The sequence below is a fragment of the Microcaecilia unicolor genome, chromosome 3, assembly GCF_901765095.1.
Source record: "Microcaecilia unicolor chromosome 3, aMicUni1.1, whole genome shotgun sequence".
Classification (NCBI taxonomy): Eukaryota; Metazoa; Chordata; class Amphibia; order Gymnophiona; family Siphonopidae; genus Microcaecilia; species Microcaecilia unicolor.
The window spans coordinates 434852184-435136008 of NC_044033.1; the positions used below are offsets into that span (position 1 = coordinate 434852184).

Consider the following 283825-nt stretch of genomic DNA (forward strand, 5'->3'; position numbering starts at 1 on the left):
ACACTCCGCTAAGCCAACCGCCCCACCTTCTCCGGCAACGAATTCCAGAGGCTAACCACGTGTTGAGTGAAGAAAAACTTCCTCTGATTCGTTTTAAATTTACTACACTGCAGCGTCATCGCATGCCCCCTTGTCCTAGTATTTTTGGAAAGCGTAAACAGATGCTCCACATCAACCCGTTCCATTCCATTCCACTCCACTCATTATCTTATAGACTTCTATCATATCTCCCCTCAGCCACTTTTTCTCCAAGCTGAGGGGTGCCCCCAGCCTCTTCAGCCATTCCTCATAGAGAAGTCGTCTTTGTCGCCCTTCTCTGCAGTAAATGGATACATAAATCCCACAGCATGCTGGATGCAGGTTAAATGAGGGCACAAACTGCAAATGTAGCCCTAGCCTGCTGCTGCTGCCCATGACACCCTGTGCTGCCAAGCAACTGACCATTACAACTCAAGAATATGTCCTGCTCAGTCAGCCCTGAGGATTATCCCACGAATGCTTCTTGATCACTCAGTAGAGGAATAGCAGAATGTATCTTAAGCCATGGGGAGAGACATAATCGATCCCCGCTCGCTCAGTACTAGGATGCTGGCAGTATTTTTTTACCACAACCCGGGCACAGTCCAGCACGTGCGCTGCGGTTCCCCCCTCCCCACGAGGTGAGACAGCCGCCCAACGCCCATCTTGAGGGCGGGGCTTCCGAGAACACCAAACACAGCCGGGTGACGTCATATGCTAAAATACCCGTGCAAGGAGTGTAGCCCCCAAGCGAGTCGGCGCTCGCCGCTGGGAGAGAGAGGGGGCAGCAATCAGGACAGGAGACGTGCACAAGGTGATTCGTGACAGCGGCGCCTTCTTGCCTTACACACTGACAGATTAAAAAAAAAAAAGCAACGTCTTAGCGGCACTACTCAGCTCACACAGAAACTCACCCATTCTACCAAACTATCAATCAAATAAATACACCCGCAAAACACTAACACACTTGCTTCATGCAACCTCTCTTCAACTTTCCATAAGCTTGCAACAAACACTGCCATACACAAACCTGGCAAGTTATCTCCCTGAAACTGATCTTTCATTAACAATGAGCGTGCTATGACTAATTATAACGGGGAAGGGCGCACGGTTAGATGCCAATACAACTTTCATCCTCCCCAGGATCCATCTCCTTTAGAGCTCCTCTAGTACCTGGCACCTCCCGGCCACTCACAAGAAACCTGCACCTCATCACCTGAGAAACAGCGGCGCGGCTCGGTACTTACTGCGGGGGATTCGGCCATCACCGAGTCGGTACAGTCAGTGAGTGTCCGAGGAGGGAAGAAACACAATCCACAACTAACAATGAGTATCCGTGCCAATCGCCTCCAACCTGAGCAAAAGCAACAACAGCCTCAGCAGCAGCAGCAGCATCAGGGCTGGGAGCTGGGCGGCCACACAGCTCTGGGAGGAGGGCCAAAAACACAGACAAGCTTTGAGGGAGGGAGGCGCGGGGAAAAACAAAACACTCCCTTCGTTTGCCACAGCCAATGCCTGCACGCCTCCCCTGCATCCAGCCAATAAGAATACGCTTGAGCGCGTGATCACGGCGTGCCGACGGCGTGTCCGGAGGAAAAGGGGCGCGTGCGTGTGCCTATTCCTGACTTGACGGCTGAGTCGGCAGAGCCTGCCCTTGAGTGAACTAGATGAACCGCGAGCTGGAAAGTAGGGGAAAGGTCGTACGACTGCTGAAGAGGAGGGAAGCGAAGTGCGCGTACTTGGCCCACTTGTCAGTCACAGTACTGCTTGCCTTGTAGAAATACCTCGGTGTTCCTTTAGGAGTGGTTCTAGCTCTAGCTAAACATTGACTCGAAAGGAGCAGTGGTTTTATTATTATTATTATTATATCGTAGTGTTTAGTCTTTCTGAACGTTATGCAGGTAGAACACTTACTAAAACGGCTAATGGAACTCGAGTTTGTATGACAGCTTGAAAGCCGATATGCTTAAACTGTGACTAGTATTCTAGTCTTCTGCTGGAGGCGGTGGAGCGATTTGGACTCTGTGCAAGTTTCATTATGGGCTGCCGAGCAGAGGAGTAGCGTAGTGTTTAGAGAACCAGGTCGGGAACTGGAGTTTTCTACCAGTGACATCCTTTGTGTAAGTCACTCTCCATTGCCTTAGGTACAGCTTAGATACGTAATCTTCACTATTTCTCAAGCAGCAGGCAACATAGCAAGAAGACTTCAGTGTGAGCCAGAACCATTGCCTTAGGAGCCAATCCTTCAAAATGATTGGAGGTGCTAAACTGAAAAGAAATTGCTCCTCGTTGGATATAGTGAAGGAGCTTGCGCTCAGGCATCCACAGAGCTGGCCCTTATGCCTGATACCTAATGCCCTGGGCAATTAAACAAAGGGAGTCTCCCTGAGGGGCGTAGCCAGACCTCACGGTGGGATGGGGCCAGAGCCTAAGGTGGGGGCACATTTTGGTCTGCCACCGCCGCCCTGCCGCTTCCCACCCACTGCTGCAGCAAATACCTTGGCTGGCAGGGGTCGCCAGCCCCCGCCACTTGAAGTGTCCAGCGCCGAGAGACTGATGCTGGACAACGCTTCAGCTGGTGGGGGTTGGGGACCCCCACCAGCAAAACCAGGGGCCTGCAGGAAATTTTTTTGGGGGGGGGCCCAGGCCCCAGGCCCCTGTGGCCCCACATATCTATGCCACTGCCTGCAATGATGCATCCAGTCTGGATGTTGAAGGACACTTAGATCAACATGTGCAATTGACAAGCCTTCGCTTTACTGGACTTTCTCTGTTTTCTTTGAGGTGTGATTGTTTGATCTTTCCTATATTTTGATTGGAGTTCTTTTATTTTCTTTGTACGCCGCTTTGACCTGCTCGTGGTGTAGGGAATGAGACTTGATATACCACCTTTCTATGATTTTTGCAACTACATTCAAAGCTGTTTACATAGTATATACAGGTACTTATTTGTACCTGGGGCAATGGAAGGTTAAGTGACTTGCCCAGAATCACAAGGAGCTGCAGTGGGAATTGAAGCCCAGTTCCCAAGGATCAAAGTTTGCTGCACTAACCACTAGGCTACTCCCGCACTCCAATTTTCTAATAAATATATACATGTAATTAGAAAGAAGTCTGATTCCCCCACTCGCTATATCTCTGAGCCCATCTTGTCTGCCCCAATATACACCCTTTTCCAATCTTAACCAGTCTCAGCTCCCACCAAACCAGGTCGGCACCCAGTTTATTAATTCTCCCTTACCTTCCACAGAGTCTTGCTTCTGTTGCTACCTTCGGGATAGCTACTCTGTTTTCTTTCAGCATCATGTGGTTCTAGGTGAGTTTAAGTCATGCAGTATTCAAATTCTTTCATGGTTTGCATAATCTTGTGAGAATAACATGGGCGTTTGGACACTATGTGCCACATCCCAAAGTAAAACTGAACAGTTGTTCTGGAGGCAGTGCCAGCAGCTAGCTTTAAAAAAATAAAAAGGTGGGGTAAGAATATATTCAGCTGCTAACCAGATAGTAATTGCATGAGCATGTATTCAGCAGCAGTACTTGAACTGTGCTATTGAATATCCTTATAAAATTAAGTGCTGGGGCTGTGTACCTGGGCTGCTCTTTCTTTTTAATAGTCTACCCATCCAAATAATGCTCAAAGTGGATTACAGCATTTTTAGAATTCAGATACAGAGAGTTTAAAATTTAAATGAGTACCTGATGGAAGGTAAAGTATCCTGCCCACTATGGGGATATTTTTATAAGTCACCTAGACTAAGAAGGCATTTTTTAGCCTAGTTTGTAAAGACGTGTAGGCACCTACTTGTCTTTATAAAATAACAGTACAAATCCTGCAGTAATTACTCCTGGGGGAATTGTGCACACACACACACACACACACACACAAAAAAATCAAAATTCTGTGCACAATATTTGAAAATTCTGCAATTTTCCTGTGCAGAATTCTCCCATTTTAAGAGCTGGAGTCTCCCCCCAGGCATGAAATACCCTCAGCACCACCATCAAAGCTGTTTCCTTCCTCAGGGTCCACCTTCTCCATTTCTCTCTAGATTGTATCCCTTGCCCTGGTAAGTTCAGTCCTCAGCTTTCTCTACCCCTTCTTCAGGGTGAATACACCCGATTTTTCACCCCATCCTCTACCCTTTTTCTGTTTACCTGCTGTCTGTTCTCTAGTACAGGGGTTCTCAATCCAGTCCTTGGAACACACCAAGTCAGTCAGGTTTTCAGGATATCCACAATGAATATATGTGAGAGATTTGCATGCAGTGGCTTTATTGTATGCAAATCTCTCATGCATATTCATTGTAGATATCCTGAAAACCTTACTGGCTCGGTGTGTCCCAAGGACTGGGTTGAGAACCCCTGCTCTCCCCATCCCTCAACCTTCACTGCAGTCCCTATGCTTTCCCCATCTCCCAGGCAAGCCCCCGCCTTATTTTTCTCTGCCCCGATCCCCATGGTATACACTCCATCAACCTTTTGCCAACCCTCCTCCTCCCATGATGCACACATCCTCCAACCACCGTTTTCTAGCCCACCACCTCATGACACACACTATCCACCTTTCTACAGCCTCACAACCCACCCACCCATGACACACACACACACCATCCACTTTTCTTCAGCCTCCTCCCATAGCACACACCACACTATCCACCTTGCTCCAGCCCTCCCCCTCCATGGCTCACACCACCCCATCCACTTTGCATCAGCCCCCCCCCCACCCATGAAACACACACACACCATCCACATTTGTTCAACCTACCCCCCCCCCCCCCATGTCACACACCATCCCATCCACCTTTCTACAGCCGCCCTCCCATGGCACATACCACCCCAAGAGCTGGGTTAGGGCATTCCTAACACTTGGACATTTTATAGCCATAATGGAACAAAATGGAAACATCTAGGGTTAAAACTTCAATGTTTTGATATAGACCTGTTTTTAGAATGAATAAGGGAAAGGGAACGGGGGCTTGATATACCGCCTTTCTGTGGTTTTTGTAACTACATTCAAAGTGGTTTACATAGTGTATATACAGGTACTTATTTGTACCTGGGACAATGGAGGGTTAAGTGACTTGCCCAGAGTCACAAGGAGTTGCAGTGGGAATGGAACCCAGTTCCCCAGGATCAGAGTCCGCTGCACTAACCACTAGGCTACTCCTCCACAAAAAGGTGCCCTAAATGACCAGATGACCATTGGAGGGAATCAGAGATGACCTCCACTTACTCCCCCTGTGGTCACTGATCCCCCCTCCCACCCCCCCCACCCCCCAACGATGTGATTAAAAATAGTACTTACCTGCCTCTATGACAGCTTCAGATGTTATAACCAGTTCTAATAGAGCAGCAAGCAGGTCCCTGTACTAGTGTAGTGGTTGGTGCAGAACACTATGGAGAAGGGGACCCAGGCCCATATCTCACTCCACCTGTCACACTTTTAGATAGATCAAGTATACATATGTAGTATCACATCATATCTTATACTATGAGTTTAACCTGGGCAGACTGGATGGGCTGAACAGGTAAAGACCTTTATCTGCTGTCATCTACTATGTTACTATCCAGCTCATTTTCGAAAGAGAAGGGCGTCCATCTTTCGACTCAAATTGGGAGATGGGCGCCCTTCTCGCAAGGCCGCCCAAATTGGCATAATCGAAAGCTGATTTTTTGACACCCTCGACGGCTTTCCATCGTGGGGACAACCAAAGTTCATGGGGGCATGTCGGCAGGGTAGCGAAGATGGGACTGGGGCGTGATTAGGAGATGGGCGTCCTCGGCCGATAATGGAAGAAAGGGCGGCCCTGACGAGCACTTGGCCAACTTGGTCCATTTATTTTCATGACCAAGCCATGAAAAGATGCCTGAACTGAGCAGATGACCACCGGAAGGAATCGGGGATGACCTCCCCTTACTCCCCTAGTGGTCACTAACCCCCTCCCACCATGAAAAAAGAGGTTACAAATACTTTTTTGCCAGCCTCAAATGCCATACTCAGGTCCATCGCAGCACTCTACAGGTCCCTGGAGCAGTTGTAGTGGGTGCAGTGTACTTCAGGCAGGCAGACCTGGGGGGAGGGGGTTAGGAGGCTCAGCACCCAAGGTAAGGGAGCTATGCACCTGGGAGCAATTTCTGAAGTCCACTGCAGTGCCCCCTAGGGTTCCTGATTGGTGTCCTGGCATGTCAGGGGGACCAGTGCACTACGAATGCTGGCTCCTCCCATGACCAAATGGCTTGGATTTGACCGTTTTTGAGATGGGCGTCCTTAGTTTCCATGATCAGTGAAAACCAATGTCGGCCATCTCTAAGGTCGACCCAAATGTTGAGATTTGGGCGTCCCCGACCATATTATCGAAACGAAAGATGGACGCCCATTTTGTTTCGATAATACAGTCGGGGACGCCCCTTTACAGGGCCGTCCTTAGAGATGGGCGCCCTTATAGATTGGCGCCCCCGTTTGATTATGCCCCTCCATGGGGCTCAATTTCAAAGCACTTAGATTACAAAGTTCCATAGGTTACTATGAGGGGCATTTTTTATATGATGTCTAAATCCGACTTTTGACGTGTTTCTGAAAACATCCAAAAATCAAGCAGTGAAAATGACCATTTTCAAAGCAGAAAAACTGTCTTTTTTCTTTGAAAATTACCATTTCTTAGACGTTGTGCTTAGCACGTCTAGCTTTTTGGACCATAAAAAAAAAAAAAGTCCAAGTGAAAAACGCACAAAATCAAGCCACTGGGACGCAGGAAGAGTCAGCTTTCCTAGTAGACTGGCCACACGGGCATCCCAGCAGAGCAGTGGGGCACCCTAGGGGTCACTGCAGTGGACTCCACATGAAAGGTCCTAGGTGCACATCTCACCATAACCCCCTTATAGTGAGCCCTTCAAAATCCAGAAACCTACTGTACTCAACTATACACCACTATAATAGCCCTTATGGCTGCAGGTGTCACCTATACATGGGTATAGTAGGTTTTTGTGTGTGTGTGTGTGGGGGTTGACAATTTATGCTGCAAGTGTAATAGTTAGAGTAGATTTATGGGCCTGTGTCACCTTCTCTACAGTGCACTGCACTGACCACTAGGCTATTCCAGGAACCTGCTCTAATAGGACTGACCATAACATCTGAAGCTGTACTGTTTCATTTACATCTTTGCGGGGTGAGATGGTGTGTCGTTCCTTTATTCCTGCAGTGGTCATCTGGTCATTAGAGCACTTTTTTGTGGCTAATTTATTAATAAAACAGGGCTAGACCAAAATGTCCAACTTATAGCCTGGACATTTTTTTTTTGTTTCATTATGGCAGAAAACATCTAAGTGTTAGGAACACTCAGATCCCGCCTTTAACACACCTCTGAAATGCCCCCTTGTGATTTGAACGCACTTCTGATGGACTTCAAAGAAAATGTCTAAAAATTGGTTTTGAAAATACCAGTTTGGATGTTTTTGTGAGAAAAACATCCAAATGCAAATTTATACCACTTTTTGGACGTTTTTCTCTTTTGTAAATGAGCCCCTATGTAACTTTGTAAGTCTAAGTGCTTTGAAAATATGCCTCTTTATTACTATACTAGTAAAAAAGGCCCGTTTCTGACACAAATGAAACGGGCGCTAGCAAGGTTTTCCTTGGAGTGTGTATGTTTGAGAGAGTGTATGTGAGAGTGACTGTGTGTGAGAGAGTGAATGTGCGAGTGTTTGTGAGAAAGAGAGAGTGAGTCTGGGTGCGAGTGTGTCTGTGAGAGAGAGTGTGTGTGAGAATGAGAGTGTGTGCAAGTGCGTATGTGAGATAGTGTGAGAGAGAGAGAGAGAGAGAGAGAGTGTGTTTCACACAGATACAGTGTGTGCAAGAGAGAGAGTGTGTGTGAGACACAGACTCTCTGTGAGACTGAGTGTATGAGACCAAGAGAGTGTGTGAGAGACAGTGTGACGCATAGAGAGTGAATGTGATACAGTGTGAGACATAGATTGTGTGAGAGACAGTGTGTGAGAGTGAGAGAGAGGAAGACATTGACTGTGAGAGAGAGAGTGTATGTGTGAGAGAGAGAGAGTGTGTGTGACAGAGATACCTCCCCCTCCCTCACTCTCTCTGGTGTCAGGCCCTCCCTCCCTCTCTCTGGTGTCTGAGCGTTACTGTGCAGGACGCTGAGCTCTGGCTGTGCTTCAAGGAACTGACCAATCCTATTTAATAGAATGCACCTCCAACATTCTGAAGCAGAGAAACCTCGTGTGGTTGGTCACTTCTGCTTGTGACGAACCCGGAAGTACGTGATGTCAATTCAGGAGATGAATACAGAGAGCAGGAATGCCTCAGCCATGCAGTCAGCTTCAGAATGTTGGAGGTGCGTTTTATTATATACTAGTAAAAAAGGCCCGTTTCTGACACAAATGAAACGGGCGCTAGCAAGGTTTTCCTCGGAGTGTGTATGTTTGGGAGAGTGTATGTGAGAGTGACTGTGTGTGTGAGAGAGAGAGTGAAAGTGTGAGTGTGTGTGAGAGAGAGAGAGTGAGTCTGGGTGTGAGTGTGTCTGTGAGAGTGTGTGTGTGTGTGTGAGAATGAGAGTTGATTGGCCCACTCAGTTTAACCAATAGTTTGGGGATGATACCCAGAAGAAAAATTCAATTTGACTCCTAAAGCTTGATTAAGGCCTTCCAGAACTTGGAGACGAACTGGACCCTTCGGTCTAAAGTAATAGTCTTGGGTAATCCATGCAGGTGAAAAATGTTGGAGATGAAATGCTGGCAGAGGCGTGAAGTGGGATATTTTATTATTTATTAGGATTTATTTACCGCCTTTTTGAAGGAATTCATTCAAGGCAGTGTACAGTAAGAATAGATCAAACATGAGCAATAGGCAATTACAGCAACAAAAATATTCAACTACCAATAAAGGATGGCATGGTATACTACTTGCAATGTCAACACAATATGTAATGGAACATTATAACTGATAGTGAAGGGTAAGACAAAGTTGTAACATATAGATGGGTAGGAAGAGTTAGAAAGTAAGGTGACTGATTTGAAGAAAGTTGCACATGAGGTCAGAGAGATGGTTAAATATTATCTCAGCTAGGGTAGGAGTGGATAAACATGTCCCGCTGCAGTATGTGCAGCCTGAGTCACTCCTTGTGTGTGTGAGTGAGACTAACAAGTTGTTATTTGGGACGTGAGCCCTTGAGCCCAGGCCTAGTATAGGATTTTGGCCAAGGCCTAGGGTAGACCAAACAGGCCCTACGCACCACCCCAGCCACCAAGCCCCGCACACACACAACAGCCAACAGGCACCACCAGAAAATGGGAGATAGAGCATTCAGTCGGGACTCACAGCTGATCGGGAACCCACTCATGCAGAGTCCAAGCAAGCGGGCCTCACAGCTGATCGGGAACCCACTCACGCAGAGTCCAAGCAAGCGGGCCTCACAGCTGATCGGGAACCCACTCACGCAGAGTCCAAGCAAGCGGGCCTCACGGCCGACCAGGAACCCAGTCACACTCTGGGAAGGGGGAAAGAACAACAAAGGGTTCCCCAAGGAAGTGGAGCACAAGTAGCGCACACAGTGCAGGGAAGAGACACAAGGGAAGGGGTGAGAGACAGAAGCCTCTAAATGTATACACAAGGCTGTGCCACAGGGCGATCAAGAATACAGGAAGCCCCAGAAGGGAACACTCTAGGCTGTACCATACAGCACTCAAGGGAAAGAGGGCATCAACTACAGGAATACACTCTGGGCTGAACCATTCAACACACAGGGAAAGGGGAAGCCACTCAAGGAACACTCTAAGGTGTGCCACTAGGCACTCAAGAGAAAAAGAAAACCACTCACAGGAATACACTAGGCTGTGCCACACAGCACTCAAGGGAACTAGGCTGCATCTACAGCATACAAAGATACAGGAAGCCCCACAAGGGAACACACTAGGCTGTACCATACAGCACACAAAGGTAAAGGGAGAACTACCTATAAGAATTTACAAATCTGGTCCCACAACACACAAGGGAATATACAGGGCAGTGCCACACAGCACACAAGGAAAGGGAAGTGTAAGCAAACAGAGGAAGCTGCCTTGACACACACAGCCCAGAAAAGGAACACTGCTCACTGGAAACAGGAGACAGATTCAGCAAACAAAGAGAACTAAAACCAACATACAGGAGCAAAATACAGGAACAAGGGGAACTGCCAAACGGAAGCAGAACCACAGGGAGCAGAGCCAATGCTCAGCACGACAAAGGGAACACAGAGAGAGAAAAACTAAACAAACAAAGGAACGATACAAGGCACAAGCTTACTACAGACAGCACAACATTAGAGAATCAGAAAGCAGACCAGGTGTAGTGAAGTGAGGCAATCAAGCTCCTGCTGGGAAAGCCCAGCACACACACTGGCTGATAGATAGGATTTGAACCAGGCAAGTACTGTTCCATTGATACCTGTTTCTGTCAGTCGTGCTAGCAAGATATCATGATCCACAGTGTCAAAAGCTGCTGAGAAATCTAGCGGTACTAACATCAAGGCGAATCCCTTTGTCTCGGTTTCTGTGAAGATCATCTAGCAGGGATACGAGGACCATTTTTGTTCCATAACCGGGTCTGAGTCCAGATTGACATGGATCTAGCCAGTTATTATTTTCTAGTCAATCATTAAGTTGAACACAGACTGTTTATTCTATGAGTTTCCCTAGAAACGGGATGTTGGAAACTGGTCTGTAACTTTCAAGTTTGTCCTGATCAAGGTTGTTCACTGCCGTCTGAAGGATAAAGAAGGAAATAGGCTCTCAATGTAGGATCCCAATGCAGACTTGAATGGGAACTATACTGACTCAAAGAAAGCCCTGAACATGACCGAAAACTGAAGACACTGAAATTGGTTGTGGTAATTCTTGTGTATAAATTTGGTGGCGTCGTACCAGAGCAGCATCAATAAAATTGCCACCTGCATCAGAATCAAGGCAGCCACACAAATCTCAGCCTGCATTAACAAGAGAGCTGGTACTAACAGTTGTCTCTGGGGAGAATTCTCTATATATCGGTATTCTGCCTCCCCAGCCTGGACTAGGGCCGTCGGTTTCCCATTTTCTTGGGGCAGGCTTGGGCATAGTGACCTTTTTCTCCACAGTAGAAGCAAAGCTCTGGATTCGGCAGCATTGTTTTTCCTGGACAGATAAGGGAAAATGATCTACTTGCATGGTTTCACTGGATCCTTGGAGAGTATCTGGCTGTGGAAGGGAAGGAATCTTCGGGCAATAGTTGTGCCCAGACCGGGATGACCGATGACTAGGCTGGCGCTCATTGGCTCGTTCCCGAAACCTTATATCCACCCAGGTACATAGAAGGATAAGTTCATCCAGGGTAGAAGGAAGTTCCCTGCCAGCTAGCTCATCCTTAATGATTGAAGAGACCCCCTGCCAGAATACTGCTGTAAGGCTTTCGTTGTTCCATCCAAGCTCTGTAGCCAGTGTCCAGAAATAGATGGCCTATTCTTCCATGGTGTGATGACCCTGCTGCAGGTCTAACAGCTGTGCAGTGGCAGACAAGGCCTTCCCAGGTTCTTCAAAGATACCATGGAACTGAGTCAGAAACTCTTGAAGATTATTCAATGCAGGATCGTTCTACTCCCACATAGGTGATGCCCAGGCCAGTGGCATAGGAAGGGGGGGGTGGGGTGGTCCGCCCTGGGTACATGCCACTGGGGGGTGTCGGCGCCTCGCTGGTTCCTTGCTCTCTCTGCCCCAGAACAGGTTACTTCCTGTTCCGGGGCAGAGAGAGCAGGGAACCAGCGAGGCGCCGACACCCCCCAGCGGTGTGCATTCGGAGGATTGGCTCTCCCGCCCACCCCTCACCGCCTTCCAGGTATGTTTTCGGGGGGGGGGGTTGTGCTCCGGAGGGGGGAGGGTGCGCCACAGCGGCGACCCGCCCCGGGTGTCAGCTGCCCTCGCGACGCCACAGGCCCAGGCTAAGTCTGGTCCGGACAGTAGGGAGATGATGTAGCCCACCTTGGTGCGATAAGAAACAAAGTCCCAGGTCTGCAATTCAAAGACAATCTGGCATTGATTCAAGAACCCTCATGGGGGAGAGGCGAGAGCTAAGCCCCCTGAATACCTGAACCCTTGATTGCTTGCTGGCTGCGGAAACGTTGGCTGAAGCAGATGAAGCATCTGTACTTGTGAGTACTTCCATTCAGTGGCTCAAGGTTCCCACAGCCTCGAAGAGTTGCTGCAACTGAAGGGTCAGTTGTTGCAGTAGTTGTATAGCCAGGAATTCAGTCAAGCTCGTGGCTGGCATGCTGTTATGTTTCTAGATAGTGAGCCCTTGGGTCGTAGTGAAGGCCTACAATACTACAATAGACTGAATCCTACTGGGACTGGACAAGGGTAAAATTGGATCAGCTCTAATAGGCCATCAGGTTCTGGAAGGCAGTCCCACAATAAGGCACAAGGGTACTGAATCCACACAAATAGAGAAGAGAAGCAGCTGTAGGCAGCCATAAATAAAGCACAGATAGCAGTAAGGGCTCCAGTCACATAAGAAGCTAAATGCTGGGCATAGCCCACTCATACATGAAGTAAGGCTAGTACTGGAATGTGTTCATACAAGGAGCAAGACAACTGGAACCCACTCACACAAGCAGCAAGATGCTGCGCTGGAACCCACTCATACAGATAGCAAAGCGATTTACAAGAACCCACTCTCTCAAGAAGCAAGGCTTTACTGGAACTCGTTCACTCAAGAAGCAAGGCTTTACTGGAACCCACTCTGGCAAGCAGACACACAGGCAATGGCGTCTCAAGACCCACAGGATCAAGACAGCAGATAGGGCGGCTAACAACACAAGAGTGTCTAGGCAGAGGACTGGCAGGGTTAAGTGCTGCTCCTCTGGCGTCTGACATCATCCCACATGCGTGGGAGGTGGGCAACAGGTTCTGCGGCACAAGAGTGTGGACTCCTTCCTGCTGCACGCTGCTAGTGTGGTCCTGGCAGCCGCTCCCTCTGAGCCTGTCAGCTGTGCAGACCCGAATCACAGTAAGACCATGACAGTGCCCAAATTAGGGCACCCTGCTGAGATGTGTAAGCAACTTAATAGCTTAACAAGCCATCAACTATAAATAATTTGGTGCTAAGAACCATATTTATTGGCAATGATTAGGTTTTGTGCAAGCATCCGGCTGTGTGCTATTCTATAATGCTGGGCACCCAAACCTCATAGCGCATGGCCATGGGAGGAGCATGAGCATGTCAAGGGAATTCTGAAAAACTGAGCGTGTTACAGAATACAGGCTCAGCACACTCAATTTGGATGTCAGCATTTACACCTGGTTTCAGCAGGCATAAGTCTGGCTTCCAAATTTAGAGCACAGGAATCTGCACTAAAAGGGTCTTTTACAAAGGCATGCTAGCGTTTTTAGAGCGCGCTAATGATTAGCATGCACTAAACACTATAGATGCCCACAGGAATATATGGGCATCTCTAACGTTTAGCGCACGCTTATTTTTAGCATTTGCTAAAAACGCTAGCACGCCTTTCTAAAAGGGGCCCTAGGTGAGATTCCATAAAAGGTGCACACCCTTAATAGAATCACACCTAGGACCAATATTTCTGGTGCCCATTTTTGAGTGCAATTTATAGAATTTTCCCTTATTTGAATAGTAAGCGAAAGCACAATCTTCCCTTACCTTGCTAAAGAAAGCTTAGCTTCATAAACAAAAGTGCTTTTGATTTCAAAACAAAACTCAGTGCAGCTGAGGACACATGTAAGATTTAAGTGAAACCGACTCCACCAAGCTAGAAAAATGCAGTGTTTGCAACAGTTTCCTTTTTAGAAGAAGAATTGCAGCAGTTTTAGTTTCCTCTGGAAAACAACTATCATTAAAGGCAAGCACTCATTATTCTTTGTGCCGGTTAGTTTCTATCTATTCCTATGTAAAATGTTGCAAATAATCGTTTAGCCAGCAATTTAATCAAATTTTGCAAATGAAAGTAAAGCTGTTTGCCACATTGTAGCAACAAATACTTCTGTTCTGTACTCATGGAAGAAAATCCTGGAAAATGACCACAGCTGGCTAACAAAAAGTACATATTTGAATGGAGTGGATACCACATTATTCATGGAAGAAAGTATTTATAAACAATTTGAAAAATTGGAAGTAGACAAAGCCAAAGAGCCTGATGAAATACTTCAGAGAAGTTCTTGCAGGTCCTCTACAGGATGCATGTAATAGATCATTGGAGATGGGAAATAATCTGATTGATTTCTTTGACTGAGTGACAGAAATCTAGATTGAGGACATGCGCTGGATGTGATCTACTTAGATTTCAGCAAAGCCTTTGATGCTGTTCCTCATAGGCAGGGCCGGTTTTAGATATGGTGAGGCCCAGGGCAGAAGTTAAGGAGGGAGCCCCTGATCCCTGATTCCCCCTCCCACCGATCTCACCACCTGCATTGGTACTATGTGGTCTGGGCATCTCTTCCCCTTCTCCCCACCACAGTCCATCTCCTCGATCTTTTTTAAAATTCCATCCAGCTGTCTCAAAGTTTTCCCTCTCTGCCGCGATCCACCCAGGTGGAATCAGGAAATTGCAATGGGGGGGGGGGGGGGTGGATCGCGGTAGAGAGGGAAACCTGCAGGGCAACCGCAGGCAGCTTGTGAGAATGGCTGCTGCGCCGGAGTCCCTCTGAGAAGAGAAATAAATATTTAAAGAAGATCGAGGAGACAGATTGTGGTGGGGAGAAGGGGAAGAGATGTCTGGACCGCAGGGCCCCCTGGAGCTGTGGGGCCTAAGGCAGCTTCTCTGTTTGCTCCCCCCCCCCCCCTTAATACCGGCCCTGCTGATAGGAGGCTTATGAATAAAATGAGCAGCCTGCAGTTAAGACCCAAAGTGGTGAACTGGATTAGAAACTGGTTGATTTGACAGGTGACAGAGATTGGTAATAAAGGGAATTGACTTTTTAAAAAAAAAGTGTGTAGTAGAGTGTCTTTAGGGTCGGTCCTGGAGCTGATTCTGTTCATTATCTTTGTGACTGATGTGGCCGAAGGGTTAGAAGGAAAGGTTTTCCCTTTTGCAGATGACACAATGAATTCAACAGCATAGACAGCCCAGAGGAATTAGGGAGTAGTCAACCTGATGTACACAACCTTGAGTGAATTTCTTCAAAAAGGCAGTAAACAAATTCTAATAATAATAAATAAACCTGAGAAGTAAACTACTCAAATTAGAATGGTCTAATGTGTGGTAGTTTATGATCTCATGCGAAAAGGTTCATTGATGCGCACAGGGAGGAGTAGCTTAGTGGTTAGAATACTGGGCTGACAACTGGCAATACTCAGTTCAATTTCACTGCTGCTCCTTGTAATCTTGGGCAGGTTATTTCACCTTCCATTGCTTTAGCTACAGACTTAGGAGCCCTTTTACAAAGCAGCGGTAAGTACTATCACGTGCTTACCACATGCTAAAAAGGCATTACTGCGGGACGCACTCAGGCATCCACGGTAGTTCTGGGATCAGCGCACCAATTCTGTGCTAAAAAATATAAAACATTTTTAGTGCAGGAAAATGTTTGGAGAAGGAGATAAGGTATGCTGTGCACTAATTGGATAGCACAGGTAAATCGCCATGTGCTGCTTGATTAGCGCAGGATTAGAGCAGGAGCCTAAGGCTTACCACCTAGTAAATAGGTAGTGGTAAGGGCTCACTAATGGCCATGTGCTGCCGTGCTAAACATGGCCTCGGTGTGTGGGAAACCCACACACTACAAATAGCACAGGCCACTTTTTAGCAGTAAAAGGACCCCTTAGATTGTAAGCCCTCCAGGGACAGGGAAATACATACTATACCTGAGTGTAACTCATCTTAAGCTACTAGTGAAAAAGTGTTAGCTAAATACAAATAAATGTATTTATTTTATTTATTTAAAATATATTTAGCTCTGTCCTACCAAGCTACAATAAACACATACATAAAATAATCAACAAACTAACACAAAGTCATAAAACAAATCAAAATGCTGATAAAGCTTGAAATATAATAATAACAAATTGAAATTCAAAACAATCAGACTTTTGAAAACAGATGAGCCTCGAGCTGTTTCCTGAACTGCATTAAATCCAATTGAACTGTATGTAATATGGAACAAGAGGCTGATGTGCACAGACTACAGGTGTGCATGAGGACATAATCTGGCCCCATCCCACCTGTCCCTGTCAATTCTATTCTTTACATTACATTATGGTCTTATATTTTGCAATAACCTTCATAGTTCTGTAGGAGCAAAACAAGCACTGTTTGCTCATATAGCAAAGATATATGGAATCGTAATATATGGCACTATCCAGCTTTAGCAACCTGGCCTTAAGATGCAGACTCAGAGTTATTCCAACTTTTATTGCTAAATCCTGTTATTTGCTGAAACTGTGGCCTTGCATATAGACAGAGTGCTGACAAGGATGATGTGCTAGAATAATAAGGTTGTTATCAGCATCAATGTCATGGCCAGAGCAGTCAAGGACTCTTGGAGTCTCCCATGCAGCTGGAGAGACACTGTGGCTGGCAAATTGCACATTGTTTATGAAATCCTGGCTTCTTGTCAAACTGACCCCATCAGTGTGGAGCCAGTGAGACAATGTTGGGGCCCCTGAAGTCATAATAATGGGGATTGTGCATCACCCCCAAGGCCAGAATGTAAGTCGCTGCAGCCTGTGATTTCTGTATAAAAAGGGGCTCTTATCTAAGGCAAAAGGCTGCTTTGTTGACATTCCATGCGAGGAGCAGACCGGTGCTGGACATAATTGAACATCTGAGGAACACAATGCCACAGGCTAGACGTTTACATCAGGTTGTATATGGGCCATGTACTTTTATATAAGTGCTGTGGGTTAAGTGTGGCTCTTTTACTTAGGAGGCTAGTTAGGGATTTATGTGCATTTACTCTGAGCTTTTTCTATGATAAAACTAGCTGTGTCTTTATTCTTCTTGCCTTCTTTGCACATTATCTTTGCTGCTATTGTAAATAAACACTCTATTTTATAGTACTTGGTTGTGGAGTTAGTTATTTTTATTATTTAGGGCGTAGTGAGCTTGGATCTAAGGATAAGAGGGAATACATTTGCTCCTGACACTTCACTCACTAAGGCTGTTATTACCAGAGATCTATTCTTTTTAGAATTTATGCTGTCAGGTACCCCAATAACACCCCCAAAAGGGTTGTATCTATATGTGCCCACAGTTCTACATGGATCACATAAAAAAAGGAAGAAGCATCAAAACAGACATCTGGGAATTTACATATTAAAAATTAAAATCTAAAAATAAAATCTGTTCACATATTTCTTAAACGAGATAGTTTTAAGTTGTTTATGAAATGAATGAAAATGAGAACACATACAGATAAAGGCAGAGTATTCCACATTGTCACAGCTTGATATGGGACTGAAGCCAAATGCTGTTTTAAATATTTGACTAACTTAACTGAGGGAAATAACAGAGATATTTGTCCACGCAGTTGTCATTTCAACACAGAGAAAAATCCCACCCAATAAGAAGGAATATTTCCTTGCAAAGACTGATAAACCATTGTACATAGCTTAAAACAACATCTTGCTGCAACCGGCAGCCAATGTAATTTATAATAATAATAAGTGATAGTTTCATCCTATCGTAAATAAAATATCACTCTTATGGCTAAATTCTGAATCATCTGCAGCCTTTTCATTAGTGCATCCCACATATACCACATTATAGTAATCTATTTTTTACAGCAATAAGGATTGTACTATAAATCTAAAAGGAAGCAGTTTGAGTTTCTTCAAATTGATCTTACCTTTCTTAATAACAAAAAGGAATGTTTTATGACCTTATTAACTTGATCTATCATTGTCAGTTGGCTATCAACTTAAGATCTGAGTGGAGAATTCAAATTTAAATTGGGTCTTATTGATAGTAACATTTTCTTTACCTTCAATATCTTTTGGGGAGCCAAGCCAAAGAAATTTAGTCTTTTCTTGATTAAGTTTTTAAAAAATTATTTTGACCAACTCTCTATGATGGCAACACATTTCTGTATTTCTTTCAGAATATCCATATATGCTTTTGGAGCTACTGTCCCCTCACCATCACCAAAGTTTTCTTTCCCACCCCGTACCCAACTCACATTTAAAAGATCTTGTATATTCAAACAAAACATAAAATGTGTCCTATAATTTGTTAAAATTTAACACAATAGGTATAACGTTGTTAATGCAAGAAAAACATATTTAGGGGGCCTTTTACTAAAGATTAGCTTAAGTTATCTGCAGCAGGGTCCATAGGAAAACAAATGGGCCCTGCTGCAGATAACTCAAGCTAATCGTTAGTAGAAGACCCCCTTATTAACATGGACTATGAGAAAATAATCATTTTAAACTATATAAAAATAAATAATCTTCAGAGCCAGAGCTCATTTCTGTTCTATGTTCCTCTATTGTTTGTTCAGCATCTAAAAAAGAACATTCTGAAGATGTGCTGGTGGCAGGAGTTCCAAGCAGAGAATAGGCAACTTATGTCAGTTTTGGCCACACTTGGGACCTCTGTTGCCAGTAGGTAATAAGTGACAAGGAGAATTCTTTGACTGAGCTCAACATGTATGTATCCAGTTTGTCGATCACTGAAGCTGTTTCCTGACTAAGTCTCCAAAAAATCTGCTTTTGATTTTTCTTGTTTTGGACATTTTGTTGGTAGTTTGGCAATTTGCTGCAACTTGACTACGGCTTGATCTGCTGTCAGTGATCACAGTCTGTTCATGGCACTGTTTCGCCCTCCGACTGTCATCAAATCTAAATGATCCTTCCGCCTTAGATCCAGCAATGTTGCTGCTATATTTCTGTAACTAAAATAGCAATCCAGGTGATCTGCAAGACAGCTCTTTAATGATGCTATCACATGGCTGTCTGAGCATGCAATGGTCAAGTGCTATTTCAACTGATATTTTGTTGGGACCACCAGATGTAGTGATGGCTGTCAGCTAGGAGTCACCAACTGCACACAATTAGGTCAGGATTGCACACAGTTTGGTCAGGAACTGCATGTTTCCTCCTGGTTCAGTGGCAATACATGCAGCTCCTTCATACTTTCTGTCGGTAGATTTAAATGTCCGTAGAATGCTGTTCCACCAAGTTGACACACACTGCTTGAGTGTTTTCTTCAGTGAATGGCTGCTTTCTTTCACTTAATGAGTGCAACCATCTCCTTGCACAATGTTGTAAGCTCATTTACCTCATTCAAATCAATTTCAGTTTTTGATGGCTGGAGTCCATGAGAGAGTGCTGGATTGAGAATATGACCTACGCAACCTATCAGACCTCAGCTCGAAATGCATTATCAGTCACATAGATGATACTAGCTTGGTAGAGATTATATTCTGCCAAAATGCTCAAAACAAATCAGTAGTCTCCCTCATTGCCAAAATTAACTCATCATGGTGAGTTCCTCTTTTGTTTTTTAGTTGAGGTGTTGGTGTGAAGTTTCTGAGTCAAGGTGTGCATGGGGACATTATCCTGCTTATTTTTGAAAATACCTTTATTATTTATTTGCTTACAAAACCTAATACCTTAACATATCATTCCTTCATACACACTCATGCACACTCACTTACAAATGTACTCTCATACACATTTCACAATAATATAATATTGTGAAATGTGTATGAGAGTACATTTGTAAGTGAGTGTGCATGAGTGTGTATGAAGGAATGATATGTTAAGGTATTAGGTTTTGTAAGCAAATAAATAATAAAGGTATTTTCTAAAAATGAATTAACTGGCAGAGAGATTTATACTGTTAGTATTGTTGGTTCAGTTAGCAAGTAGGGTATAGCCCAGTATTATAAGCTTATTTTTAAAAGAGAAAAACGCCTATAGTGCAACCTAAATTGGGAGATAGACGTTTATCTCAAAAAGGCGCCCAAATCGGTATAATCGAAAGCCGATTTTGGGCGTTTCCAACTGCACTCCGTCGCGGAAACAAATAAAGTTGATGGGGGCGTGTTGGAGGTGTGGTAGAGGCGGAACTGGGGCGTGGTTATCAGCCGAGGAGAGATGGGCGTCTTTAGCTCATAATCGAAAAAAAAAGACGTTTTTACCGCGATTTTGGGTCACTTTTTTTGGACCCTTTTTTTTCACGAACAAGTCCCAAAAAAGTGCCCCAACTGCCCAGATGACCACTGGAGGGAATCGGGGATGACCTCCCCGGACTCCCCCCAGTGGTCACTAACCCCCTCCCACCAAAAAAACCCCACTTTACAAACTTTTTTCCAGCCTGTATGCCAGCCTCAAATGCCGTACCCACCTCCATGACAGCAGAATGTGTTCGATCCTGTCACAGCCTTTCCATGGGTCAAATGTGGCTCTCGGGTGCAGTACAGGGTCACATCAGCATTGCATTGTGGTGGGTGTAGGGTATTGGGCTCCGTGATTTCATTAGCTTGTGTTACAGTCTCACGATGTTGGTAGTTGGTAGGCTCTTCTCCCATGGTGCTTTTCCCCCTGCCTACTGGGTCAGAGTGTGCCCTGTTGTGTTTCCTGTTGTAGTCCATGCGGTAGTGGCCATTTTTGTAAGCCAGTTTTAGTTCCCTTTCCTGTGTTAGCCACGTTACAGAACTTAGTTCTTCCCTTGAATGTGGCTGAAAGAGGGCATTGTACAGCATTCTGCCAGCTCTGACCTACTGCTCATCTCGGTACCAGGGAGACTCGTTGCCAGTGGGGCACAACCTCTGATCTGCAGTTAACTGTGAGTAAACGCGGTTATTCCAATAAAGGACGTTTTTGGAGAGATTAGTCTTCAGGTGTCAACTGGTGTGCCAATGTTGTACAGCAGCAACAAGTCCTAGAGGCCTGCGTGTTTGCAGGTCCCTGGAGCACTTTTAGTGGGTACCGCAGTGCACTTCAGCCAGGTGGCCCCAGGCCCATCCCCCCCACCTGTAACACTTGTGCTGGTAAATGGGAGGCCTCCAAAACCCACTGTACCCACATGTAGGTGCCCCCTTCACCCCTAAGAGCTATGGTAGTGTTGTACATTTGTGGGTAGTGGGTTTTGGGGGAGGGGGGTTGGGAGCTCAGCACCCATGGTAAGGGAGCTATGCATGTGGGAGCTTTTTCTGAAGTCCACCGCACTGACCTAGGGTGCCCAGTTGGTGTCCTGGCATATCAGGGGGGCCAGTGTACTACCAATCCTGGTTCCTTTCACGACCAAATGGCTCGGATTAGGACGTTTTTGAGCTGGGCGTTTTTAGTTTCCATTATCGCTAAAAAAAAAAAAAAATGCCCAGCTCAAAAACGTCCATTTTTTCGAAAATACGGTTCTGCCAGCCCCTTCACAGACCCGTTTTCGGAGATAAACGCCCATGGAGATAGGCGTTTGCGTTCGATTATGCCCCTCAATGTGGTCTCCATCCCCTCCTGTCCCCATTCATTTCCAATCCATCCCATCCCATCCCCATTGTAGCAAGGACTTTTTGTCCCAATACCTGCAGATTCCCACAGATTTCTCATTGTCCTCATCCTCATGCATACCTGTAGCACAGACCAAGAGAGAGAACTCAAGGTGATAGTGTCTGAGGATCTCAAGATGACAAAGCCAGAAGGTTGCAAGGCTGCATGGAGAGGGGTACAACCAGCAGAATGGAGGTGGTGATAATTCCCTTTTACATTTCATTGATAAGGCCTCATTTGAAGCTCTGTGTTCAGTTTTAGAGGCTGTATCCCAGTGAGGATATAAAAAGACTTGAAGTGGTTCAAAGGAAACTTACCAAAATGAAATAGGGTCTGTGCCAGAAGATATATGAGAAGAGATTTCAAAACTTGTATACCCTAGAAGGGACAGGAGAAACATGATACAGATGTTTAAATATCTGTAAGGTATTAATAAACAAAGCTCTTCCAAAGACAGGGAAGTTCTAGAACTGTATCTGTAAAAAGTTAAACTTAACAGCAATTTCAGGCAGTTCCTTTTCACAGAAATGGTGGTGGATACCTAGAATGCCCTCCTGATAAAGGTAATGGGAACAAGAGCATCGATGGAATTCAAAAAGACATGAGACAAACACCGAGAACCCCTACCAAGAGGATGAAATCAAAGTGTAGAGCATTTGTGCTCAAAGCAAATCTTAAATGGCTTTCACACTTAGCAACAAGGCATTCAGGATAGTCACCTGCACAGAGTGACAGTTACAACTCTGAACAAAAGCATAAGAGGTACTTACAACACTAAATAAAGGCATAGAAGAGAAATCATCTTCACAGAGCAGCAGCTGCAACAATCATATTGGACTGAGTATTTTGGCCATGCTGGTCTTTATGCCCTCATTTACTATGTTACTTTCTAGTTTAAATATAAGGTGATTTATGGGGGAATGCTATTGGAGGTGCATAGCAGTAATCCCTCATTTATTTTGCTCCTTCAGTGGGCTCTTCTCAAACCTACTGATGATAGGTTCATATTGTCCAGTCAGAAAGCAGCTCAAGGAGAGTAGAGAAGAGGGTTTGGCCATTCCTTGGTGGCATGTACGGTTATTTTGAGCAATGACAAATGGCTCATTCACTAAGATTATATATTCCATTGCTGAGTTTTGGGTTAGAAGTTGTAACATATGCATATAACAATATGTGTTGGTTTACAGTGAAAAAAAATGTTTTTTGATCTCCTTGAATGATTTCTTTAAATAGTTATGTAATTACAACAAAGCAGTAATATGATCACAGTTACAGATGCCTAAGAGGGCTATGACACATTTCTAAGAATCTAACAAGAAAGAAAGTATTGATGCTCAACCATTTCTTTAGAATTCTTATAATGTTGGCCACAGGGAATGGTCCTTTTCCCAACTTGATTGTTTTGTTGTTGTTGTTGCAGTGTGTGAATCTAATTTGTGGTGGTTTCTGTGACATAGTTGGAAGTAGATACTGGTTGGAAGTTGCAATTGCAGTTATTAGGAACAGAAGGTGTATTACCAGTGTGTCTTTTCTAGCAAAAAAGGTGCCGGTACCCAAATGCTAGGCCACCCTTCAGGAGTGATCACTGAGGGACCCACCCCATAATAGCCAGACCCCCTGCAACCAATCACATAATCTATTACAAGACAGAATTGGTCTGTAGAGCCTGAGTTCTATCATTAAAACTTGGGGTCCATGGGTCAATTTTAGCAGACAATGGAAAAGGTGCCGGTAATCAGTATCCCCAAGTACCCCCCTCAAAAAAAGCCCTGTGTATTACTAATATTTGAGATTTGGGTGCTCAGATTCTGCACTATGAAATCTCAATTCATCTGTATTTGTTTTGGCCTTTACAAGTTATTTGGAAAATGTAGGAAAAGAAGCGGCCATACATGTACCAAGAATATACTGTTCTGCTGATAGGCAGCCTGTAGCCATCAGTTCACTTAAATGTATACACAGGACTATCCTTTCTGTGGGAAGAGAATTGAAAGAATTGCTGTGCACTCCCATCTTATCTCATTTCCAGTTCTCTCCCCTGCCTCCCCCTCCCCTACCTCCCATTGGGAGGAATGCAGCAGAGCACTGACAGGCTAGGAGCTATAGTGGATCTTGTGGCAGACATTACTACCCCTTCACTTGAGTCTCAGAGAGCTCCACTGTGCCCAATTTTGCCTAGACTCTGTATCTCCCTAAGGCATGGGTAGATAACTCTGTCCTTATAAGCCATCCACTAATCAAGTTTTAAGGATAACTCAAATGAATATGCATAAAATAGATTTGCATACTGTAGTAGCAGTGTCCATGAAAATCCATCTTGTGCATGTGTAGGGACATTTTCAATATGACAGCTAAATCTGATTTTGGACATTTTCTTGAAAACATCCAAAAATCCAGTAGCGGACATGGCCATTTTCAAACCAAAAAAAAGTCCAACTTTTGGTTTTGGAAATGGCCATTTGCTAGATGTTTTTGTGCTCAATGTGCCTATCTTTTTGGACCACTTTAAAAACAGCACAAAAACAAGCCATTACAATGTATGGTTGGGGGGGGGGGGGGCAGAATTTTGGCCAGACAGATATCCCAGCAGAGCAGTGAGGCACTCTACAGGGCTCTGCAGTGGACTTCAATAAAAGGTCCCAGGTAAACATCTCACCGTTTCCCCTTTATATTGTGATTCCTCTAAAACTCATCAAAAACCTACCGTACACCACTACAATAACCCATGTCTGCAGGTGTCACCTATATGTGGGCACAGTAGGTTTTTGGTGGGTTTTGGAGGGCTTACACTTTCCACCACTAAAGAAATTCATGCCTACACTCTTTGCTGTCCGTGTCTCACTGTGTTTTCTCCAGTTAACAATTCAATCACTACTACCAGCAACTTCGCTTCCATACCCCTCTCTGATTCTGCTGCTGCTACCTATATCTTTACCTGCCCAGCTTGCTCCAGGTCCTGCGTCTGCCTGGCCTGCTATCTTGCATAGAGTTTTAAATTTGGCTCTGTATTGTACTGGTAGCTGGTGAAGTTTATGTAAACATGGTGTGATGTGATCACGTCGCTTACAACCTTCTATTAGTTTTGCTGCAGCATTCTGAATCAATTGGAGCTGGTGCAAACCGTTTGTAGTCAGACCAGTGTAGAGTGCATTACAATAATCCAGAATTGATGTTGTTATTCATTTGTCATTAGTGAGGACATGGTTCGTCTTACTGCCAATTGATAGCTTAGTTTAGTTTATTTCATATTTGATATACAACCCTTCACAATAAATCAGAGCGGTGTACAAGATAAAACCATTAAAAGGAAAGGAACGCCGTAGTCATAAAGAAAAAGAAATAGAACAGTGGGGAGAGAAAAAAAGGTATAAACGTACATATAGGAAATGTCTGATCGACTCTGCCAACATTGGTGTGCTCGGACTCCTCCAATCAGAGAGGCTTTTTCCACTGCTCAAAGATTTGAGCACAGCCCTGATAACAAATAATGAAACTAATAACTCTAAGCAGAGACAATGGACTTCACTTTTGCCATCTTTGCTTCCACAGATGCCTAAGATCGTGTAGGCATGCTGTCATCATGCTGCCTTCCAAGGCAACACCTAAAAGACTTATAGACAATGTTGGATATTGGACTATGATATCTGCATCTCCTGTTTGCCTCTGCAGCCTCAGCTTTTGGATCACACATGACTCACTGACTGAGGATCGGGTCAACTGGAGCCTCTATAAAGAGAATCATTTCAGTCTTGTGGTGGGACATGAGACATTCCTGGATCCAGAGTCTGTGTCTTATCTGCTACAAAAAGGTTGTATGGCTGTTTATAATTCTCCTAGAATTCAGGGGTTAGATAAGTGTGAGTCAAACAAACTGATAATTTATTGGAGCAGAAGAGTAATCTAGTGCTTAGAGCATCAGGCTATGAACCAGAGAGACTAGGATTCAAATTCCACTGGCACTCCATTTGGCCTTGGGCCCAAGGAGCAAGCCACTTAGGGCCAGATTCAATTAATGACACCCAATGTTAGGTGCAAACAAAAGAAAGTGACAACCCTACGCACAAGTGCAAGTCCAAAAACACTGAAGTAGGGACGTCAAATAGCCTTCCAAAACAAATCCAAGAGGAGACGCCAAAGATGAACACAGAGGTCAACCTTTATTCAAGTGTTAATTAAAACCAAGACTTTGAAATGTAGTTATAGTTTATTTAATTTGCTATATCGCTTAGCTTAAATACATAAGATCACAGCGGTTTACATTCTAATAACAACATAAGATCAAACCAAAGAGAACTTCATTCAAAATAGGACAGAACCACACCCCCATTCCACAAGGACACACTTTATTAACACAATCTAAACCTAAACAGACCCCCTCCCTCAATTTCCCCCTGAGAGAGCTACATCAAATGGAAAACACGTGCCTTTAAAAGGCGTTTAAAACAAGAGAAAGACTGAACCCCCTCTATGCTTGTGGAAAGGAATTCCACATCAAGGGCGCCAAATGAAAAAAAAGCTCTTTGCCTTGTAGACATCAGGAGCCAAAGGACATGGAGCCATGTTTCAGCATGAAATGCCTTTATCAGGAGTCAAAGCTTCTTAGTCACTGAATATTCAGTAGCACTAAGGAAGAGATTCTATAGATGGTGCCTAAAAAATAGGCGCTGAAATGTGCCAACTAAGCATATATAGAATATGCTTAGTTGATATTTCAGCGCTGATATCTGCGTGTATCCATTTACACCAACAAAAACCTGGTGTAAATCTCAGTGCTTAGATTTAGGCACACTGGGCCATATTTTATAACTAGGTGGTTCAATTTTGGAATGCACATGAAACACCCATTTCCCCACCTATAACCATGCTCCTTTTTGTCTCCATGCATTAGAAGTTTGACACACATTGTTACAAAATACGCTTAGCGAGTTGTGCATCTAAATTCTAATCAGTGCCAATTAGTTCTCATTACAACTTCAGTAGTTGGAGAACAAGGCCAGTGCCAGGCAGTTCTTCGGTCTATGTCCTGAAAATAGAAAAGATAAATCAAGATCAAGAATACATATGTAGTGTCACATCATACCTTATGCTATGAGTTTATCTTGTTGGGCAGACTGGATGGACTTTACCGGTCTTTATCTGCTGTCATCTACTATGTTACTATCAGGCTCATTTTCAAAAGAGAAGGACACCCATCTTTCGACACAAATCAGAAGATGAGCATCCTTCTCACAGGGTCGGCCAAATCGGGATAATCAAAAGCTGATTTTGGGCATCCCCAACTGCTTTCCGTCACGGGGAAGACCAAAGTTCACAGGGGCGTGTTGGAGGCATAGCAAAGGCAAGACTTGGGCATGCCTAACACATGGACGTCCTCGACCCATAATGGAAATAAAAGGGTGTCCCTGACGAGCACTTGGATGACTTTACCTGGTCCTGTTTTTCTTATGACCAAGGCACAAAAAGGTGGCCGAACTGACCAGATGACCACCGGAGAGAATCGGGAATGACCTCCCCTTACTCCCCCAGTGGTCACTAACCCCTGCCCACCCTCAAAAAATATCTTTACAAATATTTTGTGCCAACCTCTATGCCAGCCTCAAATGTCATACTCAGGTCCATCATAGCAGTATGCAGGTCCCTGGAACAGTTTTAGTGGCTGCAGTTCACTTCAAGCAGGCAGACCCAGGCCCATCCCCACCCTACCCGTTACACTTGTGGTGGTAAATGTGAGCCCTACAAAACCCACCACAAACCCACTGTACCCACATCTAGGTGCCCCCCTTCATCTGTAAGGGCTATGGTAGTGGTGTACAGTTGTGGGTAGTGAGTTTTGGGGGGCTCAGCACACAAGGTAAGGGAGCTATGTACCTGGAAGCAATTTATGAAGTCCACTGCAGTGCCCCTAGGGTGCCCGATTGGTGTCCTGGCATGTGAGGGGGACCAGTGCACTACGAATGCTGGCTCCTCCCACGACCAAAGGGCTTGCATTTGGTCGTTTCTGAGATGGGCGACCTTGGTTTCCATTACCGCCGAAAATCAGAAACGACCAAGTCTAGGGATGACCATCTCTAAGGATGACCTAAATTTCAAGATTTGGGTGTCCCTGACCGTATTATCAAAACGAAAGATGGACGTCCATCTTGTTTCGATAATACGGGTTTCCCCACCCCTCCATCGGGACATTTCGCCAGGACGTCCTCAGCAAAACTTGGGCGTCCCTTTTGATTATGCCCCTCCACGTTACCTTGTTATTGATTGTTAAGTGCTGTTATCTGCGCTCATTAGCTTGTTAAGCCAATTAAGTTATGTGCGGACAGTGGTGTGCTGGAGCCGGCTCTCAAGAGCCAGTTGTTAAATTTTTTAGCATCTTGCGAGCCAGTTGTTCTGGCAGGGCGAGCTGGCTTGCCTCTCCTCCCTCCCGAACTACAGGGCCACAGACTCCCAGCACATACCTGAAGGCAGGCTCCCTGGTGGTCTAGTGGACTCTTGGGGGCAGGAAAGATCCCCAGTCTTTCCTGCCCACTGCCGTCGCCTACCCTCCGGCAGCTGCATCGCTCTTTAAAAATGGCTGCCAAGACTTCCAGAGGCGGCCACCATTGAATATTCAGGCATGGCCAGCTCAGGGGATTTTACTGAGCAGGAGCCTTTTGAATATCAACCCTGCTGTATGTATCACACAGGGATAAGCAACTCCAGAGTGGTAGATTAAGTGTTGGAGTTTTTTTTTCACATTATTCCCAATTAATATTCGTCAGATATATTTGCACACACTAGGTATAAGGTTCCCAACCATCCTCAGTTAATTTGTATAATTTAGTTATCCTGAACGATGGATATATTAGAAAGTTTAAAGGATAGGAATTACATGGACCCATAGCAGTAAATGCTATTTGATTGTAAGTACATCCAGTAGACTGAAAAGGAAATGTGCACAGGATGCAGAAAGCCTCATAATTCCCACTGCTGCTTAGTATCTTACATATCTTCCAACTCTCCCACTTCCTACCAACTCTACTTAAAACTTCCCTGATATAGAAAGACATGATCATTTTAAGTAGATCAGTTCACAACTAACAGGCATCACATGATTTTAGTAAATGTTACTGAAATGAATTGCCAGGAGCCTATAAAGGAAATCTAGGGGAAAGGTCGAAGAAAGAGAAAAAAAAAAACTGGCTGAGCTGCTAGAGCTATGTCAACCACTGCAAAAATAGAAGCCAGTCTGGAAAGAACAGGGCACCGCCTCTCTGACGGTATATCTGAAATGCAGCCAGCAGGCTTGTGTGATAAAGTAAACAGGGTTGTAATAATAAGCTCTATCTGCAGTGTGTGCTTTGCACAGTATGATGGTGCATATTACTACTAAAACTTAAGTTAACGCTTTATTTATTTTTAGATTTGATTTCCCACTTTTAAAATTACAAGTACAAAGCAAGTTACAGTAAAACCAACAACATATAACAAATAGAATACTAAGTGCAGTTTTTTGCATAAATTAGTGCCAATTAGCACCAGTTAACACTAATTTCCACTAATAAGTAGTTGTTACTGCCAATTAACCCCCAATTTTACAATTAAGCTACTCATGATATAACTGGCAGTATTCTATAACCTGCACATACAATTTTGCTTGCTACGCACAAAATTGGGCATGAAAGATTATAGACTTAGGGGGTAAGTTCCCCGCGTGCTCTCCCAAGATGGTCTGGTATGTCAAGGCCTGGTTCCTCACAACTAAGACCCTCCTTAGGGCATGGGTGGTTAGGAAATGACTCAAATAAAGAGATTAGCCCATTTTCCAGGACATTCCTGGCATATACATTACCAATCAGTCTTCTCGTTATATTGAGATAAACATTGGCTACTACTATCACCCATTCCAAGCCAAGTCAAGTCGATGGGCATAAGGAATGCCATGTGGACCAGTGCATAACTTTTGGACCCTAAGCAGCTCCAATGCATCTGGGTCGAAAAGTTGAAGTTGGTTGACTCTAGGCTTCAGGTGGGTATAGTGCTGAGCAACGTCTGGTGTGGAATTTCATCCCTGTTGTCGGGTATCTGGTTGCATTCAATGAGAGCGGTAGATGCAACTTGTTGCTGCCATCATCCATTGGTTCTATTAGATATTCACTCACTCTTCTCCCTGTCATTCTTTCAACCTCTGCAGAGGTTTGGACACTGTAATTTTCAAGGATGTCAAATAAGTCACTTTGCCAGAGATTTGTTGCTTTGTTCATCAGTGATGATGTACATCTTGACTGACTTCTGGGGTTGCCCTTTGGTATACACTTTGGCTAAGTATATCTTGGTGCACAACTTCCCGCTACAGCTTTCTTCACACACCTGTGTACATTTTGGAGTAACATCAGGGCCTTGCTCTGCCTCCTTCTTCCTACCATGACTTGACTCAGGGCTGAGGCTTCTGGATGGTTAGATTTTATCAGAGTGCACAGCACTGAACAGGGGCATAGCCAGACAACAGACTGTGGGTGGGCCTAGGCAAGACGTGGGTGAGCACAAAGAGTTCTTCACCACCACCACCACCACCAAAAAAATATCTCAGCTGAGAAAACGCTTCTTTCCACCTTGGCTTACCATCAAAGGGAAGTCTTCAGCTGATAGAGGTTGGGATCTCCACCAGCTACCACTAAACGTATGCTACTGTTGGGTAGGCCTGAACCCTAAGTGGGTGGGCCCTGGCCCACCCAGGCCCACCTGTGGCTCCACCACTGGCACTGAAATGTAGGTTCGGTGTTGCAGTCTGTACACTTCCCCCAGATTCTATATAGTGCAACTGAAATTGCTTGCACAAATCTGATCATATTCTGGATTTGCACAAGCAATTTAATTATTTAACAAGCAATCAGTGCCAATAATTGCAACTTAACAATCTATTAGTGACACTAATTGGCATTAATTAGAATTTATGTGCACAACTTACTAAGCATATTCTGTAAAGAGGTGCGTGTAAATATGTGCTGCCAAAAAGGTGGCATGCCATGGGCATGGAATGGGCGAGTCATGGGCATTCTGAAAATTTACACACAAGGTTATAGAATATAACTGCTCTGTGCCTAACTTAAGCACCAGTACTTACACCATTTTACTTAGCGTAAATAAACATGCCTAGAGGTAGGGGCAGGCATGACCACTAGGTGTATTCTATAAATCCACTAGGCATATTCTAAATCTAGGTGTGGTTTACAGAATACATCTAGGTGGAAATTTTTTTGGGCACCGATTTTTCAGTCTAGTCCTTGATAGCTTCTTTACAGACTTTAGATTAGATGAAGAAGAGCATTTATAGCAAACTTCGTACTTTTCAGCAGTTCTTTGTGTTTTTTTTTAGGGGTTTCCCCCTATACCTTTAACATTTTCTGAGAGGATGAAGTTTCATGTGTATAGGGCACTACGATTTGGATTCTCTGCTTTATCTGTAGTGGAAGGAAGATCAGGAGGTGTGGATTCTGTGGATGACACCTGTGTCTTATGCACAGATATAGGTTTCCTGGTGTTGCCATACTTCTTGACTGGCCCCTTGTTCTGGAAGTGGCTAGTCTTCTTTGCTTCAGGTGCACCAAAAGAAAAGCTAGGACCATTTCTCTTCACATTTCACATTTATATTTCACATTTCACTTTATTGTGATACACCACAAACTCACGTCTAAGCAGTTTACAATAAATAACATTAAGACCGTCCAAAAGCAGGCAGAAGAGATGAAGAGGAAGCCTAAATTACAGCTTAATGGTTATAATGAACCCAAATTAAATACTATTAATTTAATAACTGTTAAGAAACATTCAGGGGGAAGGGAAAGGAGAAACAAATAACAATATAATGGACAGGAAGGAAAGAGCAAGCTGCAATGAACAGGTAAACCAGTGGTTTGTTCCCAACAGAAAAAGGCAACATTATACTAACTCCAATAATAAATAATGAGAAAAAGGGTAAAAATGAAACTAACAGACCTGTGGCCTCCATACCTCTCACGATGAAAGCTTATGGAAGATCTAGTCGTCACTTAGTTAACATACTGCCTGAGTCCCAATCTGGGTTCTGCCCCCATTTTATCACTGAAACAATGCTAATTTCCCTTCTAGCAAATCTCAAGAATGAGATTAGCTAGGACAAGAAAATTCTTCTCTTACAGTTTGACATGTCAAGTGCTCTTGACATGGTTGACCAATCGATTCTGCTAAGGCTGCTGGATAAAATCAGAATCGATGGAGAAGTACTCCAGTGGTTTAAAGGCTTTTTGACATCCAGAACTTATCAAGTAAAAAATAGGTACAACCATATCTCCCATATGGAAAGCAGAATGTGGAATTCCCCAAGATTCACCCATATCCTCTACCCTTCCTCCACATAAAATCATGCAATTTACTATAGAAAAAGTAATTCCCTTCCCTCAACCCATATCTGTCCTGAAGCACAGGAAAGGGAATCAGGGACCCCTGAACTACCAGCTGACCTAACATCCTAAAGCCTTGCTTCTCCCACCTATGAAAGGCCCCAGTATGGTCCGGTGCACCAAACCCTGAAAACACCAAAAAAAAGAGTCCAAAAGTCTCCCGCAAAAAAACAAAAGTGTAACAAAGATGGACGGAAGCTATCCAGAAGGACCAGACTAAAGCCTCAAATATAAAAGCCAAGAAGAGTTTATTACGACCCAACACGGTCCGTGTTTCGGCCAAAAAGGCCTTCCTCAGGGGTCTAAAACAAAAATACAACATGTATAATAATGACATAATAAAAATACAATAAAAACAAGTAGAGGCAACTTTAAAACAACATTTTTTCTCTAAAGATGTACATTTAAAGTGCATATATATATATAATCACTAGTAAATTTTACCAATAAATTATATTGAAAGTCTATTTAATTTATTTATATTTTAATTAATGTTTGAGCAAAATATGTGTGATGATAATGTTTAGGCAAAATAAATAATATATATATAATATAATACATGCAGAAAAGGTACAAAAGTTTAATATATAAAATATAAAATATATTATGTTAGACAATAGAATATTTTTAAAACTATGTATGAAATATATCATGACTAACTAGAAACGACCACGTAATATATGTATAATACATGCAGAAAATGTACAAAAGTGTAATGGTATATGATATATCAACCTGTATAATGAGTGACTAAAAAAGGCCATATAGAGATACAGACAACAAGATACCAGAATAAATGTGAACGTATGTAAAAGTAATTATCTATACAGACACTGACTTTTACATAAATACTAGTTGATGATCATACCTTCAAACTGGCTTATACTAGTGTTTCTCCAAAAAGGATCTCACGAAAAGAGTGAGATAATCTGGACGAAAGTGTAAAAATATAAATAAAACAAAGTGTTAATCATATGTTACAAACTTCATACAAAGTGTTTTTTTGATAAAATATAGAAGCATTGTAAATATTATTGGGAATGATGATAATAATAATACTGATAATGCTAACGCTGGTGCTATTTGGGTGACGGTTAACAAGACATATTGAAAAGTACCGTTATTTTGACAATTTGCACGGTAATATTAGCTTTGGTGTTCGGCAGTGATGTTAAATAATTTCTTAAAATTTAAGTACCGATTTTAATTAAAATAAACTCTGTATTTAAAGGGTAGTACTTATGGGGAAAATACAGTAAAAATGAAATAAAAATTAAAAAATTAACCACTAATGCTGTGAAAATGGGTTTATAGATGCTATCTACATAAACCCGCTAATGGACTGAAAACCGGCAGTGGGGAGTACAAATGAAGTAGACTATCCAGCTTTTAATCGAACGAGAAAAACGCCCAAGTTCCGACCTAAATCGGGAGATGGACGTTTATCTCACAAAAACGAATAAAGCGGTATAATCGAAAGCCGATTTTTGGGCGTTTTCAACTGCACTCCGTCGCGGATGCGGACAAAGTTTATGGGGGCGTGTCAGAGGTGTGGCGAAGGCGGAACTGGGGCGTGGTTATCTGCCGAACAGAGATGGGCGCATTTCACAGATAATGGGACAAAAGTATGCGTTTTTAGCTAGAATTTAGGGCACTTTTCCTGGACCCTGTTTTTTCACGAATAAGGCCCCAAAAAGTGCCCTAAATGACCAGATGACCACTGGGGGAGTCAGGGGAGGTCATCCCCGATTCCCTCCAGTGGTCATAAACCCCCTCCCACCTCAAAAAATGATGTTTCACAACTTTTTATTTTGACCCTCAAATGTCATACCCACCTCCCTGGCAGCAGTATGTAGGTCCCTGGAGCAGTTGTTAGGGGGTGCAGTGGACTTCAGGCAGGTGGACCCAGGCCCATCCCCCCCCCTACCTGTTACAATTGTGCTGCTTAATGCTTAGTCGTCCAACCCCCCCCCGAACCCACTGTACCCACATGTAGGTGCCCCCCTTCACTCCTTAGGGCTATAGTAATGGTGTAGACTTGTGGGCAGTGGGTTTTGAGGGGGATTTGGGGGGCTCTACACACAAGGGAAGGGTGCTATGCACCTGGGAGCTCTTTTACCTTTTGTTCTGTTTTTGTAAAAGTGCCCCCTAGGGTGCCTGGTTGGTGTCCTGGCATGTTAGGGGGACCAGTGCACTACGACTCCTGGCCCCTCCCACGAACAAATGCCTTGGATTTATTCGTTTTTGAGCTGGGCAATTTCATTGTCCATTATCGCTGAAAAGCAAAAACGCCCAGCTCATAACTTGGCGAATAAAACATGGACGTCTAATTTTTTCGAAAATACGCTTGGGTCCGCCCCTTCACGGACCCGTTCTCGGAGATAAACGCCCATGGAGATAGGCGTTTCTGTTCGATTATGCCCCTCCATGTGTTTAAAAAACAAAATCTATGGACAAAAGTTTGTCAATGAAGAGGACAACAAAATTGAAAGCTTACCGCTGATGCTGTCAAAAGCGAGTTCGTAAGTGCGATCTGCATAGACGTTGAAAGCCGATAATGGCGAATCAGCTGTTATTTATAGTGATTATATTGACATCACTAGTGATGTGGATCGCACATAGTAGCCTATAATGGCTTAGATTCTCAATATTTGAAAGAAAATACGGTGACGCTTCCAACTGCCATGGTTAATTAATGACGTGTGCAGAAATAATATGAGTTAATATATTGAAACGACCGAATATTTAATTGAAGGGATCTAATAGGCAAGTCTATGTAATGTGGTATTTAATATGATCCATGTAGTATACAAATATGTATCTAAACTGAAAAACAAAAACGCTGACAATTAGAACTAACTATAAACGATAAGGTTAAACTGTCATCAATATATATGTCTAAACTAAAAAACTAAAAATCGGAAGCGCTAGCAGTTAGAGCAGACTGTGACCAATAAAATTGAACTGTCATCAATACTATCCATTTGCGCGTACAGCATTGTGATATTGCAGAGATGGAAAAGTGGTTAACTGATACTATCTTAATAAATAAGCAAGTGCTGTTCCGCTGAAAACCAGCGCTGGTGGCTAGATAATTGTTGATAAAAAATACATTGACGTCTCTGATTAGTATGAATTCTATATGGTAACATATTGTGACTGTCAACCTCGATGTTCCAAAAGATATAATAACATCTCAAAACTATCTGGATCAATTAGTGATGTATATGAAAAAACAAACGAACGTACATCGGATAATTTTTACAATATTTCGACATAAACCACCCATAGGTATTTTTAGGAATTTTATGAATAAAAAGAGATTTTCTATTGTATGAACAATAAATAAATAATAATATTGTGTATATAGGTATATGTTTACATTTAAAGGTTAACCAATTTTGGAGCCGGAACCAAGAATTTCGGGAAAAAACAAACCAATGCTATTATAAAAATAAGCGGGTACTATTATGTAGGATAATCGTACATAAAGTGGTTTTTGCAATATTAGCCAGCCATGAGTAATAGAGATGAGCCTTTATATTATATATATACATGATAATATTATGTATGTTTGTATGTGTTTGCATTTTTTAAAAAAATTATCCTAAATCCAGGGAAAAAACAGAAGTGATTAATTAAAAAGGAATTGTGGAGAAACAATGAAAATTGAGACAATGTAATACATATTATAAAAATATTATTATATAAATGTATGTAAATTGAAAATTTGTAAAATAATTAACCAGATGGAAAGAAGAAGGGGGGAAAAAAAGGAAATTTATTAAAAATAAGAAATCAATTATATTGAAAAATAAATTGAAAATAAATTAATTTAAAAATTAATTTAAAAAGCAAATTTAAGGGATACTCATATATACAATGAAAAATTTTTGAACCAGTACTATTATTACGTATTATAGAAAATGTATGAATTCTAATTCCTTGTTTAGACCTTTCGGAATGATTGAATCTAATTCATAAATAGCACGTTGTTCTGCCTTGAGCAGTGTGCTATCTAAATTTCCACCTCTCCAGCCACTTTTAAAGGTCTTGAAAATGAAAAATTTTATATCTTCGCATTTATGTTCAGCCTGTATCCAATGGTCGACCAAAGGTGCTGTCTTAATTTGTCTCTTGATACAACTACGGTGCTCTATAATCCTAGCCTTAATCATCCTACTGGTTTTACCAACATATATCAAGTTACATGGACATAAGATGATATATACTACATTTGGTGTTTGACAGTTGCTATTGAAATTAAGTTTATAGCATTTTCTAGTGGTAGGATGGACAAATTCTTGAAGAGTTAGTGAATGTACGCAGACTGAACATTTATTACAAGGTCGATGGCCTCCCTTATCTTCAACTGTCCTATCAAGTGTTGGGAGAGCAGATGGGACTAAAAGATCCCTCAAATTTGGGTTCCTGGAGAGAGCAAATGTCGGTGTAATGTTCCTGAAGCAAGGAAGTGTCTGTATGATATGCCAATGTTTTTTGATAATATCTTTAAATCGATGACTGAATGATGAAAAACGGAAGTTACATACAATATCAGGAATACCCTTGATCTTATTGCCAGTCTGTAAGAGATCTTGTCTTGTTCTATTACATGCTCTGTTGAAACCCTTCTTAATACATGCTTGAGGGTATCCTCTTTGGATAAACCTCTCTGTGAGAATTTCCGATTGTTCCAAAAAATCTTCTGTGTTGGCACAAATGCGTTTAAGTCTCAAAAACTGGCAAAAGGGCAAATTATCTTTAAGAGCACGATTATGGTAGCTGGTATAATGTAAATAGCAATTACGATCTGTAGGTTTCTTATATAATGATGTGGTCAGCCAATATTTTTCTTTCCTGACTAGCACATCCAAGAATGATATGCACTCCGTACTAGATTGTATTTTAAACTTCAAATTGGTGTCTAAACTATTGAGCCAACCATGGAACTCATTGAGTGATTCTGTATTACCCTTCCACAGAATGAAAATATCATCAATGTATCTTTTGTATAGCTTAATCTCTTCTTTATATGGGTGGTCATCAAGAAATAAACTTTCAAATCTAGCAACATAAAGATTGGCTATATCGGGGGCCATACTAGCCCCCATAGCTGTGCCTTTGATCTGTAAATAAAAATTTCCATTGAAAGCAAAATAATTTTTAGTGAGAGCTATGGTGGCTAAGGTCATAATGAGACGATTAGGGATCCTGATATTAGTTTTCCTGTCTCTAATAGTTTCTTCAATGATACTCAACGCTTCTAATTGTGGAATATTTGTGTATAGTGATTCGATATCTAAGGTGACTAACATTAATCCTTCTAAGTCACCGTCATATTCCTCAAGTATATTAATAAAGTGTGCTGTATCTCGTATATAGGACTTAATAAGTGGAATGTAAGGTCTTAGAAAAAAATCAGTAAAGATAGATAACGGTTCTAAAATTGAGCCATTTCCTGAAATGATGGGGCGTCCAGGAGGGTTAACTGAGCACTTATGGATCTTAGGTAAAATGTAAATCGTAGGAATAGTGGGGTGTTCATTTATTAAGAATTGTTTCTCTTTAATAGTTAAATAGCCCATCTTACCAGCATATTCGACTACTTCAATAATGTCGTTTTTCAGAGATTCAGTTGGGTTTTCTTGAAGAGGGACATAGAATTCTGTGTCATTTAACTGCCGCATGATTTCGGAGATGTATGAGGTCCTATCCATAATTACCAAGCCTCCACCCTTATCAGCAGGTTTGATGACTATATTACGATTGGATGCCAAAGAACGTAGAGCTATATTCTCTGCTCTAGTTAAATTATGAAATGGAATTCTAGTGCTACTGTTCTCTAGGGAGGTAATATCTCTTAAGACCACTTCATGAAAAGCTTTAATAATCGGGTCTGTTGGGCCTGGAGGGACCCATTTGGATTGCCTTTTTACAACAGATACGTCTGTATTAGAGGCAGGATTAGTAGAGAAAAAATGTTTAATTTGTAGTCTCCTTTGTAATTTGAATAAATCTATGCGTGTCTGTAGAGCATCATAATGTGATGTGGGGGAAAAAGAAAGACCCTTCTGCAATATTTGATTTTCTAAATCTGTGAGATGGTATTGAGATAAATTAAAAATGGGGATATTATCTACCAACGGGATTGAAGGTCTCTGGGTCTTCCGCCCCTGCCTCTGCCTCTGCTTTTTCCACGACCTCTGTGGTAAGGAAAGTAGTTGTGAGCTGGGGGAATTGGCCCTACGGTAGAAGTGTATCTGTTCCTCCGGGAGTAATCCTTCTGCCAAAGGTGTTCTAAAAAAGGTTGTGTCGAAATAGTTTGTGCTGTGGGACTAGAGGGGGGAGATGTAAAGGGTTCATCGTCAGACATACTTCTAATTCTTTTACAACTCCTTCCTCTATCAACCAAGCTTGAAGCCCCTTCCATATTTTGATGTACCTCGGCCTGAACCGTTATGCTATTTTTGTTATGGTGAGTATCTATTCTATTGGATTGTCTATGAAGACTCCCATGTTTCTTTACATAAGATGGTGATCTCCTTGATCTTTGATACTTTACCTTTGCCTTGGCCCATGGGTATACCGGGCCACTGCGGTAATCATCAATATCTCGCCTAAACTTTTCCATCTTACCTCTCTTCAGTTCTTGTCTAAAATTTTTACTACGATTGTTAACATCTAAAATAATATCATTAAAATGAGTAGTGCAGGTCCAGTTTAATTTTTAAATTAATTTATTTTCAATTTATTTTTCAATATAATTGATTTCTTATTTTTAATAAATTTCCTTTTTTTCCCACCCTTCTTCTTTCCATCTGGTTAATTATTTTACAAATTTTCAATTTACATACATTTATATAATAATATTTTTATAATATGTATTACATTGTCTCAATTTTCATTGTTTCTCCACAATTCCTTTTTAATTAATCACTTCTGTTTTTTCCCTGGATTTAGGATAATTTTTTTAAAAAATGCAAACACATACAAACATACATAATATTATCATGTATATATATAATATAAAGGTTCATCTCTATTACTCATGGCTGGCTAATATTGCAAAAACCACTTTATGTACGATTATCCTACATAATAGTACCCGCTTATTTTTATAATAGCATTGGTTTGTTTTTTCCCGAAATTCTTGGTTCCGGCTCCAAAATTGGTTAACCTTTAAATGTAAACATATACCTATATACACAATATTATTATTTATTTATTGTTCATACAATAGAAAATCTCTTTTTATTCATAAAATTCCTAAAAATACCTATGGGTGGTTTATGTCGAAATATTGTAAAAATTATCCGATGTACGTTCGTTTGTTTTTTCATATACATCACTAATTGATCCAGATAGTTTTGAGATGTTATTATATCTTTTGGAACATCGAGGTTGACAGTCACAATATGTTACCATATAGAATTCATACTAATCAGAGACGTCAATGTATTTTTTATCAACAATTATCTAGCCACCAGCGCTGGTTTTCAGCGGAACAGCACTTGCTTATTTATTAAGATAGTATCAGTTAACCACTTTTCCATCTCTGCAATATCACAATGCTGTACGCGCAAATGGATAGTATTGATGACAGTTCAATTTTATTGGTCACAGTCTGCTCTAACTGCTAGCGCTTCCGATTTTTAGTTTTTTAGTTTAGACATATATATTGATGACAGTTTAACCTTATCGTTTATAGTTAGTTCTAATTGTCAGCGTTTTTGTTTTTCAGTTTAGATACATATTTGTATACTACATGGATCATATTAAATACCACATTACATAGACTTGCCTATTAGATCCCTTCAATTAAATATTCGGTCGTTTCAATATATTAACTCATATTATTTCTGCACACGTCATTAATTAACCATGGCAGTTGGAAGCGTCACCGTATTTTCTTTCAAATATTGAGAATCTAAGCCATTATAGGCTACTATGTGCGATCCACATCACTAGTGATGTCAATATAATCACTATAAATAACAGCTGATTCGCCATTATCGGCTTTCAACGTCTATGCAGATCGCACTTACGAACTCGCTTTTGACAGCATCAGCGGTAAGCTTTCAATTTTGTTGTCCTCTTCATTGACAAACTTTTGTCCATAGATTTTGTTTTTTAAACACATGGAGGGGCATAATCGAACAGAAACGCCTATCTCCATGGGCGTTTATCTCCGAGAACGGGTCCGTGAAGGGGCGGACCCAAGCGTATTTTCGAAAAAATTAGACGTCCATGTTTTATTCGCCAAGTTATGAGCTGGGCGTTTTTGCTTTTCAGCGATAATGGACAATGAAATTGCCCAGCTCAAAAACGAATAAATCCAAGGCATTTGTTCGTGGGAGGGGCCAGGAGTCGTAGTGCACTGGTCCCCCTAACATGCCAGGACACCAACCAGGCACCCTAGGGGGCACTTTTACAAAAACAGAACAAAAGGTAAAAGAGCTCCCAGGTGCATAGCACCCTTCCCTTGTGTGTAGAGCCCCCCAAATCCCCCTCAAAACCCACTGCCCACAAGTCTACACCATTACTATAGCCCTAAGGAGTGAAGGGGGGCACCTACATGTGGGTACAGTGGGTTCGGGGGGGGTTGGACGACTAAGCATTAAGCAGCACAATTGTAACAGGTAGGGGGGGGATGGGCCTGGGTCCACCTGCCTGAAGTCCACTGCACCCCCTAACAACTGCTCCAGGGACCTACATACTGCTGCCAGGGAGGTGGGTATGACATTTGAGGGTCAAAATAAAAAGTTGTGAAACATCATTTTTTGAGGTGGGAGGGGGTTTATGACCACTGGGGGAGTCAGGGGAGGTCATCCCCGATTCCCTCCAGTGGTCATCTGGTCATTTAGGGCACTTTTTGGGGCCTTATTCGTGAAAAAACAGGGTCCAGGAAAAGTGCCCTAAATTCTAGCTAAAAACGCATACTTTTGTCCCATTATCTGTGAAATGCGCCCATCTCTGTTCGGCAGATAACCACGCCCCAGTTCCGCCTTCGCCACACCTCTGACACGCCCCCATAAACTTTGTCCGCATCCGCGACGGAGTGCAGTTGAAAACGCCCAAAAATCGGCTTTCGATTATACCGCTTTATTCGTTTTTGTGAGATAAACGTCCATCTCCCGATTTAGGTCGGAACTTGGGCGTTTTTCTCGTTCGATTAAAAGCTGGATAGTCTACTTCATTTGTACTCCCCACTGCCGGTTTTCAGTCCATTAGCGGGTTTATGTAGATAGCATCTATAAACCCATTTTCACAGCATTAGTGGTTAATTTTTTAATTTTTATTTCATTTTTACTGTATTTTCCCCATAAGTACTACCCTTTAAATACAGAGTTTATTTTAATTAAAATCGGTACTTAAATTTTAAGAAATTATTTAACATCACTGCCGAACACCAAAGCTAATATTACCGTGCAAATTGTCAAAATAACGGTACTTTCAATATGTCTTGTTAACCGTCACCCAAATAGCACCAGCGTTAGCATTATCAGTATTATTATTATCATCATTCCCAATAATATTTACAACGCTTCTATATTTTATCAAAAAAACACTTTGTATGAAGTTTGTAACATATGATTAACACTTTGTTTTATTTATATTTTTACACTTTCGTCCAGATTATCTCACTCTTTTCGTGAGATCCTTTTTGGAGAAACACTAGTATAAGCCAGTTTGAAGGTATGATCATCAACTAGTATTTATGTAAAAGTCGGTGTCTGTATAGATAATTACTTTTACATACGTTCACATTTATTCTGGTATCTTGTTGTCTGTATCTCTATATGGCCTTTTTTAGTCACTCATTATACAGGTTGATATATCATATACCATTACACTTTTGTACATTTTCTGCATGTATTATACATATATTACGTGGTCGTTTCTAGTTAGTCATGATATATTTCATACATAGTTTTAAAAATATTCTATTGTCTAACATAATATATTTTATATTTTATATATTAAACTTTTGTACCTTTTCTGCATGTATTATATTATATATATATTATTTATTTTGCCTAAACATTATCATCACACATATTTTGCTCAAACATTAATTAAAATATAAATAAATTAAATAGACTTTCAATATAATTTATTGGTAAAATTTACTAGTGATTATATATATATATGCACTTTAAATGTACATCTTTAGAGAAAAAATGTTGTTTTAAAGTTGCCTCTACTTGTTTTTATTGTATTTTTATTATGTCATTATTATACATGTTGTATTTTTGTTTTAGACCCCTGAGGAAGGCCTTTTTGGCCGAAACACGGACCGTGTTGGGTCGTAATAAACTCTTCTTGGCTTTTATATTTGAGGCTTTAGTCTGGTCCTTCTGGATAACTTCCGTCCATCTTTGTTGCACCAAACCCTGAGGCATACACTATAGGAGTAGCTGAAAAATATTGTTGTTTAGGGAAAAGAGACATCCTAGTGGAATACCAGAGGGCTAATGTGCAGGATACCCTGTAAGGCACTTGGTTGAATCTAGAGCACAGCTGAGACAAGGAAAGCCAAAGCACATAATGAAACGGCATCTCTTCTAACACTGCTTGCTCCAGTTGCACCCATCGCTTATCTGGGAAAGCATGCCACTCAAAAATAGCCGTAAGTTGAGTTGCTCTATATTAAGTGAGAAAATCCAGAACTCCCATTCTGTTCTGTTCTCTAGTCACATACATACAACTCCTACATACCTGATGCAGCTTTCATTGCCAAATATAATGAAACACTTTCCTTTCAAGTTTAATCAAAAACCCTTTAGGAATTAGTAATGGGAGGCATGTAAAAAAAAATATTTTAAAAGGGGTAACACGTTAATCTTCACCGCACTAATCCTCCCCACTCAAGATAAACTAAACCCATCCCAGCGATCCAAATCCATCAGCACTTGAGTTAGCAAAGGAGGATAATTCAAAGAAAACAAATGATCCAAATTCGCTGGAATGGACACTCCTAAATATCAAATATTGTGAGATGCCCACCTAAAGGGACAGTGTTGACGTAGAACCTGAAGAGTAATACCCAACGTTGTGAGATTTAAAATCTCAGATTTCATAGAGTTAATGGTGAATCTCGACAAGCAAGTCTATAACCACTGGCAATGATGCTAAGAGATTTGACAAAGTAAAGAGTATATCATCAACGTAAAGTAAAATCCTATGATCCTGCTCTCCTACACATATCCCACTAATCCCACGGCTTGGGCCAACGGCTCTATAACCAGTGCAAATATAAGTGGGGACAGTGGGCATCCCTGCCTAGTGCCTCGAAAGATTTGAAAAAAAATTGGTATAAATACCATTAATATGAAGGCTTTCCATTCTCGCTATACATAGGACTGTATGGGTGTCTCTAGTATTAGCACGTGCTAAACAGCGCTAGTGTGCCTTAGTAAACGGGGCTTTAGGTATCATCGTGGATGATACATTGAAACCCTCTGCTCAGTATGCAGCAACATCTAAGAAAGCAAATAGAATACTAGGAATTATAAGGAACAGAGTGGAAAATAAAAAGAGGAATGTTATAATACCTTTGAATCACTCCATGGTGCAACCTCACCTCAAATACGGTGCAATTCTGTTTTAAAAATGAAAGAAAATAAAACAGTCAATGAAATGTTCTGTTTTATTTTATTTCATTTTTAAAACAAAATGAAAGAAAAATAGATAACATTTCATTCATGGTTTTTCATTTTGCTTTAAAATATGGCCCAGCCTCTGAAAAAAATCCTCCAAAGTTCTTCTTAGGCCGTCAACCCTGTACCCAACCTTTTGCCTAATCTGCCATTTATTGATGGGCAGGAGCAATCACCAGTTCTTCCTACCTCACAAGTTCAGTGATACTTAATGGAACTGTGGTCATTTTGGATATGCCTTCCAACTGTATAGACCCCTAAGGTTCTTCTGCTTTAGGTTGTAGGTAGAGACCTCTAGTGGTGCTATTAAAGTTGTACTATAACCTGTGTATTCTCCCAGTTTCCAGAACAAGCGAAAGATTCTCTTGACCAGTGAGATAATGGTAGGAGGAGACCCTTTTGGATTTATTTACCACCTCTTTGAATAAATTGACCCAAGGCTGTGTACAGCAAGAATAAGTTGAATCTGGGCAATAGACAATTTCAGCAGTAAATGTATTCAAATAACTGTACATAGTATGGCATAGTATGCTACTTAATTTGTCAACACAATATGCCAGTGGTACCCAAACCTGGTCCTGGAGACATCACAGCAGGCCAGGTTTTCAGGATATCCACAATGAATATTCATGAGAGAGATTTGCATGCAGTAAAATATGTTAATAGACAGTATAGGGTGTAAGCAAAAGTGGAACACATAGACAGATAAGAAAGAGTAAGAGGAGTTAGAACATAAGGGGACTAATTTAAAGAAACAAGTTTTCAAGTTTATTAAAGGGTTATACCCTGCCCATCAAGTAATATCTAAGTGGCTTATAATAGAAAGTAAGAGTGAATAGAAAGTGCGATAACAACTAACTGTGCGGGAGAAGGGGAAGAACTACAATGGTAATAGGAAAGCTGGGGGGGGGGGGGGGCAAAACACAATGGGAGGGGAAAATTGTGATGTCCAGGATGCTGCTGATCCAACCGAGCGCGGAGGAGGAGGGGGATGATTCTAACTATATGCATCTATAAATACAAAAGTTTTTAAATCAGTTTTGAATTTAGATAGAGAAGATGATAGACGTAAATGGACCAGTAGTTTATTCGAAAGTTCAAGACCTTGAATGGAGAAGATGGAATGTTGTGTAGTATCAGATCTAATTTCTTGAAAGGATGGAACTATAAGTTAGTTCTGGTGGGCGGATCTAAGTGTACGGGAGGGACAATAAGGGGTAAGAAACCGGGATAAATAGGGTGGTTCACCAGAGGTACAGATTTTGTAAACGAGTAGCAGTAACTTGAAGGTTATACAATGGGTCAGTGGGAGCTAATTTAAGAAAAGCACGCCATATGTGCACATAATGCACGCTCTTAACATTTTTGTTCAAAAAATGAAAAAAATAAAACAAACATGAAAGTGTAAGTTTTCTGGGTGCCCACCCCAAAAAACGAAGTCATCCTTAAGAGTCATTGTTTGGTGTGAATTTTGAAAAGACTCATTGAATGACCTCTTACTGGTAGCAACCAAAAAGCTTTTCAGGTCACTAACCCAGATGGGAGAGCCATGTACTCAGATGTTAAGGCCTCCATCTTGGTATGGGTGAGGTCTACCCCAAAAGCATATTGGTAGCAGCTCAGAAAAGGGGCTCTCTGTCCAAAAAAGAGTCCTCAAAGCTTCTACTACAGAACTAAGGATGCTGTCTGGAAATGGTTGCAAATGGAAAGGAAGACAGGAATGAAGATAGCCAAAGTCATTCTCCTGGAAAATACCTAGATGGCTTGAGCTTGTCCATGAGGCAATGGGTATGCCAACATTCCAAACTGACATTGGAAAGTGTTCTAGAGGTAGCTAAATTTTTCTGTCAAGTTCAATCTATGTCTAAGAGCCCCAGAGTAAAGGAAAAGCTCAAAAGCTAGACCTTCCCACCTGCTTTAATTGCAATAATTTTGCCAGAGATTTCCCAGTGGTAGAAGAGGATGCTATGGACATTAGTCTAGTGAGTTCTATACCTATAATTTCATAGATACTCTCCATGCAGGTATATGGAACCTTGTGATCCAAGTTGAGGTGGATGGGACTCCCCTTTAGGCATAAGTGTATTCTGAAAGGAAGAATGATTTCTGGAGATGGTTAGAGAAGCCCCACTCTACTCAGAACCCAGGAACTGCAGTAGATGGGGTATTTTCTGGTGATACTGGATTACTCTACTTGCTGTCCAGAAGTCATGTCTGCCAACATCCAACAAGACTTAAACCAGATTACAATAAAATAAAATGTAATCAAATAGAAAAGTTACAATAGATACTTTTTAAACAAATGTGTTTTCAATTCCCAGCAATAAGAAAAATAGCAGCTCCTTAGGTAAAGGACACCAGGTATACACAGCCTGATAACAAACTGAGTAATTCAAAATTTTCCTATAATGGACACCTGTTGTGGAAAGAAAGTACTCACTGACCAGAGGACACCCTGTTTGTCATGTGTTATGAAACAAGTATGCAGTTTATATACTGTTGAAAGGGAAGATGCTTCAGACCTCTATATACCATCTCCAGACCAATGGCCTAGTTGAGTGCTTCAACAAAACCCTCAAGCAGATATTGAGATTTGTTGCTGAGGATGAGGATGGGTTTTTAGTCATATGAGAAGTATCCCAAGCTCCATTCAAACTAATTTATGAGAGATGGTGAAGGGGGGATCTTGAATGTTGTTAGAGAAACTTGGGAAGAAGAACCCAGTCTAGAATAAAACCTGGTTGATTAAGTCTTGCAGATGCAGGAATGGCTGAAGAAAGCAGGGGAGGCTGCAAAACTACCTAGAGAAGGCACAACCAGGATAAACCCAATGTACAACTGCTCTGCAGTCCAGAGGAATTTTCCACCAGGAGACAGAATTCTGGTATGCCTACCTTTAACCAAGAGTAAGTTACTATGCCAATGATAGGGGCCCTACAAAGGCATTGAAATGACAGGACATATAAATTAAAAAGTAGCCCATTCTGATAAGCTGAATACATGCACTCCCTTGACCTGGGACTCTGGGCCAAGGAGATTAATTTTGTGCCCCTTCAAATTTCCTTTGGGGATAAACTCTCAGCAACCCAGACAGCGGATTTGGAGTGACTAGTTCACCAGAATATGGATGTATTCTCCAAGACTCCAGGCTTAACGCATCTTCATGCCATTAGAGAGCAACACAGTAATGGGGAATTTTTTAGAATTATGCAGTACTACCGCAGTAATGGTAAAATGTTAGCGGTAGTGTCCCAGGAGTGGGGAACACCATTTCTTTATCCCCACAGTAATGGAGATAAAGGTCTGGCCGCCTTGCCCCCCCCCCCCCCAAGCTTACCTTAAGTCGCACTGGTGATCTAGTGGCCTCTTTGGGGCAGGAAAGATGCCTACTCTTTCCTGCCCACTGCTGCTACTCTCTCCGATATGGCCGCCTCTTCAAAATGGCCACCGAGACGTCACGCGGAAGTCTCAACAGCCATATTATAGAAGCGGCAGTATCAGGCAGAGCAGCAGCAGTGGGCAGGAAATTGTGGGCTTCTTTCCTGCCCCAAAGAGGCCATTAGACCACCAGGGCAGTATCGGGCAGAGCAGCGGCAGTGGGCAGAAAAGAGTAGGCTTCTCTCCTGCCCTCAAGAGGCCAGCCAAGCCAGCCAGCATGCCAGTCAGCTACCCATCCAGCCCAGCAAGCTAAGCCAGCCAGCCAGCCCAGCAAACCAAACCAAGCCAGTCAGGCCAGCCTAGCCAGCCAGCCCAGCCAGCCATCAAGTAATGCAGTCATATTATTATTATTAGTGTTTAATTATTTTCAGTATTAAATATTGTTTGTCTTTTAAACTATAGGTTTAAGTTGTTTATTTACAGTATATGTTAGTCCCATAAAATTGCATTAAAATCTTCCTTTCAGTTTTGAGCAGGGAGACACGGGGAAGACTGTGGGGATTGTGAGGGGATGGGGATGGTGAGGGCATGGAGTTACAAAGTCTGCTTGACTTCAAGGATGGGGTGGGGACAGGAACACATTTTTAGCTGTGGAGAGGGAATGGAGATGACATTTTGTCCCTGCATCACTCTTTACATGCCATGACATCATCATGGACCTGGAGTGATAATCTGACAATGTCCTTACGGATCCCAGAGGCCTGGTAAAAGGCTGTGGCTAAAAAAGTAAGAAATGCTTGAACTTAGCATAACAGAAGAATCTACTAGTAACTGGGGTCTGGAAGGTTAACACAGTTTCAAATTACAAAGCATATCCAATACCTAGAGCTGATGAACTGATCGAGAGACTGGGAAGAGCCCAGTTCATTTCTACATTGGATCTGACCAAGGGGTATTGGTGGGTGCCCCTTACTTCTGCCAAGGAGAAAACTGCCTTCTTTGTTCCTCAGAGGTTATTCCAGTTCACAGTACTGTTTCTTAGACTTCATAAGGCTTCTACATTCTAGTGCCTGATTGGCTGCTTGTTGAAGTAAATGCAAAAAAACAGTATGAGCTGTTCCCCTTACTTCCGTAATCTAATACCAATAAGAACTAGTGAACAGCCAAAAAAAACCCAAAGGGTAAAATAGATTAAAGTTTTCAATTAATGGGTATAGCCCTCAGAGACCAAGGATAAACCGAGGTCTGACCTGCCAGACTCCAATATCTACATGAGATGGTAGTGTCTGCGGTCCTATCTCATTCATGGGGCTGTTATATACCCATAATAATTTACTTGCATACAAAAGTCATTCATTATGTGATCATTCTTTTTTGTTGAATATTGCGATCTTAATAAACAACAGCAAAAACTTCAAAAACAACACTTAGCTTTCACTGAAGTTACACAGTAACCCCTCTGGTAGAATAAACAACGGGGCCCATATCGTTTCGCCTTCTTACAGGCTTCTTCAGGTTTTGCCCAATATAAATGTTAAATGGGGTTTCACCTTCTCATGAGGTGCCTATCTCCTCTTCAGTGTGACTTTCTGAAACAGTAGCTGGCTGAGCCTCCAGTCTCTCCCTTTCTCTGTTAAGTCTGTTCACTAGTTCTGCTTGTTGAAGTCCCATAGCAGTTATGCAGCACCATACTTTGATGACATTATAAACTACAGTACGGACTGAAAAACCCATTTGATCCAAGTGCAAACAGTCCTGTCAAGTCTGCAGGAGGTTGGGCTAACAGCAAACTTGAAGGAATATTTTCTGGGAGAATAAGAAGTCCAGTATCTGGGATATTCTATAGATAACAGGCAAGCATGGCTCCAGATCCAGACAGTGGAGACCATCAGCCATCCCGCAGTCCAAGAAACAAGTTTAAATGTTTATCAGACAGGTCAGTTATTATCAACAGTTCATTTCATTGTTTTCTAAGAAGGCAGAACCATTGACACTTCCTATAGAAGAAGGCTCCCGATAAGGTTAACTGAGCTGGAAGAGGGAGGGTGGCAGCAGCAGCACAAGCCTAGCAGAAGGACAGAGGAAAAGAAGCTGATGAAGGACACAGGAAGATAGGGAAGGGGAGATGCTGGGCTACGGTGGAGTGGTAAGACCTTGAGCAATCCGTGGGATGGGTGAGGCAGTGGGGCACATGGCTGAAGGTTCACCAAGGGCATTGGATAACCTTAGGCCTTCCTTGCTCTGATCCAGGTGATATCTGTTGTATCATTTCCTTCTTTCCATTTATCCACATTAAATTTCATCTTCAGTCTTCAGTGGTGTGCTGGGAAATTTTTAATAGGCTCTCTCTGGGCACAATTTGGGGGGCACTGAGGTGGACTGGGGGGGGGGGGGTAATACATTCCTTCCTCTCCTTTCTGCCCCTCCCCCCAGTTTCCACTATTGTGCCCAGCACTGAAGTCAGGTTTACTGGTCTGTAATACTCTTTCTCAGAGGACACATATGTGTGAACCAGTATGCATGTGCAAATCATTGTGCATACGCACACATGCACACCCTCTCAGGAAAGAACATGTACTATGTGCAAATAGTGTACATTATGCACCCACTTTATGAAGGGTATGTAATATGTGTGCATAGTGTACACTCATATCAGCAAACACTAGTCATTTAAATAGACCGGTGAGTCTGACGTCGGTGCCGGGCAAGATGGTGGAGGCTATTATTAAGAATAAAATTGCAGAGCATATACAAAAACATGGACTGATGAGACAAAGTCAGCACGGATTTAGTGAAGGGAAGTCTTGCCTCACCAATCTAATGCATTTTTTTGAGGGGGTAAGCAAACATGTGGACAATGGGGAGCCGGTTGATATTGTATATCTGGATTTTCAGAAGGCGTTTGACAAAGTGCCGCACGAAAGACTCCTGAAGAAATTGCAGAGTCATGGAATCGGAGGTAGGGTATTATTATGGATTAAGAACTGGTTGAAAGATAGGAAGCAGAGAGTAGGATTGCGTGGCCAGTATTCTCAGTGGAGGTGGGTAGTTAGTGGGGTCCCGCAGGGGTCTGTGCTGGGTCCGTTGCTTTTTAATGTATTTATAAATGACCTAGAGATGGGAATAACTAGTGAGGTAATTAAATTCGCCGATGACACAAAATTATTCAGGGTCGTCAAGTCGCAGGAGGAATGTGAACGATTACAGGAGGACCTTGCGAGACTGGGAGAATGGGCGTGCAAGTGGCAGATGAAGTTCAATGTTGACAAGTGCAAAGTGATGCATGTGGGTAAGAGGAACCCGAATTATAGCTACGTCTTGCAAGGTTCCGCGTTAGGAGTTACGGATCAAGAAAGGGATCTGGGTGTCGTCGTCGATGATACGCTGAAACCTTCTGCTCAGTGTGCTGCTGCGGCTAGGAAAGCGAATAGAATGTTGGGTGTTATTAGGAAGGGTATGGAGTCCAGGTGTGCGGATGTTATAATGCCGTTGTATCGCTCCATGGTGCGACCGCACCTGGAGTATTGTGTTCAGTACTGGTCTCCGTATCTCAAAAAAGATATAGTAGAATTGGAAAAGGTACAGCGAAGGGCGACGAAAATGATAGTGGGGATGGGACGACTTTCCTATGAAGAGAGGCTGAGAAGGCTAGGGCTTTTTAGCTTGGAGAAGAGACGGCTGAGGGGAGATATGATAGAAGTGTATAAAATAATGAGTGGAATGGATCGGGTGGATGTGAAGCGACTGTTCACGCTATCCAAAAATACTAGGACTAGAGGGCATGAGTTGAAGCTACAGTGTGGTAAATTTAAAACGAATCGGAGAAAATTTTTCTTCACCCAACGTGTAATTAGACTCTGGAATTCGTTGCCGGAGAACGTGGTACTGGCGGTTAGCTTGACGGAGTTTAAAAAGGGGTTAGATAGATTCCTAAAGGACAAGTCCATAGACCGCTATTAAATGGACTTGGAAAAATTCCGCATTTTTAGGTATAACTTGTCTGGAATGTTTTTACATTTGGGGAGCGTGCCAGGTGCCCTTGACCTGGATTGGCCACTGTCGGTGACAGGATGCTGGGCTAGATGGACCTTTGGTCTTTCCCAGTATGGCACTACTTATGTACTTATGTACTTATATGAAGCTCATTCTCAATCATCTTAGGTAACACAGGATTTGGTGGGTTCACCTGGGACATCGGCCTCTGCAACACCTGGAATACCTGAGCCAGAGAGGTCTGATGTAATTTTAAAGACTTTTGAAAAACTTGCTGCTGCTCATAGTGAGTCTGCACAAAGTAATGCCACAATTGCTGTTGCTCTTGTTGTTCATGCTGTTGGCCCTCCACGAGGTCCTGGAGTAACTTCTCCATTTTTGGATGCATTGCTTTCCCCATTAGTGGACACTATAAATGCCCCCCCCCCCCCCCCCCCCCCCTCTCCTCTCTCCCCTCAAAACACTCCTGCCTGCCTGGCTCTGACTAACCCAGTTTTGGTCCCTCTCTCAGGCCGATCTAATCCCTTTTGCCAAGGTACCTGGTTTTGTGCCTTGGAGGTTAGTGGATTTGGCTGCACTACTACCCATCACATATCCAGGAGATAACGACAATGACCTTGACGATCTTTCCCACCAAAATTCCATATGTTTATCCTGTAACTCATCCCCTCCTGCCTCTTCTACCCTTGCTCACACCTCTCCTACTCCTTCACCCCTGTCCTTCTCTACCTACCTATCACTTTTGTTATTCTGTTATACTTAATTTTTAAAATCTCTTTATCAATATGTAAGCCATATTGAGCCTGCTTCGAGTGGGAAAGCGCGGGGTACAAATGTAATAATAATAATAAATTAAACTGGAAACAGATCCCATCACTGCCACAATATGTTATAAGGTGTGAGAAGCCTTCAGAAACACAGCCAGAACATGGTTTAAAAGTGAATTACAGCGCTGAATATCACTTCTATCCATTTAATACCACCTGTCACCACTCAATCCAGATATTCAGCACCACTGCTATGTAACTACTAGTCCAGCATTACTGGATTTTATTTAATCACCAAGTCACTCTGTTTACCAAATGTCACCTGAAATTCTCTATTCTGATGCAGACAGGGAACCCTGGGTAAAGGGAAATAGTCTGAAAATGTTCCCAGTAGCAGTCATAGCTGTATTGCTGCCAATTCGTCGGTTAGCCCCAATACAGCAAATCATACCTGGTATTGCTTTCTTTTACTACAGATTTTTTTTTTTGTGGTTGTTTATCAAATATGGCAGTAAGCCATCTTATATCAAATATGGAAGCAAGCCATCTTATATCACATTTTAAGCTGTAAATTCATTTCCAAGAACTCTGAGTTCCATCTAAATTACACTGCCTGTAAAACATTACTCACCATATTGATTTATTATTTGATTAGACAATTAATAACTGGGTGAAGGACAGACAATGGGAAACTGTGGCCAAAAGGGGAAAACATGGAATTCATTTATTTTAGATTGGGAATCTTCACTCCTTCTGGAAGTACTTAACCACTTTCTCCCTTCCTCTTTTTTTCTCAAAGAGCAGGAATCACATGCCCTCATTCTCCCCTTTCCATAAAGCACTATTCTTCAGGAACTCTGCTTGTAAGTTAGGTTGCTGTCTGTGCAGCTGAGGCCAAAGCTGTGCTTCTGCAAAGAAAGCAACCTAACTTACAAGCACAATTCCTGAAGAATAATGACAAATAGGTAAGAGAGAACGAGAGATGTGTCTGTGCCCCCTCTGCCCTTTACACAGCCAAGCACAGAAGTTAGCTTTGTGAGTACAGAGCACCTCCTGTATTGAGCAAACTCCTTCACTGTGTCCAGGGAGAGGTCATTTGAATTTTGTTTGGCACTCCCAATCATTTTGAAATATTAGCACCATTGCAGCAAGATATTTTTTTTTAAATAAAAATCAATAAACCTATATAGCTTTAAGTGAAGGTATTTCTGAGTGTTTCATGAAGGTGAACAAATTTAAATCACCTAAATTTCAGAAACTTTTCTGCCAAACTTAGGCACCTATGTTTTGGGCCCAACTATCTCTTAAATCTAGGCAGCCAAAAGTTGTATAGAGCAAGCTCTTCTCAGTCTCAGGAGACTCAATGACCACATTTAATTTTCTTGCTCCAGAGAGTAGTAAGAACAATATGAAAAACTTCTTTGACGACAGTGCTTATGTTTCATGCTTTTCCCTTATTATGACACAGTGGCATATCTATAAGCAGGGCTTTTTTTGAGGGGGTACTTGGGGGTACTGAGTACCGGCACCTTTTCCATTGTCTACAAAAATTGATCCATGGTTCCCAAGTTTTAATGAAAGATCTCAGGCTCTACACACCAGTTCTGCCTGGTCATAGATTCTGTGACTGGTTGCATAGGGCTGGCTATTGTGGGGTGGGTCCCTCAGTGATTACCCCACCCCTGAAGAGTGGCCTGGTATTTGAGTACCGGCACCTTTTTCCCCAGAAAAAACGCACTGTCTATAAGTGAGCCTGGTGGTCAATGAGGCCCCCAAAATACCTCAGCAGTGGCCAACTCACTCCTCTCCCTCCCACTCTCTTCCACCCTGAATCAGGTATCTGCTCCTCCCCCACCCGAAGCCTGGAAACTCCTAACTCTAATGCCCCCACTACCCAGTTTACCTCACAACTATCACTGGCAGCGGTAGCAATTCACATGCACTGTCTCTGTGGGCCCCACAGGTTTCCCTCTGCCACATCCAGGCAGTGAGAAAACAGGAAGTTATGTCAGCAAGGGTAGGAGACAGGAAAGGGGAGTCAATGGAGCCAGCACAGGCAGCAAATATGAATCGCTGATGCCACCAGTGATGGTTCTGAGGTAAACCAGGAAGGAGGGTTCCAGAGTGAGGGGGGGTTGCTGAGCTGTCAGCGGGGGAGGAGAAGATGCCTGTAGGGGCAAGACCCTTGCCTATATAACTAAAATGAGAGTTTGGTAAAAACCTTGGCAACAGAAAACTACAAGTCATGCCTATAAAGCATGACTTGTCCCCTGATTTCTACTAAGAGAAAAATAGGATTCTGTATGAACTGCTAACCCCATTGTAGTCATCCAACCAACACTCCAAGTCACTGTGACCTAGCCACTTTGGGGCCTGTGGATCAACGTGTCAATAAAAGCAAGGTCACAGGACTCATGTGACTGGACCAATTGGAGCCAGAAACCCCAGAATTGTAATTTGTTGGAGCTTCATGAGTTTGCAATAATTCCCCGGATCAGAGGTCAAGAACATGGGGAGCAGTCTCCAGTTTCAAGGACTTCTGTCTCCACTAGACCTGCATAAAAAGGCACTGGAAACCAAGGGCAGGGGGCTGATTCTTCCATCCAATCTGATCAACCATCATTCAAGCTTCATGCCAGCCACCCTCTCTGCATTATACTGCTGTGACTACTACTACTACTTATCATTTCTATAGCGCTACTAGATGTACGCAGCACTGAACATGTAAGAGAGTCCCTGCTCGACAGAGCTTACAATCTAATCAAAACAGACAGACAAGACAAATAAGGGATAAGGGAATTACTTAAGGTGGGAGCTGAACAAGTGAATAGGAGGAGTTAAAAGCAGCCTCAGAAGGGTAGGCTTTTAACCTAGATTTGAAGGTGGCCAGAGCTAGAGCTTAAAATCCTGATTCAGGAAGTCTATTCCACACATATGGTGCACCATGATAAAAGGAACGGAGCCTGGAGTTGGCAGTGGAGGAGAAAGGTACAGATAAGAGAGATTTACCCGATGAATGGAGTTCCCAGGGAGAGCTGTAGGGAGAGATAAGAGTGGAGAGGTACTGAGGAGCTGCAGAGCAGTGGTGTATCCAGACAGCCAATTTTGGGTGGGCCTTATCCTAAAGTGGGTGGGCACAAAAGTTTCTCTGCCCCTCCCTGCCCCCACCTCAAAATATAAATACTTTAGCTAATGAGGGTACTCAAGCTCTGTCAGCTGAAGACTTCCTCTGAAGGTGGCCAGAGCTCCCTTTTACCAAACTTGGCAGGCAACAGCAGCAATGTTCCTAAGCCACTGATGTCGGCTCCCCATGCATGCTTAGTTGCCAGTGGCTCAAGGATGCTGTTGCCAACTGCAAAGCTTGGTAGAAGGGAATTCTGGACGTCTTTGGAGGAGATCCTCAGCTAGGGATGCTTGGAGATCCCCACCAGCTATATAGCAATGGTCAGGGCCAGTGTTAGACATGCTATGACCCAGGTCAGAAAATAAAGGAGGGCACCCTCCCCCATCTCCTCTCCTCCCTGCCATTATTATCACACTGACAGACCCTCACCAAACACAGAACAAGGGATCACAAATTAGATATTTAGACAAAAATTGAATTGGGAATCCCAAGAAGTTAAACTTAACATGTACTATAACACTGAAGAAATAAAAACAGAAAAGCAAAGAGGACAGCAAAATAACAGAGTCTGTGGGAGAAAGAAATAGATCCAAGGTATGTCCACTTTGGTGGATTGGAAAAGATAACCACCGAGAAAGATTGAGGTCTGATAACAGCGATAGAAAGTTTCTAGAGTGGGAGTGAGATAGAACAGCAACATGAATATTAAAGTCTCCTGGATTGATGATATTAGGATAGCGAATAGTCACATCTATGATTGGAAACAGTAATCCCACTGGGCTTGGGTCAATGATGGTGGACAATGGAAAAGTAAGAGTACAAGGGGAGTAGGAGTGCAAATTTGGACAGCTAGGGCTTCAAGATATGGTGACGAAAGAGTGAGCTCAGCAACCTGTAATTTGGTTGAATAAAAAATAGTCAAACCACCACAACGTCTGGAAGGCCTGGATAAAGACATAACTGACACAAAATCTAGCTGCTAATTTAAAGAATTAACCCCTTAACTCATATATTTAGTGGTTGAATTTTGCCACTCTTCCTCACTCCACATAAAACCACTCTCCTTTTTAAAACCAAACTTCTGCAACCCTTGTACCATCACTGACCACATAAGTGGTTTTGAATATTGACCTCAAAGTATCTGTTATTAAAACTACAGTCTTTCTGCTGTTACTTTCTTATATCAGCATATGCCTTACACTAGCATGTGCTATAGATTTATTTATATTTCATTACAAAAACATATATTTGGAATCAAAATTCTTTGATAGACAGGACTTCTCATAATACTCTCAATACTCTCTACATCTCTCTGATGCAGAGCTCAGAAGCTCATGTGCACTCACTTAAACAAACATAACAAGAATTCCCAAGGATCTCTTTAATACCCTAGGCTCCTTACAGTACTCAAAACAACAGCTCTGGCACAGAGCTCAGAAACTCATGGGTTTATTTAAATAAACAGAACTACTCGAAGAGTGCATGGACAAAGCATTAAACAAGACGTGTTTTGCTGATTGTAGGCATTGTTGGAGTATCTCTGTCAGCTAGGGAGAAGGTGGAAGGCTTAAGAGAAACAGAAGGCCTAAAGGAGTAAGCAGATGAGAAGATTATGACTGGTGACGGGAGCTGTTCACTTAATAAGCATGGCCATGGCAATGCCTAGGACAGGGTGATGGGATACTTTATATGTGTAATCCCCTGTTACATTGTCGATTACTGAGGGTACGGACAGCCAGAAAGGCTCGTGCCTAGTGGATATGGAGAGAGTCGGGGGAAGGAGTAATAAAGTCTTGGCATGACAAGTGGCTTCCAGAATAGGCATGGACAGTGGTGCCTGTAAATATTGTGAATAGCCTTATAAATAACTCCAAGAAGGACAGTAGTAAACGGGTTCCCTCAGGAGACAACGGAAACCGGAAATTAATTTATTTGAAAGGTTGAATTTGATGGGTTGAAGATAATTTGAAGTTTCGCCTGCTTGTTGCAGAAGGTTTCAATAAAAGTTGAGTTATTGTTTGAGCCACAGAGTGCAGTGTTGTTTCTGGACTGGATTGATGAGAGGAACTCTGGCTGGACAAAGGGTCTGATCAAGGCCTTCAAAGGATTCAGTGAATCACCAGCTCTGCTATGATGCAGTCTGGCAGTCTGTTTTTTCATTTCCAAAGTTTGCAATGGCAGTATCTTCCCCTTATTCACCGCCATCATCACAGCATCTCTACAGGCTGGCGGCCATGGCATTAACAAAAATTACATGAAACACAGACTTCTTCAACTCAGGCTATCTTCAGAGTTCGAGGTCCTACCATTCCTGCCCTCTCTGAGGCAAGCTTCTCACATTAAAGGGTGTAGAATGGAAGGGTCTTTGAGGAGTGCCTGAGTTGTGGAGGACCCATGTTTATACACAGGCAAAGCAGAGCAGACCAGCAGATTGAAAAGAAAAGCGTTTATTACTCAAGGTGCCTGATGTGGGCATGTTTCACTTACAAAAAGGCTGGATCAAGGGCTGAACTGTCAATCAGGACATATAAATAAATTAAAATCAAACGCATACAATTTTCTATCAAACAAATAAATAAATAAATAAAACTATATGCTAACACATGCAAAAATGTCCAATGCAGAAATAAAAGATCATAAAACTTAAAAGAATCCAACATAAATATATGTGGTCATGCATCATACTGGAGGTTAAGGGTTCATCTCATGCCAAAATTCTTCTAAAAAGCCATAAAACATTTAAATTCACATTTCACATTCTCAAAATCAATAAAATTGATGGCATAGGGCACAAAAATAACAGTTCTAAAAATGGCATTTTCAGAACACTGGTATTTTAAATGGAACAATTCATGGAAAATTATAAAATATCAAACATAATCAGTGATATTGATAAAGCAACATCTCTCCACCTAGAATAGCTAAATTTTATTTAAAAAAGGAAGTGAAAAATGATCAAAAATGCTAAAAATAAGTTTTAAAGTTATGCATTCCAGATAACCATTGTGTATGCCTTCCAATTATTCTTATGACATCATTGCAATGGGGGAAGACTAAAACAAAATGCAAGTTGCTCAAAATGCAAGTTGCACAAAAACATAGAAATGCTTGATATCAATAAATTTGCTTCGATAAATAGTTAAATCAGTAAAAAAAAAAAGATGATGTTTAAAATGAATAAGAGATGGTCATACATATATTTATTTATTTGATAGTTTGATAAAGAATTGTATGTGTATGATTTTAAATGTTTTATATGTCCTGATTGACAATTCGGTCCCTGACACAGTCTTTTTGAAGACAAATATGGCCACATCAGGCATCTTAAATAATAAATGCTTTTCTCTTCAAATTGTTGGTCTGCTCTGCTTTGTCTGTGGATTGAGTATGTGCAAATTGAATCCTCTTTCTGATTCTACAACCTGTGCCGATAAGAACATAAGAATAGCCATGCTATGTCAGATCAATGGTCCATCTATCCCAGTTTCCTGCTTCCAACAGTGGTCAACCCAGGTTACAAGTCCCTGGCCGAATCCCAAATGGTAGCAAGATTGCAAGCTACCAATCCCAGGGCAAGTAGGTGACTTTACTCATTTTTATCTCAATAGCAGATTCTGGATTTTTCCTCTAGGAACTTGTCCAAACCTTTTTTAAACCCAGGTATGCTAACCGCAGTTACCACATCCTCTGGCAATGAGTTCATAAGCATATCTATTCATTGAGTGAAAAAATATTTCCTCCTATTCATTTTAAATGTATTACCATGTAATTTCAATAAGTGCCCTCTACTCTGTACTTTTTGAAAGAGTAAAAAATTGATTCACTTTTACCAGTTTTACACAGGGTTTTGTAAAATTATATCATATTCCCCCTCAGTCATCTCTTTTCAAAGCTGAAGAGCCCTAACCTCTTTAGCTTTTCCTCATATGAGAGGAGTTCCATCCCCTTTATCATTTCAGTTGCCCTTCTTTGAACCTTTTCTAATTCTGCTATATCTTTTTTTAAGATACACTAACTAGAATAACACACAATGCTCCAGTTGAAATCACACCATGCAGTGATACAGCTGCATTATAGTATTCTTGGCCTTATTTACCATCCCTTTCCTAACAATTCCTAGCAACCTGTTTGCTTTATTATCCGCCGCCACCACACACTAGGAATAAGATTTCAGCATATTGTCTGTAATAACAACTAGATCTTCTTCTTGGTGCTGACTTCTAAGGTGGACCCTAGCATCTAGTAACTATGATTTGGGTTATTCTTCCAAATGTGCATCACTTTGCATTTGTCCACATCAAATTTCATGTGCCATTTGGATGCCCAGTCTCCTAGTTTCCTAAGGTCTTACTGCAATTTTTCACAATCCACATGTGTTTTGACAACTTTGAATAGTTTCATCTGCAAATTTAATTACCTCACTTGTTCCAATTTCCAGATCATTTATAAATATGTTAAATAGCACCAGTCCCAGTATAGATCCCTGCGACACGCCACTATTTTATCCTCCTCCATGGAGAAAATGGCTGTTTAGCCCTACCCTCTGTTTTCTGTCCAGTAACCAATTCCTAATCCACAGAAGGACATTGCATCCCATCCAGTGGTGTGCTGCAGCGGGCTCTCATAGGCTTGCAAGAGCCGTTTGTTAAGTTTTTAAGAATTTTGGGAGCCGGTTGTTAAAATAGGCCTCCCCATGGCTACTTTAACAACTGACTCCCGAAATGTGGGCTTGGGCCCCCTCCTGAATTCTCTTTTACTTTGCTGGCAGTGATGCTGGCCCCACAGCCAAGTAAATAGACTGCTGCTGCTCCCTGCTCCTTGTTTTTGACTCTGAGCATCAGGCTGGGACTTTTCATGCAAGCGCAAGAAGGTTCCATCATGCTGCTCAGAGCCAGAAACAAGCAGCAGAGAATGGTGGCAGTCCATTTATTGGCTGGTGGGGCTCAGCAAAGGTATGCCTAGCGTGCCCCCACAAGGGAGGGGAGAGAGAAGCATGTATCCCCCCCCACAAAAAAAAAAAAAAATTTCAGGGCCGGCTATGCCCGGAGAGAGAGCCCGTTGTTAAAAATTTACCAGCACACCCCTGATCCCATCCCATGACTTTTTCATTTACTCAGGAATCTCTAATGAGGAAATTTATCAAAAGCTGTCTGAAAATCTAGATAGACTACATCAACCGGCTCATCTTTATCCAATGTTTATTCTCGTCTTCAAAGAAATTAAGCAAATTGGTGAGGCAAGATATCCCTTGTCTGCACCCATATTCTGTCCCATTAAATCATGTTTGTCTATGTGTTCCATAATTTTATTCTTTATAATAGTTTCCACTATTTTGTCTGGGACTGAAGTCAGGCTTACCGCTCTGTAATTTCTCAGATCACCTCTGGAACCTTTTTTTAAAAATCAGTATTACATTGTCCACCCTCCAATCTGCAGGTGCTATGGATGATTTTAATGACAGGTTACAGATCACTAACAGCATATCAGCAATTTCATGTTTGATTTCTTTCTGTACCATAGGTTGTATGTTATCTGGTCTATGCTGCGTTCGGCACCTAACCCTTACCGTTCAGTGAATCCAGACTGCCCCAATTTGACTGCCCCGATCGGACCGACCGTTCACTTGTCTATTAGATTGTAAGCTCTTTGAGCAGGGACTGTCTCTCTTTGTTAAATTGTACAGCGCTGCGTAACCCTAGTAGCGCTCTAGAAATGTTAAGTAGTAGTAGTAGTAGTCTAGGTGATTTATCACTCTTTAACTCTCGATTTGGCTTAGTTCTAAGTTATTGTCTGCCCATTTTTATGCTCTCATTTACATACTACTACAACTTGTTTTGTATATCTGTCCAAATAGTAGCAGCAAGTTTTCGGCTCTCTCCCCCCTCTCTCTCTTTTTGCTCTGGCAGTTTTCACATGCTCCTATTTCTTCCAGATTAGTCAGAAACAGACTCTAGCACTGTGAGCCTTCATTTGTTCTATCTGGGGAATTCCCCTTAATTTTATATTATCTCCTCCTCCCTCCTACTGGCAACACTGCAGTGACCATCCTGGGCTAAAGAACATGTAACTGGCTCTCTGTGGTGTAAGTCAACACAATTATACCCCCTGAAGAAGTGAACACTGCCTCTGCAGCATACTCAGTCCTAGGGAGTAAAAGTTCTGACTTGCGAATTGAACTAGGAGCCTTCTGCATGGAAGTGAACAGAACTGGGCCATTAGATGGCTTCAACCTCTCTACTTCTAATCAAGTCCAAAGACAGGTCAAAACCAGTAGGATAAAGGCTTACATTACTGTGTTACTATGCTAGTATATTAATGTACAATATGATGGCATTTTGAAATAACCTGCCAAGCAGCATATATTTCAGTTAAAGAAAACTAAATTATGTACCTGATTCTGTGATATTAAATTTTAACAGTTGTTTAACCTTTAATTTTAATTATTCTGGTTCATAAATGTTTATATATATATAGGGGCTCATTTGCAAAAGAGAAAAACATCCAAAAAGTGGTATAAATCTGCATTAGGGTGGTGGACTTTGGTCCTGGGGAACTGAGGAACTGAGTTTGATTCCCACTTCAGGCACAGGCAGCTCCTTGTGAATCTGGGCAAGTCACTTAAGCCTCCATTGCCCCAGGTACAAATAACTACCTGTATACAATATGTAAGCCACATTGAGCCTGCCATGAGTGGGAAAGCGCAGGGTACAAATGTAACAAAAAAAAAATTAGACATTTGTCTATGAAGGCCGTCAGAAGTGCAATCAAATCACAAGGGTGCATGTAAGGGACCTGTTAAGGGTGGGATCTGGGCATTCCTAACACTTGGACATTTTTCTGCCATAATGGAACAAAACTGAAATATCCAGGGCTTATAAGTTGGACGTTTTGGTCTAGACCTGTTTCATTAACAAATAAGCCACAAAATAGTGTCCTAAATGACCAGATGACCACTGGAAGGAATCAGGGATAGCTTCCCTCTAATCCCACAGTGGTCACTGACCCCCTCTCACCCCTCCAAAAATATCATTACTGAAAAGTATTCCAGAGTGCTACCTGATCACCATTTTAGAGAGATGGCTATTGTCTGAATTTTCAGTCAGATAGCATGGGGCCTCTGTGTATTGAATGTGCCTACTGATTTGGATGGATGGCACAGAGTAGGCAGAGGCCCCAGGTGGTAATTTAAAAAATGTTCAATTATCTACTATTTGATGTCCCTTTTGGAGTGAAGGCGGACGTTTACTCCAATCTGCACCTCATTACATGAAAAAAATATTAATTTTATGCTTCTCTATCCTGCTATTTTAAAATTATATTGCAATGCTACTTGGATTGCATTTGATTCACCATATTTGGCACAGGATTACATCTCCTGCTGTATGCTTTCTCCATCTGGGGACACTTGATTTGGTGAGGTATGGGGGAGCCATTTTCTAACTTGAGAAAATTATCCAGGTTGTGGTTAATTTGGTAATTGGGTAGGCTGGTGCTTAGTAGGATATCTCATTAAGGGGAACAGGTAAAAACACATTATGGATCTTAGAAAGCAGAGGGTGCGGGCTTCCCAAGCACTCCACGTGGTTTCATAGACTCAGCTGCATGTTTATGCAGTGGTGGGCACTGAGTATTCTGGAGGTGGGGTGGGATGAAGGAGGATGGAGAGGGACGGTTACTGAAATGCACTGCAGATCAAACTTTACTGAATGGCATTTGAGAGTTGATTGCATGGGGATTGGATGTTTAGTTATTACTCTTTGTATGTTGATTGACTATTGGGCTCATTTTTGAAAGAGAAGGACATCCATCTTTCGATATAAATCGGAAGATGGACGACCTTCTCCCAGAGATGTCCAAATCGGTATAATGGAAACCCAATTTTGCACATCTCCAACTGCAGTCCGTCGCAAAGACGTCCAAATTTCAAGGGGGCGTGTCAGAGGCGTAGTGAAGGCAGGACTTGGGCATGCCTAACACTTGAACATCTTTGACCTATAATCGAAAAAAGCAAAGACGTCCCTGATGAACACTTGGACGTTTTCACCCGGATATGTTTTTATTACAAATACGGCACAAAAAGGTGCCCGAAATGACCAGATGACCACCAGAGAGAATCGGGGATGACCTCCTGTTACTCCCCCAGTGGTCACTAACCCCCTCCCAACCTCAAAAAAATCTTTAAAAATATATCGTACCAGCCTCAGATGTCATACTCAGGTCCATGACAGAGCATGAAGGTCCCAGGAGCAGTTTTAGTGGGTACTGCAGTGCACTTCAGACAGGCAGACCCAGGCCCATACCCCTCCCACCTGTTACATTTGTGTAGGAAACAGTGAACCCTCCAAAACCCACCACAAACCCACTGTACCCACATCTAGGTGCCCCCCTTCACCTGTAAGGGTTATGGTAGTGGTGTACAATTCTGGGTAGTGGGTTTTGGGTTTTTTTGGGGGGGCTCAGCACACAAGGTAAGGGAGCTATGTTCCTGGGAGCATTTTATGAAGTCCACTGCAGTGCCCCCTAGGGTGCCCGGTTGGTGTCCTGGCATGTCAGGGGGACTAGTGCACTACATATGCTGGCTCCTCCCATCTCTAAATGGCTTGCATTTGGATATTTTTGACATGGACATCTTTGGTTTCGAAAATCGCCGAAGGTCAGAAACATCCATGTCTAGGGATGTCCAAATCTAGGGACGTCCAAATTTAAGCATTTGGACGTCTCTGACGGTATTTTCGAAACGAAAGATGGATGTCCATCTTTTTTCAAAAATACAGTTTTCCCTGCCCCTGGTTTTGGACGTTTTGCAAAGATGTCCAAATCACAACTTGGACATTTCTTTTGAAAATGCCCCTCTATATTTCCAAACTCTGGGGTGGAGGCTGGGAACCCTGGAACACATGTGGTAGGAATTCATGTTCTATGTCATTTTCCCCACATGGTAAATATCACTTCTAATAAATCTATGAGCATCCTTTTGTAGAATGTAGGTGTCATAACTTCACCCATTAAGAGAACAAAAATCCTTCAGGCATTGCAGCGCCACTGCACAGGTATCGTGTGCCTCCAAGAAACAAGGATGGCTTATGAAGAGCATCAGAAAGTCTGTAAGTCATGGGTGGGGGAGGTTTATTGTTCCCAATCAAATGGTTGAAAGGGAGGGGTAGCAATATTGGTGCATAAATCTTTGATTTGTCAATCTAAACTTTTATTCAAAGATGCAGATGGACGCTTTGTGGCTGTTCATTTTGAAGTACAAGGGGAAAAAAATTTACTCTTCTCTTGGTCTATGGTCCAGTGGAACATGAACTCAAATTTTTCCTAGCTTTGGTGTCTGTATTTTATTTATGTATTTATTTATTTATTTATTTATTACATTTGTACCCCGCTCTTTCCCACATACAGCAGGTCCAGTGCGGCTTACATAGTAAAAGAAAGCATCTTACATGGTATGTCAGGCACATAAGGATGCTACGCTGCTGGTAGCAGGGGATATGAACTTGGTATTTGATCCTGGACATGGACTGCTCTCATCTGGCAGTGGGGAGATCTTCACCTTTTAGTAGTCGTTTGGAACATTTTTGAAGAGCCCTAGAGTTGGTGGTGCATGGCATCTCTCGCATCCAAATGAAATGGATTACACACATTTCTGGGGCACATCGAACAGTGGCATACTTAGATTACATTCTGGTGGAGCATGGATTTTTCTCCCACATTTTGTCAGCAGTAATTGTGCCTGAGGAAATGTCAGACTATGCAATGATTTGGGTGGAAATAGACACTGACCCTTATTTCATCATAATCCAGGTCGGAGGTTTCCATCTTACCTTTTTCATTTAGGGGATTTTGCACAGGCCTGGACAAATTATTTTGATTCTGTGATATCTGCTGGGCATCTCTCTCCCCATGTGAACTCAGCTCTCATAAGTTTAATTCCAAAACCAGGGTGGGACGGCATGCTTCTGGAAGCATATTGCCCCACATCACATATAAATGTTGATGTTAAGATCCTGTCTCATATACTAGCTGACCGGCTTGCGGGGTACTTACTCGACCTGATAGCAGGTGACCAACCTGGTTTTGTCTGGGGTTGTCACTCTGTGATCAATGCCCTAAAACCGTTAATAGCCATGCTGCATAGTTCTAGGACAGGTACACCTTTACTATTGATGGGACATGACACTGAATGAGCTTTTGATCAGGTTCACTGGCCCTTTTTATTTCACACATTATGATAAGTGGGAATTCAGGGATGGTTTCTCAGTGTGGTTAATACACTTTATATGGACCCTCAGGCTTCCCTCTTGATTAATGGTGTCCATAACTCTTCTTTCTCTATACATTGAGGAATGCACCAGGGATGTCCCCTCTCCCCACTACTCTTTTTACAGGATGTTTTGGTCTAGACCTGTTTCATTAATGTATAATCCACAAAACAATGCCCTAAATAAAAAAAGATGAATACTGGAGGGAATCAGGGATGACCTCCCCTCTCACCCACCACCCAAAATGATTAAAAACATTACTTACCAGCCTCTATGCCAGCCTGAGATGTTATACTCAGGACCATTAGAGCAGCATGCAGGTCCCTGGAGTAGTCTAGTGGTGGGTGCAGTGCACTGCAGACAGATGGTCCCAGGTCCATACCTTCCCCTGTTACACTTGGGGTGGAAACTGTGAGCACTCCAAAACTCACCAGAAACCCACTGTAACCACATATAGATGTCCCCTTTACCCATAAGGGCTATTGTAGTGGTGTACAGTCAGCGGTAGTGAGTTTTGGGGTCTCAGCAGACAAGATAAGGGAGCAATGGTGAGATGTGTGCCTGGGAGCATTTATTTGAAGTCCATTGCAATGCCCCCTAGGGTGCCCCGTTGTTCTCCTGGGATGTGGTCAGTCTACTAAGAATGTTGGCTCTTCCTACATCCCAATGGCTTAATTTTGTGCGTTTTTCACTTGGACTTCTTTTTTCAAAAATGGACCAAAAAGATAAACGCACAGAGCACAATAACATCTAGCAAATAGCCATTTTTGAAAAAAAAGAAAGACATTTTTCTGTTTTGAAAATGGCTATATTCTCTACTTGAATTTGGGATGTTTTTAGCAAAATGTCCAAAGTTGGACTTATACACGTCCTATCGAAAATGCCCCTCCACCTCTCACATTCAGTGTCACTGATGGTATGTAATATTCCATGAATTAAATTTCATGGTTATGATACAGCACTTTTGACTTACATATTCACTTTCCATTCATATTATTTTCTTATTAGAATTGGTATTCTTCTTTGAAGGCTTGTTACAATTGAAACCTGTGACAACTGTAAGTTATGAATAATATGCAGATCCCATTTGTTTGAAGACCAGTATGTGAACACTTTTTTTGTTTATATATTCATTTACATAATACACCATTTATTTGTAATTTTTGCATTTAGTTCTCAAGTATATTTGCTTCCATGTTTCTATTTTATTGTTTTTACTTTAGAGAGAGTTCACCAATGTGTTTAGTTTTGTTTTTATGAAAGTTTATACATATATAAGTTTAAATATATGGCCATGCTGTGGGGAGCACTTAATGCCACCCACTGAGGTGGCAGTAAGGGCTCCTACAGTAACCTGGCAGTAACCGGGTTAGCACCGTGCTTGACAAAAACAATTTCCAGGGAGCACCGGAAATGGTGCGCACTCAACCCAGAACTACCACTGGTGGCTGCGTTGGTCCAGCGGTAGCTCAGTTTTAGCAAGTGGTAGGCCACTGTTGGGCTTACCGCCACTTTGTAAATGGGCCTTTAGTTTCAGACAATATTAAAAAATGATTTGACATTCTCAGTCTATTGCTCTAACCACCATAATTCATAACTGAAAAAAAATAATTGCTTTCAATTTTGATGATCTTCTATATGTAATATAGTTAAATATGAAAGGGTTATAGCAGAATGTCAAAAGAAATTAGGACAATTATAACAAAATTTGGGATCCATTACTAAAATTTTGTGTTTCCTCTTCTTGAAAATAACTCACAAATATTACATTATTACTTTCACCCGCTGTCATTATATTACTATTACCATTATTTTTGTTACCTTTCAACTCATGCGATATACTGTAATGGTTGATGTTTTATTGTTCTCTGTTATTCCGTATTGTTCATAATGTAATAAAAAGATTGAAAAATGTTGTTTTTATTACAAAAAATAATTCTTATGAAAGGGCCACTCCCCTCCCCCAATTCTGTTCCTCTGCTATCTGAATGGATTATCACTTGGTGTGGCTCATTATGGCATACCTTTGTGGAAAGTGAGGCAGGTTTGGCTACTTTTATAAGTAGGGCCTCCAACATCCATTTTATAAAGTGTCAAGTGGTGTATGATAGGTGGAGTTTTCACATGCAGTGTAAGAGGCAACCTTTTGGTTTTCAGTAAAATAAAATGGAAATGTGAATCTTCTCTGTAAGGCGTAAGAAATTATCCTCTCTACATTCACCCGAAAATGTGAGAGACAATCAAGGACAGACAGTCATAATTAGAAATAGACATATAAAAATTTAGTCCCTTTGGTTTAAAATACATCTTCAAAGTGACAATTAAAAACAGCAAGACAATACAAAATACAAAACCTTGCTCTACAACCATCCCACATTGTTCTATAGCTGAAAACCAGCTCTTAGATTTTAGTTCACATACTTCATTAAGACAGAATTTTTATGAAGCATTTTTAAAAGTATTTGTACAAAGGATCTGTTATGTTTCCCTGAATCTATACATTACCTTGCTGAGTTTCTGCAATAAAACCTCTATTTAAAAAAGCTAAAATATCTGTATATGTATATATAAAATTCCCATTCCACAGAAATCACCATAAAAGTGTGACCATCAAAAACTGCTGCATGCTCAAAGTATTAACAGTGGAGACCCCATGTGCATGACTTTGGTGAACCATAACTTTCTATGAAGGAGTTGGATTTTGTATGCTGCATTAGTACATCAATACAGCATTTGCTAGAAAACAAAAGGTTATCAAGTACATTGCTTGTCACACAGCATTCTTTCACTTCCCCAGTGAAATAGCAGTCTGGCATTTAAGAACTAATTATCAGGACCTCTTCATTTCAAGCCCTTCTCTACCACTAGTTCTCTATATGATCCTAGTCAAGTCTCTGCCTCCTTGCGCTTCAACCTGGCTAACTGGATTCATTCTTCTTTTGAGGAGTACCAATTGTCATGAAGAATTTTAATCCCCCCCCCACAAAAAAAAACCCCTTCTGTTGTAAACCCATCAGAGGGAGGGCTTTTTTTTTGGAGTGGACTTAACATTATAAAGCTATGGGGCTCATTTTGAAAACAACAACAACAAAAAACATCCAAACAACGTCATAAGGTGGCAGAAGGACGTTTTTCTCTCAACAAACATCCAAGTTGAAATTTTCGACACCCCGATTTTAGACATTTTGCTCCACAGTTTGTCAAAATTTCAAGGGGGGGTGTGTTTTGGGTGGGACCTGGATGGGACATGGGCGGCCCCAAAAGATAAGACATTTTTCTGCAAGAAAATGAAAATGTCTGGGGCCAAAATTGAGACATGTTTTGCTAGACCTGTTTCAATCACAACTAAGTGACAAAAAGGTGCCCTAAATGACCTAATAACCATTGGAGGGAATAAGCCATAACCCCCCTTCCTCCCCCAGAGGTCAGGGTCTCCCTCCCAGCCCCTTCAGATGTGACACAGTACATAACAGCTTCAGATATGATTGTCATTCCTATTAGAGCAGCAAGCAAGTCCCAGGAGTAGCCTAGTGGTCAGTGCAGTGGTCTATAGAGAAGGAGACCCAGGCTCATATCCCACTCTGGTACACTTGTGGTGGAATGTGTGAGCCCTCCAAAATACACTAAATACCTACAAATAGGTGACACCTGCAAGTTTCAGAGCTATCGTAGTGAGCTACAGTAGGTATTTTTCTGCTCCTGGAGGGCTCACCATATAAGGGGAGTATGGTGAAATGTGTACCTGGGAACTTTTATGTGAAGTCCACTGCAGTGTCCCCTAGGCTGCCCACTGCTCTGCTGGGGATGTCTGTGTGGCAGTCTACTAAGGATGATGGCCCCCCCAAACATCCATTGAAGCTGGTTTTTGGACATTTTTTTTCTTGGAGGTTTGATTTTCCAAAATGTTCCCAAAAGAAAAATGAACTGAGCACAAATCCCTGAATTCTGTAAATGTTGCTAAACACTGTGTTATTCAATTTAATTGAACAAGTCAATGAGCGCTGATAATTGAGATTGTAACAAACAATTATTGGTGCTAATTGGATTTAATTAAAATTTACATATCTAAATTTAGGTGTGGAATCCGTGGAAATTTTACGTGCGGGTTCAAAAAGAGGGCACTGCCATAGGCAAGTTGTGAGTGGATCAGAAATATTGCTATCATTTATGCACACTGTTGTAGAATAATGGGGATCCGCGTCTAATTTAGGACTTTCGCTGGTGTAAATGATCATACCTAAATGCAGTCACAGTTACCAGCACTAAGCACTATTCTATAAATGGCATCTAATTTTAAGCACCATTTATATTAAGTACTAAGCGCTATTTTTTTCAGTGCTGATTTTTTAGACAGCATTTATAGAATTTAGTACAAAAAGTCTAGGAAAAAGGCAATTTTCGAATCAAAAAGATTGACGTTTTCAGGTTCCAAAATTGCTATGTTCACCACTCAATTTTTGGATGTTTCTAGCAAAACGTCCAAAATCGGACTTAGACATTAAATCGAAAATGCCCCTCCACATGTTATCTCAATTGCCTCCCCTTGTTCCTTTTCACCCAGTACTTCCCTCACCCTTAATTATCTTGTCTGTCTGTATTATTTTTTAGATTGTAAGCTCTATTGAGCAGGGACTGTCTCTCTATGTCAGATGTTCAGCTTCACACAGTTCCTAAAGAATATGAAAAATGTCTAATTTCTTCAAAAAGGTATTATAGCAGGAGGAGACACACATCCATTCTTTCTGCTAAGTTGTTTTTTGTTTTTTTTTTATTTAGAACAGCGTACTTTCCTTGACTGTCTGCTCCTTTTTGTAGATACCACGTTCTTCACTAGTTGGCCATTCAGGTGGGTTCCACTGTGCGTACTGGATCTGTTCAAGTTTGTGCAGTCATAATTTCATTCTGCTACATGGCATTTTAATGAACTTTACTGTATATACATACATACTATATTTATATATATTATATATGCAACACACATGTATGTACACATTTACAATCATATACCATTATTGCACTTGCTATATACAATGCAGTTTCTTCTTACTGCTTGATGCATATAGTATCCTACTTCTGTTCTCCATAAAGCAAGGCAGCTTTACGCTTCCATATAAACAATATACAATAGTATCAGCAGTGTGGCCTGTTTAGGAAGCATTATAGAAACACAGAAGTATTGTACATGCATGGAAGCACAGCCTTCAACAGCTGAGCACCAGGATTCTTATGGCATTTTATTTCAACTGGTTTCTCACAGATACAGTGAACTCCTCATTTATTCCAAAGGATGGGATCCCTGCAGTTCCTTTGGTGATGGTGTAATAATGTTTCATTCAGTTCCAGGTGTGAGGTCCTGGACAGTTTTGAGCATTCTGGGCATGAGGATCCTGTTAGTTTTTGTGTTATTTCCTTGTTGTCAGGTCACCGCACACATGTTGTGTCACATATGTATCAGCAGGAGCACCCAAACCCATAATGCTATTCTTTTTCCTTGCTGGTGAGTTTTATTGCATGAATTTTTCGCTTTGGTCCTACAAGAGCTCAAAGACGTACAATGGCTTTCTTCCCATAAGATAGTGATCAATTTTACCATGCAAGGCAAACTATCTATGTTGGCATCTTCATTTAAAACCCAGGCACTGCGGATCTGGTGCTATATCTCAGTGAGCGTAAGCTTGAATGATCCTCCCACTTCTTCAATCTGTAACTGGAAGGTGTCTTCATTTGAATAGTGCTTCACAATATTGTCATCCATGTTCACCAGGATACTAGGAAAAAAAACAGTGGAAAGATAACAATGTCTGCGAGAAATTAACATTCATACAGTTTTTGAGCCTATAGGGATCAATTCCAAAGTAATTTACAAGCTTACTTTCAGTCACATTGAGAAGTCACATCAGGTCAGGGGTGGAAAGTATCTGGCTGATTTAGCTGGCTGTGGTCAGCATTTATTTAAATGGTGACCTTTGCTGGCTAAATTAGCACCAGGTAATCAATGCTGGGCCATATCCAGGCAACAGCATTGAATATGTGGAGCTAATCGCACCAGCATTGGCCCCCGGAGCCTATGTGGGTCCCAGTCGATATTCAGCCAGGGCCTGCATATAACACTGATTTTGTGTATGCAGGGAGGGTATAAAAACATGAAGTACAGTCAGTGTTCCCAACCCAGGAATTCATGGGAGAGCTGTTGAAAGGTCACACAGTATAACGTGCCCCTGTGTTAAGAAGATATTTCAGGGGTGGAGAAATACCCTGTTTCCAGCAGAAGGCAGGGCCTTTGAGACATACAAGGGTAGATAAGGAAGGAAGAGTTGTCCTTAGAAAAAGAATGAGAAGAAGAAAGGTAAATGAGGTATCATCATGGCAAGAGGTGAAGCAGAGGTCCAGAAGAGTGGCTTTATTGGAATTCTTTTATGGCTGAAGGGGAGGCAAGAGGAATGCTCTGTAATAGACTTGTGTGATACCATTGAGCATGTCTTCCCAATCAGTTGGAGAGGAAAACAAAAATTGTGGGATTTTATCTGAAGGTACCAACAGTGGATAGAAATACACTACTTACATCCAATAAGAAGCCTAAGCAGCCTGAGGAACTCCAAACAATTTGTGACCCAGTGACTGTACCTTTTAAGGACTGTTAATAATTTGATGTGTAAAGATGTAATTGAGAGAGTATAGTTAACTTTGTACACTTGGTATTTTTTGTGTTAAATGGAACAAGTAAAAAAAGGGACTAGAATCCAGTTGTTCTGAATGTGACTTTAGTGCTTAAGGGATATTTAGCATCACTGGGGTGCCCAACAAAGTCATCTGTTCCCTCAGGTAGAACTCTGCATAAACAAAAACTTTTGAGTGATTGTAAGCTGCCAGGGGCTACATGTGTATCATTTCCCCACATTCATCTAACTCTTTTCTTTAAAATGCTGGTTTTCTTTTACACTCCATGCATAGTGGTTTCCTTTGAAATAGACAAAGTGCACCACTGTCACCGGTAGAGGTCTTCCGACATCAAGGATTGCCCTAACTTTGCACTGTAGCTGGAGGCATCATCTCTGTAACACAACTAACCTTGGCTGGCATGGAAGACCCAATGTCAAAACAGAACCAATATCTCCTGCGTGATGTTTCTTTTATTATGAGGCCTAACCTTGGACCACTATTGTACTGATCTCTAGAGATGTTCAAGGTGTACTGTACTGATACATATTAACAAAAACAAAAATCAACCATTCTGTTCTTACCCTTTTTTACACTTTTTGAAGATTTTTCCAATTTTATCCATAGGGACATCATATTTTTCTGAGATCTAGGATAAAAAATGTTTATAAATAAGAGATCATAAAGCTTACCTATTTCTGCTTTATCAAATACTGTATCTTAGATTTCTTTTTTAACTGTATCATCAAAGAACTTATCTACCACATAAACGACTTAATCTCAGTGCCTCATTTTAATACTACATTCATTATTTCTCCCATGTTTGCACTTTTTTGGGCTGTCAATTTTCTCCTGTTCCTTTGTACTTCCAACATGATCATAACCAGGGCTGGGATCTGGTAACACAAGTCTTTATTTACAACTATTTGCACATTTCCCTCCTATGTTATATTTCCTCCCAACTTACTTTAGTGCAATTATTGAAGTGATGGTCCCTGGTAGGGGCCAAGCAACAGGGCTCTTTCTGAAAAGCTACAATCATGGGTCTTAAATACGACTACTAGGAGTTGCTGTTGTGAAAGGACTGACTTCCTCTGACCCTCTTCCTATGGGTTATGAACATCGCCTCTGCAGCACTCCCAAACAACCCAGAGAGTAGTTTTGTAATTTCATAATAAAAAGTGCATCAGATACACCAGATATCAAATAAATATTTTGACAGATGTCAAGGCCAACTTTAAGATGTGGTTCTAAGGAACATATTGAAACATGTTCTGGAAATGTAGGATGTAGCCTAAGCCCCTCTGGAAAGTGCATATCAATTTAATGGGGGAGAGAAGAGGCGTGTTTTAGGGGAAAGCAAAAACATTTGCCCTTTTTTAAATCTAAATGTAGGTTTATCCCTCCAAATTTCTGACCATTTTATAGTAATCTGTGATTTATATTTATTTATTTTATTTGCTACATTTGTGTCCCACATTTTCCCACATATTTGTAGGCTCAATGTGGCTTACATAGTACCAGGAGGCGTTTGCTGGCTCCAGTGAGCAAATACAAGGTGATATTGTGGTAGGATAAAGTTCATGTGGCGCAGCCACAGTTAAGAAGGTGTGTGGAAGGAATTGGATTATGTACAATTATGTGCTTTAATATTGATGTATCGCAGAGATCAGGCATCTAGGTTGGATCTGCGGGGTATGCCTTTTTGAATAGGTTGGGTTTTTAATAATTTCCCGAAGGTTAGGTGGTCGTACGTCATTTTCAAGGCTTTTGGTAGTGTGTTCCAGAGTTGTGTGCTTATGTAGGAGAAACTGGATGAGTAAGTTGATTTGTATTTGAGGCCTTTGCAGTTTGGGTAATGCAGATTTAGGTACGTTCGAGTTGATTTTGATGTATTTCTAGTTGGTAAGTCTATCAGGTCTGTCATGTATCCAGGGGCTTCACCGTAGATTATTTTATGGACCATGGTGCAGATTTTGAAGGTTATATTCAATTTATACTTATTTAAATTCAATTGGTATTTATAAGTTGAATAGAAACATACAATTTGTTCTAGTGCATTTCTGTGATTGTTGAGAATCTTTTTCTTTCTCATTGGCAAAGGACAGGGGGGTCAGATGAAGATAGTGAATAAATCACCTTAGTTTTCTTTACCTCAGTTCTGCTTTCCAAGAAGAGTTTAATAATAAACTTGAGGAAACGTTTTCTTTCCCTTAGTCCAGGGGTTCTCAACCCAGTCCTCGAGACACACCTAGCCAGTCAGGTTTTTATGATATCTATAATGAATATGCATGAGATAGATCTGCATGCACTATCTCCATTGTAGCTCATGCATATTCATTGTGGATATTAAGAAAACCTGACTGACTAGGTGTGTCCCGAGGACTGGGTTGAGAACCCCTGCTTTAGTCCTTCCAGATCAGTCCAGAACCTGTGGGTTTGTGCCCGTCAACCAGCAGATAGAGACAGAGAACAAAGACTTGTGAGCCTCGGTCTATAAGGGCACCATGCAGCCTTAGGCCTTTAGTATTTCAAATGGCAAAGCAAGGGAGACAAGGAATATGATTCTTCACCCATTTGAAACAAATTGAAAAAATAAAACACATGTAAACCTATGTAAAAAAAAGATCTTGTACAGAATAGACAACCAATAAACAGAAGCTTGCAACAAGAGAACAAACTGTAATCTTCAATAAACAGCAACAAACACAACAGTACAGAACTCACCCCTCTACTGCTGAAATATGAAAAACCTGCTGAGGTTCTTTTCACCTTCTTCTCAATAAAAAAAAGGCTGAAAAATTGACCCACTCTTGCACATCTCAAAAACTTTTTTTGTTTGTTTAATATCCAAATTCAAGAAGAGAGACAGAGAGGGAAGAAGGGGAGAAAACTCAAGCTCCTCTGAACTATCCCTTATGCTCAACTGAAAAAAGGCTTTATTTTTAATGAGCTAAGCCCAAAATCTGCCTACCCTCTGCTCTACTGGGTCCCAGGAACTTCTGTCAACCACACCACGAAGTGCATGGTCTAACTAACAACATTTGCTGGAGACAGAAATACTGAAAACCTGAGGCTACACAGTGTCTTTAAAAGGCAGGGCTCAGAAGTCTTTGCTCTCTGTCTCCATCTGATTGTTGATGGGCACAAACCCACAAGTTCTGAACTGGTCTGGTAAGGATGACAAGGAAAGGCCTTTTATAAAATTGTGTAGGAATGTATGTTTGGAAAAGTGGAGTTGCAAATGTTTGCATGTATTTTATAAGATACATTGGTACATTTGTGCTTGTGAATTTGCATGCTACTGGGACTGGTTCTGGGTGCCAATTTTATAAATGCCGATAAACACCTATCTTGCCTTTAAAAATAAGCTTAAAATAGGAACTCTTTTGGAATTTTCAGGTAGGTGCTCACTCATAAAATTACCTCCTAAAAGGGCAATTGTATGACCTAGGCATTCATATTTATGTGTTTAGAATATTAGAATTAAAGTCCACAATATGGGAATGCAGTAATGGAACAGGAGTATCAAAAATTAGGCAAAATTAAAATGAAGGAACAGACTTTTAGCATGATTCACTCCCAAATGCAACATTCTTTTATAAGAAGTCATCAAGAAGACTCTAAATCGGACTGAGCAGGCACAGCTTTAGTGCCAGTAAATTTATCACAATGAAAAACGGATAATTGAGGCTGCTCAAAACACATCTATTTTACATTATTATAATAAATTATACATCTACATGAGTATCTGAAAAGAAAACTTAAAGTTAGGCACAATTTATAGAATAGCGCTTACGCCCGGGACTCGAACCTAACCTTAGGCGTAACCATTTGCACCACCTGAAACAAGGTGCAAATGGATGCACCTAAATTGGGTACATATCACCTGTATTCTATAACAATGAGCGTAAATGCTAGGAACGCCCCTGTTCCACCCACGACCCTCTCATTTCCGCACCCCTCTTTTTTATTTCACATATACATTTATGTGCATAAATTCCAATTAAATCTAATTATTGCCAATAATTATTTGTTAAAAAGCCAATTACTGGCACTAATTAGCTTGTTATTCAATTAAGTGAACAAATTGAGCACACGCCCACATTCACGAACACAATTTTTGTCGACTTTTATAGAATTAGGGGGATAAGCGCCCTGTTACAGAACTGCCCTTCAGATGTTTAAATTATGTATACAGTTATATGTATTTCCATTGCCAGCATTAAAAATCCATATATATATGTATCTATATCTTTATACAGATAGTTATACATTAATTAGATCTACTGTTTAGACTTTTCTACATGGTGTTTATGTTCAGTGGGTGAATTTCACTAATGAACATATAGCTTTATGGCTACCCTCATTCTACCCTAAGCCATTCCTTTTTAAAAATGTATAACTTTGACCATTTTGTGACTGGACATGCATATTTGTTGACCTTAGTTTATAGAGAGACTTTTTTTTTTGGAACATTGAATTTTTATTCAGGAGTTTGAAGGTTTTTCTCACTGTTCGGGTTTCCTCTCTTTGAGAAGCCTTTGAGAGTGCTGGACTCCTTGTGGGGTGGCAGTCAATATTGGGATGGCCCTGGAGACTTGAGGCTTCATTTTTTAAGAATTTACTGGTCACTGGTATGCCCTGTGTTCTTCAAGATCAGGCAAAGGTTTGATTTTTGTTAGTACAGCTATATGTACAATCATCAGGAAGATTTTCTTTTCCAAGATCACTCATATAGTTAACATCGCCACAAACTGCCTAACTGCTTTTTAATATTGGCTTTGAGATTTCTGGTTTCTTATTATTGAAGAATACGCCAAATGTGATGTGGGGCAGTGATGGTGTTAGCAGTGCTCCGAAAAATACTTACAGCCTCCATTAGACCTTTCAGAGTTGGACTCTTCAGCATAAGTGCATCAAAGACTTCCTCAGCCTCCCTCCGCACATACAACAAAACTACACGACAGCAAGAGAACACAATAGAGAATTTCAATACAAACTTGTATGATGGAAAATCTCCATGCCTGCAAGCAAAAGCAGGAAGTGTTTCACCAATCTTAAAACAGTGGCACCCCCCCCCCCCCACCCCACCACCACCATACTGCACATATCCTAACAGTATGGAAAGTTTGTCAGAGTGATATGAGTGTATAAAGAATCATACAGCCAGCATGAAGAGTAGACATGAATGTCTTGTGATGACCAGAGGTCTGTACAATTTCACCTTCTTGTTATCATGTAACCCTTAAAGAGTCACCAAGTATTCTTCTAATTCTCTCTCATCTATGCTTTCCTTGATTTCTTCTTCCCAATCTCACTGGAGTACAGTGTGATGGTGAATAAATGAATTGCACTTCAGTTGATGAACACTACTTGTCTGCGTTGTCAAAGTGTTCTTCGGCCTAAACAGTGGGAAAATTGCTGAATGCTAAATTCCTTTTCTTCTTTCAATCTATCTGCCTGGTAAGCAGAAAGAAATGTGCAATAAAACTTCTTAGCACAACAGTCTGTAATCAATAACTTAAGGCCAGCTAACTGCTGTGTTATTGGCTTGTCTGGTCTAATAACAATTTTCAACTGCTACTAACCCCTGTTTCCTAAACTTTGAATGGGCTGTGGCAGCATTGCCGTGCGACAGCTGCTAGCGCGGCTTAGTAAACAGGGGGAAAAGTTAGGTTGAATACACAAATGATAAGTTTAAAGTTTATATTGCTTTCATATCAAGGATAGATAATGAACCCTCCCCCCAAAGAAAATTTAAATTAAAACAAGCTAATAGGTGCAAAAACTTTCAAATTAATTTTGTCATAACAATTTGGGTGCTGACTGTTACTCTTGGTACCCTGAAGTGGTTCCACAAAGACCCCAAGGTCCTCTAAGACAATGGCTCCCAAACTTGTCCTCATGAACTGCAGCACGTTGAGTTTTCAGGACAGCCACAATATGCATGCTATAAATTTCCATTTACTGGGAGTACAATGTATTCAGATCTATCTCATACATATTCATACTAGCTATCCTGAAAACCCCTCCATGGCATCCCGAGGACAACTTTGCACATCACTGTGCTAAAGGCATATTCTGAATTTCCTTGATTTTAGTTGTATCTACAGCAACTAAATAGTGTCTCGTTGATGATACATCTTTCTACATATAGACATTTTGTGCTAGTATTCAAAAGGTGTTATACTTTTAGCAGCCGTTCTTAATCAAAGTCCCTTATCCGTAATTAGCGTTACCTAAAATTCCCTCTAAATGCTCCAATTCTGTCCAAAAGGTGCTGGGACAGACTAAGGCCATTCCTTCTAGCTATACATGTGCCCCTGGATTCTACATATAGTGCCTAGATTTGTGCATCCAAATTTGGGTGCAATCTCGAGATGCACGTGCAAATTAATTGAATAACGAAATCAGAACCATCAATAATGTGGTGCTAACACCCACATACTGAAGATAACTGGCACCCATTAGAATTTGTGCGTGCATATGGCTGCGCACTATTGTATAAGGCAGTACGCCTAACTCTTATAGCACATATTTCAAAATGGGGAATGGTCATGGGAGGGACATGGGCATGGAGGAGTAGCCTAGTTGTTAGAGCCCAGTCTTGAGGTGGCTGGTTCAAATCGAACTGCTGCTCCTTGTGATCTTGGGCAAGTCACTTAACCCTCCATTGACTCAGGTACAAACTTAGATTGTGAGCCCTCCTGGGACAGAGAAATATCCAGAGTGCCTGACTGTAACTCACCTTGAACTACTACTGAAAAAAGTGTGCACAAAATCTAAATAAATAAAATTATGGGGCATTCCAGAAAGTTTTGTGCATAGTTATAGAATATCGGGTCAGCGTGACCAACTTGAGTGCCAGCATTTATACCAGGTTTCAGCAGACATAAGTCTGACACTTAAAATTTGGGCATGGGAATCGGTGCTATGCAAGATTCTATATGTAAACGATTTTTATTATTGAGATTTCAGCATATTAACCATATCAATACATTTAACTGAGCAGAGCTCCTCAGCAAATCAGGCAATATACATCTGATGCCACTTGAAACAATATCCATAATCTTTTTGACTGTTGGTTCCACCCGTGTCCCCCCTACCCCTTGATCACCCTCTATCCCTCCCCTCCTTTAACTGTAGACATCCCCTTGAACAGATAACAACAACATATGTAACCATTTGTAAACATAATCCAACTTCTCATAACCTATAACCGTCTCCAGCTATCTTAGAGGCTCTCATACTAATACACTATATGTCTATTCCATGTATCATGCGAGATTCTATAAAGAGTGCTCCCCCTACATAGAATTGCGCTTAGCACCAATCTTTTCTGGCACTCATTTTTTAGCGCGATAAATAGAATCCAGCCCACAGTGTTGAATTCAGCCAGTATCCACACAACTAAGGGGCCCTTTTACTAAGATGCGTAGGCGCCTATGCACGCCCAACGCACGCCAATTTGGAACTACTGCCTGGCTACCGTGTGGACCGGCCGGTAATTTCATTTTTGACGCACGTCCACTACGCACGACGGAAAATTTCCACCGTGTGGCGCTAACCGGGCAGTAATCGGCAGTGTACGCACATTGTTGACTACCGCTCGGTTAACACAGGAGACTTTACTACTAAATTAATGGGTGGCGGAAAGGTCTCAGGCACCAAAATGGACGTGCGACAATTTTTATTTTGCCACACGTCCATTTTCGGCCCCCCCCAAAAAAAGTCCTTTTTTGCAGGTGCACTGAAAAATGGACTTGCATGTGTCCAATACACGAGTCTACAGCAGTGCAGGCCATTTTTCAGCGCATCTTACCTTCAGTGCTTTAATTTAGGACAGCAGCTGGATCGTATAGCACTTTTTGGTGGTACACAATTTAATTATTCTGGAAAGTGAGTTTCAAAATTCTGTAGTCATGAATGAAATGGTTCATCTTAGAGTGGAGCTGCAAATCATGACAAACATGCACACAATTTAGTGGTTCCCACTGTAGCCCTTGAAAAGTCCCTTGCTTGTTTGTTCTTTAAGACAGTGGTTCTCAATCTAGTCCTAAGGACACATTTACCCAGTCTGGCTTTTACAATATCCACAAGAAATACGTCTGAAAGAGATATGCATACAATGGAGACAGTGGATTTAAACTTTCCTCATGCATACTGTACATTTCCTGGAAATCAGGCTGGCTTGGTGTTGCCAGAGGATTGGGTTGAGAACCAATGCTTTAAGTGTCATGACAAATAAGCATAATACATCTGCATATACCAGTCTACTTCTTAGACCAAGTATATATCTTAAAGAGCTTATCAGTAAGGGTGCTCCAGAGAGCAGGGATGAAAGTAACTGAGCTAGCCAGTTTATGTGTGCTGTTACCTGGATCTGATGGTACAGCACAACATGGACCACTCGCACAATCTGGGGAATTCTGTATAGGTTGTCCAAAGTTAGGCGCCAGGATGATCCATGCTAAGCTAGTCCTATATAATAATTCTCACCTCCAACGTTCTAAAACCTGGCTGCCGGTGTCCGTAACTTTCTGGGTCTCTGAAGCCTCAGCTGACGTCACGACGCATTACGCGCGTAATGCGTCATGACGTCAGCTGAGGCTTTGGAGACCCAGAAAGTTACGGACACAGGTGGCCAGGTACGCGACGGAGGCTGCGGAGGTTTGGCGGTGGGAAGGCAGGCTCGAGAGGGTCGCGACAGGGGGGTCAGGAAATCCGGGGGGAGGGGGTTCCAATTCGGAGGGAGGAAGGCAGGGAGGTGGGCTCTGGAACTCGGAGCGGAGAGGAGTGGGGCGGGGGGGGGGGGAAAACGATGGAGGGGTCTGGAACTGGGGGAGGGGGGAACCTTGCTAGTGCCCGTTTCCTTCCTGCCTGAAACGGGCCTTTTCTACTAGTATTCTATAAAGGTCGTTTCACAAAACAGCTTTTATAGAATATAAGCTTAGCTTGCATTTCACCCCTAACTTTAGGCATGAACATTTATGCATGTCAAATGCTGGTGTACACATTCACGCCCATCTAATGGCAGTTAGGTGAGAAATGCAGGTATTCTATAACACCATGTCTAAATTCTGGAAATGCCCCTGACCCACCCATGCCTCTCCCATAGCCATGCCCCCTCTGCTGCTATGAAAATTAGACATGCATGATATAGAATAGGGCACAGGGTAGATCCATGCATAACTCCTAATGACTGCCAAATAAGGAGTGGAGGAGTGGCCTAATGGTTAGTGCATTGGGCTGAGAGCCTGGGTTTGATTCCCACTGCAGCTCCTTGTGATCCTGGGCAAGTCACAACCCTCCACTGCCCCAGGTACAACATTTAGATTGTGAGCGAACTAAGGACAGAGAAAGTACTTGCATATATTATATGTAAATCTAGATTGAAAGCCCACCTCTTTAACATTGCTTTTGACTTGTAACCACTTGTAACCACTCGCCTCCACCTACCCTCCTCTCCTCTTTCCTCTACCCATTAACTGATTTGCTTGCTTTATTTTTTGTCTATTAGATTGTAAGCTCTTTGAGCAGGGACTGTCTTTCTGTTTGTGCAGCGCTGCGTACGCTTTGTAGCGCTATAGAAATGCTAAATAGTAGTAGTAGTAGTAGTAAACCGCTTTGGTTGAACCACAGAAAGGTGGCATATCAAATCCATGACCTTGACCCCTTTTAACGCCAATGGCCAATCATTGATTTCTTTCAACAATCTAGCTAATTACTTTGTGCATGGATCTTTGATCTGTACACAAAATTGAGCGCCTATTTTTGGGTAATCTATACTGATTCTCCCCCCCCCCCCCACCATGTCTATAATGTCATTTGGAATAATTCCAGTATAACATTATATCAGTACTGGCAAGGAACTGAACTGCATTCCAAGTTAGGGGCACTCCTGTGAGCTGTTTAGTTCTGAAAACACACTTATTTTCTTTCAAAAATACTGTGGCTATGGGTAATAAAGAGAAAAGATCAACATGGCACTGCATGACAAAGTGAAAGAAATTTCCATCGGACCTACAATAGTTCAGAACTCTGCATGCATAGACAGATGCTCAGTGGCAATGACAAAAAAGTTATCTGAATTCAAGAAAGCCTTGGATTCCAAGGTGCAGGAAAGTGAGGGTAAAACTGGAGACTTAGGGTCCAATACACAAAGCTTACTGTGGTTGCAATGTTTGCTTCAGACCAGTTGGAGCTGGTCTAAAGCAAACATTACGTAGTGTCTAATGCACAAACAGGTTTTGCGTGGCTTTAACCTCGAGCCATAGCAGCTATCAAGAATCCCATGCAAATGTATTGCAATAAGCTCATTAGTATTATAATGAGCATTCTGTGCGATGCACAGAAAGGAGCACCTACCTTCCAAGTATAAAATTTTCTGACAGGTCTGGAGCTGTCAGTAGTGTTAGGACGACATGAGAATATACTCTGCATAAGAATTACAAAAGGCTTCTACTCCATCGTGACTACAAGGATAACAACCTGCCTCAGATCTGAAAGATTTGACTGCTAATAGTGCTTTAAGAGCTGTCTTGCACATTTTTAACAGGCTTTAACCCCCACATATGTTAGTGCCCACCGTTTGACCTTGAATCGGAGAGCCTGAGAAAGGGAAGGCTGAATTTTCTGCCTATTGCCTGGGATAACATGCAAGGGTATAAGCAGCGGTATTCAGGTGGCTCAGCAGGGAAAGTGCCTAGCACATGTGAGCCGCTTGCAGAATTTACATGCATCTGATTTGCATGTGATTCCCTTTGAGCATCAGTAGCTGTTTGCAACAGTGACTTTTGTGCATCGGGGCCTGAGATGGGTCTGCAGAACTGAAATAGGAAGTGCAAAGGAGCACAAATGATGGGCTTTCCTGTTACCTGTCTCTCTGTTTCATTATAATAAGCCAGAATGAACAGATATACCTCGTTTTGGTTCTTCAACCCTGGCCAGCTTATTGGGAGGTGAAACAAATTCATCATCAGCCACATACGGCACTCTTTTCATCCCCGACCTGTAAGTAATAAGGCATTCTGATTTATTTATTTATTGTTTATATATATATATAAAGTTTCTTATACTCCTCCATGTCACCAGTGACTAATAGCTCTTGCATTTAGAATCTGTGTCCTATTATAAAATTACCCTCATAAGCGCAATTTTCAAAACTAATTTACCTACGTAAAAGGACTTTTTGAAATTTACCCACCTTTCATTTAGCTAAAGGTAGGCATGTTATTTCATAGTGTTTGTAATTTTACCTGCATTGTGAGGAGGTGTCGCTGGAGACATTGGAAGAGGCAAGTAAGTGTTCAATTTTGTATTTTCAAAACTATGCAAACTATTTTCCATGAAAACAGTACCTTCAGAAAAAGTACCTGCAAATCATTGCAAGGACTTTTTACCCAGGAAAACTTTCTAGGGTAAAGTATGCTTGAACTTCCTTTCTGAAAACTGGTACAAAGCCCAGGGAACAAAGCACCTCAGAACAGGTATAAGAATGCCCTATGCAGGCTTTATCCCCTCAATTAACCACATATCAGCTAATACATGCATTAAAAATCTCACTCTAATCCATGTACTTAATACACATTGATAAATAAACCCAACTGTAATCATACAAATAGTGCTCCTTTTTAATTCTCCAATGGACATACCTGGGCCATGCAATTATTTCATTCACTTGCATTTAGCTACATCATGCAAATAGCGAAAAGCTCTAACCAGAAATTGCAACCAAAACCAACCAACCAAATAAACAACAAAAGAAAAACAGGCAGCCTAGTCAAATATGGGAAGTTTCTTTTGATAATAAGGTGCAACTCAGTTGCCAAAACAGGCAACACCCCCCCCCCCCAGAAGAAAAAAAAAATCTGAAAATAAAAGCGCAGTAAAACAAAACAAAACAAAAAATGAGGAATAGAGAAAATTAAGATAGAAACCAGCCCTACCCTTCATCATCCAGTTCCTCTGGAGCAATGGAAAGAATCTTTGGAGGGGGGGGGGGGGAGGAGGAGAAAAAAAACAAAAGAAACACATGTTTTACATTCAGAAACCAGCATGCCACATTGTAAGATAATATACTGCACTGTGAGTCACTGCTATAAGCATATATGCAGAATGATCAATAATAAAAAAAAGAACAGTGGCACGGCACACAAAATCTTACATTTAAACAGCAGCAACATTACCAAGTGCTTCAGAGAAGAAAAGTCTGCAAAACTCCCAAACTGTCAGCATGAATTCACAAATGTGAAAAGAGTCCAGAGACACCTCACACATTCCAGAGTTGACCACAGGTCACAGTAAAGAAATTGCTGAATCTAAGTGTGAGAGGTGTGCCTGATTACTTTGCAATATGCAACAAGGCAGTGAGGTTTCCTGCAAAAACACCACTTCTCAGTGAACTGTGAGGGAGATGGACTGGAAAACTGAAGCTACAGTTCTTAAACTCAACAGAAGAGCCCTGGGATTTTATAGGTAGGTCCAGGGGAAGACCTCTTGGAAGATGGGGGGGGAGGGGTAGGGCCCATGGCTGACTGGAGGGGGGACTCTCGGATGGGGGCAACCCTTCAATTGGACGGTTTTTGGATCAGAGATACCAGTGGGGGACTTATGGTTGAAAAGAGGCTATCAGTGGGAAGGGGGGAAGACTCACTGACTCCTTGATTGGCCCCTTTAAGAGGTTCCCGGGAGCACTGGGCCACAGCTTTGTTGTCCAGTGTTCCCAGGATGTTAGAATAATGCTGCTTATGAGGTTGACTGCAAACAGCATTATTGATATACCATGAGAGCAACCTCTGGCACTCAGCTACTGCCAGTTGCTGATTCCCTCTATAAATCAAGATGCGGTAAAAGTCCAATTTCTGCTGCACCTTGATAACTTCCCTCTATTGTTCCATTGGTACCCAGGTGTAACTTACATGAGCTGTGCGCTGCAAGTTGGAAAAGTGCACATCTGGGATAAAGAGAACCGGCTGAGTGTCATGATCGAGGAGTGGCTTGAAAACAGTGATATCAGTTCGTTTATGGGATGGAAGCAAGGGCACTTTCACATCTGAAACTGAAGAGAAAACTAATTAGAACCCAAAGTGATACAGAGGGGCATTTTCGATATGACGTCTAAGTCTGACTTTAGATGTTTTGCAAAAAATGTCCAAAATCTGAATAAGAAAGAAGGTCATTTTCAAAAAAGAAAAACGTCTATCTTTTGTTTTCGAAAATACTGTTTCTAACAAGGTTTTGTGCTTTGGACATTTTGTTTTTTGGTCCATTAAAAAAAAAAAAACATGTCGACGTAGGGATGTAGGAGGGACCAGCATTTTTAGTAGACTGGTCTCCCAGACATCCCAGGAGATAAAAAGGCACCCTAGGTGGCACTGCAGTGGTCTTCAAAAACATACTCCCAGGTACACATCTCACTGTTGCTCCCTTGTCTGCTGAGCCCCCCAAAATCCACTGCCCACAATTGTACACCACTGCAATACCCTTATAGGTGAAGGGGGCACCTATATGTGGGTACAGTGGGTTTCTGGTGAGTTTTGGAGGGCTCATAGTTTCCCCCACAAATGTGACAGGCAGAGGGAAATAGGGACCAGAGTCCCCGACTCCATGGTGCACAGCACTGTACTGACCACTACACTACTCCAGGGACCTGCATGCTGCTCTAATAGACCTGGCTCTAACATCTGAGGCTGTCATAGAGACTGCTAAATCATATTTGTATTCACATTTGTCGGGGGTGGGAGGGGGTCAGTGACCACTGGGAGGGGGGGGGGTATTGGGGAGTCACCCCTGACTCCCTCCAGTGGTCATCTGGTCATTTAGAGCACCCTTTTGTGCCTTATTCATTATAAAAACAGGTCTAGCTTAAAACATCTTAGTTTTAGTCCTGGACACTTTTGTTTTGTTCCATTGAGGCTGAAAAACTTCTAAGTGTTAGGAATGCTCAGATCCCGCCCTTAACACACCCCTGACATGCCCCTTTGTGATTTGAATGCGCTACTGACGTATTTCATAGAAAAATGTCTAAAAATTGGTTTTGAAAATATCAGTTTGGACATTTTTGTGAGAAAAACATCCAAATGCAGATTTATGCCACTTTTTGGACGTTTTTCTCTTTTGAAAATGAGCTCCACAGTAACACAGTTCACCAGCCAATAATCAAATCAGATTAGGAAAAGTCATAGTCAATCTGCACAATTTTCAAGAAACATTGCCTTAAAGTTGGCTTTCCAGCCTAGTTTGTGTGTATAAATAATTTATTTTGTTCTGTTCTTGATTTTATGGGTGGGAAGAAACATCTGAGGTACTGGTGCAGGGAGGAGAAAGGAAGAAGGGGGAACAGCACAAGGAAAGGTTTTCAAGAATGGGGTAGGAGACAGGAAATAGTTGAGATGGAGAAGACTAGGGGCAGAGGACAGGAGTGAAGGGGACCTGGAAGGTAAGGGAAGATTCTGGGATTGGGGATGAGGGAGGAGAAAGAAGAGAGGAAGAAAGGAAGGTTCAAGGATTGGAGTGAAAGAGATGTCCTTTTCTTGGCTCCAGCCCACCTCCTCCTCGCATCCCTACCCTTCTCTTGACATGCACACACATCACCAGTATCCATTTCCTCACTCATGCATACTCCAACCCAGGCGCCTCTGGCACCACACCCCTGTCTCTCAGATACACACATCCAACCAATCCTGTCTTTCGCACACATATACACCCATCCTTTCATCAGTCCCCTTTCTGTCACATATGTATCTCAATACTAATGCATTCTCTCACATCCCTCTCCCTCAGGCCAATTCCCTCGCTTACTTCCCCACTCTCTTTCTTATACCACCCAGCCCATCTTCCCACTCATCTCCTAGTCCATTCCCTTCTCTTACCCTATCATTCTCTCATCCCTCCCATCCCAGTCAATCTCTTCTTTCATCCTGTTCACCAGCCAACCTAGCAATGAAGAGGAAGAGGGGAACAATAGCCACTATGCCCATTTCCTCAGTCATCAAGACTCAAAACTGTGCTCTGAACTGTGTGGCATGAGGTGCTGGATGGGGCAGTGGCATAAATTCTGTCCATGTAGCCTCCGTAGTGCAGTGGAGGGGTGGGGGGAGGGGAAGAGAGGATGATCAAGAAGGAAAGGAGACTACTCGTAGCCACCGGCCCTGTAGATCAGCAAATCGTTATCCATTTGTTTCACTAGAGGAGGGCCATTACCCCCAGGTCTTTGGAGGGGCATGCTGGGTACCAGAAATCTGAACTTAGACCACTGGAAAGGGGCTGCAAGTACCTTCAAGCTCTGTGAGCAAACTGAAAATGCCCCCCCCCCCCCCACACACACACACAGACACATATGAATGATCATGTCCTCTAGCCCTTACAAAGTTTCACGCTTGAACCACTCTAGTCTGCATGTTTTTTTTACATGTATGTAGTGGAAAGGCTCTTGAGAATCATGTTTGTACGCTGCTCTGGATAAGGGCAAAATATAAATTACAATAAATGAAAAGAAATGAAAAAAAATGTTTAAGTCCAAAGCCATGCAGTTTACTATCACCAATTTTAAAGAAACTATAATAATTGAAAACTGTAATATAAATTCAATCTGTCCCCTTGTTTTCAGTCATAGAGACACAAAAATTGCCTCCAGAGGTTAAACTGGAGCCTTGTATATTTGTGAGCTTACACACAAAGCCACCAAGTAATATTCTGCAACGTAAAATGATCCAATGGTTTCATTTTTAAGTGCAGCCGGGCTTCTCTTTACTTACAAGCATTCAGCTGGGAGCTGGGGTCAGCACACTTGCCTTTTCTTTTGCTTTGTTTTCGTTCTTCATCTCTTATCTTCCTCTCTGCACCCTGCCAAACAGATTTTTAAATTTAGCATTGTCCTCATCACTGAAGGATAAACCTGTCACCCTTTTCTGAGGTCAAGTTTGAAGGCTGATCTCTGGCCAGTCAGGGGCAACAACATGGGTGCATTGCCTCATGTGGATGCAGTCCTAAAATCTGTACCTCTAATTTCCTCACGTCAAACTAAAACATAAAGCCCTTCTCCCTTGTTGCTATTCACTACCTCGAAGTGAGAAATGTGTGCAGCCATAGGGGGGTTATCTCAAGGTCAGGGTACATTAAAAATATTATGGAGAGGCTCAACCACAAACATTCAAATCATCACAGTGGTCCATGTCATGATAATATCACAGCTAGACTACTGTAACGCCCTGTATGTTGGGCAAACCAAAAAGAGTTAGCATCAGCTCCAACTAAATCAGAATGCTATAAGAACAACTGAAGTTTACAAATGGCATCACATCACACCCTTCCTACAAAATCTGTGAGCTATCAGTAACCTACAGGACCAAATGTAGGACCAATGTCAGATTTTCAAGTCTCTTAGACCAGGAGTGGGCAACTTTTATACAGAGAGGGCCTCATGAATGTCAGTACTATTCCTAGCAGGCTATAACATTACTTAATGTCAGAACCGGAAATGCCTAGATCTCCTTAGACCTTCTGTGATACATAACTAAGTAAAATTTAACTAAAAACAATAGAAATAAACTGCTAGAATGGCTACTCTGAAAATATTGGCGAAATCCAGTATTTAAAATTGCCAAAACTCTGCTTAATGGTGTATTCTGTTATATACTTCCTACAGTCCCATGGGCCGCAGGTTGCCCACCCCTGCCTTAGACAAAATGGGCTAGAGAACTTCAAGGATAAATTAGCCCTCTACATGCCTTTGAAGAATCTAGGGTCCTCTCAAGGAGCATCACTATCTGTACCCTCATCAAAAGAAATTACACAATGTGACATCTGCCATCAAACTTTCTCAGGAGTAGCCCCCACACTCTGGAACTCATTCCCATAGAAGCTAAGCCTAACTAAAAACTATCTCAACTTCAGGAAACAGGTGAAAAAGCCTGGGTCTTTTTCCAAGCCTTTAAGACATGTGGCATCTGGACTAACTTGCCACACATCGTGTAACTAAAGATTAGTACCACATACCTGATTCAATCTAGCCACATATCTGTTTATTCTAATAATTCTGTTCTACCCATCTTTCTTGGAGTGGAGGAGTAGCCTAGTGGTTAGAGCACCAGTCTTTTTTTTTATCCAGAGGTGGCCAGTTCAAATCCCACTGCTGCTCCTTGTGATCTTGCGCAAGCCACTCAACCCTTCATTGCCTCAGGTACAAACTTAGCTTGTGAGCCCTGCAGGGACAGTGAAATGATCAGTGTACCTAAATGTAACTCACCTTGAGCTACCACTGAAAAAGGTGTAAGTAAAATCTAAATAAATAAATATGTGCCTACGGTAGTTATTTTAGAAGCTCTATTCTTATTTTGGATGTCTGAAAACTGGCATTTAGACGTCCATATCGCATGGATGTCTAAATCTCAATTTTACAAAGGCAAGGATATGGACGTCTAACACTGCAGTGCGCCCATATGGCAAGCGGGAGTGATCTGGGCATGTTCTGGGTGGACTAGGAAGGGGCCAAAATAGGGATGTCCAACTCCGATCACAGAAGGGGAAGGGATGTCTGTGTCTAAAAAGATGGACATTGTTATTTAGACTTAGTACTTGTCACGTTGCGCTGATCGAGCAGCTGTCCACAGGAAGGATTAAGGCACGAGACCTCCTTAATACCCCAGTGGTTGCTGTCCCCTCCCTCTCCCCTGAGTGTGAAACCGACAAAGGAAACCAGGCTTTATGTCAGCTTCAGGCATTATGAACATTCTTAAAGCACTACGCAGGTCTGAGGAGTACCGTGTTTCCCTGAAAATAAGACACTGTCTTATATTAATTTTTGCCCCCCAAAATGCGCTAGGTCTTATTTTCAGGGGCTGTCTTATTTTTCGGGGAAACATCGGGGTTGGATCGGGGTTGGCCTGCCCCCCCCCCCCCCCATTGCTCCCGGAACTAACCTTAAACGCCTCCTTTCACCTTCGCAGCAAGCAGCAGCAGGGCAAGCCACTCCTTCCTTCCGTGTCCTGCCCTCGCCTGACGTAACGTCCACGAGGGCGGGGCATGGAAGGAAGGAGAGGTGTGCCCTGCTGCTGCTTGCTGCGAGGGTGAAAGGAGGCGTTGAAGGTTAGTTCCGGGAGCGACGGAGAGTGGGTGGAGGGGGGGGAGGCCCAGGGGCGGCCTTGTCCGGCTCTCGGCGGCCCTGCTTTCAAACAAAAATTTGCTAGGTCTTACTTTTGGGGGAGGCCTTATATCTACCAATTCAGGAAAACCTCTACTAGGTCTTATTTTCGGGGGATGTCTTACTTTCAGGGAAACAGGGTAGCCTAACAGTTAGTGTAGTAAATTAAGACCTAAGGAACCCAGGTTCAAGTCCCACCTTAGCTCTTTATTATTTTTTTTAATTGTGAGCCCTCTAAGGACAGGAAATTATGTACTGTACTTAAATATAAAATACCTGCAAGCTTGAAGGCTATTGAAGTGGTGTACATTCAGGTACAGTAGCTATTTTTCTGTTCCTGGAGGGTTCACAAGTTAAAAAAAAAAAACAACAAAACAAAACCCAATCACAAACAGCTTAAGTGGAGTTTCAACCTTGGTCCCAACTCTCAACCCACTGCTCTAACCATTAGGCTATAAGATGGATGTTCCTATGCTGCCACACAGATGTCCATGTCTCGTGCTTTCCCAGTTCATTTATTTATTTATGACATCTATATCCCACATTATCCCAAACAAGTTTGCGTTCAATGTGGCTAACAATAAACATTTGCAAAAGTATTAGAATAAGTAGTAATAATACAATACACAAATTTCACTACTATTGAATAACAAGAACAGGGTTCCAAGTATGCCAAGAGCTAACAATTACAAGTGTAAGAGAATGTGGTACAAGCAGTTAGCTTTGGATAATTTCCTAAAAGTCCATAAGGGAAGGGAATTGATATACCACCTTTCTGTGGATTTTGCAACTACATTTAAAGCAGTTTACATAGTATATAGAGGAACTTATTTACACCTGAGGCAATGGAGGGTTAAGTGACTTGCCCAGAGTCACAAGGGGCTGCAGTGAGAATTAAACCCAGTTCCCCAGGATCAAAGTCCACTGCACTAACCATTAGGCTACTCCTCCATTATTAAGATGGACTTGGGAAAATCCACTGCATATTCTGGAATAAGCAGCATAAAATCTGTTTTGCTGTTCTGGGATCTTGCCAGGTACTTGTGACCTGGATTGGCCACTGTTAGAAACAGGATACTGGGCTTGATGGACCTTTGGTCTGTCCCAGTATGGCAATGATTATGTTCTTATGTTAAATAAAAATGCTTTCAACAGCTTACAAAATAAGAGGTAATTGATAACTTATCTTAATGAATTAGGAAGAATTCCATATCTTCATACCTTGATAAGTAAAGACTGCATTATGAATAGATTTATAATGAAGCTTTATACAACTTGGGTAATAAAGGGTGAGATAGTCCCTAGATGTAGGAAAAGCATTTCATAAAGGCAGTTCTATCAGGTTTTGCATGTAGCAAGGTAATAAATCATACAAAATTTGATAAACAAGTACATAAAGTTTAAAGGTAATCTGAGAATTTATTCGAAGCCAATGTAATTTAGCCAGGAGAGGAGTTGCCTTGATATAAAGAGGAACTTTACAAACAAGATGGGCAGCGGTTCTGTGATGATTGAAATTTCTTAACTAAAGAGTACTTTAAAACTGAGTAAACATCATAACAATATTCAAACTTAGAGAGTCCTAGTGATTGGACCAAAGAACAGAAGATTGAATTCAGAAAGGAAAGTCTCAATCGCTTCAGCCTCCACAATGTATTAAAGACACTGGATAGAAGAACATAAGAATAAACATACTGAGTCAGACCAATGGTCCAGCTAGCCCAGTATTCTACTTCCGACAGATGCCAATCCAGGTCACAAGTACCTGGCAGAAACCCAATTAGTAGCAACATTCCATGCTACCAATCCCAGGGCAAGCAATAGCTTCCCTATGTCCATCTCAATAACACACTATGGACTTTTCCTCCAGGAATTTGTCCAAACCTTTTTTAAATCCAGATACGCTAACCGCTGTTAACACATCCTCCAGAAGCGAGTTCCAGAGCTTAACTATTCTTTGAGTGAAAAAATATTATTCCTATTTATTTTAAAAGTATTTCCATATAATTTCATTGAGTGTCCCCTGGTCTTCGTACTTTTTGAAAGAGTGAAAAATCGATTCACTTCTACCCATTTTATACCACTCAGGATTTTGTACACCACCTCAGTCATATCTACACTCACCCATCTCTTTTCCAAGGTGAAGAGCCCTAACCTCTTTAGCCTTTCCTTATATGAGAGGAGTTCCATCCCCTTTATCATTTTGGTCGCTCTTCTTTGAACCTTTTTATAATTCCGCTATATCTTTTTTGAGATATGGCAACCAGAATTGAATGCAATACTCAAGGTGAGGTCGCACCATGGAATGATACAGAGGCATTATAATATAATATCACCTTAGACAACTGAGTTTCAAATGACAGATACTAGTCCATAGTTATATCTAAGATTTTCATAGTAGTAACTAACAGGTAAGTCATATTAGCTATAGCGAAGTTCCTAATAGCGATAGGGTGAAAGGGATAAGTCAGGATTAGGAACTTGGTTCATAATTTGGATGTTTCAGTTTGTAAAATGGCTGTTCATTCTGGATGTTTGAAGTATATGAACGTCCATCTCGCATATATTTTAGAACTGAGATGGACGTCCATATTCTGAGTTGGACATTCTTTCTAAAATGCCATTCCACATGTCTCAATTGCACTTGCTCCCTGCTTATCAAGATGTTGCATTGCATTGTATTGACATTATGGGGCTGGTATTCATACAGTAGGAGTTAGCTGGTCTGCCTCCCTTGGTTGGTGTTGAGCCTGGATATTCAGTGCCAGACTGTTTCCAGTGATCAGCACTGAATATCCGTTTTATTTTTGGCCAGTTTCAACCTAACTGGCCAAGTCAATATTCAGTGCTGGCTGGTTAAGTTGAAACCAGCCAAAAATAAGCCTGCTATTGCAGCGGCCTAATTTGGCTGCTAAACTTACCCAGCAATGCGCTGAATATTAGCGGATAGCCAGCTATATTACTCGATATAGCTGGTTATCTGCTAAGTGCTGACCAGGTATACTTAGTGGGAGATAACCGGCTATCTCCCACTGAATATTCGCGGATAGTCGGTTAAGTGCTATTTAACTGACCAGGAGCCGTTCCTGGTTGGTTAAATAGTGCTGAATATCGGGTGGTATGAGTATCATATCTATATTATTTGATTGAGCTCTAATGCATGCCTATTAAGGTGTGTCATTTGTATTATGTTGACATTGTGTTTATCATGTCTCTGTTACATGTTGCCTACCAATCAGAAATACAACCGGATCAACACAAACATATCTAAACCTCCACTACCCAAGCTGCAAAGGACTCAAATACAAATCAACTCATGCATCCAGCTTTTCCTACATAAGCTCACAACTATGGAACGCATTACCAAAAGCCGTGAAAACAACATATAACCACCTAAACTTCCGGAAATCACTAAAAACTTACCTGTTCAAAAAGGCATAACCTACCAACCCAACTTAAATGCCTGAACCCTGCAACACTACAAAACCAAAGCACGTAATGGACATAACGTAACTCTTCCTCTATACGATTCCCTAATATGTCTGTTCCACATGAACCTCATTCTACCACAACATCACTGTGTAACTGTTTATACCAGAATTGGTGAACGCCTTTATGGTACTATGTAAGCCACACTGAGCCTGCAAATAGGTGGGAAAATGCGGGATACAAATGTAACAAACAAATAAATAAATAAATAAATAAATTAAAGCGTTTTATTTGTATTGTGCTGCCTATTATGATGTAACAAAAGAACAGAGTGAGGCAGATCCAAAGAGGATAACAAATATAAAAGTCTATATTATAAAAGTCATAGAAATGGCCCGGCATGGCCGTGTTTCAGTACAAAGGCCTACCTCAGAGGTCAATCAAATCTGTCAAGTTGTAGTAAAGAAATTTGGCTTAAAAAAGATATTAAAATCCTGGCTGTATGAAACATCGTGTCTTCCCAAATGAGAAACCGCTCTGCGATGCAGTAACGTCTTACTGGAAAACCAGTGACGTGATAAATGTATCATTTGTACCCTCCTGATATTTATTATATTTCTCTTATATGACTATTCTGCTTTGCTGTTGTGTATTTTTTTCTGACATGGTATCATGTTACTCCTATTCTTAGGATTCAATCTACCTGTCTCCAAGTTTACCTCATTGATCATATTTATGCATGTATTTGGTCATTTTATTATTGTTATGCTGTTGACAAAATTGTAAGTTTTATGTCACGCTCTACTGCTGTACAACACCTTGGATGAATCTCTTTAAGAAGGCAGTTAATAAATCCCAATAAAAGAAGTCTGCAATTCATTGTTAGATGTCCATATCCTGCCTTTGTAAAAATGGGATTTACACATCCATGCGACATGGACATCTAAATGCCAGTTTTCAGACATCCAAAACAAGAATAGAGCTTCTGCAATTCAAGGATTCAGCCTGCTCTTTCTGTTAGTGCTTATGTCGCTAGAGTGGGGATAAGAACTCCCTGCCTTGCTCTATAAAGAGCACCATTTCCTCCCCTAACCCCCCCCCCCCCCCCCACCCACCCACCCACCCACCCATAAGGGTTCATACATAGGCAGGAAATCTGCTTTTGCATTCAGTTTCCAAGACAGAAAAACAACAGGTAGGAAACAGCTTCAGCAGAGTGAGGCAGAGAAAAGAATAAACTGCCTTCACAATGAATTTTGTGTGTGAAACACCCTGTTCCTGATCTTTTAAAATGGCATTTGTGATACACACAGCTGAGATGAAAAGGCTTTGATGCCATCAGACTGGAATGTTTCCTGCTTTCCGCCTGTGATGCAGGGGATTTGGCACAGACCACAGGATAGCATTCTCAGAGTTCCCACTGACAGCTTGACTCATAAAGGCTTTGCTCTCTCTCTCTGTGTCTGTGGGGAATGACTGATAAATCAGGGGCCCAATTATAATTACCAGTCTTAAGTAAAAAACAAAGGATCCAACTGAACAGGCGCCTTTCCTGGCTATTACAGTGCATCTCAGATGCCTTCAGAAGCACAAAGCTAAAAATGAATCTATTCCAACCACCTACACTGTCCTGCCATGTCCCTGCATCGTCTGGAGTCTCTTAAAGCTATCTCAACCACTTTTCTCATGTTGTTTCTATTTGGTATAGGTGAAAGACATTAGAAAGCCATCTCTCCATAAGCCAACCAGATTGTGGTTCAAGAAAATATGTATCTGGTGCTGCCTTTTTTTTTTTTTATTGTATTTTTCACCTAGCGCTCTCATTTCTTCCAGCTCAGTTGAGCCAAGAATCTTCATTTGTAATATCTGGGGGAATTTTCCCCCTATTTTATCTCTCTACTTTGCCCCCCATCTACCCATGCTGCCTTGGGTGAATTTCTTCAAAAAGGCAGTAAATAAATACTAATAAATAAATAAACAAACAAACAATATATATACTTTAGTGGAGAAATAGTCTAGTGATTACAGCATGGGTTCTCAACCTAGTCCTCGGGACACATCGAGCCAGTCAGGTTTTCAGGATACCCACAATGAATATGCATGAGATAAATCTGCATGCACTACCTCCGTTGTATGCAAATCTCTCTCATTCATATTCATTGTAGGTATCCTGAAAACCTGACTGGCTAGGTGTGTTCCGAGGACTGGGTTGAGAACCACTGGATTAGAGCAATGGGCTATAACTCAGGGAAGCTAGGACCCAAATCTTGTTTCTCCCAATGATGCTCCTTGTGACCCTTAGACAAGTCACTTCATTGTCCATTGCTCAGGTGTCCAACCTCAGACCTCTAGGGCCGCAATCCAGTCAGGATTTCCCAAATGAATATGCATGAGATCTTCTTGCATGTACTGTCTCCATTATATGCAAATAGATCTCATGCATATTCATTAGGTAAACCCTGAAAACCTGACCTGGCAAGGGATGAGGTTGGACACCCCTGCTCTAAGCTGTGTTATGGTAGCAATTTGTTATTTACCAGTAATGCAGCTTAAGGCCAAGAATTTTACCAAAAAACACATTAACTAACACCCGGGCATTCCAGGTGCTCCATGAAGTCACAAATAGGCGGACAGAGTGGGATTATGCAACTTTACTTTTGGGGGATCAAACCCTTCTAGTAGCCCAGGGCCTTACTAAGCCATACAGGAGATTCATATATATTTCACTCTTACTGATAAAGAAATCCATTCTACTATTCAGGACATCCCCGGAGAGTATCCCAGTTGATGTGTGGTATACCAAGATGAGAACAGTTGGTGAGAATGAATGCCGTATTTATTCTACTTCAGCAAAGCTTGTTAGCAAACAGTATCACAGCCTATGGACAGGTTTAAAAGTGTTACCTTTAAAGGGGAATTGAGGGGGGAGGGGTAGGGAAGGGTAGAGGGGCGGCGAATGGGGTGTGGATGCTGAGTTATGGTATGGGTCAAAGTGGTTAGATTGGAGTATGGGTGAGGGGGACGGGTTGGGGAGGAGGATAAAAATGGAAAATGCAGTATGTAGTGTGAGCCATACAGGTGGTTTCTTGTTCAGATAGCCATAAAGGTCCAAACTGTTGTTTCTGATTTAGTATATTTGCACAACTGGAAGCTTTGGATACTTGTGTGCGAACACTGTTGTATTGTGTTTATGAAAATTAAAAAAAAAACAGTTCATTATTGAACAAAATGAACAATATAACTTGTGGTAGATTTTGCAAGCCGCATTATTCACTGAACATTAATACCTGAGGAGGTGTTAACTTTTCCTTGGAAGTATGAGCCTGCTAATGTGTGAGCCGATGCTCCTGGGGAGCAACAGAAAGGGGCTGGCTGCGACTGTGAAAATTAGGCCCCCCCCCCAAACCTGACCCCATTAAAAAAATATGAACTCCCATCCCATTACCTCTGCAATCCATTTGTCAAAGATGAACATTGTCTCCCCTGGTCCCCCTACCCTGATCTACTTGTCATAGATTGGGGGGGAGGGGCAAATGGACACCAAAGCTCCATAGACATAAAATAGGCAAAGGACAGAATAATAAGTCAATAAAACTAATCAAATCAAATTTGACCTTTAATGTGACGTTTGGAGAAGATGACAGTTTTATGTGGGAGCTGATCTGTGAGAAGCATTGGACAATAGTGTGGTGTAAGGAGCTATGGACCACACTCTCCTACATCATATAGAAACATAGTAAATGACGTCAGATAAAGACCTGTATGGTTCATCCAGTCTGCCCAACAAGATAAACTCATTTTAAATGGAATGTGATACTTTATATGTATACCCGAGTTTGATTTGTCCTTGCCATTCTCAGGGCACAGACCGTAAAAGTCTGCCCAGTCTGCTCTTGAACTTTCCATATCTATTCAGTTACGATCAGGGCATAGACCATAGAAGTCTGCCCAGGACCGGTTTTGCTTCCCAATTACCGGCGTTGCCACCCAATCTCCACTAAGATTCCGTAGATCCATTCCTTCTAAACAAGATTCCTTTGTGTTTATCCCACACATGTTTGAATTCCATTACCGTTTTCACATCACTGTCCTCCCATGGTTTCCACTTTCATGGAAATTACAACCAAAATTTCTCATCATAACTGCTGACAGCCTGGCAACTGCTAACAGTCATGATGACCTCCTGGCCAGGCAAATCCCAACTACTGTTGTCAAATGGTTTCCATGAATTACTGGCTCTTAATAGATCTGATAATTGTAACTGATAGGAAGGGGTAGTTAGAAAAAGCTTTCCCTGAATGAGTGGGAATGCAGGACACAAAACACCTACCCCCGTAAACAAGGTACAGCACCATTCAGTGCTTCCTTCTTTATGGGAGAAAGAGGAAGAAAATAGACACAGGCCAAACTCCAAAGGTGCAAATGTAAAAGGAGTTAATATTTAAACTGTTTTTCGTTGTAACTGACAATGCAAGCTAAGTTTATCTCTTTCCAGCCGGTCTGAGATTGCAACCCAGAAGAGACATGCTCTGACTTGCTCCTTCCAACTGTAACATCTGTCTCCAAAACATTTCAGTGGCAACTGAAATGCTGGAGTTCAAAACAGGAGATGTGTCTTTTGGGTCTATATGGCCAGGCCTGAGTGTAACTCTAACAGACAAAGACAAATGGGAACAAGAGCTCACAGACATAAAATAGCAAAGGAAGTTAGATAAGGACAGCGACTCAGTTCTCATATAAACAGTGGCATAGCCACAGGGGGCCATGGAGGCCTAGGCACCCTCACCTTCAGCTTGGGCCCCCCTGCTTTCATGTCTGGTGGGGATGCTAAGCCCAACCTGCTGAGGACACCTCCTACACAAGTGCCGCCTCTGATGCTAATGCCGGCTCTCCGCATTAGTGGCTGAAGTGCACCTGCTAAATTAAGTGCTGCTCATTCAGCACAGGCGAGACTTGTGCAGGAGACATCTTTGGCTGGTGGGGCGTGGCATCCCCACCAGTAAAGTTAATATTTTATTGTGGCAGCGGTGATGGGGAGAGAGGGAAAGAATATTGGGCCCTATCTGGGAACCCCTAAAAATGGACTTCTGGCTACGCCGCTGCATATAAACATACAATATTATACGAAGATCCACTAGATGGCAATATTTTGGTCAGGAAGGCAGTTTATGAATATTTTAAATAAATAATAATTAAGTCCTGTCTAGTCTGCCAGAATCCCATTTCTGTTGCAATACTGCAAATCTACATGGTCTCTGGTTTGACTTTCCTGGGCTTTGTTCAATGTTGATACTTTTTTGTCTCTACCATATGCCCTGGAAAGTTCATGCTCCATGCATTTATTCAGTCATTTCTCTGAAGAAATATTTCAAGAGAAACTTTGCACAGGCACAAATGGGAAAGCACAGCTTTGTGTTATTAAATCTCTGCTCTAGAATTTGACTGACTTTACAAATTGGTTTATTAGTGTCTGAAAATTCAACAACCCCAGAGCAAGGGGGTCGATTTTTGTGTGGATGAGAGTGAAAAACTTTAATATTCCTAATTATTAAGGCACACTAACATTCACTGCAATTCCAAATTTCAGTGCTTACTACTACTACTTATCATTTCTATAGTGCTACTAGACATACGCAGCGCTGTATACTTAAACATGAAGAGACAGTCCCTGCTCGACAGAACTTACAATTTAATCAGGAAAGACAAATAGGACAAATAAGGGATAAGGGAATTACTTAAGGTGGGAATGATAAAACATGGGAGCCAGTGTCAGCTAATGCATGCATACATGACTATATTCTATACATCACACCTAAAAATCCAGCACCAAAATAAATTTTGCCTAAGTGAATTCTAAAAAGTAATTTAGGTGTCCTTTATAGAATAAGCAAAAATTTCTGTGTGGTTTATAGAATATGCCAAGTGCCGGTACACACGACTATGTAGTCGCGGGCAGTTACGCCAAGTAAAACGTGCTGTAAATGCTGACGCCTATATTATTCTATAACCACGCAGGTAGATATCAAAAGTGCCCATGACCCACCCATTCCACCCCCACAGCCACGCCCCCTTTTCAACTATGCAACTTAGAATTTACACACATTGCATTACAGAATATGCTTAGACAGTTCTGCGTGTAAATTCTAATGAATGCCAATTAGTGCCAATAAATGCTTGTTAATTTGCAATTATCAGTGCTGATTGGCTTGTTAAACAATTAGGTTATATGCATAGTTATGGAATATGCTTCGATTTCTGTGCAGAAATCTTGGCACAATATATAGAACCCGGGGGATAGTGACAATGCAAAATAAAGGGCTTGAGGTCCTGAAAATAGTAAGGAGCTACTGTACATCCAATACATTTTGTAAAACAGCTCATTTATATTAAAATAGCTCATCTCACAACTTGCACTAAGCTAAAAAAGAAGGGCAATAGAGCAATCTTCAACCCCAATTTTACCCGGGTAATTGCTAAGTTACCTGGTTGGGATGTGCACAGGCAAAACATTTTCAGTTTGTTTTCAGGTTTTTCAAACTTGATTGTGATTTTCAAGGGGGTTTGATTCATTTCACAGATTCATTTTAATAAAAACAAAATTTAGTGTGCATTATAACTTTTTAATGTGTTCAGATCAGCCATGCATGTTTTAATTCATAGACTGACTTGCATTAAATCAATTTTGCTTACACTGAATTTTTTTTTATGGTGAGCTAATGAACAGAATGCATACTAATAAATCCACATCCCTATTATTTGGTAAAGTGAAAACTTTTTTTCCCATGAACAAAAATGTAGTGCCTAACATCAAGTACATCTCTGTTTGAGACTCTGGTTTCCCTATATCCTAATTCATTCACAAGCAAAGGTCAGGACCGGCACACACATAGCCTTGGCTGGGCTCATGGGTTTGATGCTCCACTTCCCAAACAAAGCACAAACACTAACCAGATGGCACATTTTTGCTCTTCAAGGTTTTGGCGAGGAAACCCTCATATCCATTTAATTTCAAAACAATGGATACAACCGAACTTAACACAGGATAAAGATGATCTTGTAGAATCAAAAATATTATACATATTAGATATTTGCATATCTTATCAAAAGACAATAAACTAATGTTGCCGTCTCTCTTATATATTTCAACATAACCAATACTCTAACCTAGCTTCATGACAAACACACAATTCTTCCTAATATGTTAAATGTTATAATTAATTATCTGACAGTATCATGTTTTCGATGTTCTTTTTTAATGTAAGCCAATTTTGAACTTGAGCTTGTTCGGGATAATGTGGGATACAAATGTCATAAATAAAATAAATAAAAAGAAGCAAATAACTGCATGTCAGAGATCTACAGCCATCAGCCTACATTCCTCCTTACTCTCCCTCCTACCAGCCCTCATTAGATCCTTCAGAAGCAATGCTACCTTGTCACAGAAGACTTTAATCTGGCAGTAGGCCCTGTGGACAGGTTTGTTGCTCCTGTTGTTGTAGCTGTACGTGTCAATCTGGAGGTTCAGAGGCAGCCCTTTCACACCCTTCTGAGAAGAGAAGTCAGTACTCAGGCAGTTCACGGAAATGAAAACCTACAAAAAGAGAAAAAAAAAAAACTTCAGAGGAGCCAGTTATCAAATGAACTGCCTTAACCCATCCCTCCATGTCATAACACAGCAGTCATGGTGCAGCATGCAGCAGGGAAAAGACAGAGGGTTAAAGGTGGTGGTTTGTACAGTGTTGACAACAGCAGACAATCTCAAGTCCCTATGGACAACAATCCACTCAGGTTTTTAGGATCTCTCTAGTATGCATGAGATAGGTTTCCATGCAACTAAAGCAGCATGCAGATAAATCTATCTAATGTACGTTCATTAGGGATATCCTAAAAACCAGAAAAAAAATTGTTTCTGTGGGGACAAGAAAATGTCTACCCTGAACACAGGCATCTGATCCGCTGTAAAATAAGGTGAGAATGCCAACCCCCCCCCCCCCCCCCCCCCACACACACACACACACCAGTGATCAATTCCATCTTCTGCAGCCTTCCCACAATTTTGATGCAGAGGTATACAAAAAAAAATCAATAGAAAAACATATATAATGAAAAAATGCTTAATTATTAATATTACGACATGTTGATTTCCAGTAAAGGTTAGGCTTGAAGAAATATGAACTTGCAAAGAAGAGGCAGTAAGGCAGCATAATCAATGATGAACAGTCCCATAAAGGTCTAATGAATATTCTCCAGAATGCTTTAGCAGTATTACCACAGTCTTTTACATTTTTATTAAGATTATTCAAATAATTTACCAACTCTTGCAGCACCTCATAAGACATGTTCCTTCGACTCAACACTTCTCTAGCACCACCCTCTGCGTTCTTCCCAACAGAAGGAAGAAAACCACCTCAAACCCATTCCTCCCACTCCCATATGCCCGATGTACAGTATTGAAGACAATCATGAAATCTAAGAGGAGACGGACAGACCCTTCTTCTATATCCCAACATACGTACAGCTCATTTAACACTGACAACAGTACTGTCTCATTACCATAACCAGCACAGTACCTGAATTGATACTCATCCAAACTTGAGTATCACCTATAAACTCTACAACAACTGTCTGGCCACTGCCTTTTCCAATAACTATCTTAGGAGGTCTTTTACTAAGCCATGGTAGCACTCATGGTAGAAATCGGCTGGCAGTAAATGCCAAGACACCCTTAGGAATATTATTTATTAATTTGATACACCACCTCTTTTGAGCATGAGTCAAGGCAATTTGCATACAATTGTACAGGTACTTGCACTGTCTCTAATGCGCTCATGATCTAAGGTTATTTGTACCTGGGGTTTTAAGTGACTTGCCCAGAGTCTCATGGAGCTGCAGAGGGAATTGAACCTATTTCCCCAGAATCTCAACCCACTGCCAACCATTAGACAGCAGCGGGAATCAAACCCAGTTCTTCATGTCCACAACCCGCTGCACTAACCATTAGGCCACTCCTCCACTCTGGGCATCTTGGCACTTACCACCAGCTGATTTCTACCTTGAGCTAAAAACGCTGCCACAGCTTAGAAAAAGACCCCCTTAGGAATGGCAGATGAGACACTAGCCTATAATTCTCTACCTGTTGGTTGTCCAATTTATCCTTCTTCAGTAATGGTGCATCAATGTCCACCTCAGTTCCCCTGGCACCATTCCCTCAGATAGGGAGGTGTTCGCTAGTTCAGTCGATTTACCAAAGATCTTAGGTCCAAACACCTTTATCATCAAGGAAGTACAAGAATCCAAGGGGAAGGTAGTAAGCCTAACTGCCTGCAGAATCTGATACATTTCTTCCTCCATAACTAAGGGGCCCTTTTACTAAGTGGTGGTAGGGCTACTGAGCAGGTAGTGAATGCCAAATTGACCCTACCACCTGGGTAGTACAGGCACCACCCAGAAGTAGTCCCGAAGTTGATGCATTGTTTCCCATGGTAGAAAATAATTTTCTATTTTCTACCCCGGGGAGGCGCTCCCAACGGTCATCAGAAGCTTGCCGTGCGCTTCCTGATTACCACACAAGTAGCATATGAGCCCTTACCGCCAAGTAAACAGGTGACGGCAAGGGCTCAGGCAGTAAATAGCTGCACGCTACTTTTAATTTTAGTGCACGGCCATTTGCTGACCAATTTTAAAAGGACTTTTTACCCGCTGTGGTTAAAAAAAATGAGCCAGCGTACACCAATTTCACATGCCCAAACTAGCTCAAGCCACTTTTTTACCACAGCTTAGTAAAAGAGCCCCTCAGTCAAATATCTTCCAGTATTACCTTCCCTCCTCTAGCCTTCCCTGCCCCACTTATCTCTCATTCCTTGAGCAGCACCCTCAACATCCTCCTTATCCCTTTCCTGTACTGATAAACCTATTTTATTCTCAAACCATGTTGCAAAGTCTTTAACCCCTACATCTACAATTTCTGATATTAATCTCCTGGATGGCTGCTTTGCCGGTTTCCTCACTAGGGAAAATAAAGTGTTACAGTGCCCTCCCATTCTTACCACTAACTCATTAATATACTTTTTTGCTGCACAAATGCACATTTTATAAACAAAGCAGAGAAGACCAACAGGATGTAGAAAAAGTGTTTATTATTCAGAGAGCCCGACGTGGCCATGTTTTGCCTTTGAAAAGGATGTGTCAGGGGCAAAATGGCCAACTTAGTCACATAAATACAATTTAAAACAAAGTAATATATTAAGGGACTCATTTTCAAAACAAAAAAAAATGTCCAAAAATATCATAAGGTAGCAGAAGGTCATTTGTCTCTCAAAAACATCCATGTTGCGATTTTTGACACCCCGATTTTAGACGTTTTGCTACACAGTTCATCCAAATTTCAAGGGGGTGTGATAGAGGCATGTTTTGATTGGGACATGGGCGGCACCAAAAGATAGATGTTTTTCTGCAATAATGGAACAAAATGAAAATGGCTAGGGCCAAAAATTAAAACATTTTTTGCTAGACCTGTTTCATTCACAACTAAGTGACCAAAAGGTGCCCTAAATGGCCACCAGAGGGATTAATGCATAACCCCCCTTACTCCCCCAGTGGTCATTGTCCCCCTTCCAGTTCCCTCAGATGTGACAGTGACAGTACATACCAGGCTCTATAACAGCTTCAGATATGATGGCCATTCCTATTAGAACTGCAAGCAGGTCCCAGGAGTGGCCTAGTGGTCAGTGCAGTGGACTATAGAGAAGGCGACTCAGGCCTATGCCACACTCCAACTGGTACACTTGTAGTAGAATTTGTGAACCCTCCAAAAAACACTAAATACCTATTGTACCTACATATAGGTAACACCTGCAGACATAAGGGCTATTGTAGAGGTGTAAAGTTGGGTAAAGTAGGTTTTTGGTGGGTTTTGGAGAGATCAGCATATATTATAAGGGGGTAACAGTAAGATGTGTACCTGGGACCTTTTATGTGAAGTCGGGTGCCCCACTGCTCTGCTGGGATGTCTTGTTGATTGCTTGAGAGAAAAAAGAATGAGGAAGAAAAGAATTATGCAGCCTTAACCCTTGTCCCTGAGGAAAGTGATTGAAACCCTGCGGAGTCGGGTGGTTTCAGGGGAAGGCAACTGATGAATGTTTCAGCAAGGCAAGATAGTTCTGCCAGGGAGGCAAGAATTTGCTAAGATAAGTGTACAGTTTTCACCTAGTATATACATTTTTAAAAGTGATAAGCGATTTTATAGCACTGAGGTGATTGGGAAGCATAAAAAAATGAGCATATGTTGCTCCTCCCAAAAAATTTGTTAGAGTTACCCGATAAAAGAAGTGCTATGCCACCTTGTAGCAGCATTATTGACTGCAGTAATAGTGGTAAATATCTGAGTGTACTCTACATACATTAAAAAAAAAATTTCTATTATATTATACTGGTGTGAACTGTTTTAAGCACTCTCTTTGAGTTGGTGGCTACAAGTCCTGGTTTGTGTGTATATGTCATTGAATGTTGCCAGAGACACTGATATTGTGGATTCGTTTTCTGTTGGGATGTCTGTGTGGCCAGTCTACTAAAGATAGATGCACTGAACACAAAAACATCAAATAAATGGCCATTTTCAAAACAAAAATTAGCCATTTGAAAATGACCATGTTTGCAACTGAATTTTGGATGTTTTGTGAAAAACATCCAAAATTGGATTTAGATGTCATATCGAAAATGTCCCTCCACCAATACTCTAATATGTAGTTAAATAAATAAATAGTAAATGATAGAACAGTAAGGTAAGTAATAAACATCAAAATGTAAATGCACTTTTACATGACCTGTGGGTATGGATGGTTGGTGTTGTAGTTTGGGTGGAGCATAGGCATGATAACACACTCATGTACACATGTACTTCAAGTTATGTTCATTTACACTTGCTCAGGACCCATGGGTTTAGAAAGAGGACTTGGAGGCACATGAGCACAATGTTTACATTCACTCTGGTTATGATCAGCACTCAAGCAGATTAAGCAACCTATTCACATCTTTTATTGAAATATAAAAATTGAAACTTATTTTGTTAAACATGGAGAGAGAAAGAATATCTTCGTACACCTAATAGTTTGACTTGTAGAAATAAATATTTTGGTGAACTACTGCTTTAGACTTTGTATAAAAGTCATTTGAGACGACAAGCTCTCAAACTTGACGTCTTTACTCTTCCTCTGAAGTTTACTGGAGATCAGAATTCCCAATGTTATTAGTGGTGTACCGGCGCCCTCTGCTGCTGATGTGGAACTGCACACTATCATATCGCCTTGGTTCACTAATTTCTAGCTAGCCTCAAAATAGCAACTTGCCAGTTTCTTTTTAGACTAATGTGGGTTTATAAGGCTCTATTTTTCAAATTCTTTCCCAACATCCACACGCTAGCTACAGAGAAAACCACATGCACATCTTTAGGGTACAACGTAACAGGCACAAAAAGAGGGTGAACTGAAGCAAATTTGAAATTTGTGAACAGCAGCACCAGTTGTACATGACAATTAGCACTACTGTTCAAATTTTTAATTTCACCTTGTCTGGATCTGTCTCTATCTATGAGACATGCATCAAGGTGAAATCTATATGTTGCTCTCATAAAGATCAGCACAGCAGCTCACTGACTGACTCAGCCATACCCTGCCTCATAGTCAAGTGGATTGCCAATTAAATTTAAGCACTAACCTCATCTTAGAAAAAAAATGGAGTAGAGAATTAATCATGGGGTCCTTTTCCTAAGCTGTGGTAAAAGGGGGCCTGGCTTCAGACCGGGGCATGGAACAGAGACAGTTGTGTCCCTTCTTGATGATCTGCACAGAAACCATGACAGTGGATCTGCCTCGATACTAGTGTTACTGGATTTCTCAGCAGCCTTTGACACTGTGGATCATAATATCATGCTCACAAGACTGGCAGAAACAGGTATCAGTGGCACAGTACTTACATGGTTCAAATCCTATTTGTCAGATAGACAATAATCAGTTCTGTTCAGCAACAGCACATCATTACCTTGGTCACTGAACTGCGGTGTGTCACAGGGATCCGATACTGTCTCCCATTTTATTTAATATCTACCTCAAGCCTTTGGCTGAGCTGCTTCAGTCGATGGACACAAAATTCTACATCTATGCCGATGTGCAACTATTTATATGCATTGAACCAGATCTACCCACAGCTCTGTGTAAACTGCCTGCCTGCCTGCCTAACCGCAATTCAGAAATAACAACAAATTGCCTGAACCCAAGCAAAACAGAGACTTTTGGGGTACCTAACACAAGTGGGCAAAATACCTGACTTCAAAATACCTTTTGGGAAGTATGAACTCCCCTAAAATCACAAGTCAAGAATCTTGGGATACAGCTAGACTCATCACTCACTCTGATCCCGCAAATTCAAAAAACCTTTAAAAATTGTCTCACCTATGGCAGCAACAAAATCTCTCTCCATATATTGGAAAGATGAGTCTGACCACAGTGGTCCATGCCATGATAACATCACAACTAAACTATTGTAATGCCCTGTATACCGGTCAAACCAAAGAGAGTTTGTATTAGCTCCAACAAATTCAGGATACTGCAGCACAACTAATAGAAGGCTGCAAACGGTGTGACCACATCAAAAACTACACTGACTACCAACCAGTACCTTACAGGGCTAAATTTAAAACTCTATGTTTGATTTTCAAGGCCCTCAGACAAAACAGGCCGGAGTACTTAAATAATAAGTTAGCCCTGTACATACCTTTAAGACCTCTAAGATCCTCTCAAGGATCATCACTATCTGTCCTCTCATCAAAAAAATTGTACAATGTGATACCTGCCAGCAAGTCTTCTCAGGAGTAGCCCCCACACTCTGGAATTTACTCCCAGAGGGGCTACGTATAACTCAAGAATACCTTTACTTCAGGAAGAAGGTAAGTGCCTGGCTCTTCTCCCAAGCCTTTACATCGGGTGACTGATTATAAACCTATTTTGTACCTGGACTAGCTTGCTACACACACTGTAACTTAGACCAGTTCCTTATATCTTGATTACCTGTACAAAGAACTTGCCTTTAGTTTAACCACCCATCTACTTATCCCAACTGACTCTGTACCATCCATCTTGTCCCCATCTATATATCTGCATTTGGCCCCTCAGCTATATGGTAAGCTGTATTATAGAAAAGCATTAGTATCATAGCAATCTAATTTGACTGTTCTAATTGTGTGCTTATTAGATATTCCATTACTATTATGATTGCATCATATTATTTCTAGGTTATTTGAATTTCAGTGCTGTTAAATGTGTATATTTTTGATCCTGTTTCATGGTAATCTTATTATTAGGTTTCAATTTGCTGTTTTCAATTTTACCTCATTCATTGTATTTATGTTTATATTTGGTCATTTTACTATTGTTATGCTGTTAACAAAATTATAAGTGTTATGTTAAACTGTACCTGCTTTACACCGCCTTGGATGAATCTCTTCATAAAGGCGGTTAATAAATCCCAATAAATAAATAATTGAAAGACTGGGGAAACTATAGTGTAACTAGAAGCTCAAATTTAGCCCACAGTGCATGATATAAAATACAAACTTTAAACACTTTGTTGTAAAACCTAATAAATAATTTTGAATGTGATGTGATTTTTCTTCACACCCTTATAATCACTGCACACATTAGAATCTATTAGCAGTGTACAGGGCAAAAGTAAACCACTGACCCTGATGCAGTTTTTGAAACGCTGGCCACACTCGATCACTGGTTTACTGTGAGAGATTTTCATTGGCTTTTTGGTACCATCAGAAGTTGCAACAGCAAGTTATATACACTTTATATCTAATGACTGAAAATACCTCTAAGAATTAAGTAAAGGTTTTCACTTTCATGTTTTGGGGTTCAGTAGAGGAAGGTTGTGAAGAAAGTGTGTGTTTTAAGCCTGTAAAATGTATTGCATATTTTCCTGCCTTAATTACTCTTCATACCTTAATTGTAACAATTTTACTGAACTACTCATTCTGTTAATAATGATCGCCATTGCGACATAATGTAAGCCACATTGAGCCTGCAAATAGGTGGGATAATGTGGGATACAAATGCAGCAAGTAAATAAATAAATAAAATTATGTCCTGAAGTGTATTTCTCCTATTTGGCCAGCAGAGCTGTTACAGAGAACTGAATGTTCTTTTCTTTAGTTTAACATAAGCAGGAAGCAAGCAACAGTATACTTTTAAAATCTTTGCTGACTGGGCTCTGATTGGCCCAGGAGCTCATTTCCTTTAGAGTGTACTGGTTTTGCCTCTAGTCTTAGCCAGGAAGAAAAGAGAGCAGGATCTCTTTGCTGAGGCTCAGTAAATAAACAGTTATACATCCTGATCTTCCCAGGTACTTTTTAGAAAGTAAACAAATGTTTAATATTATAATTTATCTATATTTCAATTACCTTTTATTGTTTGCTGATTGCACATATGTTGTTCAATGGTCAATATATTTTGAAGACAATAAACAATTGTTTATTGATTCTGCCTGTCTGGATTGATAAAGAAAGAATCCTGGTGGTTTGTGTGCTGGGTCTGTGAGTGCTTTCTGGGAACTGTGGGACCACTGGGAGTGTGGCCCCAGTAACCTAAAAATCACTGGAGATAATTTGAGAGTGGGAGACTTGCCCAGGGGTGGTTGTGACCCAGTTGGTGGGAGTAAGGTGCTAGTGTAGAGTTAAAAAGGCAGTGCAGGCGGACCTGAGCTTTGCTCGGGATAGATCCTTTAAGTCAGTGATGGCGAACCTTTCACCACATATGACTCCACCCCTATGATAGCCACACCCCCTTACACCAGCCATGGCGCATATAAACAGACATCATTGAAAATATTATACTAGTATAGGAGAAAAAAATAACATGATTTTCTTTCATTATAAATAATTTATGTAAGCTGTTACAGCTCCAGTATACCCAGTGCAAAATAAGCCAGCAGATGTAAATTCTCAAACTGGACATATTCCAAACACTAAAATGAAAATAAAATGATTTTTTTCTACCTTTGTTGTCTGGTGATTTTGTTTTTCTATCCATATTGGTCCTAGTCGTTGATTCTGCTGCTCTCTATCTGTTCTCTTAACTCCATTTCCAGGGCTTCCTTTCCATTTATTTCTTTACTTTCCTCCTTCTTCATTTCTTGCCTCCATTTATTTCTTTACTTTCCTCCTTTTTTCATTTCTTGCCCTCCATCCATGTCCAGCAACCCTCCTCTCCCCTCCAGCCACAAATGTCCAGCCACCCTCCTCTTCAGCCACCCATGTCCAGCCACCCTCCTCTCCCCCCTGCCCTCCCGCCCGCCCAGCACCCATGGGCGGGACCAGAGCTTGAGAGCGAGACAAAAGGGAAGCGCGCCGAGTGAAGACTACGCTTTTCGTTGCCACTGCCGACACTGCCTTAATCTGGTACGTTTTTTCAATTGCAGAGGAGGAGGAGGAGGACGGGGGTGGTGCTGGGAGGGAGGGAGGACGGGCGGGCTGATGCTTGTTTGGAAGAGGGAGGGAGCGAGGGCAAGCGGCTTGGTGCTTGGTGGGAGGGAGGGAGGCCGGCCTGGTACTCGGAGGGAGGGAGAGTGGGCGGAGCGGACCAGCGACTAGCATGCGTGCCAAGGGAGAGGGCTCTGCGAGCCCTCTCTGGCACGCGTGCCATAGGTTCGCCATCACTGCTCTAAGTGGCCGCAGGGTAACCCCAGGTGGGTGGCTAGGTGTTTTGTGACAAAGGTATTTTATGCCAATGATGAACTGTTTCTTATAGCTCATGTGGGCTATATTACTACAGATTCCTGAGGCTCTTCGAGGCTTTTTCTGTCCTCTATTTTTGATTAGCATTTCCTTGATTAGGCTTTGACTGAGAACTGTATTTTGGAATATGTGTGCACAGAATACATATAAGCCAATATTCTGGCTACACACTAATTTATAAGATGACACCTAAATTCAATGGCATATAGTTTAAAGGAGTGTGTATACATGAATGGAGGGGGGGGGGCACACAGTTACACATGTGTCTTATAGGATACAATAACTTTTTTTTTTTTTTTAGCAATCTAGGCATGAATATATACATCAGCTCTATGGATAGTAGTGGTTATGCCTACATTATATATGTGTATTAGCACTGTTATGGTAGTATTCTTCAAGAGAAAACACAACAGAAGTGGGAATGACCAAATGGATGTTCTAGGGGTTATATCACCAAATTTTTTATTGTCAGATTCTCAATTAGAATATGTAAAAACAAATAGTGTGTGATGTTTAATGAATGGCAGATCCTACAAGGGCTGTGTTTCGGCTAGCAAGCCTTCATCAGGGGTCCCAGGGCCGTGCCAATACGGTAATCGGGGTAAGCATGGCAGGGGGGCGCTGTCCTTTGGGGGACGCCGCCGCACCATGCTTACCTCGCCCTCCCGCTCCCACAGCAAGAAGATCCCTTTCCTTTTTTTTTTTCTTTTAATTTTACCTCCGTCCGGCAGCGCAGCGTCAGTGAAGGAGGCGGCGCTTCCGACGTGTCTACTGTCTAGCCTTCCCCATCGCTCATGTTCCGCCGTCTTCTGACATCATTTCCTTGACGTCAGAAGAAGGCGGAACATGAGCGAAGGGAAGGCTAGACACGTCGGGAGCGCCGCCTCCTTCACTGACGCTGCGCCTGCACTGCCGGATTGAGGTAAATTTGAAAGAAAAAAAAAAGGAAAGGGATGTTGGAAGGGGGGGAGAAGAGGGCGGGCAGTTGGGACATGGGAGCGGGAGGGCAGGGGAGAGAGGAGCATGCGAGGGCAGGGTTCATGGAAGGGAGAGAGGGGAATTGCTGGATAGGGTCAGGGATGAATGGAGGGGGCAAGGGACAGATGGACATGGATTGGTGGGAGGGTAGGGCTCAGGGAGAGAGGGGAATTGCTGGATAGGAATGAATGGAGGGGGCAGGGGACAGATGGGCATGGATGGATATGGATTGCAGGGCAGGGCTCAGGGAGAGAGGGGAATTGCTGGATAGGGATGAATGGAGGGGGCAGGGGACAGATGGGCATGGATGGATATGGATTGCAGGGCAGGGCTCAGGGAGAGAGGGGAATTGCTGGATAGGGATGAATGGAGGGGGCAGGAGACAGATGGGCATGGATGGATATGGATTGCAGGGCAGGGCTCAGGGAGAGAGGAGAAATTGCTGGACATAAAGGGGAGGGAAGAGAGATGAAGGAGATGAAATGAGGGAAAAGGAAGAGAGGAGAAAAACTGCACATGGATGAAGAAAATAGGCAGAAGCTGAGGACCAGAAATGAAGAAGAAAGGAGGAAAGGAAAGAAAGCCCTGGAAACAGAGTTAAGAGGACAGATAGCCGCAGAATCAGATACTGGGCCAGCATGATCAGAAAAAGAAAGTCACCAGACAACAAAGGTAGAAAGAAAATCATTTTATTTTCATTTTAGTGTTTGGAATATGTCCACTTTGAGAATTTACATCTGCTATCTTATTTTGCAATGTATAGCAATTTGTTTCTAAGAATATTGCTGATAATTCCTATCAGTGTGGCAAGTGGTGAGCGATCATTTTCACCCGGGGGGGGGGGGGGGGGGGTGCCAACTGATAGTCTGCAGGGGGGCGCCAGAGACCCTAGACACAGCCCTGAGGGGTCCTATATCATGCTACATAACATCAGACCACACGGTTAGGCTGATGCAACAACACATGTTGTGAAAAACCTGTGATGTTGTGGCTAAAAAAACTCCAACAGTTGAAAAAACATGCTGACTTAGATGTACACCAGCACTTTGTAGAACTGTTGTTTTTCCAACTGTTGGAAATAAAAGACTTGGTGATATTACCCCTGAAACATCCGTCTGGTCATTCCAGGTCCTGTTGTGTTCTTCATTGAATCTTTGGGGGTTGGTTTGGTTTTCTTTTGTTTTTTGGACTTAGTATTCTACAAGAAAAAGTAGGTACCTACTGTCCATCGTAGAAAAGGCTTCAAATTAGCACCTTAATGATGCCTAAAAATAGGCGCCCTTTTATAGACTTGTCCTCTTAAGGGCGCAGGGCCGGTCTTAGCAAGTGCGGGGCCCTGCGCAGACCAATTTGGTAGGGCCCCATCCTAGCCCCGCCCACCCTAGCCCTGCCCCACCCTAGCTCCGCCCCCACCCTAGCTCCACCCCATTGATAAGATTATTCCATTTTTAGAAATTTTTTTTATTTATGAAATTTCAAATAAAGACAAATGAAGCTAAACTTATACAAAAAAACTTATTGAAATAATAAGCACAATGCTATCATGAAACCTCCCCTCCCCAGAAATTATTCAGTTCAAGTCCACTACAATTAGTAGTTCCAATTCTCATAACAAAGGAGAATAAAGGAAAAATATTAAGAAAAGATCCAGTACTTTCAAATTCCCCATTTGGAGGGGAGATGGCGTGAGGGGCATGCTGAGGCCATGGGATGAAATAGGGACCGTAGAGAAGATACTAGACCACCAGGGGTGCAAGGGAATAGGACACAAATGCCGGGAAACAGTGGATATGGAGAGGAAAAGAGAGATTGGTGATACTGGACATAGAGGGATAGGGAGAGATGCTGGAGGGAGGTGAAGAGGGGAGAGTCACTGGATGTGGAGAGTGGAAGGGAGATACCTGGGGAAGCAGTGGAGAAATTAAGTGACTAACAATAGGGGAAACACTGGGGAGGCAGGATAAGTGAGAGCGGAAGGATGAATGAAGTTTGGGGAGCACTGCAGCAAGGATGACTAAGGCTGTAATACAGGCTACTGGGGAAAGGAGAGGCTTGGACATAAATATTGGGAAAGGATAACAGGATCTGGAGTGGGAGAGCACTAAGGGAGGAAGATTGATGGGGATGTGTGGCAGCACTAGTAAGAGAATGAATGATACTGGGAGGGTGGAGAGTGACTGGAGGTGTAGTGGAGTACAGGTGAGACTTGGGGTGAACCCTGGGGAAGGATGAGGCATATGGGACCACTTAGGGGAGGATGAGTAAGGCTCAGAAGGAAAAATTAATACAATTAAGGTGCATTGAAGAAGGTAGGTAAAAGATTAAAAGGATATCTATGGGTAAAGGTGGACAAGGACTGAAAGGGGAAGAAGGGGACTACTGTGGCTCACTGGAAGCAAGGGTCCCAAAACCTTTGACAAAAATGGACAAACAGCTGAACATTTCAAAACCACAGAGACAGTTAGGCAACATGACGAATCATCAGGTTCCATTCGCAAATCAAGACCACTTTAATTTAAAAAGGTTCCTATAAGAAAAAAAGCTATCATACCTTGCTGCCTTAATGGCACAAACTGTAGCCCTGTCTGTTGCTTTGTTCGCCTCGCTCCACTGCACGCACACTCGCTCGCACCACAGCGATGGCTCACCTCGGACCAGGCTCCAGCTTTTCCCACTCAGTGACTCCCGCCCTCGCGAAAACAGGAAATACCTCATCAGAAGGCGGGACATTGAGCGGGAAGTGAAAAGCTGGAGGTGAGCCGTCACTGCAACTGTCTGTCAGGGCCGTCGCTGGCTCGCTGCAAGTTACTGTCAGGGTCCGGGGACTCGGGAGGCAGGAGATGATGGTGGGCTCAGCAGGCCCAAGCCGGGGGTGGTCACCGGTGGCGGAAACGGAGCGGCCGAGCGGGATCATGATGCGGTCGTCCGAGGCGAGCGGCAGTCGGAGGCAGAGTTGAGGAGCGCCGCATGGGGCCCCCTTAGGCGCGGGGCCCTATGCGGCCCCTTGGTCACCTCTGCCTAAGACCGGCCCTATAAGGGCGAATTCTAAAAATCACGCCTACAAAATCGTCATGGAGAAAAAATGCTTAAGCATTACTCTATAAGCCATACCTAAAGTTAGGCGTGGTTTATAGAACAGCGCTTAAGCACAGGGTTCGCATGTAAATTTAGGTAGAAAATGTGAAACAAATGCCCCTACCTAAATTTATGCATGGAAATCCCTTATTCTATAATTGCATGCATAACTTGAATCCATGCTACACCTCAAAATTCCCATGACCCTCCCATTTCCCTGCTCCCTTTTCGGGGATACACATAAAATTTAGGCGCAGATCATGCATCTAAATTTACGAATGTACATATTAATTGATTTCAATTAGCGCCAATAATTGCTTGTTAAAAAACAATTATTGGCACTAATTAGCTCATTATTCAATTAAATTGCATGCCCAATTTTTGGCGACTTTTATAGAATCAGGGTGTTAATGTGCAAAGTAGTGCAAATTAACTTTTAGCGCACAAGTGAAGTAATCGTTACTGCGCTTGAATAACAGCATGCACTAATTCACATATTAACTGCATGTCTTTTAGGAGACAGGAACTGGAGGAGTTATGGGTGTGGACTGCACACTGATAGTAGTTACTGCGCACTTTTGCAGTTGGCATGGATGCACTTACCTCCTCCTCAAGAAAAGGCAGTAAGTATATCAATGCTAATTACAAATAATTATAACACATGGTAAAAAAACTTTTTCATTTTTCTTTGCTGCTTTTGGTTTGGACTAATCTACTATTAGGTATTTGTTCCTTTTGGGATCCTAACAGGTTATTCTCCTTGTCACGGCTAGCATTTATGTACAGTTGAGACTGCTGAAGAAGGCTTATTGCCGAAACGCAGATCATGTTGGGTCTGAATTGTTGTTGCAACTATTTTTTGGAGAATAAAACCTTTTATGATTTGAACACATTGGATTTCTGGAGTTCTTGGAACTTTTTATCCCCTTGCATCCTATGTTTGGTTTGTTTGACTGCTGTGGAAGCATTCATTTCCCTCCTTAGTTTGAATTAAAACTTTTAAACAGAAGAATCACCTAGAATTTCACAATACAGTGCCACATTCTGGTAAAACATATTCCTACAAAGGGAACAGGAGGATGCCCTCCTACGAAAAATAGTGAAAAACCAAGGAGTGAAGGGTGACACAACAATCTCAAGCTGGGAGGATGCAGAAATGAAGTCTTTATTGAGGCACCGTCTTGAGAGTCTTGTGTCACCCTCTACTCCTCCTCGGTTCTAAAACATATTCCTAAACAGGGACATCTTCCTTCTCCAGACTGTCTGCCAGAGCAGTTTCAGGTTCTCATGGTAGTTGAGGGCTGGAGAGAAGTGCCAATCTAGTGCTGAAATAGGCAACCACATTAAAGGCTGTGGTTTGCCCTTTTTTTCAAGGCTTAATTCCTTCATGCCCATGGCAGACCTTGAGTTCTACTGCTTTTGTTGGCATAATAACATAGGGGATCCACCAAATACTATGTTTATATATGAGAACAGGAATAAAAATATTTAATGAATTAAAAAAAATGTTTTGCTTTCACTCATGAGATCTTAAAAAAAAATTAAATCAAAACTTTAATAGATTCTTCTGATGAAAAGGTATGACTAATGTTCCTTGCTGCTGGCTAACTTAGGTAGAACCTCGTTCTCAACTGCTGCAACCTATATACAGACTTCAATAATAACGCATCACTCCTGGGGGAATTCTGCACAAAAATGTTGAAAATTCTGTGCAGAATATTTTAAATTGCAGTTTATCTGGAATATTTTGGCACATAATTCCCTCATCATAACGACTGACTCCTCCTCCAGGCCTGAAATCCCCCACCCCTACATTATCTGTCTACAAGCTCCACCCACCCTAGTTCTCTCTCTCTCTCTCCAAACACAGTTGTGTCTCCTTACCCCACCACTCTTCACTGCTTCCCCTCCCCTCATTATCTCTCAAACTTCCAGCAACACCCTTAATTCTCTCCACCCCTAAGGTCTTCCCTTCCCACACACATACTCCCCTCTCTCGATCTTTCTCCCCCAGGCACATACTCCCACTTTGCCTTCTTTCTTCCTGCCCCACATATACAAATCCCAGCATTTTCCTTCCCAGGCACATATCCCACCTCAATTTAGAACATAAGAATAGCCATACTGGGTCAGACTAATGGTCAAGCTAGCCCAGTATCCTGCTTCCAACAGTGGCCAATCCAGGTCACAAGTACCTGGCAGAAACCCAATTAGTAGCAATATTCCATGCTACCAATCCCAGGGCAAGCAGTGCCTTCCATGTCCATCTCGATAACAGACTATAGACTTTTCCTCCAGGAATTTGTCCAAACCATTTTTAAAACCTAGATACGCTAACCGCTCTTACCATATCCTCCAGCAACGAGTTCCAGAGCTTAACTATTCTTTCAGTAAAAAAAATATTCCCTCCTATTTGTTTTAAAAGTATTTCTATTTAATTTCATTGAGTGTCCCCTGGTCTTTGTACTTTTTGAAAGAGTGAAAAATCGATTCACTTTTACCCATTCTACTCCACTCAGGATTTTGTAGACCTCAATCAAATACCCCCTCTATCTCTTTACCAAGCTGAAGAGGCCTAACCTCTTTAGCCTTTCCTCATATGAGAGGAGTTCAATCCCCTCTATCATTTTGGTCACCCTTCTTTGAACCTTTTCTAATTTCACTATATCTTTTTTGAGATACAGCAACCGGAACTGTACAAAATACTCAAGGTGGGGTTACACCATGGAGTGATACAGAGACATTATAATATTCTTTGTATTATTTTCCATCCCTTTCTTAATAATTCTTAGCATTCTGTTTGCTTTTTTGTCTGCTGCCACACACTGGACAGAAGATTTCGGCATGCTGTCCATGATGACACCTAGATGCTTTTCTTGGGTACTGACTCCTATGGTGTAACCAAACACCAGGTAACTATGATTTGGATTATTCTTCCCAATGTGCATCACTTTGCATTTGTCCACATTAAATGTTGTGTATATGTGTGTTGAAACAGTGACATTCTTTTAGTAAAACAAAACTCAACAGGAAAACAGAAAAGCCTTGACTTCAGCGGCACCCTATTCACTGTTTATTCTCCCCCTGCTGTATTTTGGTTCCAGTACTCCTGCTACCTGCTTGCACAGAGTTTATAGCTAAGCCTCTGCACATACTGAAGTGGGTCCCTAAATACTTTTATTGCATTGTTATAAATGAAATTAGCTCAGAAAAAGAAATGGTTGACACATTCCTCCAAATTCTATGTACCGCGCCTTAATTTCCGCGTAGAAATCGAAACATATTCTATTAACAATGCACGTAACTTAATTGGTAAACTAGCTAATCAGCGCCGTCAACTGGATGTTAACAAGCAATTATCAGCACTAATAGGCATTAATTACGATTTATGTGCACAACTCGCCAAGCGTATTATGTAACATGGTGTGTGTAAATTCCAAATTGCACAGCTGAAAAGGGGGTGTGCTTATGGGTGTTTCTAAAATCTATATGCATTATTATAGAATACACTCGCTCTGTGCCTAATATAGGTGTCGGGATTTACGCCAAGTAAAACATGGTCTAAATGGACCCAACCAAATTTGGTCGCTTGTAGAGGCGCTTGGCATTATTCTATATATCGCGTGGAAATTTAAGCCTATTCTATAAAATTTAGTTGTACTTTAGAGAATACGCCTAGGTGTATTTTTTTACCTCACGGATTTTTCAAGTGTCATATAGAGAATCTACCCCATTGTGCCTCATATAGAGAAGGCAGGCACATGTCAACAACTACAGAACAGATGCCAAGTTACCCAGATCCAGGCTGGAGATTTTGGGCAGTGCTGGATTTCTGACTACCTCATCCTGGGTGCATTATGGGAGATACATAACTGATTTCAATGGGCTGGATCAGGCACTAGATCCCACACTACTTTGGAATGTAATTTCAAAATCAGGACTGCCCAAAATCTCCAGCCTGGAACTGGGTAATTTGGCATCTCTTCTACAGAAATGCAAAATTTAACTAATAAATCAATACTAAAGTGTATACCAAAGTTACAGGAGCGACATGAAGAAGAAAATGATAGATTATTCATCAAAAGAGAAAAGGAAGATAGAGAGGGAAATCTACAGACTCTGCTGTGAATGTGAAAAAATATTTGGAAGTGTAGTGCTCAGGACTGTCCAGGAGAAGGAGCACTGCTCTATGCAATGACAGAGATTACAAAAGATTCAGACCTCAGATATCATCCCCGGCACTAACTAGATCCCACACCCACACAATCATAGTGCTCTAGCACTTAAGACATTCATTACCTCTTTATGTGAATGATTCAGCATAAGCAAAACAACCACTAATGTATTGCCAAACAATATTTATAAAATCATTAAGTGGACCAGAGTTTCTCCAAATAGTTTAGTCCAATCCCTGCTCTGGAACTCGTTTCCGGAGGATGTGGTAACAGCGGTTAGAGTATCTGAGTTTAAAAAAGGTTTGGACAAGTTCCTGGAGGAAAAGCCCACAGCCACTGCTTGCCCTGGGATTGGTAGCATGGAATGTTGCTACTATTTGTGTTTCTGTCACGTACTTGTGAACTAGATTAGCCATTGTTGGAAACAAGATATTGGCTAGATGGATCATTGGTCTGACCCTGTATGGCTATTCTTATGTTATTTTTTAAAAAACATCTCCCCTCCCCCCCTCCATCATTAACATTGACAAATTTAGTTTTTAAGTTACTGTAAAATAATGTTGAGATGATGTAGCAGCTTCAGCTGGTCTTGCTGATGGATTGACCAACTCAGCATAGATGCAGCATCATTGAATCCACAGCTGAAGGTAGCTCCCTTGTGACCCAAAAGTGCAATGCAGAGAGGCAGTTGCTGGCCATTGCTGAGTCATGATCCCATTAGGAGTGGCTGTCGTGAGGGGTGCACCTGATATTTTTCCCCCGGAAACACTTTCCTGTGTCTTATGCTTCCTATATATCTTTTAAGTAACTGAGAAGATGGCAACTGCAAGCCTGAGAGATTTCCATGAATAGTCTGGACTTAAGAGGACATTTAAGCATTAGACTCTGACTGTAATATTATTTTGCATTAATACTTTTGACATACTGAGAATTTTTTTTTTTTGAGGGGAGAGGGCTTAAATCAGAATTTTCTCTGATCTTTTTTAGGCAATGCCACAGAAGTATAAGGAGTTATTGGCCCTTTGGCTGAGGGTTACAGCTCTAAGAGCCAACTTTGTTCCAAACTTTCTGTGTAAACGTTTTGTCTCTTGGAGGAGGGGGGAGAGGGAAGGAGGTAAAAAACATTTGGGATTTTATTTTGTTTTTTTTTATTCCAAAGAGCTCAACTTTTGTTTTGTTTTTTTTTAACTGGCTAGGAAAGTCTCCAATATAGAGTCCCATATAATGAGTACAGGAATAGCCTAATTACCAATGCAGCAGCCTGGAAACCAGGGGCCCTGTTTACTAAATCGCGCTGTAGGCACGCTAACATTTTAGCACGCGATAATGATAGAGACACCTATATCATTAGCGTACACTAAAAAGTTAGCATACTGTCCATAAATCCAGTAGTGAACATGGTCATTTTCAAACCAGAAAAACATCCAACTTTTTGTTTCGAAAACGGCCATTTGCTAGATGTTTTTGTGCTCAGTGCATCTCTCTTTTAGGACCAGTAAAAAAATAAAATCCAAGGGAAAAATGAACAAAAACAAGCCATTGGGAAGTATTGGGGGGGGGGGGGGGAAGCATTCTTAGTAGCCTAGCCACACAGACATCCCAGCAGAGCAGTGGGGCACCCTAGGGGCAACTGTGAAGGGAAAGGGAATCTGAAGGGAAATCTTGTCTCACAAGCCTACTACATTTCTTTGAAGGGGTGAACAAACATGTGGATAAAGGTGAGCAGGTTCATATTGTGTATTTGGATTTTCAAAAGGCATTTGACAAAGTACCTCATGGAAGACTCCAGAAGAAATTAGAGAGCCATATATACCTTTCAGACACGATCTGACAGAAATTACCAATAAAATCAAGATCGGTCTAAACACAATGGACGCTTGGGCAAACTCATTCCAACTGAAACTAAATACTGAAAAGACTCATTGTCTTATCCTTTCATCTCAACACAATAAGTATAATCCTACAACCTTGAACATCCCAAACCACTCCCTCCCTATCTCGGATGGCCTAAATCTACTTGGCGTCATAATTGACCGTAATCTGACACTTGAAAGCCAAGTAAATTCCACTACAAAGAAAATGTTCCACTCAATGTGGAAACTTAAACGTATAAAATCTTTCTTTCCATGTGATGTATTTCGCAACTTAATACAATCAATGGTATTAAGCCATTTAGATTACTGCAACGGAATTTATGCAGGTTTTAAAGAACAACTAACTAAGAAACTTCAGACCGCGCAGAATACAGCAGCTAGACTGATATTCAGAAAATCAAAATTTGAAAGTGCCAAACCCCTTCATGAAAAACTGCATTGGCTTCCCACCAAGTAACATATTGCCTTCAAGGTTTGCACTCTGGTCCACAGGATTATTTACGGCGAGGTTCCTGGATATATGTTAAACCTCATAAATCTACCACCCAGAAACCATACCAGCATATCCCGTACTTACTTAAATTTGCATTATCCAGACTGCAATGGTCTTAGATACAAATCAACTTATGCATCCAGATTTCCTACATAAGTACACAATTGTTGAACGCTTTGCCCAAAACCCTGAGATCTATTCATAACCATCTTAACTTCAGGAAATTACTGAAAACCAACTTGTTTAAGAAGGCCTATCCCCCTGACCCAAATTAACTTCCTACTTCCAGTGACACAGAAAACCTATGGACCGTATTGGACTTCTATCACCACCCCCCTCTTTATTTCTTTGTTGCTGTATACTTATGTCTTTTTCAAGTTGATTTCTATATTGTGTACTTGTATTTCATTGAAACGGAGCCTGTCTCTCCGGTATTGTGTAAGCCACATTGAGCCTGCAACTAAGTGGGAAAATGTGGGATATAAATGTGTTAAATAAATAAATAAATAAATTTGTGCTGGGACCTCTGTTTTTTAACATATTTATAAATGATCTAGAGATGGGAGTAACTAGTGAGGTAATTAAATTTGCTGATGACACAAAGGTATTCAAAGTGTTAAATCGCAAGAGGATTGTGAAAAATTACTAAAGGACATTATGAGACTGGGAAATTGGGCATCCACACGGCAGATGTTGTTTAATGTGAGCAAGTGCAAAGTGATGCATGTGGGAAAGAGGAACCTGAACTGCTTGCTGCTCTAATAGGACTGGCCATAACATCTGAAGCTGTCATAGAGGCTGGTATGTACTGTTTCTTGCACATCTTTGGGGGGTGGGAGGGGGCTCAGTGCAGTGACCACTGGGGGAGTAAGGGAGGGTCATGCCTTAATCCCTCCAGTGGTCATCTGATCATTTAGGGCACCTTTTTGTGACTTAGTCATGACTGAAACAGGTCTAGACCAAAATGTCTAACTTTTAGCCCTGGAAGTTTTTGCTTTGTCCCATTATGGCAGAAAAATGTCCAAGTTTTAGGAGCTCCCAAATCCTGCCCCCAATATGCCCCCTTGTGATTTCTACATACTGCAGAGAAAAACATCTGAAATCCGAGTTTTGAAAACCATGATTTGGATGTTTTTTTGGAGAAAAACGTCCAAATGGCACTTTATGCTGTTTTTGAGACTTTTTTTTTTTCACGAAAATGAGCCCAATATACAACCATAACACAGTCCTGGATCTCTGATGCAGGCGTTATAAGCCAAAATGCAGCTCTACTGGGTCACATGAATACCTTTGACATCTTTGGAGACCACAATAAACATTTACTTCCTCAGAGGCCTCTTGAGTTTTTTGTTCCCCATTTGTCATCACTGCTCCCCTGTGTTCGCTGCTCAACTTCAGGGATTGTTCATCTTTTTTCCAATTCCTCTTACACTAACAAACATTTCCATAGTATCCACACAGTGCTAATCAGGCAGACATAAGACAGTCCCTGTCTCCGTGGAGTTTGATAATCTTGCCAAAGCACAGACATGAATAAAATTGTTTTATTAAATTTAATTATCCTCCCATTCTTATTCTGTATTAACATAAATCTGTATGACACATAAGAAAGGAAAAAAAACCCAGAACACTTTTTAAAGTCAATTCATTCTATGATGTTATATATCACAGTAATAAGAATATATTTGAGACCCTCATTCAGACCCTCACCACAGAGATGATCTATTACATTAGAAACAAAGAACCTGATACTCAGACCTCGAGAGTTAGCTGCGCTAACTCCTGTGGTCGACGCTGAGCCCAGGTATTCGATGCCGGGCCACTTCCGGTGACTGGCATTGAATATCCGGTTTATTTTTGGCCGGTTCCCACTTAACTGACGAAGCCGAAATTCAGCTCTGGCTGGTTAAGCTTTCTGTCTCGCTGCACCCTATGCCTGGAATAAACTTCCTGAGACCCTACGTCTTGCCCCATCCTTGGCCACCTTTAAATCTAGACTGAAAGCCCACCTCTTTAACATTGCTTTTGACTCGTAACCACTTGTAACCACTCGCCTCCACCTACCCTCCTCTCTTCCTTCCCGTTCACATTAATTGATTTGATTTGCTTACTTTATTTATTTTTTGTCTGTTAGATTGTAAGCTCTTTGAGCAGGGACTGTCTTTCTTCTATGTTTGTGCAGCGCTGCGTACGCCTTGTAGCGCTATAGAAATGCTAAATAGTAGTAGTAGTAGTTAAGTTCAAACCGGTCAAAGATATGCCAGCTATTCAAGTGGTCACATTTGGAAGCATAACTGGCGCTGAATGTTCCTGGCTAGCCGGTTACATCGCTTAATATAACAGGCTAGCTGCTATCCACTGATTGAGAATATTCAGCGGGAGATAACCGGCTATCTCCCGATGAATATCAGTTGATAGACTGCAAAGTGCTATTTAACCAGCCGAGTGCCGTTCCTGGCAGGTTAAATGGTTTTGAATATTGGGGGGAAGGGCTCAAGTCAGCATAGGGTGCTAAAACATATGCAGCAAAAATGTGGGTGCTGACTCCCGGATTCTATATAGCGTGCCTAGAGATCCGCAGTATTCTATAACACCGCATGTAACTTAATTGGCTTAACAAGCTAATTAGCATTGATAACAGCATTTAACAAGCAATAATGAGCACTAATAATTAGAATTTATGTGCACAACTCACTAAATGTATTCTGTAACACACTGAGCCTAACTTCTAACGCGCGCAGGCAAAAAGGGCCATGGTTATGGGCGGGAAAATGGGTGTTTCATGGGCATTCCAAAATTTACATGCAGTTATAGAAAATGGCCCACTGCACCTAAATCTATGCACTAGGGTTTACGCCATGTTTTCACTGGTGTAAATGGACGCGCATAGTTTTAGGTGCTGGGATATCAACTAAGCATATTCTATACACCGCGCCTAAATCTAGGCACCACTTATAGAATACGCTTAGGCGGAAATGTTTCCCACATGGATTTTTTAGGCCGCATATATAGAATCCCCCCTAAGCGCCAATTGTAAAAGCAATATCATTCATAGGTGCCATTACAGAATACTAGGGTAAGTCTGCAATTTGGCGCTTAACTCTAGGCACAAGCACTTACACCATATCAAGGGCTGGTGTAAATGATCATGCCCAAATGTTGGCAGTTACATGCAAAACTGACAGTATTCTTTAACTCAGCGTCTAACTGCTTGGAATGCCCCAGACCCGCCCATGCTCTCTCCCACATCCAAGCCCTCCTTGGAATTGCATGCCACAGAAATTAAGTGCTAAATTTATAGAATAGGAGTGTAACTACAAATTAGTTCCAATTAGTGCTTGCAAGTGCCAATTATTGGTAATTAATGCCAATTTAGCACCAATTAGGGATGCTTTTACTAAGCTGCGGTAAAAATAGGCCTTAGCATGCTTTACAAGGGTCTTTTTCGCAGGCTAAGGCCATTTTCACTGTGGCCATAAAAATCCTAATTTTCTATTTTTTTGCATTAATGGTCATGCACTAACGTTGCAGACAGAGAAGGACCAAAGATCCCCAAAAAGATGTCAAAAAGCAACTTGTTTTGGGTATTTGCGCGGCACTGCGGAGAGTTTTGCAGCTTGACTTACATTTTCAATCTTATTTTGAAAAGTTGATGATTGAAGCACGTTCCAAAGGTGAATGCTGTCTGTGTTTACCAGCTGTGCATGTGTTCAGACCCCTGAATGCAGGCAATTTTTTGCCGAAACACGGCCGTGTCGGGTCAGCAATTTGCTGGTTGGAATACAGATTGTTGGTTCCATAAAGCATCTCCATCTCCTCACTGTGTTTGGTTGCCATTAGCGCATGGCCATTTTTAAAAAATTACCATGGGAGCACTTATAGACATCTGTTTTGTAGGCGGTAAGGGCTCCGGAATTATCCATGCATTAATCAATTAGCATGTGGTGATGCAGATACACTATTTAACGCAGAAACACCCACTCTCTGTCCATGACACGCCCCCCCCCCCCTCAAAAAATTCCACAAAATTATTTACAACTCGGTTAGCGCCTGCACATTCTCAAGTAACCGCATGATTTTATTTTATTTATTTTTGTTACATTTGTACCCCGCGCTTTCTCACTCATGGCAGGCTGTATCATGTCCCACAGTACTTCATTTTGTGCTCTGTTAGGCGTGCATTAGTGCCTAATGCACGTTATTGAAACTACCCCTCAGTCACGCACATAAATGACCCATATGTGCCCAATTTTTAGTGCCCTTTATAGCATTTGGGGGAAAAGTGCCTTCTCAGACTCATGAGCTGCATGGTTCAATCAGATATTTGCCCAAGTGTGCACTTGAGGTCAGAGAAAAAAAAACTAGGCATTGCATTAGTTATAAATATACATGAGCATTCTTTCTTTCTGTTCACATTTTCTCCAGCCAACAGCCTGGCTTGAGATGAAAGCATAAGGTATTTCCTTGACTCAAAGATGGTTTAAAACTACCAGAACACTGGGCAAGTCAGCTGCCTTTGCCAGAAGCTACATCATCCCGATCTTGATAAAATAATTTTCGACTTAGCACAATGCACACACGCAGGTGCTGCTTTGGAGTTTTGCTTTTCAGTTCTGCCTCCCCTTGAAGGCAAAAAGGCAACAGCTACTACTACTACTTATCACTTCTATAGCGCTACAAGGCATACGCAGCGCTGTACACCAAACATGAAAAGACAGTCCCTGCTCAAAGAGCTCACAATCTAAACAGGACAGGCAAACAGACAGAACAACTAAGAGGTAAGGGAATTAAAGAGGTGGGGATAGAAGGGTACAGGGCAAGAGAGTAGTGGTTAGGAGTCAAAAACAACGTTAAAGAGGTGGGCTTTTAGCCTGGATTTGAAAACGGCCAAAGACGGGGCTAGACATACAGGCTCGGGAAGTCTATTCCAGGCGTGAGGTGCAGCAAGATAAAAGGAACGGAGTCTGGAATTAGCAATAGAGGAGAAGGGATCATTAGTGAAGCAGGATGAGTAAGTGAGCCACACTAGCCCCACCTAAAAACAGACAGTGGAAATAATAATAATGCTGATAAACCACAAGCAGCTCTGAAGCATCCTGGACCTGTTGGGCAGGATTCCTCTCTGAACGCCCAATGCTATTCTTCTAGGTGTAGTTCCTCATTCTTGACAGTTTTAAGACTTACTCGCTTCCTTTCAAAGGGTTTCAGCTTTACCACCTCCTGAGGTTTTTGTGCTTCTATAAACAATGGATGAAGTACAAAACTTAGTCCTTTTATTTTCTGTTAATGCTTTGAAAATATGCGCTTTCTGAACTTTGTCACTACTTTAAAAAAAAGAGATGAATTTTCTTCCCCGAAAGCTGAATTTTTGGAGGGGGTCCTTTTACCAAGCTGCAGTAATCACTAATGTGTGCTTACTGCAGCTTAAAATGGTGCACTATGGGCACACTGCAATACCTTTGACGTGTTTACTACTATTACTTATCAGTTCTGTAGCGCTAGGCAGTGCTGTATATATTATGGAGGAGAGTCTATATATGGCGCCTAAAAAAATCAATGCCAAACGTATTCTGTAAGCGGTGCTTACACTTAGGCGAGGTATATATCAAGAAGACATATCATATTGAGCCATCATAAATGACCTAACATCAAAACTCTATTAAAACCAGATAAAACCGTATTCTCTACACCTGATTGCATCAATCAATTTGTCACCAATGAACATCAACGCATTACCCCCTTATCTCCTATGCCTGTAATGAACTGTTTATCCAACCTACTTTATAATTTACTTTAACATTTATGAACTTTAATGTAACACTACTTTGTATTTCTCATTCCGGAAATGGCGCTCGCCACTACAGCATACTGTAAGCCACATTGAGCCTGCAAAAAGGTGGGAAAATGTGGGATACAAATGCAACAAATAAATAAATAAATATATAATATGCTTAGTTGACATCTCAGCACCTACTACTACTACTTGACATTTCTAAAGCGCTACTAGGGTTACGCAGCGATGTACAGTTTAACATAGAAGGACAGTCCCTGCTCAAGGAGCTTACAATCTAAAGGACAAATGTACAGTCAGTCAAATAGGGGTAATCAAATTGGGGCAGTCTAGATTTCCTGAATAGATGTATAATGGTTAGGTGCCGAAGGTGACATTGAAGAGGTGGGCTTTGAGCAAGGATTTGAAGATGGGCAGGGAGGGGGCTTGGCGTAAGGGCTCAGGAAGTTTATTCCAAGCATAGGGTGAGGCGAGGCAGAAAGGGCGGAGCCTGGAGTTGGGGGTGGTGGAGAAGGGTACTGAGAGGAGGGATCTGTCCTGAAAGTACGTGCCTCTATTTACACCAATGAAAACATGTCATAAATCCCGGTGTACAGATTTAGGAGCAATGGGCCATATTCTATAACTATCTGCGTAAATTTCAGAACGTCCACTTCCCCCTCCCATAACCACGCCCCCTTTTACCTGCGCGTCTTAGAAGTTAGGCGCACTGAATTACAGCATGCACTTAGCGACTTGTGTGCATAAATTCTAACTATTGTCAATTAGTGCACAATATATGTCTGAAGCTTCGCGAAATTACCTCAACCTACATTACCCTAACTGCAAAGGAATCAAATACAAGACCTATTATGGATCTAACTTCTCATTCCTAGGCAGCCGACTCTGGAATGCTCTCCCCAGATCTATCCGATCAATCTGCGACTACCTACCCTTCCGGAAAGCACTAAAAACCCATTTATTCAAGCAAGCCTATCCAAATGGTCCTGATTAATCTAATGAACCATCTAATGAACCATCTACCTACACATACCCCATGATAACGACATTAACCCTAACTATATCTCCCACCTCACTCCCCTCTCCATTGCCTTTTTCTAACCTATTCATCTTGCCTTTTATTCTGATATATTTTATTTTTACCCTCTAATAATATTCTGTATTCCTTTTACTATGTAAGCTGCATTGAACCTGCTTTGAGTGAGAAAGTGCGGGGTAGAAATGTAATAATAATAATAATAATAATAATAATAATAATATTACCTGTTAAGAGCTGTTATCAACACTGATTAGCTTGTTAAGACAATTAAGTTACGCGCATCGTTATAGAATACGCTTGGATTTCGGCATGGATCTCTAAGCAGGCTATATAGAATCCAGGGGTATATGCAGGTAGTTTCTCTGTCCCTAGTGGGCTCACAATCTAAGCTTTTGTACCTGGGGCAATGGAGGGTTAAGTGACTTGTTCAGGATCACGAGGTACAGTAGGAACTGAACCCAGCTCCTCGGGATCTCAGTCTGCTGCACTAACCGTCAGGCTGCTCCTCCACATCTACACATGCTACTGGCATGCTAAAAAATAAAATTTAATGTTTTCGCCAAGGGGGGCATGTCTGGGAGGCAGAGGGCATTTCCGAGCTAATCAGTTAGTGCGGTTGCATTACCGCATGCCAACTAATTAGCACAGGATTAGCGCCTGAGACCTTACTGCCTACGAAACAGGTGGTGGTAAGGGATCATGCACTAATTTTTGTTAATGGTCATGTGCTACTGGCAATGTTAGCGCATGGCCATTAAATTGGAAAATGGAAAACTGACCAATTTTCAGCTGCAGTACAAAGTGGCCTTAGCATGCCACAAAGACCTGTGTAAGAGCAAGCTAAAGCCACTTTTTACCACAGCTTTGTAAAAGGGCCTCTTCATTTGTCACATCTCTCAGCATACCTGGGATCAGGATGAAAGCTTACTGTGGAAGCAGTGCTTGTGAGATTTTTGACTCTATCGCTTCCTCTGAATCTTATTCTTGGGTCTCCTTCCTTCTTTGTCCTAATATACCTTCTGTTTAAAATTTACACACTTCCTTGAAATAAACTGGCATGCACCTATTATTAGTCACATCTACTATTTTTTTGAAAAAACCTGCTCACTAGAGGGCACTCCTCACTCAACCTTGTGTTAGAGTGCCATCTTTCTGGGCTCCTGATGAGAGGTGGCACAGTGCATGCTGGTTTATGTAGATTCACAATGGTTATCAGTGCTAAGCAGATGTACCTTTCAGCAAGTTACTATCACCCAGGGCCGCCGAGAGACTGAGCTGGGCCCGGGGCAAGGACGCCCCTGGGGCCCCCACCCCCCCAATCACTACTACTGTCGCCTCCCTCTCCTGCTCCCAGGCTGCCAGCGCCGCAGTCCTCAGTCTCCACCTGCCTACCCTCAGCTCCATCGACAGCACCCTTCTGTCTGCCACCGGGCCCCCTGCATTAAAAAATATATATCTCTAAATCGGCAGCGCAGCGCCAGCAAGCAGTGCCTCACCTCTATGTGAAAGCGGAAGATCGCTTCTCCTCGGGCCTTCCCTCACTGTGTCCCACCTTCGCGGAAATAGAAAGTTACATCAGACGAGGGCGGGACACAGTGAGGGAAGGCCCAAGGTGATCTGCCGCTTTCACACAGATGCGAGGCGCTGCACTGTCAATTAGAGATTTTTTTTTAATGCAGGGGGCCCGGTGGCAGACAGAAGGGGGCTGTCGACGGAGCTGAGGGTAGGCAGGTGGAGACTGGGGACTGCAGGTAGGCAGGCTGTCGACTGAGCTGAGGATAGGCAGCTGGAGACTGGGGACTGCGGCGCCGGCGGCCTGGGAGCAGGAGATGGGGAGAGAGACCCCAGCGTCAGGCCCTCCTTGGAGGCCCAGGCCTGGGGAATTTTGTCCCCCCCCCCCCCCCCCGCCCCCCCTCTCGGCAGCCCTGCTATCACCTCCAATAATGAAATATAACAAAATGGAAGTTTTCGTAACTTTGGTTTGATGGCCAACTGGATTAAGTAAAAAGTGATTTTTAAAAAATTGCTAATATTGTTCGGTTTTTCATTTTGTTTTTTATATCCTGCTTTATAAGTAAAAAAAAAACCCTCAAAGCAATTTACAATAAAAATTCACAGTCTTTATATTATCTGGATAGCTCAAAATATCTTTTATTGCCTCTGTTCCATTTTCTTTTGATTCAGTTCCTAGTTCTCTTCCATTTTCTATGATTCCATCGTCAATTTCTTCTGTCACTAATTATCTGAGGATCCCAGAGAACTGTGCCTTTTCTCCACGGAACTGTGCCTTTTTGCCTTCAAGGGGGATAGGACTGAAAAGAAAAACTCCAAAGCAGCAACCATGCGTGCATTATGCTAAGTCAAAAATAATTTTGTTTGGAATAAAAAGGTGTGCTTCTTTGGGACTGCACCCTGACGTTTTTAAACATCATTTTTTATGACTCCACCCTTTTGCTATCCATATTGCCTAATAACAAGTAATTATCGGAACTAATTGGCACTAATTAGAATTTATGTGTGAAACTTTCTAAGCATAAGTGGTCCACGTAAATTCTAATGCATGGATCACAAAAGGGGGCATGGCCCTCAGAGGGGCATAGGCAGATAGTGGGTGTTCCTGAAAATTATGTGAATACGCCCGGTCCGTGCCTACATAAGACAAGGGCATTTACACTAGGTTTTAGTTGGTATAAATGGCTGCACCTAAATTTTAGTAGTGGGGACAGGCGCTATGTGTATTCTATAAACTGTGCCTAACTTTAGGCAAGGTTTATAGAATACCACTAAGCGCAGATTTTTTTTTGGGACCAATTTTTATAGAATATAACCCATTATGGGTTCTCTTTCTTTTTATTTCTTTCTTTTTTTTTTTTTTAAATAAAACACAGGCATCTGTTTCCCTTAAAAAAATAAGCATAAATTAGAAGTACTAGTTAGATTTTTTAAGCACAGTGAAATAAAAATGAAAATTCTCTTCTTTATGGTACAGAGGTGGAAAGTAGCAAACTTCTGCCCTCTGGGTTGATGAAGTGCAGTACATTACAGGATTCATTCACTAGAAAAAGCCAAACTTAGTGAATGCATCATTTTTTATATTCTGTGAATGAACTTACTGCCTATTTATAAGCTTGAAATTAAGCTACAAGATGCATTTCTTAGACAGATGATGAAGAAACCAACTTTGAAAGAATTCTACCTGTGTTATTAGGTTGATTGAAAAATATCCTCCCTCGGTTCAAAAAAACATCTCTGTGGTCTTCCACAACGAATATACAGACTTTTCACCACACAGAAAGCAGACATTCCCAGGTGTGTCTTGGGGGGGGGGGGGGGGGGGGGAGAAAGTACACGAGTAGTCTTCAAATCTAGGCTAAAAGCCCACCTTTTTGATGCTGCTTTTAACTCCTAACCCTTACTCTCTTCTTCAGTACCCATGTTTTATCATTCCCACCTACCTGTAAGTACATAAGTAATGCCATACTGGGAAAAGACCAAGGGTCCATCGAGCCCAGCATCCTGTCCACGACAGAAGCCAATCCAGGCCAAGGGCACATGGCAAGCTTCCCAAACGTACAAACATTCTATACATGTTATTCCTGGAATTGTGGATTTTTCCCAAGTCCATTTAGTAGTGGTTTATGGACTTGTCCTTTAGGAAACCGTCTAACCCCTTTTTAAACTCTGCCAAGCTAACCGCCTTCAAACCATTCTCCGGCAACGAATTCCAGAGTTTAATTATGCGTTGGGTGATCCCTTATCCCTTATTTGTCCTGTTTGTCTGTCCTAATTAGATTGTAAGCTCTGTCGAGCAGGGACTGTCTCTTCATATCCAGTGTACAGCGCTGCATACGTCTAGTAGCGCTATAGAAATGATAAGTAGTAGTACATAAGTATTGCCACACTGGGACAGACCAAAGATCCATCAAGCCCAGCATCCTGTTTCCAACAGTGACCAATCCAGGTCACAAATACCTGGCAAGATTCCAAAAAGGTTCAATACATTTCATGCTGCTTATCCCAGAAATAAGAAGTGGATTTTCCGCAAGTCAATTTTAATAGTGGTCTATGGACTTTTCCTTTAGGAAGCCGTCCAAACCTTTTTAAAACCCCGCTAAGCTAACCAACTTCACTACATTCTCTGTGAATTCCAGAGTTTAATTATACATTGAGTGAAGAAACATTTTCTCTGATTCGTTTTAAATTTACTACTTTGTAGCTTCATCGCATGCCCCCTAGTTCTGTAGTTTTGGAAAGAGTAAACAAACGATTCACATCTACCCATTCCACTCCATTCATTATTTTATAGGCCTCTATCATATCTCCCCTCAGCCGTCTTTTCTCCAAGTATGCCATTTTCAACTTCAAAATGCACTTTTCCAGCAAAAGCCTGATCACAGAAAACTCAAGTGCAAGTGTACCCATGACATAGTTCAAAGTGAAATTATGCATAACTTGTACTCTGAAAACTGCTAAAAAGCCCAAGAAGTCTTGATCACAATGTAGACAATTTGAAAATTGTCCCCCGAATACTCTGGTAGCCAAAATTCTAAGCAGATAAGCATGACCCAGTCTGCTAGATGCTGTCTAGCTACTGCTGTCCCAAAATTATGAATTATTTATTGTTGTCCTTCAATTTTTATTTCAATGTCTGTCTAATAAAACACCCTCTCACGCAGAGTTCCCACCAGACTCCATATCATACAGAAAAAGCTAATACAATCCCTTTTTTTTTCTCCTATTGCATGTCTGAACTTGTAGTTCTGATTGTCCAACTGTAGTCTTAATTTGGGGGGGGGGGGGGGGGGACGACACTCAAGTCCATGCAGGCAATAAGAAAAAAAAACGAAGAAGAAACACACTCCTCAAATTGAAACACACAAAACCAGGAGTACAGACAGCCAAGTTAAGTGGATCAACAGAATGTCAACAGGAGTCACACAATGTGGACAATGACCTTTACTGTTGATATCAATGACCCAATACAGCCATTCGGCATGTGCCTGTGTCAGGGGTCCTGAGAATCTGTTCATTCAAGGAACATCTAGCAATAGGCACAGACATTTCATTAAAGGTAGAGGATTTTTATGCCTATTGCTAGATGTTCCTTCAATGAATACATTCTCAGGACTCCTGACGCAGATACAAGCCGAAACACAGCTGTGTGAGGTTACTGCTATCAGAAATAAAGGTCACTGTCCACACCATGTGATTCCTGTTGACATTCTATTGATCCACTCCGCTTGGCTGTCTCCGCTCCTAGGGCTTCTCTTACAAAGCTGCAATAGCGATTCCAGCACAGCAAATGAGAGGAAGCCCATAGGAATTGAATGGTCTTCTTCTCTTTTGCTGCACTGAGATCAACCTATTTCTTATGACATGGAATCATGTGGCAACCCTACTCCCTCTTGACATGAAAACTAGCACTGAACAATCAGAAGGGCACTGGTAGCCTTTCTAAGTCTGTGAACAGAGACTCTCAGTCTCACTCTAATACCATTTCTGTGATTCTGTTTCCAAGTCAATAATGAGACTCCAAAAGACACTGTCACAGGCCAAGAAAAAAAGTTATGCTGGCCTGAATTTTCCAAAGCATGTCCAAGGTAAACGGATCAAGGGAGTACTTTCAAAGCTGTGTCTCTCTGCTGCACCAAGTTCCATATCTGTAATAAAGGCTTTGTCTGTTACATATTACAGACATCTCACAAGCAACACAGCTCCTACCACCTAGTTAGTGAGAATAGACGGTACCGTCCTGCATTTCATCTGCTGTATTGTTTTAGTATTCAGTTCACCTGCCTGTCTGTGCAGATCTGATATCACTATGTGCTTCTATTAGGGCTGCATATCAATTAAAAATGTTAATTTCCCAATTAATTGTGATTAAAATGTTTAAATCACAAGATTAATTGCATCAGGGGCATAGCCAGACACCCAATTTTGGGTGGGCCTGGGCCCAAGATGGGTGGGCAGAAGAACCCCACCCAGTCCTACAGGTGATTTGGTCTCTCCTTCTCTCACCTGCGTGCCATATGGTCTCAAACATCCCTCCTCTCCCGCATACCTTTTAAATAGCAGATTTTCACTGGCAGTGAGAAGCAACTAATACACACTGGTCGTCATGGTGGCCCTACAGCCTTCCCACTGCTGCAACTTCCTGTTTCCGCATAGCCAGGAATACGTCAGAGGGAAGGCTATGGGGCCGGTGTGAGCAGTATGTATCAGTCGCTGCTTGCTGCAGGTGAAGATCTGCTATTTACAAGGTATGCAGGAGGGACAGTTGTTGGGAGTTTTCAGCTAGTGGGGCTTCGGAATCCCTGCCAACCACATCATAGATGTGCTGCTACTGGGTGGGCCTGAGTCCAAAGTGGGTGGGCCTGGGCCCACCTAGGCCCACCCTTGGCTACGCCACTTGCATCCTCTCACTGTCTCTCTCCTTACAGCCATCAGGGATCTCTCCTCTTTGACTCTCTCTATCCCCACCAACAAACATCGCCTCTGTCTCTGTCTCTCTTTCTTTCTTTCTAGCTAACCATCCAGTATCACCCCTTTCTTTTTCATTCTCTCTCCCCTCTACCATCCAACATTGCTCCTTTCTCTCTTTCTTCCCCCCACCATCCAGTACTGCACCTCTCTCTCTCTCTCTTCCTCCCTCTCTCTCTCTTCCTTCACCATCCAGAATTACCCTATTTTTCTTCCTCTGTTTTCTCTTTTCCAAGACCTCAACATACTTCTTTCTTTTTCTCTAATACAGCTTTTGGTTTCCAGCCCTACCCCTTCGGAGCAACATACATCCCTTTTTCTGTTCCCCCACCATCCAGCATCACTCCTTTGTCTCTTTCCCCCCCACCATCCAATATCACAGTCTCTCTCTCTTTCACCTTACCCTTCAAATCCAACACTGCTTGACTCTACCCCCCCCCCCCCCCCCCACTCCCACCCTCATGTCTCCCTTCCACCATAAGAACATAAGAATAGCCATACTTGGTCAGACCAATGGTCCATCTAGCCCAGTATCCTGTTTCCAAGATAGCCACTCCAGGTCACAAGTACCTGGCAGAAACCCAAATAGTAGCAACATTCCATGTTATCAGTTGCAGGGAAAGCACTTCCCCATGTCTATCTCAATAGCAAAATATGGACGTTTCCTCCAGGAATTTGACCAAACCTTTTTTATAGCTAGATATGCTAACCAGTGTTACCACATCCTCTGGCAATGAGTTCCAAAGCTTAACTATTTATTGAGTGTAAAGATATTTCTTCCTATTTGTATTAAAAGTATTTCCATGTAACTTTATTGCATGTCCCCTAGTCGTGGAACTTTTTGTAAAAGTAAAAAAATGATTCACTTTTACCTGTTCTACACCACTCAGCATTTTGCAAACCTCAATCATATCTCCCCTCAACTGTCTCTTTTCCAAGATGAAGAGCCTTAACCTCTTTAGCCTTTCCTCATACAAGGAGTTTCATCCTCTTTATCATTTTGGTCACTCTTCTTTGAGCCTTTTCTAATTCTGCTATATCTTTTTTGAGATACAGCAACAAGAAATGAATGTTAATACTCAAGCTGATGTCGCACCATACAGTGATATACAGGCATTGCTGGTCTCTCTCCCTTTCCTCTTCCCCTCTCAAACTCACTCGGTCCTGGCTCCTCCTCTGGATTGCTGCTTCTCGGGTCTGTGTGCCAACAGAAGCGGCAACGACAGCAAATAGAAGGCAGGAGTATGGTGTTTTGCCCTATGTACACCACTGCAGGCTCTTCTGGTCCTGTCCCCCTGATATAACTTCCTGTTTCATCGGAGTAGAACTGGTAGAGCCAGCAGCACGCACAGGGCAATGCTCTACTTGCCTGCCTTCTATTTGCTGCTGATGCTGTTGCCTAACTTCAGACCTGCGGAAGTGGGCCCGAAGGAGAAGCCAGGACAGACTGAGGCAGGTGGGGGAGATGAAATGAAGACTAGCAATACAAGAGAGAGACAGACAATACTGGATGGTTGAGGGGTGGAAGAGAAAGACAGAATAGTGATGCAGACCTGAGGAGACAGTGGGCCATACAGGGAGTGAAAGGTTGGGATCATTGATCACATTAATGGGAATATGTTCTACATAAAGTATAAACAAAATATACTTCAAACAGGAAATCTGCTTTTGGTGAATACATTCACATTAATAAATGGAAAGTGGTGGGGAAGAGAGAAAATCAAAATTAGACGGGCTAAAATGAAATTCTATAAAGAACACATAAGTTCAGACTACAAAGATACAAAGCAACTGTACAAACACATAAATAATCTAACAAACACCAAACCTTTGACGATGGAGAACGAAGATCCCCAGTAAGCAAATGAACTCTCCAGATTCTTCGAAGAGAAGATCCTCAACCTATGGAAGAACCTAACACAAGACGACACAAACTTAGAAACCCTCATAGATGAGCTTGATCACCCTCAGAAGAAGCCCCGGCAGACAGAATGTGGACCACCTTCACACAACTTACAAATGAGACAGTAGCATAAGCGTTAAGAAAATTCTCCTCTGCCTACTGCATGTTGGACACAAGTCCGAATCACTTAGCCCTGGACCGATTCATAGACCAACTCACCGCACATCTGAACTACATTTTTCAGGAAGGCTGTTTCCCAAATGAAAAAGTCAAAATAATGCTCACACCAATCCCGAAGGACATCAAAAGAAATTCATCAACAAATTTTCCATACTACCTGAATCTCAATCAGGCTTTAGGCCTCACCACAGCATTGAAATAGTGTTGATCACACTTTTGGACAACCTCAAAAAGGAGATCACAAATGGTACAAACGTTCTAATACTACAATTTGGCATGTCAAGCGCTTTCGACATAGTCAACCATCAAATTCTCAAAAGAATACTCAACAAAGTTGGCATTGTAAGGAAGGTGCTCAAATGGCTCCTAGATTTCTTGACTACCAGATCCTATCAAGTGAAAATAAACTCATCCTTGTCCCCTCCATGAAAAGCAGAATGTGGGGTCCCCCAGGGCTCACCACTCTCAACAATGTTATTCAACTTAATGATGGTCCCCCTTGCATGAATATTATGCAGACAAGGTTTCAACCCCCTTATATACGCCGATGATGTGTCAACCTATATCCCTTTCAAAAAGAATCTGCACTAAATTGCAACTAAGATTGCAGACAGCATAAACATAATGGAATCACGGGTGTCATCGTTCAAACTTAAATTGAACGAAGAAAAAAGCACACTGCCTGATATTCACATCACCTCACAATACCGATAACTTCCCAAACATCAATGTTATGGGCACATCCCTCCCAATAACTGACAATCTAAAAATCCCAGGAGTCACCATAGATCACAACCTATCCTTCGAAAAACAAATTTCAAATACTACGAAGAAAATGTTCCAAGCCATGTGGAAACTGAAATGCATAAAGAACTACTTTCTGAGAGATGTACTTCGCACACTAGTGCAACCCATGCTGACTATTGCAACAGAATCTACACCGGATACAAGGAACAATTATTAAAGAAACTGCAAACAACACAAAATACAGCTGCAAGACTAATATTCGGCAAGAATTGATTCGAAAGTGCAACACCGCTGCTCCAAAACCTACACTGGCTACCCATCAAAGCATGTATATCTTTCAAGATATGCTCTCTGGTCTATAGGATAATCTTCAGTCTTGCGCCAGAATACATGATAAGCCTAATAGAACTACAAACGCACAACGCAATAAAAGGTGCAAAAACAAACCTCACCCTACAAATTCCCAGTTCTTAAGGCCTAAAATACAAATCTTCACACTTGACCAGTTTCATGTACATCTGCCCCAAGAGAAGGAACAAGTTACTGAAAGTCCAAAAATACACAAACAAGTACACAACTTTCCGAAAACACCTGAAAGCCCATTTCTTCAGAAAAATCTTCTTCGATGAATCCACATAATCAACCCGAACACCAGTTAACACACCATGATGCTCAATCACTAACAGAAACTGAATATGGCACGCGTCAAATCTAAACAGAAATGTAACATGTTTAACTGAAATAAATTGTAAGCCACATTGAACCGACAACTTGATTGGAAAATGTGGGGTACAAATGCAGAAATAAATAAAGAAATAAAAGAAATAGGAAGAAGTTGCCTTAGTGGGAATTGGGGGGAAAAGACCATTCCCAAGAGAAAAAAAAAAACATATCACAGAACACCAGTTTGAGCACACTCAGAGAAATAGGTATTTGAACTGAAGTTTGGCTAGAGAGAGAAGGAAATGGGTATTGCAGCTGTTTTCTATTCAAACACTTTGGGCTCTCACTCTTAAAGGAATAACTAACCATAAGGAAGCACATCAGAACCGATAAAACTATTCTGAGCTTCCAGTCAATAGAAGGGAAATAATCATAGTTGCAAAATGCTATAGAAAGTATTCTAGAGAAGGCCTTTCACAGTGACTACTATAGGCATTCAGCAAAAAGGAAGCTGTTAGTGGTTAAAGCAGTGGCTGACAACTAGGGAAGACAGGGTTCAAATCACACTGGTCCTTGTAACCTTGCCTAAGTCAGTTCACTCTCCATTGCCTCAAGTACAAACTTGGGGGCTCTTTTACTAAGGCGCGCCGAAAAATGGCCTGTGCTGGTGTAGGCGCGTGTTTTGGACACAGTCAGGTCCATTTTTCAGCGTGCCTGCAAAAAAGACTTTTTTTGTGACCAAAAATGGACATGCAGCAAAATTTAAACCAGCTACCCATTGACTTAGCCGTAAAGTCTCACATGTTAACCGGGCGGTTATTGTCAGCACACATACACTGCCAATTACCGCCGGGCAAGCGCCATGTGGTAGAAAATTTCTACCATGCGTTTTGGACGCATGTCAAAAATGGATTTACCGTCCCGGGGCATGCAGTAGCTGGGCGGTAGTTCCAATTTGACGTGCACTGGATGTGCGTAGGCACCTACACACCTTAGTAAAAGGGGCCCTTAGACTGTATAACTTCTGAGGACAGGGAAATACATACTATGCTGAATCTAACACGCCTTCCCCTTGATTCTATAAATGGTGCACAAATTTCCATGTGCTAAACAGTGGCGAAGCTATGTGGGGACACGGGGGCCTGGGCCCCCGTAGATTTGGCCCTGGACCCTCTGCCGACGACCCTCTCGACCCCCCTCCCGCCAACGACCCTCTCAACCTCCCCTCCTGCTGCCGACCCTCCCCCGCCGCCATCGCCGTGGGCTACCTTTGCTGGTGGGGGACCCCAATCCCAGCCAGCCGAGGTCCTCTTCTCCCCGCGAAGGCTTCGTTCTGTTTCTGACATCCTGCAAGGGAAGAAGAGGACCTCGGCTGGCGTGGATTGGGGTCCCCCACCAGCAAAGCTAGCCCACGGCGGCGGGGGAGGGTCGTTGCCAGGAGGTGAGTCGAGAGGGTCATCGGCGGGAGGGGGGTCAAGCGGGTCGGCGGCGGGAGGGGGGTCGAGAGGGTCATCGGCAGGGGTCGTCAAAGTTGGTGGTGGCGGCGGTGGCGGCGGTGTGGGGTCGGCGGTGCCGGGGGGGGCTAAAATGTGCCCCCTCACCTCGGGCTCTGGACCCCCCTCCCGCTGATGTCTGGCTACGCCCCTGGTAATAAATTGTGCACTATCCTGAGATACGTGTGCAACTAATTAGCAATCAATTATTAGTGTTAATTGGAAACATTTTGGATTTGCACTCGTTATTCTATAAAGATGCGCACACAAACATTATAACGCATAACTTAAAAAGGGGCATGGCCATGGAAGGTGCTTGGGTCAGTCACGGGCACTCACCAAAGATGTGCACAGCGTTACTGAATACCGGGGACCTGAACTTAACTTACGTGTCAGGATTTACAGCAGGTTTCAATTGGTGTAAATCTTCCTGCCCAAAGTTTGGCTCAGAAATTGGCTCTAAGCACTGTGTTATAAATGGTACATAACTCAGAGCACTGTTTATAGAATAGCACTCCATGCAGCTTTTTTCGGTGCCAATTTGCAGCACCAATTACTGAATCTAGCCCCTTATGCTAGTACTAAAAAAGCACAAGCTAAACCTCCACAAAAATCAAAAAGCCATTTGGCAGCATGTGAAATATGAATCAGTGGCCTCAGTCTGGACAGGTGTTCATATCACTAAAATTTTCCATCAAAATTGTGGCACTAATTGCCAGCATTATTGACAATCTCAGCAGAGAGGCCAAAGACTGCACAGGTGAGGAGCATGAATTATCCTCACACCCTTACATGTGGTCCCTCCAGGGCAGGGTTGAGCCAAAAGGTAAGGCAACATGGAGAAACAGTACAACCTCTGCCACTGCTGTTCCTGTACTTTGTATAGAAAGACAACCTGTATTTCATCTGTTACCAATCTAGCACCTTTCATAAGCACTATAGTAATTAGAAACAAAATTTAATATATGTTAGTGCCCTACCATTTGATTAGTGACACTTAATATATCCTTTTCTGCAATGGATTGGGTGTAGTTAGTAATTTATCTGGCAGGGTTACCACTTGCCCTTGTCCCTGTATAATGGTATAACCACTGAGGATTTTTCCAGCTGGATCCCAAAAGGAAACCCATGAGAGAAGTTGTGATGTCATAGAAATTATAAGGGATATTTGAGGGAAGCTTGTCTATTTTTCACCTTCATTCCGCCAAAGAAGCCTGAGGGGGTGCAAACAGTCTCACTTAGTCAGTAGGGTCCTAGGTGATGGCTCAGGCATAGGACAAGAACAAGGAAGGAATGAACAAAGCCACCTTCTTCTGACTTCCCAAGACCCAGGCTGGGATTTAAGGAGTAGAAGCTTCAATCCTGTTCAGGGTGGATCCTGACCAAGCCAGTCAAGCTGAGGTCAAAAGCAAAGGAGATGTGTTGTGACTGAACAAGACCAGTGTTTCAAGGGTAGAGGGTCCCTCAAGTCATCCTTCCTTCTAAGTGGAAAATGAAACTGAGTCTGTGTGCAAGGTAACTGCATAGAAGACTACAAAATGAGGACATGAAACTGTAAGTATTTCTCAGGTGTCACAGAACTCTTGACCAACTGAAGGGAAAATATAAGATGTGGGTTCCTCGTGTATTCAGGGAACTCACGAGTCAGCATGTAGACTTTTACAAGATATTAGTGTAGAATTTGTGAAATTCCATTGGATAATCATTCAACAGTTGGAGAGTAGAGAGATGATACAGAGGATCCCTATCTGAAGGGGCTGAACTGTGAGGAAAAGTTGAGGTGACGAGATTTGCTTTTCATATGTCCGCCAGGACAGAACGAACAGAGAAATGAAGAAATGTTTACAGAGATTAGGAAAGCTGGCAAATTGGGCAACACTATATGGATAAATGTTACATCAGGGAGTGACAGGGAGATACACTAAATCAGGCGTGGACGTTATTCAGAAATATCATCTTGGAAGCCCAGACCAGATGCATTTTACGTACTTGCAAATGTGGAAAGAAGAGAAAACGACAACCAGCATGGTTAAAAGGTGTAGTAAAAGAGGCTATTACAGCAAAAAGATTGTCCTTCAAAGAATGGAAAAAGGACCCAAATGACGAAAATAAGAAGCAACATAAGCACTGGCAAGTCAGATACAAAGCATTAATAAAGAAGAATAAAAGAGAATATGAAGAGAAACTTGCCACAGAGGCTAAAACTCACAGTAACAACTTTTTCAGGTACATTAGAAGCACTTGCGAGGGAATCCGTGGGACCAAGGAGCTGACTCTGTGGGTGCTGTGGGTGCTTGAGCACCCCCAATATAGAGAATATTCATTGAATGTGTCCAGGGAGGGGTTATTTCCACTGGGCTTAGCACCCCCAATAATTTTGAAACGTTGGCTCCTATGCATTAGGTCACGAAGGAGCAAAAGGGGTGCTCAGGGAGGAGAAACTGAATGAATTCTCTGCTTTGGTCTTTACGGAAGAAGATGTAAGAGATCTGCCTATACCAGAACTAGTTTTCAAGGGTGATGATGCGAAGAAACTGAAAGAAATCTCGGTGAACCTGGAAGATGTACTAAGCCAAATTGACAAATTAGAGTTGTAAATCACCTGGACTGGATGGCATACATACAACGGTACTCAAAGAACTCAAGCATAAAATTGCTGATCTGCTGTTAATAATATGTAACCTGTCTTTAAAATCATCCGTAGTACCTGAAGATTGGGGGTGGCCAATGTGACAGATTTTTTAAAAGGGTTCCAGGGGTGATCCAGGAAATTACAGACCGGTAAGTCTGGCATTGGTGCCAGGCAAAATAGTGGAAACTATTATAAAGAATAAAATTACAGAACACATAGACAAACATGGTTTAATGGGACAGAGTCAGCATGGGTTCAGCCAAGGGAAGTCTTGCCTCACCAATTTGCTTCATTTCTTTGAAGGCATGAATAAACATGCGGATAAAGATGAACCAACTAATGTAGTGTATCTAGATTTTCAGAAAGGTCTTCATGAGACACTCCTGAGAAAATTAACGAGTCATGGGAAAAGAGGCAAGGTTCTGGTGTGGATTAGGAATTGGTTATTGGACAGAAAACAGAGGGTAGGGTTAAATGGTCATTTCTCTCAACGGAAGAGGGTGAACATTGGAGTGCTATTTATAAATGATATGGAAATCAGAACAATGAGTGAGGTTTTTCAATTTGCAGATGACCCAAAACTATTCAAGGTTGTTATACATGTGCAGACTGTAAACTATTGCAGGAGGACCTTAGGAGATTGGAAGACTGGGCATCCAAATGGCAGATGAAATTTAATGTGGACAAATGGAAGCTGATGCACATTGGAAAGAATAATCCGAATCATAGTTACCTGATGCTAGGGTCCATCTTGGGGTCAGCACTCAAGAGGACGATCTAGGTGTCATTGTAGATAATACAGTGAAATATTCTGCTCAGTGTGTGGCGGCAGCCAAAAAAGCAAACAGGATGCTAGAAATTATTAGGAAAGGGATGGTGAATAAGACCGAAAATACTATAATGCCTCTGTATCACTCCACGGTGCGACCACACCTTGAGTACTGCATTCAGTTCTGGTCGCCCTATCTCAAAAAACATATAGCAGAATTAGAAAAGGTTCAAAGAACAGCAACCAAAATGATACAGGGGATGGAACTCCTCTCGTATTAGGAAAGGCTAAAGAGGTTAGGGCTCTTCAGCTTGGAAAAGAGATGGATGAGGGGAGATATGTCTGAGGTCTAAAAAATCCTGAGTGGTGTAGAATGAGTAGAAGTAAATCAATTTTTTTACTCATTCCAAAAGATCAAAGACTAGGGGACACTCAAGGAAGTTACATAGAAATACTTTTAAAACAAAAAGGAGGAAATATGTTTTCACTCAATAAATAGTTAAGCTCTACAACTCTTTGCTGGATGATGTAGTAACAGCGGTTAGCATATCTGAGTTTAAAAACAGTTTTGGACAAGTTCTTGGAGGAAAAGCCCATAGTCTGCTATTGATACAAACATGGGGATGCAACTGATTGCCCTGGGATTGGTAGCATGGAATGTTGCCACGATTTGGGTTTCTGCCAGGTACTTGTGACCTGGCTTGGCCACTGTGAAAATAGGTTACTGGGCTAGATGGACCATTGGTCTGACCCAGTATGGCTACTCTTATATTCTTATGTTGTTATCTGTCCGTTAAATAACAAATAGAATTACCCTTTTAACTTCATCCAACAAATTATCTTTTTACCTTTACTACTGGAATAAGTGGCTTACTTTGAACTGGATTGTTGAAGTGAATTTGGAAGACATATTTGAGGTGACAGGCAATCTCTATAGGATTTTGAAAGATTTCATTCCCCTCCTCCACCTTCCCTCACACCTGCAAACCAACTTTAACCCCCAATTTGTAGCACTTAGAGCTACTAAAGCAGCAGTCTACTGGCGGTGGGGGAGGAGGAGAGAACAGCTTGTAGTGTTCATCCGTTCACCACAAGCTGTGTTATAGTGTTTACAAATAATGAGCTGCTTTACATGTTGAGCATCTCATTATTATGTACCGTGGAGTAACCTAACACTGCGTTAGGGTACCACAACCAGCATCAGGGCCTTTTAACATGTGTTAAAGGGCAACTAATGCCTGCTACATAAATAAAATATTTTTTAAAAACCTTGAGACAAATACATCTTCTGACAACACAAAAAGCTCCTTGATGAACAGGCTACAAGCACATAATCCTGAGACAAAATAGAGAAGATCCCAGTACAGTATTTAACTCACAATTTTGACTTGAACGTGTTAGATTTGGATATAATCTAAAAAAAAAAAAAATCACAAAGTATAGCTCCAATCATAAGCAGCTATCTATATAGCCTAAACTTTTTTGTAAATTTTTAATAAGAATATTTTCTAGACAATAAACAAAATTTTGCTATATTAGATGAGGTGGTCAGACTGACCCCAAATCCGACTATTTTCCAGCAAGCAGGGTTCAGGCAAATCATCCAAAATAAAAAAAAAATCACATCAAAATAATCTGGGAAAATCAAAGTTGAAAACAAACAAAAGCCCTCAGCACAGTCCAAGTCAGATTCCAAGGTAGTATTTCCACTTGTAGGATTTTGGCTCATCTTTTCTATCTCCTAGTAAGCGTAGGTTATACTTGATGACACAAGGAAGGACCACACACACATGACCAGTTCTGCAACTTTTTGGTATAACCTCTTGCCATTGTTGTATCTCGCATGCAAGCACAGACATTTAAACTATTATTCTTCCCCTCCCATTGCATTACACAATATGCATTAAGATGTAGAACACATTAAACCAAGCAATTCTGGAAACACCTTCCTCTTAAAAGGTGTATCTAAGTGATGTCTCATTCTCATGGCATCCCCATATGTACAGGTGATCCTGCATTTATATTCATACTAAACGCATTACCATCATTACTATAATGAATGCCAAACTAATATCAGGCTGCTGGGACAGGACAACAAATTACTGCTACAATACACCTATGACATATAGAAACAGAAAATGCTGGCTTCGGATTATAAGACATATTCCACCCATCCTGTGAGGATTGACTCTAAACCTGTACAGCTGTGGTTGATGGTGTGCAAATTACTAAGTACATAAGTACTACTACTACTACTTATCATTTCTATAGTGCTACTAGATGTACGCAGCGCTGTACACTTGAACATGAAGAGATAGACCCTGCTCGACAGAACTTACAATCTAATTAGGACAGACAAACAGGACAAATGAGAGATAAGGGAATTACTATGGTGGGGATGATAAAATAAGGGTACTGAACAAGTGAGTAAGAGTTAGGCGTTAAAAGCAGCATCAAAAAGGTGGGCTTTTAGCATAGATTTGAAGACGGCCAGAGATGGAGCTTGCCGTACTGGCTCAAGAAGACTATTCCAGGCATATGGTGCAGCAAGATAAAAGGAACGCAGTCTGGAGTTAGCGGTGGATGAGAAGGGTGCAGATAAGAGAGATTTACCCAGTGAACGGAGTTCCCGGGGAGAAGTGTAGAGAGAGATGAGAGTGGAGAGGTACTGAGGAGCTACAGAGTGAACGCACTTATAAGTCAATAAGAGGAGTTTGAACTGTATGCGGAAACAGATAGGGAGCCAGCGAAGTGACTTGAGGAGAGGGCTAATATGAGCATAGTGACACTGGTGGAATATAAGTCGTGCAGCACAATTTTGAACAGACTGAAGAGGAGAGAGATGGCTAAGTGGGAGCCTTGTCAGAAGAAAGTTGCTATAGTCCAAGCTAGAGGTGATAAGAGTGTGGATAAGGGTTCTGGTAATGTGCTCAGAAAGGAAAGGGTGAATTTTGGTGATATTATAGACAAAGAAACAACAGGTTTTACCAGTCTGCTGAATATGTGCAGAGAAGGAGAGAGAGAGGAGTTGAAGATGACACCAAGGTTATGAGCTGATGAGACAGGGAGGATGAGAGTGTTATCCACGGAAGCTTGCTCTTGGTCATGTTTAGTTTCAGATGGCAGCAGTAGACTAGAGGCATCAGCTGTACACAAGCACTGTGGAAGACAGCTTTGTACTCTAAAAAGTGAAGAAGAAGAAAAAAACCCAGTTCCTGGTAGCAGAAAGGAACTGTTTAGTCCTGTAACTGGAAAAACAGCTGTCAAGAGGATTGGTTTCTCAAGTGAGATTTTTGAAATTGCCTCTCAAAGCACTGCTATGTTCGTAGCCCCTACTTTCTCCTACTGAAAATCAGCACTGCAGGTTTCTTAAGGCATCAGGAGTGTCAAAAGTGAGAAGCAGCCTCAAGCCTTCCTCCAGAAACCTGGTCACTTCACAGCTCTGGAGGATATAAATGGCAAAACAGGAAAACTAGGGCTGGATTAGCTGTTTCCAGAGATAAGTACATAAGTATTGCCATATTGGGACAGGCCAAAGGTCCATCAAGCCCAGCATCAAGCCCAGTGGTCACAAATACCTGGCAAGATCCCCCAAAAAGTACAAAACATTTTATGCTGCTTATCCCAGAAATAGTGGGTTTTCCCCCAAATCCAATTTAATAATGGTCTAAATGTAATAATGGTCTAGGTCCAGATGCTTAGGAATGGAGTCAGTAGAGCCCTAGGCTTATTGCAGGTGGACACAGGTAGACAAGTTGAATTCTTTTACTTGTTTACAGACAGGGCACTTGATTTCAACCTACATCCAATAAACACAAAGTAAAAGGTAAACAACACTGGGTTTGAAAATGTTGATACTGATGTTTTATTTTTCAGAATAGTTCACAAATCAAACAGTTTAATTCCACTGATTACATGGGCTCCTTGAAACAGCTGTTGCAAAACATGGTCCATGTTGGGACCCACTAAGGAAGCCCTGTATTCAAAAGATGGGGGTGGGGGGGGTGTTTATTTTTTTGACACGATTGCACTGTTGGATTATGGCACATGGGTGTGTCACAAATATGAATATGCAATGATTACATGATGATATAATGGACAATGCAATTGACCTGTTTGGTCTGTGATGGTCCAGTAAAATTTATGAGCACATTTCACCAAATATTTCTGTGAATTTTCTATGGGATTTTGTTTTCATTTATGTTTATGATTTTCCCTCAGAGTGAGTCTTATATATAATTCCTCTCTTGTAATTGATATTTTAAACAATATGCACTTTTTCAGACTTTTCACCTAGCATCTTATTATAAAAGTAAACCCCCAAAATACAAGCAAACACAAAGCAGATATGTGCAAATGTGCATCCCCCCTCTGCTTCCTATCTAGGGACAGAGAAAGTATAAAATATATAAACCACTTTGGTTGTATCACAGAAAGGCTGTATATCAAGAATCTAAAAAACATAAGCATAGGTTTTGACATTTTTGTTGAATGGAATTATATTCTAACATGAACTGGTCTGTAAAGCTGCTAACAGCCAAATGGCTATAGAAACATGTACAGTGGTGGAAATAAGTATTTGATCCCTTGCTGATTTTGTAAGTTTGCCCACTGACAAAGACATGAGCAGCCCATAATTGAAGGGTAGGTTATTGGTAACAGTGAGAGATAGCACATCACAAATTAAATCCGGAAAATCACATTGTGGAAAGTATATGAATTTATTTGCATTCTGCAGAGGGAAATAAGTATTTGATCCCCCACCAACCAGTAAGAGATCTGGCCCCTACAGACCAGGTAGATGCTCCAAATCAACTCGTTACCTGCATGACAGACAGCTGTCGGCAATGGTCACCTGTATGAAAGACACCTGTCCACAGACTCAGTGAATCAGTCAGACTCTAACCTCTACAAAATGGCCAAGAGCAAGGAGCTGTCTAAGGATGTCAGGGACAAGATCATACACCTGCACAAGGCTGGAATGGGCTACAAAACCATCAGTAAGACGCTGGGCGAGAAGGAGACAACTGTTGGTGCCATAGTAAGAAAATGGAAGAAGTACAAAATGACTGTCAATCGACAAAGATCTGGGGCTCCATGCAAAATCTCACCTCGTGGGGTATCCTTGATCATGAGGAAGGTTAGAAATCAGCCTACAACTACAAGGGGGGAACTTGTCAATGATCTCAAGGCAGCTGGGACCACTGTCACCATGAAAACCATTGGTAACACATTACGACATAACGGATTGCAATCCTGCAGTGCCCGCAAGGTCCCCCTGCTCCGGAAGGCACATGTGACGGCCCGTCTGAAGTTTGCCAGTGAACACCTGGATGATGCCGAGAGTGATTGGGAGAAGGTGCTGTGGTCAGATGAGACAAAAATTGAGCTCTTTGGCATGAACTCAACTCGCCGTGTTTGGAGGAAGAGAAATGCTGCCTATGACCCAAAGAACACCGTCCCCACTGTCAAGCATGGAGGTGGAAATGTTATGTTTTGGGGGTGTTTCTCTGCTAAGGGCACAGGACTACTTCACCGCATCAATGGGAGAATGGATGGGGCCATGTACCGTACAATTCTGAGTGACAACATCCTTCCCTCCGCCAGGGCCTTAAAAATGGGTCGTGGCTGGGTCTTCCAGCACGACAATGACCCAAAACATACAGCCAAGGCAACAAAGGAGTGGCTCAGGAAGAAGCACATTAGGGTCATGGAGTGGCCTAGCCAGTCACCAGACCTTAATCCCATTGAAAACTTATGGAGGGAGCTGAAGCTGCGAGTTGCCAAGCGACAGCCCAGAACTCTTAATGATTTAGAGATGATCTGCAAAGAGGAGTGGACCAAAATTCCTCCTGACATGTGTGCAAACCTCATCATCAACTACAGAAGACGTCTGACCGCTGTGCTTGCCAACAAGGGTTTTGCCACCAAGTATTAGGTCTTGTTTGCCAGAGGGATTAAATACTTATTTCCCTCTGCAGAATGCAAATAAATTCATATACTTTCCACAATGTGATTTTCCGGATTTAATTTGTGATGTGCTATCTCTCACTGTTACCAATAACCTACCCTTCAATTATGGGCTGCTCATGTCTTTGTCAGTGGGCAAACTTACAAAATCAGCAAGGGATCAAATACTTATTTCCACCACTGTATGCACCATGATATCAGACAACAATCTGTCAAATTCTGATTACATTATATAGAACACAAAAATAATACATGAAATAAAACCATGAAAATTGCAGCAAACCAACAATAGGAAGTCATTTTCAGCTGAACTGAAGTGGACCATTTTTTTTCCTAGGTAGAATTTTAGCAAGGACACAAAGCTCTTCTACAGATTACCAATATATTTGGTAACATTTAGACAGCTTTAACAGCTACCATTTTACAAATCCTCCGAAGGAACACGGTCTAGTAGTTAGGTGTTTTCTTTTGTTGTTGTTATTATTATTATTATAGTATTTCCAAATACATCTTAAGAAACAGGATATCCAATGGTAACTCATACACAGGAAAAAAAAACATTCCCAAAGTCCACCAGTGGGAAGAGCTGGAACACAATTCACATAATAAAGGAAATAAATTAATCACTAGCATGAATAAATCACTGGCCTGATTTAATCCAACACCCTTAGAAGCCCAACTAGGAGGTGGGGGGAAAATTATCCAACACCCTTCCTCATTATCCCTGATCTTTTATAATGAATTTGGTACATAGCAAACGTAGGAAAATTCAGGAAAAGATATAGAAGATAATTCCAAACTTTTGAGTAAGGAAAGCTTTAAGTATTCCAGCTGCAGAAATCATTCTGTTAAAAGGAAAATTAACACATCTTAAATTATCACAATGCCAACTATTTTCCACAGTATCAAATTTAGATCTCAAGAAATTATTATCCTTAACCAAGGCCAAAGCTGACTCTTCCAACTTCTCAATCCTACTCCTGTGAGAATCAAGTTTCAGTGTTCACCCTAATTTTTCCTCACCAGACAACATGGATTTTAGCGTTGCTATCATTCTGCACAATTTTAGAATGGAACCTTCTCTAAGTGGTATGGATAGTAATTCTCCTTTAACTGGTTTTACTGGAAACAACAGAAGAGGTTCTAACCTAGTAACAGATGAACTAGATTCCAGTGTCACTTTACAACCAATTCAATGATGTACTTATTTATTTATTTAAGCATTTATATACCGCCTAGATCTAAGCAGTTTACAGTTTCTTCAGGTACTGGCACTGTCCCAAATGGGCTCACAATCCTATGGGTGACTAATAAATATAAATACATGTTTTCACTTTTTTTTTTTTACAAATAAATGTACTTTTTATTAAGGTATAAAAATCACAAAACTAACAAAACAATAAAATCAACATAAAAATTTGAAAATCCATAAGCTTAAGCTGTGGGCACTCACAGGGCAAATTCTATTAAATAGGCGCTAACATTTGAGTACTCATTACACATGTAAATGTTTAGAATAAAGGCATTTATGCACATATCTGCTATTTGCAAGGTAAGTGCACACATGGGCAGAGCATGAATGAGGCTGGAACCTATACATGTAATTTACAATACTATGAGTTACATGCCTATCGATGACATTTAGGCACAAGTCTTTACACCAGCTCTATGGCTCTATGGATATATATGTGCCTAATTTTTAGGCACATATATATATATATATATATATATATATATATATATATATATCTCCAATTAAGCTAGTATTCTATACAGGAATTTAGGTGCCTATATTCTTCTATAGAATAGACTCCTACCAGGTGCTTTGTTAAAGAACTGTTCCCTAAGTGCCGGCGGGCTAGCTCTCAGGCAAGTACACAAATGCAAAAACTCACATCAAGGCGGTCTTTTACAAAGGCGTGGTAGTGTTTTTAGTGCGCACTAGAGACACCCATAGGAATAAATGGCTGTTTCTAGCATTTAGCGCATGCTTATTTTTAGCATGTGCTAAAAACGCTAGCACACCCTTTGTAAAAGGACCCCTAAATCTCCAGGAAACAAAACCTCAATATTTTGACCCCATCTTGAATTTTAAAAAATAATTATTACTTTTGCAATTTTTGGACTGAAGTTCCTTCCTAGTACTTGAACTTTGGAGTAATATTTTATTTCTTTTTAAAAATTAATTCCATTTCTTTCCAGATTTAGGTGGCCCCACTGGGGTAGTCTGGGATAAGCAGATGTGGGAGGGGGGGTACGGGACCTGGTTGGGGTTGTTGTTTTTTTTATTTGCTTCCTCATGGACATGTGGGGAATGGTGTGCTTGGGGGTGGCCTGTATGAGTAAGGGGGAGGGATGCGAATGTGTTGGATGGGGGTGGGAGGTTGAGGGAGGTAGGGGGTTGGCAACCTTTTAGTGTGCTGTGGCTGGGGTTTGGTGATGCGGTGGTGATTTTAACATGGTGGCTGATCCCGCTTTGGATAGATCTGGGGGAGGGGGCAGCAATGTTGTGTCTTCTTCTCAGGGACTCCCTTTGCTTTGTAATTTGCTTGATCTCTTGGATGTGTGGAGGATATTGCACCCTTCGGACAAAGACTATACACACCTCTCAAGAGCCCATTCCTCCCAGTCTCAGACAACTTGTTAGTATCTCGGAAGGTACAGGAGGCAGTGATAGGACCATATGAGGTGTCTGATAATGCTATGATCTGAATGAAGCTCTCCCTGGCAGATTATGACTCTCCTAGGGGGATGTAGAAATTTCCAGTTGAGCTGTATCATGATGAGGCTTTTTAAGAGTTTCTTTTGGCAAAGTGGATGGATTATAAGGCCTGTAATCACCTCCATGAACAAGACCCGCTCTTGTTCTGGGAGGTTGCTAAGGCAGTGTTACGTGATGAAATTATTAGTTACCATAGTCATAAACGTAAATCCCAAGATCAGGAAATCCTCAGACTGGAAGCTAAGATTCAATCCGAGGACCGTATTTTTGCAGCTTCCCCTACCTTGCCTAATAAACCAGCTTTTAAGTACTCAGACAGCCTTGAATGAATTGCTCCATCTTAGAGCCAAAAAGTCAATTCACTACTAAATACCAATTCTGTAAGAATGGGGACAAAAATGGGAAACTGCTAGCCCGAATGATTAGGCAGTGGGAGGGCTCTTCCAAAATTTTGAAATTGCAGAGGAGTGATGAGAATCTAATTTGATCAGATGGGGAGATTTGTGATCTTTTAAAACCATTCCACAAGCAACTGTACTCGCGTCCCCTGAGCTTGGCTTGGAGGGTGATATTTACTTGACCAGTGTAAGTGTCCCACGGCTTTTTCTGGCTGAGTGGGATCACATGAGTGCCCCTATTCGGTTAGTGCATCTTACTGATGCTCATGAGTTCCTGGCTGTCCTATTGGACAGCTTCACTAAGTACAGGGGCTTTTCAGGCTTCAAGCTTAACTATCAAAAATCGGAGGGGTTGGACCTAGAATTTGGAGAGTCTTTTCCTTTTTGCTTGTTTCTGAGGTCCTTTCGATACCTGGGAATCTTGTTGCCTATGGATGTTCATCATCTGCACTCTTTAAACCTTCAACACTTGTTTACTCAGACTAAAAAACATTTGATGGCTTGGACACAGTTGCCTCTTTCTCTGAGTGGGCATATTAGTTTATACCAGATGACGATTTTCCCCAAATGGTTGTATGTTTTGCAAGTTTGCCCCATCAGATTACCCAAGAAGGATGTGAAGAAACTGTATAGTTTGGTTGGAACATTTTGTTGGGGGTGGGGGAGAAAATCTAAGTTGTGACTGTCTTATCTTTAAAGCGGTTGGAGGATGGGGGGTCTGGGCCTGCAGGATCTGAGGAAGTACAACCAGGCATGTCTTCCTCAACATCTGAAAGATTGGTTGCTGGGTTCTCATGATTATACTCCTAGAACGATTGAATCAACTTTCGGCCCTGGCACACTTTAATTACCTGCTCCCTTTGGGCTGTCGCCTAGGGAGATTCGATATAGTTGTCTTTTGAGACCCCTCAAAGAACTTTGGAAAGATTTCATCACATTGTGAGGTGGCTGTGCTTCTTGTACTTCCTTAGTGCCCCCTTATGTGGTAATAGCGAATTTGTCCATGGCTGGGAGAATGGAGTTTTTGTTACCTGGGAGGCAGAGGGATTTTCTTTCATTGAGCATTTTTTGCTACTGGACGGCAGGATGTACTCTTTTTGAGATCTTCCCTCTCAGCTGAAGAGTTGTGGGGGGAGCTTTTTTTTTTGCTTACTGTCAACTGATCCATTATGTCCATTCATTAGATTTATTGCCTGTGACTATGCCGTTGCTTTCTTTTCTGGGGTTTCTGAAGATCGGGTAACAATTTCTGGATTGCATAAGGCCTTTCAGTCCTTGGACCATGCTTGAGATTATGATTTTCTACGGCAAGCATGGGAAGGACTGCTTAATTTCCCCAGGCTGGTGCGGAGTATGTCAGTTTCAGGTTATACAACGAGCTCATTTTTCCCCTCAGAGGGCCTATAAAGCTAAGATCATAGCCTCCCTGGCTTGTGCAAAGTGTGGAGCAGAGGAAGGTACCTTATACCATGTTTTTTTGGGATTGTCCTAATATTGCATCCTTTTGGGACGAAATAACTACTATATTGGATGATTGCTGGGCTCTCGTATCATCCTTTCTTTTGCAACCTGGATCTTGCATTGTGAGGGAGGTATGGGTGCCTGGGGTCAAAGTCCTAAATTATTTAGTCATAAAGCAGCCCTGGTGGGGAACGCCCTGGAGGATTCCTCCCACTTGCAGTGGAGAAATCAGCTGAATGCCCTTATGCTGTGGGAAGCCAGGGAGGCTCATGTTACTTATAAGTGCTCTAAACACTTTCTAGTGATTTGGTCTGCCTATATTCAGTCGCTTTACCCACGGGCTCGGAGTCTCATTTTAAACAGGTTGCACATTAATGCTTCATAGTGCTTTCCTACAGGGGCTTTCTGAGTTCACAGTTCTATTAGGTTCTCATATGGGGGTGGGGTGGGGTTTGGGAACGGGGGGTTGGGAGACTGGGAGATTTTGGGGGTCTGTTTGGGATGGGATGGGGTCAGGTGAAAGCTATTTTGATTCCAAGCCTCCTTCCCTCGTTGTGGGTAGGTATTTCTTGGTAAACTTTGATTTCATCTAAAGCATTTCAAGGATGCTGTACATACTAGCTATGTTACAGTTAGCTGTACATTTGTTAGCTGTTTCTTGCCAGTTGATGGTTTGTAGAATGTATCCTTGCCACTTTTTTTCTTGTCATTTTCTTCAATAAAAATATTTAAAATATTTTTTTCCAGATGGTTTACAAACATTGCCAAAGCAGGCAGATTAATGGTATTGAGTTTCCAGCAGAGTCAGGTGTCAGGATGCTATCCCTCTCCATGAAACAGGTTCTCGATCTCAGCCAAAACCAAAGCTTGACCATTGTCATTTCATAGGTCAGACCCTAAAGTTAATTTTAGCCAGTAGGACGAAATTAGGGAAATACTACAGATTAAAAAAAAAACCCTATTCCAAAAATCTACACACCAGATGGTTGTACATACTGTTCTTAGGTATCAGGGTGATGCCTTCACATTTTCAGTTTGACAAGTCAATGCAAGAGCACTTCTACCATAATACTGGAGGGAAATTAGAATAAAGATATGAAAAAAGATTGTAACAACGCAAACAGCAATATTGCTTCAGAAATGAAATATAAGTCAGAACAGCAAAGAATAATATTGCGGATTTTGCTTAACTATCAACTCAATTATCTAAAACATAATAAGAATTGCCGTACTGGGTACTTCCGCCCCCCTGTGCACAATCCAGTGTCTTTCCCTCCCCTCCTGGCCCTGCCCACAGACGTCTGGGGAGACATTCACCCCTTCTTCCATAATGAAAACAATTGGGAGCAATTTTATTTGTTGCATTTGTATCCCACATTTTCCCACCTCTTTGCAGGCTCAATGTGGCTTACAATACATCATGGATAGTGAGAAAGAGAAAAGAGTAGATATTTGGTGTTACAGAAGGATTTGGGGTTACATGGTAATCGAATACATGGTAGTAATATAACAGAAGGCATTATTAACATTTCTGGATATATGTGGGAGTTTCACATGTTTTGGTCTTTGTGGTATATCTTGTCGAAGAGATGGGTCTTTAGTAGTTTACGGAAGTTGGTCAGTTCATAGGTCGCTTTTAGGTTGAGTGGCAATGCGTTCCAGAATTGCGTGCTTATATAGGAAAAGGTTGATGTGTGCATTAATTTGTATTTTAGGCCTTTACAGTTGGGGAAATGAAGATTAAGGAATGTGCGAGATGATGTTTTAGTATTCCTGGATGGTAGGTCTATCAGGTCTGACATGTAGGCTGGGGCATCGCCATGGATGATTTTATGTACTAGGGTACATATTTTGAACGTGATGCGTTCTTTGAGTGGGAGCCAGTGTAGCTTCTCTCGTAGGGGTTTTGCACTTTCGTATTTTGATTTTCCAAATATGAGTCTGGCTGCTGTGTTCTTTCTTGGAACACTACATTTTAAGCACAATTTCCCCACTCTGACAAAATCTTCAGTAAACAGCAAACAATCCTTCATATAACCTTTCCAAAAGAAGAAAAAAACAACAACCCCTTCCCTCTTTTAATTCACCTTTCATGCCTTTCATAGTTACATTCCCACACAAGACATACATTAGGTATAAAACAAGCTGAGTACATCAAGAATACCACAAAATGGCTGACTCAGACTCCATCATCACTAATGGGTTCTCACAGCAGTGAATGTCCACAATCAATCTAATACTTTTATAAAACACATTATTGGAAAAATTCAATAGTGGTTTTGCTTAGTTTTGAAAATCATATGATCTCCATCTTTTATTTCAATCTTATTGCATTAATTTAAGTCTTCTAGGCTAAAAACACAAAAGCTGGGGAAAGACCCATTCTGCTTTGTGTTTACACAGCATACATGAAGCAGGACTCTTGGATGTTGACATTAGCAGGCAGGGTCGGTTGTGCTTTTTTGCTTTCCCTGCTCACTCTGGTAAGTGAAGCTATCCACCTGGTGCAGGGTGTTTCTTTACAGACTTTTAATGCTCAATCACGCCATTCCATTTGAATAATAATTCCTTCCAGGGTTTTCTCTTTTACAAAGTTAAATAGTTTTCACCCATTGTATGTACTCAACGGACATTAAATAATAAAATGCTTTGTTGAGTGAACCTCAAACAAATGTTTGTCAGTGTGGAAAACAAAAAATCCTTTGTGAAACCTAACATGGCCATGAAACCTTCCAGCAGTGTTTGAAGGAAATTAGGAAGGTGTTTCTGTCCTTCCTTGCCCCAGCTCCAGCCTCAGTTATAGGCTCTTTCTTGTAACGCCTTTCATTTTACAGTATGAGCACTCCAAGGCCAGCTTAACCATTAGGCAGACTATACATTTGCCTAGGTTGGCAGTTTGTGGCAAGCAGCAAAAAGCAGCTGCAGTCATAGCAAAGTAATAGCTGCTAACAGCCAAACAGAGATTCCAAAAACCATCAGTGTGTACTTTTACCGGCAGGGAGGGTCAACAGTTTTCAAATTACCCAGTATTATGTATTGTTAGTCCAATTTAAAAATTGTTTTATTTCTTTTTTTGTTTGAATATTTTTATTATTTTAATTCAAAAGCTAAATTATAAAATCAGCTGAAAAGAATTTACAAAACAATACCAATACCAATTTATAATAAGAAAAACCATAAAACCTCTCAAGCCTCAATATAACGATCCTCCAATCCCACTGTTTTTGTTTTCATTTAGGTACCAGAAAGCACCTGTCCGTTAGCTGGGTAAATTCCATGGTAGAAAGCTGCTCTCCGCTCAGTTGGTGAGGCCAGTTGCAGAGTTCTACAAGGCAGCTACATTTTGCCACAGGGAAAAGGGGAAGGACAAGGAAACTACATGCTGGGATTTAATTTTCAAATCCCTGTGCATATTTTGCACCTATGGTAAAACAGGTTCATTGGTATTTTTGCAGCTGCCCTCTTCTACTGATGCTGTCCACTCTTGTATGAGTTTTAAGTATGATGCAGGGGCAGAGTCATAGAAACATAGTAAATGACTGCAGATAAAGACCTGTACAATCCATCCAGTCTGCCCAACAAGATAAACTCATTTTACATGGTATGTGTTACTTTATATGCATACCCAAGTTTGATTTGTCCTTGCCTTTCTCAGGGCACAGGCCGTAGAAGTCTGCCCAGTACTGTTCTTGTACTAAGTTCTGAAGCTAACGTCGAAGTCACTGCAGAATCTGTAAATGCATGCTGTCTCAAACGTGCTATGCTCTGTGACTACTGCCGCCACTAAAAGAAACCACTGGGCAGAACAGAGATGCTTTCCAAGCAGCTGCAATGACTGGGAATGTTATGTACAGCAGCTTGAGAACTGCAACTGTCCGGATCCACTCGACCATATCTGAAGCCATCGGAGACATTTCCTCCTTTATGCTGTATTCCTTCCTCGCTTTTCTCCTCTTGCCCTCTCTCTGCTGCTATCCCTACTCTTTTATCTCTTGGCCTTCTACTTTACATCTGTTCCTTTGTATTCTCTCTCCTCGACTTCCCTGCACCCTCCCTCAGATAACTCTTCCTTATATGCCAGCTGCAGTAGCTTGAGTAGAAAACTGCCACTTCCCATCTCCCCTGCATGACTGAATTCACCCTACACAGGAGAACCAATCAGTGGCAGGAGATCAGCAGAAGTCTACTCTGATCCGCATGGACATGAAATATAGGTTTTTGGTTGTCCCTTGGGCACTGTCCTGAGCGAATGCACAGATGATAGCCCAATTGCACCAAGCTTCACTGCATCAAAGAAGCTTAAAAAAAAGGTTAACACACCAGCACCCTAAAATCAACACAATGGATTCCCTTCGGAGGATGCACTGAGACAAACAACATCATTTAACTATGGGTTCCTGTACCATCATTCTAACTCCAAAGCTAAAACAAACTGGACACCAGGGTTAAAAAGTAGAACACTTTTTTTCTTTAATTATGAACTTTTTAATATTTATGCATTTACTAGTAAAAAAGCCCCGTTTCTGATGCAAATGAAACCGGGGCTAGCAAGGTTTTCTTCTGTGTGCATGTGGGAGTGTGTGTGTCCCTGCCCTCTGGCCTCTCTCCCCTCCCCCCTCTGAGTCCTTCACTGTTACAGAGCCAGCGATTTGATTTCGTGCTCTGCTGTTTTCCTTCACTGACTGTGTTACAGAGAGGACGGGGCAGACACTCATAGGGAAACCAGATATCTCACCCCCTTCACACTTCCGGCTGGAGGCTTCATAGAACGTTGGTGTTGCCTTTTATATAGAGAGATGTGTATTCATATATAGAGATCAAATGGTTTCCAAAACATAGTTATGACACCAAACAGAGTTGTAATATCATTGTCTAGGGTTGTGACTACATTCCTGTGGACTTATAAAAAAAAAACCCACAAGAAAACACAACTATTTCCAAAGCTGGCACCACCTTCCATCGTGTTGCCATCTTACGTAAATAGCAAAGCAGTGACTTCTCAAAGACCAAGTGTGCTGCTGGCCAAGAAGCAGAGAACAGGACCATTGCTTGGTAATAAATACAGCTGCGCAATATACACCTACCTTCCTCACCTGCTACCAGCCTAAGCCTTGCAGGACTAGATTTTCTATATAGTGCCAAAAACAAGGAGGGCTAAAAGCTATTTTATAAATGGTGCTCCAAGTTGGGCATCGATTATAGAATGATGTTTGGCGCAGGGATTCGCGCTCCATTCTGGGCGCAAGGTCTTACACCAACTGAAATCTGGTGTAAATTCTTGCACCTAAATTAGGCACAGATCTGCCTTATTCTGAAACACTGCACACAAATTCCAGGAACGCCCTGACCTGCCTATGCTCCTCCCATGGTCATGCCCCCTTTTTGGATCCATACACATCTTTATAGAATAGCAACTACAAAGAAGCTCATATAAATTCAAATGATCACCAGTTAGCACCAATAATTAATTGCTAGTGCCCAATTATCGGTGCTAATTAGCTCATTATGCAATTAAGTTGCAAGCACAAATTGGTGTCATATATAGAATTAGGGAGATTATGGGGCTCATTTAAAGTTCCATAGGTTACTATGCAACTTTGCAAGTGTAAATGCTTAGAAAATACACCTTCCTGTGTGATACTTTTTCTGGCCAGAACCACTTCCTTGAGAACCCCCCTCCCCCAATTCTTAATTCTAAATACCACTGCTGTCCATTCAGACCTCAAAATGTGCTGGGGTTGCAGGTTTGCTCAATGCTCCTACAGTCATTAACCCCACCACCACCACCAGCCTGGGTAGAAAATGTGCCAGTATTGCAGCCAGCTCCCTTTCTTCTTCCAGGACAAAATATTGCTGCTGAGGCTCCAAGGAAGGAGGAGGAGGAGAAGAAGTATATGACTCAAAGTTCCACTTTACTCTCAGAGTACCCCAGGCTCTGACAGAGCAATAGCTCAGTGAGTTTCAGAGGGGAGGTTCAGCAGGGAAGGATTGGAGAGGGGACCAGTATGTAGACGGGAATGCGAGAAAAGGCAATAACAGAATTGGCTGTGGAAGATGTAAGCAGAAGAGTTGGAGTGATGAGAGGGGGAATCCGTGCAGGGTGTGCATATTGGACTAAGGAAGCAGAAGGAAAGACCCCTAAGGGATAATTCTATAACAGTGCCCAGACTTCCTCTTATGTGCAAGCCCGTCTGTCAAATACCCGCTATGTAATATATGTGTGTACTTATAGAGTAACACTTAGGCAGATTTTGGCATTTACACATGTATGTGCAAACACATGCCATTATTCTAATGAATTTTGCATGAATCAGCACATAAGTGTAAGCACTCGGTTTATATAATTACCCCCCTTAGAGCCCAATACTGAAGCACAGCAGTCACATTTAAATTTAAAACTGGATATTCAACGCCAACAGTCACATACCAGCTGTCACTATCCGGTTACTGGCCATATTCAGACGTCTATCTATTGAACTGGATAACCTCAGGCTCTACTCAAGTTCCAACAAGAACTGTCCTGGCACTCAGGACAGGTTTAACCCTTTGATAAGCCCTGGGCAAGCATGTTATAGGATTCTCACTTTAAATAAGGTGCTCCTTCCTATTTGGCATCTCTCATTACTCTACATACTCAACTGAGAATTTTTGACATCCAACTTTATCTCTCCCCAGGACGATCCACTTACTTAGAATCTATGCATCAGCGTGCTTTTTTTTTTTCCCTTGCCCCAGTACCCTGGAATGCTATGACCTTGAATTTGTGTACTGAAAATTCCTGTCCAAATTTTAAGACTGCTTTAAAGACCTATCTTCTTGAACAAGCATTCCCAGTACTATACATTTATTCTTCCATTCTTTTTACACCTGGGACGGGGTGTATAGGAATGGATAGTATAGATTCTTCTCAGGCTTTCTTAACTGGACTATGTGATTTGGCTTTCCTTTTTTACTATGATTTTATTAATGTAATACAATTTCTCCTCAACTTCTGCTGCCAACAGTGGTGGGGAGAATAGACAAACCACTTTGGGTAGAGCTGATTCTGGTTCCTTCACCTCCACTTTTCTTTCTGCCAGCAGCTTACTTACCAGGGTAAAAATCTTCATTAGGAACCATTGACTTGGCTCATTTGGTAGTCCTTTTCCTTATCAATTGGGCCATAGGACATACCTAGTTTGACTGTGCTTTAATCCTGCCCTGCTGGCACTGTCCAAATAGTGCTCTCTCTCTCTCTTTCTCTCTTTCACCAGCACTGCTAACTGGATAAATGCCTTTAAATATTACCCCCTTATTTGCCAGGATGGAAGAAAGGGTGCCATTCAACAGAGAGACTGAAGAAGAAGAGGGCCTGGCTTTAAAGAAATGCAAAGTATGGAAAGAGAAAGAAAGAAAGAAAGAAAGAAAGAAAGAAAGAAAGAAAGAAAGAAAGAAAGAAAGAAAGAAAGAAAGAAAGAAAGAAAGAAAGAAAGAAATCCAAATCTAAGACAAAACAAAACAAAAAAAACAACACAAAACATACAAATCTAGTGTGTTTGGTAAAGTCAGTGAGGAAGTGGGTGTTACAGTTGCTCTGGGAGGGGTAATGAATGCTGTGCTGCTGTGTACAGTTGCTATTTAGGGTGCAGGCTACTCTTCATGTTTTCTGCTTCTTCTTTCACAGCTTCTCCATTTCCCCCATCCTTACTCTCCTATCAGTGTACTACTACTACTACTACTACAAATCATTGTAATACAAATCATTGTAGTACAGATTGGAGTGTACTGCCCCATTCCAACTCCCACACTCTCCACACTCCATACTGGTTGCTCTCTGGGGTCAAGTGGTTCGAAGGGGAAAAAGTATGGGAAGCTCCAGTACAGATACACAAGGAAAGTAACCATCTTATCAGTACACCTTCAGAAAAGCAGCAATTTCTTCTACCAATTCTGCTCTTTTGCTGATAGCGTTTCCTTCCCCCCCCCCCCCCCCCCCCAGTTGCTTGAATGGTGCTGTGAATTTGGTGCCCAAATAAACTTTCCTCCTGTCCTATTTCTTCATACAAAAGCACAAATACCCTAATTGTCTGAAGATCAGGAGCTTTACATGCCCTTTACGGAGCCCAAGCAGAAAAAAAGGCTAATTCATATGCCTGCTCAGCACTGACCTTCGCTTCCTCGTTGATGTCCCATGTGAAGGAAATAGCATTATACGCAATCTCCTCAATGTTATTGATGGTGTTAAAGCTTTCTTTATAATCAGCTGTCAAAATAAAAAAATAAAATCATACCCACATACACAGTAAAAGTAATGTCATTGCAGTTCTAGAAGCTTTCAGGCGTTTAAAGAACAAAAATGTTCCTGGGTGGCTCTTTCACCACAGAAGGCGCACAAGTCATTAAAAAAAATCCCAGTGATGGAAAAACACAGGGCAAAGCCAGTGACATTAAACATGACAGGGTTCCTGTGCCATGCCCTGTGGCAAAGAGGAGAAATGTCAACCTGGCTGATAGGGGGAGGGGAAGGGGGAATGTCCTAAAGGAGTTTAATAATCAACAAGTATTTGTATGTGTAGGTGATTTAAGTGGATAGTGCTTAAACCTGCTCTATTCACCACAGGCCAAGAAAGATGGGACTGCTCATTCTGTAGCAGAACTTGGAAGCAGGCCACAGCCTTGCCTTGCCTGCCAGCAGGTGGAAGTTTGCAAAGGTTTCTTTCTAACAATGCCAAAGGCCTAAGCTAACTTAGAGTTATAGATCAATGGCCCTGTTCCTCTCCACATTTCCTTCTTGTCTGTGGCTTGTTCAGTAAGACCTCCCGATGGGGTTGCAAAGCTTACAGAAGACCCTGTGGACTTTGGGCCCTTGCAAGACTTCCAAAGAGCTGACAGCAATCATTAGTTTAGTTTAGCATTTAAATATCACCAGTAAGAGGGAAAAGGTGAGCTTCTCTTACCTATGTCAATGCACCTTTGTTTTGCTGTGTGCTGCCGCGAATGCCAGTACTTCCAGTGTCGCAACTGATCCTCTCGGCCTTTGTCTTCAGCAAATACAACCATGATCACGCTCTATAAACACATAAGCACAACACACACACACAAATAAAAAGAAATCTAAAAATCTTACCAAAAACCAAAGCATTGAGGTTATCACAAACATTCAATATTGCGAAAGATATTAATTATTATTTTATTTCAAGGCTAACAAATAATTGTGTATTGAACAAAGAAATTACCCTTTCTTCTCAGAATAAATATTTAATGTTGTTGTTCCTTTAAAAAAAAAAAAACTTCCCTAAAACTTCTCAGTAGCTTACCCTGACTTTGCTGATAGGATGATGGATTCCCTTGTTGCTGCTTACTTCCTTCAGTGCAATTGGGTAAAACTGACCCTTATTTAGATACGTCATTGTACTGTCACCTGGTTTCTGTCGAAGAGATTTTGATGCTTCTAAGGTATATTCAAAGTTGTTCCTAGAGAACAGGAATTACACTGATCATACTTTTACTTGTTTTCTCTTTACCAAGGTGAATACCCATGTCTGCACAATAGAGATAAAAACATGCTCTAGAAAGAAGAGTCTGGAATATTTTTTCTAAGAAACATTTCTGGTAATGTTCCCTTTTAGTAAGAAAAGTTTACACTATAGCACATAGCTCATCTGAGATCTCACAAAATTAGCAGGCACGTCTAAAAAATTATAAAGGATTTACTGTCCATCTATAGTGAAACGCTAAAACATAGTCGATGAAATGGATTCTTTCTCAAAATATTTAAAAGGTTTTATATCCTAGAATTTTTTTTTTTACATTCTGCAGCTATGGGAGAAAAAAGTTTATTAAATCAGGTGCCAGATATCTGTCTCGTCTCTCCAAATCATTTCCCCTCTTTCCACACCTTCAGATCCCCGCAGAAAGCCCACAGACTCCTGTTCCTTTCCATGCAGTACCCTGCTCTGTGGAATTCACTTTTGTTTCCTCAGGAGGCTGCTCTGAGTACATGTGTTACTCCTGGGGGAATTCTGCACAACTGCACAGCACAGAATTTGTGCAGAATTCTGTACTTATTGTGCAAAATTTTGTAAAGGTGCCACCATCAGATCTCTCCCCAGTCTGTCTTCCCCTCCTCCGCAGAGATCACAAGGCAGGAGGAGGAGGAGGAAACGAACCGCTGCACATCGGGTCACTTCCTCCTCCTCTGCTGGATTAGACCAGATTAAAGTGAACCGAAGGGGTCCCACAGTTCACATAAATTGTCATGTCTAAACCAGCAGAGGTGGAGGAAGTGACCCAATGTGCAATGGTTCATTTCCTCCTCCACCTCCTGCCCATGATTTCTGCAGGGGAGGGGGATAGCTGGCATTATCTGCTCCAAATGTACAATGAGGGTTGGAGGGGGGCAGGCAGGCAGACAAACGTGAATATGCCATGGGGAGGGAATGGGCAGAAAAGGTGAATGTGTCACTAGGGAGGGTGGGGGGAGCAGACAAAGGTGAATGTGCCATGGGGAGGGAGGGTGGGAGCCAGAGCAAGGCGAACATGCCATAAAGGAGGTGGCAGAATAAGGTAACAGTGTGCCATAGGGAGGGTTGGAAGGGAGGCAGTGCAAAGTGCATGTATAATGGGGAGGATGGGGGCAGAGTGTGTGTGCCATGGGGAGGGTGGGGGGGCAGAGCAAGGTGAGTGTGCCATTGAGAGGGGGAGTGGGAGCAGAGCAACAGAGAAAGGTGAGAGTGTGCTCTGGGGTTTGGGGGGGGCAGCAAAAGCTGAGAGTGTGCCAATGGGATTTTTGAGAGGGGGCACTGCATACAGGAGAAGACTTTGGGGGCAGAATTATGAGTCTTGCTGAGTTACAGGGAGATAGAACTGCAATTGGAGTGAGAGACAGAACTGGGGAGGCTGGAGTTTGAGGAGGGAAATGGAAGGAGGGAATTTCAGGCCTTAGAATGGGGAAATTCTGTGCAACAACACTATAAATAAGCAGCACAGAATTTTACAGAATTTTCAAACATTTTGCACAAAATTCCCTCGGAAGTATTTTGCATGTATAATTCAAAAATGTTATCTTCTGATGTTTTTTCTCTTTACAAGAGCCTCAGCTGAATTTTCATTGAAGCTGAGGTTAGATACATGCTCTGAAAAATCAGGCACTAACTACTTCATAATCTTATGATAGTTGCTGACAAATATTAATGCCCAATTTTCCTATATCATTCAATAAATAAATAAAATAGTCATTTGGATTCATGCATTGCCTGGTAAAAATAACATTTCAGGAAGACACTGCAGTTCATAATACAAAGTAAGAGCAAGAAACACACAAGAACATACATATTACCTAGAAACGGTGTCGAAAACATAGTCTTCTGCACTTATACTACTCATACGAAGATTTAAGTCAGCAGGAAAGAAAACCTAAAAATTAAAAAAAAAATCATTCAACTGGCAGCAAAGCCAAAAGAAAAAGGAAAAATTAAGGGGCCTCACTATCAAAGTGCATTAAATGTGAGGTTTAACGCACTATAATGCAAGATTTTAATGCATAGCAAGTTCAAAACTAAGGCTGCATCAAGAAGGGGCATTTCCACTATTATTTATTGCAGGCCATGCATTAACATTCAGATTAACATGCAGTAATTGCTCCCAGTTAATGCAAAAGCACTTACCCTCGGATTCTATATATGGCGCCCAAATTTGGGCGTGCTCATGAGATGTATGTGCAAATTAAACGAATAATGAGCTCAGAACCTTCAATAAAACTGGGTGCTAACAACCAATTATTGAAGTTAATTGACACCCATTAGAATTTGTGTGCGTATCTGGCTGCACATTATTCTGTAAAGCAGTGAGCCTATCTCCCATAATGCATATCTCAAGAGGGGGCCATGGGAGGGGACAGGGGCATGTCAATTTCAAAAGTTTGCATGCCTAGTTATAGAACAATGGGTCAACATGCCCAACTCGGTTGCCACCATTTGCACCATGTGTCAGAAGGCATAAGTCTGACACTTAGGGGCCATTTTACTAACCTGCAGTACAAAGTGGCCTACGGTAGTGTGGGTCCGTGCTTTTGGTGCGTGCATTTTTTACCGCGGCTGGGAAAAAAGGCTTTTTTTTAATGAGGGAGGTAAACGTCCATGCGCTAAAATGAAAAGTAGTGCATGGCTATTTACTGCCTGATCCCATACCACCAGCCATTGACCTAGCAGTAACAGCTCAAGCGCTACTCACACAGTAATCATGCAGCGCACGCCAATGTGGCCGAGCTGTCAGTTACCACCGGGAATGCCCCTGCAGTAGAAAATAGGAAATTATTTTCTTCCACGGGAATCAGCGCATGGCAAGTTTGGAATTACCGCCAGGCACCCACTTCTTCATAAAAAGGGCCCCTAGTTTGGGTATGGGAATCAGCACTATGGGGTCCTTTTACTAAGCTGCAGTAAAAAAGTGGCCTGCTGTAGTGTGGGCACGTGTTTTTAGCGCACACTGAGCCATTTTTACCGCGTCTGGGAAAAAGGGCATATTTTTTTAATGGACTGGGGAATGGACGTGCACTAAAATTAAAACTAGTGCGTGCCTATTTACGGCCTGAGCCCTTACTCATTGATCTAGTGGAAAGGGCTCACACACCAGGGGCGTATCTGGACTTCGGCCCGGGGGGGGCAGAGCCAGAGTGAGGGGGCGCATTTTAGCCCCCCCCCCCCCGCCATTGCCGGACCCTACCCGCCACCAACTTTGACCCCAAACCCCCCAAAGACAACCCTCTCCACCCCCCTCCCGCCGCCAATCCTCCCCCGCCGCCGTCTTCTACATTTGCTGGCGGGGACCCCAACCCCCGCCAGCCAAGGTCCTTCTGTTGCAAAGCTGGCGGGGGACCCCAACCCCCACCAGCCGAGGTCCTTCCGTTGCAAAGCTGGCGGGGAACCCCAACCTCTGCCAGCTGAGGTCCTCTCTTCCGTTGCAGGAAAGCTTCCTTCAGTTTCAAATTCTGAGTCTGACGTCCTGCACGTTGTACATGCAGGACGTCAGACTCAGAACAGGAAGCTTTGCTGCAACGGAAGAGAGGACCTCAGCTGGCAGGGTTGGGGTCCCCCGCCAGCAAAGATAGGCGACGGCGGGTTGACGGCGGGTTGGCGGCAGGAGGGGGGGGTGGAGAGAGTAGTCAGCAGGGGGGTCCAGGGCCAAATCTAGTGGGGGAAAGGTCCCCGTGACCCCACACACACTACACGTGTGGTAACCATTCAGCGCATGCCAACTGCAGATTACCACCAGAAACTAAACACACGGTGGAAAATAAAAAAATTATTTCCACCGCCAGAATGAGCACGCCGAATCCAAAATTACAAGCGGGGGGGGGGGGGGGTGCGCTAACCTGGTGGTAGTCTCGTTTTGGCACGTGCTGCATGCGCATAGGCCCTACCGCAGCTTAGTAAAAGGGCCCCTTTGTGCAATGCTGTAAAGGGCATGCACCCTTTATAGAATGGTGCTTAGCGCTGATCTATTCCAGCAGCCATTTTTGAGCTCAATTTATAGAATCCAGCCCCTAGTGCCTCCTTTTTAAGAGGTGGTAAGTGGCCCCCATTAACGCTACATTAGGCCTGATCCACCCTAAAACACCCATGACCCTCCCATTTCCGTGCCCCCTTCTTGGGCTGTGTATAAAATTTAGGTGCGGCTCCCTTTCCTAAATTTACACATGTAAATGCCAATTAAATCTAATTAGTGCCAATCGCTGCTTGTTAAAGCGCCAATTATTGGCACTAATTGGCTCGTTATTCAGCTAAATTGCACCCGCAAATTGGGCAGGCGCCCAAATTTGAGCGCACAATTTTTGGCAACTTTTATAGAATTAGGGGGTAAGTGCAGGGTAAGTGTAGTGCATTAAGGGGCCCTTTTACTAAGCGGCGGTAAGCCCACCTCAGGCTTACCGTGCACCAATCTGGAGCTACTGCCGGACAAACGCAGGCGTCGGCAGTAGTTTCATCCCCAGCAAGCGGTATTTCCGGTGCTAGCAGAACAATTTGATAAATACTTCCACAGGGGGGTTACCTGGCGGTAATCGGGTAGTGCCGTGCGCTGCCAAGTTACCGCTGACTTAATGCGGAAGCCCTTACCGCCAGCTCCTCCCCCTCCCCTCTCGCAAGGCAACGTGATAAGAAGGGCCTCAGCGTGTGGCAAAACTGGCCCCCACCACTAGCCTAGGGCCCTTTTTATCTCAGCTTAGTAAAAGGGCCCCTAACTGCCAAATGCCTTCCACACCCATTCTGCACCCGTGCCATGCCCCTTGACAGAGAAATTCACAGAATTTAAGAAACAAGCAGTTTAACACTCAGTAACAGGCAAACTATCACAAACCCCTTAATGTGGTCATGCAAAGGTGGCATTTTACTAAAGATTAGTGCATGCTATCTGCAGCAGGACCCATAAGAATAAAATCAGTCCTCTGGCAGATAACATGCTCTAGCCTTTAGTAAAAGACCCCCTAAGGACTAGATTCAGTATACAGTGCCTAAAAAATTGGCGCAAAAAAATAATGCACTTAATTGTATTCTATAAATGTCACGTAAAGTTAGGCATGGTTTATACAATATGCCTAAGTTAGGCGTAGTTTACAAAACACGCCGAAGTGCTTAGTCTGGTGATTAAATTTAGGCACAGCTATTTACATCAAGTAAAACTTGGTGTAAATGCCCATGCCTAATTTATGCGTAGGTCGGGCATATTTATTTATTTATTTATTTATAATTCAATTATACATCTTGTCAAAGAAGCATAAAGAGAAACAACTAAATTTTAAACAAAGCATTCTATATTTTAGACAGACTACCTGTCTCAGTAAAGGAAATAATAACTTTTACATTGACCTCAAAATTGAAAATACTTAACTAGATCCAAGACAAAATTTAACAAGGAAAATTTTTTTAGACTTTTAAGGTCGGGCATATTCTATAACAGTGCGCATTTAGGAATGCCTACGAACCGCCCATTCCACACCCATGGCCATGCCCCCTTTTCACATCCATGTCTTAGAATTTACACACATCACTTTATAGATTACGCCTAACAAGTTGTGTATGTAAATCAGTGGCGTAGCCAGTATGGGGCCACGGGGGCCTGGGCCCCTGCAGATTTGCCTCTGGACCCCCTGCCGGCGACCCTCTCGACCCCCCTCCCGCCGCCAACCCGCCATCGCCAACCCGCCGTCGCCCACCTTTGCTGGCGGGGTACCCCAACCTCCCGCCAGCCGAGCCAAGGTCCTCTTCTTCCCAATCCCGCGCAAGGCTTCGTTCTAGTCTGATGTCCAGACTCACAGAAACAGCTTCATTCTGTTTCTGTGAGTCTGACATCCTGCATGTACAACGTGCAGAATGTCAGACTAGAACAAAGCCTTGTTTGGGATTAGGAAGAAGAGGACCTTGGCTCGGCTGGCGGGGGTTGGGGTCCCCCGCCAGCAAAGGTAGGCGATGGCGGGTTGGCGGCGGGAGGGGGGTCGAGAGGGTCGTCAGCAAGGGGGATCAAAGTTGGTGGTGGGGGGGTTCGGCAATGGCAGGGGGGGTTCAGCAATGGTGGTGGGGGGCGGCGGCGGTGCCGCTGGGGGGGGGCTAAAATGTGCCCCCTCACCTTGGGCTCTGGACCCCCCTCCCTCCGAAGTCTGGCTACGCCCCTGATGTAAATTCTAATTAATGCCAACTGGTGCCGATAATAGCTTGGTAGAAGGACCCCTAATATTGCAGGGGAAGATGGTGTGAAAGATAAGATACAGCACAATCTGATTTCTGTCCTGAATCATAAAGTAATGTGGTTGCCATGTTAGCCCACTTGAATTCACAAATAGAAAGGATAAAATTAATAACATGATAACTTTTTATTGAAGTAAACACATTTCTTGACTGGCTTTAAAGAGATATCAACTTATATGGGGGGGGGGGGATTTTTTTTTTTTTTGCTTTATTCTTATTTAACAATCTAGAAGAAAGATCCAGCTTCCTTAGAAAATCAGTGTTAGCATTCCACCCCCCCCCCCCCCTCCACCAAACTCACGCTGCACCTACACATCCCAGGAACCATCATCATCCTTCAAACAAAGTAGATTGTTTTAAAGATTATAGGGTTTCATGTTTGGGCCTAAGATTCCTTCTTCCTCGTAGCAACTGCTCAGCCTTAGTGAAACTGTAGAAGCCTCATGAAGGCTTCACACCCCCTTCTTGGAAAGGATTTCTCTGTTTCTGTGCCTAGGGCAAAATTCTATTGAAAACAGTCCTTAGTAAGCTCTAACAGATGACTCTACCTGGCCTGCATATAAATTGATTTCCTTCAATAGCCTCTAATAATTGTACATTTGTTTCTTTGTTTATCAAAAAATTTAAAAAAATCTCTAAAATATGAATTTCAAAAAGTTAGAATCTGAGCTATTTCCAGAGACAGAACAAATTAAGGGGTCCTTTTACTAAGGTCTGCTAATAATTCACATGCACTAAATACCATGCACCCCATTATATTTCTATGGGCTGCAAGACATTTAGCCCACACTAATCATTAGCACATGCTAAATCCATTACAGCACTGACTGGAAGGGGACATTACAAACTGACTTCATGCACAGGCAGCCATGAAATACACCATTATCCTTCTTAGAATTTTCACCCAGTGACCCCATCCTTTCTACTTCTGGTTTCTACAGTACTAAGTTATATTTGGTGTAAGTGGAGAGGAATGTTTCAGGGGAGTTGGAAAGGAAAGGGAAAGCAGAAGGATGGGAAGAGGGGTGATCGTCAGGTGAAGAGGGAATGAGCAGGAGAAAACAGAAGGGTGTAAGTGGAAAAGAACCTTGCAGAGGAGATGGAAAGGATTAGAAACTGGACAGAGAATGAGAGAAAGCAGAAGGATGGGAGAAAGGGTGATCATCTGGTGAAGGAAGAGGGAATGAGCTGGAGAAAAGGAGAGGAACCTTTCAGGGGAGATGGAAAAGAAACCTGGAGCACAAGTGTGGAGGGAAAGCAGAAGGGTGGAAGGAGGGGTGATCACAGAATAGGAGCTACAATTCTGCACAAAGCGAATGGAGAAGGGTCTTATTTTTTTTCTGGTTTACTTGAAGAAGGAGAAGCCAAGCTGCCACCGAGTCCACCACAATTACTGTCCTCTAGGCTCAAGCCTGGTCCGCTAACGCGGAAAAAGGAAGTTACCTCAGAAGAGGGCGGGCCGCGGGAGAGAGAAGTTCTGGTGTCAGCAGCATCGTCCAATATATCTCAAAGAGGTTAGATTTATCTGCTGGTACTGCCCTGCCTGCACACCGGAAACAGGATGGGAGGGAGTTTCGGAGATAGGAACAGAGCGCCTCAGAAATGGGAACTGAGCGCCGAGCATAGAAGGGGAGGAGAGAGACAGATCATCTCATTTGGGAGAGGGAGGTGGGCATGTGGCACATCACATGGGAGGTTAGCACTGAGCCCTCGGGCACTGCCCGGTTGCCTGAATGGTCAGTTCGCCCCGTAAGAGACAGTCCCTGCTCGACAGAGCTTACAATCTAATCAAAACAGACAAACAGGGCAAATAAGGGATTATGAAGTCATAAAACAGACATGGGTACTGAACAAGTGAATAGGAGTTAGGAGTCAAAAGGTGGACTTTTAGCCTAGTTTTGAAGACGGCCAGAGATGGAGCTTGACATACTGACTCAGGAAGTCTATTCCAAGCGTATGGTGCAGCAAGACAAAAGGAATGGAGTCTGGAGTTTGCATTGGAGAAGAAGGGTACAGATAAGAGAGATTTTACCTGATGAACAGAGTTCTCAGGAAGGAGTGTCGGGAGAGATATTGTGCGCAGTTCTGGTCACTGCATCTCAAAAAAGATGGTGGAATTAGAAAAGATACAGAGAAGGGTGACAAAAATGATAAGGGGATGGGACAACTTCCCTATGAGGAAAGGCTAAAGTGGCTAGCGCTCTTCAGCTTGGAGAAGAGATGGCTGAGGGGAGATATGATAGAGGTCTACAAAATAATGAGTGGAATGAAACGGGTAGACATGAATCAATTGTTTACTCTTTCCAAAAATACTAGGACTAGAAGGCACGCAATGAAGCTACAAAATAGTAAATTTAAAAAGAATTGGAGAAAATATTTCTTCACACAGTGTGTCATTAAACTCTGGAATTCGTTGCCAGAGAATGTAGTAAAAGCAGTTAGCTTAACGGGGTTTAAAAAAGGTTTGGCTAGCTTCCTAAAAGAAAAGTCCATAAGCCATTATTAAAAAGGACTTGAGGAAAATCCACTGCGTACTTGTAGTCTGGGACAGACCAAAGGCCCATCAAGCCCAGCATCCTGTTTCCAACAGTGGCCAATCCAGGTCTCAAGTACCTGGCAAGATCTCAAAACAGTATTATGCTGCTTATCCTAGAAGTACGCAGTGGATTTTCCTCAAGTCCTTTTTAATAATGGCTTATGGACTTTTCTTTTAGGAAGCTAGCCAAACCTTTTTTAAACCCCGTTAAGCTAACTGCTTTTACTACATTCTCTGGCAACGAATTCCAGAGGAACTGCAAACCTTTTTTAAACCCTGTTAAGCTAACTACTTTTACTACATTCTCTGGCAACGAATTCTGAGGAGCTGCAGAGTGAATGCATTTGTACATCAATAAGAGGAGTTTGAACTGTACGCGGAAACAGATAGGGAGCCAATGAAGTGACCTGAGGAAAGGGCTACTATGAGCGTAGTGACACTGGCAGAATACAAGTCGTGCAGCAGAATTTTGAACAGATTGAAGGGGAGAGAGATGGCTTACTGGGAGAGATAGCTTAGTGGCTTAAGCCTGCTGGATAATCTCTGAATATGAAGTGAAAGTGAAGAATAGAGCTATATCAAACCCTAAATTTCTATAGCATCATCAACATACACAGCACTGGACATGATAAATCACACCAATGAAGATCTCTGCTCAAGCAGCTTACAGGCTACATTTGTACAATGGGAAGCTAAGTGACCTCTCCAAAATCCACAAATCATTACCACTATCACAAAAAAAGAACCCCATATCCAAAACCAATTCTAAGCAGATGTGTTTCTTATACAAAAATAGGTGGGAAAATGTGGGGTACAAATGTAACAAATAATAATAATAATAATAATGAGTTATTCTTGCTGTTATCTTTCTTCTTTACTCCTCATCTGTTTTGCATGTAGTTCAAACATCTCTTGCTCTGCTTTCACTCTGCAGCTCTTCATTACATTTAGGGGGGTAGAGGGGTCCCTAATCCCCCATGCCCATCCGAAAACATGTCTATGTAAACACATTTCATAAGGCTTTATTTTGTCTCCATATCATGACTGAATTGTAACTTCCAAGGAGCCATACAGAAATGAGATATAGAAATGAATGGCAGTAGTACTAGTACAATTAGACGACAATTTTCAAAATAAATTTTCATGCATAAAGGGGGGAATTCTATAAATGGTGCTCAAAATTAGGCAATGTTAATTGGGAAGGGGCTTTATTCATCATTCACTGACCTGAACAAATGTATTCATTATTAAGGGGTCCTTTTACAAAGGTGCGCTGAAAAATGGCTTGCAGTAGCCTGAGTGTGCGCCGATCCACTTTTTCAGCACACCTCTAAAAAAGGCCTTTCTAAAACTGTTGCCAAAGTGGACGTGCAGCAAAAATCAAAATTGCCACACATCCATTTGGGGTCTGCGACCTTACCGCCAGCCATTGACCTAGCGGTAAACTGTCACGCGGTAACCGGGCGGTAATGACCTACGCAAGCCAAATACCACTTTGCGCACATCCGATACGCGCGTCCGAAAATAAGTTATTTTTCAGACACGTGTATCAGACATGCGCCAAAAATGAAACTACCGCAAGAGCCACTCGGTAGCCGGGTGGTAACTCCTTTTTGGCGCACATTGGGCACGAATAGAGCCTTACGTGGCTTAGTAAAAAGGTCCCTAATTTTTTTTGTCTTTAAATCATTCCCTGTAATTTCCGGGGCAGTGACATCTTCAGGTTTAAATGGAGCCATCCTGACTTCCGGTTCGCCAGGGCGTCTTTTTTCAGCTAGAGTTTTTAGAAATGGGTATGTTTGTCCTTACCTTTTCTAATTTTTTTTGGTGAGAATTTCAGCTTTAAGTTACACTTTAGTGATTTCAAAAAATAGTGACTCTTTTTCTGTTTTCAGGGACGTTCACAATTGCAATGAGATTTTAGTTGGGTTCCTTGAAACAGCTATTTAGTGAAATGTGATACATGTCTAGACCCAATACTCTACACTTCAACAAGTTAAGTACTTCGTTCCTATTTAAAAAGCACAATGTATGAGTTGGCATCATAAAATAATTGTGGAATGTGCAACGGTTACATGGCCAAGGATATAATTTAAGGTCAGCAGGTCTGTGATAGTCCATTTGAGAATATATGAGAACATTTCTAAAAAAATTCTTTTGGATGATTTGCTGATGGTTTTGTCTTAGTTTCTATCATATGGGAATAATATTTTGACAGTGCTTAATGATCATCCATTAGTAAAATTTATTTACCTCTGATTATTTTGTGATGGCTCAAAATTAGGCACCAGAAAAATTGGCACTAAGTGGTATTCTATAATAGGCATGCACCCTTTACAGAGTATCCCACAGAGCTGATCCCTGCACCTAACTTTAAGTGCCAGACTTACACCTGCTGAAACCTAGTGTAAATGCCGGCATGAAGCAGTATTCTATAACTACACGTGCAAATTTCTGGAACGCCTCTGACACACCCTCTTTTGAGCTATGCTCCATGCCTTATAGAATAGTACAGAGCCAGATGCGTGCCAATTTATTTATTTATTTATTACATTTGTATCCCACATTTTCCCGCATAGCAGTAGGCTCAATGTGGCTTACAGGTTCCGGAGAGGAGAGTACCAACTCCGGGAATATATACAGAGTGGAAAATAGAGTAACAGTAGGTGGTGCAAGGAAGCTGATAAGGTTCCGGAAAAGAGAATACAACTCTGAGACGAATATATAGTAGCATATAGAAAGAAGTAATCCCAATGAGGCTGATAAGTCTCCAGGGATGGGACAACAGCTTCTAGTGAGCAATACAGAGTTAGAATAAGGGTAGAAGTACATTTAATTATAACTGGAGTGGTAAAATTCGTACAGTTTAAAGTAATAGGATTATGTGGAAGGGATATTGTTCATTTCTTAGATTGAAAGATGTGATGCATTGTTCATGAATTAGTTTGGGTCTGCTGGGTAGGCTTTCCGGAAGAGGTAAGTCTTGAGGTCTTTTTGAAATTTTAGACCGGTGTTCGCAGTTCTAATGTTTCTAAGTAAAGCGTTCCAGAGCTGGGTGCAAATGTAGGAAAAGCTGGATGCATATGTTGATTTGTATTTTAGTCCTTTACAGTTTGGGTAATGCAGATTTAGAAACGTTCTTGATTATTCGATGATGTTTCTAGTTGGTAAGTCGATAAGTTTGGTCATGTAGGTTGGGGCCAGACCATGGATTATTTTGTGGACCAGAGTGCAAATTTTGAAGATTATTCGTTCCTTGATTGGTAGCCAGTGCAGTATTTCGCGTAGGGGTTTAGCACTTTTGAATCCTGTCTTTCCGAAAATGAGTCTAGCTCCCGTGTTCTGCGCAGTCTGGAGTTTCCTTAAGATCTGTTCTTTGCATCCCGCATATACGGCGTTACAGTAGTCAACATGTGATAGTACCATTGTTTGAATTATGTTACGGAAAGTTTCCCTTGGAAAGAATTGTTTGATCTGCTTGAGTTTCCACATTGCATGGAACATTTTCTTCGTGGTGGCAGAGGCTTGGCTCTCCAGGGTTAGGTTGGTGTCAATAGTAATTCCAAGGATCTTCAGTTTGTCCGATATTGGAAGAGTATGTTCCGGGGTTTTTATGGATGAAGGGAGGTTTGTTTTGTGGTGAGAAGAGAGAACAAGGCAGTGAGTTTTTTCCTTGTTGAGTTTGAGCTTGAATGCCGATGCCCAAGCATCCATTAAGCTTAAACTAGTCTTTACTGCAACAGTGATTTCTGTAGGATTAGAGTTCAACGGTATGTAAATGGTGACATCATCCGCATACAGAAAAGGATTAAGATTATGCTTGTATAGGGCATGAGCAAGGGGGATCATCATCAGATTAAATAATATGGGTGAGAGAGGTGAACCCTGGGGTACTCCGCAATCGGTACTCCATGATGGTGATATGTTTGAGTTTGCTTTTACTTGATAAGATCTCGTGGTTAGGAAACCCTTGATCCATTTGAGTATATTCCCTCCTATGCCTATCTTGTCGAGTATTCTTAATAGTATATAGTGGTCAACCATATCGAATGCACTTTACAAGTTGAATTGCAAGAGGAGTATGTTTTTACCTAATGTGATTTCCTTTTTGAACTTGGCTAGGAGAGTTACCGGGACGGTTTCCGTACTGTAGAGAGATCTGAAGCCCGACTATGATTCATGAAGGATTGAGAAATTGTCGATGTATTCAGTAAGTTGTTTAGCTACAATGCTTTCCATCAGTTTGGTTGTAAGTGGGATGGATGCCACAGGTTGGTAGTTGGTGATATCGTTAGTTTTCTTTTTGGTGTCTTTTGGTAATGGTGTGAGTAGTATATACCTTTGTCTTTGGGGAATATGAAATGCTGGAACAAGAAGTTGAGGTGGGAGGTAAGTTCAGTGATGAATCGAGCGGGGGGGGGGGGGGTTCATCAAATAATTGAGGCAGGTGTCCAATTGACAGTAGGCTGTAGAGATCTTATTGGTTGCTACTGCTATTGTTTCTTGTTAACTTAACTAACCAATTAACTTCAGTACTTGGTTGTCAGCACCCAATTATTGATAGCACAGACTCATCACTCAATTAATTTGTGCAAACATCTTGAACCTGTGCACCAATTTGGGTATGCACATCTGGGCACCATATATAAAATCTGGGAGAAAGTGACTTGTTATAATACTGCTTGAAGTTTGTGCGAGTAAAAGCTGTATCAGGACGCCTACTAACAGCACTGGTTATAGCGCTTATTTCAAACCTATTCTATAAAGAAAAATGTGCACCTACATATATTTATATAATTATGGCATATACTTTTCTGCTAGTACTGTATAAGAGGTCAACTGTAGATAAATGACTAGAACACCCCATTTGCGCACCGTCCTACTGCCTAAAAGTAGACGTCACCATATTTAATTACCCCATAATGCCATTTTATGCAAGCGGAGGCATCCTCAGTAGTGGAACTGAGGTTGGGTTTGGACTCAGGTGCATACTTTCAGATTTTCAACATTATGCACATAAATGCTCTTGACAATCTTCTACATGCTGAATTGCAGATGTCAATATTCATGGGTATTTTCAGTGGGATAATTTTCAGAGAAATGACGAACGCAGTGAAATGTATGCATGTATTTAATGCACAATTTAGGCAGCCACTTAGAAAATTACTCTCTTAGGAGGTAATTTTACGAGAAATTTGAGCATGTAGAACAGCAATTTTACAGACTCAAGTAGGCATTTAAATTCGCCTAGCATATAAATAGGCAATGCAAAAACATACCACCTACTCTTAAGCAATAAGGGGTACTAGGATACTTATGATGAAATTCCATAAAAGCACCTATTTTATCCCTATTTTATAAAGGCAAACACAAGCGTTTACATGTTAATGTTTCTATGATTCTAAGGGCCCTTTTTACTAAGGCGTGCTAGTGTTTTTAGCGCTTGCTAAAAATGCTAGCGCACCTATAGCACGGCTTAGTAAACAGGGCCTTAAGTTCCAAAGATTCTCAGAGTTTATCTGGACACCTCCCTATCATTGGCACCCCAGGTAAACGCAGTAGCTAAGGCAGTTTTCTTTAAATTATACCAGCTTAGAAATATTGGTGCACTGTTAATTGAAAAACATTTCAATTCTGTTTCACTGGTTCAGTTAATAATTCTATCTTATTTAGATTACTGCAATGGCTTATACTGTTTTTTCTAGCAGCGTCTTATATTTCAAGATTGCAGGTCTTGCAAAATACCAGAGCAGAGTTGATATTTGGCTAGAGGAGGTTTGACCATGCCACTCCATGTTTGATAAGGTTGCACTGGCTTCCTATAGAAGATGTTTTTTTTTTAAGCTGGCTTGTTGGGTCTGTAAGATTTTTTGACAGCTCGTGTATCGATTATTTAGTAAAGCTATTTTCTTTTCCATTATCTCGCAGTACATCCGAGGCAAGGGACTCTCGACTCCTCTAATTTCCTTTGTTTCTAGGTGTCAAATATAAAAGTTCTTTGCAGCTAACTTTTGTTTATCAGGCTATTCAATTTTGGTGTTCTTTACCCATCAAGCTTAGGACAAGACCAACATACTAGTCTTTCTACAAAAGTTTCTTTATCTGTTTCAGAAATCATATTTCTAATTTTGTGTCCTTTTCTTGGTTGTGATCTGCTCTGAACCATAATGTTGAGAGTTGGGGGACTACAAGCACCATATCATATCATATCATATGCTGGCTGCTAACCTCAGTAGTATGCAAATTCAAATACACAGATTTACATCTGCTCCAAAGATGGTGTAATGTATCCACATATTTTATAAAACACATGAGCATTACAACACTACACTCAAATTAAACCCCTGGGAATGCCTATGCACGGTCTGAGTACGTGTGTGTGCAATCCTTCAGTGCAGACTCTCCTATGTGCACATACAGTTTCATAAAAAGGCTTTTCCACATGTAACGTAACTGTGAACGTGGAAGAAAATTTATAAAATTATACGCTATGTTGCCTTTATAAAATAGTCGCAACTCTAAAGTGGACTTATTATTCACTTGAATGTGTAATAACGGGGGGGGGGGGGGGGGGGGGGGAAGGTCTCATTTGCCACTGGGATATGTTACTGAATAGAAACTGGGCAGCTAACAACGCAAAAATTGCCGGAGCCAGTGTCAGCTGGGATTAAATGTCCCGCCAGAGTTGTCCCACATCTTACATCACTGCAGGCGCCAGCAGGCCTCGATGACACTCCCAGTCGGTGGAGGGTGGGCTCTACCAAATGCCCCAGGATCATGACATGCCTGGTTCTGAGGTCATGGTAAGACCATGAAACCATTTATCATAAATCTGTGTTCTACCCATGAAAATAGTTTGTAAAATTACCCTTCACATGTGCAGGGTGAAGTATGGGCAGGATCAGCACTGAGGTGTGCATCTCATATAACACATGCTTGAAAACTGGTTCTTACCAGCACATGCATGCACAAAATTACTCCTACCGTTGAGCTGATGTAACCTTGGACGGCAGCATTTGCAGAAAAAAATTTTCTATAGGCACAAAGCTACATAAGTTGCCATTACAAATAAATGCAACGTGTGTCTGTATGCCTTCACAGCCTAGGCAACCTGTCTACCAACCCTGTGCTTCATCGTTCTGATTTCCAGATCAATTATAAATATATTAAATAACACCAGTCCTAGTACAGATCCCTGTGGCACTGCACTATTCACCCTCCTCCATTGAGAAAAATGGCCATTTAATCCTACCTCTGAACAATAACCAATTCCTAATCCACAGAAGGACACTGCCTCTTATCCCATGACTTTTTAGTTTTCTCAGGGGTCTCTTATAAGGAACTTTGTCAAAAGCTTTCAGAAAATCTAGTTATGCTACATCAACCGGCTCACCTTTATTTACAAGTTTACTCATGCTTTCAAAGAAATGAAGCAAACTGGTGAGGCAAGACTTCCCTTGGCTGAACCCATGCTGACTCTGTCCCATTAACCATGTTTGTCTATCCTGCTTATAATCGAACGAGAAAAACGCCCAAGTTCCGACCTAAATCGGGAGATGGACATTTATCTCACAAAAACGAATAATGCGGTATAATCGAAAGCCGAACTTTTTCAACTACACTCCATCGCGGAAGCGTACAAAGTTGACGGGGGCGTGTCGGAGGCGTGGTGAAGGGGGGACTGGGGCATGGTTATCACCCGAACAGAGATGGGCGCCTTTCGCCGATAATGGAAAAAAAGTATGCGTTTGTAGCTAGAATTTAGGGCACTTTTCCTGGACCCTGTTTTTTCACAAATAAGGCCCCAGAAAGTGCCCTAAATGACCAGATTACCCCCAGAGGGAATCAGGGATGACCTCCCCTGACTCCCCCAGTGGTCACTAACCCCCTCCTACCACAAAAAAATGATGTTTCACAACTTTTTATTTTCACCATCAAATGTCATACCACCTCCCTGGCAGCAGTATGCAGGTCCCTGGAGCAGTTGTTAGGGGGTGCAGTGGACTTCAGGCAGATGGATCCAGGCCCATCCCCCCCCTAACTGTTACAATTGTGCTGCTAAATGCTTATTAGTCGTCCAACCCCCCAAACCCACTGTACCCACATGTAAGTGCCCCCCCTTCACCCCTTAGGGCTATAGTAATGGTGTAGACTTGTGGGCAGTGGGTTTTGAGGGGGATTTGGGGGGGCTCAACACACAAGGGAAGGGTGCTATGCACCTGGGAGCTCTTTTACCTTTTTTTTTTGTTTTTGTAAAAGTGCCCCCTAGGGTGCCCGGTTGGTGTCCTGGCATGTGAGGGGGACCAGTGCACTACGAATCCTGGCCCCTCCCACGAACAAATGCCTTGGATTTATTCGTTTTTGAGCTGGGCGCTTTCATTTTCCATTATCGCTGAAAAACAAAAACGCCCAGCTCACAAATTGTCGAATAAAACATGGACGTCTATTTTTTGCGAAAATACGGTTCGGTCCGCCCCTTCACGGACCCGTTCTCGGAGATAAACGCCCATGGAGATAGACGTTTTCATTCGATTATGCCCCTCTATGTGTTACATAATTCTATTCTTTTTAATAGTTTCCACTATTTTGTCCAGTACTGAAGTCAGGCTTACTGTTCTGTAATTTCCCGTTTGCCCCAGAACCCTTTTTAAAAATCAGCATTACATTGGCCACCCTCCAATCTTTAGGTACTACGGACAATTTTAATGACAGGTTACAGATCAGTAACAGATCAGCAATTTCATGTTTGAGTTCTTTCAGTACCCTGGGGTGTATAACATCCGGTCCAGGTGACTTATCATTCATTAACTTGTTGAATAAGCTCAATACATCTTCCAATTCACCGAGATTTATTTCAGTTCCTCTGCATCAGCACCCTTGAAAACCATTTCCAGTACAAGTAGATCTCTTACATCTTCTTCCGTAAAGAACGAAGCAAAGAATTCACTCAAGGCTATAGCCTTATCCTCCCTAGTGCCCACTTTGCTCCATTATGATCTAACGGTCCCACAGATTCCCTCCCAGGCTTTCTAAGGTACCTGAAAAAGGTGTTACTATGAGTTTTTGTCTCCATGGCAAGTTTTTCTTTATTTTCTCTTTTAACCTTCTTTACTAGTGCTTTGCATCTAGCTTGATATTATTTATGTTGCTTCTTATTTTCTTAATTTGGATCATTTTTCCATTCTTTGAAGGACAATCTTTTGGCTGTGATAGCCTCTTTCACTTCACCTTTTAACCATGCTGGCTGTTGTTTGCTCTTCTTTCCACCTTTGGAATACATCTGGTCTGGGCTTCCACGATGGCATTTTTAAATAACGTCCATTCCTGATTTAAAGCCCTAACTTGTCATTTATGTGTTTAACTGCTACAATGAGAACCTACAGCCCCACTAATCCACTTCACCAACCCATTCAGTTATGAAAGCCCACCTTCTATCAATACCCTAATAAATCCCTTCCTTCTCTTTCTTCCCTTAATTAATCTCTACACAATACTAACAATACTTGATACACTGGAAAAACCATGTTAATAATACTATGTAAGCCACTTTGAGCCTGCAAATAGGTGGGATAAGGTGGGATACAAATGCAATAAATAATAGTACTTAGGCATCAGCATTTACACCAGTCTTTGACATGGCAACTCAGCGAAAATGCAAACATATTAGTACTGTATAACAGCAATACACGTGATTGCTGTTATACAAATCACACTTAGCACCCAGCAGTTCTGCAACTATCTATGAGAGGCCATTATTGAATTTCCTCCTAAATGACTATATTTAGGGAAATTTCTCCTTCTAGTGGTGTAATGTCACTTATGAGTGCTCATCAAGCAATGCTATCCTTATAAAATATTTGGTATAAAAACAGCCTTCAAATGTACATTATGATGTCAGTTATGTTTCTGTAAAAATATTACATTCTTTAGAATCACTATAATTATTATTATTATTAGCATTTGTATAGCGCTACCAGACGCAAGCAGCGCTGAACACCTGACACAGAAAGACAGTCCCTGCTCAATAGAGCTTACAATCTAAAATAATACAAACAGACAAGACAATTAAGGGCAAGTGCTGGGTGAGAAGGAACAAGGGGGGAGGCAAATGAGTAGTGGCTAGGAGCCAAAAGCAGCAGTGAAAAGGTGGGTTTTCAGCATAGATTTGAAAACAGGTAGAGATGGAGCTACATGACTACCAAACAGCTTATGTCCAATGATTCTTCAACTTTTCATTGTCTTTTGTACACCACCATACACAGGTGTCTTGGAAACCTGGCCTACTAACCTCATAGACAATTAGGTTTGCAGAGCACCCACAATGAAATATCTATGAGATACAATTTGCATAATGTATGCTAATATATCTGATACATATTCACTGCGTGTATTCTGAAAACCCAGCTGGCTAATGGATCAAGAGGTCAGCTATGGAAAACACTGCCATGGACTAAGATTTTAAGTGTTAAAAACTGGTGTGTCACCCATTGAAAGTAGCAAAATCAATAACTGCTGTAACATTTTTTGGATTTTATAGGATTTACAAACATATGAGGATTTTTACTATTCCCACTGGGTGAAGGTAATTTTATAAGGGCAATGCACTTTTAGTAATAAAGTACATGCCCACTCTGGAGGTATTTTAGTCATAGACATACATATATGGCCACATATGTACATAAATTGTCTCTCATAGAATAGATTGGTGCAAAATGCATGCTGTAAAATGATAACATGTACTTTGCCCATAGGCATGCACAGGGGTGGAGCACAGGCAGAGCGCATAAGCATGCAGATTATAAAATGGTAATTCACAAATACTTGTGAGTACATTTACAGCAGCTCTAGGGATGTCTTTATAAAATAGGCTTCATGTAGGCACATTAAAATTTGCTTTAACTAGGTGCCCCTTTATAAAATGACCTTCAATGTGTGCTGTAGGTAATTAATGTAAGCCGCATTGAGCCTGCCATGAATGGGAAAAGCGCGGGGTACAAATGTAACAAAAATAAATTAAAGGATAGTTTTCAAAGCTGTTTATGCAAGTAAATAGATATTTACATACATAAAATGAGAGTCTAAAATTGCCCTCCCTCAATGCAGTTTAGGGGCATAGTTATCAACATGGGCTACTATCAAAGATTTGTCATTTTAGTACTAAAGTGCTATTTTAGCAGAAGTCTCATTTTTTGCAATGTGACCTAGTTACTAATAAATGAGGTTAACAATTATTAGCCTTAACAGTAGCTCACCTTGACAACTCCCCCCCCCTCAAAAGTATGTAATTTATTCTACAGTAACACTACTTTAAACCACATTTAAGAGAGGCACTACTGAAGACATTTTAAAGTCCATGGAGGATGAAAATAGCATGAATTGCATGTTCAACTCTAAGTTCACTATTTTCCATTAACAAAATGTACCAACAAAATCATGTTCTTTCTACCTGTTACAAGTTTCAAAGAGTGACTACAAATGTACAAATTTGCAGGTAGAAAAATACCCACTGACTTTGTCTTAAACATGCAGTTTGAAAATTGTCCCCTTGAATTAATTTTTCTACCGATGATACTGCCAGTTAAGATTCAAATTTAGGATTTAGAATTAAACCAGGTCCCCATGTTTCCAGCTCTGTGCATAGTTAAGCTACTCTCTCCTAGCCCAGAATAGACAAGGATCCCATCTCTGTTTTAATACTGACACTGACAAACAAAGAGGGGCATTTTCCATATGGTGTCTGATTTAGGGAGTTTCATTGAAAGCATCCAAAAATCAAGTGGTGAACATAGCGATTTTAGAACCAGATAAATGTCTATCTTTTTGTTTCAAAAATGGCGATTTGCTAGATGTTGTTGTGCTCAGCGCATCTATCTTTTTGGACCATTTTTGTAAACAAAAATGTCCAAGTGAAAAACACACAAAATCAAGCCATTGGGATGTAGGAGGAGCCAGCATTCTTAGTAGACTGGCCACACAGACATCACAGCAGAGCAGTGGGGCACCATTGGGGGCATTTTAGTGGACCTCACTTATAAGGTCCCAGGTACACATTTCACCCTTACCCTCTTATATTGTATGGGGAGCCCTCCAAAACCCACCAAAAACCTACTGTACCCAACTGTGCACTCCTACAATAGACCTTACGACTGCAGGTGTCACCTATATGTAGATATAGTAGGTTTTTAGGGGAGTAAGGGGGAGCCATTCCTTAATCCAGTGGTCATCTGGTCATTTAGGACACTTTTTTGTGACTTTGTTGTGATTGAAACAGTCTAGACCGAACCGTCTAACTTGTAGTCCTGGACATTTTTCTTTGTTCCATTATGGCAGAAAAACGTTCAAAATGCCCAAATCCCGCCCCCAACACGCCTCCTTCACATTTTGATGAACTGCATACAAACTGCATAGAAAACTGTCTTAAAAATGTGTTTTGAAAATAGCAATTTGGACGTTTTGGAAAAAAAAAAGTCCATCTGCTGCTTTGTGCCACTTTTTGGACATTTTTCTGTTTCGAAAATGAGCCCCAAAATCTTACAGACACTTTGCAATTGCATCTACTATCTCCATAATCCCCAATGGTTTTCTTAAGAATTTCTGGTTTCAAAACTTAACTTACTGAATAATACCCAGGCACTTTTCTGCACCAATCTTCTATTTCTAATTCAAGAGAGTGAGATTTCAAACTTACATAACAATTAATATATCATGTGATACAGAGCAAGCACACTGTATGATTAGCTGGTACAACTCTGAATAGGAAGGAAGGAAGGATGGAAGGTCTGTGTTTGCTTTACCTCCTGCACACCTTCCTTGTAGGTCTCGGAGAAGGTAGAATCAGGTGTCCGTCTCTGTGCATTTGGCGGCTGGGTGCTGGCACTGAACTGGTCATGATTAAGGTTTCTGTCAAACACAACAATACGTTCTACAGGCTCCGAGTGATACGCTGTCGGAGGAATGCCCACCGCAAAAGTGTGAGGCTGGGTCTCTGTTTTGATGGAATGTGTTGGCATCGTTGCAATGGAGAGTGTTACAGTAGTGTCTGGGGCAGCAATTTGCCCCCTCTTATCGATCAGCTGGTTACCCGGTGGAAGAACAATATTAAAAGGCACACTTTTCAGCACCTGCACACGGTTTTCACCAGCAGAAATTAACGACTGTTCAGTCACATTGGGCATACCATTCCTGTAAAGATTAGAGGGGAAAAAACAGGATTACTATTTGGGAGGGTCAGATGCTTTGAAAAACAGAGGGCATAATATTCAGCTGTTGCTGTTGGCGTTTAATTTAAATGCTGGTCACTGTGATTACTTTATACTCGGATTTTCATGCTGTTGTCTGGATACCAGCCAGTGTTGAATATGCAAGCATACCTTGACCACTGGCACTTATCCTGGTACTGGTGATGTTTAGGCCTTTTTTCCTATCCCAATTTTATTCAGTCAATTACCTAGTTAACATATTGAAAATGGACTGGAGGAGTAGCCTAATGGTTAGTGCAGCAGCCTACGAACCAAGGAAACAGGGTTCAAGTCTCACTGCAGCTCCTTGTAACTTTGAGCAAGTCACTCAGGGGTACTTTTACCAAGTTATGGTAAAAAGGGCGGGGGCCATTTTTGCCACGTGCTGTGGCCCTTTATACCGCAGCAGGTAAAAAGGCCAAAACATGGCATGGCCATGCGGTAAGATTTCACCCACCGTGTGGCCATGCAGGGGGGGGAGCACTTAACGCCACCCACTGAAGTAGCGTTGAGGGCTCCCGCACTAACCTGGTTGTAACCGGGTAGCGCAGCACTGCCAGATTACCGCCGGGTTAGCAGCACGCTAGAAAATGGCTAGCTGTTTTCCCTAGCATGGTAAATAGCGCATGCCAGGGCTGGAACTACCACCGGCGCCCGAATTGGCCCCGCGGTAGTTCCAGATTAGCTTACTGCTGCTCTGTAAAAGGGCCCCTTAACTCTCTACTACCCCAAGAACAAAACAAGTACCTGAATATATGATGTAAACCATTTTGATTGTAACCACAGAATGTGATACATCAAATTCCATCTCCTTTTCCTTTCCTTAAAATCACAGCTAACCAGGTAACTGAAAATTCCATTCAAGCTCCTACCTGGATAGCATAAAGACAGCCTGCCCAGATTTCTAGAAGCATTATCCCCCGGATTCTATATAAGATGAACAAAATAGTATGTGAAAATATGGACGCATGCCCATTTTGAGCACACAATTTAATTGCGCTGGGATGTCTGTCACATATATATAGAAGTGGAGTCTTTGCAAATGGCATATACCCAACAAACAAGAAGTGAACCTCTACTTCTTAAAAGTTTCAGCAAATGTTTTTGAAAGCACATTATCCATAACATTCAAGAGTCTAATGACCTTATTCAAAGGATCTATGGAAACATTTTCTGTATAAATAAGGCTACTCAATCCTAAATAGGATCTCAGACTTTGAAATTTCTAACAACAAGCCCAATATAAAGTCTGGATCTTTAATCACTCAAAATTATTTTTAATTCCTTAAAATATTGATTTTAATTTTTATATTTTATAACATTTTCCTGATTTTCGAAAGCTGGGTGTGATTGTACTGCTCTCCAATGGTTTTATAAAAGAGCTAAAAATAATCAGAGAACTATTATTGCAGCCTAAAAACTCAGGTGAAGAGGACATCGGTATAAATACATTTGTCACCAAATACACAATAGGATCGACAAAAGCAGCAGGGGTACCATTGGAGAGTAATACAATCATACCCAGCTTTCAAAAATTAGAAGTCAAGGTTGGCATATTCCAGGGGAAAAACACTGAAAATAGATGCAGATCAAGAAATTCCCTTGGGTCATTTTAAATGTGGCCGACGTAAGATGGCAAAATTTATGAACTTAGATATCATACAGACTATAACAGTACATATTTTGTATGCACAGTTGAATGTTCTTGCCATAAATATTATATTGGACAAACCAAAATAAGAAAGAATGAAAATAGTTTTTGTGTAACACATGCAAAACAGGAAGTTCCAATAGTAACTCATTGTACAGTGTCTCATAACTTTGAGGATTTAAAATGTTGTATTACTGATAAAATTGGAGAAACTAAAAGAGGAGGGGATGGGGGAAATTGTTGCTACAAAGAGAACAAAAATGGATGTATAGACTCAATACATTAGAACCGACGGGACTAAACTTATAGTCGGATTGGAGAGCTTTCTTGTAAAGGAATTCTTTTAAAAGGATTCACTGGAGTAGAAATTCATTCAGATGGCATCATTACAATTAATGTTGGAAGTCTGAATTAACGTCACTGGGTGTTCCAAACCAACCGCAGATCTTCAGCTTATCGAAAGAGACAGTTCACTGGAGAATGGAAGTTGGCGTTTTAGTTAAAAAGTAGCGCAATATTGGGAAAAGGATTAGCATGAGAATGGTGGTAACAATGTATGTGGTGAGCCCTATAAGTTTTTAATTTTTGCTGATGGACATATTCTATTAAGAAGCACTGAAACTGCAATCATTTATTGTTATTGCAGGTTGTGAACACTTAGCGACAGGCACATTACCAGTGGCTCCTGAAGAAGCGGATCTGTGAAACAGAGAGGCTTCGTAGAGCTAAGGGCCCTGTTTACTAAGCCGCACTGTAGGCATGCTAGCGTTTTTAGCGCACACTAAAGCACTAGAGACACCTATAGGAATATATGGGTGTCTCTAGCATTAGCACGCACTAAAAACACTAGCGCACCTTAATAAACAGGGCCTAAGTCACCACAACTGTGTTATAATTGGATGAATTTAAGTAATTATAAAGCAAAAACTATAAAAGCAAAAGAAGCATACAAATCAAATAAAGAGACTTAAGGGAAGTGGAGGATTTTAAACTGATGATGGTGTGAATCATGAGCCTGAAAATAATTAGGTACCGATTGAGCTGAAGTCTTTCTCTTCATTAAAAAAAATGTCATAAAAATTTAAAATTTTAAAAATAAAATCAATATTTTAAGGAATTAAGAAGAATTTTGATTGCTTAAAGATCCAGACTTTATATTGGGTTTGTTGTATAAATAAGGATGAATATGGTGACTCTGTCTCTGAGCAGAAAGGATTCTGAAATGTAATGTATGGAAAGAGAAAAATACCCATACAGAAAAAGAATAATCAAATCATAAAAATTAATTCTTTCCAGGTCAAGAAGCTAAATGCTGACAGACAATGCTTTAAAACACTATCTTAATATCACACAAACCTGCTTATAATCGAACGAGACAAACGCCCAAGTTCCGACCTAAATCGGGAGATGGACGTTAATCTCACAAAAACGAGTAAATCCATATAATTGAAAGCAATGTTTCAGTGCGCCCGTGTCGCTCGTACGTGGACGTAAAAACGTCCAAATAAGAGGCGTGTCGGGGGCGTGTTAGGGGCGGTGATACGACGTGGACGGGTACAACGTATAACGAATAGCGAAAGGGCTCTGGTTGAGCGGGAAGATGGGCGTAATATGATGGACCCGAAATAAAAGCGACCAGAGCAAGGGGGAAATCGTCTTTAGACCCATTAGCGATTGTGTGTAGTTGGAGAGTGGCGATATTGTTGGTGGAAGAGCGGAAGTGGTGGTTGCAGAGAGAAAGCCGAGCGTGTTGAGTACCTGTGACCGTCGTCTGTGTGCCCTGCCTCTTTTTGTGTCTTACCCTTTGACCGTTCCTTACTCCTACTCCTTTGCTCCATCGCCCCCTTCCCCTCCCCCTATCCCTCCCCATTCACACTTCCCACGTGTGTACTCTATTCCCTGACCTCCGTTTGTCTCTGTGTTCCTGTACTGTTTGGCGAGTGAGTGGCCAGAGGGCGTGGTGGCTGGAAGTGAAAGATCTGTGTGTGTTGCTGTTTGTTTGACTACTAGTCCTAATACTTGCACTGGTGGTGGGGATATGGATGCACTTAATGCACTTGTGGCATGCATGCTACACGAAGAGGCCACCCACCGCAGGAGGTATTCACGGCCCCGAGTGTTTAGGCCCCGCACCACCTTCCTACAACTCACTGACCAGCAGTGTCTAACAAGGTTCAGGTTTGATAGGGCCACTATTCGTCAGCTGTGCGAGCAGCTGACACCCCTCCTTCAGCCCCAGACACGTAGGAATAACCCCATCCCTGCCCACCTCAAAATCACTTCCGCTCTCTCTGTCCTGGCCACTGGCAGTTTTCAATCCGTATTAGCTGCTAACACAGGCCTCACCCAGGCTTCTATTTCACACTGTCTCACCCAGTTCCTGGATGCCTTCATAACTCACACCTCACACTACATCACTTTCCCCACCACCCCCCAGGCCCTGCACAACAACATGGCCGCCTTCTATGCTGTTGCTAGATTCCCCTCGGTCATCGGTGTGATAGACTGCACACACGTAGCCCTCAGACCCCCCCGGGCACACGAAGCCACCTACAGAAATAGGAAGGCATTTCATTCTATGAACATGCAAGTTGTATGTGATGCCCAGGGGGAGATATTAGACGTGTGTGCCAGGTACCCCGGCTCCAGCCACGATGCCTACATCCTACAGCACTCGGGCATCTTCCGCAGGTTCGAGCGAGGGGAGTTCATTGGTGGATGGCTACTAGGTAAGTGCAACATGCATGTACCACCCATACTAGACCTCCTCCACTGGGCAACCCTCCGCCCTGGCTTCCTCCACCACAACCCACTATCCAAATCCCCCCGCCCCCCCTGTACCTGCTCCAAGCGATACACACTCATCTATCTCATTCTGCTTTTCTGCAAAGGTGACCGAGGCTACCCGCAGAGGACATGGCTTATGACCCCCCTGATCCACCCACAACCAGGGCCAGAAGAAACCTACAACAGGAAACATCGCAGCACCCGGGGGATCATTGAGCGCACCTTTGGTTTATTGAAAAACCGCTTCCGCTGTCTGGACCGGTCTGGAGGAGAGCTGCTCTACAGTCCAGAAAAGGTGGCCAAGATCTTTGTGGCGTGCTGCATGTTACACAATTTGGCCCAGCGCAGAGGACAGCCTCTCCCAGAGGAGCCACAGCCACCACCAGAAGAGGCCCCAGATGAGCTGGAAGAGGAGCCCCCTCCACCCCCAGCCCACAGAGCAGAGCTCAATGCCTACCAGCTTGGCGTAAGAGCAAGACAAAGACTCATTGAAACAAGTTTTAGGTGAAAGTAAGTGAACATTTATTTGTGACATTCAGTGCATATGTGTGTGTTCAACCCCACCACCACCACCACCACCACCACCACCCCCCTCCCACACCCACCCCCCTCCCACCAACCCTCACCCTACAGCATGTCCCATCATTTTCCCCTTCCCTTCCCCCGTCCCCTCCTACCCCTCCCACGCCCTTCCTTTGCAGCTGGTGCTGCATGGGAAGTCTCTTCACCCTCTTCTGAGCTGCTGCTCCCAGTGTCCTGCTCCCTATCCCCACGGCAGCCTGCGGCTTCGGCTGCACCGTGGAAATCGGGCCACCTTCTTGGTTCTAGTGGTCTGGCCACAGGACCCAGAATGGGAGCAGATTTGGTGGGTGCTGCAGGAGTGGGTGCGGAGGCTGAGGATCGCAATGCCCACCTCTTAGCTGGTGGTTGCTGGTGGTCAGTGGAGGAGGATGTTGATGGCAGGGGCTGCTCCAGCAGCACGGGGGCTGGAGTAGGCGCGGTGCCCTGAGGGCGCAGGTGTTGGATGCTCTGCTCCAGCCGTCTCAGTTGCTGGAGCACCTCCTGGTGGCCTTCACGTTGCGCCTGGAGGAGTTCCTGGTGTGCTCGCTGCTGTGCCTCCAGTGCTTGGCGCTGCAGCTCCAGTTTCTGCTGGCGGTACTCCTCCAAGCGCACGTTGTGGCGGAGTAGTTCGGTGGCCAGCCGCAGGAGTTGCCTCCTTTGGCCGGATGGCCTCTGGCGGGGAGCTGGGCCCTCCTCCTCCTCAACAAAGTCCTCCGGTGCTGGAGGTGCGGCCTCTGCTGGTGCAGGTGGTGGTGGTGGTGGTGGCAGAGGCTGGACAGCTGGTGCAGGTGGTGGTGGTGGCTGGACAGCTGGTGCAGGTGGTGGTGGTGGTGGCAGAGGCTGGACAGCTGGTGCAGGTGGTGGTGGACGCAGAGGATGCATAGCTGGTGCAGGTGGTGGAGGCTGGACTGCTGGTGCTGCAGGCTGTGGAGGTTGAGGCTGGACGGATGGTGTAGGGCGTTGGCCTTGCAGGCCACTAGGGCCGGCCTCCTCCGAGTCTTCACCTGTATAGCACAAGAGTGAGGAATAGTGTTGGTGCAAATAACCCACTTTTGTCTTTCAGCATTCATATACATTGGTATGTCCCCCAACCTGATGACCCAGCAAAGAGATGGTGAGGAGGAATGGAATTGACACGGGTACGAAAGAGAGAGCCCCGCAGGCAGCTGGGTAGAGGTGGTGGATGAGCAGCCAAGAGAAGGACACCACTCACAACGTTGTGCTCAAGCTGTTAGTTGTATAAATGTTAAATTGAACAACATTGCAGCATGTGTTGTGTTACTACTGACTTGCTAAACTGCATAGAACTGCTTTATGACCCCCATTACAGGCTCCTTCAGTTGAATGCATGTGGCCCACACTCAGTAGAGCACAGAGGTCACAGGAGGAACTAGGCACAGTTTGGTAATGGGAAAATAGAGGAGTAGTAGGGAAGGACGGCCCCCAAAGTTCTGCCACAGTAGTAACCTACACACACCCATAGGAGCCAACTGGAAAGTAGTATTGGGGGTGCTAAGCCCAGTGACCAACCCTCCTCCCTGCACAGCTACATGATCTTTCCTCAATATTGGGAGTGCTCACACACACACACAGCACCCACCCTGTCTGCTTGCTCCTATAACACACATGACCACTACCACTACTCAAATAGAGCTTACAATTAATTCAATAAATATGGGCACACAGGACAGGTAAGAGGAAACCCAATGACAACGGTAGGGATAGGGAGTAAGGGTAGAGAGCTAGGGAGTAGGGGTTACCAGGTCACAACAGCATCATAAAGGTGGCCTGTTAATATACATAAAGACAGCCAGAGATACTCCCCCCCCCCCACCTACCTCCCTCCTCCTGCCCCCCACTCCTCACCTCCCTCCCCCTGACCCCAACACAAGTGTAGTGCAGCACAACAGATACCCCAACTGCATAATGAAACACCTACCTGAGTCCTCAGCCTGGCCCGAGGTGTCCAGGGAGCCAATCCCGTGGATGCCCTCCTGGGGTAGGAGGGAGTACACCATCAGCTCCATGGGTGTAAGGTTGGCAGTGTCATTGCCTGGGGGATTGGCCCCCGCCTTCCTGCGAACATCCCTCCTCAGCTTCCGCCACTTCCTCTTGCAGTCCTCCACGTCTCTCCCAGCATGGAAGACAGCATTCAGGCTGTCCCGTACTGCCTCCCATTCGCGCTGCTTTACTGTTGCTGCCAGCCTCTGCCCTGTGGGAGCAAACAGACTCCGGTGGCGCTGTACAATTTCTTGGACCAGGAGCTCCACCTCTGCCTCGACAAAATTACCCTTCCGGGTCGGCGGCATGCGTGGTGGCATTGTACCAATGGGGTTTTCGAAAATACGGAGTGGGCGTTTATATAGGCGCCAAGAACGCCCATTGAGACGGGGGAATAGGCATTTCTGATATGGGCGTTTCTTTTTCAATTATACACATAATTCCTAAGCGTGCCCAGCTCAGATAGCGATTAGGAACACATGGTTTCGATTATGAGTAGATAAGTATGGGCGTCTCCACCTGCCTTCCCTTTCTTCATTGCCATTTTACCTGCCATTTCCTGCACTTAGACCTTGCCCGTTGTTCGTAATAATCATTTACAGGGTTTTACCCTCACTTATATGAAGGTATGTGTTTAGCTAAGTATGCTTGGGTACACCTGTGTATTTAGGGGGGGAGGAATACTTGTTGGCCCTCAGCCACCACGCCTTCCGTTTCCTGTCTTCCACATCCCCTGATGCTCCCTTCCTTTCTCACATTCTCTCTGCCTGGTTGTAGCAGGCAGTGTGTGGGGGCCAAGAATTTAGTACAGTCGGCCCACATCAAGCACCCCTCGGTAAGGGTCATTTCAATCAAGGAGATGTGCAGCTAATGTTCCAGAAGATAAAAGGCGCACTACACAGTCTTGAAACAGACGTTCATGGTAAGCTCTCATTTGTCTGCCACCTCTTCTCTTTGTGCTCATAGTCAAGGAGTGTGCATTCACTGTATGTATGTAGTCTGGAGTCAGATGTTAGGTAGCTCTCGTTTCACCAGGTTCCTGTGCACTGTACTGTGGGGTTGGCAGGTTCTCAGTGGTGTGGGCCAGCTGTTGGAGGTGCTGTATTGGTTCCCGGTAGCTTCCATCTTCCTTGTTTATGTGGTGTACCCCAGTCCCCATTTATGAAGTGGCCACCCATTCTCAAGGTCCATAGGCGGGGGAGGGGAGAATGATTAATGCAATGGATGTGTATAGCACATTATGGAACACCTTCCTAAATTGCTCCATAGGTAGTAGGGTAGGGAACATGCACATTACATTGTTTTTAATCGGTAGCCTGGACAAAATGATCGAGGTGGCTACAGGTAGTCCCACTGAGGCCTATGACGTGGTGGTGAGGGAGAGGGGTGTGTGTACAGGTACCAACCCAAAGTAACTGGTGGTGGCTAAAGCCTGGTGGCTGCTGTGGTCTAGTGGTTAGAGCACCAGCCTTATAATCATAAGGTTGCTGGTTCAAATCCCACCTAAGGCAAGTCACTTCAGGGACAAAGTTTGACACAAACCCAGAATACTTGAATGTAACACACCTTGATCAACTACTGGAGAAAGTGTCATCACCCACACCTGCAAATAATGAGCACCATTTTTATTTGTGCCCTTCCCTAACACAAGTATTACATTGCAACTGTGATGAAGTAACCATCCATCTATTGGGTTTCCCATTGTTTCCCTTTTGCTCCTCAGCATTATATACCATAGCTGATGTATTCAATGTGAACATATGAGCCAGCTGTTTGTAGGTCCTTCTTGGCCCCCCCCCCCCCCCCCACCAATGTGGATTGTGGGTAAGGATATGTGTCCATCAGACAGCAAACACTGTGTATGTGGTACCTGGAGTTATGTGGAAGTGTGTACCTGGCAGATCACACGTGGTACACTATTAATCTCTTATTGATGGCACTCTGTATTGTGGGGAGGGAGGAAGGGAGAGAGAGATGCTGGCTGGCCATTTTTATTCATGAACACAAATATCCATCCAGCCTCCCCGGCCCAACCCCCCTGCACATATGGCCATGCAGGTTGGAATGAACAGGTGGCGTTCTGTATGGCCAACATTCTCAGACATACATCACCTTCTCATTCACACAGCACATTTAATGCTATGCATATTGCTGTCTCCTTCCTCTCAACTCAACAGCACCATTTGGTGATATGTAATGCACAAGGGAGACAAACACACACACACACACTGATAGTTATATTGTAACAAAACATTTATTTCCCCCCACCCCCACCCCTACAAAATAAGCCCCAACAATGCCCTCTTCCCCCCCACAACTCCCCACACAACCCCAACAATTCCCTCCCCACCCCCCACACAACCCCCAACATTTCCCTCCCCCCACACACACAACCCCAACAATTCCCTCCCCCACCCACTCCCCACACCCCCAACAGGCCCCCCTATTTAAATTAAGGGCGGCCACGCCCTCTTAGTAAGGCCCTCTGTAGCAGGGCAATGAGCAGCCCCAGCAATACCCTTAGTGGGCCCTGGAGCTGCTCATTGCCCTGCTGTAGGGCTGTCACCTCCTGCAGCAGCTGTTGCTGGCCAACTATAAGCTGGTGCTGGCCATCTACCAGCTGCTGCAGGAGGCGCACTACAGTAGCCGGGCCAAAGGCTGGAGGTGGGCCAGGGGACACGGAAGATGGCCCAGGGGATGGAGGTGGGCCAGGGGACACAGAAGCTGGCCCAGGGGATGGAGGTGGGCCAGGGGACACAGAAGCTGGCCCAGGGGATGGAGGTGGGCCAGGCGATGGCGCTGCATTTGGGGAGGGAGAGGCCTGATACGGAGCTGCAGGTGGGGAGGGGTCCTCATGAATGTCCAGATCCTCATCTATGATGAGGACTCCCTCCTCCGAGTCCTCCTCCGTCCTCTTCTTCCTGGTGGCCCGCCTCCTGGCCTGGCTGCTGCTCCTCCTGCTCCTCCTCCTCCTCCTGCTCCTCCTCCTCCTCCTCTTCCTCCTGCTCCTGGAGGTGGTGGCCCTCCTCATCCTGCCGCTCAGCTTCCTGCTGGTGGAGCCCTGTGTATGTAAAAGGAGTGTGATTGAGATCAGTGCATACACCGTGGCTTGCATAGTGCAGTAGCTGGGTGGCGTGAGGCAGGGGATGGGGCAGGGTGTGGTAAGGCGTAGCCTATGCCCATAGGGAATGAGCTGCATCAGATGACATGAAACAGAACCCTGGACCCTCCTCTGACACACACCACACAGGACATGTGGCCATACCAAATTCATTGCTGACCAGCATGTTTGCATTGTGAGATGCAACGAGGGGTTGATGGACAGTTGTTGTAGGAGTTATTGGGGGGGGGGGCAGTGGGAAGGGTGTTGAGCACAATTCTTTTATGTGATTTAGGCCATAACATGCAGTAAAAGTAGGGCCTCAGGCAGCTGTACCAGGACACAGTAATCAGCCACCACAATAAGGGGAATAGTAAAGTGTGGCATATCATCTCATTCATCTCGGGGGGATGGTCGGACGTTGCAAGCACGCTCATGGGAGAACCCCTGCAACCTGCATCCTTGATCTGGGACAGATATGGTATTACTAGGTGGCTATTAGGCACATGGGAAGTGATATTGTACAACACATTTGCTTTATTCATGAAATGTATGTAGTAATGTGTACAGGTGTCCTGTTTTTGAATACTTACGGCGAGCCCTGAGGTGCCTTCGCACCGCCCGGATGAGGTCGGGCCTCTCCCGCCTCACCCGGCGGAACCGCCTCCTTAGGGACTCGAGGTCCCAGTGGACTCCAAAGCGTCTGTAAGATATAAGTTTGTAGAGCAGGGGTCAGGGGTGTTGGTCCTTTTTGTCCTCTGCACACATTCATTTGCTATTCACATACCAGAGAGAGAGGGTCTACAGTGTTGGGGGGGGGGCACCTCCATTGGTAGTGAATCATAGGAGCCACCTTTTTACCATTTTGGGGGGTGGTACCCCCAGTGGAGATGACCCCTCCCTCCATACATATTTGATATTGGGGGTGGGGTGGTCAAGCACCCACAGCAGCCACCGAGTTGGTTCCTATGCAGATGATGCCAGAGAGGTGGGCATGAGGCCAGACAGTACCGTTTGTATACATTATAATGTATGCTTGTTAAACTACTTTATATGTGTTATCATGACCATGTTATAAAGTATGGTATAGGTTTCATTGGTCTCATGCTTCCACTATTCGGAGGCGTTGTAACCCACTGGCTGCAAAGAGGGGTTGGAAAATGTGGCCTTCACATAACTAACGAAATTTTCACATAACACTAATAGCATAGTCACGATACTAACCTAACGAAATACATTCTTGTAGGGATGTGGGAATGGTGGTCGTTTAAATAACATACAAATTATTAGTGATTGTGCATGTTCCTATATTACTCATGATCCTTGCATGGACACTCCAGTTACTGCTGGTAACATTGATGACGGAGCTGTTATATGTGTAGGTACAGGAGGGGAGGGGGGTTGGGCCATAACCTTACCTTTGTAACCTTTCCCGGATGCGGGACCAGGCTCGCATGGCCTGCAGCCTGGGGGGCAGGTGGTGGTGCTGTATGAAGAGGGTGTGCCGGTGCCTTAGGCACAGCCTGACGAGCAGCAAACTCTCCTCCTCTCCAAAATTCGGCTCTCGCCGTTGTGCCATTTTTCCACGTGTTGGAAAAGAAGTGCCTTATATAGACGACCTTGCGTGAGGGACGTCGTTTCATGCACAGCTCCATATATGGATGACCATTCCATATATGGCCCCTATCAGCACGTGGACGCCCTCGTAAGCATACACGTCTTTGACGTGCACATGCCTGCAGGAGTGTGAAACGTGCCTTACATAGATGAGTATGACGCACCCCACCCGACCCTTTTCACATATACACAATATGCATTTACTGCATGTTCAGTAGGTGTACAGTGCATGCAGATCCGGACATTCAGATGGGCACATATGATGAAAGTATGGGTGGAGCAGCATGATATGTCTGTAGTTGACACATATATGCATTCCTCATATATTTCCGTACCCGGATGGCATGAACAACATGTACTGTACTTGCGATACACCTTTGTACATTATTTTACACACCACGTGATTTGGTCGTTTGCACCTGCAATAATCGACCATCTTAGGGCGCCCAATTTAGTCACGCTTATGCGCTCGTCATTTGATTGTTTTCTTACAGGGATAATCGATTATCGAAAAACGCCCACACTATTTTTCCATTATACAGGTCTATTTTTGGGCGTTTTCGTAAGAACGTCCTAATTCGTACTTGGACGATCTTTCCATTTTGCCCCTCAAAGTGTCCTCAAGTGACTCCAAACAAGTTCTACTTTTTAATATTTATTATTGAATAATGAAAAAAAAAACTCAAACAGAAAGACTCCTAAATGTATTAGCACATAAAATATTTGAAATGCTAGCAGTATAAACAGAATGTTATTGACCGATCAGATGTGACATCATGCTGCTGGTACAGGGCCATGGAGACTGATGCACAGCATCAGCATCTGTGGAGCAAGCGAGGCTTGGAAAAATAAGCCACATCTCCTTTGCTATGTCAGAAGTCTCTCCCTACCAGAGATGTAGGTGGTTATTCATGATTTAGACATACACATCTAAACTCCAGTTTATGCATATCACATACATGTCTAAATTCTCATTTTAGAAAGTCGTGATATGCAGGTCCAAATCACAAATGCATGCATATATGCACATGGCAGGAAGGCATACTATGGGTGTGTTTTGGGCAGGCCTAGGGCAGGGCTGAAATACACATCTGCATTCCACATTTCAGATGGAGCATGTACATTTATGTCCTCCAAGATAAACATCAGGATTTACAGCTACTCCCAGGGATCTAGGTTATTTAAAGATGCTTGTTTTGTGCAGCACTCTATGGAAGGGATTAGGGGAGGTGCTCCTTAATCCCTGGTGTTTTTGTCTCTCCCGCCCTCCCGGCAAAAGTGATACTGGGCAAAGACATTGGGCTTTGTGACGGCTTGAGGAAACAAGTGTGTATGTTTCTAAAATGGCAAGCACGCCCATCTATGTGCCGACAAATGCACAGGTATGTTCTGAAATACCAACATGCACATGTATGTACCAGTACCAACATGAACGTTGCCGAGTTGATATCTGCAAAGTGGAAATTGCCGCCACACGTAGCTGGCTCATACACATCCACTCCTGCATGCATTTTGGAAAATGATCTATACTGGCAGATCATTTTCTAAAATGCTAGCAGAAATTTAAGGCATCCTGACCAGTAACACAACTCTCTGTAGTTGGTGAGATCTGGCCAAAGGCTATATACAGCTGCTGCATCACATATGCTGTTAGATATGATAGTGGAAGTACAGTATTAAATAAGGGTACATACAAGGAAAACACTTTCAGGGGTCCTTTTAATAAGCTGTGGTAATAAGTGGCCTTAGCGGACCCTTGAGTGGGTTTTTCCCACGTGCTAAGGCCATTTTTACTGCAGCAGTAAAACGGCCAATTTTCTATTTTTTGTATTAATGGCCATTCGCTAACGTAGCCATTAGTGTATGGCAATAAAAAAACAATTACTGTGTGAGCACTTAGCACCATTCATTTTCCCCCTAATTCTATAAAAATCGCCAAAAACTGTGTATGCAAATTTGAGCATGCGCTCAATTTGCACACGCAATTTAACTGAATAATAAGCTAGTGTCAAAAATTGGCTTTTTAACAAGCAAAATATTATCATTTATTTTTTATTAATTTATTATACCACCTCTAGTTGCAGACAAGTCAAAGAGGTTTACAGTTAAAATTAATAAAAATATTAGAACAGAGAAAGGAACTCTATAACTTGATAGAAAAGAATCAGACAACAAACAGAGAAAGAGCACAATCTCTCAACAAGTCAAAGGAACAACATATGAGTTCTTCCCTCCCTTTGCAGGAACCAACCGTGAACAATTAATTGTCAAAAGCTAGAGTGAGTAAGAGCTCTCCAACCAGAGATGTTGCAGTAGAGAGTTCCATAAAGCAGGTGACAAAAAATAAAAAGCAGAAGACCAAGTGGATTCCCACCTGGCTTTGGAGGACTGGAGTAAGAATAGCCTATTGTTGAATAGAGACCTGAGGGTGTGAGATGGTATATAAGGTATAGTAAGTGAGGCCAGGCACTAATTAGATTTAATTGGCATTTATGCGTGTTAGTTTAGGCATGGGATCCGCGTCTCAATTTTACGCACGAGTTGAAAAAGGGGACACAGAAATGGGAGGGTTATGGGCACAACAAGGCTGTTCCTAAAATTAACAAGCGTTGTTATAGAATAACGGGGATACATGTCTATGTGGGCAAGTACATTTGCACCCTAAAGTTAGGCGCAATTCCTGGGTGTAAGCGCTAGTCTATAAACCGCACCTAAATTCAAGCATAGTTTATAGAATGGCGCTTTTTTCGGCAACAATTTTTGGCACCATATATAGAATCTAGCCCTTTGTGCGCTAATGTGGTTGCACTAACTGTTTAGCACAGGAACACCCACTCTCTGCCTCCTTGACACACCCCTCCCAAAAACGACAATTTTTTTTTTGCGCATGGATTAGCATGCACTAACTTTGCAGTTACCACAGCACACATAAGTGTATCTCGCAGTACACACGCATTAGCACCTAGCACAGCTTAGTAAAAGGGCCCCTCAGTTTGCTTATGGTTCATTTGGCTTTTTCCTCCAATCTTTGTATTTTACTTATATAATGATTATATTCAAAGCAGTTTACTTATATCATACAATAGTTATCTATACATTGATAACTAATTTTTTTTATTTTGTGGGGATGTAATTCCAGCCTATCTTCCATTAGTTGACACAGGTTAAGATGTCCATTAAAAAGAGAAAAAAAATGTGTAGCTTTTTCTCCATAATAGTTTAACACACAGTCAAAAATGAATCGGACAGAAAGGTCCATGCTGCAGCTGTCACAACAAATCCTGACAAAACAGATGAAGTAAACATTGTCAGAATATAATGGACTAGGCTCCATATATGGCAATTAAAATTTGATGCTGAAATCAGTGCTGAGTAAGCACATTCTATCATTGTCACCAATGACAGAATATGCTTAGTTGATATCTCAGCGCCTAAAACTACATGCATCCATTTACACCAATAAAAACGTGACATAAATCCCGGCACGTAGATTTACGTGCACTGGGCCATATTCTACAACTACGCATGTAAATTTCAGAATGCCCATAAAACGCCCATTTCCCTGCCCATAACCACATCCTTTTTGCCTGCGCATGTTAGAAGTTTGGCGCACTTCATTACAGAATACGCTTAGCGAGTTGTGCACATATATTCTGATCAGTGCTAATTAGTGAACATTGTTGCTTGTTAAGAGCTGTTATCAACACTGATTAACTTGTTAAGCCAATTAAGTTATACTCGTTGTTATAGAATCAGCGCTGATTTCAGTGCAGATCTTTAGGCGCACTACATAGAATCCAGGGGAATTTGTAGAAGGAAAAAAAGCCTGATCCCACAAGCAATGAAGAAACAGCTACAATTCACCTGCCTGCTGACAACAGAAGTAGCAGCCATTGGCGCTTCCTTGCTCTTCATCCTTCTTCCCACTGGAGCTCCCAAGAGAAGAACCATTCACTACAGCCTCAGCCTCACCCAAGTGGCCTTTCTCACCTCCCCATCAGTCAACAAAACAGAAGCCCAATTTGAACTAAGTGAACAAGTGAAACAGTCACTGCCAGTACCCCCTCCCCCATATCCATTGACAACAGAAGAAGCCCTGATGAAGGAACACCCTACCCCCCAACAAAAGAAGGAGGCCAGCTATAAGAAAAGTTGGTGTAGCTTTGTGCCAACCCATGACTGAAGTGGAAATCGTGAGGCCCCACATCAAGCAAAAGAATTTAAATGGAAAATATTACTGCAGACAGCTACTAACCAATCAAAGGACAGAATGCCCACTGAGCCTTCCAGTGTCAATGAGCTGTTGCTGGATAGACTCCCATGCACACGGTTCTTATCGATAAGAAGGAATTGTAGAAGAGGTTCAGGGAGAGCGGGGGGGAAGGAACAATTTACGGAAATGAAAACAAAACAGAAAAATGAAAAAAGAACGAACAATTATTTAAGAGGTGGATCTTCAAAGCAGAGCATTCCAAAGTGAGCTTTATAAAGAGATGAAGTTGTTGAAGTCCTTGTGGAATTGTTGGAGTAACATAGAAAAACAGACTATGATGGCAGGTAAGGACTGTAAGGCCCATCTAGCCTAAATTTTCTTCTTGTACCCTAGACCACAGAGGCTCTCTGGATTTGCCATCACAACAAAGGATCATCTGGGCTTCTCCCAAGCTTTTTCAAATTCTAATTCTGTATTTGTCTCCATCACACAGTAGCAGAATTTGATAAAGCACAGGATAAGCACAGAACATCCCTTGTTGTAAAGTGATCAATAGTAGTCTGTGGCATTGCACCAAGAAATAAACTGGGCAAACTGGATGGGCCTTCTGGTCATCTGCCATCATACTATGTGTTTTTGTGTTACTAATGCAACAATGACTTCAATAATTTCCACTCCTCCATAAAGTTCAACTTTTTAAGACAATAACATAAGTAGAAAAGTGGCTCATGGAAGGTGGAACACACGGAAGAGGAACTTTCCCAGGTAAATGACTGCACTGAAAACTGCCCTTCTCAAATACAATTAAAACTAAGTATAGATTCCATAGAGGGGCATTTTCGAAATGGACATCCAAATTTTGATGAGGACGTCCTCGCAAAACATCCCCCATCCAGGGGCGGGGAAATCCGTATTTTCGAAACGAGATGGATGTCCATCTTCCGTTTCGATAATACCGTCAGGATTGTTCATCCTTAGAGATGGTCGTCCCTAGACTTGGTCGTTTCTGATTTTCGGCGATGAAACCAAGGACGTCCATCTCAGAAACGACCAAATGCAAGCCATTTGGTCATGGGAGGAGCCAGCATTTGTAGTGCACTGGTCCCCCTGACATGCCAGGACAGCAACCGGGCACCCTAGGGGGCACTGCAGTGGACTTCATAAATTGCTCCCAGGAACATAGCTCCTTTACCTTGTGTGCTGAGCCCCTAAACCCCCCCCAAAACCCACTACCCCCAACTGTACACCACTACAATAGCCCTTACGGGTGAAGGGGGGGCACCTAGATGTGGGTACAATGGGTTTGCAGTGGGTTTTAGAGGGCTCACTGTTTCCTCCACAAACATAACAGGTGGGGGGGAGTATGGGCCTGGGTCCGCCTGCCTGAAATACACTGCACCCACTAAAACTGCTCCAGGGACCTGCATACTGTTATGATGGAGCTGAATATGACATCTGAGGCTGGCATACAGACTGGCAATCAATATTTTTAAAGATGTTTTTTGAGGGTGGGAGGGGGTTAGTGACCACTGGGGGAGTAAGGGGAGGTCATCCCCGATTCTCTCCAGTGGTCATCTGGTCATTTCAGGCACCTTTTTGTGCCTTGGTTGTAAGAAAAACACGACCAGGTAAAGTCATCCAAGTGTTCGTCAGGGACGTCCTTGTTTCTTTTGATTATGGGTTGAAGACGACCTAGTGTTAGGCACGCCCAAGTCCCGCCTTCGTTGCGCCTCCGATACACCCCCTTGAACTTTGGCCGTCTCTGCAACGGAAAGCAGTTGGGGACGTCCAAAATCGGTTTTCAATTATACCAATTTGGACGACCCTGTGAGAAGGACGCCCATCTTCCGATTTATGTCGAAAGATGGGCGTCCTTCTCTTTCGAAAATGAGCCCAATAGTGTGCATATAATTTAACTGCAGGAAGAGGCATTCCTATGAGCATATTTAGGTCGGAATGAGGAAACGAGCACAAACACATTTGATTTGTTTTTAAATGTATATACCTTATCGTGCCCCACCTCCATCATCCAAACAGCAGCTACAGTAACAATGATTCTTTCAATGCAAACAGGGCCCCTTTTACAAAGGTGTGCTACCATTTTTAGCGCGTGCTAACTTTGTAGATGCCCATAGGAATATTATGGGCGTCTACCCGGACATGCACTAAAAACGTTAGTGAATCTTTATAGAAGACCCCCATAGTTTTGCACTTGCTGAATTTTCAAAATGAAACTATGCAGGTTGTTTCTTTCTGAAACTTTTCATGCAGCATGCCTGTTGAAAGTGCTAGACTCTGAAAACTGCTCCCATGGAAACTGCAATCAACAAAAATCCCATCCACAATCACAAATATCTACATAATGCTAAGTTCGAACCCTACCACACTTCTGTCAGATTATCCAAACCATCATATCTCTTCAGACGAAAGCGCAAGGGGTTAAATACATCCCCTCTCTCTTCTTTCGTTCAACAGGACCACAGTGCTAGAGACTTATAGAGGAACTGCACATGTCATTCAAACAGCTACAAAAAAAAGGACAGGTGTCTCAATACTATAATGTTTAAAATCCCATATTATTAACACCTCAAAGATAGAAATAAAGGTTTAACAAAAATAGTAGTAAGGTGATACCTTTTTATTAGGCTAACCTAACAAGGCAATGTTCGCTACTGAAAGGTCTCACCTTATATTTATTTTTGTTTGTTTGTTTGTTTGTTTGTTTTCTATTTATTGGTTAATCATTATTATTGTGCATTCAAGTGGACTAATAAAACAACAACACTACTACACCATCTCAACAGAAAATCAAGGGATCATCAAAATTATGCTCAATGTGGTTCAATAGATGTTTTTCAGTATTTCATCCAAATATCAGAGCCCAAAAGAAGGGCTTCTGATTTTAGGTTTTAGCTGATAAACTCTGATGAAACACCCCTAGTGCAAAAATAAATAAATAAATACAAATAGGTATTTATTGGCTAAATACTGGGGGAAAAAACATTTCCCCTAGTACTTTCTCACTCCTGCCCTTGTCTCCCTTGGTTCCTTCCTCTGTTTTTGTGCTTCTTAAATGCCGACTCTTTAGCAGCAAAAAAATTGAATATATTTGAATCCACCAGAAAAGATTCCCAGCAATAACAATCATGCCCATGAAAACATTGATAAACACTGATTTTTTTTTCATTCACATTTCAGTTTTGGAGGAAGAGAATTCCAGCAATGGGTCCAGGTCTGTCTGCTGCCCTCCAAATCAATGTTTCCTCTAAGGAGTGGCCTGGTGTGTGCAAATTTTATTTTCATGTGAGCATCAAGTTTTAAAAACCAACAATTTTTGAGCACCAGTATTAGCAATGCATTTCTGTATGTAGCACATTTTTGTGAGCAGCCATGTAAAATCTGAGCGACACTCCTAAAATGTATGAGCAATCGCTCATGGGCTCTGCTTACAGGGAACATTGCTCCAAACGATGAATGAAGGTTGATGGGAGAACAAACTGATCCATATAGAGAAAATGTGTAGTATGCACAGAAGTAACAGGAGTAAGCACAGGGCTTTTTTTGTGCCGGTACACACAGGTACAGGGTACCGGCACCTTTTTTTTTCCTTGCTGCTCATCGAATCTCCAGCAGCTGCCGCTGCTGCTTCTCTCAATGAACAGCAGTGGAAGCCAAAGCAAGCAATAGCAGTCCTTCAGTGGCATACCAAAGGTGGAGCGGAGGAGGCAGTCTGCCCTGGGTGTAAATACAAAGGGGGGTGCTCCGCTCCCGCTGCTCCCAACCCATCCTTTTTATTCAGGCCGCCGGCACCACTCTTACCTCTCCTCCGCACTCCCGAGTCTCAGTCTCCACCTGCCTACCCTCAGTTCCCTCAACAGCCCCCTTCTCTCTGCCACCCAGCCCCCTGCATTTTTAAAATTTCTGAATTGGCATTCACAGAAATTTGGACCTCCAAATCTGTAAAGATCAATGTAACATAGTAACATGGTAGATGGCGGTAGATAAAGACCAGTATGGTCCATCCAGTCTGCTCAACAAGATAAATTCATTACATATGTTATGAAGTGATACAACATATGTATACCTGATCTTAATTTATCCTTGCCTTTTTTAAGACATAGACTGTAGAGGTCTGCCCAGCACTGGCTTTGTTCTAAAATTTCTGAAGTTGTTGTCAAAGCCCCTGAAAAGCTCCACTCCAGCCTATCCAAGTCTATTCAGCCTCGATCAGGGCACAGACCATAGAAGCGTGCCCAGCACTGGCTTTTCTACCTAATCTCCCCAAAGCTTCTTTGGATCTGATCCTTCTAAACAGGATTCCTTTGTGTTTGTCCCATGCATTTTTGAATTCCGTTACAGTTTTCATCTCTACAACTTGCATTCCAGGTATCTACCATCCTCTCAGTCAAAAAATACTTCCTGACATTATTCCTGAGTCGGCTCCCTTTCAACTTCAATTCAAGCCTGTGTCTGGAAAAGGTTTGTCTGCGGATTGATACTTTTCAAATATTTGAACGTCTGTAACATATCGCCCCTGTTTGTCCTCTCCTCCAGGGTATACATGTTTAGGTCAGCAAGTCTTTTTACATCCTTAGCAAGATAAGGCCTCCAAAACTGAAGACAATTGTCCAAGTGGGGCCTCACCAATGACTTGTACAGGGGCATCAACATCTCCTTTCTTCTGTTGTTTATACCCCTCTCTATGCAGCCTAGCATCCTTCTGGCCTTGTCAAGAAAGGCTGTATTCTTGGGAATTTTTCTATTCAACAGTGCAAGAGTGTTACTGTAAAGGATCATCACTGAGGGCAGATATGGGCCAGTAACAATGTCTTAACAAAATATCTAACAATTCAAAGGACATTCATAGTTTTGACCTGCTGAGAAGACAGTGGGGCAGGCCCAGCCAGATTTGTGTGATCCAGGCTTACATAGTACAATATCTTAATAAATGGAATCTTTTTTTAAACTGCAATTTTTATTGCTTTTATAAAGAAACAACTGCAATATAATGTACATCAGAAACAACACTGTAATCAATATATTGTCACCCTGAAACGCACCCTTCCCTCACCCCCTCCCCCTCCCCCTAGAAGGACCAAGAGAACAACAAACAAAGATCATGATTCAGGCTCGGATTTCCCCCTCTGGATCCAGGGTTTCATCAGCTATACTAGATTCTGTCCCTGTCACACGCTGACCATCCACCATATTGGTAGCTTCCTGACGCGGGACCTGCACTGCGTTGGCGTAAGAAAACTCTGTCAAATCCATGCCTTTTGCCTTAACAGACATGGGAGCAGAGTAAGTCAGTCACCGGATTAACAATTACAACAAGAGATGTCCAATAATATGCTGGATGCCTGAGATACTTGGCCGATTAGGTCCAGGGAACAAGGAGCTAAAGGCTCAAGCTGCAATTGCGCTTGGTGATGTCACTTCCTCCACTCCATAAATGGAATTTTAAAGATAGCCTTTATTGAGAGTATGGTCATTCTGATCAAACTACTGACCACAAAATAAATGAGACTGCTTAATATGAAGACTTAAAAAAAGAGCAGAAGATATGTATTTAACCGATTTAGGAGTTAATTTTTGGTTGACAGCTTTGGACTTGATGATAAGACCTGCTTTTACTGAATTGCATACAAGAATATAAGTGACACTTTACCACCTTCTTCATAACACTATATATTTTTGAGGACTAAACATCTGCTAACTACCCATACATGCCGCCAATCCAGTCCTCTCTTGAGGATTCATGATGACTTCTATTATGGGAACTTCCATTTCACAATACAGCGAATGCTACATACCTGTAGAAGGTATTCTCCGAGGACAGCAGGCTGATTGTTCTCACTGATGGGTTGACGTCCTCGGCAGCCCCCTCCATCGGAAAGTTTACTAGCAAAGGCCTTTGCTAGTCCTCGCGCGCCCATGCGCACCGCGCATGCGCGGCCGTCTTCCCGCCCGAAACCGGCTCGAGCCGGCCAGTCCAGTATGTAGCAAAACAATACACTTCAAGGGAAGACTCAACTCCAAAGGGGAGGCGGGCGGGTTTGTGAGAACAATCAGCCTGCTGTCCTCGGAGAATACCTTCTACAGGTATGTAGCATTCGCTTTCTCCGAGGACAAGCAGGCTGCTTGTTCTCACTGATGGGGTATTCCTAGCCCCCAGGCTCACTCAAAACAACAACCATGGTCAATTGGGCCTCGCAACGGCGAGGACATAACTGAGATTGACCTAAAAAATTTACCAACTAACTGAGAGTGCAGCCTGGAACAGAACAAACAGGGCCCTCGGGGGGTGGAGTTGGATCCTAAAGCCCAAACAGGTTCTGAAGAACTGACTGCCCGAACCGACTGTCGCGTCGGGTATCCTGCTGCAGGCAGTAATGAGATGTGAATGTGTGGACAGATGACCACGTCGCAGCTTTGCAAATTTCTTCAATGGAGGCTGACTTCAAGTGGGCTACCGACGCAGCCATGGCTCTAACATTATGAGCCGTGACATGACCCTCAAGAGCCAGCCCCGCCTGGGCGTAAGTGAAGGAAATGCAATCTGCTAGCCAATTGGATATGGTGCGTTTCCCTACAGCCACTCCCCTCCTATTGGGATCAAAAGAAACAAACAATTGGGCGGACTGTCTGTGGGGCTGTGTCCGCTCCAGGTAGAAGGCCAATGCTCTCTTGCAGTCCAATGTGTGCAGCTGACGTTCAGCAGGGCAGGAATGAGGACGGGGAAAGAATGTTGGCAAGACAATTGACTGGTTCAGATGGAACTCCGACACGACCTTTGGCAAGAACTTAGGGTGAGTGCGGAGGACTACTCTGTTATGATGAAAATTGGTGTAAGGGGCCTGGGCTACCAGGGCCTGAAGCTCACTGACTCTACGAGCTGAAGTAACTGCCACCAAGAAAATGACCTTCCAGGTCAAGTACTTCAGATGGCAGGAATTCAGTGGCTCAAAAGGAGGTTTCATCAGCTGGGTGAGAACGACATTGAGATCCCATGACACTGTAGGAGGCTTGACAGGGGGCTTTGACAAAAGCAAACCTCTCATGAAGCGAACAACTAAAGGCTGTCCTGAGATCGGCTTACCTTCCACACGGTAATGGTATGCACTGATTGCACTAAGGTGAACTCTTACAGAGTTGGTCTTGAGGCCAGACTCAGACAAGTGCAGAAGGTATTCAAGCAGGGTCTGTGTAGGACAAGAGCGAGGATCTAGGGCCTTGCTGTCACACCAGACGGCAAACCTCCTCCAATGGAAGAAGTAACTTCTCTTAGTGGAGTCTTTCCTGGAAGCAAGCAAGATGCGGGAGACACCCTCCGACAGACCCAAGGAGGCAAAGTCTACGCCCTCAACATCCAGGCCGTGAGAGCCAGAGACTGGAGGTTGGGATGCAGAAGCACCCCCTCGTCCTGTGTGATGAGGGTCGGAAAACACTCCAATCTCCACGGTTCTTCGGAGGATAACTCCAGAAGAAGGGGGAACCAGATCTGACTCGGCCAAAAAGGAGCAATCAGAATCATGGTGCCTCGGTCTTGCTTGAGTTTCAACAAAGTCTTCCCCACCAGAGGGATGGGAGGATAAGCATACAGCAGGCCCTCCCCCCAATCCAGGAGGAAGGCATCCGATGCTAGTCTGCCGGAGGCCTGAAGCCTGGAACAGAACTGAGGGACTTTGTGGTTCGCTCGAGATGCGAAGAGATCCACCAAGGGGGTGCCCCACGCTTGGAAGATCTGTCGCACTACCCTGGAACTGAGCGACCACTCGTGAGGTTGCATAATCCTGCTCAACCTGTCGGCCAGACTGTTGTTTACGCCTGCCAGATATGTGGCTTGGAGCACCATGCCGAGACGGCGAGCCCAGAGCCACATGCTGACGGCTTCCTGACACAGGGGGCGAGATCCGGTGCCCCCCTGCTTGTTGACATAGTACATGGCAACCTGGTTGTCTGTCTGAATTTGGATAATTTGGTGGGACAGCCGATCTCTGAAAGCCTTCAGAGCGTTCCAGATCGCTCGCAACTCCAGAAGATTGATCTGTAGATCGCGTTCTTGGAGGGACCAACTTCCTTGGGTGTGAAGCCCATCGACATGAGCTCCCCATCCCAGGAGAGAAGCATCCGTGGTCAGCACTTTTTGCGGCTGAGGAATTTGGAAGGGACGTCCCAGAGTCAAATTGGAGCAAATCGTCCACCAATACAGGGATTTGAGAAAACTCGTGGACAGGTGGATCACGTCTTCTAGGCCCCCAGCAGCCTGATACCACTGGGAGGCTAGGGCCCATTGAGCAGATCTCATATGAAGACGGGCCATGGGAGTCACATGAACTGTGGAGGCCATGTGGCCCAGCAATCTCAACATCTGCCGAGCTGTGATCTGCCGGGACGCTCGCACCCGCGAGACGAGGGACAACAAGTTGTTGGCCCTCGTCTCTGGGAGATAGGCGCGAGCCGTCCGAGAATCCAGCAGAGCTCCTATGAATTCGAGTTTCTGCACTGGGAGAAGATGGGACTTTGGATAATTTATCACAAACCCCAGTAGCTCCAGGAGGTGAATAGTCATCTGCATGGACTGCAGGGCTCCTGCCTCGGATGTGTTCTTCACCAGCCAATCGTCGAGATATGGGAACACGTGCACCCCCAGCCTGCGAAGTGCCGCTGCTACCACAGCTAGGCACTTTGTGAACACCCTGGGCGCAGAGGCGAGCCCAAAGGGTAGCACACAGTACTGGAAGTGGCGTGTGCCCAACTGAAATCGCAGATACTGTCTGTGAGCTGGCAGTATCGGGATGTGTGTGTAGGCATCCTTCAAGTCCAGAGAGCATAGCCAATCGTTTTGCTGAATCATGGGGAGAAGGGTGCCCAGGGAAAGCATCCTGAACTTTTCTTTTACGAGATATTTGTTCAGGGCCCTTAGGTCTAGGATGGGACGCATCCCCCCTGTTTTCTTTTCCACAAGGAAGTACCTGGAATAGAATCCCAGCCCTTCTTGCCCGGATGGCACGGGCTCGACCGCATTGGCGCTGAGAAGGGCGGAGAGTTCCCCTGCAAGTACCTGCTTGTGCTGGAAGCTGTAAGACTGAGCTCCCGGTGGACAATTTGGAGGTTTTGAGGCCAAATTGAGGGTGTATCCTTGCCGGACTATTTGTAGAACCCACTGGTCGGAGGTTATGAGAGGCAACCTTTGGTGAAAAGCTTTCAACCTCCCCCCGACCGGCAGGTCGCCCAGCACTGACACTTGGATGTCGGCTATGCTCTGCTGGAGCCAGTCAAAAGCTCGCCCCTTGCTTTTGCTGGGGAGCCGCGGGGCCTTGCTGAGGCGCACGCTGCTGACGAGAGCGAGCGCGCTGGGGCTTAGCCTGGGCCGCAGGCTGTCGGGAAGGAGGATTGTACCTACGCTTACCAGAAGCATAGGGACCAGTCTTCCTTCCCCCGAAAAATCTTCTACCTGTAGAGGTAGAGGCTGAAGGCTGCCGGCGGGAGAACTTGTCGAATGCGGTGTCCCGCTGGTGGAGAGACTCTACCACCTGCTCGACTTTTTCTCCAAAAATGTTGTCCGCACGGCAAGGCGAGTCCGCAATCCGCTGCTGGAGTCTATTCTCCAGGTCGGCGGCACGCAGCCATGAGAGCCTGCGCATCACCACACCTTGAGCAGCGGCCCTGGACGCAACATCAAAAGTGTCATAAACTCCTCTGGCCAGGAATTTTCTGCACGCCTTCAGCTGCCTGACCACCTCCTGAAAAGGCTTGGCTTGCTCAGGGGGAAGAGCATCAACCAAGCCCGCCAACTGCCGCACATTGTTCCGCATGTGTATGCTCGTGTAGAGCTGGTAAGACTGGATCTTGGCCACGAGCATAGAAGAATGGTAGGCCTTCCTCCCAAAGGAGTCTAAGGTTCTAGGGTCTTTGCCCGGGGGCGCCGAAGCATGCTCCCTAGAACTCTTAGCCTTCTTTAGGGCCAAATCCACAACTCCAGAGTCATGAGGCAACTGAGTGCGCATCAGCTCTGGGTCCCCATGGATCCGGTACTGGGACTCAATCTTCTTGGGAACGTGGGGATTACTTAGTGGCTTGGTCCAGTTCGCAAGCAATGTCTTTTTCATGACATGGTGCAAGGGAACAGTGGACGCTTCCTTAGGTGGAGAAGGATAGTCCAGGAGCTCAAACATTTCAGCCCTGGGCTCGTCCTCCACAACCACCGGGAAGGGGATGGCCGTAGACATCTCCCGGACAAAGGAAGCGAAAGACAGACTCTCAGGAGGGGAAAGCTGTCTTTCAGGAGAGGGAGTGGGATCGGAAGGGAGACCCTCAGACTCCTCGTCAGAGAAATATCTGGGGTCTTCCTCCTCTTCCCACGAGGCCTCACCCTCGGTGTCAGACACAAGTTCACGAACCTGTGTCTGCAACCTCGCCCTGCTCGACTCGGTGGAACCCCGTCCACGGTGGGGGCGTCGAAAGGAAGAGTCCCTCGCCCGCATCGGCGAAGCTCCCTCCGCCGACGTAGTCGGGGAGCCTTCCTGGGAGGTGGCCGCGGTCGGCACCGCACGCGGTACCGACGTCGGGGACCTCAACCTGGGCGATGGGCCAGCCGGCGCCACGCTCGACGGTACCGGTGGCGCAAGCACCGCCGGTACCGGAGGGGTAGGGCGCAACAGCTCTCCCAGAATCTCTGGGAGAACGGCCCGGAGGCTCTCGTTTAGAGCGGCTGCAGAGAAAGGCTGAGAGGTCGATGCAGGCGTCGACGTCAGAACCTGTTCCGGGCGAGGAGGCTGTTCCGGGCTGTCCAGAGCGGAGCGCATCGACACCTCCTGAACAGAGGGTGAGCGGTCCTCTCGGTGCCGATGCCTGCTGGGTGCCGAATCCCTCGGCGACCCAGAGCTCTTGGTGCCGACATGGGGAGGCGACCGGTGTCGATGCTTCTTCGACTTCTTCCGAAGCATGTCACCGGAGCTCCCCGGCACCGACGAGGAGGACGTAGAATCCATCCGTCGCTTCCTCGGGGCCGAGACCGAAGAAGGTCGATCCCGGGGGGGCTGTACCGCAGGAGCCCTCAGGGTAGGAGGAGACCCACCCGAAGGCTCACCGCCACCAGCAGGGGAATGGACAGCCCTCACCTGCACTCCTGACGATGCACCTCCGTCCGACGACATCAGCAGACGAAGTCTCGGTACCACCGACGTCGATACAGTCGCCCGATGCCTCGGCGCCGATGCAGAGGCCCGATGCCTCGATGCAGTCGATGGAGCGGCAGCCAAGGAAGATGGTCCGGACGCTGACGACGTCGATGCACTCGATGCCTCCGGTGCCGATGCCGACGAAGAGCCCGAGAACAAAACGTTCCACTGGGCTAATCTCGCTACCTGAGTCCGCCTTTGTAACAGAGAACACAGACTACAGTTCTGAGGGCGGTGCTGGGCCCCTAGACACTGAAGACACGCAGAGTGCCTATCAGTGAGCGAGATTACCCGGACGCACTGGGTGCACTTCTTGAAGCCGCTGGAAGGCTTCGATGTCATGGGCGGAAAAATCACGCCGGCGAAATCAAAAGCCGAAATGGCGAAAATTGAAGCACCAAAATTTAGAGGGAGAAAAATCTCGACCGAGGCCAAAAAAGGCCTACCCCGACAACGAAAGAAAACTTACGGGGCAAAAAAACTGAGAAAAAGAGATGAAAAACACGTCGAAAAGGACGCGCGAGGTCGACTCTCTAGGGCACGAACAGCGTAACACGACCGTACCGAGCGCGGACGAAAGAAGACTGGCCGGCTCGAGCCGGTTTCGGGCGGGAAGACGGCCGCGCATGCGCGGTGCGCATGGGCGCGCGAGGACTAGCAAAGGCCTTTGCTAGTAAACTTTCCGATGGAGGGGGCTGCCGAGGACGTCAACCCATCAGTGAGAACAAGCAGCCTGCTTGTCCTCGGAGAATGTCTGTATACATATAAAAGCTTTCCTCTTGTGGTAATGCAGTCACATTTGAAGAAGGGATCTGTGCACTATACGGCATCTATTTGGTTGGTCCTTTAACATACACTGCAATTTACTATGTCTCTAGTCTCCACTTCTTGGAGCCTAACATAAAGGCGAGATCAAAGGGAGAACTGTGAGAGAGCAAAGTGAAAGAGAAAGACCTGAGTGAAAGACAGAGGGGAAGCAGAGCAGGGGAGACATGGAAAAGGATGTCTGGCATGGAGACTGGGAGTAGGCCACGGGTGAAAGTGAGAAGAATTCCAGAGAGTCATCAGAAAAAGAGAGAACTGGGAGGTGTGGGAACAAGTGAAATATAGGAATGGAAGAAGCAAGGAATGACAGCTCTATCAGCCATAACAATCTTATCCATGAATTTTCACCTGTTATCATTGTTAAAAGGTGCAGAAATCCTATGCAGGCAGGGTTCTAATCCACATCTGAGCAGTTCAGTTCAAGCGCCAATATTAGCCATTGTGTAGATAGTACCTTTAACAGTACCTTTTGCTGTGTTCTGGATCAGGGTGGTCAACATCTGATTTCACTGATGGTGCTCTTCTGTCTCGTGGAACCTACAACAAAATTGTGGCTGTTACTAATACTAAATAAAATTAGGTCTGGAATTTATAGTGTAAACTAATTATGCATTCTTGTACCATAATTATGAAGTTTGTGTTATTCTCAGTCCTTCTCCTCCCCAAGTAAGAGACACGTTATATATATGTATGTGTATATTTGGGGGGAGGGGGGATTTAGTTCATACCTTTCAGTAGTAGTTCAAGATAGCATAGATACTCACATTCAGGTTGTCCTTACGTGTGAGTTTCATCCTGACTTTCACCCTTAACTACTAAGAAATTGTGATGCATATAGGTCTTAATTTTCCCCCAGTCCTGTGACCAGCATCTCCCCTTCCCCTCCCTATCCCTCCCAGGGGTCAGTGTCTCATTTCCCATTCCCACCCTTTGTTCCCATGGCCAGCATCTTCTCCCCCTCCCTTCCCCATGCGGCCACTGTCCCTCATACCTCTTCCAGCACTCCAAAGGTATTGTGTGCCAGTTCAGGGCCTTCCTGTACAGGCCCACACTCAAGAACACTGCCATATCCCACAGAAAGTCAAATACGTTAGCGTTTAACTTTAAAAAAGGAGACTATGATAAAATGAGAAGAACGGTTAAAAAAAAAACTTAGGGGGGCAACTGAGAGAGTAAAAACTGTACAACAGGCGTGGACGCTGTTCAAAAATACCATCCTGGAGGCCCAGGCCATACATATTCCGCGAATTAGAAAAGAAAGACGGAAGTCCAAAAGACACCCGGCCTGGTTGAAAAGTGAGGTGAAGGAAGCTATTAGGGCTAAAAGAAACACCTTCAGAAAATGGAAGAAGGAACCGTCTGAAAATAACAAGAAACAGCATAAGGAGTGTCAGAGCAAATGCAAGGCGCAGATTAAGAAGGCCAAGAGGGAGTATGAAAAAAAGATAGCATTAGAGGCAAAAAAACATAGTAAAAATTTTTTTCGGTATATTAAAAGCAGGAAGCCGGCAAAAGAATCGGTTGGGCCGCTGGATGACCGAGGGGTAAAAGGGGCGATCAAGGAAGACAAAGACGTAGCGGAGAGACTGAATGAATTCTTTGCTTCGGTCTTCACCGAGGAAGATTTGGGTGGGATACCGGTGTCGGAAATGGTATTTCAAGCGGACGAGTCGGAGAAACTTACTGACTTCACGGTAAACCTGGAGGACGTAGTGGGGCAGTTCGGCAAACTGAAGAGTAGCAAATCTCCTGGACCGGATGGTATTCATCCTAGAGTACTGATAGAACTGAAAAAACGAGCTTGCGGAGCTACTGCTAGTGATATGCAACTTATCCTTAAAATCGAGCGTGGTACCGGAAGATTGGAAGGTGGCCAATGTAACGCCCATTTTTAAAAAAGGCTCCAGGGGAGATCCGGGAAATTATAGACCGGTGAGTCTGACGTCGGTGCCGGGGAAAATGGTAGAGGCTATTATTAAAAACAAAATTACAGAGCACATCCGAGGACATGGATTACTGAGACCGAGTCAGCATGGCTTTTGTGTGGGGAAATCTTGCCTGACCAATCTACTTCAATTCTTTGAAGGAGTGAACAAACATGTGGACAAAGGGGAGTCGGTTGATATTGTGTATCTGGATTTTCAAAAGGCGTTTGACAAGGTACCTCATGAAAGGCTACAGAGGAAATTGGAGGGTCATGGGATAGGAGGAAATGTCCTATTGTGGATTAAAAACTGGTTGAAAGATAGGAAACAGAGAGTGGGGTTAAATGGGCAGTATTCACAATGGAGAAGGGTAGTTAGTGGGGTTCCTCAGGGGTCCGTGCTAGGACCGCTGCTTTTTAATATATTTATAAATGATTTAGAGATGGGAGTAACTAGCGAGGTAATTAAATTTGCTGATGACACAAAGTTATTCAAAGTCGTTAAATCGCGACAGGATTGTGAAAAATTACAAGAGGACCTTACGAGACTGGGAGACTGGGCAGCTAAATGGCAGATGATGTTTAATGTGAGCAAGTGCAAGGTGATGCATGTGGGAAAAAAGAACCCGAATTATAGCTACGTCATGCAAGGTTCCACGTTAGGAGTTACGGACCAAGAAAGGGATCTGGGTGTCGTCGTCGATAACACACTGAAACCTTCTGCTCAGTGTGCTGCTGCGGCTAAGAAAGCGAATAGAATGTTGGGTATTATTAGGAAAGGTATGGAAAACAGGTGTGAGGATGTTATAATGCCGTTGTATCGCTCCATGGTGCGACCGCACCTTGAGTATTGTGTTCAATTCTGGTCGCCGCATCTCAAGAAAGATATAGTAGAATTGGAAAAGGTGCAGCGAAGGGCGACTAAAATGATAGCGGGGATGGGACGACTTCCCTATGAAGAAAGACTAAGGAGGCTAGGGCTATACAGCTTGGAGAAGAGACGGCTGAGGGGAGACATGATAGAGGTATATAAAATAATGAGTGGAGTGGAACAGGTGGATGTGAAGCGTCTGTTCACGCTTTCCAAAAATACTAGGACTAGGGGGCATGCGATGAAACTACAGTATAGTAAATTTAAAACAAATCGGAGAAAATTTTTCTTCACCCAACGTGTAATTAAACTCTGGAATTCGTTGCCGGAGAAAGTGGTGAAGGCGGTTAGCTTAGCAGAGTTTAAAAAGGGGTTGGACAGATTCCTAAAGGACAAGTCCATAAACTGCTACTAAACGGACTTGGAAAAATCCAAAATTCCAGGAATAACATGTATAGAATGTTTGTACGTTTGGGAAGCTTGCCAGGTGCCCTTGGCCTGGATTGGCCGCTGTCGTGGACAGGATGCTGGGCTCGATGGACCCTTGGTCTTTTCCCAGTATGGCATTACTTATGTACTTATGTACTTATATATACTCTCCCTGACAGGGGATGCAACAGGAGAGCCCACAAGGAATGCATTTCTTGTTGGTAAGATGATGGGACATAGCAATGCGCTTGAGCACAAGCTTGTACAGGAAGGCTCCTTCCCAGTGCACACCACCGTTGGAGCAGCAGAAAAGATATGGAGGACAGCAGCCTCATAGGAAAGGGAGTAGGGAGAAGATGCTGGCAGACGCTGCCCGCAGGACTGTAGGAATGCAGGGGAGATGAGACGCTGGACAGCAGGGGGGATAAGGAATAGAAGGAAAATGCTGGACCTGTGGAAAGAATCATGTATAAGTCATCTCCCCCCCCCCCCACCCCAACACACACCTAAATGTTGTGACTCATACATGAGTGTCTATGGTTAAGTTATAGCCAAGTACAGTAGTGATATTCTCTATTTGCAGAGGGCTTACAATCTAAGTTTGTGCCTGATTCTACAGTAAGTTACTGACTTACTCAAGATCACAAGGAGAGTCAGTGGGATTTGAACCCTGATTTCTCTGGTTCTCCACCCCCTGGTCTATCCAACAAGCTACTCTCCTCTTCTAAGGCACAGACCTTTTGTCCAGGGGAGAACATCAACTCTCCAAATGTGTGAAGTTGACAGGAAAGGAAAATTGGGAATCAAACCTTAATCTTGCCATGTAAACATTTTGTTAGTAAACTGAATGGATGGGCAGACGGGATAGGCCACATAATCTTTATCTGCTTTCATTTTCTCTGTTTCTATGTTTCTACCTCAGAAACTTAAGAAGTACACTCCTGACCTTCTTCAGCTCAGGTAAAGATTGAATGAGAAAAAAAAGACAGGTTCAAATGAAGAACTTCCAAAAAAGCCTTAAAGATATCAAAGCCACAAAAACACTGACCCTTTTTACTATAAATGTGTGCTTCCTTCTTTAAGTAGTGCAGAGTACCTCAGCAAGTCCGGAATGTACAGAATATATTTGTTTGGTCACCTTAAGACATATGCCATTGTTTTGATCCATAGAATTTTGTTTTAAATACACAAAAAAAGCAACCAAAATTAGAATATGGTGTGATGTCTATTTTTTTCCTACACTTTAAAGGGCTTGACTTGAATGTTTAGTGCCCAAAGAAGCAACAACAATGTGCCACACAAAACCTTCCCCATGCTAATCAGTAATAGCCAGAAACACTTCTGTACCTAAAAGAGCCATGCCATCTTTGACTTAGTCTTATTAGCTCTCAACCAACCAAAATGAATGGAACCACAGAGCAAGCACCCAACTGCAACAGCAAAATTGTAAAAAGATGCCATGTTGTAATTAAACAATTTAAAACAGGAGGAAAGAGACCTCAACAGTCAACGTCCAGCTGTATATGTGGTCACTGAGAAATTTCTTGTGACCTTTCTTATCAGCTGCCTTTAATGACCATTTTTCATTCATAGGTCTTAAACAAACCTCCTTCTTAATTTTTTTATTTTCACTTGAATGCTTCACCTGTAATACTAAACTAAACTAGCACTTCTATATGGGAACAACCTGGACAGTTCTGAGCAGTTCACAAATAAGAAAACCAGGCATACCTGTGAATTTACAAACTCTTCAATAAAACAAAATAAAAATTATTGAAACAGTCATATCTAAACAAGATCAATATAAATATTTCTCAAACAACAAATCTTTAAGTAATTTTCTGAAGCAAAGTAAATTATCAACTGATGTAACTACCATGGGGATATCATTCCAAAACTTTATTCCCGTGAATGAAAAAGACAATTAAAATAGTCTTTTGTACCTAACTGACCTAACAGTAAGAAGATGTAAAAATAATATGTTTCGTGATGACATGAGCTTATCTTGACAAGGAAAAATAAGTAGTAGTAACAAATATCATGGAGCAAAACCATACAGTATTTTAAAAATAATAAAACACTCTTTAAAAAGACACCCTGGCTTGAACTGGAAGCCAATGGGTTCTGATCACAAACTTTTTTGCTGAGCAGACCAAACGAATTGCTACATTTTGCAATGTTTGCAATTTCTTCAAAATCTATTGTGTACAGCCCATAAAAATTACATTACAATAATCCAGCTAACTCAGAATAAATGCCTGAACTATATCAGTCTAAACTAAAAAGGTTCAAAATAGCACCTAATTCTTCTTAATCTTAGAATAAAAAATATCTTTTTTTGTCAGCTAGGCCACATGTTTTTCAAGGGACAACTGAGAATCCAACTCTACTCCCAGTATCTTTATTTCAGATTCTATTGGAAAATTAACATGGTCAACAACTAACATCTGACGAACAGTCTCCTGTTGGGAGGTAGCAGCAATAAAAAATGTTGTGTTATATCCAAGCTCAATTTTAATTTATGTGTACAAACCCAATCTTCAACTAGTTTGACACAAAAAGTAGCTCTAACCTCTATACCAGAGAACCCCGAAATCAATGGTATCAAAAAATTGATGTCATCGGCATAGATAAAATTCTTCACTGCATAATTGTCTAACATTCTCCCTAAGCATGACATTACTATATTTTTACATAATGGGTGATATGTTGTGAACTGCACTGAACACCTTTAAAAAAACACCATGAGCACACGTACCTTGCATGACACTGTAATCCCAACAGAGGCCCGCCATTTATGCTCTTTGGCATATTGTGCTCACAATTCAGTGTTCCGTGAGAGAATTGTGAGCACAATCCCCCTAATTCTACGAAAATGCTAAAACAATGTGCGTGCACATTTGGGAGCATGCTCAAGTTTCATGTGCTTTTTAACTGAATAATGTGCTAATTAGTGGTAATAATTGGCTTTTAACAAGTAATTATTGGCACTAGAATCAATCAACATGTATGCATGTAAATTTAGGAGCAGGATCTGCACCTAAATTTTACGCACAAGTCAGAAAAGGGGGCGTGGAAATGGGAGGAACATGGGTTGATCAGGGGTGTGACATTTATTTACGCGCATAATTAAAGAATAAGGGGCCTGCACACCTATATTTGCACTACATTTTCATTGGTGCCAATGGCTCTGCCTAAATGTAGGCACTATCTCTGGGCTTAAACACTATTCTATAAACCGTGCCTAACATTAGGAATAGTTTATAGAATACCACTACTCACTTTTGGGGGGGGGGGGCACCGATTTTTTTTAGATGCCATTTATAGAATTCCTCCCAATATGCCAAAGAGCACAGTGAGATTGGCCATCCCCTGAAGAACACATAGCAAGATACGTGCTCATGGTGCCTTTAAAGGTGTTCAGTGTGGTTCACAACATATTAATATACATTTAAACAGGTGCAACATTAAAGTGAAAATAAGAAAAAAATTAAGAAGGAGGTTTTTTAACAACTATGAATAAAAAAAAGGGTCATTAAAAGCAGCTGATAAGAAAGGTCACAAGAAAATTCTAAGTGGCCAAATTTACAGCTGGCCATTGACTACTGAGGTTTTAATTACAACAGGACACCTTTTTTTTACAATTTTGCTTATTAGCTCTCAGACAATAAGCAAGGTTAAGTAGAGGAAGGGAACCTTCAAGAAACACGGGCACTGGATATAGACAAATGCAAAGTGATACACATTGGGAAGAATAATCCGAATCATAGTTACCTGATGCTAGGGACCACCTTGGAGGTCAATACTCAAGAAAAAGATCTAGGTGTCATTGCAGACAATATGCTGAAATCTTCTGCTCAGTGTGTGGCGGTGGCCAACAAAGCAAACAGGATGCTAGGAATTATTAGGAAAGGGATGGTAAATAAGACCAAGAATACTATATTGCCTCTGTATCGCTTCATGATCTGATCTCACCTTGAGTACTGCGTTCAGTTCTAGTCACCATATCTCAAAAAAGATATAGCAGAATTAGAAAAGGTTCAAAGAAGAGGGACCAAAATTATAAAGGGGATTGATCTCCTCTCACATGAGGAAAGGCTAAACAAGTTAGGGCCCTTCAGCTTGGAAAAAAGACTGAAGGGAGATATGATTGAAGTCTACAAAATCCTGAGTGATGTAGAACGAGTAGAAGTGAATCAAATATTACAAAGATGGAAATTATATAGGAGGAAATTTTTTCACTCAATGAATAGTTAAGCTCTGGAATTCATTGCCGGAGGATGTGATAAAAGCGGTTAGTATATGTGGGTTTAAAAAAGGTTTGGACAAGTTAGTAGAGAAAAGGTCCACAGTCTGCTATTGAGACAAACCTGGGGAAGAATGGGATTTGTAGCATGGAATGATGTTGCTACTATTTGGGTTTCAGCCAGGTACTTGTGACCTGAATTGGCCATTATTGGAAACAGGATACTGGACTAGATGGACCATTGGTCTGATCCAGTATGGCTATTCTTATGTTTCTAACATTGCTTATCACCTTAAAAGATGCATGTTACAGTGCTACCAGGATGGAAACATCAGTGACCCATCAAGATGTGGTTATTAGATTTTCTAAAAAGGAAAAAAAAATTAGGAACCCTAGAACCCCAGGCAGTTATTCTGCAAGACACAAAGAGAGTCTTTTACTAAAGCTTAGCTCAAGTTATCTACAGCAGGGCCCATAGGAATAAAATGGGCCCTGCTGCAGAAAACTTGAGCTAAGCTTTAGTAGAAGACTCCTAAAGATTTTTGAGGTAAAGAATAGTTTATATTTTCATCAAAATCAAAAATTGGAGTGTTAGAAAATCTAAATCTAGGAATTTAGATCTCTTTATTTATTGTCTGCTGAGGTATTATTTAAAAAAATTCTTGAAAGACGTTTTATCCCCACCCAACACTGAACAGATTCCTTTTTCAGATTCCAATATTTACCTTCTATGTTTGTTAAAGAAGGTGAAGAGGATGTGAACTATGATGTGATGGAAAATAAGGCAGCCTTTGACTTAAATTTTTTGGAGTCTTCTCAAGATGTTATTACCTCATGCGCCACACTCTTGGTCACCTTTGTTTCCTCGATAGATAAAAAATGTCTGTATTTAGGGCAGTGGTTCTCAAACCTGATCCTGGAGGCACCCCAGCCAGTCAGCTTCTCCAGATATCCACAATGAATATTCATGAGAGATATTTGCATGCATTGCCTCAACTGCATGCAAATCTCTCTCATGAATATTCATTGTGGATATCCTGAAAAGCTGACTGGCTGGGGTGCCTCCAGAACCAGGTCTGGGAACCACTTATTTAGGGCTTACTTTAAGATGAAAGATTTCCTTTTCTGTGAACAAAATCTGTAAATCTTTCTGGATGTAGCTAGAGCTACTCAGTTAAAATGTTTTTACATTTAAAATTATCGACTTTTGCAGTGGGAGCCCATTTGTAGTTCCCCAGAAGAGTATGGTTAAATTTCATGCTGATATGTGCATGATTCTAGATCCAGACCAGATGGAGAAGTTTTTACATCAGAAGAAATCTAAGTAATTCCTGGAGAATTTGTGATCCTCAATGGAATTTAGTTAAATATAGGGCTTAAGTTTTAGGCCGTGTAAAATAAGGGATTTATCTCCTTTGGATTTTCCTTTTTAGGTTTTCTTATTAAATTCTCTCGTATCCTTCATACATGTGAAATTGAGATTGAGTACGGATATGCATTGCTTTCTGATTTTGATTCTGCTGTCCTTGATCCTACTGTACTTGATGTTTTGGGATTTTTTTTTTTGTTTCCTCTTTTTGGAAAATTGGAAATAAAAACTACTGTATTTGTTTATCTCCTGCCCCCTGCAGTACCTCTTCCTTTTTTTTTGCTCCTGTGCGGAGATGGAAGCAGAAAACTGGTACTTCAAATTGTCACTGAAATCTGCAGCTGCAGCTGCTGATACTATTCTCTCAAACCTTTTTTCCATCTTTGCTTGTAGACTGGGGTTCAGAAAACCAAGTCTCTGATCATCATCACTGGTGCTGCTGCTGGTCCTAGGTCTCTATGAAGAATCAACTACCTTGCCTCCTCTATTTCTCATGCCATTCCCATGCCTACCTCTAGCAAGCACTGATATGGTTCATGGAGAAACTGAAAATATCCATGCACATTTACATCTGTAATTCAGTATATTTATTTATTTGTATCCCACATTTTCCCACATATTTGTAGGCTCAATGTGGCTTACATGGTACCGGAAGGCGTTTGCCAGCTCCGGTGAGAACAAATACAAAGTGATAGTGTGGTAGGATAAAGTTCATGTGGTGCATTCACATTTAGAGAATGTGCTTTGGAGGAGTTGAATTATGTCCATTACTTTAATTTTGTTGTGTCGCAGAGATCAGGCTTTTAGGTTGGATCGGCGGGGTATGCCTTTTTGAATAGGTTAGTTTTTAGTGATTTCCAGTGGTTGTGCATCGCTTTCAAGGCTTTTGGTAGTGTGTTCCAGAGTTGTGTGCTTATGTAGGAAAAGCTGGATGCGTAAGTTGATTTGTATTTGAGGCCTTTGCAATTTGGGTAGTGCAGATTTAGGTATGTTCAAGTTGATTTTGATGTGTTTCTAGTTGGTAAGTCGATCAAATATGTCATGTATCCAAGGGCTTCACCGTAGATTATTTTGTGAACCATAGTGCAGATTTTGAAGGTAATGCATTCTTTGATTGGGAGCCACTGTAGTTTTTCGCGGAGGGGTTTTGCACTTTCATATCACATTTTTCCAAATATAAGCCTAGCTGCCGTGTTCTGAGCGGTCTGCAGCTTCTTTAAGGTCTGTTCCTTGAATCCCGCGTAAATTCCATTGCAGTAATCTAAGTGGCTTAATACCATTGATTGTGCCAGGTTGCAAAATGTATTCCTCGGGAAGAATTGTTTCAGGCGTTTAAGTTTCCACATTGAGTGGAACATTTTCTTAGTTGTGGATGCCACTTGGTTCTCTGGCGTTAAGTTACGATCTATTGTAACGCCCAGGATTTTCAGGCTGTCTGAGATAGGAAGGGTGATGTCTGGGGTGTTAATAGCTGTGGGGTTGTCTATGTTCTGTTGGGATGAGAGGATGAGACAGTGTGTTTTTTCTTTATTGAGTTTTAGCTGAAATGCGTTTGCCCATGAGTCCATGATGTTTAAGCTGAGTTTGATTTAATTGGTTATTTCAGACAGCATATAGTATATATGCCATACCCAATAATAGAATAACGACAGTGTTACACACATTTGTACTTTTAGAATTATCTGTGCTCCACTGTAATACATTTGGTATTGTTCTTGTTTCTTCGTGATATCATTTGTCAGATATTTTATAATACTCATACAATGTTAATATGACTTGTCTTTTGTTAAACCTTAGCTAATACAGCAGAGCCCATAATTTTGCAGTCTATATAGTTCAATTGATGTGTGCCCTCCCCTAACCTTGTTTCCTTCTTGCTCTTTTCAGTATATTTTCTATCCAGTTTCCCACTATGGAGTCTGTCTGTTCTGCACCACAGAGCCTGCCTTTTCTCTGACATACAAACTCGATCATAGCCTAGTCCCTCTATACCAGAGAGCTCAGTGTATGCTCTTAGCTTTCTCTCTGTCTCTAAGCCTGACAATTTTCATTCCTTTTCCCTCTGAAACCTACACCTTCCTAACACAAGCTTCTCTCTTGAAAACCATGAAAGAAATGTTTCAAGAAAATGGTGCTGGTCTTGGATTCATGATTATATCAGCATGGAATCTGTAAGAAATGAAGCAAGGATAGGCTTGATTGGCTGCTTGTCAAAAAATGTCATAATGGTAGGTCAGGTGACCACTGCTTCTTCATCATCGCTTCTCAAGTTGGATCCACTCGGTCTGGATGTCAGGCTCACTTAGAGATCAAATTTGTCATCCTCTGGAACAGAGACTGGACACCTACAACTGGAGTCAAAGATACTGTACAGTCAAGATAGAAGTTAGAGAATACTTACATTGTTATCCTATGGGCAGCAGAAGAATGGACAGACATCCAGAGAAGCTCACTGGATCAGCATAGGGTGTATTCTTAATTCTGGTCCAATGGGTTCCTTCAGGCGTGTGTCACTCCTGCTGCCTACAGGATAATTATTCACTGGCTTCTACCTTAACTCTGCTGCAATTTACGTCTCTAGCCCCCATTCCCAAAAGTTAGGTGTTCACTTCCCAGTGAGCCTCACAGTGGCCAAACAAAAGCAAATACTATCTCCTAGACCCACAAACTAAAATGTAACTAAAAACTAATGAATTTTAGGGACATTTGGGACTCATGCCTATTTGAATTATTTAGAGGGCATGAACCCAAAGATAGCCTCATTCCTCACATTTTACCTTTTGTTTTCAGATTAATGCATATTCCTACTGTCAATGAGTTGCATAGATTGGTTTCAAACCTGGGAAACAAAGTTACCCATATTAAACAAGTAACCATAATTTAACAAGTAACCTTATTGATAATGATTTGAACTGAATGAAGTTCAGATCATTTCCAAAAGAATCACCTGAAAAGATGCTTCAAAATCATGCATATATTTGCTTTGTTTTTCCTTGTTTGCAAATTTTTGAATGCTTCATGCTTTTATTTAAAAAAAAAAAAGTACTATACAACGATGGTAAGTAGTGTTATCACACACTGACCAAAAACAAACACAATCAAACAATTTTAAAGGACAAGAGGAGTATCAGAACAATATTGGAAAAGACTCTAAACAGGTTATTGGGCCACACATGGGTCATCCCATCACAAGCCCAAACCATATTTTTTGGTAGTTTCTTAAAAAAAAAAAAATAAAGAGTAAAGCAAAACAATTTTTTATTTTTGTTACATTTGTACCCTGTGCTTTCCCACTCATGGCAGGCTCAATGCGGCAGGCAATGGAGGGTTAAGTGACTTGCCCAGAGTCACAAGGAGCTGCCTGTGCTGGGAATTGAACTCAGTTCCTCAGGACCCAAGTCCACCACCCTAACCACTGGGCCACTCCTCCACATGTATAAGCATCCTTGTTAAACCATGAGTAAGTGCCAATTGCCTCCTACTTCATAAACTACTTTAACCACATCTTGACTCTGTGATTACAAATTGTTTTTTCATTTGAGCCACAAACTGTAAAGTGCTCATTATGGGGCCCTTTTACCAAGCAGTGGTAAAAGGTGGCCCGTAGTGGTGTCGGTGCGGGGGATTGCCACGCGCCAAGGCCACTTTTTACTGCAACAGGTAAAAGGGCATTTTCCAAATACAGGCACTAAATGGCTGTGTGCTACTTAAAAAATTGGCATGCAGCCATTTACTGCCAGTGTCCTTACCGCCTTCTATTTAGAAGGCGGTGAGGGCTCCGGCGGTAACCTTGAGGTAATCGGGCAGTGTGCAGTGCTGCCAGATTACCACTGGGTGTGCCTAATCCCCACCCACTGGCACTAGAAAATACATACTATTTTCTAGCGCTGGAAATGGTACGCAGCGGAAACGGTACTACAGGCAGGCTCCTGGGTGAGCCCAGTGGTAGGGCCAATTGTCCATGTGCAACCCTGGCGGCAGCCCTACCACCAGTTGATCAAAGGGCCCCTATGTTACTTACAGCCAAAGCATAATCAAGTATGTGGTTTGCACCGTCGGATTATTATGGGTGTACATGTCTACCACAGTCCCTTATGTGAATGGTTACCTTGTAATAGTCGTAGAGTAGTCCCAGGGCAGCAGCACTGTCTTCATCTCCATTGATGCTCATCATGGCTTTGGTAGCTGCAGTAAGAGGGTTTTCAAGGAAGGACTTCCAGGCTTCATCCTCACTGGTGTAGGAACGCCTCTGGGGGTAATGTGCTTCATTCTGAAGAACCAACACTGGTCTTTTGCTTTATATTAAAAATAAAAAAAAGAATAAAGTCTTGCCTTGAAACACACAGACACATAAAAATCATGCACCTATTCTATTCTACAAAGCTGTAATACCTAAAGTTTATCTATCAGGTTGTGCTATGTAAATATTATCTTTTCAGTTGCAATAGAAAGTCTATATGTCTTAGGCAGATACAATCAAATATAAGCTTACAAACTTTGTTAAGACATTAACTACAATACTCCAATCTGTGACCAAAAGCACAGCATTTTAGAAACATGGCCATTTTGGATAACTTCCCATTCCACAGTTTAAGATAAGTTTCAGTAAGATGCAATGAAGTACTACAAAGCTGTACCAGTCACATATGAAGTTCAGTGATATTATGAAGAAGACTTGCCATTACCTTCACCCAAATGCTTTTTGGCCCCCGAGAGGCAAATAACTATCACAAAAGCTTATATTCAGGAATATTAATGTACAACAAATGAGTTTGTACTATGCAAGTAAGGAATACTGATATACAATTTAAAACATTTCAAGAAAACATAATCTAAAAATATATATTTACTAGTAATAAAAATAAAAACTACAGGAAAACTTATACTAACAATAAGTGAAACAAATCAAAGGAATAATTTAAATATGACATTGGGTTAAACTATATTGGGGCTCATTTTCAAAGCACTTAGACTTAACACCCCCCCCCCCCCCCCATAAAGGTGTGTACTCTGGAATTTGGGTGTGCAACTTAGAGAATACTAAGGAAAATTATGCGCATAATGTCAATTTGTGCCAATTAACACCAAACATAGCCTATAATTTATTTATTTATTTATTACATTTGTACCCCGCGCTTTCCCACACATTGCAGGTTCAATGCGGCTTACATAGTAATTTTAAATACAAAGTCTTAGAAAAAGAGAAAAACAATTTCAAACTGTAATAAAACACAGTAATGGTGAAGCTTAATAATATATTGTTAGGAAAAGGGAAGGTAAACAGGATAGGATAATAGGATAGGTTGGGGGAAATGGGGTAAGGAGGGATATGGTAAAGGAGAGATGGAGAAGAAAAGGTTGTGATGAGTAAAGGGGGAATGGGGAGGTGGGGTAGGTATAACCAATGATGAGGTCGGTATCAGTGTCAGAACAGATTTGGGAGTGTAGGCTAATAAGATTAAGTTGGGTCATTAGAGTAGGCTTGCTTAAATAAATGAACTTTCAACATTTTTCTAAAGGGTAAGTAGTCATCAAGGCCAATTAATATCTAATTTTATTTATTTATTTGTTACATTTGTATCCCACATTTTCCCACCTATTTGCAGGCTCAATGTGGCTTACATAGTACCGTGAGGCATAAGCCACCTCCGGTGATGAAACAAATACAAAGTGATGTTATGGCCGAATGAGATTCATGTGTTACAGACACATTAGGGAATCGTAGAGAAGAAGAGTTATATAGTGTTCATTATGAGCTTTGATTTTGTTATATTGCAGGGTTCAGGCACTTAAGTTGGGCATGCGTGCTGGGTCAGAAAAGCAGAGCAGGCAGTGCGGAGGCAAATATCACCACAGGAAGCTTCTGCTGGCGGGGCTTGGGGACTCCCCCCAGCCCAGGTATGTGGGATAGCAACGGGGAGGCGTGTCAAAATGTGCCCCCCCCACAATGGGCTCATGTCCCCTCCCAAACTGAGGTCTGGCTACGCCTCTACTGTATTCTACAGAATCTTCAGAAGGTTATAACATCAGAGGGTGGAATCACTTAAGGAACGCATCACTTTTAAAGTATGCACATTAGTCCACAAAATTATCCACGGCGAAGCCCCAGCATACATGACTGAGTTAATTGACTTACCACCCAGAAATGCCAAAATATCATCACGAACCTTCCTCAACCTACACTTCCCTAACTGCAAGGGCCTGAAATATAAGACGCTACACGCATCAACCTTTTCCTACATGAGCACGCAATACTGGAACACACTTCCGCGCAACCTGAAAACGATTCACGAACAAACCAACTTCCGCAAATTACTGAAAACACATCTTTTTGATAAAATCTACGGAAAGAACCAAAACATATAAAATCCACACTCACTGCTCCGTTATACATCAACACATCCACCTAAGAATTCTCAATCCTGAAATCACACCACACTCATACCTTTAACCAAAGAAGATGTATACCATAGGCTATCCGTTGTTTATATGCTATATATTGTCCTCAGAATCTCTAGTTTTTCGTTGTTCTCCTTTCAATGTTTCTATATTCTTTTCCATTGATATATTCCTTAACGATACTTTGATTTGATTTGTTTTGTATAACTCTTCACAATGTAATCCATAACCGAATTGGAACAAAATGTAATTTCCATTATTCATAATGTATTGTAAGCCACTTTGAGCCCGCAAAAAGGTGGGAAAATGTGGGATACAAATGCAATAAATAATAATAATAATAATTATGTTGTCATATCTGTCTCCTTACTATTAATCTATTAAGTTATATGTGCAACTTACCTTATTCTATAAGTTGCATGCGTGACTTTCTAGAACTAGGGGGGGATGTGCTTAGCTACATCTGTCTGTTGCCAGAGTGTGGAGCGTACATGTGCACCAGTGGTGTAGCCAGGTGGGGCCACGGGGGCCTGGGCCCCCCAAATTTGCTCTGGGCCCCTGGTTGGCTGGCGGGGCTCCCCAACCCCCGCCAGCTGAAGACTTCATCCAGTGCTGGTCTGTGGCGGCACTACCGCATTGCCTGCCCTGCTCTCTCTTCCCCTCACATCGGGCACACTCCTTTTAGTGAAATTGAGCATGTTCAATTTTACTCAAAGGAGCGTGCCGGACATGAGGGGAAGAGAGAGCAGGGCAGGCAATGCGGCAGCACCGGAGACCAGTACTGTACAAAGTCTTCAGCTAGCGAGGGTTGGGGACCCCCGCCAGCCAAGGTATTTTTGGCAGCAGTGCTTCAGCTGGTGGTGGTTGGGGGCCTCCATCAGCCAAGATGTTTACAGCAGCGGCAGTGGGAAACGAGGCGGCGATGGTGGGGGGGGCAGTGGCAGAGGGGGGCGGTGGCAGGACAGCAACCAAAATGTGCTCCCCCTACCTTGGGCTCTGGAACCCTCCCACCTCGAGGTCTGGCTATGCCCTTTGCCCCTGATGTGCACTCTGCCACCAAGGAACAGACATGCAACAGATGTAGCCAGCTGCAAACAAAGAGCAGCACCACAGCAGCTGAAGAGCTGTAACCATTAGCCATATGAAAGCAGAGGAGGGGGAGCATGCATGCCTGGGTAAAAGGAAGAGTGTGTGCTTGGGGGGGGGGGGGGACAGGGGACAGAAAGAGAATAAGGGATGGAGGGGAGCAAAACAGAGTGTGCTGGGGAGAAGGGTGAGAAATATGCCTGGGTGAAATTAGAGGCCAATAATGAATAAACCTGAACCCTCAACTACTTTCTGACTTGGTGAAGGAATGTGAGGAAGGTGCAGTATAACTGGGGCCAATCCTGTCTCTTGACAGATGGATGCTGTTCACAATGCCCAGGGCTTTTGTCAGCCCTCTGCCTGCAGCTGTTCTTGAAATACTCATATAGGAGGACCAGATGAATTAAAAGGAGAAGCTTAAACCCTGAATGATCAAACTGCAACTTTTTGAAATACTTCATTCCCCAAATTGTGGTGATCTGTGAAAAAAATGTGCCTTGATTTACTCAAATATAAATTTCAGTTCTGATTAAACATTTTTTTCTTTAACTTTGAAAATCCATCTCTTCGGGTATTTTTTTATTTTTTTGGGGGGGGGGGGGTATTTATCAATTTGCAGTAAAAGTTGGGTTTTTGCCAAACCTTTCCCATGACAGTGACTAAGCTACAGTTCACTCAGTATCACAGGCTCTCCTGCTGTATATAGTGCTTGCAAACTACCTTGAACGCAGCATTATTCACACTGTCCAGGAAGATTGGGCTGCTTCTTAAAGGGATGGGCCAAACTACTGATGCCCCCCAATCTATATCCTCCCTCCAAATACCCCGCTACCCTCATCCACAATCGTGAGAGGATTGTGAAAAATTACAAGCGGACTTTACGAGACTGGGAGACTGGACGTCTAAATGGCACATGAGCAAGTGCAAAAGTGATGCATGTGGGAAAGAGGAACCCGAATTATAGCTATATCATGCAAGGTTCCACTTTAGGAGTCACGGACCAAGAAAGGGATCTAGGTGTCGTCATTGATGATACGTTGAAACTTTCTGTTCAGTGTGCTGCTGCGGCTAAGAAAGCAAATAGAATGTTAGGTATTATTAGGAAAGGAATGGAAAACAAAAATGAGGATGTTATAATGCCTTTGTATCACTCCATGGTGCGACCGCACCTTGAATATTGTGTTCAATTCTGGTCGCCGCATCTCAAAAAAGATATAGTGGAATTAGAAAAGGTGCAGAGAAGGGCAACAAAAATGATAAAGGGGATGGAACGACTTCCCTATGAGGAAAGGCTAAAGCGGCTAGGGCTTGTCAGCTTGGAGAAAAGGCGGCTGAGGGGAGATATGATAGAGGTCTATAAAATAATGAGTGGAGTTGAACGGGTAGATGTGAAGCGTCTGTTCACGCTTTCCAAAAATACTAGGACTAGGGGGCATGTGATGAAGCTACAATGTAGTAAATTTAAAACGAACCGGAGAAAATTTTTCTTCACTCATTGTGTAATTAAACTTTGGAATTCGTTGCCAGAGAATGTGGTAAAGGCGGTTAGCTTAGCAGAGTTTTAAAAAGGTTTGGACAGCTTCCTAAAGGAAAAGTCCATAGACCGTTATTAAATGGACTTGGGGAAAATCTACTATTTCTGGGATAAGCAGTATAAAATGTTTTGTACATTTTTGGGATCTTGCCGGGTATCTGTGACCTGGATTGGCCACTGGTGGAAACAGGATGCTGGGCTTGATGGACCTTTGGACTTTCCCAGTATGGCAATACTTATGTACTTATGTACATTCCTAACCTCCCATAGCCCCTCCGCCCCCCCTCCCCCCGAGCCTACCTTTAGTAATCCCTGGTGTCTAGTGGCTTAAAGCAAGAGCGATCCCTAGTCAAGCCTGCCTCTTTCCAGTGCAAATTCAAAAGACACTAGTGACCCCTAGAGGTAGTCTCATGGTATTATTACCAGGTGTCAAGTTGCCCTGATATGGTACTGCAAGACTACCTCTAGGGGGCGCCAGTGCCATTTTGAACCCACTGCTGGCAAGGGGATTGCTACTGCCCCATGCCTACCAGACACCAGAGATTACTAAATGCAGGCCCTAAGGGGCCTATGAGAGTGTAGGGATGCTTTTGTGGATGGGGCAGGGGGAAGGGAGAAGAGGGAGAGGGAAGCTTCTTCTGTAGAGCATTGGTCTTTTTAAGAAGCTCCCTGGAGCATCAGGACACAGCTTTACAACCTGATGCTCCCAGGATGGAAAAATACCGCCAGCTTTTTGCTGGCAGTATTTCACAAGGAATAAATGCATATTTGATTTACATAGTAATGAAGTGTTTTGCATGCATTTGCATGCTTTGCATCTCATTACTGCATATCCTGAGGCGGTATATTATAACATTTTTTTACAATAATATAATGTGCATTATTGCTCTTTAACAAACATTAAGGGTCAAACTGAGCGTGTTAGAGTCATAAAGCATGTTAACTAGTTCTAATCCTTAAGAATACGTTATAAGTTTGTGAAGGCTCATAACAAAACACATTGCTCAGACTCTGCTAGGCTTTATTTCTTGGCCCCTTAGTTTCCTCCTGCCCCTCTAGGCTTCCAGCTGAAACCAGAACTGGCCTCTGTTAAAGCCATGGAACCTGGAGCCTTCATCTGCAAAGACCTGGTTGTCCCTCCCCTATTTATGAACTCCTTTCTATCTAGATTAGGTATCAAAGTGACAATCATTGACCAGGGTGCACAGACTGTGGCTTCTGACATGTAAGCACCCTAACAACTTCAGCAGGTGCTGCTGTTGTGGAATGACCAGGACTGTGAATGCTGACTCTGTAGCATCCCCACCTAGCTGGAAAAGCAGAGTCCAGGTTTCAAAACTGAACCCAGATCTCCTGCATGGAACTATAATCAAAGCATATTAAAACTCTCTTTGTTCCATTTCATATGTTACTGATGTCAACAGATATCAGAAGGTATATACTAAGACTCACGTATATAGTAATTAAATGATAACTTATTATGCAAATAGGAGCAAAGTTTGTTGACCTAGAAAAGTAAGCAAAGCAGTTTTATGCAACTTTTACTATTCGTTAAACTACTTCTGTAATCACTTGTTTGCCAAAACATTTTGAGTAAGAAACAGCATAAAACAGTAATTCAATATGGCATACACAAAACGACTGCAACAAACATATATAATAAAATAACTGTGAGGGTCTTTTTACTATGGTGCACTAGCATTTTTAGCTCACGCTAAAAATTAGCTGGTGCTAAACACTGAGACACCCATAGGAAAATAATGGGCATCTCAGCATTTAGCGCCAGCTAAAAGGACTAGCTCACCTTAGTAAAAGATCCCCTTAAATTTGAAAGGCAGGAAGCACAGCTTCTGAGTCTCATGTGATTACTTTTATTTAACGAACATTGCAAAAATCATTGTTCTGAATTTACATGAATCAAACCCCAAATTTGTTATCCTCTTGGGGGCAATGTCTCTAAGTCAGGTTTGTTTTGTGCACACCATGACAGAAGTGAACTGCAGTGCTAACCTAGGTATTTTAGGTACACCTCCATCTCTGAAGCTAGCTGCTAACTGTGGGGGTCTGTGGGAGACTAAAACGGGACTACCGCCAGCTCAACCCGGCCACCGGTGGTAGTTCTGCTCCGAGTGCATTCTATTTCCAGGGGAAAAATAAAAACCCCGGAAATGGCTTACACGGCAGTATCCTGGCAGTAATCATGTTCTGTTACCACCGGGTTATCGCAGGAGCCCTTATCGCCACCTCAATGGATGGCGGTATGGGCTCCCGGCTGCATGGCCACGCGGTAAGACTTCTCTTACCCCGTGGCCATGTCTGTCTGGGGGCTTTTTACCCGCTGTGGTAAAAAAGGCCAAGGCACGAGGGAAAAACAGCCCCCGCTGCTAGCACAGAGCCCTTCTTCCCACAACTTGGTAAAAGGACCCCTAAGCGAATGCTACGCACACCACCATCTTTGAAGCTAACCTTAGTAGTTGCATTGCACTGAAGAGAGCTTTCTTCAGGAGCTCATAGGATGTAACATATACAGTAAACGTTGGTAAGATATGGTGGTTGGCACTCAATACAACTGGGAAAATTTCCATATTTTTCTGCCACATTTTCTTGGTCTCAGATTGCATCTTTGAGCACTCTAAGAAATCACCAACTCAGCTTTCCAAATTTTTACTATACATTGAAAAGACCCAACTTGCTCAATCTCTGTGGTACATTTTAGCATCATAAAAATTATCTGCAGATAATTAGTAGCATATTCATGGCATGTGGCCCAAAGGAACAATAAATCAATAAGGCACTGCAATTTTCTGCCACAAGCAGAATGCTCATCTTGCAAGCACACGGGAGAAATCTGTGGCAATGTATTTCACAACATCTCACTTTGTCATACTTTGGAACAAAAACTGACATCTTTCCTGGGGGGAGGTGGGGGGGGGGACATTTTCAGTGAACCAAATGAACTTTTAGAGAGATTGTTTCATGAAAGGACATCTGTACAAATTAAAGACTAGTTGCAGTTGTTCAGATGCACATTATACATGTGTACTGATATTTATTTTAATGAACAGCAATAAATTACTGTCAGACTTGCAGAAGAATATTGAGGTTGATATTCACAATGATTTAACTGGCCAAACACGGCCAATGACCAGTTAAATCATTTACCACTGAAAACTATCTACTAATTTTCAGTGGCACTTAACTGGTTATCGCTGTTGAAAATGAGCAGTTAGGGGGAGAGTCTATATATGGCACCTCAAAAATAGGCACGGAAAAGTAGTGCTGACTAAGCGTATTCTATAATCGGCACCTAGATTTAGGCATAGAATACGCTTAGCTGATGTCTCAGTGCCTAAAACTATGTGCATCCATTTACACCAACAAAAATGTGGCATAAATCCCAGTGCATAGATTTAAGCACAGAGGGCCATATTCTATAACTACGCATGTAAATTTTGGAATGCCCACAAAATGCCCATTTCCCCGTCCATAGCCATGCCCCTTTTGCCTGCGCACATTAGAAGTTTGGTGCACTTCATTACAGAATATGCTTGGCAAATTGTGCACGTAAATGCTAATTAGTGCTCATTATTGCTTGTTAAGTGCTGTTAACAGCGCTCATTAGCTTGTTAAGTTACATGCGTTGTCATATAATCCTCTTGAATATTGGTGAGGATCTCTAGGCGCACTATACAGAATCTGGAGATTAGCGCCTAAATGAAACCGGCTATTTTGGGAGCATTCTGGGGGTAGAGTCAGAACTTGGCCGGTTAAGTACCAATATTCAGCACTTAATCAGCCAAGGTAATCGCATAAAAGTCAGTCCTCTCTTTATGCGATAACCCATGGCCAGTTAAGTATTGAATATCAACTCAATCAGCTATGTTTTAGCTGGGGCTCCGCAAAAACCAGATATTCAATGCCGAAGACCAGACATGGCCTGACATTGAATATCCAGGATTAACACTCACCACCACTGACTGAATATTGACCCTAACGTTTTCAGAGTCAGAAAACCTTCAGTATTTTTGCTTCCTCCTGTTTTGTGTCTGATTGGTCAAGTCTTAAATTGATTAAAACAGAATTTCTGGGAATAATACTAGAGTTTGTGCTGACCACAAAATCACATATAAATGTGACCTATTTGCAACTTACATTCTACTTCTTGAGGAAGAATCTAGTCACTGTTATCCAGGCTGTTATTGGCCACCTTGCTTATGCCCTCTCTCTCTATACGGATCGCCATAAAAAACACATTTCAAGATTGCAATATATTCAGATCGGATTTTGTTGGGATTAAGCCTGTGAGTTCATAATACCCGTGCTCTTGACAGTCTTCATTAGCTACTGATTTACCTACAGAAAATGTTTAGGACACTTTGGGGCCCTTTCACTAAGCTGCAGTAAGCACTAACGCTTGCTTACCACAGGTTAAAAACCACTACTGCAGAGCGCGTTCAGATATTCCACGGTAGTTTTGGCATTTGCATGCGCTTCCTACGTGCTATAAAACACATTTTATTTTTTAGTGCTGGGGGCATGTTTGGGGGCAGAGAGTAGGCGTGCCCAGAGCTGATTGGTTAGGGCGGCTACATCGCTACACACTAACCGATTAGCACATGGTTAGCTTGTGAGCCCTTACCACCTAGAAAACAGGTGTAGTTAAGGGCTCACATGCTAATGGCCATGAACTAATGGGAAACTTAGCGCAGGGCCATTATTGCTAAAATGGAAAATGTAGTCATTTTACAGCCATGCTAAATGTGGCCTCAGTACACGGGAAACCCACGAACTAGTCACAGAACAGGCCACTTTTTAGCACAGCTTAGAAAAAGGGCCCCTTTATATGTCTGGACCATTTTATTTAAAAACCAAATTGCAGCCTTCTGCTCCAGTATTTATTTATTTATTTATTGCATTTGTACCCCACATTATCCCACCTTTTTGCAGGCTCAATGTGGCTTACAGAGTGTTGTTATGATGCAGTCATTACATGATCTTAGATACAGTTGATAATAAGCTAAGGAAGGTAATTTAGATGCAGGTACTAGGTAAGTGTTGTGAGAGGTGTTTTAGATGCATCTGAGTAGTTTGGGGAATAGTTAGTGAGGATGTCCTTAGTAGGCTTTGTTGAAGAGATGTGTCTTCAAAGATTTGCGAAAGCTGGTTAGGTTGTCCATTTTTTTCATGGCCATGGGTAGTGCGTTCCAGATCTGTGTGCTTTTGTACTCAAAAGTAGTAGCGTATGACTGTTTGTATTTAATTCCTTTGCAGCTGGGGAAGTTCAGATTGAGGAATTTGCGGGCCGATCTTTTGGTAAGAACCTCGTACATGTTTCAAGATGTATTATTGAATGCTCTATCTCTTTTAAGGAGGAAATACAATGAAACAAGTGAAATTTGGATGATTTGTACTTATTCAGCTTTTGGGAAGTTGTGTAAAAGATGGTTTATAAGTTTAGCTTTTTATTAAAGAAAATACTAACCCTCCCTGTTTACTAAGCTGTGAATTAATTTTAGAACTCATACGCTGATTTATTATTACTATGATTATTTGATTTTGGTTATTTGTGTTTACTGTTTTGTACATTGCTGTGTTGTTACTGTTATATATAATAAAATCATCTAATAAAATAGCTTTCAAGACATATGCCACCCAGAACCATATATCCAACAAGAAAACAAAAGCAAATATTTTTTTTTAATATTAAGAAAATTGCTAAATATAACATGGTCTTTTTAGAATGGTTATGGAGTATTAACCAAGAATGGTTATGGAGTATTAACCAAAACACTGATCCCTGTGCCTGTCAACATTCATCACAAGGCGATGGAAGAACTTTGCTAGTATAATAAAATTGCGAAAAAAAAATCCTACATTATAGATGACAGACCTCATCGACCTACCAATCAGAAATACAAACGGATCAAAACGAACATATCTAAACCTCCACTACCCAAGCTGCAAAGGACTCAAATACAAATGAACTCTTGCATCCAGCTTTTCCTACATAAGCACACAACTATGGAACGCATTACCAAAAGCCGAGAAAATGTACAACCACCTAAACTTCCAAAAATCACTAAAAACGTACCTGTTCAAAAAGGCATACCCTACGGACCCAACTTAAATGCCTGAACCCTGCAACGCTATGAAACCAAAGCACGTAATGAACATAATGTAACTCTTCCTCCATACGATTCCCTAACATGTCTGTTCCACATGAACCTCATTCTACCACAACATCACTGTGTAACTGTTTATACCGGAATTGGCGAACACCTTTACGGTACTATGTAAGCCACACTGAGCCTGCAAATAGGTGGGGAAATGTGGGATACAAATGTAACAAATAAATAAATAAAAATTAGAGAGAATATTAAATAAGAACTTATTTACAGATAAGTATAATAATAAATTAGGCTTTGTGTTCTGTTTGTTGCACATATCCAAATGAGTCAAAACAGTACATAACTATCTTTCCCCTCCTTCTTAGATGCCATTCGGGAATTAATACTAACAAAACTGGCACAGTGTACTATGGCAAAAATCACCATATACATTTTATGCTGAATCTAAGGAAACATCAAACAGGAGTCTGCAGAAACAAAATCAGAAAAAGCCCTTAATGGAGATTCAGGAAAAGGTTAAAAACTTCATACAGGTGTTTGTGAGACTCCCTTCCATTGCAACACACCCATTAAAAGGCAAAAATGCCCCCAGGCAACCTGCCTTCTTTAAAGAGGCAAATGGAGCCTGAATTATCTCTGAGAACTGAATAAAGTGTAGACCTTGGCTGAGATTCAATTCTAGAACAGAACTATAGGTTCTTTTAGGGATGTTACCACTAGTTTCTTGAATGAAGCCAACAAAATTTGTACACCACCTGATTCAAACTTAAATGAAAAGCAAGCTCCTTTATAAAATAATTACTTTTAAGCTTCATCTTGTCTAAAATGTGTATTAAACAAACCTATGTAGGGCAAGTTTTATTTTTGACTATAGGTGGTTTGGGGCTTTATAAGAAATTTTAGCCACAGAATTCTGACCCCTACCTACTGAAACTTTTGATCAGTGCGTCTCCGTGCTTTTTCAGACCTGAAGTTATTTGTTCTCCTAAAAAGCTGACAGATCGATCTCTCAGGGCAGTATGTGTGCAGACAAGCAATGCTGAAAGCTAAATGAACTTTCAAATCCCAATTCACTTACATATGTTTACACTTCTAACTACAAACAGTCAGCATTCAATACATAACATTCACCTTGTGATTGTTAACCAAAGAAGTGTCAAACACCCTGAATTTAAATATACAAAGAATATATAAAGAAGCTATGCTTAAGCAGGACTCTGTTCTTTATCCATAATAATTAGCTTTTTCTTAAAATCTAAATGTTTAAAATCATGTTGTTGTTTATTCATTTAAAAAAAACGAAAGGAAGGGGAAAAAAGGGAGTCTAAAGCACAAATCAGTTGATAAAGTTCAAAAAGTATAGGTTGGGGTCGGGTGTTGCATTATATATGGGATCTGGTATGCTTATCTATTCAATAGTAGAAAACCATAGCAGAAGACAAAACCTGACTCGAATAAGGAGTGATATCCTACAAGTAGTTAGACTTGTTCCTCTGGCAGCTGGGATGGATGTACCTTTAGCTGTTTAAAACCAGAATAACTGGGCTAACTTGATGGGCCAACTAGACTGTCCACTATGTTGTGCACCAAGAACGATCCTTACGTACCTGCAGACATAATATCACTTTTAGTTGCCTTCATGTTTTAATTCAAACTTTCGATCGTTCAGCACTAAACTGAACTCTTGTAAGTCCATATCGTTCAAATACTGTTAACAGTGCCTACAGTACAACCTACGCATGATGAAGCGCTTCTGCTCGGGAAGAAGGAGCCGCGCCGGGGTAAATGAAACGCAAGCAAAGCGTTCTGCCAGGGTAAAAAGAGACACAGAACGGCGCAAGGAGGACCCAGGGTGAGGGGGGGGGGGGCACTCCCGTCCGGGCCACAGTGGCGAGAAGCAAACCTGGACAGCGGTACCATTCACACATCCTCATAAATTCCCCCCCCCCCCGCAACCCCCCCTCCCCTACCACCACAGGGCCGTAAGGGAAGATACGAGACAGTAAACAGTTGTGATGAAGAGGGAACAAAAGCTACAAACACCAGCGAACACAGCTGCGAAGTCCGGTGGTGACACGAGAACACAGGGCTGAGTGACGGCAGCATCCGCACAGCAAGTGGCAGCTAAAAGGACGTCAAGCGCCCAGGTTCCGTCGCATCCCGCAACTTTTTTCCAATAGCAGGTAGCGGAGGGGGGGGGGGGAGAAAGAGCAAAGGGAAAACGGGAAAGTCAAAGGGGGGGGGGGGGAGTCGGGGCCACCTCAGCCCGCTGCCCCCCCCCCAGACACAGCGAGAGGAAGGACAGGTGCCACGCCGCCCGGGTACAACAACCTGCAGCTGTTCCAGACGCAGTTACACACCTCGGATGCCTATTTAAGCACAGACATGGACAACAGAAAGATACACTGAAGAGAGATGCGCGCAGGTACCTCGCCTACCATGCAAACGTCAGTGCAGAAGTAAGACGCAAAGTGTCCGCGCGCCCACCTGGCGCCGCTCCGGCTCAGCTGCAAGTGGCCGCGAAACGGCACCGGCTCTACGGAGCAGCAGCAGCAGCGGCAGCGCGAACCCTGGCACGCGCCGCTCCCGCGCTCTCACTCACTTGTCGTACTCCTGTGTCATGTCTGCCCGCGCGCCAACTGGACTTTCTAGTTGGGACAGTCAATCCAATCCGTCCGGGCCGGCTGGACAACACGCACAAGCAGCCCTGGCAGGAACGGGTTTTGTCGGCTTTTCTCGCTCTTTGAGGTTGGCACTGCTTGAGAGGCCGCTTTTGCCGCACCGACGCGTCTCATTGGCCGGCTGAGGGCTGCGGAGGCGGGACCTCAGCGGACCTAGCTGGGGCTACGCGCCCTCATTGGACAGCACGTGGGGCCGGGTGACAGCCAGGACTTCGTCGCCTTCCAAAAAGGATCCGATTTCCTGGAGACAGAAGGTGGCTGTGGAATAGCTAGGTAAAAAAAAAAACTGCTATTACAGTACTGACAGCCAGACACCCACTCACCTGAACTCATACATACAGATCCTGCGGTGGCCTATGAGACCAGAACAGAAAAATTAAGATGAGCCCCCCTGGCCCCACCTTTACAAAGCCATCTCTCCCAAGGTAGTGGGGACGGGCAGAGGAGAAGGAGGAAGAATCCCATAAGAGCTCCAGAAAACAAATACATTCCAGACTTCTGTGTATGTGTACAAAAGAAAAGTGGGACTTGGGTGTGATCCTATGTGATGATGTTAAGGTGGCCAAACAGGTAGAAAAGGTGATGGTCAAAGCCAGAAGGATGCTCAGATGCATATCCCAATCCTAATAAAGAAATACATAAAAATAAATTGGGAGATGAATGGCCTGCAGGGAAAAAAAAGAGGTGATCCTGCCCCCATTTAGAAAACTGTATGCAATTCTGGAGACCACACCTTCAAAAAGATATAAACAGGATGGAGCTGGTCTAGAGGGTGGCTACAAAATTGGTCATAAAGTATACGGGGACAGACTTATAGACCTCAATATGTACACACTGGAAGAAAGGCGGGCGAGAGGAGATATGATAGAGACATTTAAATATCTCCGTGGCATTAAGGTGCAGGAGGTGAGCCTTTTTCAAATAAAGGAAAACTCTGGAATGAGAGGGCATAGAATAAAGTTAAGAGGTTACAGGCTCAGGAATAACGTAAGGAAATACTTTGCATGGAAAGGGTGGTAGACGTGCGGAATAGCCCTTCCGGTGGAGGTGGTGGAGACAAGGACTACGTCTGAATTTAAGAAAGCATCGGACAGGCATGTGGCATCTCTTGGGGAAAAGAGGAGGTAGTGGTTGCTGAGGATGAGCAGACTGGATGGGCCATTTAGCCTTTCTCTGCGGTCGTGTTTCTATGTTTCAGACCTATCATAGAAAACATGTCACAGTAATAGAAATAGATATCAGCAATGCACATTTCCCAAAGCTATGATACGCTAGCAATTCCCGCATGGCAATGCCATTCAAAGTGAATGGGCTTTGTCAGCATCGATGCACTGGAAATCGCTAGTGCAGTTTAGTAAAAGGGGCAGTTAATTTTTCTGATTATATAGGTCCAAGTTTCTGCTCCATGCTTTTCTGTCTTCCCTTGACTTTGTTTCCAGGGTCTCTTGACCATTTATCATTTTTTTCTTTCTCTTCTGGCTTCTTCATCTCTTCCACTACATTCATCTCTGACATTGACCTAGTACTTTTATGTTTCTTCCATTTATTTTTCTGCCTCTCTATCCACTCAGATGTCATTCATTCGTACTATCCATTCTTCAATTTCTTTTTCTTACTGTTTCTACCTACAGTTTTCCAACTCTTTTCCTCATCCAGGTCCTTCCATTCCCCTTCCTATTATTCCCTAGTCTTTTACTAACTCTTTCCTCCCCCCTCCCATCCATCATCCCCTCTCTGTCTCTCTTTCCCCCTGCCATCCAGCATCCCTCTATAACTCTCTCTTCCCCCAGCGTCCAGTGCCTCTTCTATGTCTCTCTTCCACGCCATCCAGCATCTCCTGTCTGCCTCTCTCTGTCTCTCTCCCCTGCAATCCAGCATGTCCTCTCTGTCTCTCCACCCCCCCCAACCCTATGCCATCCAGAAGTCCCCTGTCTCTACATAAGAATATAAGCATTGCCCTATTGAGTCACACCAATAGTCCATCTAGCCCAGTATCCTGATTCCAACAGTGGCCAAACAAGGTTACAAGCACCTGGCAGAGTCTCAAAAAGTCATCAGCAAGGAAGAAGGGAAAAACAGAAACAGTACAAAACCTCTTGCTCCTCAAGTTTTATTGTATATCAAAAGAGAACAAAGAATACTATGATATAAGTGGAAAAAAAGGAACCGGAGGCATCATATATACGTATTAAATGTCAGCAGATAAAGACCTGCGCGGTTCATCCAGTCTGCTCATCAAGGTAGCCAGAGTTGAATCAGGTACTCTGCACGGGTTGCAGATCTTTCTGATTAAACACTGGTATACTTACATCTCTGTCTCTACCTGCCAGATTTGCACACTGACCATAGAAGTCTGCCTGGCACCAATCCTGCTTCCCAACTACTGGAGTTGCCATCAAAGCCCACTCCAGCCTTAATCCTAATGATGCTGCCATCCAGCATCCTACCTGTCTCTCTTTCCCCCCACCCAACATTCAACATTACCTTATGGACTTTTCCTCCAGGTATTTGTCCAAACATTTTTTTTAAACCCAGCTACATTAAAACTGCTTTTACCACTTTGTCCAACAAAGAGTGTCAGAGCTTAACTATAGGCTGAATGAAAAATGGTTTCTTCTTATTTATTTTATTTATTTGTTACATTTGTATCCCACCTTTTCCCACCTATTAGTAGGCTCAAAGTGGCTTACATAGTTCCGGAGAGGTGGTTACAGACTCCGGTGTGAACAAATACAGTAAAGAAGTATCAGTAAATAGATTTGGTGTGGTTCATCCCAGGCAAATTGCTAGGGTGGGATCATTTGTCAGGGGTTGAGTATTGTCCGTTTCCTGGTTTAATTGCCATGTTTCATTATTCCGTATTTATATCGGTTCTGTGGGTTATGCCTTTTTCAAAAGGTGAGTCTAGATTTTTTCGGAATTTTAGATGATTATTCATGGTTTTCAGGCCTTTTGGTAGTGTATTCCAGAGCTGTGTGCATATGTAGGAGAAACTGGACGCATACAGTCTATGTCCTGAAAATGGCAGATACAAATCAAGGTAAGGTATACACAAGAAGTAGCACATATGAGTTTATCTTGTTGGGCAGACTAGATGGACCATGCAGGTCTTTTTCTGCCGTCATCTACTATGTTACTATCCTGCTTATAATCGAACGAGAATAACGCCCAAGTTCCGACCTAAATCGGGAGATGGGCGTTCTTCTCACAAAAACAAATAAAGCGGCATAATCGAAAGCCGAACTTTGGACGCTTTCAACTGCACTCCGTCGCGGATGCGGACAAAGTTGACGGGGGAGTGTCGGAGGCATGGTGAAGGCGGAACTGGGGCGTGGTTATCACCCGAACAGAGATGGGCGCCCTTCGCCGATAATGGATGCGTTTGTAGCTAGAATTTAGGGCACTTTTCCTGGACCCTGTTTTTTGACGAATAAGGCCCCAAAAAGTGCCCTAAATGACCAGATGACCCCCAGAGGGAGTCGGGGATGACCTCCCCTGACTCCCCCAGTGGTCACTAACCCCCTCCCACCAGAACAAATGATGTTTCACAACTTTTTACTTTCACCCTCAAATGTCATACCCTCCTCCCAAGCAGCAGTATGCAGGTCCCTGGAACAGTTGTTAGGGGGTGCAGTGGACGTCAGGCAGGTGGACCCAGGCCCATCCCCCCCTACCTGTTACAATTGTGCTGCTTAATGCTACTAGTCGTCCAACCCCCCCCAAACCCCCTGTACCCACATGTAGGTGCCCCCCTTCACCGCTTAGGGCTATAGTACTGGTGTAGACTTGTGGGCAGTGGGTTTTGAGGGGGATTTGGGGGGCTCAACACCCAAGGGAAGGGTGCTATGCACCTGGGAGCTCTTTTACCTTTTTTTTTGTTTTTGTAAAAGTGCCCCCTAGGGTGCCCGGTTGGTGTCCTGGCATGTGAGGGGGACCAGTGCACTATGAATCCTGGCCCCTCCCACGAACAAATGCCTTGCATTTATTCGTTTTTGAGCTGGGCGATTTCATTTTCCATTATCGGTGAAAAGCAAAAACGCCCAGCTCACACCTTGGCGAATAAAGCATGGGCGTCTATTTTTTTTAAAAAATACGGTTCACTCCGCCCCTTCACGGACCCGTTCTCGGAGATTAACGCCCATGGAGATAGGCGTTTCTGGTCGATTATGCCCCTCTATATGTTACTATATGTTGATTTATACTTCAGGCCCTTACAACTTGGGAAGTGAAGGGTTAGGTATGTTCTGGCTGATTCAATTGTGTTTCTAATTGGTAAGTCGATTAGTTCAGTCATATAGGTCAGAGCTAGACCATGTATTATTTTGTGAACAAAGGTACAAATCTTGAAAGCGATACGTTCTTTGATTGGTAGCCAGTGCAGTTTTTCGTGGACGGGTTCTGCGCTTTCAAATCTAGTTTTTCCATAGATAAGCCTGGCTGCCGTATTCTGAGCGGTCTGTAGTTTCCTTAGGATTTGTTCTTTGCAACCCGCATATATTCCATTGCAATAATCGACATGTGTTAGTACCATTGTTTGAATCATGTTGCAAAATGTTTCCCTCGGGAAGAATTGTTTTACGCATTTGAGTTTCCACATTGTGTGGAACATTTTCTTTGTAGTGGCAGTGGCTTGGTTCTCTAGAGTTAGGTTGCTGTCGATATTAATGCCGAGGATTTTCAGGTTGTCTGAGATTGGAAGAGTATGTTCCGTGGTAGCCAGGCAGTAACTCCATTTTGGCGCACGTAGACGCTTACGTGGCTTAGTAAAAGGGACCCTTTATAAGTAAAGACATAAGCCAAAGATGGCCTAACACCACTTTCTAACTGAAAACTTCACCTAACTTTCTAAGTGAAAAACACAACTATAACTTCACTTAAATGTAAATTGTAAGCCACTTTGAACCGAAACTTGTTTTTGGAAAATAGTGGGATACAAGACTGCATAAATAAATAAATACGATGGCAGGATGGCTGCTAGACAACGTGCTTCATGTGAACTTTGGAAAACTTGCAGCAGTATGGCTTGGGAGGCAAGGAAACCCCTCTGTTGTATCTAACTTGTTGTGGTGATCACTGGACATGCCGTCACATATTGGATTTGTAGTGTAGACTTGTTTTTATGAACTGCAGTTCTGTGCGATCCTATTCTGAGATTTCTATTCCACTTTTAACTTACAATTCAAAGTGGATCACAGAGCAAAGAGATGCCCCAACCGAACAGAATATACACTTAAAAACACTAACCTCATCTTATTAAACAATACTCATATAAAACAAAATTATGCAAAACCATAATATTAATAAGACAACAAGTAAGTTTTTAAAACTTTTCTAAAGGAGCTATAGGGTAAGGTTAAATGAATTGTTGCAGGCAAATTATTCCATATTTTTGCACCTTGAAATTCAAAAGAGTATTCCCAAACAGACTTGAAGCGCATGTTTTTTTTACAGAAGGAATATCAACTTTTTGAGCTCCTTAAGTGTCCTTTTTGACCTGGAAGCAAAAGCAAATCCTACCATAACTGAATTAGCACCATAAATACACTAATAGACTTGAATTTGATGTTCTAATCTTAACCAATATAAATCATTCAAAAGAGGACTGATCTTGCAGAATTTACTTGATCTAAAAATTAGTCTGGCAGCTGTGTTTTTTCAAAAGCTGAAGTCGCCACATCTGTTGTTTGTTTAAGCCTCAGTATAAAGAATTACAATAATCCCAATAATGGAAGTAAAATTGTCTGTGCTATTGTTCAAAATCCGTTTGCGGTCAAGGATGTTCTAATAGCTCTTAATTTTCGTAAAGAGAAAAAATATTTCTTACCAAAGCATTAATCTGATGTTCATAGGAAAGCCTAGAGTCAAGAATTATTCCAAGTTCTTTTGATTTACTATCATATTATAGAGAAGTGCCTGATGAAGAGATATATTATTTCTGTAGAGACTTTCTGCTGATCCCCAAACAGTTGATATGCAAGTTTAAGTCTTACTTGACTTAAGGGCCCTTTTACCAAGCCATGTAAGCGTCTACACGTGCCCAACGCATGCCAAAATGGAGTTACCGCATGGCTACCACGTGGCTCTCACGGTATTTTAATTTTTGCCACGCAGCCGAAAAATTTCAGATGCGCGTATAGAATGTGCGCGAAGTGGCATTTGGCGTACTTAGGTCATTACCGCCGTGAGACTTTACCACTAGGTCAATGGCTGGCGGTAAGGTCGCAGACCCAAAATGGACGCACAGCGTGCTAAAAAAATGGATTGGTGCATGCCCAAAACCTGTTCCTACACTACTGCAAGCCATTTTTCAGCGCACCTTAGTAAAAGGACCCCTTAGTATGGGCACTTGTAATGGAGAGATTGGCTTATTGCCATTCAGCATTGCCTGTGTATGGCTTATTGTAACTCTTTGTTACTTGGCTGCCCTCAATATAGCCCGCATATGCTTCAGATGTGATGTGATATGATGTGACATACCGATTTGGGTGACCCAGTGAGAAGGACGCCCATCTTCCGATTTGTATCGAAAGATGGGCGTCCTGCTCTTTTGAAAATGAGCCTGTTGGTGTATTTGGATAATTAGCAGTATATCAAATTTTTTTAAAAATCAATCAATTCAAATCAAACTTTTCATACCACTTGAGTAAGCTGCAGGAATATTAGGACTCCTTTCTTGGAATCTCCTGGATCCTCTTATTGCACAGCTAAAAATATGTTTATGATTTATTAGGTGAGGATATTGGTAAGGGTAATGCATTTATGCTGCCTTTCTGTGGTACAACCAATATACCACCTTTCCTGAAATCAAGTAAGGCAGTGTACAAATTAAATATTATTTTAATTCTTTATAAAAATTTCAAAGTAAGAATCACAATACATGATCCAAAAGAAATAAGTACACACAGAGGTGCATTTTCGAAAGGGATGTCCAAGTTGCGATTTGGATGTCCTTGCAAAACGACGAAATCCAGGGGTGGGGAAACCCGTATTTTTGAAACAAGATGGACGTCCATCTTTTGTTTCGAAAATACCATCAGAGACATCCAAATCCTTACATTTGGACATCCCTAGATTTGGTCGTCCCTAGGCATGGATGTTACTGACTTTCAGCGATTTTTGAAACCAAAGATGTCCATGTCAAAAACAGCCAAATGCAAGCCATTTGGTTGTGGGAGGAGCCTGCATTTGTAGTGCATTGGTCCCCCTGACATGCCAGGACAGCAACCGGGCACCCTAGGAGGCACTGCAGTGGACTTCATAAAATGCTCCCAGAAACATAGCTCTCTTACCTTGTGTGCTGAGCCCCCCAAAACCCACTACCCACAACTGTACACCACTACCATAGCCCTTATGGGTGAAGGGGGGGCACCTATATATGGGTACAGTGGGTTTGTGGTGGGTTTTGGAGAGCTCGCTGTTCCCTCCACAAATGTAACAGGTAGGGAGGTATGGGCCTGGGTCCGCCTGTCTGAAGTGCACTGCAGTAACCACTAAAACTGCTCCAGGGACCTGCATACACTGTCATGGACCTGAGTATGACATCTGAGGCTGACATAGAGGCTGGCACGACATATTTTTAAAGATGTTTTTTGAGGGTGGGAGGGGGTTAGTGACCACTGGGGGAGGTCATCTCTGATTCTCTCCAGTGGTCACCTGGTAATTTCGAGCACCTTTTTGTGCTTTAGTCGTAAGAAAAACAGGTCCGGGTGAAAACGTCCAAGTGTTCATCAGGGACATCCTTGTTTTTTTCGATTATGGGTCAAGGACATTCAATTGTTAGGCACGCCCAAGTCCCGTCTTCGCTACGCCTCTGACACACCCCCTTGAACTTTAGCCATCCTTGCGACGGAGTGCAGTTGGAGACGTCCTAAATCGGGTTTCGATATACCGATTTGGACTTCCCAGGGAGAAGGACGTCCATCTTCCGATTTATGTCGAAAGATGGACATCCTCCTCTTTCGAAAATTAGCCCAACAATATCCAAAGAATCATAGAGTCCACAAGCAATAATTATGTTCATCCACAAACTATGGGGGAGTCAAGGGAAAAATAATATAAGGAAGCAAAATAATAATGTAACAAGAGACCCTCAGCTAAAGTTCCATACGCTGACTTAACAGTGATTAGCAAAGAAAATGAGATGCAATCTAACTAGTCAAAACCCCCTCCCACACATCAAAAATTAAAGGAAAATAGAAAAGAATGCAAATTATTGTAGAAAAATGAAAAAAAAAAGTGTCAGAAAATTATATGCCAGTAAAGCGCTACAGTCAGTCAGATCAAGCATTCAGCCAAGAAAACCTACACAATTCAAGCAACAATCAGCAGAAGGAGAAAGACTGTGGACCCTAAAGGCTGTGCTGCCGTCAATCTGTATGCCAAAGTCTTCTACAAATAAGTGGGTTTTCAAAGAAGATTGAATTTGGGGTAAGAGGGGTCCAGGCGTTTAGCAGCTGGTAGTGAATTCTGAAGAGAAGGCACAGCACAATAAAATGCAAGATGCCTAGTGGAGTCATTTCGTGTATCATGTAAAGAGGGAATGCACAAATGTTGATCCTTAAGACAAGAATGATCCGCAAAGGGCAGAGAACTCGAACTTCCCACGGAAAACACAAGTTATGGGAAAAAGTGGGATGTTTGACCACGGAAACCAAAGACTGGAGAAATAAATTCTTCTAAAAGCAAACGTTTGTTAGGTAAAAAAGCCTCGACACAAACGCTGTGTTTCGGCCACTAGGCCTGCATCAGGAGTCTCAATGAACGAAGAGCATCTGATGCGCAGATGTTGAAGAAAAAGAACTGGTGAAATATGATGCCAATAAAGTCGGTCTTTAAAAAGACCTTTGGGTAAAAATAGAGACTTGATTGTCAATGGGTTAAGACCGTTGGGTGAAAATAAAGACTTGATCATCAATGGGTTAACTTACCAACATGAACGTTCATGCTGGTAACTTAACCCACTGATGATCAAGTCTCTATTTTCACCCAAAGGTCTTTTTAAAGACCGACTTCATTGGCATCATCATACTTCACCAGTTCTTTTTCTTCAACATCTGCGCATCAGATGCTCTTTGTTCACTGAGACTCCTGATGCGATCCTTAAGACAATGCAGAACTCTGGGAGGCAAGTAAGGAATAAAACAGTAGAGAGGTAGGAAGGGATACCTGTATGTAATGATTTGTGGTGAATGTTACAATCTTAAACTGAATACGGGAAGAGATAGGAAGCCCCTGATGTCAGATGAACAAAGGGGTAACCTGGTCCAATGGATGTTATTGCTGTACTGATGAATCTGACTAACATTGTTTGCCCCAGGGATGTGAGAGGAACGCCTTCCAAACTAAGTGGCTTTTTGAATTCTTCCAGAAGTCTTCCAGCTATGCATTGTAAAGGAGATGATCTTTCTCCCTTCCTAGAAACTTTAGAGGGCAGCCCATGGCTGCATCCCTTGCTCCCTGGAGTTTAGGAGAGCTGCATTGCTGTGCTGCCACCCTGCTTCTTGGCATATGCCTTTCTTCCTCTAAGCTATCTCCCTTGCAACTTATGGAACTACCTCTTCTACCCCTTAACCCATCCCATAGGGGTTGGACTGAAACATTACTGAACATAGCATTACAAATTTAGGAAATTTCCTAGTTTAGAGGGCTCCCCATTTCAGACACATACCTTTCCTTTAGTAGAAGCCTATGTATGGGCTGTACACAAGGAAGGAAACAAATCATAAACAGTCCTTTTACTAAGCTGCGTCACAAAAATCTATCCTAACGCGGGACGTGCTAAAGCGTTCCACTTTATTTTTGGCATGTGTGCACAGTAAGCACATGGTAATTATTTTTGTTGTGACTTTTTTGAGGGGGCATTGCTGCACTAACCAGTTAGCGCATCTACATGGACCAGGTTATCCCTTTGTTCATCTGACATCATGGGCTTCCCATCACTTCCTGTATTCAGTTTAAGATTCTAACATGCTAACTGGTTAGTGCACGGTTAATGAGGGAGCCCTTATCACCTACAAAATAGGTGGCAGAAGTGCTCCCAAAGTAATTTTTTTAAATGGGCATGCACTAATGCTAACATTTCTGCATGGCTATATATTAAAATAATGGAAAAAAGCCTTTTTCATGGCCATGGTAAAAATGTCCTTAGAGCATGGCTTTAGAGCACCCTGATCGTGACTGAATAGATAGGGATGGGCTGGACTGTAAATTTTAAGGGGCTTCGACGTTAGCTTCAGAACTTAGTACAAGAACAGTGCTGGGCAGACTTCTACGGTCTGTGCCCTGAGAAAGGCAAGGACAAATCAAACTTAGGTATACATATAAAGTATCACATACCATGTAAATTAGTTTATCTTGTTGGGCAGACTGGATGGACTGTACAGGTCTTTATCTGCCGTCATTTACTATGTCACTATACTATATGTCACGTTAGATATTGTATAAGTATTAGTACGAATACTGGCAATTATTCGTACTAATACTGGCGGTTAGCTTGGCAGAGTTTAAAAAGGGGTTAGACGGTTTCCTAAAGGACAAGTCCATAAACCACTACTAAATGGACTTGGAAAAAATCCACAATTCCAAGAATAACATGTATAGAATGTTTGTACGTTTGGGAAGCTTGCCAGGTGCCCTTGGCCTGGCTTGGCCGCTGTCGTGGACAGGATGCTGGGCTCGATGGATCCTTGGTCTTTTCCCAGTATGGCATTACTTATGTACTTATAATTATAAATAATCTATCTTGTAAAATAAGGCACTGAGTATAGTGATAGATGTACAGCACAGTTGATAACATTGAAAAGGTGAATTGGTAATATTACAGTGCTGCACGTTTAGGTAGCTCTGTAAATGATAAAGAGCTATACAAGCTGTGTTTTAAATATGAAAAGAGAATCAGATCAATTTTCAAAGCGATTTACACTGGCTAGATCTCTCAGAAGTAGTGGTGCTGGCAATATCCTCTCATTTAAGGCCTGTCATTGAATCTGTTGCACTTATGTGGCAGGCTTATAAACCATTCAGAGCTTTCTGCTTGGGGCAGTAGAGAGAGACAGAGAAAAATCCCTCAGGGTAGAAGTTGTTTAGGTCTGGAGAGTAAACTATGCATATAAAATTACATGTTCAAATATATGTGTAGAGTTTCACCCAATTCCTCCATCTGCAAATCTAGCAGGTGCAAAGTTAAGCATATTTTTTAGAAAGAAACTACCTGCGCTGTTTCTCTCTGAAAAGTCACTGCACATTTACATGTATCTGCGTACCTGGCACTTAGCTGGCTTACTGAATATTGTCTCCACTCTGTGTTCTGATCAGAACATTTAAAAAGAAAAAAATGTCTATCTTATGACTCAGTGGAGAGTCTCTTAAGGTGTGTCCTTGCATGGAATCACAAAGTTGTAGCACCCACACTCACAAGTACAGTGTCTGCAGGGCCGTGCCAACACAGTAAGCAGGGTAAGCACCGCAGGGGGGCGCCGACCTCTGGAGGGCGCCACCGTGGTGCTTACCCTCGCCGCTTACCTCAGCTCCGCACCACCCTGGGGGCTTTAAATCTTTTACCTCCAAAAGTCGCAACAGCTGAGCAGTGCCAGTGAAAGCGCTGCCGACATCTTCAGCCTTCCCTTCGCGCTCGCTCATTCATTCCCTCAGTGTCCCGTCCTCGCAAGGAAATGATGTCAGAAGAAGGCGGGACACTGAGGGAATGAACGAGCGAGCGCAAAGGGAAGGCTGGAGACGCCGGCAGCGCTTTCACTGATGCTGCTCAGCTGCTGTGACCGTCAGAGGTAAAAGATTTAAAGCCCCCAGGGCGGCGCGGAGCTGAGGTAAGGGAAGGGCAGAGAGGGACATGGAGGGGAGGGCCGGGCCCAGGGAGAGGAGAAATTGCTGGAAATGGAGGGGAGGGGAGAGAGGAGAATTGCTGGATATGGATGGAGGAGGGAAGGGCAGAGAGGGACATGGATGGACATGGATGAGAGGGCAGGGCCCAGGGAGAGAGGAGAAATTGCTGGAAATGGAGGGGAGGGGAGAGAGGAGAATTGCTGGATATGGATGGAGGAGGGAAGGGCAGAGAGGGACATGGATGGACATGGATGGGAGGTCAGGGCCCAGGGAGAGAGGAGAAATTGCTGGACATGGAGGAGAGGAGAGAGAGGAGAATTGTTGGACATGGATGGAGGGGAGGGAAGGGAAGACAGAGGAAGGAGATGCACATGGATGGAGGGGAAGGGAGAGAGAAGAAAAACTGCACATGGATGGAGAAAATAGGCAGAAGCTGGATCCACTGGACAGTCAAGTCTGTGGAGGACCTAGCTTTTACTTATGGATATAGAGCAAGCAATGAAGAAGAAAGGAGGAAAGTAAAGAAATAAATGGAAAGGAAGCCCTAGAAACGGAGTTAAGAGGACAGATAGCAGCAGAATCAGATACTGGGCCAGCATGATCAGAAAAAGAAAGTAACCAGACAACAAAGGTAGAAAAAAATCATTTTATTTTCATTTTAGTGTTTGGAATATATCCACTTTGAGAATTTACATCTGCTATCTTATTTTGCAATGTATAGATATCAAAGATTTAATTACTAATTTCGTGAACATGAAAGCATGAAAAGCTAAGTGGTTGTAAACCCTCTATTTGTTGAGCAATCCCATAAAGATGCACTCCATCTTTCAGCTCCTATTTCCTTTGCATCTTGTGCCACACAGGGGAGGGAGGGCGCCAACTGTTAGTCTGCAGGGGGGCACCAGAGACCCTAGGCACGGCCCTGAGTGTCTGTATAGTTGATTGAGCATAAAAGCAGAAGTATAGTGGAGACAAGACTTGCTCTTTTAGTACCCCACTGTATACAAAAACCATACAATTTTGATAACCTTTGATAGTTTATTATAGAGCAGGTGCTAGAAACTAAGAATAAAGGTGATTGGGTGGCTGGTCTAGCCTGACAGGAACAATATTGGATATTCAAACGTAGGGCTGTTAAGCCTTATGGATTAAATGATGATGTGGAATTGATGATATTATATAAAATTTATTGGAGGAGTGGACTTCTAGTGGAACTCTCGTCCAAGATGGTGGCAGTTTGCTGAGCTCCCAGGTCTCCTCCAGGATTCACCTTCCCACCCCCATACCAGCGACCAGCACTGAAGCGCTATCTCTCTCCACTTTCCAGTGCACCCCATGGAGCTGATGCTTTCCACGTTGGCAGACTCTGTGCTCCTGAATCAGCACCCGTGCGAGAACCAGAAGCACCAGGGAGACAGCAGATGGTGTTTTGACGGCCTTCAGGGAAGGCTCCTGTGACCGGTGATGCTTGCTGTAGCTACCTCTTTGAAGGTGGGGTCCATTGAGAGGACGGAGGGGCCCAGAACTGCCTGGAGATCAGGCTGGGAATGGAACTCCTTCAAGCAGCATTCTCTGCTAAGCTGCCCCAGTGGAGAGGCTCTGTAGCGCCCCCCCCCCCTTTCTTTTATTTATTTATTTATTTACTTACTTACTTTTTTAAAAATTATTAATTATTCAGTTGAGTTTATTTTCATTTTATATTATTTTTCCTTGATTTGTACCTGCAAATGTTGGCCTTCAGCAGCCCCCCCCCCCAGTGGCTTTCCACAGTGGCCTCAATGTTCAAAGAAGAGTGACCAAAATGATAAAGGGGATGGAACGCCTCTTGTACGAGGAAAGGCTAAAGATGCTAGGGTTCTTCAGCTTGGAAAAGAGATGAATGAGAGGAGATATGATTGAGGTCTACAAAATCCTAAGTGGTGTAGAACAAGTAGAAGTAAATCGATTTTTTACTCATTCCAAAAGTACAAAGACTAGGGGACACTCAATGAAGTTACATGTAAATACTTTTAAAACAAATTTGAGGAAATATTTTTCACTCTGCTATTGAGATAGACATGGGAACAGAGTCAGCATGGGTTCAGCCAAGGGAAGTCTTGCCTTACCAATTTGCTTCATTTCTTTGAAGGCGTGAGTGGAGGAGTGGCCTAGTGGAGTGGAGGAACAGCCTAGTGGAGTGGAGGAATGGCCTAGTGGTTAGAGCACCAGTCTTGCAATCCAGAGGTGGCTAGTTCAAATCCCACCACTGCTCCATGTGATCTTGGGCCAGACACTAAACCCTCCATTGCCTCAGGTACAAACTTAGATTGTGAGCCCTCCTGGGACAGAGAAATATCCAATGTACTTGAATGTAACTCACCTTGAGCTACTACTGAAAAAGGTGTAAGCGAAATCTTAAATAAATAAATGTGGATAAAAGTGAGCCAGTTGACGTAGTGTATCTAGATTTTCAGAAAGCTTTTGATAAAGTTCCTCATGAAAGACTCCTGAGAAAATTAAAGAGTCATGGGATAGGAGGCAATGTTCTGGTGTGGATTAGGAATTGGTTATTGGACAGAAAACAGAGGGTAGGGTTAAATAGTCATTTTTCTCCATGGAAGAGGGTGAACAGTGGAGTGGAGGAGTGACCTAGTGGTTAGGGTGGGAGACTTTGGTCCTGAGGAACTGAGTTCAATTCCCACTTCAGGCACAGGCAGCTCCTTGTGACTCTGGGCAAGTCACTTAACCCTCCATTACCCATGTAAGCCGCATTGAGCCTGCCATGAGTGGGAAAGCACGGGGTACAAATGTAACAAAACAAAACAAAAAAAAACAGTGCAGAGCTGCAGGGTTCTGTACTGGGGTCAGTGCTATTTAAAATATTTATAAATGATACGGAAATCAGAAGGACGAGTGAGGTGGTTAAATTTGTAGATGATACAAAACTATTCAAGGTTGTTAAAACATGTGTGGACTGTGAAATATTGCAGGAAGACCCTAGGAAACTGGAAGACTGGGCATCCAAATGACAGATCAAATTTAATGTGGACAAATGCAAGGTGATGCACATTGGAAAGAATAATACAAAATCATACTGCTAGGGTCCACCTTGGGGGTCAGCAACCAAGAAAAATATCTAAGTGTCTTTGTAGATAATACACTGAAATCTTCTGCTCAATGTGCAGTGGTGGCCAAAAAGCAAACAGATTGCTAGGAATTATTAGGAAAGGGATGGTGAATAAGACCTAAAACACTATAATGCCTCTGTATCGCTCCATGGTGCGACCTCACCTCGAGTACTGTGTTCAGCTCTGGTCGCCATATCTCAAAAAAGATATAGCAGAATTAGGAAAGGTTCAAAGAAGAACGACCAAAATGATAAAGGGGATGGAACTCCTCTCATATGAGGAAAAACTAAAGAGGTTAGGGCTCTTCAGCTTGGAAAAGAGACGGATGAGGGGAGATACGATTGAGGTCTACAAAATCCTAAGTGGTGTAGAACGAGTAGAAGTAAATTGATTTTTTACTCGTTTCAAAAGTACAAAGACTAGGGGATACTCAAGGAAGTTACATGGAAATACTTTTAAAACAAATAGGAGGAAATATTTTTTTCACTCAACGAATAGTTAAGCTCTGGAACTCTTTGCCCGAAGATGTAGTAACAGTGGTTAGTGTATCTGGGTTTTAAAAAGGTTTAGACAAGTTCCTGGAGGAAATGTCCATAGTCTGCTATTGAGATACACATGGGGAAGCAAATGCTTGCCCTGAGATCGGTAGCATGGCGTGTTGCCGTGACCTGGCTTGGCTACTGCTGGGATTGTAAGCTCTTTTGAGCAGGGACTGTCTCTCTCTGTGTCAGGTGTTCAGCGCTGCGTGCGTCTAGTAGCACTTTACAAATGCTAATAATAATAATAACAGGATACTGGGGCTTGATGGACCATTGGTTTGACCCAGTATGGCTACTCTTGTTCTTATGTAGGTGGGGCCTATTGTCCTTGAATGTAGGAAGAGACGCTGACTACAGTGTCCATTCATTAGTTGATGCCACACTGATAACTGTAAAACCAAATATAACCAAAAACCCATCATACAAGGGAATTAATAGTCCAATATTCACCAATACCTAGTACTATGCTGAAAAGACACACAGACTTCAGTTCAGCATAGTTAACACTGTTACTAATAGGATCCATCTTTTCATTCATTAGTCCCACTATGTTTATGCATTTTTTTAAAATAAAGATATGTGCTTGTCGTTGTAATGTTATAATCTTGAAATCAATTCCTCCCCCTTCTTCCCTTCAAAAGAACACCCCATACAATCCAAAATCGAATACTGAAGGGCTTTGACTCTTATAGTCCTCCAGAACACTTACAATATAATACAGATCAACATATCCCCCAACCCCCCCACCAAAACTGATAACTAGGTCAAAGATAAAGGAAACCAAGAACTATGAACCCCAAACTGAGTAAGATATAATTTATAAGAAATGGTGAAAATAGTACCTCACCCTGTTGATTAACAGTGTAACACGCTGTTATTAACGGCAAAGTAAAAGTACCATAACCAGCAAAAAGAAAAACTAAAAAAAAAAAAAACCTCAGTAAGTGCAAGGAGAACTGAAACATACTGTAGATAAAGCTAGAGAAGCTCAGAACCTGGAAATTCCACCACCTCCTCCTCTCCTGACTTCCCTACTACCGATCCCCCTTAAATGTGAACAACCGGAAAAAACTTATGCTTCTATAGCACCCACTGTTATACAATAAGTGAAATTCCCCCTTCCCATTTCCACACCCCCCATCCCCGGATGCTTATTCTGAGCCCCACGGTCCCCACCCCCTATTCCAACTCCACTCAAACAACAATAATTCTTCAGAAAGCAATCCAAATCCAGGTCTGAGATTACAGCCGCCTGAACAGCCCACCCAAAATATTCACAATGGAACTTCTTGCTCTCAGAGAAAGGGAACAGATATAGGGATCCCAAACCGACAGAAAGCACTTTCTACGTTAAGGAATACCTGATACACCTCGGGATTCCAAAACACAAAGATCATGCAGTTCACTCCTCCATTCCCAATTTGAAGGTGACTCAGTTTGCAAGCAATGTCTAAGAACACACTTCAAAGCTGTCAGCCAAGACTTTTAAATTAATAATTTGGTGCCCCTCCTCTATATAACTAATGCCCTGTCCCAGCCAAGGACTAGTCCCCATGGATCAAATGCAATTACCTGACCAGTTATAGAGGACAAATAGTGAAGAATAGTGGCCGAATAGGACCGAATTAATGGGCAGCACCATAGCATATTGTCTAAATCCCCCCCTAGAGTGTCCACATTTAATACATTGAGAAAGAGTAGGAGTCTCCATTTCAGTTAGTCGGTAAGAAGAAAAATACACCATATGAAAAACCCTATACCAACATTCTCTGTATTCCGAATTAAAGAAAGTCTGGGGAATCAATTTGATTATTATGGAAAAATCAACATTATCCCCAGGCCTGTTTAATTCTACTTCCCATTGCCTACGAAGGTGTTCATAATTTTTAGAGGGTCTCCATGTCTTAAGAGTCTTATGTAAAATGGAAACAGATGGAGAGTCTCCATTCTGGGTTGTAAAAAGCGCTTTCAGTTTAACCAGAAAAGACGTCGATAACCACTGAGGGTTGAGAGAAGTAAAATAGTGGCCTAATTGGGAATATGCAAACTGATCTCCTGGGTAGTCTCCCAGCCTTTGTCTCAACTGTACCAACGAACAAAGTTGTTCAGTGTCCCACACACAATGTTCTAGCTATTGCAACCCATATGATTCCACCTCAAAAATGCTACATTATCCTGGCCAGGACTAAAATGTAAGTTTAAAAATAGGGAGCTATGAGAGTCCTGGCCTAAGAGTGATGTGAGAGCCAACTAAAGTCTCTGAAGTGGGGCTAGTATGACACTACACTAGTAAGATACTCTACTTAAATCTGCCAAAGGTGCATGGAGCAAAGATTTGAGGTGTAAAAGTGCAAAATATTCCTTCTCTATCTGATAGGGGGTAAACTCTTCTGTACCCCTAAGTCAATTACCTAAATGTCTCAGCAAGCATGGCCAGTTATAAAGTCTAAAATCGGGAATATCCAGACCTCCGCTCGACCAGTTGCCAACCAAAAAGTTGTATTGGAGCCTAGGCCTCCCTCCCCCAGCAAAAATGCCTGAATTCCCTCCATGAAGACGCTAAATCCTGTTCTATGAATGCTATAGGGAGAGTTTGCATAGTATATAACCATCAGCGAAAAATTATCATTTGAATTAATGCTATCCTACCTGAAAGAGAGAGAGGAAGGTCCCACCAAATCCTCAACTGTGCCTTAGTTTGTATCATTAGCCTATGGAAGTTGAGTTTATAGAGGTGACTGGTGTTCATAGGCAAAAGAAACCCAAGGTAAATGAATGAATCCTCTGCCCAATGCAAGAAGAAGGGACCAAACCAAGGCCACCACACCAGCTCAAGAGAAGGAAGCACCTCAGACCTCTATAGGTGTAATTTGAACCTAACGAAGTCCCCATATTCTCAACAACTTTCCATTAATGCCTTTAAAGAATTCTCTGGGTTTAACAGGTAGACTAATAGATCATCTTTGAAAGCTGCTGCCTTGAAAGTATAAGTACCTATGGAAATGCCTTCTGTCTCAGGGTTATTTACAATATCTCAAATAAGAGGATCCAGGGTTAAAATAAACAGGTGGGAAAGAGGGCCTCCTTGACGGGTCCCCCGAGCAATGTGAATTAGGTCAGAGAACACCCTGTTCACCAAGATTCGAGCTTTAGGGGAATCATATAAGGTCTCAACAACACTGATAAAGTGATCCCCTAGGCCATACTTTCACAATGTGGCTAGCATAAATTGCCAGGAGACCCTATCAAAGGCCTTTTCTGCATCAAAACTTACTAAAAGGGAATGCAGCTTATTATGGTGAACCACTTCTAGGGAAGCCAGAATTTTGCGTAGATTTTTAGACACTCACCACTCTCTGACAAAACCCACCCATGGATCAGTGATCAGCTGAGGCAGTACACAGGCCAAATGGTTAGCTATCACCTTAAAGAAGGAAATCGGGCATTAGCTATCACCTTAAGGAGGGAACTTGGGTGTTAGGACTTGGTCAAAGAGTGCTCCTTACCCGGTTTTGAATGGACCACAATTCACGCCATGGAAAGGGAGTTTAGCATACTCTTCTTTGCTATCATTGATGAAACATCTCTGTCAAGGGGGAGGCAACATATTCTTGGAGTATCTTATAAAATTTCACCCAGAATCCATCTGGCCCTGGGGCTTTATGGTTGGGTCTAGACTAATAACCAATTTAAATTCATCCACCAAAATGGGCCTTTGAAGGATCTGGACTGAATCCATGTTTAATGATGGAAGATCCATACTATTCAAATGAGTTGCATCATCCAAATCCAGATCTGAATAAGAATGGTAAAGAGACACATAAGTACATAAGTATTGCCACACTGGGACAGACCAAAGGTCCATTAAGCCCAGTGTCCTGTTTCCAACAGTGGCCAATCCAGGTCACAAATACCTGGCAAGATCCCATAAAAGTTCAATACATTTTATGCTGCTTATCCTAGAAATAAGCAGTGGATTTCCCCATCAAGTCATTTTAATAATGGTCTATGGACTTTCCTCTAGGAAGCCATCCAGATCTTTTTTAAACCTCACTCAGCTAACCATCTTTATCAAATTCTCTGGCAACGAATTCCAGAGTTTAATTACACATTAAGTGAAGACAAATTACTACTTTGTAGTTTCATTGCATGCCCCATAGTCCAAGTATTTTTGGAAAGAGTAAACAAACAATTCACGTCTACCCATTCCACTCCACTCATTATTTTATAGACCTCTATCATATCTCCCATCAGCCATCTTTTTTCCAAGCTGAAGAGCCCTAGCTGCTTCAGCCTTTCCTATAGGGAAGTCGTCCAATCCCTTTATCATTTTCGTCGCCCTTCTCTGTACCTTTTCTAATTCCACTATATCTTTTTGAGAGACAGCAGCAATATCTTTATCATTGGACATCAAGAAACCTAAGGAATTTCTCAAAGTCTGGACCCTTTTCCTTCCCTCCCATTGCTTCACCAATCTAGCCAAAAGAGCTCCTGATTTATTACTATGACAGTACAATTTATATTTGTAAAATAACCAGGATTTCACTGTCTTCTGGTGAAGTAAATTGTTTAAAGGTGACTGGGATGCCAGGAGTTGTTCTCTGTGTTCCCGAGTAGGAACCCTCCCATATAACCTATGCTGGGATTGGGGTAATCGTTACAACCATAAGATATCTCTCTATCACAGACCCTATGCTTTTGCACCACATATGCAAGTGTATCTCTCCTCAAGACTGCCTTGCTGTGTCACAAAACAGTACTGGGGTATTCCGATGTGTGGCATTAAAGGCCTCATATTCCTTCCATATAGCTATCAACATATTGTGGAAGACAATGTCATAATAAAGGTCTGGGGAGAACTGCCATGGTGGAGGGTCCCCTCATTCCCTATGTGACACCAAAGCAACCACACCAAATCATGATCTGAGATTTGGTAAGCATCAATGTATGTGGAACTAATATGAGAGAACAAAGACTGGGAGATGAATAAGTAATCTATGTGGGACTGTGTACCATGAGCTCTTGAGAGATGAGTATAATCTCGGGTCGTTGGATGCAAGGCCCTCCAGATATCTAACAGATTCAGTGGTATTCCTTTAGTCAAATCAATCTGATCAAACCTTCCAGGATTCGATTTATCTAAAAAAGGATCAGATACAGTATTGAAATCTCCCCCCAGTATCAAAGGGTGATCACCCAAAGAGGCTAATTCCCTAATAAGAGTAGCAAATGTCTGTCATAGACATTGGGAACATAGGCATTAGAGAGTACTACTACTACTACTTATCATTTCTATAGTGCTACTAGACGTACACAGCGCTGTACACTTCAACATGAAGAGGCAGTCCCTGCTCGACAGAGCTTACAATCTAATTAGGACAGACAAACAGGACACATAAGAGATAATGGAATTACTGGGGTGGGGATGATAAAATAAGGGTACTGAACAAGTGAGTAGGGGTTAGGAGTTAAAAGCAGCATCAAAAAGGTAGGCTTTTAGCCTAGATTTGAAGATGGCCAGAGATGGAGCTTGACAGACCAGCTCAGGAAGTTTATTCCAGGCACAGCAAGATAAAAGAAACGGAGTCTGGAGTTAGCAGTGGAGGAGAATGGTGCAGATAAGAGAGATTTACCCAGTGAACAGAGTTCCAGGGGAGGAGTGTAGGGAGAGATGAGAATGGAGAGGTACTGAGGAGCTGCAGCGTGAATCAAGGGTGTAGCTATGTGGGACCATGGGGGCATGCCCCCCCCCCCACTGCCGACCCTTTCGACCCCACCTTCCTGCTGCCGTCAACCCTCTCCCGCTGCCGTCAGGTACCTGTGCTGGTAGGGGTCCCCAACCCCCGCCAGCCAAAGTCCTCTTCAGCGCCGGTCTCTGGGCAGGCACGTTGCTGCAGCTGATCTGCAAGGATTCTGTTTCTGTGTGAGTCATCCTGACGTCCTGCACGTTCCTACATGCAGCCTGTATGTAGGAACGTAGGAACATGCATGACGCCAGGAAGACACAGAAACAGAATCCTTCCAGATCAGCTGCAGCAATGCACCGGCCCGGAGACCGGCACTGAAGAGGACTTCAGTACATCTGGAGCTGGAGCTGGAGCAGACAGAGCAGAGAAGAGCCACTTCTGCTTCCTAATCTAGTCCCTTCCTTCCCAAGTGGTCTGCAGCAAGAATACAGGGTGAGGCAAAAAAAAAAAAAAAAGTAACCCCGTAGAGTTTTTTTTACTGTTTTCAACGTGAAATCTTATAGCTTTATTTGTTGCTACTATCTACATTTATGTGCTGAGTGAAATTAGATTTTCTTTAAACACTGCAAAGTTATAGACTTTGCTGCACCATATGCCTGGAATAGACTTCTTGAGCTGGTACATCAAGCTCCATCTCTGTCCGACTTCAAATGTAAGCTAAAAGCCCACCTTTTTGATGCTGCTTTTAACTCCTAACCCTTATTCACTTGTTCAGAACCCTTATTTTATCATCCTCACTTTAATATTTCCATATCTCTTATTTGTCCTGTTTGTCTGTCCTAATTAGATTGTAAGCTCTGTTGAGCAGGGACTGTCTCTTCATGTTGAAGTGTACAATGCTGCGTATGTCTAGTAGCGCTATAGAAATGATAAGTAGAAGTAGTAGTAGTATAGTGTGACCACCCAGCGATTTTCGCGTGTTCAAAGATGTTTGCACTGTAAAACTACTATTACTGGGGGGGAAAAAAACATGTGGTACTAGCTTACTGTTTGTGATGTCAAAGTGACTTAGAAGTTTGTAAACAAACTCACTGGACCTAAACCCCTTGGACTACCATGTCTGGGGAGCAATGTTAGATGCCTATCACAAGCTCCACCCAAAGCCACAATCACTGAACTCAAGAAAACACTGCAGATGATCTGGGACAGCCTGCCACAGGGACCAATCAACAAGGTTGTTAAGAACTTCCCAAAGCGACTGAAGGCCTGTGTTAAAGCTGGGTGTGGACACTTTGAGCACTCACAGTGACTGCAAAACTCTGGCACATTGTTAATTGTATCCTTTGAATGATGCTATGTTACTGTGTTTTAGTTTGAACACTTTTAATACACAAAAAGTGCTAGGTAGTAACACTAAAATGCCAGTAACATCAACATAGCTTAAGTCTTAAAATAATCACGTGTTGTGTAATAGCAATACATAGGTATGATGACTAAATAAGTATTCAGATTAAATCTAGTTCCCAGGTATGCCAGTATTCTGGCACTTTTAAAAGCCCCCTTCCTTCATCATCCCTCTGTGATACATGCTTTCTCTCTCTCTCTCTCTCTCTCTCTCTCTCTCTCTCTCTCTCTTCTCCCCCCCCCCCCCCCCCCCCCCCCCCCACTAGCTTTTTTTCTCTGTCAAACCCTCCTCTCATAGCCACTTCCGGCTCTTTCTCATACCCAAATTACCAATTATTTCACATACATATCATAGGTATAATTTGCCACCTTTGTGAGGGGGAAGGAACAAGAGATAAGGGTGTCAGATTAATGGGTGGTGGGGTGAGCTGTCTCCCCCCCCCCCCCCCAGACTTGTATGGATTAGCTTTCTCTGCCCTGCCTCTACTGACTTTCTCTTTCACACATACACACTCACTCACACATGCACTCTTTATCACTTTCTCTCAATCCCACCTCCACCCCACCCTCCAGGCCTGATGCCACTAACTTCAGCCCTCCCACCTTTTAAATTGTAGCTGCAGAAGGGTGATTCAGAATAATACTTACAATATTATTCTTTTTATTGTCTTCTTTTATGTTTCTTTCTTGCTCCTTCTTCAGTTTCTTTCCCTGTGTTAAATTTTCATTTCTCTAGCCTTTCCTCATTAATTCATTTTTCCTTTTTTCACATTTCTTCTCCCCCTCCTTATCTGTTGCCCATTTTATTGCTTTAGCATTTCTTCTAAATTTTTCCACACAGTTATAAGTTCTGTTTCTTTTGTTTCCCCTTTTAACTTGAGTGACAGGCCTACCAGATCTGGGGGATTAGGGATATCCCTGAGGCCAGTGTTTAATATCTTTGGAGATGGAAGACATTCCATGGGATTGGAGAAGAGTAGATGTAATCCCTCTTCACAAAAGTGATGAGAAGAAGTGGGAAACTACAGACCGGTAAGCCTCACTTCTGCAATTGGAAAAGAAATGGAGGTGCTGCTGAAGGAAAGGATAGTGAATTTCCTGGATTCCAGTGGGTTACAAGAGCTGAGGCAACATGGTTTTTACCAAAGGAAAATTGTACCAAATGAATCTGATTGATTTCTTTGGCTGGGTGACCAGAGAATTAGATTGAGGACACATGCTAGATGTAGTCTCCTTTGATCTCAGCAAAGCCTTTGACATGGTTCCTTATAGGAGGCTCTTGAATATACTCGATGGGCTGAAGTTAGGACTTAGTGAACTGGATTAGAAACCAGTTGACTGACAGGCATCAGAAGGTGGTGGTTAATGGAATTCACTCAGAGGAAAGAAAATGAATAGTAGAGTGCCTCAAGGATGGGTGGTAGTGTTGATTCTATTCAATATATTTGTGAGTGACTGCCGAAGAGTTAGAAGGTAAGGTTTGGCTTTTTGCAGATGATACTAAGATTTGCAACAGGATGGACATCCCAGAGGAAGTGGACAACATGAAGTGTGATCAGCAAAAAATTAGAAGAATGGTCTAATGTTTGGCAGCTAAAATTTAATACGAAGAAGTGCACAGCCATACACTTTGGGAGTAAAAATCCAAGGAAGCTGTATGTGCTAGGAGGTGAGAGACTCATATGCATGGACAGGATACATCTGAGGATACTCCAGGCAATGAAAGTGTGTGTCAAGGTGGTGGCCATAGCCAGAAGGATGCTAGGTTATATACAGAGAGGCATAAGCAGCAGAAGAAAGGAGATGTTAATGACCCTATACAAGTCATTGGTGAGGCCCCACCTAGAGTATTATGTTCAGGTTTGGAGGCCATATCATGCTAAGGACATAAAAAGACTTGAAACAGTTAAGAGGAAGGTGACAAAAATGGTATGGGGATTGTGCCAAAAGGCAGATGAAAAGAGACTGGAAGACCTAAATATGTATACCCTAGAGGAAAGAAGGGATAGAGAGACATGATACAGACTTTAAATACTTGAAAGGTATTAATATACTAACAAATCTTTTCCAGAGATGGGGAAATGGTAAAACTAGAGGGCATAAATTGAGGTTGTGGGCTGGTAGACTTAGAAATAACATCAGGAAATACTTTTTCATAGAAAAGGTGGTCGATGCCTGGAATGCCCTCCCAGGAGAGATGGAAGAGACAAAAACAGTAATGGAATTCAAAAAGGCATGGGATAAACACAGAGGATCCCTAATTAGAAAGAAGATGGTATAAAAACAAAACTTAAATGACCTCATGGAAGTTGATGTGTTGAGTGGTGCTTAGATGATGATTCCAGCTGTGAGAAACTAAGGCCAGTGAATGCAGACTTCTACAGTCTGTGTCCCATATATGGAAAGACTGATCAGAATGGGCTGAAGTAGGCTCTGATGACAAATCCAGTAGTTGGAATGTAAGTAAAGTGCCAGGCAGACATTTAAGTCTATGTCCCATATATGACAAGACAGATCAGGATGGGCTGGAATGGACTTCGATGGCAACTCCAGAAGTTGGGAGGTAAGGCCAGTGCTGAGCAGACTTCTACAGTCTGTGTCCCAAAAATGTCAAAGAAAGATCAGGATCAAGAATATGTATGTTATAAGATATTAGTTGTTGAATTAATCATGAATTGATAATGAATGTGACTGCTGGACAGACTGGATGAACCATTCAGGTCTTTATCTGCTGTCATCTACTATGCTACTATAGGTTAAGTCTGTGGCTAAAACAACTCCAGTCTCCCAAATTAAAGGGTGCCCTAATGTCAGGCTTAGAATTTAATTAGAATTAAATCGACATAGCAAGTCAAGGGTAAAAAGGTAACTGGGAGACTCTTCTTATTTATAATGAAATTCCAATTTATTGGGCTCTCCAGTAACAAACATGTATATACAGAAGAAGGAATAGAAAAACAATTAGGCAAATAGTCTTTAAGAACAAAGTAAATAGATGCAAAAGATGTCATAAAGTTTTAATGGACTGGTAAATCTCAGTCTCCTCTGAACATTGTTTTTTTACTTCAAACTCAAACAGTACATCTTTCATACCTCTTTACAGATAGGCAGTCATAAAATCCTTACTACTCGGTAATGTGCCTTTAATCTCCTTAAAATTAGTCAGTAGCCTCTGTTAGTCCTTCAAGTTTATTCTTTAGCTTTTGGGCATGGGTTAAACCCTATTATTTACTCTCCTCACTCTATAAGCAAACAGATATCCTGAAATGTAGTCCCACTCCTATCCACACTCTGACTCCTTTTCAGCAATATGTCCTCCAGTGCTTTTTCTTTTTTAGAACAGGCAATTGATCAGCAACCAGTTTGGGTCCAGTCTCCTATATCTTTAAGGCAGGGCTCGACAAATCCTGGGTGCCAGATCACCATCAGGCTTATTTTCGAAAGTGATCGCCGGCGATCTTCCGACATAAATCGGGAGATGGCCGGCGATCTCTCAAAAGCAGTGAAATCGGTATATTCGAACGCTGCTTTTTTGACACCATTGTCGCTTTCCCGTCGCCGAGCCGGTGAACATAGTAACATAGTAACATAGTAGATGACGGCAGAAAAAGACCTGCATGGTCCATCCAGTCTGCCCATCAAGATAAACTCATATGTGTATACCTTACCTTGATTTGTACCTGCCTTTTTCAGGGCACAGACCGTATAAGTCTGCCCAGCAGTACTCCCTGCCTCACAACCACCAGTCCCGCCTCCCATCACCGGCTCTGGCACAGACCGTATAAGTCTGCCCTCCACTATCCTCGCCTCCCAACCACCAACCCCTCTTCCCCCCACCTGCTCCGCCACCCAATTTCGGCTAAGCTTCTGAGGATCCATTCCTTCTGCACAGGATTTCTTCATGCATATTCCATGCATGTTTGAATTCCTACCGTTTTCATCTCCACCACCTCCCGCGGGAGGGCATTCCAAGCATCCACCACCCTCTCTTTGAAAAAATACTTCCTGACATCTTTCCTGAGTCTGCCCCCCTTCAATCTCATTTCATGTTCTCTCGTTCTACCGCCTTCCCATCTCCGGAAAAGATTTGTTTGCGGATTAATACCTTTCAAATATTTGAACGTCTGTATCATATCACCCCTGTTCCTCCTTTCCTCCAGGGTATACATGTTCAGGTCAGCAAGTCTCTCTTCATACGTCTTGGAACTCAAATCCCGTACCATTCTCGTAGCTTTTCTTTGCACCGCTTCCATTTTTTTAACATCCTTCGCAAGGTACGGCCTCCAAAACTGAACACAATACTCCAGGTGGGGCCTCACCAATGACTTGTACAGGGGCATCAACACTTCCTTTCTTCTGCTGATCACACCTCTCTCTATACAGCCTAGCAACCCTCTCGCTACGGCCACCGCCTTGTCACACTGTTTCGTCGCCTTCAAGGGGGCGTGTCGGTGATGTAGTGAAGGCGGGACATGGGTGGCATGGGCATGGCTACCAGATGGCCGGCTTTCACGGATAATGGAAAAAAAAGCGGCGTTCATCAGTATTTCGCCGGGTTTACTTGGTCCTTTTATTTTCACGACCAAGCCTCAAAAAGGTGCCCCAACTCACCAGATGACCACTGGAGGGAATGGGGGATGACCTCCCCGTACTCCCTCAGTGGTCACCAACGCCCTCCCACACTAAAAAAAATAAAAATAAAAACCTTTTTTTTTTTTTTTGCCAGCCTGTATGCCAGCCTCAAATGTCATACCCAGCTCCCTGACAGCAGCAGTGTGCAAGTCCCTGGAGCAGTTTTTAATGGGTGCAGTGCACTTCAGGCAGGCAGACCCAGGCCCATCCCCCCCCCACCTGTTACACTTGTGGTGCTAAGTGTTGAGCCCTCCAACCCCCCCCCCAAAACCCACTGTACCTACATGTAGGTGCCCCCCTTCACCCATAATGGCTATGGTAATGGTGTAGAGTTGTGGGGAGTGGGTTTGGGGGGGATTTGGGGGGCTCAGCACCCAAGGTAAGGGAGCTATGCACCTGGGAGGTATTTGTGTATTTTTAAAAAAATTTTAGAAGTGCCCCCTAGGGTGCCCGGTTGGTGTCCTGGCATGTCAAGGGGACCAGTGCACTACAAATGCTGGCTCCTCCCATGACCAAATGCCTTGGATTTCGCCGGGTTTGAGATCGCCGGCATTTTTTTCCATTATCGATGAAAAACAAAACCAGCCATCTGAAACCCGGCGAACTCTGGCAATTGGCCGGGCTAAACCATATTAATGGAAAAAAAAAGATGGCTGGCCATGTTTTTCGATAATACGATTCCAGCCAGCTGTTGGTTCGCCGCCAAAATAGATCGCCGGCGACATTCGATTATGCCCCTCCATGGCACCTAGAAATTGCACATACTGGTGCCAGAGATTTAATGCCTCTCTGAATTTTAGTGTTTTATTTTAAATAGAGAGGTGTGGTAGCCGTGTTAGTCCACTCTTAAAGGTTATCAATAGAAATCAAACAAAATAAAACATGGAAAAGAAAATAAGATGATACCTTTTTTATTGGACATAACTTAATACATTTCTTGATTAGCTTTCGAAGGTTGCCCTTCTTCCTCAGATCTGAAATAAGCAAATGTGGTAGCAGATAGTATATATAAGAGAAACATCAAAGCACTACTTTGACAGTCTGACAGAGTGGGAGGGTGGGGGTATGCATGGGGACATCAAAGCATTTCATTGATATTCTAACAGGATGGGTGTTGATAGGTGAGAGGAGGGTGATAAACAGAGAAATAAACAGAGTGTTTTATTTTGTAATTTGAGAGCTCTGGATGAGCTGTGCAAATTAAGCTAATTTTCTCCCCTTCTTCCAGTCACATCAACAGCATTTTGCAGCTATTGTTAAAAAGCTGATAGAAGCTATGCATATGCAGAAAAATCTTGAGAAATTCAAGTATTTACAGGATAATAAGGAGGGAGGAAGGTCAGCAAACCTCAAAGCAGGGGACCCCATGGCCAATATAGGGGCTGAACAGTGTAAGTAGGAGGACAAGGACAGGTGGAGCATAGGTTGTGGCAGGCTCTCACCCCAATCAGGCACACTGACATATAAACCCCTTTTTTTGAGACAGGCCAGCAAAAGAGCACTAGTTTTCCTGTTCCAGTACAGCCTAGTCTCTCTAGAAACCAGCCACCACCAAGCCTCCAAGCAGCCTGTAACCTCTCTAGGGACCACCCTCCTGGTTTAACAAAAGAGGTTCTCAGAAACCCATAATTACTAAAACTTTACACGAAACGTTAATCCTTTCAATGTCAAATCCACAAAACCTACAGTGACCAATATAAATACCCCCAAATTCTTAACACCAGAACCTGTCCCCTAGGGCCCCACAGAGCCCCCGCCCCCACCCCCAACAGTAAAACAGACATTTTAAAACCAATTCTATAAAGCCCAAAACAAAAACACCCAAAAACAGCCAAAATAAAATCTAATTAAGCCAAAGCAAGATCAGAAGAACTTTAACATTAGTCCCCTAACATCCACCAGGTGGTCCATATCCTTCCTCAGGGTCCTGGTGGATCCCTGGTGCCCCCTAGACACTAGTGGTGTAAAACCACAAATGGCCTGGTTCTACGGCTGGGCAGCCCCAAAATTGATGCCTCATCTTTACTTGCGGCCTACTGTGACCTCCTGAGCCATTCTGAGCATGTGTGAAAGTTTGCACATGCTCAGAACGCTCCTGGCTCCAATGCAGGCCCGGGCAGGGGATTTTCCTGTTGGCCTGCCACCTCCAGAGCTCATTCTGTGTCCGGCAGCGACATAAACAGGTGTGTCTGAGTGCCACTGGACCCCGAAGAGCTCCGGAGCCTCCCCCAGCCCCAGATTTGGCCACTGGCCACCAATGAAAGTAGGAAATGGGCCCGGAAAGGCCCAAAGACTATCAGGATCCCCTCCCCCCAAACACTTCTGCTTAAAAGGATCCCAACTCGGCAGGGATGACCACAAGCTGCCCCGAAGTGGCCCAAAAACAGCGTTGACCACAAAAGGACCACCAGTAGCCACCAAGGCCTCAGGTAAGCCCTCTTTTTAAATTAAAAAACTTTCATCACCCGGCCTTTGTAAATGTCATCCCAACATTTCACCTAAACATCAAAGACAAAATCACTTCCCCAATTCAGTCGAAATATACATGATTCTGTTGATTCAATACAGGGGTACTGGTATAAGCACCTCATTTGGCAAACACTCAATGGCATCGTCATTTCTGAGTACTTATGACATGGTATAGGCCTTCATCCAGCACATCCTGGAGACATGGGAGCCGGTACCTCAACTGAATTCTCATGCCACCAGGTGTGCTGGACTGACAAACATTCAAGATGTCACTGATTTGGACAAGGCATATTTAACCTTCAACTTGTCCTTCAGGGGCAGCCCAGACAGAAACCAGACATTCCATTTCAAAGTACAGCATTATAACCAAATTGAATTGATATGGGATCCCTAACCATTGTTCCAAGTCACCCCAAATTATAAAAAACTAACCGTATACAGAATCAACCTGATAATAAACAGTGTCCCTTATATTCGCGACACATGTGGCAAAGGAGACAGGAATTTAATTCCTCATTCAATGATCCCTGTATCATTACTTCTCCTCCCCATCAGCTTAGTTCCTACTGCTAGTGGTATGAAGTACTCAACTTCTGATTTAAAAAAAAAAATGTTCTGACAAGTATGTCCCCAGTTAATCTACAGCACATCTCTTTCACACACTCTTCACTGTTACTGCCACATTACTGCAACATACCACAATTTCACTGTGACTTTCACTACATTACATATTTTCCTACTAAAATACAAATTATTTGCTACACCATTCCTTCATCCGGCAGACATAATTTCACCATTACATATTATCAAAACAGATTATCAACTTCCCTGAATCTCAGGAAAGTTTTACAGTCAAAACAATTGGTAATTTTCTTTCAGAAATTTAGGAGGGATTCCTCTATTTCGTCTATCAAATTTTTGTGGGGAAAATAAAAAATGGTCATAGCCAGCCTCACTCACAGGGTATTCCCGATCTTCCATTTCACTCTGCTGTGTATCTGTATTTTCTGGTGGTTGTAGTAATGAACAAGTTTTATTTGCTAGCAGATACCAAGTATCATTATCTGTGTCAGGAACATTTTACTCTTCTTCGGTTTCGGACTCATCATCTAAATCATAAATTTCAGGGTTTGATAAAAACCTTTAGGTGATTTTTATGTACTATTTTGAACTGTCCATCCTTTTCAGAATGTATCCGTATCGCATTTCCTGGGTGTTCAACTCTATCCACTATGTACATTTGTTTTCCCCACAGATCTTCAATTTTATGTCTGTCTTTGAAAGTTTGTATTTTTAACAACATTCTGTTCACTTCTTTCAATAACAACTCTCAAACTTTCTTGTCATAATATTTTTTCCTTATCATCCCCTGATATTTTTGTAGCTATTTCACATGCTATCTCTAATTTGTAATAATGTTCTTTTACCTAACCCTTCAAAGCTGACATTGAAGAAACATTTTCTGGGAAGTCTGTAGGCAATCTAGCATCTCTTCTATATATATAGTAAAATGGGGTATACCCCTTGGATTGGTGTACACAATTATTGTATATCATACACACCTCTGATAAATATTCTTCCCAATGTTTTTAATCTGTTTGTGGCAAAGTACATAACATTTAATGTAAAGTATAATTAAACCTTTCACATTGCCCATTTCCCTCGGGATGATAAGGAGTTGTTTGACTCTTTTTCATGCCATATAAAGTGCAATGTTCTTTCATTAGTTGCGATTCAAATACTTGACTTTGGTCAGAATGTATTCTTTCAGGTGCCCCATAGTGAAATATCCAATGTTTTAATACTTTGACTTTAGTTTGGGCTGTTTCATCTCTTGTTGGTACAGCGATTGCATAGCGTGTGTACAAGTTAGTGATTACCGGTACATTCTCTTTTCCACTTATGCCTGGTTCTAGAACAGTGTAATCCACTGCCAGTACTTCCATGGGATAAGCGACTTTAAAATTACAGAGTGTAACTTTACTGTTTGGGAAAACATTTCTTACTAACAAGCATCTTTTACAGCTGGCTATCCAGTTGTGTACATCCTTACTCATTCCAACCCAGAAGTATTTCTTCCTTAATATTTTTAATGAACCATCATCCTCTGCCACATGACCTGATAATTCATAGGCCCCTTTTTTCATGTTGTTAAGGACTATCAGTTGAAAAATTAAAGTTCCATCCCTGGGACTTATTTGTCTGAAAAGCATCCCAAGTTTGAAACAAAGTCGAGATTTCTGTTTCCAGTAATTTTTCCCTTGTCTGACCACAGTGTAAGATCTGGTTCTTTACTTGTTAACAATGTCTCTATAATTAGTACCAATACTGGATCTTGTCTTTGTAGATACTTTATGGTTTCAGGTGTCAACCCAAATTGCTCTTGTATTTCCTTGTTACCATCGATGGTAATTAAATAAACTCTGACTTTATTTTCTTTTGAACCAAATCTTTTCTGTTTCTCTATACTTTTAGTTGTCAATACATTTATTTCTTATTCATTTTCTCCTGTTTTCTTTTTAATTTCTGACATGCAGGATAGGATGTATGCATTCATGTTGACTCTACCAGGCTTATATAATACTTCAAAGTCAAATTCCGCTAGATTTGCTAGCCACCTTTGCACCACAGCTTCTATAGTTGCCGTGTTTAAAAGCTTTAGGGGATTGTGATCTATTTTGACAATGAATTTCTTATATCCAAGGTGTTCTTAGAATTTTTCAGTGATAGCCCATTTCAGTGCTGTGACAGAACAGTGGGTTTTTAAGCCTGTAAAATTGCCTTAATTAATTCTTGAAGTGTATTTCTCCCATTGGCCAGCAGGTTAAAGCTGTTACAGAGGAATGACCATTCTTTCTTTAGCCTGGCACAGATAGGAAGATGCACTATATTTTTTAAACTTGTTGTTCTGGGCTCTGATTGGCCCAGGAGCTCAAGTTCAGCTAGGATGTACTGGCTTTTTCTCCAATCTTAGCCAGGGAGAAAAGAAAGAAAGATTTCTTTGCTGAGGCCCTGTGAGTTGCTATATGTCCTGACCTCCCCAAGTACTATTTAGATATTAAACAAATGTTTAGATAGTGTTATAATTAATCCTATTTCAGTTACCTGTTATTTGCTGATTGCACCTTTTCTGTTCATTGTTCTAAATTTTCATGACAATAAGCATTTTTAGTTTATTGCCTCTGCTTGTCTGGACTGACCAAGAATCCTGGTGGTTTGTGTGTTGGGTCTGTGAGTGCTTTCTAAGAACTGTGTAGACTAGAAATCACTGGAGAACACCTTGAGAGCGGGAGACTTGCCCAGAGCCGGTTGGGACCCAGTTGGTAGGACGAGGGTGCTAGTGTAGAGCACAAGCAGCAGGTGCAGGCAGACCTGAGCTGTGATGGGGATAGATCCTCTAAGTGGCTGCAGGGGTGTCCCCAGGTAGGTGACTAGGCATTTTGTGACAAATGCTAACAATTCTAATTTGAAAGGACTATAGTTCTTATCATTGTTTTCAGTTTTTGAAGTCCTCTGCTGGCAAAGGTGATAACTCTCTCATGGTCCCTTTGTGGCTGGCTCAGGATCACTCCTAAACCATTCTGGCTAGCATTTGTGATTAGGATCAATGGCAAAGAGAAGTCTGGACAAGCTAATACTGGTAGACTGGTTAAGCTTCCTTTTAAAGTGTTGAATGCCTCTTGACCTCTAAGGTTCAACTGAAATGCTGAACAGACTGTCTTTTGCTGGGATTGCCCGTTAGTAGATGCTGCAGCTTAGCAATTTTTACAAAATTTGGTATAAACCTTCTGTAATAATTTGCAAATCCTACAAATTATCGCTCGTTCTTTGGACAGATGGGAACTGGCCACGTTTTAAGGGCACTAGTGATGTTAAAATGTAATGTATACTATAAAGTAGAATTATTAAATGAAAGGGACGGAAATCAATTTCATTATTTAAGCCTTTAGGGATTAAAGTTTGAAGTTCATAAATCAGCTTCTGTTCCTCACGGAGTAATTGACTATCTAAGTCACCACCTTTCCATTTCTTGGTGAATGTCCTGAAGACCAAAAACTTGATGTCAGAGATTGAATGATTTGATGAAATCCAGTGTTCAACTAATGGTGCCGATAATACTTTCCTTTTTATAAAGCTTCTGTGTTCGATGATTCTTGTTTTTATTCCCCTAATGGTCTTACCTACGTACAGCATTTGACATGGACATTTAATGATGTATATGACAGATGACGTGGTGCAGTCTGAAGTGTGTGATAAATTGTAAGATTTCCTAGTAATCGGATGTGTAAAAACCGTCGTTTCAATGCTGTGGGAACACACATGTATATATATGTGTTTTGTAGACTCCTGATGCAGGCCTAACGGCCGAAACACAACGTTTGTGTCGAGTCTTTTTTCATCAATAAACAACTGTTTTAAGAATCCATCCCTCCAGTCTTTGGCTTTCCGTGGTCATACATCCCACTTTCTCCCATATCTGTATTCTCTCGTGGGGCATTCGAGTTCTCCGCTTTTTGCGATTATCTGGCCATTCATACAACCCAAATGTCATGGTAACTGCTGTTTTCAAACGATCTTTCTCTGACACGGCCACTTGAAAGTACCCCAATGTTAGATCCAGAGTAGAGAAGAGAAGTATCTGGCTTTCCCTAACATATCCAAGAATTCTTCTGTCCTAGGGAGAGGAAATGCATCTTTTACTGTCACTTGGTTTAACTTTCGATAATGTACACAAAAACTAATTCCTCCATCTTTCTTTCTAACAATTAAGGCAGGTGAAGCCCAAGGACTATAACTTCTTTGAAGAATTTTTTTATCTACCAGGTCCTGAATATGTTTCTTGAATTCACTGTAAATATGTAGGGAAACTCTTCGGAATCTCTGTTTTATCGGGGCAACACTCCCTGTGTCAATTTCATGTCGTGAAACTTCCGTGTAACCAATATCTTGATTATTTTTAGAAAAAATGTTTTGATGCTTGAACAACAGTCTTTACAGTGCCTCTTTTTCTTCAGGAAGCAACTGTTCCCAATCCACCTTTACTTTGGGTATTTCACTAGTATCTTTTTTCTCCTTACTTTCAGGGGCTACTATTACTCAACTAGCGCCCATCACTTTAAATTGCAAACCCATTTGATTTAAACATTGTACTTCCTCAGGTCTAGAAACTTCAGCCACTCTCACCCTAGGCCTCAGTTTAATGCTTTATAAACTCACATTTAGGATTCTTACTGACAATGTACCTTTTCTTGCCTTGGCAACAATTTTTGCAACTAACATGCCCTCCATGACAGACATTTCAGAAGTCGGTTCAATTATGACTGGGCATGATGCTAATTTATAACAGACTCCTTGCGCCAAAGCTTCTGTGTATGGTGGAATAATCAATCTTTTTGCTCTCAGCAATTTCAGAATTCCCAGGCGGCCTGGTTGTTGAAGAACTTTGTAAAATTCTCACATTTAAGCTTGAATTCTCGACACAGACTTCGAATTTGTCCTGGAACTAATTAGTATAAAATCTTTAAATAGACCAGGCAGTTCTTTTAGTATATTGGTTCCAGTCAGTCCTGGGATCTCTTCCTCTCCTTCCTGCCATGTCCATACTTTGTCTCTAACCACAAAAATACAACTTCTTGGAATTTTGTGTCCAGAAAATTCAATGTCTAATTCTAAGCAACTGATTACGGGTATCTCAAGACTGTTAGCTGCAGTCAGTTTGATTTAGTTTGCATCTGTCAGTCGACTTCCTTCTGCCAGATTTCAGTAAAAATATCTAGCTGAGATAGTGCTGACCTCCAAACCAGTGTCTATCAGGCAGCAAACCGGCACTCCACCCATCAGGATTTTAGAGACCGGTCTGGGTCCTATGGCATCTGGTCTTCCAGTTTGACTCTGGCTTATCATTCTTACTGACTGAATTACATTTCTAGAGGTAGGAGTTGTTGGGCTTGGAGTTCTGTCAGTTTTACTTTTACTTTTGGCAGAGGACTCATTCCCAGGATCACTTTCCCTTTGTTCCTTTTTCCCTTTGGAAGATACTTATTTCTCACTACGTCTTCCTTCCTGTAGGATTCATTTTGACCATTCCCTTCAGAAACTTTTTCACTTTTGCAAAATTTGCTGATGTGCCCAGCTTCCTGGCATCCATTGCAAATAAGCAAACCCTACTTATTTCTTGCTGGAGTCCTTCAGTCCATATTCCATGGTCTCTGTCCCACACTGTGTCGGTGTCTATCATCGCTTCCAAATTTCTCACAAAACCTTGGATTCTAGCTTCTGCGAGACTGAAACATTTCTTCTTTTTGCTCCTGAATTGCCTGAAACAATTCCTGCTGCCTCTGACTCATACCTATTCCTAACTTTTCAATGGCTTGGGTTAATTGCTGAATTATTAATTGCAGGGTAAGGTCACAGTCTCCCACTGTTGCCCTCACAACATCTTTTTCTCTTCTGGCAAGAACTTGCATTCCTTTTCCCCTTTCCCTTTCATAACTGCTCTTCTCATCCTCTTCGGACCAATCTGTGGCCAATGCCAGCATCTGCTGGAATGTTAACTCAGGACATTCTTTATCGTTGCACTTCACTTCCTAGTGTAAACTCTCATTGGCCAAACCCATGACCAGTTGTTGTTTCAAGACTTTTTCTACATCTGCAATTGCAGTTGGCTTCCTAGCCAGTATCCTGTTCATCTGCTCATTAGGATAACAACCAAAAGACCACACCTTCTCCCCAAGGAGTTGTTTTCTGGAATAAAACTCCTTCTTACAGACATTTATAGGAACTCTATCCCCAAACTCTTTAGTTAGTCTCTTGAACAGTTCTTCCACATCCTGTTCTTCAGTTTCTTTAATCATTTTTAAAGCAGATGTAGTGTTTTTTACCTAGTTCTCCACTGTTTGATTTCCAACTTTTACTGGATGACCTGTGAAGTCCTGAATCCTTTTGTCTCGGAGAATGTACAATGCAGGATACTTTAGTTGTGTTTCACTCAACTTCTCAATCACAGTTCTAACCAAAGCAGATGACTCCATTCTCTCTTCCCTAAACATTTTCAAGATCTCAAACTGCTCCCGAATAACTTTATCTTGCTCTTCCAGCCGTGAACGGACACTTTCCATCTCCACTTTCCAATCTTCCATTTTCTTTAGTGAGGAAAAATTGACTATAACACATACTCTTTTTATTTTTTATTGCATTGCTAAAGATAGGACTTGCTGAGGAAATTTCATTAATGATCAGTAGATACACTTTACCTGGAATCCTCCTTCTTAACAACTCTTTATCAGAATATTTGTTATACTTCTACAGAATTCTAAAGGGATTTATGGCCACGTTCAGAGACGACCCTTAGCTGACAAAGCTTGAGGATCCTCACTAGCTAATGCATTTATATTTTGAGGTGGGGTAGGGCAAGGCAGAGAAAACTTTGTACCCACTCACTTAGGACTCAGGACCACCCAAAATTGGCTGTTTAGCTACGCCACTGCCTCTCGCACTCATAATGGAGGTCACACTATAGATTTTGTTATCTCTATGCTCACCACCCATTTTCCCTTTCAGATTGTCATGCTTCATACATTGCCCTGGACAGATCATTCTCTCATCCTTTTCTACTGTCATTTCCCAAAATCTGAAAATAAACCACTTGACAAACATTACCTTCTGTAACCTCAAGCATGTCTCTGCAACTACTCCAACAATCTAGCCTAGATTTAGACTCCTTCTCACAATTATCTTTGGAAGACCAAACAGTTCAATGGAATACATCTTTAAAAGCAGCATATAACTCTATTGCACCATTGACTTCTCATAATATTCCTTCCAAACAATGGCAAACTGAGCCCTGGTATACCCAGGACCTTCTTGCATATCAAAGACAATGCTGACAGGTAAAACATAAATGACATCATTGGCCCTCTCCCCAAACATTAGGTATTTTCAAAAAGGCACTTTTGCAAGCTAAGAAAGCATACTATGCCAAACAAATCACCAGCACTCCCTACACCATAGCCTTGTATAAGACTCTAAAGACTCTCACCACCCCCATACACCCCCACCACTATTGACCCACCCCCAATCCTTGACAGATCACTTTCACGACAAAATCGTGACACTACACAGTAATCTAACCCTTTCTGGCAGTGATCCCAATATACAGTCAAATAATACTAGACTCCCAATATACAGTCAAAGAATACTAGACTCCCATGTAGCACTCTTAATAAATTCAGTCCTCCAACAATAGCCAATTTAGACACAGCCCCACTAGACCTACTCCCATCACTGTTTATCAAAACGTTTTTCAATACATTCCTTCCCATATATTCATGTCATGATTAATACCAGCCCTACAGAGGGCACAGTCTGTAAGGCTGCTGTATATCCCAAACTCAAAGACCCATCCAAGCCCACCTCCAATATAACCAACTACAAGCCCACAGCTAACCTACCTTTTATTGCCAAAATTGCTGAAACCATAGTCCATCAACAACTGATAGACTTCATGACTAAAACTTATGTTTTACACTTTAATTAAACCGGATTCGCCAACATCATAGCACCGAAACAGCCCTACTTGGTATCACACCTTCATCTGCTACCATCTAGATCACTCCAAAAATGTCCTTCTCTCCCTTGATCTTACAGCCTCTTTTGACCTCATTGATTATTCTATGTTACTTCAACATCTTCAAAGCTTTGACCTTGTAGAATCTGCCCACAAATGGTTTCAAACATAACTTTCAGACAGATCTTATACTGTGCACTGTGACACGGCTATCTCTATTCCTATACTCCATCATCCTCAATGTTCTGTCCTGTCACCTACATTGTTCAACATCTTCCTTGTCCCATTGCTTACCCTAGCACAGTCCTTAGATCACACAATGTTTATCTACACAGATGATATACAGTTTTTTAGCACTATCAACCATGTAAATCATCAAGAGATATCAAACCTTGCTGACAAACTGTCACGATTTACAGAATGGTTTCAGAACAATAGACTCATCTTGAATCCTGCTAAATGAAAGGTACTTCTTTTCAGAAATCATCCCAATGAAACTTTACCGTCAGCCAGTCACCCTTTCAGTCAAATTCCCCTGACTGATACCACCCACATCCTTGGAGTTATGGCTGACTCTGCCCTTACTTTCCACCCCCAGATTGCCCAGGTTATTCGTTGCTCGTTCTATAAACTTTATCTAATTAGATTGTTTCAACCCTTGCTTCAATTCTCAGCACTTAACATCCTGATCCATTGACTTGTAATTTTGCAGCTAGACTATCATAAAAGTTAAATACTAAGGAACAATAGGCAAAAACTTGCCAATATGATATGAGCCAATCATTTAGCCAGATAAGTGGTTCAATGTCAATAACAATTTTTGAATCTTATGAAAGTAAAAGATGTGAAGAAGTTAACCAGTAATGTGAAGTAAAGATTTTGTTAGAAAATAATACAAAATAAATTGGAGGTTTTTCTGACTTGTGAAGAAGCTCCTCAGTGAAATTATGCATATATTGCACTAGTAGCTGAGTGTCTGGTCTTTTCCTCCAGTTTTTGAAAATACTCAGTGGAATTAAGTAATTTTACATGTTATTTTGTGTTTTGGTAGCTAGACTATTGCAATTCATTATACAAATGAATCAGATGCAAGGATCTCAAAAGATACAACTGGTCCAAAGCACAGTCTTGTTGACAGTCAATAGGCCGTCTGGTCCACTGGGGTTTGTGGCTCCAGTTACCATTCAAGGAAGATCCCTATTGAGGGATCTTTCCCAAAGTACTGATGTGTGGGGAGTGTGCTACCCCCATAAACATGGGAGGCAGGCTACATGTTGCTTGTATAGAGTATTCAGTGCTTGTGCACATGTACAGGTCACTTTGGTCATATAAATTTTCTTCTTCATGTTTCTTCAATAATTCTCATAAATTAGGGCCTCATGAATAGGCTACCTGGGTATTTTTATATAAAAAAGTAAATAAGCTTAAAAGATGAAAAGTTTGAGAGAAAATAATCCAAATTAATAAAGGCAGGTGGAGGTTTTTAGACTGATGATGGATATAAAATCAATTTTGTCTTCAATTTGTTAAGAGACTATGAAGACGTTGAATATACTGAAGTCTTTTCCTCCATATTGGTATAATAATAATTTGATAAAGAGATTCAACAATATATATTATATAGCTGCCATGAGTAGATAGTGACGTTTAGTGTTGGGAAAGCTAATATCCATTGAGAGAGACAGTTTTGACCACTAAACCACCACCATCACCACCACCTCTCCCAATTTCTTGCACCAGCACTACCCTTTTCCCCCAGATATCTAGTACCACCTCTACTCTACAAATTTTCTGTTCCCGCTATCCTCTCCCCTGGCCCTGTGAAACATGATGAGGCTAATGAAAATCTGCCAGGGCAGAAGAATGACGAAATCCCACAAAGAAAATGACAGTAAGAAGACAGTGGGAGGTAGACTATGGGCTCAAGAGACTAGGACAACAGTCTAGGGTCTTAAGTCACTTTATTGGTTATAGATTTAAACATGATGTGGCAGCATGGGACCTGTGGAGGAAAAACGTCTAGATAGTCTGTTTGCATGAATGCTAATTTCAGGAAGATGGGAGAAAGCGGAACAAATGGCATTAACCCTCTCCTTGTTCTCTGTTCTCCCCCTCCCCCAGAATTCCCCCCCCCCCCCCCCCACACACACACAAACCCTTCTCTCCTCCTTTGTTGGCTCCACTCTTCACCTCACCTCATCCCACTCCAACATTCACCTCATCTTATGCCCTTCTCAACATTCCACCCTGTCCTTACCACACTTCTCTTTCAACATTCACCTCTTCTCCCTATCCCCAGGTCATTCATAGCTGGCTTGTCGGAAGGCTCCCACATATTTGGAATCTTGAAAATAGAAAAAAGCAGATGCTGTATTTCTCTCCAGACCCTCTTCCTCTATCCTAGCAGCAGCATGCCCAGGGTAGGAGCAGGAAGAGGAGCTGTAAGAAACAGAGCAGATCTTCTATGCTCTGTTTTGTGACAGGTAGGAGAGGAAGTGGGAGAATTGGCAACATTGTGTGAAGTCCTTTCTCCCATCGGGGTGCTGTGGGGCAGTTGCCCACAGACTATGGGGAGAAGCCATAGAAAAGCAAGCTTGCAGTACTGAGTGGACAGAAGGGGCAGCAGGCTCTCCTGCGGCTGTCCCTGTGTTAACTAGGCCAGGGGCCAGACTCAGCAGACATTCTCAGTTCTAGTCATGAAGAGCCTCAAACCTTTCTTGTTTTCAGGAGAGCCAAGTTATGCAAATTAGCATGCTACTAGAGCAATGTATGAAAATATATCTCCTGAATATTCATTTTGGGATCCTAAAAAACAGATGTTTGTAGCACACAATGACATGAGCTCATTATCCATAGTGGTAGAGAGAAAGGAAATTGATTTAAAAAAAAAAAAAAAAAGAGGAAGGCTGATTCAACTCCCTGACTCTGTCACATTATCCTGCCAAGGTGGGGAAAAGGAAATGAAGTGAGACACTAGATGTGATGCTGATTATTTAACCTGGACTTAAGTATTAGAAGGGCAGGGGAAGTTATAGCAACCTAGTCCTGATTCATGACCATTAACATGGGCATCAATATTGCCAGCTGCCCTTCATATTCCAGCCCTGGATCTGCAAGAGAATTGGTGAAGTGCCTATAGGATAGCTTTCATTACTACTGCAAGGTCTTTGCAAAACGTTTATCACTTGGAACTGTTTATTCTCAGTTTCTTGGCATCACTGCTCATGTGTATGTATCCTCACTTTGTGAGGTCATTGGCAAGAGCTAAGTGTGGACTCTTAATATCAATTTGTAATGTCTATAATCTTTAGAGGTAGGAAGTCAAAGTAGGCATCTATTTAAATCTCTTTTGTAAAAATAACATAGGCAGCTCTGTGTCTATAAAATAACCTCCCAAAAGCTGAATCAATTATAAAAATGCCCCTGCATTCCTTTTTATCTGCATGGAAGTAGGCGTAAATGTACCTGGATCAAGTAAACACATATGTGCATATTTTATTAACTACATGGGTACTTTGTGCAGTTGCCCACACTTTGCACAAACAACCCCCCCCCCCTCCAAACTTATCTGCATGGAAGTCGTGTAACAATACATGCCTTCTTTTCACTGTATGCACTTTTATGTGCATTCACCTTGGAGTCATTTTAAAAATCCTTTTCCTGTGAGTAAAACAGGATTTACCTTCGGAAAAAGCTTTATAAAGTTACCCCCTTATTTTGCACTGTGTTATAAATCTCCTTTAGTTGTGTAAAAGAAACTATAAATATAACGCAAATATTAATATTAAGGTATACTGTCCCCTACACTGGTCTTTTCTTTAGTATAGCATCACTTAAGATGGATATCACTTGCATATGGATGTTGATTTGAAACTATCAGTGGTTTCTAAAGTGATTATGTAGCTCTTGACAACAAATTGTTTAATGGGCTGCTAGATCTGTAGAGGATACATTTATATTGAATCCTCAAAAGTTATTGTGCCACCTGTGGCTTAAATTAAACAGGTTTAACAACTTAAATGCCTGTACCCTGCAACACAACGAAACCAAAGCTCATAATGGACATATAATAACTCTTCCTCTCTACGATTCCCTAATGTGTCTGTAGACATGAACCTTATTCTACCACAACATTACTGTATTTGTTCATTACCGGAATTGGCGAACGCCTTTACGGTACTATGTAAGCCACATTGAGCCTGCAAATAGGTGGGAAAATGTGGGATACAAACGTAACAAATAAAAATAAAATAAAATAACAACAGGAACGTTGCCCGTATTTATTAATACTATGTAACTGAGGCAATGTGAGCTCCCTCTCCTCCTGCCAACATTAATAACCAGGCAAACACTGGTTGTTGATGTTCAAGGTTGCAGCTCTATTAAAACGTGCAATGACATCATCATAACCTGAGATGGTCCCAGTTCTCATTGGCTATTTGCCTTACCAGCCCTCAGCCTGCCATCTAGGTTGACAACAATGATTAGCTCAGTCCCCTTCCATTGCACTTCCACCTGGCCAATTGGACAATGCTTGCCTTCCATCTTTTCCTCATTTACTTTTCTCACTGTACACTTTTTTCCTGGGGTCAAGCTTATTGGCTTGGGTATTTTCTTCCCCAGAGCTGCAACTATCGTTTTGCTTCCTTTTCCCTATCCTCTCACTCATTAGAAAGAGATGAGTGGATGTGAGCAAGAAAGGGAAAAAGGCTGAGTCACCTGGCTTGCCACCTTGTAACCCCTACTTGCAAACCCATTCCTTCCATTAGCTGGATCCCAGCTTTGACCTTTCCCCTTGCCCAGGAGTCCTAGCACCCAGTAGCCGAAACCACCTTCAGAAAGGAGGAGAAAAGTTCCTTCCCTTCCTTCTCCCCCCCCCCCCCCCACCCACCACTCCGAGGGGCAACAATGCCTGTTTAGTCTCTCTTCCTAGCATTCCCACCCCTTACTTCTTTTTCTTTTTAAAATAATTATTGTGGCCCCAATGCTCAAAACTCCGACCAGCACTGTTCCAAATAGCACTGTAAAAATACCGCTGGAACAGCGCAGAACAACACCATAATGCTCATTGAGCATTAGGAAGTTCGATGGGAGGATTGTGCTTTGGTGTGGCAGAATTGTGCTGGCACATGCGCAGAAGAGTTCCTGCAATAAGCTCGGCTCCTGTGTGAAGCACACATTGGCTTCTGTTTTCTGCAGTGAAACAGACACCGATATGTGCTTTCACTGGGTGTTTTTAATTTTGTATTCTTTTTTTAGCATGGGTGCTTTAAATTTAAATACAGGAAACAGGCAGCAATGTGTGTTTTTGCTTGGGTTTGCTGTTTCTCATGACCAGCGCTGAAGGGCTTGTAAGGGCTTCCTTCTGCTTCCAAAAGCAATCAAAACTAGTAGGTTTTGCAGAAAGAATCATGAGAAAAGAATGAGAATCATGGGAAATCCTCTCTTCCAAAACCCTAATACCCAGTGGCGTAGCGAGGGCGGCTGACACCTGGGGCGGGTCGCCACTGCGCACCCCCCCTTGGTGCGCGCATCCCCCCTCGGAGCGTATTCTTACCACTGGCGCTCTGCCCCGAGTGCACGTCGTCGCTGGGAGCTGCGTCGGCTCCGCTGGTTCCCTGCTCTCTCTGCCCCGGAACAAGAAGTAACCTGTTCAGGGGCAGAGAAAGCAGTGAACCAGCGAAGTCGACACCCCCCCCCAGTGGCGTGCACCCGGGGTGGACCGCCCCACCACCCCCCCTTCCTACGCCACTACTAATACCTACTCCAACCTGGAATTATTCCTTGCAGTGGTAAGGCAGTTTTATTTTGGGCACTCTGTTCTGAGCATTGAGGAAGAATATAAAATGACCTCATTTACATGAGCTTGACTACATTGCATGCTATCCCAGCTAGTGCCTGGCATGCTCACAGTTTCCCTGCGCTAGACCCCAAGAACATTCTGTGCAGGTAAGTGCGGGTGTTAGTACAGCACTAATGGCCTCTAGTGCCTGTGTCTACTTTTGAGCATCGGGGCCTGTATGAATAAAATCCAAAGCATCTAAATTAACTAATTTACATTACTGCATGTTTTCTAGGGGCATAAGTACATAAGTATTGCCACACTGGGACAGACCAAAGGTCCATCAAGCTCAGTATCCTGTTTCCAACAGTGGCCAATCCAGGTCACAAATACCAGGCAAGATCCCAGAAAAGCTCAATACATTTTATGATGCTTATTCCAGAAACAAGCAGTGGATTTTCCCCAAGTCAATTTATTAATGGTCTATGGACTTTTCCTTTAGGAAGCCGTCCAGACCCTTTTTAAACCCCGCTAAGCTAACCGCCTTTACCACATTCTCTGGCAATGAATTCCAGAGTTTAATTACACATTGAGTGAAGAAACATTTTCTCTGATTCGTATTAAATTTACTACTTTGGGGGGGTCATGTGATGCCGTCAGGCTGAGAAGATGAGCACGCAATTGTGGAATGCAATACCTACAGCCCTGAAAGCTATTGATGAAATAACTAACTTCCGCAAATCTCTGAAGACACATCTATTCA

The 283825-nt window shown here is 42.6% G+C and overlaps 2 protein-coding genes and 1 long non-coding RNA gene across 7 annotated transcripts in view; 1 reads left to right on the forward strand and 2 right to left on the reverse strand.

Moving 5' to 3' along the window:
• KLF11 (Kruppel like factor 11) overlaps positions 1-1436 on the reverse strand; it is a 12771-nt gene extending 11335 nt beyond the window's left edge. Inside the window, exon 1 of the mRNA XM_030198873.1 lies at positions 1266-1436. Coding sequence (XP_030054733.1) covers positions 1266-1283 — 18 coding nt within the window. The 5' untranslated portion in view covers positions 1284-1436. The remainder of the gene's footprint in view (positions 1-1265) is intronic.
• Positions 1437-69661: 68225 nt separating this feature from the next.
• Positions 69662-239104, reverse strand: GRHL1 (grainyhead like transcription factor 1). Of its 5 annotated transcripts, none has more exons than XM_030198875.1 (16): positions 238960-239104; positions 225319-225505; positions 212838-212908; positions 183990-184377; positions 164258-164334; positions 162237-162393; positions 161877-161988; positions 161088-161182; positions 100744-100902; positions 87535-87586; positions 84661-84800; positions 83689-83726; positions 82663-82751; positions 76611-76696; positions 72322-72386; positions 69662-70848 (listed from the first exon to the last, which is right to left on the reverse strand). In XM_030198875.1, exons 1-16 carry the CDS (start codon positions 238977-238979, stop codon positions 70734-70736), a joined length of 1851 nt encoding a protein of 616 aa, XP_030054735.1. In that variant the 5' UTR covers positions 238980-239104; the 3' UTR covers positions 69662-70733. The 5 variants fall into 5 exon arrangements, with proteins under 5 accessions (XP_030054735.1, XP_030054734.1, XP_030054736.1 ...); XM_030198874.1 differs by having other exon boundaries at positions 87499-87586; XM_030198876.1 differs by lacking the exon at positions 238960-239104 and adding an exon at positions 238796-238947 and having other exon boundaries at positions 87499-87586.
• A 12559-nt stretch (positions 239105-251663) lies between these two features.
• On the forward strand, positions 251664-263022 carry LOC115465194. The gene is made up of 3 exons (XR_003941352.1): positions 251664-251804; positions 253296-253302; positions 263012-263022. It is a non-coding gene; the product is annotated as an uncharacterized LOC115465194 (long non-coding RNA).
• Positions 263023-283825: the final 20803 nt, after the last annotated feature.

Excerpts from the sequence above, each read along its gene's own strand:
- GRHL1 (XM_030198874.1), bottom strand. The coding sequence starts at position 238,979 with ATGACACAGGAGTACGACAA. Across the intron at positions 225,506-238,959 it reads ATGACACAGGAGTACGACAA|CAAAAGACCAGTGTTGGTTC; the intron begins GTGAGTGAGAGC and ends TTTAATATAAAG. Across the intron at positions 83,727-84,660 it reads ACTTGCAGCGCACAGCTCAT|ATTCTTTCCATTGCTCCAGA; the intron begins GTAAGTTACACC and ends CCCCCTCCAAAG.